The sequence below is a fragment of the Dermacentor albipictus genome, chromosome 1 (genome assembly GCF_038994185.2).
Source record: "Dermacentor albipictus isolate Rhodes 1998 colony chromosome 1, USDA_Dalb.pri_finalv2, whole genome shotgun sequence".
In the NCBI taxonomy this organism is placed as follows: Eukaryota; Metazoa; Arthropoda; class Arachnida; order Ixodida; family Ixodidae; genus Dermacentor; species Dermacentor albipictus.
Window position 1 is genome coordinate 329,994,119 of NC_091821.1, and position 244,131 is coordinate 330,238,249.

The following is a 244,131-nucleotide window of genomic DNA, read 5'->3' on the forward strand; positions in this document are numbered from 1 at the left end:
CTAAGTGAACTATAGTGGCTCCTCTGGGTACTGTATACAGGTCAGCTTATAATTTTTCCGCTGCTTTTACTATATCTTCGAGATTGCTGATGATATTATCCTTCGTATCTTTTAGTGCATACATCATGGTTTGTCCTACGCCAGGTTTCTTTTTTACTGATTTCAGGCTGCGTACATTTCTTACGGCTTCTTCAGTCTTTTTCATGTTATAGTTTCGAATATCAGTTATTTTCGCCTTGTTGATCAGTTTTGACAGTTCCGCGAATTGCGTAACGCTGCGCGGCCGCCAGTCCCATACAACCGCGTAGAGCGCAGGACTCTGCTAGCCACCCTAACTCAGCGATTCTAGACGCACTGCGCTCACCGCGAAAGGTTAGAAAAACACCCACATAAGCACAGCAGAGAAGTGGCTACGTGAGGCGGTTCGACCGATAACTGTAGAAGCGTCATTCAAAACAAGTAATTGTTCTCCACTTCCGGCGGCGATTTCTCTACTTCCTTTTTAAATGAAAAGATGTTGATCCATAAATATTCTCATAAACAATGGTAAACTTTTTTATTATACGCTTTTGCTTGCAGTTTGGTTGTTGCCTTGGCTCACTCCCTTAGTAGATCGCTAAATATCTCAACTCCTTGCGATTTTTGTTTCCAGTTGCCAATTTCGCACGAAAAGTGCTATACAGTTAGGGAAAACAGACGAGGTAACGGGCGACAGTCATCTTGCTTATGGGTTTAAGGGTTATTGCAGGGGTTCATGATGGACGCTCTTTCACATTATTTTATTTCCCACCTTATCTAACCCATATCTCGTGTATATGGTTCCGGACATCTGTCAGCGTCGCGGCGAGCCGTAACTCAAGGAAACAATGAAGCAAAGGGATAAGTTGAACGCAATTGGCGTTTTCTCCGGCCGCAACTCGTTCCATGAGAGTACAGACCAGCTGAGCAACAGCCGCATCCCTCTCCTGGTCCCAGGATCAGCCTGAACAAAGAAGGGTGAACTAACAAAAGCAACAGCTATGCTCGTGACGGTTGAATAGATGGTGACAACTGAACGCATATCGAGTTAATCGCGCGGGTGCGGAATCTACGAGAAAACTGTCCTTCACATTACAAGAGATGCCGATAACTACCGCCATCTAAAAGGAATGAAAAAGGCAGCATAATGCTGACCAATGAACAGCTGTGAAGTCTCAACACTGATCTGGCGGCGCTTTAGGAATGTGTGAGGAGTGGTGGCGTGGGTTGGGAGGGGGGGGGCGGGGGGGGGGTATGCCATTTGATTTCGGGGGGGGGGGGGCCGGGCCCCCCCGGCCCCCCCCCCCCCCTGGGTACGTGCCTGCTATAATTATTGTAGGAAACTGTATGGTGCGAACGAAAGATGGGAGAGGCGTACTACCCGCTAGTTGAATTTTTCCCCGCATGCGGCGCTCTCAACGCCGGCGCAGCAGCGGTGCGAACGAAGCCACTGTAAGAAGTCTCTCTAGCATCCACAGGCTCATAACATGAGTTAACATTTACTAGACTTTGACCAGATTGCTTCTTACATGTGGGAAGGAGAAAAAAAAAAAACGTTGAGAGTTTTTGAGTTGAGAAGAAACTCGAAGCACTCGTTGATACACTCATAAATATTACAGGGTATGCGGCGACTGCGACAACTGAGGCGAGAAGAAATGACATAATGTATTGTGCGTTTTAAACATTACCAATAAAAAGAATATGTTATAATGTCGGAAACGAGACGAGTTTCATTGGTTGTGTAACAAATAATGCTTTCGCTGCCGAAAACGAAACCGAAAGTTAGTTGATTTTGGAAAACATTCGGTAGAGGGCCTCACCATGGCCTCACCGTCGTGCATCGCACAACTGGTTCCGCTTCCGTGCGTGCTAGGCCTTCCTTTTCATTCGTGCAGGGTTTCGCTGCATTCACCATGGAGGACGTAAGTCTTAAATCTTTAATAATCTTCCAAACTGTTGCTTCATTACAAGAACTAATGTTAAGGGGGAAGCATAAAGGCAATGCATTATCGTTAAGCCTTAATATTTCTGTTTCTGGGCGCTTATTAAATCACTTATTTGGACTTGGCGACCGTGAGGCCGTTGATGCAAAGTCTCGTTACCCGGAGAACTGAACTGTTAATGTTGCTTAGAATCGTGTCACTGTATGTCCGAGATTACAGCTGATGTTATGTTACTTTCATTCGCAGGAAAACCAGCAGGAGTTGGCCAAGAAGAAGCGTACTTTCCGCAAGTACACTTACCGGGGAGTTGACCTGGATCAACTGCTTGACATGTCCAGGTGAGTTGAATACGCACGCCGTTTTTTGTCGCGTTGTGCCCTGGCACAGCGGCAACAAGTTGGCGAAACTGAGGCGTAACTGCCCGTGCTGACAGTCGAGACGCGTAGGCAGTCTTTTGGAATTTCTCTGTTTGGTCAGTGCACACGGTGAAACGTCCAAGGAAAACGAAACGCATTCTTGGTAGCTTTGAAGGCAGAGCTGCTTGCTAGCTGGACATGAAAGTTCGTGTTCTAAGGGCGTTTTGATTACCTGCATTTCAGCAAAGTTTACCGTATGCATGTAACCTTGCCTTTTAGCACGAAGCTGACGCACTGCCACGCACGACGCCGAAGTAGTAACCAAAATCTTTACGTTGCTCTGCTTTCAGCACGCAGTTGATGGAGCTAATGCACTGCCGTGCGCGGCGGCGTTACGCGCGTGGTCTGAAGCGTAAGCCGCTGGCTCTCATCAAGAAGCTGCGGCGCGCCAAGAAAGAGTGTGGGCCGCTGGAGAAGCCTGAAGTCGTCAAGACTCACTTGCGTGACATGCTTGTTGTGCCCGAAATGGTGGGATCCATTGTCGGTGTCTACAACGGCAAAGCTTTCAACCAGGTTGAAATCAAGGTACGCCAAATTTGCCCGTGTGCGAGCCCGGCTGCTTTCGTATGTGGCTGTTGTGTATACATGGCTGCTCATTATGTGAAAGCTTAGCGAGCGCAGCTTTGTCTGAAAAGGCAAATTTTGTTGTTAAATTGCACTGTTTAATGGGCGGAGTAAACTGTATCTCTAGCTAACTGCAAGTTTCACCCAGTTCACTTTAAAGAACTTGCAACTGTGGTTATGATTGGCATCGGTTCCAGCTTCAAGCCTACTCAAAAATCAACATACTGTGAAGTTCGGATGTCTCGCCTTATTTTGCAGCAAATGCAAAAAACAAGAAGTGGCCAACAGTGCACCTTCTTTAGTTAACTTACTGTCACTGTGAAAGGACCCACATCTCCATCAGAAATTGTTAGTGCCGCTCGGCACATCATGAGCTGAGCACATGCTTGTATTTTGCTGGCAGTAGCTATGATTAGCCTCAGGTTCTGCCATTGCAGCAGTTGACTGGCATAACGGGACTGCCATTTGTTAGTGGGCTAGAAATGAAGCACTATAAACCCAAAGGCATGTTTCAATTCAGGTTAATGAAATCTATGTACTACCATGCGACCACAGTGTTTTGAAGCTTGGAGGCATGGAAACTGCTTGCATTGTTTTAATTAAAGTGTAGGGATGTTTATGCTAAAGCTGTTTCCTTCATATCAAGTGTAGTACTCTTGATAATGCTGTAGTGTCCTGCTCTGAAGCCATGTCTGCTTCCATTAAACTGCTCACCACATTTCATATGTGGCTTCATCCAACTTTGGCCACCTGTTTGTGTGTGTATGTGTGTGCGTGTCTTACTTTGAGCATTTCAGTGATGATTTTGTTCTCACGATGGTCTACCGACGAAAACCTGAGGACACCTTACACATATCTGACGATAGTGCCAGAATGATAAGGATGTAGCTGCTTTTCATGCGTGTCACTAAGGCTGGTTTTCCCCTTGCAGCCCGAAATGATTGGCCACTACCTTGGAGAGTTCAGCATCACCTACAAGCCTGTGAAGCATGGTAGGCCCGGTATTGGCGCTACACATTCTTCTCGCTTCATTCCTCTGAAGTAGGCGAATAAACATATTCCTCCTGTTGTTTGTGTTCATGACCCATTTTGAGATCGTGCTCCCGGGAAGCTTGAGGCAAAATGAGATGCAGGCTAGCATAGCTGCCAACTCTCCTAGATTATTTGTCAAGTTTATGAATTGGGGCTTGTGCGATGCGATTGTTGTGGGCTTTACAAAAAATGAATTGTTGGCAAAAAATGTTGCGCTCGTCAATCACTGGCCATGCATTTGGAAGTCTGCTGATGCTAAAAGGACGCCGGGGGGGGGGGGGGGGGGCTACTTCTAGCAAGTTTATTTAGGCAAGTTCCTGAAGCTAGTGAAATTGGCAACAGCCGTTGCTGATCTATAAATTGTGTGTTGGTGTCTGCTATTCTAAGTTTGCGGCTGCTTGTATGGTGTGGTGAAGGATAAATCCTTTCAGTTTATAGAATTTTGTTTTTTGGCCTACATTCAAAATGTGTGGCATAGTTTGCGTGTACTTCTGGTTGGCAACTGGTGACTGCAGTTCATTGCCCTTGTAATGCAAGTGCTTGAAGCCTCTGACAGGTCTTTATACCATACCTTACCACAGACTGTATGCCTGTGGTAAGGTGCACATGAATGTTGTTTGTTGAACCAGGCAAGAAAAGTGCCAGGCATGCTGAATGAGGGAAACAAATTATTTTCATGCAAAATTTGGTAAGGCAGCAATAACTGCAATGTTTTCAAGTGCAAATGATGTGTCACTGTGCCAAGTTAATTCTTATTGGGATAAGCAAAACTAAGAATGGCAAATCAAGTGAGATCGATAGATTGTATTCATGCATGCTGAGGTTTGTCTTGTTAGTGGAGGCTCATTATAGCAAAGGGTAGTGGTGCATCCTTGGAATTCTGGCAGTTAAGCTTTGCTGGCACCTGCTGAAACAGTCACTTGAACAAGGATATTGCATTTGAAAAGAAAATCCTAGGAACTCTTGTGTAGATTTTCAATTCAATATACTCCAATGTGCACAAATACAGTGGAGTCCATATGTAGCTGTGCTTGGGCATGGAATTCTAGGAACAGGAAGTTTGGCACTGGCACTACTAAAAAAATGTAGCAGCTCCCTCCAACAGAGAGCCAATATACTTGATATGCCCTTGAAGTTAATGCTGATGTTGCACAGGGCACTTTTGATTGCGATAAGGATAGAATTTCTCAATTGCAGTTGGCTCCTTAGTGCATGCTGTAGAAAAGCCAATCGTAAGTGATGTTCGACTAGGCTACAAAAGGAAGAATTGCCTTTGTTGAAATACATGGGAAAGGGTGAACAGTTTCTTGGCATCCAGCGTAAAATTTGATTACATTTGCTGCACTTGAAAGCAAAAGTTACAATCTGCCTCTTATACAGAGGTGAGTTTTTTTTCAGAATTGCAACTGTAAATTGCAAAATAAAACCAGCATGAACCTTTTAACTCTGCACTCTAAAAATAGTTTGCATCCAGGATACATTGAGGTCATGAATGGCATTGCACATTATTACAGTGGCATAGCATTCTTGATAGGAAAGCAGCAAGCGTGAAGATTTCAAGAAAGATGACACAATCAAGACTCGTGATTGTTTTGGAACAGAGATACGCCCCAGAGGGTGTAAAATGTTTGAGTGCAAACAAAAAAGCTGTCACTTCTGTGAACTGCTTCTATTGAGACATATTAAGCAGACAAAACTGATTTATTATACATTGCTCTGAAATGTATCACAATTTTGTTAGTAAGATGTCCAAATCCTTGTAAACAATGAAACAATTTCATGTAGGCTACAAACCGTCTCATTTGTACACTTAAGATGCATTAATGGATGCACTTTACAGAACATCTGTTTATGGTGCAGCATTATGGATTCATAAACTTGGTGCCTTCATTTCTCCCTTTTAACAATCTTTTTTGGGGAAAGCTATGGACGCTTAAAAAAACAATTATGCTTCCTACAGTTGATAGAACTGTTTTCTCTTTTAAGTGTGGCAAATGTTATTCAGATTGGTTCTGCGTTTGTCCTAATAAGCCATTAGCACGACAACTTAACATACAAACAGCATCACTGTAACACAACTTAGTGAGCAGAGATTGATGATGAATAATAAATGTTTATTGGGCAGACGGTATTCATATTGTGTAGGGAGCATGGAGTCTAGGAGTGTTCCGTGTGGGTATGTGTTGGTCCACAGTTGCCCAAGCGTTACTGTTTCTTCTTGAGCAAGAGTGGGGTGGGGTAAAGTGTATCATCTGCGGTTTACGTGGAAACAGTTATTAGAAGGACATGCTGCGATTCCGCATTGCCAAATTCACCGCTTCCCTTCAGGTACATTATCCAGTGTCCGACTAGACTAGGCACCAGTGTGCTAAAACGCAGGAGTGCTTACACTCTTCAGAACGCACATGGCCTTTGACATAGCTTAACTGGATGTGTTGGGCACTAGCAAACACTGATACAGGCGTGTTTTTTTAGTTTTCTCATGCACACTTGAGAGGGTGTTTGTTCTCCTTCCAGCATAGTTTTCTGCTTATACTGATACAGTTGTGTGTCTGCTATCATTCAAAACGTTCTGTCATTTTCATGGCTTCCCTACAGGATGACATCAGCACATTTTAGTTGCACACTCAAACTACTGTAGCGCCTCCCTGCTAATGTTGGCTGCCCATAGCATTTCTGCATTTCACATGTGTTTAAATATGGAAATAAAACTAGGACCTGAAATAGAGCCTCCTCTTCTAAAGGGCCCCTCACCAGGCCCCACAGCGAATTTTGGTTATACGCTGGAAGTTGTTACGTGACCTATAGGGAGCATTTTGCCGGAAAAATTTTAGAAGTCTGCTCATTAATAGCAGAGGTAGAAATATTTCAGTGCTGCGAACCCATGATTTCAGCAGGCGGGCTCCACTGCATAGTGAGACTCTCTCTCCACTCGCCCGTCTAGCCTTCACGAGCACCTCCTGCTGGCCTGCCCTGCTCACTTGCAGCACCGCGGCCGACTTCTGCAGAAGTTCCACCGCCTGGGGCTCCCATGCTCACGACAGGAAGATATCCTCTCCCCTGTCGTAATCGGCTACCAGCCTTCCTAAGTGTCACCGAGTACCTCGACTTGTCGGGGCTCTCGGCAAGACTATAGGAAATTTCTACAAAGACGGATAGCCTAATGGCCATCCCACCACCTCGGGCTCCCTGATCCGCCACTACTTCGCTTCTGCTGCGCCACCTACCTCCAGCCTACTTACTCCTCCAGTCGAACCCACACTGGGCCCTCAGCTACCAGCCTTCCTAAGTGTCATCGAGTACCTCGACTTGTCGGGGCTCTCGGCGAGACTATAGGAAATTTCTACAAAGACGGATAGCCTAATGGCCATCCCACCACCTCGGGCTTCCTGATCCGCCACTACTTCGCTACTGCTGCGCCACCTACCACCAGCCTATTTACTCCTCCAGTCGAACCCACACTGGGCCCTCCCGGCCGGGCTTCTATGATGATGATAGTGATCTAAAGAAAGGAAGGACGCTTGATTCTGCAACCCGTGAGGGAGCACGAATGCTATGAGGCTGTTGGGACGACCCTCTACCTTTCTCCCTCGTACCCTCTCTCTCTTTTAATCCCAACTTCCCCACCCTGCTGTCGCTGAGCCGTGCTCCTGGATGGGTTCCAGAAGATAGTGCTAGCTTTTCCTTTCCCCACAAGAACCACTTCTCCCTCGGCGAAATTCGTCGTCACGGGCCCCGCCTTCACTCCTTTTTTCTTGCTTTTTTTTTTTCTCGACAATGCGCTTTTCCGCTGGCGGCGTTGCGCGGGAGCTGTTATCGTTTCCCGCAGCGCACAATTTTGCGCGCTGTGCACAAGGACACATAACTAGCGGTATAGTTCAGTGCTACACGAATACCGAGTCAGAACAAGCGGATCGCAGAGCATGATCACGCGCTGGAACACGGTACAAAATGGCATAGTTTAGTTACCTGCGCACGTAACCCAGGGTGTCTAGCAACCGGGAATTCTCGGGGATTTTGAATAGTATGGAAATACTCAGAGAAAACTCGGGGAATTTGTGCTTCTATAAGGGAAAATGAGCAGTAATTTTGTTCGGGAACTAAAGTCGCGGTAATGCTGGCTCGAGTGACTGAGAAGAATCGTAACGAATCCTCTTTGGCGCCGAGTTGTACGTCCGCTGGAGGAGTTGCCAGTGTACAGTCAACGACCGACTTTCCGGACACCCGATAATTCGCACGACTTCGTGACACCACCACGTACCCCATAGAGTCAATGTATAAGAACGTTTGAAATTTCGGAGGCGGCAACCCTTTGCTGTCCGATGTTCCGAAATGTTTGCTGTGATCGCAGGTCCGAAACGTAATTAAAGCCATCACCGCTGCCGCCATTTTTATTACCTTGCCGCCTCGAACCGGCGCTCTCGCACGCAGTCTGTCGTTCTGTGGCGGGTGTTTTATTGAAATAATTCGCCGCTGTCAGCAATGGCACCGACTCTGCCTTTGGGTCTTCGCGATTGGCTTCGAAGCTCGGAAAGCACGGCGCGATGCATAATGCCGGTTTACAAAAGTCAGCTTCGCCTCAGTACGATAGTGTTACGCGGTGAAGCATACGTAAAAGTATTGTGACAAAGCATAATTAGTGTGGGAAGGGGCAATTGTTACGGGACACAGTAGGTATTCCTTAATTATACACGCGTGCACCCACCATCTCCTGCTACAGTACGAGCGCCGATATGTCTAACAGATGTACTGGCAGGCCTTCAGAGCTCTTTAGGATGTGCCTGTGGTGATTTGAGCCCTTAAGAGCAGTAAAAGACATACATTGATTTTTTCGGAGTGCCCGATTTTTCGGACGTTTTCGCGACCCCTAGGGAGTCCGAAAAATCTGACCATGATTGTACAACTGACTAAAAGCATGCTTCAAGTGATCGGTGGGGCGTAAGCGCGGCGGAAGGAGGACGAGAACGCAAAGGACCGACGCATTGAGGAATTAACGGAAAAGGAAGCGTGCCATCGCGTCTTTGAAGGAGCTCGAGCCCTTCCAACCTCCCCCCGATAACAAAAAGTGTTGGCTGACGCAGAGAAGCAGGTGTCCCTCATCCAAACCAAAATAAACTATTCAGCAGTGAAACGCCACACTGAGGCGTTGTGTGTGGGCTGTGAGCATGTCAGGGCAGTTGAGGTTGACTTACCAACTGTTGAGAGTGAATCTCACTTGTGACAAAGTTCCGGCCTCATACCAATGAGCTTGCTATCAGTTAATAGAAATGGCTCAAACTTGCTTCTGTATGCATCTCCTGCTTATTCGTATGTGAGAATGTTCGACTCGATTTGCAATGGGTTTTACCATCTTTTTTTCAAAGATATTTTATTCGCTGTGCATTTTACTAACCACACCCTTCTGTTTTCTTTTTGAATAATATAAACACTACTACTTATTATTTAAACTGGATTAAGTCGTTATTTTTTAGCATGCTTACCAGAGAGTGACAGCATCGGGCGACATGGTCTCAACCCATCTTCACATAAAACGAAGTTCCGTTAACTCAGGGCACTCGGGGAAAAACCTGGAAAACTCGGGGGAATTTGGAAATGTCAACTTGGTAGACACACTGGTAACCACACGACCGTGGGAACAAGCAGATGAAGCAGAAGTACATCTCTTGCTTCAGTGCGAAGTAAAGCAAAAAAGACAATCCGTTTGTGTTTTATTATTTCTCTAAACTTCAATTCGTCAATTCAAGCAACAGATCACACAAATAACACATGGTGCCTTGAATAATTCTCGAAGTCACGTGTCACCATGAGCGATGCGAGTACGTCATTTTCTGGCTTGGAGCGCGGCGGCCGCGAGAAGGAAAAACGGCATTCGGTTTAAAATTTCAGATCTTTCCATGGTGCGTAGTGATGTAATACTTTAGACATGATCGTTAAAATGGCCAGACGTGGTGAGGGGCCCTTTAAGTACCTCAAACCTGCTGTCTCTTCAAGACATGGCATCATAATGTCAGTGCAAATAAGTCTCAATTACAATATACTGTTGTCTTTCAAAGGAACATCAAGGAAAAATTATTTGAGCTGTATACTGGGTGTCCCAGATATCATGCATCGAGTTTTCAAGAAGGACTGGTCATTCTATGCGAAAATAACCAAATGCATATTGTTCACGGTCGAGTAGAGCAGCCTCCAATAATTTTTTAGTTACTGCTCTGAATGCCGTGCTGTCAAAGAAGTTGTAGGAAATTGAAAGGAACTTAAAAGTTGGCATTTTTCAGTCAGGTACTTTTTGCCTGTTTATTTTTTCCGGCTGATAAAGAAAGCCAGTGAAAAATGAAAAATATCATGTGACTAACCGTCCACCCACATCAATAAGTACCACCCTCAAACAGGCTCCACAGGAGTTAGTGTTCTATCATGCCACACTGTCGTAGGTGGGGTGGACTATACAAAATGCCACCTCTGCCACTAAATGCTGTAGAGCATGGGAGGTATTCTGTAAGAGTCCACCTAGTGGACATGTCCATTTCGTCCGTTACTGAAGTCCTGATTGGCTGTGGCACCTCGCTGCTGTGGATGCACAGACCAGCCCAGCCAATCAGCTTTGGCAGCAGAAGAAATGGACATGTCCACTAGGTGGACTCTTGCAGGATACCTCCCCTTGTTTGAGGGTGCTGGTTTTTGATGGGGATGGATGGTATATAGTCATGTTATTTTTCATTTCTCGTGGGCTTTCTTCACCAGCCAGAAAAAATAAACAGGCAAAAAAATACCTGGCTGGAAACATGTCGGCTTTAAGTTTCTTTAAATTTACTTCAAATCTTCATTGACAGCATGGCATTTAGAGCAGTAATTACAAATGAGCTAATTGCAATTATGGCCTGTCTGTGTTAAAAACGCAATGCATGCAAGCTGGGATTATCCGTATTACTAAATTACCCATCCATGATACCAAAATGGTTACTCTTAGTATGAGAAGAGGCTTGGTACACCAGAAAAGATTAAAAAACCAAGGACTTAACAATGGTGCCTGGAAACACTCTCACATCAGCTTGCCATGATGTCATGAATTTTGACGAGATCTACACGGGTCCAGTTAACTTTTTATAGGTAAATATGAATCGCACTGTATTCCGAAAGAGTCACAGACTTTGCAAATTTTAAGAACTTTTACTCACTCATAAAGGCACACACTAAAATATGCTTTTGAAATCTATGATGTCACACTAATGTACTGGTGTTTCAGCACAAGATTAAAAAGAAGCTAAAGATTGATTTTAATTTTCTCCTCATAATCAACCTATTACTGTAAAATTACCATATAAGGACTTTTAAAAGAGTACTTTATCAGTCTAAACCATTTAGGTATTCTCTTCTGTGTCCCTTTAAATGCACTTGTCTGTAACCAAGGCTAGAGTGTGCTACCTGGTGCGGCTACTAGGTGCAGAACAGGAGAGACTGCAGGAGTAACATTCAATGTTATGTTGCTGTTGATGTCCAATCTGGCAGCCTCTATACAGCTGCTTGTGCAAGGCTATCAGATCTGGGACATTTCAGTGCATGAATAGAACTGGTAGCATGAAGGGGCTTGTCAGATTGTATGGAGCATTAGCTCTTACTGAGGCCAACATTTAAACTGAAGAAAGCATAGAGGAAATAAACTTGGTGAAAATTTACATTTGCTGCACCCAGAACAATGAACATTATTTCACTCTCAGTCTGACATCCTCCAAAAACATGGTAAAGCTCCCCAGTGTCAGTGCATTAAGAAGCGCTTTTTATTACAAACAGTGTTGAAGCAAGTGTTATGTACAGATCGCAGGACATCAGTAAGAACAGCTAGAAGTGCACAATGAAGCAACGCGAGGCTGTGCATCTATGTCACCAGGAAGTACGAGTTCACACTGTTCATCACACTGCATTTTTTTTAGGTACTAGCCTAGCACAGCAGATGTCATTTGTGTGCAGTTCAGTAACTCTGCATAAGCAGGAAAATTAAAATGCTCTAAGAGGCCATACACATGACTGTCTACAATGCAGGACATGAATGAAATGCACTCATGCCAATTAGGTTGTAGGCTGGTGCTAAACTGCCCATCCTCTTGAACAGGGCTCACCACAACAAACTGACATAAGACTACTTATTACTGGATCTCCATTGGAGAGTGGTAACCGTGTGGTCGATATCATATGTAAATGCAACGCAACGTCTGTCAGAGCCCCAAATTTGGTTTGAAACATAAGAATCAAAATATACAAAATAAAAGCTACCGTGCATATAATTTCGTTCGGATAGCCAATGAGTTACATGCACATTTTTTTTCACCAGTAATCCATTGTTTTTTTTTCTCGCATCACATTATACTCACTCCATAGTGAAGGTCAGCCAGAAAAGTGCAATAGTGAAGGTCAGCCAGGAAAGTGCAAGGATCTCATTCAGGCAGACAGTTTCTTTATCACAATCCTTTTTATTATTTTAAGTTCAAGCTTGCGAAAGAAATATACAATATGCTTGCACAAAAAGAGTGCTATTGCACTAAATGATTTGCATTTGATGTCGGTTTGGAACAGGATAGCATGAAAATAATGTACCGTATAGACTCGTGTAAGGTCCGCACCCCCAACTTGGCAGCCCAAAATTTGAAAGAAAAAAAATATTTCCAGTGGAGAAGCAATCACATTTAGTGCCCTGTTGTCACGTGCGTGCATCGGCAAATTTTCGCACACTGTGTACTTCATGCACTGCTACTCAATGGCAAGAGCTGTGTGTTGACCTCTGATGCACTGGTATGTACATCCAGGGACCCGGGGTGTGCAGAAGTTGCTGGCTGCACTGGCACCATTTTGAACAATAGGTTCAGTCCCGTGTAAGGGTCGCACCTCGTCAAAATTGTGAAAAATTAAAGAAACTGTCACCCTTACATGAGTCTATACGGTTATGTGCATGCATTATGTATAACTGCCCTTAAAAGCTCAGGGTACAAGGGAGCCAGGAAAATTTGATTTCCTGTAAGCATGGAGCTTGTAAACTGTAGGTGTGCTCTGCAGATTGTGTAGAAATGCACAAAGCCTGCCTCGTTCTTTTTTTTTTATGTGCGTGCCTTGCCTTTGCGAAAATTTCTCAATTTTCTTGGCAATTCCATTTCCATATACTCTTACTTCTTTGAATTGTGGTGCTCAGCAATGTCAGGATGCCTGGATAGCATTAATCTCATTTGCCAAACAACGCTTCAAACAGTTTCATGTTGTGAAAGTCGGAGTTGGTTATTTGTGCATCAGCACAAGAGTGTTAAAAAAATACACCACACTATAGTTTTTAGGCACACATGAACATTTATAACAAGAATGAAAATACTGTGCGACGCTTAAAAAAATAAACAGGCTGTCACAAGGAATGTGGGGTTATCATATTCACATTGCACAGGGCACCTGTATATACTATTTAAAATAGCAAATAGTCTGCTCTTTGTTTGTAAAACAACAAGCAACTGAGTAAATACGAGTTGTATACAGCCACTCAATATATACATATATGCTCCACCAACACCTTCCAAACACTTAAAAAACTGTGCCACACATATGTGGAACAAACTTTTGATTTTTGTGGCCCAGGTACAAAACATCCTTGCAAGCACAGCAGGTGATGGCAAGTCAAAAGAATGTGCAGTCACATGTGCAAAACAGAGCGGAGATAATAGCTGCCATTGGAGCATTTCAAACAACACTACTGTAATGTCTGTCAACATAACGAAATCCTTTTTTGTATCAGTGGTCTACACAGTGAACTGCGGAGATCTTTGTTCCATGTTAATGCCACAGTGTTTCTGTTCACAACCAAAAAGGTAGCAAGATGCAAACAACCTTTTGTGGAAATCTCGCCAGCTGAATATGAAACCGTGAAAGCAAATTTGCACATGTATAACCACTGCTACAAAATTAAAGGAACACAAGAGGCAAATGTTCGATCAGTCTAGACTGTTATACTGAACTTCTAGAAACTTGAAGACATTTGTGTTTAGTCCCTTTGTAGAATAATTTGATTAGGTTGACCAAACGGCACTTTGCTTTATTTTCGTGTTGAGGTCCAATTTAATTACCTTTTTGTTGTCATTGTTTAGACAGTGTTTACCAACCATGTATGGGACATTATTACATTTATGTAATTTTCTCAGTTCCGAGAGGCTTTTTGTGAAAGCAATGCCCTGGACCTTTCGGAACACTAATCTGTCATTTTAGCTTGCTTTAACATTCACACATAGTGTCCATTTAAGTGCCAGTCTGGTACAGTTTCAAGGAAAAAAAAAAAAACAATGACTGACTGTGGTAGAACACAGCAGTACCTAACGTAGGTCAACTAATATGCTGTTTGTAACAGTCCACTGTGAATGTTTTGACCATCTTTGATGCACCAGGCACGTTTTGGAGTTGACAACACTATGGTGTCATGTGCTGAGAAGCTGGCCTTCACTGTACAGGTCTTGGATGGCATTTGCAAATTGTTGTCGTGCAACATTTCGCTTGAGCTTCAGCGTGTTTGTCACAAGTCCAGATGCCAGAAGGTCACTCTCTATATGCAGGTGCACATTGTGAACCTGCAAAAATTTAAGTTTACATGTAAAAGTACCGAATTCCAAATGGATTCTGTAAACTAGATAAATCTACACTCAGCGTTCAATTGGAACAATACTGCATGACACGCAAGGAAAGAGTTAAGCCCCATTCGGTGTCCTGAATTTGTTGGGCATAAGTATGAATGTTGGTAATGAATAGTATAAATAAATATAAAGGAATGTTAGGAATGAAATATGTATGACCTTTATGCCAAACAGAAATATTAAGCTGTATTAATAAACTGTGCTTCTGCGATATCAAGGCCACTCTTACTGTGTCAGGAGGCTTGGCAAGCAGGAAAAGACTTGAAGGCAAAAAATGGGTGGTAATGCAACCTTGACGTTTCCACACCAGCTACCCCATGATATCATTGATTTTGACACCGTATGCCTGCTCCTATATCTCCTTGAGGTACAATTCAATTCTGTCCATTGAAAATTTTGTTTACCCACATTTCTGGCACCTTTGCAATCATTAAAAGCATGCAGCAATAGAACCGATCTGGAATTTTAAATTCGCAGCAAGTTTTCTTAAGCTTGTAGAATGTGGAATCTATGTGCGAATTTTCTATAGGAACGTCAAACATGAGAACATCAAATATTACATGTCCAAGATATTGAAAAGCAGCCATCCAGCCAATTGAAAAGTATGCCTGATGTAAAACCTTCTCAAAAACAATGAAAGAAGTAACTAGCTGCTACATGACAACTGCACGGCATCAAGAGCTAACACCCAGACACTTATGAGAGACTGTATACATATTACAATTCCTTTCCCAAATATAATTTGCACATATTATCAAATTTGCTGCAAAGGTTCAAATAGAAATGTCTCAAGATGTGTACAGCATGTTTTAAACAATTATTTTCATCAGTGCTGTTGCTTTGTTGCATGCACAATTGCATACACCAGCACCAAAAGGCGATAGTCGCTTATAAGGTGAGGAGGAACTACATTGCACTCTAAAGGAATCAAAATACTCACCTAGAAAGGTATTTGTCAGGATAATTGGTGACACACGGTAAATCTACAGCACTCAAGGACAGAGAAAAAGGAGCAGACAGTGTACCAGTGCTGGTGTCCTGTATACTCCTTTTTCTCTGCCCTTGTGTGCTGTAAATTTAGAAACCTAACATGTTCATAGAACTTTTTATTTGTGCCAGATGCAGCATGGTCAAAGTAGAAGAAAATTACCTTGAAATCTGTGGTGTAACAATGACATACCGTAGATGAGGTTTTGGTGTGAAATTCGATGAAAGAGATTTCTTCTCCATTTTCTCCACTAGTAATGAACTAGCACTAACCAAAGAACACTTTTACGAGATTAAACTAGAGTTCCTCCTTGGTGTCCCTTTAAAGCAGAATGCACAAAGACTTGAAAAGAACTTTGAGAAATTGCATGGCGAGTGCCAACCAACTCTGCAAGAAGTTTTGTGACCTGCATCCTTCTGTGCGTCTTATTTACACTCTATGCCGAAGATAATGAATCCTCAAGTGTAACACACACGATTTTTATTTCTTTTATGCTTTGAGCACAAATTATGTGTTGCTGAAAAAATAACCTTCTTATCTCTACTGCAGAGATTAAGGGGCCTTTAAGCACCCCTTGGCCTTCCACAGATAGCGTGCGCTGCTGTGAATTTCTCAGCCAAATTTTGCAGTCGTGTGCGGCGCATGGATCTCGCAAGTGGTGCACGAAGTCGCCTTTCTGTAAAATGCTCTCTTTTCAAAAGAAGCTTTCATCTCACTCTTTTCTGGACGCTTTATTTCGTAATATAGTAGATTCCCATACGTGGCTGCTATTGGTAGATAGATGACATCAATCAAGAAGGGTGTTTGGATCAGTGCACTTCTTCCTACTGTTACTGTGTACATTTATTGACACAGTTTAAGAAACAGGCTGAAGTAGGTGAAAATCTGCTTTTGAATTTTGTTAATAATTACGCACTTCCGAAAGAAGCTGACTATCGTCTACTCACGCTCAGCTGCAGCCACCCACATAGGACTAAGCTCTGGCCACCCTACTTATCGATGCCATAGTCGTTGGGTCTCATTAATATCGACTAATTTTGAACACTCAACTAGCCTCGAACTACGTGAAAGTTAAAGTCAGACCACATGCACGTTTCCCAGCGTGTGCTCGCTCCTGGCTGGTTCTGGTAAGATGCCTTGGCAGACTGCTTTATAATGAGCTATTGATAGTGCTTCAAAATGCACAAATTGGATATGGCTATTATCTGTCAATCAAGATGGTGCAGGACAAGCCAGACCATACCACGTAGCACAGCCAGACACGAGCACATGAGTGGGAGCGCACACTCTAGCCCTGTCGTGCACAGAGCAAATGCTGAAGTTGCACGCACTGTGGCTTGCTAAGGACAACTGCATTTGGCACATCGTAGGCGCCAAACCAGAAATAGTGGCATCTACATGAACATCCAAAATCAAATTTGAACTGCGTGCCACGGTGACACGTGGGCACACCCCACTCTGCCGCGGCCTTCGCAGTGCAAATTATTGTTTGATTACCAATAACTCCGCTTCTGGTGAACACATTGAAGAGCTTTTTGCAGTAAAGTATTTCTGAAATTGTCTAATTTAACTTCAAATGCATTCTTCAACTTCAATAAAATGTGGTTCAGGGCCCCTTTAAGTATTTGCACATAGAATAACAAGTGCGAACTTTAGATGGGACAGTGACAAGGGACAGGTGTCTGCCCCTTGTCTGTTTCACTGTCCCAGCGAAAGTTTGCATTCATTATTCCACGCAAAAATGAACCAACCAGCTCAGCAATATATTCTATTAAGAATTAGCCTTTGCTGAAGCACCTGCTCTAGTCCCTTAACCCACTAAGGGCCAATTAATTTTTTTTTTTGAGGACACTACCATAGGGGCTCATTGTTTCTACATGATATGCTTTAATAACATGGTTAGAACACACAACTATGTTTGTAAATAGCGTAGAAAATCTCATAAAAGTGATAATGATAAGATGACTACTGCCACAGGTAGACTTGTAATAAGCTAAGAAGTGACAATCACTTATGATAAACTGTGGTCGTGAGGGTCCGTTAAAAGGTTAATGCTAATGAAACACTTGTAGTGTGTGTGCAAGATTGTGAAATTATCATCAGTGCTCCAGTACGGTGCATTAACTAAAAAACAACATGCAGCAAAAATTTTCCTTACCTGATGCAGAGAGCTCAAGCCACTTTCTTTCCCATGTTTTTGCATCTCCTTCAGCAAAGTTTTGCGCACAGTCTGTGGGTTGAATGCAGACGCAATATCCGCCAGTCAGGAAAAATAGTTTAAAGCCACTATATCTTGATAATAAGCATCAATAATAATAATAATAAACTCTTCGTCCTTTCATGCAGCATGGAAAATAACCTACCAGTACTCTTCACTTACCAGATTTTGACAGATTTCAGATAGAGGTGCCTTCTTGTTAAGACCGCAGGAAGCAGCAAGGTCCCTGAGAGGCTCCTCATGAGGAATAATAATGGCAACACAAAAAGACTGTATATTTGGAACAAAAAGAAAGAAAAAAAGTATTAAGAAACTGCTACAAGTGCAACTTTGTCTCAAGCTTCTTTGTTAACCTCTGCTTCATAAAGAAGTGTCTGCCCAGTATTTTAGAACCGGTAGAATGCAATGATTGTACTCTTTTCAAGGATAGTTGTAGGCAATCGGTCATGGCTTGGTAATGCCTGACATTTGTGCATAACGAGCGATAGAACTGAGAATGTTTGGCATAGCATTAAGAGACGGGAAGGCAGTGAAGTGAATTACAGAGCAAACAGAGGTAGCCAATATACTAGTTGACGTTAAAAGGAAGAAACTGAGGTTTCCTCAATTTCATTCTAAGGAAATGTTCTAAGGAAACTAAGGAAATGTTTCCTTAGTTTCCCTTGACAATATATAGTTGCAGCGAAGCAAGTATTTTATTTCAGTTCAATAAAAAATTAGGCTTTCGCCATTCTACTATAATAGGCGAGGGAAAACGTATAAAATTACGTGCTAATAATTTTATCTTTGGGGTTACCACCTTATTTGGGTAACAGGAAAAGTTTGAAGTACAAATTATTTGCAGCTTCACGTAGGAACAGTGCCTGGCGGTTATGAGGGCCTGGGCAGGGTTTCACTTCAGACTTAAGTTGTATACGACTATAGTAGCGTTTTTTGAAGTAGCTCTGGAAGAATTATAAAGAAATATATATTTACAGAACAATCACAGTTCTTTTGGATCCCTCATTTACTGCTCTACCAAGTTAAGTGCCTAAACCGACTCGTATTGTTATTTGGGAAGTTTCTTAACAATGCATGGCCGCCAGTCCTATACAACCGCGTAGAGTGCAGGACGCTGCATTTCTAGATGTACTGCGCCCACCACGGTAGTTTAGAAAAACACCTACATATGCACAGCAGAGAAGTGGCTACATCAGGCGGCTCGACTGATAACTGTAGAAGCGTCATCCAAAACACACCGAATTGTTCTCCACTTCCGGCGGCGTTCTCTACTTCCTTTTTAAATAAAAAGATGTTGATCCATAAATATTTTCATCAACAATGGTTAAATTTGTTCATTTTGTTTTTCCTTGCTGTTTGGCTGTTGCCTTGGCTTCTTCCCTTAGTATAAAATAATTTCTCAACTCCTTGCGACACATGTTTCCAGTTGCCAATTTTGCATGAAAAGTGCTGTACAATTAGGGAAAAACCAGATAAGGAAATGGGTAACAGTAAAATTGCTTATGGGTTTAAGGGTTATTGCAGGGTTTGATGATGGACGCTGTTTTGCATTATTTTATTTTCCACGTTATCTAACCCATATCATGACTATATGGTTCCGAGGATCTGCCAGCGTCGCAGTGAGCCGTCACTTGAGGAAATAATGAAGCAAAAGGAAAAGTTAAACGCAACTAGCGTTTTCTCAGGCCGCAACTCATTTCTCGAGCGTACAGACCAGCTGACTACGAACTGAATCCCTTTCCTGGTCCCTGGATCAGTCTAAACAAAGAAGGTTGAACTAACAAAGCAGCAGCAATACATGTGACCGTTGAATAGGTGGTGACAACAGAATGTATCAATGTACACTTCTTATCATGATCGGGAGCGATCCAGATCAAAATTCTTGACTACGATTGGCTCTCTCGCATCTTGTGCAAAGGAGCCACTCACAACCGAGAAATTCGGATCGGACTTGATTGTGATCAAAAGTGTGCTGTGTGACATGCGTATTAATCACGCGGCCCCGAATTGATAAGAAAACTGGCCTTCACACCCCACGAGATGCCGATAACTACCGCCATCCAAAAGGAGTGAAAAAGGCAGTAAAATGTTGACTGCCGAATGGCTGTCGAATCTCAAGATTGATTTTGCAGTGCTTTAGGAATGTGTGTAAGGAGTGGTGATGTGGGCGTGGTGATGTGCATGATGCCTAAAATTGGGCATCATGCAGCAATGGCACGATCACAAAAGAAATGTAAGCTGGTAGTTTGTTAATGTGGTTTCTTTTCAGTATCAGTAGTTTCTTTTTGTGTATGACCTTCTCCAATAGAAAAATATCTTTTTCAGCTGGCAAAGCAGTAAGAGTTTTCCTAGATTAGTGCCTTGGTCTAGTATGATACAATATTGTCTGCTTCTGGTACCCTTTCACTGTACAGCTAAACAGCACCCTTGAAGCATTATAGTACAGCATGATGTGCAAAATAAAGATAGAAAAAGAAGGATTATCACCTGGGTTGGACACCCTGTAACAAATATTGTTGCAATGTAGTCCATCATACTGTAAACACTTTCAATTCGATCAGGTGAGATGAATTCTCCCTGAAAGAAAGAGATATGATCAGAAAAGTTTATTGTCAATTTTCATTTCCAGTGAAAATACAAGTGAGTGATTCCTTTATACAGATATCTACAACTAGCATTGCAGATAGGCAAGGAAAGCTGATTCCGCAAACAGTTCTACGTTACTGCCAAGTGCCTACCTCCAAGTCACTGAACCCTACGAACAAGAGAACTCTGGCAGTTCGTCATCACTGTTATCACAACTTCACTTGTTTTTGTCAAGAGTGTAACATCACAAATGTCGTAGCCAGTGCAACGAACCTCTCATCAGAAGCAGGTGACAGCTGGCACATTGGAGTACTTGTCATGACGATCGCCAGTTATTCAAAACTTACAATGACGTTTTATAAAGAAGCGGTCAATTGCCAGCAGTGCTCGCTAGTCTGCCACATGTACTGTCGGCATTTTTGCAACAACTGCAACTGCCGAGTTGTAGTTTTGCTTTAGAAAAGCACACTTTTGGCCAATAAAGTTTACATCCTTGATGTTCTTTGTCCGCAGCTTGTCAGCGCACACTTGTCATTTGCAGATAATAATTATGTCGCAACATTAAAATAATATTAGGAAAAAAGTGAATCTGTGCATTACAAAAAACCAACTTAAGTCTTCTGGCAGCGGGTTTCAACAGTGCCAGACAGCTGTCAGCATCGAACCCATGACAAGGTCATGGGTTCAATTCTGCTGTACTGCAGGTGCACTCAATGGAAGCGCAAAACAAAAATGAGTCTGCACCTAGATTTAGGTGCACTTTAAAGCCTAAGTGGTCAAAGCTAACATGGATACCTTCACTGCAATGTCTCTACATAGTTGAATGGCTGCTTTGTCAGAGTGGAACTACATTGATCAAATAAGTCAAATCAAACGTCATTTCTGTCACTTAGATACTGGAAAACCTTTATCTCCTTCAAGTGCCGGGTTCACATTTGTGGATGCAACTTGTTTTTGCTGGTTTTGTTGAGCGATTGCCAAGAAAAAGCGGCAAACATAGAACTTCATGTGAATTGAACCCCTTGCATGCCCAGCATGTCTTCATTTCGCTTCCAATGTGCTCCATACTGCTGAAAGTGCTACCATGTTTAACGAGACGTTTAATGTGGCATGTTCCATCAACAATGTTGAAAATATAATTTTTTTTGCTCGTAATGCATGCAGTCAATAATAAAACTTCACATGCTTCAAGCCCGTGATTTAATATTTTTATGCAAAAATGAAGCACTACTGACCAGACAATATATATACCGTATATACTCGTGTAAGGGCCGCCCTCGTGTAAGGGCCGCACCCCAACTTTGAAAGCGGATATTTCGAAAAAAAAAAAACAAAAGTTCAAAATGTCCCGCCAGAAAAGTGTAGTTAGTTCATTTACAGCCAGATGGCGCTGCACGCTTTTCCGCTTTTATTCTACTTCCGCCGACGCGCCGACCACGCTGTTGACAGCGCGCCGCCATATTTGCCTTGTGCGGCCTCTTTGTTGGCATCGTTCCTAGCATCGTGTCGATACGTTGGCAGCGCGACTTCAGATCGGTGTCGTCGGTGTCACTTTGTTGGTTGTAGTGAACCCTGCAGAAGCCAGCGCACGTGACGGACGATGGGCCGGCATCTGAGATCATTCACTGCAGCATTTAAGCTGCAAGTGATTGACTATGCCGAGGAGCACGGGAAGCGGGAAGCTGGACGAAAGTACGACGTCGATGAGAAGCGCGTGCGTTACTGGATGAATCAGAAAGATGCCCTCGCCGCTACTAACAGGAGCCGAAAGGCGTTTCGCGGGAAAAAGTGCAAGTACCCGCAACTCGAAAGCGAGCTCGTCAACTACGTCGTCGACACACGAAGGGACGGCTACGCCGTATCGACTGACATGATACGCGTCAAAGCCCTCAGCATCGCTCGCCACATGGAAATACCCCCGGCACAATTCAAGGCAAGTCGGGGCTGGGCTACGCGGTTTATGAACCGTAACCAGCTTTCTATTCGGCGCCGAACGACGATTTGCCAAAAACTGCCGCGCGAGTACGAAGACCACGTCATTAAGTTTCATCGCTTCGTGAATGCTCTCAGGAGGGAGCATGAATACGACCTGTCCCAAATTGGGAATGCGGACCAGACACCTGTGTGGTTCGATGCACCGGAAAGCACCACAGTGGATTTAAAAGGTGCGAAAAGTGTGTCTGTGCGCACGACTGGTGCAGAACGCCAAAGGTGCACTGTGATGTTGTGCATCACGGCAGACGGCAGGAGGCTTCCGCCGTACGTCGTATTTAAAAGGAAGACTCTCCCAAAAGAGAAGTTCCCTCAGGGAATCGTCGTACGTGCGCAAGAGAAGGGCTGGATGTCCGAGGAACTGGTCGTTGACTGGATTAAGACCGTCTGGGCAAACAGACCTGGAGGGCTGTTACAACGGAAAGCCCTCCTTGTTTTGGACAGCTTTAGGGGCCACTTGACCGACCGCGTCAAGAACCGAGTTGCCGCAACTCGTACGGACTTGGCCGTCATTCCCGGTGGCCTGACGAGTGTGCTGCAGCCGCTCGACGTATGCGTCAACAGACCATTCAAAGTGGAATTTCGCCGATGTTACTCTGAATGGATGGCTGGAGGCGTCCACGAGAAGACCCCTACAGGACGGCTGAAGCGGGCGTCGCTCCAACAGGTGTGTGAATGGATTTTGAATGCGTGGCGTGCCATGTCAGTAGAAGTAGTTGCTAAAAGCTTCAAGGTAACGGGAATTTCGAACTCCATGAACGGCACCGAAGATGACCGTCTCTGGGAAGACGCGGACGCCGAGGCGAGCTCCTCCGAGAACGAGGACAGCGAAATGGAATCCGAATAAAAACATTTCTGGCATGTCATTTGTGACTCTTGCACTCTGCTACTGTTGCATAAACAGTACAGACCTTTGGCCTGTACTGCCTGTACTAAATCGGCCTGATTCGTGTAAGGGCCGCACCTAGCAAAATTTTCGAAGAAAAAGTGCGGCCCTTACACGAGTATATACGGTATATAAATAATTACACCCTAATTATGATGATTCATAGGATGATGCACACAGTACCGTCCTACTACCTTTGGGTGTCGAGTGCCTTTAAATGAAGTTGTGTAGATGCAACAGATTTGTAGACAGTCCATCATAATTTGCACCTAAAGGGGTTATATTTTACAGGACCTCAATTTTCAAAAGCTGCAAATCCAGTGGTCATGAAAAATTTTGTAACAAAATATAGCACCACTAGCAGGAAAATAATTAAAATTAGTAGATGGGAACATATGTGACGTGATTGTTTTGAAAAATATTTAGACCACAAATCTGTACGGGTTTTAAAGTGCTGCCATGAATTGCAATGAAGTGCAAGTCTTTACTGTAACATAACTAGTTGTGCTTATGATTCATTATGAGTATGGCAATGCAAAACACAACGAAGACAAGGAAGTAAACAGGACAGGTCCGTTGTGCTTAGTCAATCGTGTGCTGGACTTGCAAGTGAAAGACCCATGCAGCACACTGTGCAAACTATATGCACCAAAAATCTCAATTTTCAATCTTCTTTCTTTTTATGTGTGAGCCTGTAATATAAATACATTGTGCTGTTGTAGATATTGTGGACTTGTTCACCAACCTGTGAGAGCTTGAAGAAGTCTTTTTTTCTGTCAATAACTTTGAGTGCTCCTGTCTGAGAAAGAAAAAAATCAGACAAAGAAAAAAGAAGAAAGGCTTAGACAAGAGAAGAAACTTAAACAGACATGCTGTTCACAAGAGCCTACAAATGTAGAAGCCTGCACTATAGACGTATGTTGGTTCTGGAAAAATTTGAGTTTTGGAAGTGATTGTAGGCAGTACTAGACACAGTCTGTTGTTCTGCTTTTGTTTATCACTAAATTTTGTAAAGGTTCCTGCCAAAATATCTCTCTTTCGGTACTAATATACAGCAGTGTACGAATACAGCCAACACATCTATTTCACTCACTGTGTACTAAGGGTTAGATAAAGATGCTCAGTGCCCTTCCACTCTGTGAAGAAGGATGACCAGCGAAGCTGTGTATGTGGGCCCCTTAATACCGAACTGCACCTCCGCCACAGGTTGGCCCGGTATTGCACTATCTTGAGGATCGGCCCATGTATGGAAAGACTGCTTAAAGCCTGCTTCACTTCTGCTGTGGGTTGGCTTGGTATTGTACTATCTTCGGGATCGGCCCACATATAGGGAATGCTTAACACCTGCGTCATCTCTGCCATGGGTTAGCCCGGCATTGCACTGTCTTTGGGATTTTTTTCTACATGCAGATACAATAGTGGGGAAAGTATCCCGTAACAGCTTCGCTGTAAGCTTATGCATAAAATTGGTGTCTACTAGTTCCCCATTTCCACAGTCTGCACCTGTAAAGTGATAATAAACAAATAAACAAAAGAAGTGCACGTACAGCTGCTTCTGAGCTTCAGAGTACAGCAGAATCTCACTAGGGTCAGGGTGATACATAATAAATTAATACGCAAAGGCAGATGCCGACTACAAAAACAAAATTTAGCAGGATTGAAGTTTCAACTCCTGCATAGGAACTAACATGTAAATCCTACTACAAGTGTAATTTCTTAGATGGTAGTACAAAGGTTATTAAAAATACGTAAAATTTTTGAGCCATACACAATATATGAGCATTCCAAGTGTGTTAGTGTGTGGACATTTAAACTGTTTGACAACGAGTTGACAAACTTTGTTACGTCATCGGACCATGCGAAATGTGAACTTTGGCTATCATCTTATATTGTAACGTTGCTTTCTGGCAATGTACATAACCGACTATTTAGTGCTTACACATCCTTGCTTGCATGCTTGCACATCCTTACCTTGTATACACTGACATGAGTACATTAGTTATGTTTATCCAGTGACCGTTTTTGATTGGCCAACAAATGTTACAAAGTTATCCTCTGCGCAAGATGCACCTTTTTATATCGGAACTTTCTCGAATGTAGTCACCATTTTTACAGTGAAAGAATCTTTGTCTAATCAGATTGCATATGTCAAGTGAATAGTGGTGCACATTTTGGAACGTAGGCAAACACTGGTGATTACATTGGAGTGAATGATGAGTCATGTATAAAGAGCCAATGTCCCTGACCTGTAGGTCAGATTTCAATGGCCAATGACTGTGCTCACCACTATCGTTGTAGTTTGACTGTCACTCATTTTTTCGGGAGCACAAGTTCACCCAATGAAGTGTTAAAATTTGTGACTCATAGTTTTGCTACAGTCTGGTTCTTCACTGTCACGTCACTACAACATGGCAATATTTGGGTCTGGTCGATTTGCCTACACCACTGTGAACTAGTTCATGGCAGTTCACGAGAAGTTCAGAAATTGGGCAGCTAGATTTCTGAGGTGCAGGCCCAGCGAGACACTCGAAACGAATGCAAGGATGCAGACGGGTGCAGGCGTTATGTCAGACTAATGTGCATGGAGTGCGTAAGTTTGAGAGGTCCTGAAGTGCAGGTATGATCGGCTTCTGAGGCATAAATGCACACCACACTTGCGTATACACATAAGACGTGCGTAAGCGGGGTTTAAAACGGCGCTCGCGCCCGTGTGCTGCGTTGTCTGCTGTGCTGCTGCTTCGCACCTGTACGCCTGCACAAAGTCGGCACCGACTGGAGTGGGTGTGGCAAAATCATGAACCAGCCTTGCACCTTTCCTGCACCTTTTGAAACGAATGGCGTGGTTCAGCGGGTGCCATTGCTGCACTGCTGAAACGAATGGCAGGTTGCAGCACCTCGTGAACTGGTTCAGATGGTGCAGGCGAATCGACCGTACCCTATATCTGCATTGTCATAAAAATGTTTGTTTGACTGTGCTGACGGTTTCTGGTATTGTCCCATTCTTTTTTTTTTTCGCCGTGTCCCTAAGTATTCACTTAAATATGTGCCAACAAGCTCGGTCTGCAATCCTTTTATAATTCTAGCTAGTAACTTCTGTTGCCGCTGCCGGACTTTCTCGCCTATCACAACTGCTTCCTTGTCCCTGAACATTAGAAGAAAGAAATGAACCCTGCCAATAGTGCCCGCTCTTTGCATACATGAGTGGAACTGGTCTTACCGACGTCCACATCCCAATGTCCCCTGTGAGTACCCAGCCACCTGGAAGCACTGTATCTGCAGTCTCCTTGGGATTTTTGAAGTAACCCTGGAAGGTCAAAGGGCTGCGGACACAGATCTGCAGACAACAGAGAACGGTGAAACAAAAAAACATTTAATACCATATTTACTTTTGTAAGGCTTGTAGGTCACATTTCAAAGCTACAAAATTTCAAAAACAAAGTTTAGCCAAAGGATACTAGCAAAACTGAATGCACTAGAGTAGTACTATAATACTATAATCTCAGAAATGGCAAGAGGAAAATTGTTAAAGATCGCTGAATAGGAAAATTTCTTAGTGCATAAGCAGTAGTTTCAAAACTGACGTAGCAGTGACAGCACAGCAGGCATGCAGTGCTACCAGCAGAGTGTTTATTTGGCCAGTAGGTACATCTTATCAAACAGCAAATGTTTTTAACAGCATGACAAAGGAGGGAAAAAGAGGGACTCAGTCCTATGCCTGTTCCTTCATCCTGTGTCATGTTGCTAAAAAAATATCATTTCACAAGTGTTATCAGGTCGACATCAGCTGTCCTGTGCAAGAGCTGCACCCTCTGAAGATTTTGTATAAAGGGATGTGGGGTTTACCTAAGCAAATATAGTAATGTGAGCCGATCAACTCAAACCGTATTATCTCCCATAATAGCTGAAGTTTTATTTCTTTGAGTGTATTTCATTTGAAGGTGTTACCCTCGCATGGACCAAAAAGGAGTATATTTTTTTTACACATCAGTTTGCTCGCACTACCATACAGGCGCAAAGACTCATTCACGAAACTGACTCCCTCGTTTTCAAGAAATGAAGCTACCTCTTAGCTTTATCATAGGCTGAAACAAATACAGCTATGGTTTGAGACAGCTAGACAGGTAGGTATGTTCGTTAATCATTTCAGATGCTGAAATTAAGCATCTGGCTTGTACAAAGGTGAAACCTCAGGTTATTCTTTTTTATCCTTCTTAAAACAGGGGGTGCATCTATCACTTGCATGAGTCTACATGGTAACTAAAGATTCAGTACGACATAGCAAGAAGCATATGCCGTGGACACGAAATAAAAAGCATAGAGAAGGGGGAAAAAAGATAAAGTTCTAACCTCCCCCTTGTCGTCTTTTGCAAAGTAGTTCATCTCTGGAACATCAACCAGCTTCATTTCAACTTCCGGAAAAAGACAGCCAACATTGTCTGCGGGAGGAGAAAATGAGTGCAGCTACAGTGTTCCAGCTGTGCACAGTTATGCAGAAATTACATATAGAAGATTGCAAATGGCTAGTGAACAGGTAAAAAAAAAAAAAAAAGGAAATGGCCATGTTGCAGGCAGATGCCTTTTTGTGTACGAAATGTAAAGTTAATTTAGCTCTTGAGCAGAAAGCTTTAATTTGTCCAGGGGGGGGGGGGGAGGCGAACTTTCCGAACCCCATTTATATATGTGTGTGTGTGTATGTGTGTATGTGTATGTATGTATGTATGTATGTATGTATGTGCGTATATATATATATATATTATAATAGTTGCACTTGAAACTTCTTGTGACCTGGAAGAATTGTTCACTGCAGTGACGGTCTTATATGAGTTTACAGAAGACCTCGTAGTAGGAGACAGTTCAGTTTCACATCTCGAGTCCTCTCACACCACCAAGAATCTGGCATCTCTCCGTGGTGTAACCTTCCTTTGTGAAATTGTTTTATACTTTGCTGTCATTAATACTGCTCCACCTCTTTTTGGAGAAACTGCAGCATCTCTCTCTCTCTCTTTTTTTTTTTCTGTGAGTAAGAGTATAAGTGCTGTTGCGCATGACTGCTGTTGATTCCGATTTTGATAGAATCCAGCTTGGCCTCACTTCGGTGTCCAGCGTGTATACAGGGTGTCCTAATTAACTATCATGCATAAAGACTTAAAAAAAAGAAAGGAAGAGCAATTGCATAATTCGAATAAAACCTAGTGCATACTGTTTTCTGCACAGTGGAGTAGTCGCCAGTAATTTTTCATTACTGAGATTTAATTAGGTAATTATAACTAATTATTTAACTTGCAAAGTACTGCCATAATTATGAAAGTGTCAACGCCGCATCCCTTTGCTGCGCCTACAAATGCCGTATTGACACTTTGATAATTGGGATAGTATGTCTCGAGTTAGATAATTAATTACAATTACTTAATTAAATGTCAGCCCTGAAAAAATTACTGGCAGCTACTCCACTTTACGGGAAACAAAGCGCACTAGGTTTTTTTCAAGTAGTGCAATTGCTCTTCTTTTAAATCTGGGTGCATTATAGTTAATTGGGACACCCTGTACATACTTATGTGCAAGTGACAATGTTTCCATCCCTAATAAGTGTTGTAAATTATTAGAAGAGATTTTTTTTTTCCTGAGTCGTTAGCATTTCTTACTGAAAAGAGAATAGTGAGACACATATCATTCACCTGCATTTCACACGCTATTGATAAAAGACTGCCGAAGAGGCAACTGAAGTCTGCAGTTTTTTTTTTCAGGGTCAGAAAAGTATGTAAAACAATTTGAAACATACATACATACATACATACATACATACATACATACATACATACATACATACATACATACATACATACATACATACATACAGGTGAACATACAGCAACATATTCATTCTCTAGGCATACTGTATATCCATACCTTTAGAAATAATCTTTAATTGGCTACCTCCTTTTCTTTCAAAAATATCTTTGTCCTGTGTGTACATTTAGATATATTGTGCATGTGCATGGTGTTTACAGTGGAAATTTAAAACAATGTTGAAATGAGAAAATACGGTTGAGGGAGTAGGTGCTAGTGCTTCTAATGCGCTTGCCCTCCTATTGTCCGGATTTGTGGAAATAAAGTGAAAGTAAGAAATAAAAGCCATGCATGTCAGGCAATGATGCGGTAAGCTATTAGCCACAATAAAGTTTTAAATGAAAAGGTCAGGGCAAGTTAAAAGAAACCTCAAATGATGTGGGTGACGAAACTCTGGTAATAATGAGAAGAAAGGAGGTTATCCGAGGGGCCTGATTTTTATTAATCATATCATGAGAAGTCAACAAAAAAGACATCAAGGACAACATAGGGGAAATTACTTGTACTTATTAAGTGAGTTAAGGAAATGATAAATTAATGGGAATGAAAGTGTATGAAGAAACAACTTGCCGCAGGTGGGGGAACGATCCCACGTCTTTACATTACGCATGCAATTCTCTAACCAATTGAGCTACTGCGGCGCGGTTTCCCCATCCACTTTCTTGGGTATTTATGTGTTACTACTGAAGTGACCTTGGGAGTGTTAGCCAGCGCCACCACTCGCAAGCCTTGGCGGCGGACGTGGAACATCATTTCTGCTGCAGGCTCCACGAGTACGTGATCTTTCTGGGTGAAGGCAACTGGTCAATAAACCAGCACATGCTACTTGAAGGCATCAATGTTGCCAGATTCGAGACCCTCGTTATGTAATAAACAAGAAGGAAGGGGATTAACCGAGGGTCCCGGTTTTTTTTATTATCATAAGAAGCCAACAAACACTGACACCAAAGACAACATAGGAGAAATTACTTTTGCTTAATAAATGAAATAAAGAAATGATAAATTAATGGAAATGAAAGTGGATGAAAAAACAACTTGCCGCAGGTGGGGACCAAACCCACAACCTTCGCATTTCGCGTGCAATGCTCTACCAATTGAGCTACCACGGCACCGTTTCCCCATCCGCTTTCTTAGGTATTTGTGTGTTACTACTGGAACTAATCTAGAGAGTATTAGCCCTATGTTGTCCTTGTTTGATGGCTTCTCATGATAAAGCTCTGGTAATGACACTTTAGGTATGTGTGTGTATGGGGGGAGGAGGGGGGTAAGATTTGGCTCTCCTGAAAGGGAGGGCCCCAGAGCACCCCCATAGTCGGCGCTTATGGCTCTTGCTGAAAGCCTGGAGTGCACATTTTATCGTGGGCAATAACTAGTGTGGGTCTGTGAAATTGGTTTAATGCCTTCATCAAAGTTTTGCTCTTAGACTTCATAAACAAACACCTATAGGCTCTAAACAAGAATGAATGAATTATGAAAGATGGAAATTTAGATTGAGCTCATTTTCAGACATAGTGTAATACCTAAACTTAGGAGCAATAAGGTGAACAGAAAACACATAGATACTATATCTGTTGGTGTTTTATCAAATCTCAATAGAAGAGCAAAGAAGAATCGTAGGCACTCACCTCCTCCTACAAAGTCGTATGGGAGTGTGCTTGAAACCACACTGGCTTCAGTGCTGCCATAAACCTCCACAAGCTAGGATAAAAAAGAACAAGCCAAGTGGGAAGGGACGATTTGTAATGGATACATCTACACGGAATATGTAGCAGGAATCCAAATTGTGTGTTCACCAACCACAAGCACTTTACACGGAGGGTCAAGTAAACAATAGCATCAGTAGCTATTGACTTGCATATAAGCTGCAGTTTTGTTTCTTTAAGCACATTTTACAGTCTTAGAGATGTTCTTCTTTATTTTTTAGGAACATATTTAAAAAAGCTGACATCATAATTTGGAAAGTGAAACTACTATGCAGAGACACATAAGTTCTCTCATTAACGTTGACCCCTTCAGTTTAAAAGAAATGAAGCTAAGTTCACCGCATAAGTTCACACAGGCTGAAACTAATAACAATGGAAATTACACCATGCCTATAGTTTGACATAGCTATGTCGGTTTGTTTGACTTTTGTGGCTGCTTCAATGAGGTGTTTGGCTTATATACAAGTGAAACAAAAGTATTCTTTTTGCAAATTTTTTTCCTCTTGGAATTAGAGATGTAGCAGTTACATGAGCCTATATGGTAACTGAAATATAAGATGCACCTGCCGTGGTTGCTCAGTGGCTATCGTGTTGCGCTGCTGAGCACGAGGTCGCGGGATCGAATCCCGGCCACGGCGGCCGCATTTCGATGGGGGCGAAATGCGAAAACACCCGTGTACTTAGATTTAGGTGCACGTTAAAGAACCCCAGGTGGTCGAAATTTCCGGAGTGCTCCACTACGGCGTGCCTCATAATCAGAAAGTGGTTTTGGCACGTAAAACCCCATAATTTATTTTTTTTACATGTAAGATGACCTTGCAAAGGTTAAAGTAAAAACCACCAAATGAAGACAATGATACAAAATGACAAAAAATAAGGCACGAAATGAGGTTGATGTTTCATAGTTTCAGTAGCTCTGCTGCACAGATCTGGTGAGTGCAAGTACTTGCACAGGTGGGACATGAACCCACGTCTTCACATTATGCATGCGATGCTCTTATCAATTGAGCTACCGCGGCACCGTTTTTCCATCCACTTTCAGGGGTATTTATGTTTTACTAATAAAACTACCTTTGAGAGTGTTAGCCAATGCCACCACTCACTAACCTTGGCGGCGGATATAGTACATTCTTTCTGCCATAGGCGTCACGAGTGCGTGATCTTATTTGGGTGACGGCAACTGGTCATTAGATGAAAAAAGAACTGGCCACAGGTGGGATATCAACCCATGTCTTCGCATGACACATGCAATGCTTTTACAAACTGAGCTATTGTGGCGCCGTTTTCCCATCCACTTTTTGGGGTATTTATGTTTTACTAAAAGAACTAACCCTGAGAGTGTTAGCCAGCGCCATAACTAACAGACATTGGTGGTGCATGTGGAGCATCCTTTCTGCCGGAGGCGTATATATATATATATATATATATATATATATATATATATATATACACGCACGCATGCACACACACATCATATTTATGCCAATAAAAGGTGAGGTTTTGTCTTGAAGTCATTCCCCCCCCCCCCTACATGCGAGGCTGATAGATTCAGTTATTGTTTCAATATGGCAACTGCAGGGCCACATTTTTTGTGATGCAGATTTTAGACTGCAGCTCAAATTGTAGCAGCTGATAAATCTTGGCAGTTGAAGCAGTGCCGTACTTTTGCATGTATAACCCACACCAAGAATTCAAAATATTTAACAGTAGAAGCGAGGTTGATTATATGTGAATTTTGCCTTGAGATGAGAGGACTTCAGCTTCAGCAAAAACGCTTACATGGCATCCAAAGACGCATCTGAAGAATTCTAAAACTTCTTTCTTGGCAGGTGCAGAGGTTGTCAAGCCGTACTGAAAGTTGCCGCCAAGCTCATCGCGAATCTTCTTGAAGACGTACTTGTCCCATACTGTGTCAGTTGTCACAATGCCCCTATGCACGTTCAAGATGAAGCATAGATTTAGAATAGTTTTGTTTCCACAACTGCACATTCATCTCATGCAAACAGCCAGTATGTACCGACAAGTGTGACGGAGGGAAAATTCCGTTTTAAATACTCAATACTCATTGCAAGTTACCCACCTTATGTTACGGTCACAATGTTTTGCTCTCAGTAACTCTTAATGAGCCTTCAGAGGAGCTTGGTCATTTTCAGTATACAAACACAATACATCAAGTGCACGGTCAGGATCACCTATTTTAAATATTATGCTTGATGGGATATGGCAAATTCATGACTGGCAGTCCAGATGTTGAAACATTGGTTCCAGCAACATTCCTTGTTTGATCACTGTTGATCATGGAGAGATTAAATGTAATTTATACTGAACAAATTTACAATGGATTAATTTGGTGCCCCTTTAGATGTACTTAGAAAGCATCACAGAAGTCACATTTGCCGGTAAATGGAACCTTGCTACTGGTACTATTTTGTCATTGCAAGCTGTAAACAGTGCACAGCAACATTGTGCTCACATTTCAATGGTAGTCGCATTTAAATGGCAGAAATGCTTGCATTGATTACTTTTTGAGAAGCTTGCGTTTCTGGTTCACAGCAAAGTTGAACACTGCTGTCTTGATGGCACTCTTGTGAACTTCAGAGTGAACCTGTAAGAAATGAACAGAAGATCAGAAGAGCTAGGGGGTTCTAATGATTGCAAAAAGAAAGTGCATAGAAGTCAAACAGAAAAGATTTGGAGGACTCTTAAGCTTCGCCTTTAAGAGTGGAATGTGATAGCCTTCAAAGATCCCTGACTGCTTCTCACACTTCCTGGCTACTGGAGCATATGTAACCGTAATGTTTACCGAGAAACGCTGGCCACAAACGCTATGCACAAAAGCGGGCTTTCTGGTAGAAACGCAGCCTCTTGCATAGGCCGCGATGTGGCGGAGGCAAACACCATCGGGAGGTATTGCAAGAAACTGGGCGCGCTGCTCCGTGACCCCCCAAGACCCTCGAGTACTGGCGTGCACAAATGGCGGATGCCGTGACCGGTCTATAAATGGCAGAAACGCTGGAAAAGGGGTTTCTTTGAGTTTTCGCGTAACAGAATTGTTTTCTCGCATAGTCAAATTATAATTCGACGCAACCATGTCTGTAGGTTGTGTGTAAGTTGTACTTTATGATTTTTATACGTATTTTAGCTTAAGAAATTCAATTAGTTCAATGACTTTCTTGCACGATATGGAGGGCCTGGGGTATGGGTGGGTCGAAAATCTTTTTGCCAAAACGACATCAGACGATGGACACCGGATGGTGAGCATAACGCTGACGCCGGATTTTCTGCGACATGGGGCCCTTAACACTATCGCGTTAAATTATGCACTCAATCCCACCACTAAATAACACCAACTATGAGGTATAGTTAAGAGCATGAAGACCAAAGTCAAAATGCATGCTCATAGGACCGATAAAGCCCAGTAGTGCCCTTCAGTCTCCTGGAGCATAGTCTGGGAGCTTTTTGCAAAAAGTGCCAGCCGTATCTTAAAAGGTCTTAAATAACATATTTTGTGAAGCTATCTTGGTAGATTACACTTCTGAAACACCAAACAGATAACATTTTATAAGAGCTAAGCTTTTCCCAAACAGCAGATTCTTTGCATGCCAGACAACTAAATAAAAGTGTAAGCTTGTGTGAATATGCTGGCTTCCACAAAATCTGGCTGGGGTTGATTTCTCAACAAGGAGGATTAGGGCAAACAAATGATCTATGAAAGTCTCTATAGTTTCTTTCCACACAAGAACAACCTATATGTATAGTAAAATACAAAATTCTTGAAGTTACACCGACATGGTACTGCACTTACAACACAAAATTCGAGGAAGGAAGCTTGGATTTGTGTTCTCTTCTAATGAGCCATTCATTCCCATGCTGAATGAACTTCTTATTCAAGGTACCCTGATGTTTTATTTTGTGATATGGGAATAAATACTTCTCAAATACTTGTTTAAAAACCTATAAAGCACTTCTTCCTTCTATACTATAAAATACTTATAAAAATAAAAAGGCAGAGAGGGGGGGGGGTCAATATGCAGCAATATCAGCAATATTAGTGGTCACGTATTGCACAACTGCTTGAATCTTAAACTATGATCATATCATTCAGTTGATTTGCAGTGGTGGATTACACAAAAATTACAATAGGGAAAGCTCAAAACAGTCGTACAGAAAAATGCAATAAAACACAGCAGAATTATCATTTCTAACACTACAAAGTGAAAATCATGAAAAATAAGTTGGTAAGATACAAAACACTGTGAACAAAATGAAATAGGGGGAGTTGTTTTAAACACCAAAACAAGAAATAGGGTTCAAGAGCTGTCACCGCTCTGGCCTGATTATTGGTCGATACCTATATTTGATCTGGAGAAGGTTTGCATATTTTAGAGGTCATTTCAGATAAAGTGACTTGGATGGAACATCAAGGGCATGTTACAGTGAATCCTTCTGCTGAGAAGATGTATTTCTGTAGTTTTATTGCTTTATGTAAACACTGACCAGCAACATTGTGTATTTTTCCTTCACAATAGCTGCATTTCCTGCCGATGTGAGGCTCTCATAGCATTACGAGTTCTGGAGATGACAGCGCTAGTGACACTGAAATTACTACAATGCTTTGATGTCCCTAACTAATGGTTAATTGGATATGAGTGGTACTAAAATCAGGCACCATACTTGCCATCATAGGGAACTCGAAATTCGGGAGATTTGCCGAGGGGGAGGGGTGACGACAAAAGAAAAAGAATTTGCTCATTTCTTGGGGCCACAACAACGTCAGAAGCAGCTCTGAACAAAGGCCAGTAGTTATTAGGCACTTCAGCACTCATACTGTGACCAGAGACGACTCGTAGCACTCATACTGTGATTAATACCGACTTGCTCAGCTTTTAGTTCTTTACCCCAATGTTCATAAACCTAACACTAATTTGTAGAAAATTTACGGTGGAATTAGACACCATTTCGAGAACCACATTGCACATGTCTACCTGAGGCATTGTCCGCAGCCATTTGGCAGAAGTAGTTTGTTTTTCCACAGGCCGATTTAGGTCTGCGAATCTGCAAAATCGGCACACTCACTCTAAGGTTCATCTAACTACTCCAGATCGAGCAACTGAATTCATCATTTGTGTTTTGTCGCTGTGTTTCTTTCAAGCAATTTTGATTTTGAAGGGCAATTCAGAGTGAAACATGCCTTGTAATAGATGCGATTGAGAAGACGAGGCACCATGGGCAGGTTGTGAGGCTTCAGTGCTTTCATATCATCCAAGAGAAGCTGCACATTTCCTCTGTAGAAGCCCAGGGTTGCACCACGCATCAGTGTGGTCACCTGGGAGTGAAACAAAGACAGCCTATTGTCAAAATAAAGCTGCCGGTGTACACAAACATCTGTAAGTCATATGTGATACCTTCACCTGTAGAAATGATGTTACTTCCCCAGTCACTACCTGATCAGACTTTATCCTGTGCAATTTATACAGGGCTGGAATAATTTAACGAAATTCTGGTCAGTACAAGTTTCAAGGGAACACCAAGGGCTCAACTTGCTCAACTTTGCAAACCTTATGTCGCAGATCATTGCTGCTTGCTGTAATTCGGCCTCTGCTCTGCACCTCCGGTGCCTGCAGTCTAAGTATTAGTACATGCCATAAGCAGTGTTTAAAAGTCTCCGGATGATGTCAGGCTATTCTAAGCGCACTTGTAGATGCGAATTTCAGTTTGAAGCACCATAATTTAGCAGCAATCTTTTGATCTTGTTACAGAAGGCTGCAATATACTGCAAAAAACTGTACTAAAATTTTATTATATATTTTTCTATATTCTCATTCTGATGCATAGGATACAGCCTGTTTTAAATTGTGCTTCTACTTGCTACACAGCACAAATGCTTACCAAATTTATGTCACAGTGACTACTGCCTTCATTAAAGTGTCCCTGAAATAGTTCAAATTTTGTAGACACACAGGGCACAGCTACAGTAAATCATTCGCACCACAATCTGTGTGAAGTGTCGTATATTAAGAGAGCTACAGACGATTACAAGTCTCCACCATAGCCATACATTTTCTCCTCCACTTGTTTCCGAGTGATAGGGGTTAAGCTCCGGCTTGACTGGCTTGTGTCAGGATGGGACATCGTGTCGTCTACTTCCAGTTGTCTAGGAGCGAGCGCGCAAAGCCTCTCCAACCTCTCCAGCAGTTGCCTGGCAGTTGATCCTAAGCAAGGGCTATCAAAGCAGCATGTGTTGCAAGCATTCTGTTGCAGCGCTGAGCGTGTCCGCTATTCTGGTAACCACAGGTGAGCTGGGCGTTTCGATGGATGGGTGGAGGCATAAACTAAAGTGCTTCCATACTACTACTGCTATGAAGAAAGCTTTAGCATAGATGTACGTGAGTGGCCTGGTAGGTCTGCACGGTCCAGCCACCCGGTGGCGCAGAGCTTAACCAGCAAAATGAAGAGCTAACTTTGCTCCAACCGAGTGTAAAAAATGTTAAACAATTAGAAATGCAACTTGTTCATGATTACGCTCCTGCAAAAAATTTACACCAGCAGCAAAGTAAAATACACTTCGTTATTGCTACTGTGTTTGGTTGAGGTCTGTGCCACCAAGTGACTTCACCATGCAGACCGTTCATGTGTGCGCCTCTGCTCCCCCTGTGAAATGGCATGATGAAACGGCCAAGCCCAGTTTGCTTGCACTTGTGTTTACTAGACACACGAAATACCATTGTAGTAATAGTCCTTCAACAGAAAGTGACAGCCATAAACATGCAAATCCTGGCACCGATCGGACAGCGACAGTTTAATGCGCTGCAGCCACTCCGCTCATCTGCTGGCTTGCAGAAGGACACAATGTCGCAGCTTGACATATTGCCATTTGCTACGTTTGCAGCCCAAAATGTAACAAAGGCGAATCATGGTGCTCGTGAAAGGAAACATTGAGATCAACACTGACCGTGGAGCTCCCATCAACATGGAGCACATTGTAACACAAGCAGACGACACTTGCTGTGTGCCAGAAGTCTTGAGTGTAATTATAAATTTTCCTTGTGCATTCTCTTTCTGTTTCTTGTTTTAGAGACAATTAGCTAACATTCTAACTATTATGAACAACTTTTGTTGGCTATAAAGTAAAAAAAAAAAATATTGATGACGTCCCCTGGGCAACCAATCGGATAGCTCGCCCTACAGGCATCATATGATCACCTCTCGCCATCTGGTCAGGGGCGGCTGAAAAGTCAGCCAAGTGGCATGCTGCGATCGGTAGCAACATACATTTGCAAAACCTTACAATAAATTACACACTTTATGCGGAGCACTTAGATGCATCAATTACTGATGAGAAGGGCTTACTCAGTATGTTTGTATGAAATCGTCAAAATTATTTCAGGATCCCTTTAATAGCACCAAGTATAATCTATTTACTGCCACGGTATCTCTCTCTTATATCTTTTTCAATGAAACCAAGCAAGAGCACATTTCATACTTACCTCATAGATGTGTTCATAAATATGGCCCGTTGGCAGGTAGCAGAAACAGGTGTGCCCTGGCTCAGCCCTCATTGGCTATTAAAAGGAGAGGAATGCATGTGTAAGAGTATGCTGATAAAAGGGAATGTGCAAGCAACATTCAATCATGCCTGTTCAATCAATCACTTAACACTGTGACACTTTATGGGCCAAACGGCTGCAGAAAGGGCACACACAGACATACACAAAAACCAATGAGTGAATATGCCACGGTTGCACGTCACAACAGCCAGCCACCTTTAACAGTCCGTTCATTGTGTACATCTCCATGTTGTTTACCTCCCGTGACATCATTTTCACGGGGACTGGCCTTCAAAAAAGTTATAGCTAACATACTAAAGAGGAATGCACTAATTCGTATGGTTTGAATATGGTGCATAAACACTTTTATTTATGTAATTGGAGAAAAAATAAAAGTCTGACCAGCACACATGTTGGTGCTTACACAGTCATACATAGTTAAATAGAGAACAGCCATTTTACCTCATTTATATCAGTGCAATTATATGCAATCTTGGACAAACCGTATGCAATCCTGCGAAATCATGTGTGAGGAACTAAGAACAAAGTGGTCTAGTGTGTTACAACATAAAACCTCCGTCGCCTTCCTGCATGACTTCCACTTAATGTTCAATTCGAAGTACTTGCTACTTATACACAGAGGCAGTATATCAGGAAAAAGAAAAGAAAACATTCCTGGCACATGTTTTATATTACTGCTTTATTGTTTTTACTTTCTGCTTCTGTTTTCTGTCTCCTTTCTTTCTTTGGCCATTTGTTGCTGTCTCCAAGTGTAAATACCTAGCATGCATTTCGCAGAAACGGTAGGTGGAAGAAACGCTTACACCTTTTGCATCTTGTAGTTTTTCCCGTGTGCTCAAAGAACTGAAAACACCACTTTCACTTGAAACATACTGTACCTTACAGATTGACAATTAAAGATTTAACAACTAAAGGCATCATTAAGTGACCCTCACCCCTGCCAGATGGTTGATGGCATTGGCCGTCTTCACGAGTCTCCTGTGTGTGATGGGCACACCTTTGGGCAATCCTGGGAAAAGTATGCAGTAAAATGCAATGCCAAATGAGTGCAAGCTTGGTGAACTGAATTTTCCATGAAAGAAGCATGAAAATAGAAATGAAATGAAGGGAAGACTGAACACTGCACTTTCCATGCTTTTATTTTCAAGATTCACTTTTTTACCAAGCATTATAAGCAAAAAAGAATGGTTATTTACTTACGCAGCTTAATTATTCTTGAAGCCTTTAAAAGCAACCTTCTAAAGAAGTTACAGAAGTGGAAACATATTCCAATGTAACAGTAGAACAATCAATATGCCTTATTGAAGAAACCTGAAAATGCGACATTAATGTTGCTCATTACAGTGATAGTCTAACATGATCATAGAAGAGTGAATATGGTCACTGGCTGGTCATGGTTTGGGGATGTGTAGTGAAACCGACGCTAGTCTTAGGGATTTGACTACACGGACATATGTTGACCAGTGATCAATTTTATGCTTCTGCAATTTGAGCAGCTGCCTTGAATTCATTATTTTAGATGTCATCTAGTCGAATTTAGTTGATTAGTTCATGTGCACAGTGATTTGCCATACAAATAATCTCTGCCCTTTTCAATTTGTACAATTGAAGTAGCAGAATTGCACTGCAAGCTGTAAGCACCATCCATTGTATATGAACAATTAATTGCAAGTACTGATAGTTGGGAATTTTCGAGAATTGAAAATTTGGTTCTTTATACAAGCAAATGCTGTAGTACTCTTTGGTCAAACACTTGAAATTTCGCAGTCCCTCTCGTAATCGCAGTCGCAGTCCCTCTCGTAAATTTGCTTCCAATTACCTTTTTGTTTAAAACTGTATTTTTGACAAAAATATTGGCATACTTCTCTTGCTCTCTCTTCTTTAACCAAGTACGCTGGCCCTACATATATATGTATAATGGAGCACATAGCGAAGTGGCTGCTAGCTGAAACTGGAAGTGCAAGGGCAAATCAAAGGCATGTTTTTTTATACTGCATTCCACAGCAGAGCAGGACGATGATTAACAATGCCTGTTCTATTACTACTATTGTAAATATAGACGAGAATAATCAAACATGCTCTTGCCTGTTGTACCACTTGTATAGAGGAGTCCATAGAGCATGTCAGGTGTTGGTGGCTGGTTGAATGATATAGATAAAACACACATTAATGAATTATATATACTAAGAAGGCTTGAAAGACCTCTATTAAAAGCAACTGTAATGTCTATTGCAGGAGCTAAATTTATTTTTAAATGCTATGTTGTTACACACCAGTTTCATTTATGCAGAAGCATTTTCCTCGTTATTCATTTTATTGAAGAGTCATTACCTGAACAAGTTATTCTTGTAGTATTTGCTATATTCACATTTAGTATTATTACCGGTGTACCCACATTTAGCAATCAGTGTGAGATGGCAATCTTGACAGGAAAGTAGCAAGTTCAAAGTTTCACGAAAGGAAACGAAAGCAAGACATATGACTATTATTGTTTGGGGACAAGATATGCCCCAAAATGAGTAAACTTTTTTTTTTTTTTTTAGAGTGATGACAGTGGTATAACTGTGGAACATTCACTACTGCAATCTGTAAAGTGTTGCATCAGCTGTCTGGTGGCACCATCTCCTGAAGACCAGCTAATATCCTTTCTACTGGAACCTTGTTATTATACAGCATAATGTAATTGACTGAAATCTGAGAAAGTGGATTGCCTTAAACACTAGGGAGCAGAATTTCGCCTGCGGCTTTTGTTTACTGGTCATGATTATACTAAGCAGAGCTGGTGCATTTATGCAGGAATTAAAGCTAACTGACCTGCCGACTACATCTGGATTTGGACATGGATGCAAAAAAGTTCAGATGGTTTCAAATTGAGCTGTGGAACTTTAAACATACACATTTCAATGCTTCAAGGCAACTTAGCGCAGAAAAATAAAAAAAACGGTTTCTCGTGCGGGTTAGGTATTATTGTTTTAGTTGCATTCAGTGTTTGTTAAGCATGATTGAAAATGCTTTGAATGCAGGTCATTTGAATACTTAGCAGGACACAGGAAGTTTGTTGGGAATACTTTTTTCAACACCATGCAGTACACCTACGATTCAGATTTTTGAATCTGTTAACAAAGAAATGCTTACAATGGGCTCTTGGATAGACTTTGCACCAAGTTTCTGCAAGCAAAGAGAAACATTTATAAACAAACGAATGGCAGGAGCAACAAATTCTGTTCTGAACTGTTCTGAAATTATATTTCACACACATAAATAATACTCAATACTATAATACTCAATAATACTCAATAATATAATATAATAATAATAATATAATACTCAATAATACTCAATATAATACTCAATATTTCTCAATATACTTACCATATAACAAAACATTCGACCATATGTTAATGTTTTCCTTTATGAATTTAATGCTTAACATAGAACAGCACGAAATGTGATGCAATGCAATATTTCTTGTTCTTGTTATGTTGTCATCCATTGCCTTTACTGGCTGATCCTAATAATACTAACAAGCCACTGTTCGAACTAACAGGTCAACTTTATGAATTTGTAACAGAAGCAGAATGTCACTTTTCCAGTACTGATGCATCAGTTTCAAAGTGATTGTATGCAAATAAATATTAAGCACACATCTAATTACTGTATAGAAGGTAGGAATAATGCAGAAAATTAGAAGTTAAACAACCAAAAATATAATACAAGTCTCAGGAAGTAAGCTACCTGTTCAAAAACATGGCCCCTGGTGTGAATGTTGAGCTTGTGCGAGTGCTACACAAAATAAATAGATAATATTCTTATTTTCACCATCGAAAATCAAATACACCGTGCATTTCTACATGTGACTACATCAAGAACAGAGTACTTATGTGACTACGTCTTGAAAGAGCCGAAGTGTCAGCATTACAAGCATGTCAGTAAACAAACACACAATATCAAGTGGCATTGTCTTTGGTGCCTTTGTTTCTCTTGTATAATAACAGCAGAATTATCAAGCACAGATGAGCAAGCAAGCAAAGCTCCCAATGCAGCCCTTTGACCTACAGGTCACTTGGTATCTGCACTACAGCACTGGAGGCAGGGAGACAATGGTTGGCTGTGTACCTGAACAAACATTTTTTTTTCCCTGGGTAATCCCAAGGCACTATGAAAGATTCTACAGAACTTCCGGCACACAAGAAACCAAGTGCACATAATCCAATGTCGGTCGAACAAATGTTCCTTTCTTGCAATGCTTTGATCAAAATGAAATTTGTTAGAATTCATTTAATGCTTTTTGAGTGGCCACAAGAAGACCCCATCCCTTCAAAAAAATAAATTTCAGTGAGGACCCCGAATACAGTGAACAGGCACTATAGAAAAGATCACTACAACAAAAAATCACTATTTCATCATAAGGGCGAAGCAATGAATGTGATAGCAAACTGTTGGAATATTACACGAAGTGTAAGGCTCATATCTGTTGTGGCAATATGAACTGCAGTAAACATAAGCCGACTAAGTAAACATGCGTGGTGTGGCATGTGCAGACACATGAACAGAGAAAACTTTGTGACCACGAGCAGCATCAGTTAGAACTACAGGGTCTTGTCAGCATTGCCGCACTGTGTGGACCTCGCATTCCCATACTGCAGCATTCTCACAGCAGGCACGTTTTGTGCATCTGCTTCTTGCTTTTGAATTGCAGGATTTTGTCAAAATTGCTGCTTAGCATTGGCATCCTGCTCCCATAGTGCCACATCTGGGCGCCCCCGGCTTTGAGCAGCAGCGTGCGCCGCACAGGCAACAGAACATTGTTTCTGCATCCTAACTAACGGTGTCGTCATTGCGCATATGCGAGCTCGCCTTGCTTCATTGTGATTAGCACTTCATGGGAGCCTCTCAGCCAGCATTCTGACAACACATGGGGGCATGTCTGAGCTAGGTGAGGGATGTGGTGCTTTGCTGCGGAAACCATGCACCGACAGGTAGCATTCTAGCTACCGTACATTGGCTACTATGCGTGGGAAAATGATTTCACAAGCCGACGGGGTCTATGTAGTCTGCATAGTCTGGGTAGGCTGTTTTACAATTCGTTTCAGCAAACAAAGTTGTCTAACCTGAGATGTTAGAATACAGCTTCTTCTGTGCACCAGTCTCTGGGATTGGAACATGAATAATGCCTAGACATCTATCGCAACTTAACGTTAAAATTCTGACACAAAGCGAAACCTTAAAGTTACTATGAGTAATGTAATGTTTTTCAGAAAATATATTGAAATAAAGGAATCAGTATTTTTAGGTATAATTATTGACGACGTTGAAAAATCACGTAGAGTGTTGATAAAACATGTCAAGTGTCTCATTGCACTGGCTTGCATGTGGGAAATAATTAAGAATGTTAAATTTCATTTACTGAGGCATGCGCCCATGGCCTAATGGTAAGAGGATCAAGCTGTTGTGCTAGGCGTCCTCTGTTCAAATCCTCCCATTGGACAATTTCATTTATGTTTATTAATTAAAGGGCCCCTCACCAGGTCTGGCCATTCGCACCATGTCTGGCCACACATTGCGCGATAACGCTTGTGTCTGCGAAGTATTCCATCGCTACGAGCTGCGGAAAGCTCTGAAATTTCAAACTAAACACTGTTTTTTCTTCTCCTCCGGCCATCGTGCTACAAGCTGGACGGTGACGCCATTGTGCCCCTGCACCTACGTAATCGTGTCTGCAGTGTGACGTCGCTCGTGGTGACACGTGACTCCAAGAATGATTTAAGACAACACCTGTTATCTGCGCGATCTGTTGCTTGAATTGACGAATGGAAGTTTAGAGAAATAATAAAACACAAACAGAATGTCCGTGTGTTTCTTGTTTTATTTCGCACCGAAGCAGGAGGGATGTACTTCCGCTTCTTCTACTTGTTCCCACGGCCACGTGCGCAGGTACTGAAACTATGCCATTTTCTACCGTGTTCCAGCGCATGATCACGCTCTGCAATCTGCTTGTTCTGCCTCAGTATTCGTGTAGCACTGAATTACACCACTAGTCATGTTCCCTTGTGCACAGCGCGCAAAATTGTGCGCTGTGCAATACGAGACATCACAACAGCTCACATGCAATGGTGTCACTAGAAGTGCGCCACGCAGCAAAAAAAAAGCCAGGAGAAAAAAAGAAAAATGAAGACGGGGGGGCCCGTAACGTATGCGCCATGCGATCTTCGAGGCCCGGTACGGGAGAATGCAGGGAAGGAATTTCGCTTGCGGGGCAAGTGGAAAGGGAGTCTTGCTAGGTAGTGGAGCCCGTCTGCTGAAATCATGGGTTTGCAGCGCTGAAATATTTATATCTCAGCTATTAATGAGCCGATTTGAAAACTTTTTTGGCCAGAATGCTCCCTAGAGGACACGTAACAACTTCCAGTGTATAGCTAAAATTTGCTATGGGGCTTGGTGAGCGGTCCTTTAAAGACATCGTCTTTCTTAGCGACTTTACCACTACTTTTCCGTATTGGGTATGTTTCAAGCCTCTTTGGTGGGCCCAAAGATAGTGCAGGCTGCTGCGCCAGTAAGAGTACATTACTTTCAAGTTTGAACCTTGATATTGCTTTGAAATTTTAATATTTAATAGCCTGAGAAGACTTAATATAAAAGGCATGCGCTGTCAGTGCTATGTTTCATGACATCTGTTTGTGGACTGCCATTCCCAAAATTGAGGAATAATTTTGTCAAGGATGTAAGACCTGGTATGAGCAACTTTAGTGATATAATAATGTGGCAATATAACCCACATATATAGCATGTCATACAGCATGGCATGGCATATAGTATACATATACCTAAACATATGCAAAGCCTCACGGCGACGGTGACGACAATGGCGAAAATTCACTTGTAGTGTCCATATAATTGCTATTGCAGTAATATGTACTGAGAGCAACAAAGAAAGCCCTAGAAAAGCATACTTAATGCGGCTGTCACATGGGGCTCTTTTGATCGTGACTGAGCCCGATCTGGATCGAATTTATTGGTCGCGATTGACTTCTTTTGCTTAATCTGCAGAAGAGAGCCAATCACAGTAGAGAATTTCGATACGGAGTGGTCTAAATTGCGATTGAAAATGACTGTGTGGCACCAGTATAAGACATGTGAAACCTTTACCGTAATGTTTGGTTACAATTATGGTAAAGTGCTTGTCGAATATCTCTAGAAATTTGCTTCGCTTCTTGGCATGGAGTGTACTGGAATAATTATGCAGTTTAATCATAATGTCTAGAGGAGCAACGACACGTGAAGCAAACCTGTGCTACAAATTTTTCTTGCAGTGGTTCCACTAAAAACTAGGTTTAAGATCTGCTGGAACATGCTACCGTAAAAGATAGTTAATTCACGCCTCATTAACTCGAAATTTTGGACGATTCAAGCTAACCAGCACAATCCAACCAAGCTCCATGGAACTGTTCATCTTGTAAAAAGGCGGTAGGGGTATTGCGCTAAAAGCACACGGACAACAGAAGTAGAGGGCAGAATAAGCACAGACTCACAGCTGAATTTTATTGGGTGAAAGATGGCATATGTACAAGGAACAAAAAAATGTCATCGTGCTCAGAGGCTATCCAGAAACACTGCCGTCACAATCTTGTGTCCGGGAATTGCACCTCATAATCAGCAAGTACAACGGAAGAATCGCTAACACATACCATCATAGGGACCATTGCACACAGTAGCTGTTGGAGGCGTATATTCTAAAAAGGAGAATGCGTGTATGTGTTAGCGATCCTTCCATTGTACTTGCCAATTGATAGGTGCAATTTCTGGATGCAAGATTGTGACGGCAGTATTTTTGGATAACCTCTGAGCACGATAACATCTTTTTGTTCCTTGTACATATGCCATCTTTCACCCAATAAAATTCAGCTGTGAGTCTGCGTGCATCCTGCCCACTTCCACTTCTGTTGTCTGTCTTTCTAACGCAATACTCCCCCCGCTCTCCCTTTTTTTTGCAGGATGAACATCCACCAACTAGTCCAACTTGCCGATCTACTCCATAGAACTCCACCTATTAAAAAGCTAATTAAATTGCACGCAAATTGAGTCCATCACAGATGATTCCAACTGTGTGCCACTGTGGCTGGCTCCTGGCTGGTGCTGTAGATCACTTTCGCAGTTAAGCGACAGGTGGTGCAACATGCTTGTCACCATTGTCATCAATCCACACCCAGCGACAGCTCCCTCTGATCTCAAAGGCTATGCTTTTGCCTACTGCATGCACAGGAATAGGGGATCCCTAATCCCATCATGGACCCCATGTTCTTATGTATATTCCTGCAATTAGTTAGTTGCATCGACACTGACAGTGGAACATGCGGCCGATGTGGTGTGTCAATCAACTCGCCAGCTGCAAAGGATGAGCAAGCGAGATAAGCTGCGGCATTTTTTTATTGCCTTTGTTGTGTCAGGGCCCAGTTGTGTATGTTGTGGAGCGTTCCTGTCGTAGCAACCAGACCTACGCTTGTGAGCATACTGCCATGTCTTTGCCGTGTGGCAAATACTAAAGGCTAGTGGACCTGAGGAGAGCTGGGCTAGTTGGTTCATTACGAATGGAATAGAGGAAAGCGCAAACTTCAAGCGGGTTGGATAGGGAGAGAAAGACACAGGATTGCATTACTGTTCAGGTACAGATTCAGATTTGTTAACAACAATGTGAGAGCATGTGGCTGGAGATACTATTTGTGCCTTCTACTGGAACGTATGCATTAGCGGTGAGATTATGTACCATGCGCTTAATTGAACGCACACTGAACAGAGGTTTTGAGCAGTGATAACACCAGTGTGCCAGTGGAAGGCGCAGATGGTATTTCTGGCCACACGGTTGCGCGTTGTTGTAAACAGATCTGAGGTCTGTACATAAAATCTTTGGTGACATGGACTTCGCAGACTATGTAAATTTTAACAGCTGCGCAGTGGTCTGCGGTGCTGTCACCGACAATGATGCAGACGAGGAAGAGGAAGCATGGGTGTGGCCTTTGTTATCACAGGTGATGGAATGACTGAATCACGCACATCTGTTCTTCAGTTATGAAGAGAATAAGGAAGATGCTTTCCGATTCACTCGAGCTTTTGAAGGTAAACTTATGGCGATCGCTTTCAGTTAGACAAAGCAGAAAACGATCATGGATTTCTTTCATAAATAAAAAATGATGGTTCCAGAGGTGCTCCTACTCCTATCATCAGTATATATAACCTTCTGTTTATCCCTCTCGTTATTTCAAATTTCATTTAATTTGAATTCAGTGAGCAGCATTGTGAAATTAAAATTTGCGAGCCTTCACTGTAAGATCATTATGCGAAGGCACTGAAATAAATGTCATTTCAAATCTACTGTCTGCAACATCTCAATTCTTGCAACTAAATGAGCCCAAAATTTAGTAAATCTAATGGCAACTTTGCTAAAATAGAAACACTGGACCCGTTGGTAAAAGCATGCACCAATACTTGCATGAACACTATATTGCACAATATTTTGGGCACATGTGCCTAAGTACATAGATATGGCTGCATACACAAAGGCACATACAGTGCCTGAGCGTTACCTCGCTCTTTTATCAAACAAATATTTCTCACCCTTATGCAACAGAAGAACACTTTACAATTAATAATCTTTTATGATAAAGAGAATCATGCCCCTACCCAGGTGCATGATCTCATGTGCACATGGCTGGCATGTCATTTGACCTCATTTTATACAAGCTAGTAAGCCTTTTCCCAATCCAGAGCAATGTGGCTCTGTGGCAAAAGAATGATTTCAGGTAAATTATTATTACTGAATATCAGCGACTATTTTTCTTGTGATCTTGCACATGATGCTCCTTATGTATGATAATGAATGATGTTTCCTCACCAGGCAATCACTCCACAGCACCAACTCCACTCCTTTGCTGCGACATGCGGAGATGACATCCCGTGAAATGTCATCGGCACAGACAATAGTTTTGAGAGCTGGTAGTGAGTCCTTTTTGCTGAGGAAGTATTGCACTTTGTCCGCAGAGTCGCATACCAGCACGGAGCTTTCCACTGCAAGCAACAATCGTAACAAAAGAAAAGAAGGAAGCAAGCATGGTGTAAGCTTCATGACCAGGATAAATGGCATATACAGTCAAATCAAACCGCAAGAAAAGAAGAAAGAAAGAAACTTAGAACAGAATGTTAAAAGAAAAGTATGTACCAAAGTACTGAGTTCTGTTTGGCAGTGGTTCCCAAGTAAAGATACTAACCAGTGCTTACAGGCATAGGTCGACATACTCACTCATGAGTACAGTAACTCACACTTGCTCCACACTCATTTCATAGGCATGATAGGCATGAGATGCAGCATTAGTAAGTGGCGAAGGGTGTGAGTGGCTGCGAGTATGAACGGGAGTGTGAGCCGATGAGTTTGCATAGACATGGATGTTAGTGGGAATGAGTGCCAGTTAACGTGAATACAAGCGAAAGTCATCGACAGTGAGTTTGAGTGTGTGCGAGCACCAACATGAACTATTGGTGAGCATGATTGGGCTTTGTAAGTGCATCAGTGCCGATGAGTGGGATTTGATGTAAGTATGATCACTAGTGGGTGCCAGTAAATGTGAATGGAGGTAACTATGAATGCAAGTGGATGTTTAGCATGAGTAGGAACATGAGCGTGCAACAAACTTTGTTGCATTCATAATGCAAAATGTAACTCTTGTTTTGTGCATATTTTTTAAAATGACCAAGTGTTGTTTGATTACTAAGTGAATTGTTAGCATTGAAATTTGCTTGCCTTAATTGAATGTGATAGATAAAAAGACGTTAATATTCTGTTCTTACATGAACAAAACTTCGTTGTTATCATTTTTTTGTAACAGTGGCACAAGTTTTGCAAGACAAAAATGTTCCCCAAATCTGTATAAAGTTTTGGAGTTACGGCTACATATCTCAAATGCTGTAATGAGATGAACTTCTGTACTGCAAGTAGGTTGCTCCAGATTTTGATAAGCAATTAAGATGAACCAAGCAGGTTGCTAGAACAGATGTCAGCACTTTGAAAGTTTCCATCTCGTGGTCTCATGAGTATCTCACGAGTATAGTTATCTGTATAGCAACTAACCTTGCTGAAGAACAAATGTTGTGGCCTCGAGATCAGCATTGACTGTGACTGGGCAGGAAACCATGGAGTAGTGCGACAGGGAGTAGTTTGAGATGACATACTGCAAAAAGATGTATCCCATAAATCACCACAAGCAGGTGTGAATAACCTGATATCTTCTAAAACCTTTCACTTAACCAAAACTGACGGTGGTCCCCAGTGTTACAATCAAAGAGTTTCAAAAATGAACATTCGCAGATCACAGTTCAAAACTTCTCATACAACTGTTTGGGAATAAAATTCTTTGAAAATCAAATGCTCAATCGGTTACTGTCTTTGTTCTGTGATGACATTCAAAAACAGGTTTGAACAAACTCATATTTGCAATCTTCAGCTGTGATTCATAATCACCTTAACAATGATGCTGTGTGGCATCCAAAAGCAAATGTCACAGGCACTTTGTACTTTTTGGTTGATGTGATCTTGCATTCCAACAATTTCGACTGTACCGCTAATAAATTATGCACAAAAGTTGGCAGGCAGGCTTGACTGTTAAGCCCCAACTTGACTGTTTGGGTTTAAGATTCTGAAGCTGCTGTGTGGGCTTAGAGTGAGCTCTACTGTGTGGGCTTTGAGCCTACTCTGTGCCCACAAGTTTATCATTCTGGTTATTCCATCCCATCCACCGCCCTTGTCTGTTTTCGGTCCCTCGGCACCCATTTCATTTATTTTAGTAGACCATCGAGTATTTGTTGTACACATTATATGGCCAGCCCAGCTGCTCTTTTTCCTTTTGATCTTAACTAGAATGCATTCCAATTTTGTTTTTTAGGACACACTGCCATCTTCCGATCTGATTGACGTTATGCATAGATATAGATGAGAAACTGAAAGCAGGCTGAGAGGTAATTTGCACCAATGTGATTTGCATGTGCCAGTTAGTGTGGCACTGAGCTTTTCTAAATGATCCTGCATGTGCACAGAGTGGAAAAATTTTCTGCACTGCCAAATTGCTTAGCAGAATTTTGAGGACAAACAGTTTTCCTGTTTGATGTAGTCGGTCTGCTTCATATGAAAACCATCAAGTGCTCTTAATTTTGTTATTAACTAATATTTGGCACTTCTTGACAGGATCTTTGAGCTCTTTCCTTGCCCATAAGTATGCAGGCCATGTTCCTTGTTCCTGTTCCTGGACCATGTTCAACTTGGTAAAATAGTCCTATTGATTACTGTCAAATAAAGGCTGATTGATGGGGCTTAATGTCCCAAAGCAATACAGAGGCTATGAAAAATGCCTTAGTGTAAGGCGCAGGAAATAATTTGGATCACCCGGGGTTCTTTAATGTGCACCCAAAGTTTGGTACATTGGCATTTTGCATTCCGCTTCCATTAGCATGTGGATGCTGTAGCCAGGGGAGGTATTCTGTATGTTTCCACCTACTGGACATGTCCATTTCGTCTGCTGCTGAAGTGCTCATTGGCCGGGCGCACCTGTCTCCTTCTGATGTAGTCGGTCCAGCCCAGCCAATCGGGACTTCAGCAGCAGATGAAATGGAAATGTGCACTAGGTGGACATTTACAGAGTATCCCCCACCTCCACCCCAGCAATCATATGTGTGACCTCTCCTGCAGCAGTTCAATGCCACAGCCACCAAGGTGGACGATGTAAAATAAGAGTGCGACTGGTATCTACTACACTAAGAACACATATCAAATACAGGAACGGTATTTTCCAAGAAAAACTGTGTACCTGACAAAGGGTGGAGAAGTTACTGTCACTACATCGAAAAGGTAATAGATTCAGCTTGTCCTTCGGCAGACACCATCTGAAGTGATACTGCGAATACTTTTCTGGGAATATTATTGACTACACCAATGGCAAGACTTCAAGTGAAGAATTTTATTATGCCTGTACCTCAAGGCCCGTCTTGCAGTTGATCATGATGATGCTCTCACGAGGAACTTGCCCCAGGGACAGCAGTCCAGAGCCAAACATTTGGGATTTCTCCAGGAGCTGCACTCAGAGGAAGAAAGCAAGAGCCAGTTGCATGGATCAGAATGATTTCAAATCAGCACTAAATGCACTAATCAACACTACACTGCTTGATTACCTTTTTGGAAACATTGCAACATTTGTTTTATGTCAAGAGATGATCTAACTGCAGCAAAAATTGCAAATGAAGGGGCCACACAACATTCCTGCAATTCAAATCTCACACAGTTTGAATTGTAGTGTCAGTGTGCTGTGGCGCCGTCATCACACAACAAACAAGTTTTCTTGGCAAATTCAGCTCTGAAGTACGGAAAAAATTGTGCACACCTAAACTGAACAAGCAGCTGCACTGACTGCTATTAAGATACTACAAAAAACACATGGATGTCATTAAATCCAATGGCATCTTCATTTTCCCCCTTTCCTACCCCTACATTTATGAAATGTGTTCTTATGACACAGACCCTTTTTCCTTTTTGTTCTTTTTTCCACATCATGTGTGATGATGAAATGTTGCCTTTGCTTCCTATACCCATGATGTTTAGGAAGGAGTGAAACAAGCCTTTCTTGCCAAGGTAATACAACTTCAAGAATGGGAATACTCTATTCTTTGTCCTCACAGCAGATGGCAATATGCGATTCCTGTGCCAGCGTTCATGGTTGCAAACTCTTACCACTGGTGGAATCCAAGCAAAAAATTATAATTTGAATTTTCACTGGGTGTACGGTAGAGCGATTAAAAGACGGGACAAAAGAAGACACACAGGGACACACACAGCGCTGTGTGTGTCCCTGTCTGTCTTTTTTTGTCTTGTCTTTTAATCGCTCTACCGTATACCCCTTGAAAATGCATTACCAACAAGCCCACATTGCAACTGTCGTGAACTTTATAATCTGAACACAAGAATTTTAAATTAGTAGTCCATCAAAATTGATGTTTGTCCTTAATGTTTCTTAAACATGTGCACAGGAAAGACGCTGTAGACGTTCATGTTTATAATACAACCACTTTCGTTCTGATTTTCAAGAGAACAAAAGACAAAGTGACATTTATCAAACACAATGGTTCACGTGTTACTTCACAGGATACAATTGTGTGACATCTAATACATCTGAAGCATGTTTATGCATGTGATTCTGAGCATCGCTACTCGTCTGCTACCTGTATGCAAGGAAAACGAAAGTGAAAGAAATCTCTGAAAAGTCATGCTACCCCAAGACTTCAATGCGAATTGAAAAAAAACAAAAGCACGGCTTCTGAAGCCCAACTGGTTACAAAACTTTTAACACTGTTTTAAATGATAACTACTTTTTTAAATTACCGATATACATAGTGAAAGAGAAAAGACCTACATGGAAATTGAATCATGAAGACACCTCAGCATTGGGTACATCACATTGTGTCTCCTTTTGAATTAACCAAGCAAACAATACTGGCCACCATCACTGTTTAAGTTGCCGTAATTTAAGGAATAATCCAGCACAAAAGATGTTTACTGATGCATGCCTTAAATGTGTGTAGCCACTAATATAATAAAATTTCATGTCATAGCAATTATGTGAAGAAACTTTCAAACTGTCCTTTTCGCACTAAGCTGCTACATGTATATTACAACTTCATTCTGTTACTAACCTCCTCATAGCTTATCCAGTGAAGTTCTTTCAAGTCTTTACTCCAGTAGCCACAGGCTTTCTTGTTTCCTGGAAAAGTGATAACATTAACACCTTGGATACCAATTGAACATGCATAGTTCATTTGCTGCACAATGTTACGCTACTAACAATGGGGAAGAGATGAGATCTTTATCAAAAAGAATGAGAATAATGCAAACAGTCTCCACTGTTGCAAATTATCTCAAGCTGATGACACATTCGTGCAGAACTGATGTTGTTGCCCTGGCAGATAAGATATAAATTGGACATGCGGCATCGTGAATCAAGCCCTTTCTTCTAAGGACAAGTGCACTTATCAGAAGATAAAGAGGGAATACTACTGCTTGCATTTACAGCTCCGTCACATATTCTGTGCTCCCAAACCAGTTTCAGTACATGAAACACAAACAGTACTTTTCAGACAGGGTGATATCAGCTCAGCAGAAGGCTTGACTAAAGTCCTTAGATAAGATTTTGAAAGCAATGCATCCTGAATGGAATGTGCAGAATAGACAGGGCAGATAAGTGTGAAATGAGTTCTGACACAAAAGGCAATAGAAGTTGCCACAGAACTTTCATATCCTGGTTTCACGTTTCCAGAGCCTGCACCTTTACCAAGTTGAGCGTTATCTGGCTAATATAAATTATTTGCATGGTGCGTCATGTGGCTTGCCACTTCACCAATATGAACTTTTACCTTTCCCAGATCATTAACAAGCCTTGAATGAAGACTGACTGATATTCTTGAAAACGAACTATACCACTCGTTTCTAGAAAGGGGCGCCAACTCTGTTGAAGACAGTGCACTGGAGGTTACTATTTTTTTTCTTTTATGGCAACACATTAATATTATTGGTGGGCATAGAGAAATATATGTGACAGTTACTGGTCAGCCAGTTAAGTATATATTTTTTATTCTGTGCAACTTTCCGATTATTCACTTTAGTGCCATGTTGCAAATGCAGAAGTGAAGTCTGTCAGAGCTTAAGGCATGCTCACTTAGTAGGAATCCTAAATGTAGTACCAGTTTTGATATCCCTTTACAAACTTGCAGGGAAATGCACTGGTATTGCACTTAGATGACTTACTCTTCCACAAAGCCTTTCTGGTGCAAAAAGAAAGAGAGAGAGAAAAAAAAGAATGTGCCTACATGGTACACTAATAAGTATCATAAGAGAATTTGAGGATGAATGGCTCTATAATGAGGTTAGTCTAATGATTTCTAGTAAATGAACATGCCTTTAACGCTAATCAGCCTATTCAGAAATTGCTACATGTGCTCTAAAGCAATAAATTAAAAGAACAATTAGTCAATATTACACAATAATTCATTTTATTATGACAGCAAATATATGGACACTCTAGGCACATTTCTGCTGTCGGTGTTGCCGTGAGGTTCCATATAAAGTCCACGGGCAATAAAATTGTCACCGCACACCGTATGCCATATTTGCAAGTAAAAGCGTGCAATGGTGAGCAGGTGATCATGGCTCAATCGGAAAGCGGGGAGGAAGCGCGCTGCTTTCCGTCGCATGCAAGGCTTCAGGAGGGGGGGTTGTAGAGAGAGGTGTGTCGCTGCTGCTGCCGTGTTTCCTCACTGCAGCGTTTTGACAGCGAGTTTCCGTGGTCATCAAGTGAGATGTGTTCATATGTATTCATGTAAGCTTGTGCGCATGACACCATGCTCGTTAATTCTTGCAGACAACTTTCTGTGGCTATGAAGGGAAAGCTACAGAGGCGAAGCATCCACAAATGAAAGAGCTTCTGAAAAGAGTCCCATATTTTAATCCAGGTTAGTTTAGGCTGTGGAAGGGAAAACATAAACACCTTATTAGCAACAGTTAAATAAGACAGAACATGCCAGTGAGTGTAAAGGTCTACTTATTTTGCGGCTTTTCCCTTCTGCCTCTGGGGAAATGCAAAACTGTCACACGTTGAAGCTGCGTCGATTCAGCGTCTGTTCTGAGCAACCAAAAGCAATGTCAAACGCTGCCGGAATACTTGGCACAGTAACATATGTGCAGCCGCCACACACCCGCAGCTTTCCCTTTGTAGCCACAGCCGCCACAGAAAGTTGTCGACGAGTGTATAGCTGTCCACTAATTTGCTATCGCAATCGATGCTTCGCCTTTCGGGTGAAATTGCTACATTTTTTTTCCGTTATTCAAGCTTTGGAAGGCTCCAATCTTCTGGCTGGCCCATGGCTGTAGGCAGGGCTCAGCAGCTGACGGTATTGGAATGGTCATTGCTGGTGAGCTGGTTCAGATGTCCAAGGTAAAAATTGTGTGGTGGCTGAGTGGCAACGAGCTGCCATGTTTATTGCAAAAGCCTGGCCTGGCCAGGCCATGGATACAGGCATGTTGATGACGGCGAAGAAATCACTATGAGGGCAACCATCCAGTGAGGCACCAAGCATGTTTTTCACCACCCACTGGGCAAACTCCATCCTCGTCACTACTGCTGGAGTGGTGGCACTAAAGGTGATTATCATAGATTTGCTTATGTGTTGCCAAAAGAAAAGACATTATTGCTTCAATTTAACTGTACTTTTAAAAGCATTGGCTTTTCGTTTAAAGTAGGTTGTCCAATCGGCATATTGTGTGGGTACTAGAGCAGGAATAATTTTGACGGCCTGAGGCTTTTTTAACGTGCACTCAAAGTGCAGTACATAAGCGTTTTTGCCTTCTACTCCCTCTGGAATGTGGCTGCGGCTGCTGGGAATCGAACCCGCAACCTTGTGCTCTGCAGCATGCGAGGCTGAAAAATGCAGGATAACAAAGAAACTTGAAAGGAAGTTAAGGACCATACTTCAAGTGATTAAAAATAAAATGACAGGCATAAAATTAGGCGATAGGAAGACGGCGATGCCGATCATGGGTCATGGACATTCATGGTCATGGTCATGGACATTCTCAGCTGGATTTCTAGTTTTCTTTCCGATCGATGTCAATTTATGTCTTTTAAAAGAGCTAATTCCAGGGTGACAGCAGTGCCTTCAGGAGTACCACAAGGTTACGTGCTGAGTCCGTTGCTTTTCTTGATCTTTATAAACGATTTGCCTAGTCACATAACCTCAAATATACGTTTGTATGCTGATGACTGTGTATTGTATCATAAAATTTCCTCCTTTGATGACCATTTACAGCTCCAAAAATCATTTTATAATTTTAGCTCTTGGTGCGATACCTGGCAAATGACAATTAACATCCGTAAAACCATTGTTACGACTTTCACTAATAAAACGACCCCTTCCGCTTTTACTTACAAAGTTAATAATACTCCAATCCAGAGCGTTAGTGAATGTAAATACCTTGGTCTTGTTTTCACACCCAGTATGTCTTGGTCAAAACACATAGATTTAATAACCTCAAAAGCACTGAAAAAGTTAGGCTACCTGCGCCGCACATTGACCACAGCTCCAAGGGATACTAAACTACTGATGTATAAATCACTAATCCGGCCTATACTCGATTATGCTTCTCCCGTCTGGAATCCACACAAACAGTGCGACATTAATCAAATTGAGGCCATCCAAAAGAAAGCGATCCGCTTCATATGCCGTAGGTACGATAGGGATTTTTCACCGTATACCCCTCGGCTTACAACCGCTCTCAGATTGCCGACGGACGGAATCACTGAAGTTTTTGCATTGCATTATTAACTCTTCTTGCCGTATATCTTCAGATAACTACCTAACTCCTGCAAAACCATCTAATACTAGAAGTCACCATCACCTAAACATCGCACCATATTTTGCCCGTACGGACACATTTAAATACAGTTTATTTTCCCGTGTAATCGAGTACTGGAATTCTTTACCTGGTGCTACTCGTTCTCTCCCTTTAAACTTATTCTTGGTGGCCATTGAATAGTTTTGGTTTGTGTTGGTTTGTATTGTTTGTATTGACTGTAGTACTATTTTCATTTCTCTGCCTTTCACACCCACTCCTGCAATAGCCTGATTGGGCTGCAGTATGTACAAATAAATAAATAAATAAATATGCAGGTAAGACATAATGCAGAACAGAGAACTGCTGGTTTGCCAAAGGCAATGGCATAAGTGCCAAGGCAAGGGAAACATAATCTTGGGTGCCAGGTGATTAGATGGGAGTGATGGGATTAGGAAATCAGCAGGTATCCAATGTGCTTTAGTAACACAGGAAAGGTTTAAGTGGGAATTCCTGGAAGATACTTTTGCCCTACAGTAGGATATTACTAGAAAACTTGAGAGCAACAATAAATCAGTATAGGTAGGCAAAACAATTTTTAGAAATCTGTTTTCATTTCAAAAGTTGATTATTTCTGGTGAAAATGAAGGCCATACATTCCTTTTTAAAATTTCCGAGCCGGGACATTACTAGCGGCAGATCAACACAACATATGATTTTAATGTATTTGCTCATGTTTGGGCAATTCTGGCATAGCAAAACGCCTTGAAATTTCTAGGTTGAGCTGTTGGTTCCTTTATAATGAAAAGTAGTCTTTCTTTATCAAGAAACAATTAACTATACCTGAATACATGGTGTAAAAATCAATGCCGCAATGAGCTGGTGAGGAACCCTCAGGGTTGTGGTGGCACTGTCACCTCTCTCTCATTTCTGCATGTTTTATGACTTGCCAAGTCTTCTTTCAAGGTAAGGGTGTCTGTTTTGCTATTGCAGAAGCATAATTTACTAACACAGTATATCTCTCAGTATCTCTCTAAAATGGACTCACAATTATTATGATCTCCAACCGTTGCCAGTGTCCTCTGTTGACATGTTATTAATAAAATTAGGATTAGTGCTGTTGCCGTCTCTCAGTACCTGTATTGCACACACAGGGTATCATTTTGTCTTCAGCCAGCTTTTTCTCCCTCACAGCTGTACAATGACAGTGTCAGCAGTTCACATTGCTGCTTTACTGCACGCCGCAAGCAGTCTCATTTCCCTGCAGTTTTTTTCTTTTCATTTTTTGTTATTGCACTTCAGTACACTGTAATGGCATCAAAAATTAATTTTTTTTCTCTTCTTGTTCACTCTCACTTTTTTTTCTTAACACACTGTGGCAATATCAAAAAAGCATTTTTACTGCAGTGCATCGACACTATAAAATTTGCTTCCTCTCCTGAATTTACTTTTTTTTTGCTCCTTTCTGTAGCTTGTGCTGTATATTGGCCTACTGCAGTTATGTGCTTTCATCTATTTCTTCTTTTTCTTCGTTCACTTCCTGTATAGTTTTGTTAACCATTTGCACAAAATAATGAGGGTAGTGTGCCAAGACTGAAGTCAAAGGCTTCCTTTTTTGTGTGTGTGTTTAACTTAATTGGCTTTTCCTAGGATATATGCATTTAACTGTGATTGCACATCCAGTCTACGAGTGCACTTTGTATACGAAATTTTTAGCTACTTTTATAATCTGGAAATACCATCGTAATTACAGATGTGTGACCACCAAATGATGCATGCGCATATTACAGCAGTAAATTAGCTATCTACCATGTCAAATGGATGCTGCTGGATTACAGCTAACACAAAGCAGATGCTGCATTGTTTATTGCTTTTGCCGAAGCAAAGGCAGCTGCCTGTCTCGTCATTTTCCAGTTCAATGTGGAAAGTGTGCACGCATGCACGCACGCACACACACACGTGCGCATGCACGCACACACACACACACGCACACACAACTAATAATTGAAAATAATTGATATCAAGGTAACTTGATAATTGAAGATAGAAAAAATTGCGATGGCAGGGTTCCACAGTAAAAACAAAAAGCAAGAAACTAAAACCTCCGAGCAAAAGCTGAATATCTTACAAAATTGTTCAGCAGCTTATGATGACACTTCTTCATTAACATAGAGCTTAATGCACAATGATAGAGAAGACACGCAATGCAGATGTATTTATTTTGATTAGACACTGACTGTGGTGTGGTGAAAAATTAGGTAAAATAAGCATTTCTTTTTTTTTTAATTCAGTAAACACATTATTAAAGTCATTAAAGTCATGCCTGAGGCATTAACTAAGGAGTGGTGGGTGGGTTGGGGGATGAAGATGTTATGGATGCATCAAAATGCCTGAAAGCCCATATTCCCAGTGGCAAACATGAATGAGGTGTGTCAGTGCACTTAGGTGTCTGTGCATGAGTGTTGGGTGCCATTGTGGAATGTTCTCTTGTTCTCACTAATGCATGCTATGTGTGAGAGGCGCAGGCTCAAGCATGTCTGCAGTGAGTGATGTTTGATATGGACCCAAGGCGCCAGCACAACAGCGAGACTGCTACAAGTCAAGATATGACAACAGTGTGCGTGGGCTTTGGCCAACAGTTCTTTCCCTCTCACTCTGAACAAGAATGTTCCCGAGAGAGCACTAATTCGCTGACAGCCCTCCTTAAATTCACCTTTGCACTTTAGCAGCCTTTAGGAGCTGACTGCATTTTAGATAAGAACACAAATGTCTTGTTTTTGTTCTACATTGCCTTGTTTTTGCCTACACTCTCTTCGCTGATCAACCTGATTCAACTCTAGGCTGTAAGCCAACGCTGCCACTGGAACCAAGTGGCCTATTGCAAGAAGTTATAGCATCACTTATAGCATCAACGGTAACAATCTATCTGTAGTTCCAAGTTACAAATATTTAGGGGTAAATATTACATCCGATCTTCGATGGAATGATCACATCACATACATACACAAGAAAGCCATGAGACAACTAGGCTACTTACGGCGAACACTTCCCAAAGCTTCAAGCGATGTAAAACTTTTGGCCTACAAAACGTATATAAGACCAACACTAGAATACGCTGCAGCAGTGTGGGATCCGCACACAAATATAAATACAGTGAAAGCTCGTTAATTCGAACTTCAATAATTCGAATTTATGGATAATTCGAACTGTACGATTTGGTCCGGCCAAGCTCCACAGAAGTCCATGTATAAAGAAGTCCGTTAATTCGAACACGAGAAGGTTCCCTCACGGATAATTCGAACTACGCTCGCCTGGCACACGGCCAGAGAAACGCGCCTACTGCCTACACACAAGGCTGTATTGCCTCCGAAACGGAGAGAACGGCGAGAGAAGGCAAAATCGGAAAACAAATCTAACCGACGCGGGGTCAGCCAGAAGGCAGCGGCGGCTGCCGCCTCTCCGTTCTACGTAACCTCCGAGACTTCTTGCCCGCTGCGAATCTCGGAGACTTCGCAAATCTTGTACAGCTGCTAATGCTGTGCGGAGATGGCACGGCAAGCGCCAAAACACAGCGAATCAAGTACGTCGCAGCTGCGCTTGCAATCAAGAACCTACGAATCAGGGCCTTCGCCACCTTCACATGTTCAGCGTCTTTGTCTCGGCAATCTTCATCGGTTGTGCACCTCTGTTTTCAGATTAGGAGGCATCGGCTATCGCGATTCATCGTGATGGTGTTAAGCCTCGGCTAACGTTCGTTTCATTGGACATCGGTGGTGTGGCACAGTCGGACCCAGAGCTTCAACTCGAAGATGGCGTGTACCCGCGACACACGCCATCACTTCTTGACTCGCCAAATTTCTGACATGCATGCCCTACTGCTTCCAAATCGCAGTGTACTGTTGCTCTCCTTCACTTTCGTTAGTTCGAACTTTCGTTAATTCGAACTGAAGCGGCTTCCCCTTGCGGTTCGAATTAACGAGCTTTTACTGTATAAGGAAACTAGAAAGCATTCAGCGAAAGGCAGCTAGATTCATTTTTAATTCGTACAGCAGCAAAACATCGCCGACTGCTCTATTAACTTCTGCAAATCTAGAATCCCTTCAAACAAGACGGTACCGCGAAAGGCTAAAAACATTCTACATGATATACAATGATAACCTTGGAATCGACAAAAACACGTACTTGAAACCTCTTACGCAGCGTTCCACTCGTTCTTTCCATTCAAAAAAAGTTAGCGAAATTTATTGTAGAACCAACACTTTCTTTCTTCCCCCGAACCAACAATTCTTTCTTCCCCCGTACCATCCGTGATTGGAATCGTTTGCCCAGAGAAATAATCGAGAGCTCTTCTGTTGCCGCTTTCACTGCCGCACTTCAAAATGTGAAATCATAGTGTCTTTTCACCAATGATCTAGCAACGTTTCATGAAAGCGTCGCACTTATCTCCTGCTTTTCTTTATTTTGATGTTTTTACAGTTATGTTTTCTTTATATTGTGCATCGCATTGACATGTATAACGCATCGAACCAAATACCCTTTTTTTCTCTTGTTTCCTTCACATTGTCAATTGTTGAGCAACGCACTTGTCAAATATGTCTTGATGTGTATTCATATATCTACTATTGCGATATGATGTGTGTTCATATATATAACACTTTACCATTTGAAATTATATAATTCAGTGCCGTACTTCACACAACATTCACTTTTTCTCCAGCTACATTTTTTTGTATGTGTGCTCTTTTTGTTGTTCAGGTATATTTGTACCGAAGAGTAACCCACTCCTGCTGAAGGCCTGGAATTCAGGCTAGCAGTACTTAATAAATAAAAAATAAATAAAGTTCCAAGATAGTGATGTCTGCTGATTGTACTTGTTAAAATGCAAATCAGTCATAAATACCAGCAATCGTGTTTCCCAAGAGAACCTTTTTCTAAAGCTCTTGGTTTGTAAAAAAAAGAACTCATTCATTTCAAGACTGCTGTAAACATGCTACACAATTATGCACCCAAGTTATAAGCAGGAAACACACGTGAGGGATACTGCACAATAATATTCAGGCAAGCTTTTATTTAAATTTCTATAAATGACCATAGTCGTTGCAATCTTCCAAATGTGAATACATAGTTCAGATGATAGAGATGGCTTGAAGACATGGTAAAGAATTATACCTGACAAGGACACAATATGCTTTAGGAGCTTAGTATCAATATTATCATACCAGATACAGAGAATATCTTGAAGTTACTAATACATAAAGCATATCATGAGAAGCCAACAAGAAAGTGATGTCTGATGAAAACTGATAAAAATGGGCCCCTCGGTTAACCCCCTTTCTTCTCGTTAATATATAAAGCAATATCTTGAACTGTGATGTCAGTGGGTGCCATGAGTGAAGAAACATTTATTGTAGGTCTGGCGAGGACGTGAACTTGTCGCGCACCCGGCTAGTCCCACGTCGGGACCGGCAGGTCTAGCCCACCGGCCCGGTCGCGGGCACGCCGGACAGCCAGGATTTGCTTTTCCAGAGCGGGGCTACGCAGAAGCGAGTCCCACTCCTCCTTGATGAACTTAGGGTATGTCGACCCGCACTCCCACAGCATGTGCGCTAGAGTAGAGGTCTGCCCGCAGGAGGGGCAGGCGTCGTCGCGATACACGTCCGGGTAAGCCTCGTGGAGAACGGACAGACACGGATACGTACTAGTCTGCAGAAGCCTAAGAGAAACGGCTTGCGCCCTATTCAACCTGGGGTGAGGGGGTGGAAAGACCCTTCTAGACATGTAGAAGAATTTAATAATCTCGTTATGAGTAGCGGGAGCATCCCTGTGGCCGTAGGGAGGAGGGGAGTCTGTGCTTCTTGCAGAGGAAGCGCGGTCGGTGAGGTCATGCGCAGCCTCGTGAGCAGACTCATTCAGGTTCTGGGGAGCACCCTCGACCAACCCTACGTGAGCTGGAAACCAGTGGATTGAATGATGCGTGAGAGCATATCGATTCAAGTTGCTAAGAAGACGAGCAGCTTGCTTGGCGATGCAACCCTTCTGAAAAGCCCCAACTGCCGTTTTGGAATCGCTATATATCTCGGACCCACGACCGTCTAGCAGGGCGAGGGCGATGGCGGCTTGCTCGGCGACTCCGGGGTCTGAAGTGCGAATGGAGGCGCAATTAGAAATCTTGCCGCTGGAGTCGACCACAGTCGTTGTTGAGAGTGGGGTATTCTCACATAGCTGGTGAAAAGGTCTTCTTTGCATGGTCTCGTAATACAACCTGCTTCATATAACAGAACAGTCATAGAGTTTCATATCCCTATGACTAGAGGGAAATCTGGCGCTGCGATAGCTCAACCATTGTGGGAATGACGGGAAGTACAGGCTACAGATTGGTGCTCTGTTGACTGGCGAACTAGTCTACAGCTATTTCTTGGCAGGTTTGGTTTCACTCCAAGCGCAATTGCTGTAACCCGCAGTGGGACAGTGCGACGCAATGCTCTCTGCCTTTGGTTCTGTTGCTCGAAAGTGGCGATAGCGCACTGGGCCAATGACTGAGCCAATGTTTATGTCGCGTTCTGGTGTCTAAGCCCTGACAAGACAGCTACGGCATTGTAAACATTTAAAGAACATGTTTTGACCATTTTGACCTTGGTTTGTTAAGTGGATCAGGTTGGCACTGTAGCATTACGTGCCTTATGAAAGTTCAGAAGAGCAAAAAGAAGGCACCACTGATACAAGACATGGACAGCTGTACTCCTAGCGACCTGATATTCAAATTTGATTGAGGGCTTCATTACGAATTGCTCGTTTATGTGCTCATTGAAATGTGTTTCAGGACACTTGTGAACATAAACTTACTTGTGGTAGGAAAGGTTGCTGTTTTCTGGCTGTAGTCTGCTGCCACAAAATGGTAAGTACAAAGCTACACCATAACAGCTGTTGGCGCATGCTTCAGAAGTGGTACATGAATATAAAATATAATGAAGCATACCAGTAGGAGGCCACAAGCGTCCTAGCTAGCACTGCAGCACATGTGCATAAATGTACTTGAAGACGTTCAGCAATCATGACAGCTGACGCAGCCTTTCGAAAAAGCAATAGAGTTTGCAAATGCCTGTCGTCTGCGAGAAAAGTTTCGCATTTGTAGCAAGCAGGCGTTGTAGCAGACGACACTTGTAGTATTCCTCTCAAAGGCGCAAGACTTTCTCCCACTGCAAAATTTTTATTTCCATAAGTACTTGAGTATTCTTATATAAGTACATGCATCGCTGTTATTGCTGTTGTATAAATAAATAAATAATTATTCTCTGGCACTAAATCGGGAACAGAATTGCTGAAGAATGCATACCCCGGTGTGCCCTGGTGGTAAACCGTTCCTCAAAGTCATGCAAACTTTATGTAATATGTTGTGCACTATATAATATACTACAGAAATAAAATTAGATTTTACGCAATAATATTTGAGCGTAGCTTCGTTTAATGTGCCTTAAGCAAACGCAACTAGTCTAAAGATCGAAGTCAATCCAAAGCCTGTACTTCCCATCATTCCCATGTAGGTTGAGGCAACGCTCAGGAGTGCCCCCGTAGACACTAGCGCCACATTTCCTTCTAGGGTATTTATTTAAAAACTCTATGAGAACAGCCTTCATTGTGAAAGATGTGTCCCCATCATATATGTTTGAGGCTTCACACTCAAGGTGCTTTTGTTACACGATTTCGCAGGTCAATGCATACACCTGTGTGCTGCTGGAAGTGCACTTGTGACTGTGCAAAATTAGTGTGTGCATTTTGGATGTCTGACTGCAGGCAAATGTTAATTAAAACATTACTAAAAATCCTTGTTTGTGACAGGTTAACTGACGAGTAGGAGTGTTATGGGAACATAAACTTCCTTGCATTGCTGCAACATGACACCTAAATTTTAACGAACTTTCTAAGTTAAATGAGTGTATTGTAGGGGTGACAACTAAGGCTTCATTAAATTGATGATCAGACTTCAGTTACAGTAATGACATCTTAGAGTTTATTTATTAAGGCAAAAGCCATAAAGCTCATGCTCATGGGACGAAAAATGCGATGCCTGGCGTTATGGCACCAAAATTTATAGGGCGTCAAGCACTCGACCTTTGGTGGGAGTCGAACCCACGATCTTTGGTGTTAATTAGGGTGAATTATGCCATCAATTTCTTTGTAAGAAAGCGTCAAGCTAAAGCGAAGAAGAAGCGTCAACATGGCCTGTGGCATAATTAAGACAAATTTAATTAAGACAGTTAATTACAATATAGTTAATTAGATCACTAGAATTCATGACCTTTGGTGGGAGTTGAGCCCAGATGGAGATATGGGCAAACCGGCCATATTTCCAAGTTGCATTCCAATCGACACTGTGAAGGTCAAGAGTCGAGACCATGACCTCTGGTGGGAGTCGAACCCTCAACCTTTGGTGGGAGTCAAACCCGCAACATTTGATGTTACTTAAGGGGAAGTTAATTAAGACAGACGGACTGACGACCCAACATGGAGATATGAGCAGACCGGCCTTTCCAAGTTGGATTCCAATTGACATCATGAAGATCGAGAGTCGAACCCACTATCTTTCGTGTTAATTAAAGTGGGATTAATTAAGGCACAGCTAATTAAGATAAACTTAATTAAGGCACACGAACGCACAACCTTTGGAGGAACGCAAACCCTCGACCTTTGGTGTTTCTTTAAAGGAAGGCTGAAGCCAAAGCGAAGAACTGTCAGGAGGACGCTAAATGATGATGAATGTGGTGTTTTGTGTCGCACGAGGATGCTAAAATGCCACAACGTGAAGTGGAGGAAGAAGACGAGGAGGCAGAAGTGAAAAAAAGAAAACCTTCAAGGAAATCTGACAGACTCCTTTGGCTCAAGTACTGCCTACACAATTCTCTGAGAAATCTCAGGTTATAACAAAATTTAGTGTCCAGAATTGGACCTCCTCTCTTGCTAAGTCTTCTAAATGACAAGTGTCGAAATTGATCCCCTTTGCGAGTACAGATTTAGCACAAGCTTCAACTTCACAACAATTTGAACTGGAAGTTCACTCGTAATCAGAGTCTCGAGGCAATCAGGATGTAGACATGGACCCTCAGATTCACAAATGCCCCAGATCTCCTAACAAATTACGTAGTTCTCCTACTAACTCCAAAACTAAAAAGTGCGCAAAGATTCCCTTAATAGGACAGACTTTTTGAAAGGAAGTATCTTAGAGCAAGCAGTTGCTGCTGCTCGGCTTTCATCAACTCCAAAGGGTAATCCAATGGAATTTCCGGTCAATACTTTCTGCTACTACAGATTTATTATACCTTACATCCCAACGTACTCCAGATATTATACTGTTACAAGAGACTTTGTTGACAGCTGGTAAATGTTTTCATTTAAAAAAAACTAGCGTTTTCGATTGGACAGGACTTCCCGAGGTGGAGGATTGGCTTTGTTCATTTCATCTAAAATTTGTCATAGAGCAAAAATTTTATATCACAATATTTCTCCTGAATGTGAAACTTTAGTAATAGAAATAACACTTCCACGCTGTGCACCACTCTCTATAGTTGATACCTTCTTCCCTGCTTGGATACAAGATGTTTGTGCACTTGAAGTCACTGTGGACTACTGCAAAAAGAACATGTTTGCGGGTGACTTTAATTCACAACATGTGGCATGGGAGTTTCACACTGATGCACCTGGTAAACGTTTATGGGAGTGGGCCGCGTTTCGACGTCAAAATATATACAGTCCAGAGGAGTTCCACAGGATTCCGTTCTTTCTACAATTTTGTTTAATATTCTAATGGGTTCAATTCCACTGTGTGATGATGGACATGTGTATGTTTACACAGATGACGTTGCATTCTTCGCATCAGCGAGTCATATTCAATCACTGCAGAGAATATCACAATCGTATTTATCTATACTTGAAGATTGGCTTGAGGATTTTCGTATGTCATTAAATGTTGGCAAGAGTGCCTTGCTTGTTTTCCCATAAATATACCGGTTAATGTCTCCCTCCTACACCGACAAGAAATAATCATTCAGTGTGGCTTTATTAAGTATCTGGGCATTATATATGATGCAAAACTTAGCTGGAACAACCACATCAAACATGTAACGTCTAAGGCAGCGTGTGCTGTCAGCATGATTCGCAGATTGAGTCCTTGCTGCTCTCGGCTATGCAGGGACACTCTCATTATGATCTATCGTATGTGTGTTCAGCCCATATTGGAATTTGGGTGTTTTACTCTCTGGTCAGCCAGCATACCAGATTAACCCCCTCGTTTTTCTAGATCGAGAGGCTCTCCAGATTTGTCTTGGTTTGCCAAAATTTGTTGCTAATAATGTATTATATTAAGAAGCCCGACAACCAGGAAAAGCCATCTACGAGGCGGCAGGGATCTGTTACGATGAAAGGGAGATGGATACCCTCTGCCCCAACAACTTCCAGAATCTTCTAGCCGTCAGTACTCCAAATCAGGACCATGCAGATAAGTATCAGTGCATCAAAACAATCAAGTTCAACGGCAAGGAATATGAAGTTGGAGCCTACGAAACAGCGCCGGACGTTAGAACTGTAGGAGTCATCCAAGGTGTGCCTGACGAAGTTTCCCAGAGACGTTATGGCAGCCACTATTACACCACGAAATCCGACGGTGATCGCAGCCAAATGACTGGGAAACACCACAACTGTGATAATTTTATTCAATGGTTACAAGGTTCTACATACATGAGTTGTGGAGGAGTGGTCACAGGATGCTCATTATACAGGAAACAAGTGGACTTTTGCAAACAGTGTAATAGACTCGGACACAGAAGCGACGTGTGCCCGAAGGCTGAGGATAAGCTATGTGCGGGATGCGGCAAGTCCAGCCCGGATCAAGATCACACATGTCAGCCCAGGTGCCAGCTGTGTGGGAACGACCACCTCACGGCTGACAAAACCTGTAAAGCCAAGTTCAAGAAACCCTACATAGCAAGCAACAACAATGGCTTCGCCAAGAGCAAGCAATTAAACATCAGGAAGAACAGCAGCAGCAGCTTCGCTTCGCAGACGGGCCTACCGAGTGAGACAGATCCAGGTCCAGAGGCAGAGTAACAGCTAAGGCCCGATCCCAATCCAGGTCCCGGGCGAGATCCAGGTCCCGGTCCAGGGGAAGACAAGCACACCCAGCTACGGCGCCTAAGGTGAGCTGGTCAGATGCGGTCAAAGGGCCGTGCCCTGGGACACCGGAGGGGACTGCACATAATTCTAATAATACTAACGAAATAGCTGAGATGAGGAAAGCGAATGCGCACTTGAGAGAATTAATTGCACAGTTGACCAAGGAGATTCAGCAGCTTAAGAGCGGCAAAAATCAGACAAGCAAACAAATGCGATCCCGAAGCCCCGGGAGACCGGAGGTAATTCAAGAAACTAGAATGGAGGAGGATTATACTCCACCTTCACCCAAGAGAAAGGTGACCAGGGACACAGCTACAGGTTCAACTATGAACTTAAACCAGGCAATTTCTCACTTGCTGAGGGCAGCTAAGGAACAGGCAGAGGTGACCAGCAATCTTTCGCTGGCAGTCTCGATGATCTTGACCAGGCTAGACAAAATGGAGGCCAATCTGGCTGGCATTAATAGCAGGGTAACATAACTTAGCCCGCAAAGAACCCCGTTGCCTCCGATCAGTTCGGCAGGGAATCTACAAAATTTATAAGCAGCTGGGAATACCGGGCCTTCTAACTTTGTTTTAAAAGCACCCTCCTTCCTTCTGCCACTTTCCACGGTAACCCCACCGTAAGATGGGAAAGCATGAGAAAAGAGAGCTTATCGTATGACAGTGGAATTGCAGAAGCTATCAAGCTAACAGGCCCCAGAATAAGAATAATAGAACATTAACTATGCTCGTGAGGAAAGGGCTGGTGGTGATCCGTCACGACACCCAAATTTCAGATATTGAGTATGTGCTCATAGAGCTCGTCCCCAAATGAAAGAAATCCTTAAGTATATTTATTCTAACTTATATAGTAATCCAACCCTCAAAAGGCAGTGCTTCATAACTCTCTTTAGCAAGGCAGTAGTTATGGCAGGTACTAGTCCTCTAATCATAGGAGGAGACTTCAAAGCCCCGCATGGTGCCTGGGGGTATCGTTATTCGAGAGTGAAGGGGGAAAATGCTATGGCAAGACATTCAATATACAGTTAACGCTCGTAAATGAGCTCAATTCCCCTATACGTATAGGGAGCGGGCTCAACAGAGATACCCCACCGGACCTTACAATCGCAAACAAGGTCGCAAAAGCCAATGGAGAAACACCTTCGAAGACCTTGGCAGCGTTATAGAATTATAGAAATCAAGATTGAAGAAGCCGCAGATGCCAAAAATAATAAATCCATTAAATGGATTGACTGTCACAAGTTTAGCAAAATAAGAGACGATAGGAAGCAAGAGCCGATCGAAAACATAAAACAATGGGCTAGAGGCATCATCAAAGAGGTAAGCGTAGCCACTCACACTATCACGCTGGACCAAATGGTAGAGAAGATCGATTGGCGACTTGCACATGTGTGGGAGGCAAAACATTCGTTACTACATAGATGGCATCAGCAAAAGTACAATAGGAGTCTACATAAGTGAATACCTGAGTTAAACACAAAGATTGAAGAGCATAGCAAACAGTTATGCAAGCAATAATGGAATGAGTTCAGCAATGCTACGGATGGACAAATTTTTGCTGGCCAGACGTGGCGTATACCTGCCAGATCGTGCCTATACCTGCCAGATCCAGACAATCCCAGGACAGCTCAAAAACGTATTTTGCGAAAGCTTCTGCAAGGGCACAAAAGGAAGGAAGATGAACACATTGCTGAGGCAAGCGCTACATACCTTCCTCCCAACCCAATCATCGAGCATGGGCAGTATGAAGGAAAGCCTAACCGAGACCTTGGATGAGGACTTCACTACACAAGAGATTTAAGGCAGTGCTACAAAAACTCAATATGAAATCTTCCCACGGGCCAGATGGGATTCATAACAAGATGCTAAGAAAACCTGGATCATCAGGCAGTAGAGAATATTACGAAATCCATAAACGAATGCTGGGCCAAGGGCTCTATATCACGACAGTGATAGGAAGCCCAGGTTATATTTATTCTTAAACCTGGCAAACCAATTAATATAGAAAATCTCTGGTCGATGTCTCTCACCTCTTGCACAGGAAAGCTTATGGAGCATGCATTCCTTATCAGAATAAACAATTACCTGGAAGAAAACGAAATATATCCAAATACTATGTTAGACTTTCAGGCTGGACTCTCTACTCAGGACATTATGCTGCAAATCAAGCAAGTACTAGACAGTAAAGCGAGGTCCACCAGACCTATATTAGGGTTGGATCTCAAGAAAGCATTTGGCAAAGCAGCACATTCGGCCATACTCAATCCAGTCAGCAACCTAAACCTAGGAGGAAGGGCATACAATTACATTCAAGACTTCCTAACAAATAGGAAGGCTACCCTCACCATGCTGGAACTCAAGTCTGAGGTGAGGGACATGGGCAGTTCGGGTACGCCTCAGGGCTCCGTGATATTACCCATGCTCTTTAACCTCATTATGATAGGATGGTCAGAAAAGCTTGAAGACATCAAAGGAATCAATCACTCCTTATATGCAGATGATGATGGAGAGATAGAACAGAAATTACAGGAAGCGGTAGATAAAGTGGAGGAGCACCTTACAGGCATGGGGCTTGAATGCTCCGCAGAGAAGTCAGAGCTTCTCCTTTACAGACCCACCGTCAAGGGCAGGCTGCCCAAGGGACACATCAAGGAGAGAGAGTACGAAGAATGGCGGCACCACCCCCATTGTTAATGGGCCCCTCACCAGGTCTGGCCATTTTAAACTGACAAGTGCAGAGCATACATTGCACAATAACAATTGTGTCTGCAAAGTATTACATCGCTACGCGCCGCGGAAAGATCTGAAATTTCAAACTGAATGCCGTTTGTCCTTCTTGCGGCCGCTGCACTCCAAGTCGAAGGGTGATGTAGTCGCATCCTTGCGCCTACGTAGTCGAGTCCACAGATGTCGCTCATGGAGATGCGTGACTTTGGGAATTATTCAAGGCACCATCTGTTATTTGTGTGATCTGTTGCTTGAATTGACGAATTGAAGTTTAGAGAAATAATAACACACACAAACAAAATGTCTACATGTTTTTTTTGCTTTACTTCGCACCGAAGCAAGAGAGATGTACTTCCCTTTCGTCTTCTTGTTCCCACGGTCATGCAGTCACGTGCATAAGTACCAAAACTAGGCCATTTTCTACTGTGCTCCAGCGCGTGATCATGCTCTGCGATCCACTTGTTCTGCCTCAGTATTCGTGTAGCACTGAATTATGCCGCTAGTCATGTTTTCTTGTGCACAGTGTGCAAAATCATGTGCTGTGCGAATGAGATAACAGGTCGTGCGCGATGCCATCAACGGCAATGTGTAGCGCCAGTAAAAAAGAAAAAATGAGGAGAAAAGAAGTGAAGGCAGGGCCTGTGACGTATCTATCACGCGATCCTCGAGGTACAGCATGGAAGAATGCATGGAAGTAATTTCGCTTGCGAAGGCTAGATGGGGCGAGTGGAGAGGGACTCTAGCTATGCAATGGAGCCCGCCTGCTGAAATCATGGGTTCACGGCACTGAAATATTTCTATGTTGGCTATTAATAAGCCGACTTGAAAAATTTTTGTGGCAGAACGCTCCCTAGAGGACACATAACAACTTCCAGCATATAACCAAAATTTGCTATGGGGCCTGGTGAGGGGCCCTTTAAACAAATTAGGGTTCTGGGACTCAACATTGAGTCGAAGAGAACTAACGGCAAAACTCTTAGAAAGCTCATTATCAAGGTCACTAATGCCATTAGGTTGATCAGGAGAATCACGAACAAGTATCAGGGAATGAAGGAGGCTAGCATTGTTAGGCTCATTCATTCGTTTGCTATAAGCCACATTATTCACGTAGCTGTGTACCTGAACTGGTACAAGGCAGAAAAGGACAAATCAATACACTCATAAGGAAAGCTTTTAAGAAGGCCATAGGCTTTCCTGAAAGCACCAGTACTGAGATTATAATGCAGCTGGGCATGCACAACACTTTAGAAGAATTGATTGAAGCTCAGCAGATAGCTCAGTTGGAAAGACTAGCTAGCACCCGGATTGGCAGAAGTATACTGAATAAATTACAAATTAATTACCATAATCAGCAAGGACCCAAGGTTGTGTTGGTCAGAGAGATTAGGAGCAGGATTCAAATCCCAAATTTACCCCAAAAATATGCACCTGAAATTCGATCAGGACTGGAGAACGAGCAGAGCTAAAGCTCTACTCAGACACTATGGCAATGACAAGAAAGCGCTATTCGTGGACGCCGTGGAGTATTCAAATCACCAAGCATTTACAGCAGTAACAATTAGTAAAAAGCAAGAAAGTGTACACATGTGCTCAATCAAAACCAGGGTATCTGAGGTTGCGGAGGAGGGTGCCATCACTCTGGGTACTGCTTCTCCCAAATATAGATACATAATTAGCGACTCTCAATTGGCTATACGAAATTACACCAGAGGACGGATATCAGTTGAGGCTGCAAGAATTACAAACATTAAAGCCAAACTCATATCATCTGAGGAATTTTAAGACAAGGAAATCATCTGGTTTCAGCCCATAGAGAGTGCGACTCTACTGCCACCCCCAACCTTAACGATTCTGCCCATTGTTTTGTGCGAGGACTCATTAACTGTACCCAATAAGGGGGGGGGGGGGGTGTGGCTCTGACTGAGGAGGGGATGGAAAGGAAGGATAGGGATAGACTGTTCTCATTCAGTGACATTACTCAATTCTATAGAAAGTCGAGTTATATATATCCACTTCCTAGCCCAAAATTGGACAAGTCTCAGGCGGTTGACTAGAGGCGCCTTCAAACCAGAACTTACACGAACCTGGTACATATTAACTGCATGTTTCCAGAATCATACCTTGATGCCAAATGTAGATTATGTGATAGAGGAGCCACACTGGAGCATATACTCTGGGATTGTGACATAGCTCAGAGGAGAATTGCAGACCCCCCCCAGATGACCTAGAGGCGTGGTGGAGAGCCGCACTGACTGGCTCAGATCTTCAGGGCCAATTTTGGACCATCCAGCAAGCCCGGGAAGCTACCGAGAGACAGGGTCTCTCTGCTGCCTCCGGTGCAGCCTAGATCCAGGCCATCAAGTGCAGCACATTGAATAAACTTGTCACACGCACAAAACACCAAAAGCCTTCTTTAGAGATAATAACTGAAAAAATTATAGCAATTTGTAAAGAATAACAATTGGCTGCACTGAAACCTACTTATGGACATATAAATGAGACGCCTCAAGGGAATTGCTCCAGTAAATATGGCATTGTGCAACAATCCACTCACAGTCAAAGCAGTTTATGACACAAGCTTGCCCCATGCCATATTAAATCTGTGAAAACAGCTTTCATGTGTTGCTCTAAGGCTTGATCATATTTTAACACATCACATCCACACAAGTTTTGTGAATACATGTTCATGTAGTTAGGCCATAGAAAGCCATAGATAGGTTCACTGAATTTTCAGGATGCAGTACAAACATTATAGTAAACTGATGGTTGACTGAGCTAAATGTTAAATTTATCTTGTGCATTACTATAAGCAAACATATTTAAGACCATTTTTCTAAACCAATCCAAACAGTCAACAATCGACATAACTACATTAATAAAGACTGCAATCGAGCAAATAATAAACTTAAGCAAGCAATGCCAGCTAGCCTAAGCTCATTACATATCGATGCGTTGACAGCTGAAAGTAACAATGCAAGTTGTAAACTTTAGTAGCAATGGACACTAAACAGGAAGTTTGCCAGATGGCTGCGTATATCAGGACATATGAGTTACAATGTACAAAGCTCAGATTTTTAAGCCTCTCATTTTTCTAAAAGATAAATTTACAGCTGGCATTGCCATTTATGTCGGTGCTTGCGATAATTGAGTTTGTTGGACTTGGCTGTTTACTACATTGAGGTTTTTCTGCTATATAAGGCATAAAAATTTAATTCAGACTGGCACTCTTGTTTACAACATCTGGAGTACTACTGCAGATGAGGGTACAAGGTGCTCAAGAGCACAGTGGGAATATAAAAAATTAAAAATGTGCTGAAGGTAACAATTTTACCTACACAAAGTCGAACTGCTGCATTAAACATCTTCAAAATTGTAACTCTTGACCATTAGTTCCCCTGCGAGAACTGCTTGTAGAAATTTTGCTGAACAATGTTTTCAGAATTGTCATGCCCATAGAATAAAAATTAAAATAATGGCATTTTTTTCTTGGCATTAAGCATCACATGTGATTGGGCACCCAACTTCTTATCACCTAATCTTTTCCTTATCTGAAGAAAAATAACTGAATTGAGCCCAAATATGTTTGCATGATGGAAACATGTACAAGTACAGTATTGGTGGCCTTCGGGTGAAATCTATGGGCTTGTAATAATAATTTGACAATAGGTATCTAGTACAAAAAATACCTTTATATCTATACCATCTCTCATTGCATGTTACGACTTAGAAAGTGCAGTAATCTCATATCTTGTGCAAGCTTGCAAAAAATGTTTGTACCACAAGGATGCATCTTGAACATTGTGCACAAGAATAAATACAGCCATGCAGGCTAATTAGAGTGCAGTGCCACATTGCAAATGTCACATACACAGCTTTGTTTTATTTTAAAACATGGCACTTTGAAATGCCAAAGACAAATATCAGAACCCAAATTTATCTTGCATTAGTGCCCCATCTGTGTTTAGGAGCTCAGAAAAAGTCTGTTGGAAATATGAAACAAGAAACTAGAAAGGTTTAACAGAGTGTGAATCATTTTCACCAGTCTTTTCCTCCTTCAGTCTTGTGCAATGAATCAATTTCGTTTTGTAGACATTTCCTCTGTTGTCCCAGTGAAGAGGAAAGCTGCTATTGGCTAGCGTTCTTGGACAGGTGCATGCAGTCCAGTCATGAATGTGCAGACGAAAATGATGATTAAATTACTATAAAAAGGCGCAGCACGATTGCATTTGATAGGCACAGCTTATTGCAGATATTACATGTATTTCACTGCGCTTGCTTTTGCTCCCTCCAGCAATGTTGAAGAAATAGAAATAGAGAAAAAAAAGGGAAATGCTTAGGAAACAACTGCTGCTTCGAAACAAAACCTGTGATCAATAAGTACGCTGAATGAATTGCTGGCATGCTGAGTAGTTGATACTACTGGTTGACAGTCAGCTCAGGGAAGCTCGAGGCCTGTCAGTCATCATTTGTGAAGCCGTGTGGTTGTCCAGACATCAGAAATGCGTTAAGGTGTAGTGCAGCGATGTTGTTATGGGCGAAATGGAGCAATGTACAAGTGCAAAGTCTGCTTCAAACTTTGGAGAACCCCAAGGGAATGTCACAACATACTGTGCCAGGTGTGTGGAAACGGTGCTTTATCGAAAGAAGTGTGTGCACTTTTTACAACTAGTACATGCTTTTGTGATGGTCCGAAGAATGTGATCGACATACAACAGTGCAATAGGCCTGTGAACAGTGAACTCGACTGCATCCCAGAAAAGTATGCGAGACCTCTACATGCATTCTCCAAAGTACATAACCATGGGGGGCGATCATTTTGAAGGACAATAAGCTGTATTCCTGCATACATTTACCACCTTTTCTGCCAATAAATAACAAAATCAATCATTCACTGTATTTATTGATCACAGGTTGTATTACTGACTGGTCCTCTTGTGCATCCTTCATGAACACTATGAGCCCAAAACCATAGCAGTGGCTTAGCAGTATTCTTTTCTTTTTGTGCATTTGATGGTTATACCAGGATCATTCAATACTTTTCCCTCTGGTCAGGAAACTTCCTCAAAAGTTTCATAGAGAGAGATAATGTGCCACCAGAGAGAGTGGCGTAAGTAGAAGGGCATCAGTCTGTCATGCTGGGATGGCTGGGGCTGCGTGATCATGAGACTCTTCTCACCAGGAAAGGCACCTTTCCTACATTTATTTCAGCAATGTTTGCAGACTGAACGCGCAATAAAAACTTTAGGTGAAATAATTTAGCATGCAATGCATTTGTGCTTAAATTATGCACCGCTGCATTATGTGACGGATTTGGACCAAAATATTGCATTTCTCACACAAAAAAGTTCTGGTCAGCCTTGCCACATGATAGCAGTTTGCCGTGCCTTTCCTTCTAATTGTCCTTTTATTATAGCATGTCACTGACCTCCCATATAGGCGAAGGCCAAGTACCCCACACATTGAGCTGCCTTTGCACAAGTCAGAGTGGCACGTAAATTGTGCATGCTATTTCTAAGCACTATCAGCATGGCTTCAGGATGGAAATTCTTGCTTTTAGTTGGAAGAATTCAATTTCTATATTCATTTGTAGATAGTGTTCAATGTCTTAAAATACAGCTATGAGGGACTGCCTTTGGGAAGGGCTTCAAAACTTGTGACCTTGTGCTTATCAGCAGAATGGTGTGGCCACCGAAAAATTGTATACTAGTGGTAAACCAGATGAAGCTGACGGTTAGAAGAATGAAATAAACCATAGTTGGCTCATTTTCTTGACTAGGCAACTCAGGTGTAGTAGGAAAAATTTGTTTTAAAGCATACTTTGGTAGGAATTCTGATCTGTGCTAGCAACAGATCTCCTTGCAGGACAGTTTGTTTGTTTAAGGAAAGGGCAGAACGGTTGCAATCTCAAAGCACTTGTGAGGTTTGCAGTAGCTATCATATCAGTGGATGACACTGTGTCGTTGGATGAGGCTGTTCTTCTGGCTTAGACAGGTAAGTAAGCCAGCAGGCCTTCATAATTAATCCAAATGGAGTCTGCTGTGAGCTTAGATCACTCACATTGAAGTGAGACAAGATTTTTGTTCATTGTACACGACTGCACGAACTTCTCCAGCATCAAAATGTTTTCCACACATGCGAACGTGTTTTCTATCAAAAGTGAAGCCGAGAGTGACTCATGCTGCGGAATGGCTTGTTTCCACTCGTCTCGCAGCTCAACATCAGTTGGGAAACAAGCCAGATGCCTTTTTTGTCGGTGCCCTTGCAACCGTAGCAATGCACAGACACACAACAATTATTAGGCATTGTCGCTGTCACGAAACATCGCTGTCACTACACAAGTGAGAGATATACAATGCTAAAAAGTTGAAATGTTAACAGCAACGAATGCCTTTTATGTGTAGCTACATGGAAGTGCTATGCTATGTGTAATTACTCCGTAGCCTGTTTCTAGGCATGGAGTGTACATATTGTGGTATAAAGTGAGCAGCTGTTAAAACTGCAGATGAACTTGCAAATAAAAAAAAAAGGAAAAAAAGGAAAAGTGCACTCAAGCAGTTTCGAAATTGATAGTTTCAATTTTTTAGCAATGTACAGAAATGCAGTGGCAAATTGCATGTTGTGCCGACAATGCTCACATGCTGCTAATGGCAGTTGACCTTTGATCAGCAGTTGTCGCACACAAGCAACGCCTAAGGCATCCATCCGGCGTTTGCTCCAATGCCCTTCTATACTGCAGGCACCATATAAAATGCTTCCATAGTGTTACGTAGAAGTTTCATGATCAGAAAAGTACTGAAACACCCTGGTTGTACACACATTACAAACAGCAGTGTGTCATCATCATCATTAGCCTATTTACCTTTACTGTAGGACATAGACCTCTCCAAGTGACTTCCAATTACCCCCCATCTTGCACCTGCTAACCCCACTTCTCGCATGCAAATCTACAACTTTCACCACACCACCTAATTCTGTGCTGTCCTTGACTGCATTTACTTTCCTTGGCACCTACACTGTAACTCTCAATATACCACCAATTATATGCCCTATGCATTACAGGGCCTGCTCAGCTCCATTTTTTCCTCCTAATGTCGACTAGAATACCAACTGCCCCCATTTGCTCCCTAATCTGCAACGCTGTCTTCCTCTCTCTTAAAGGTCCCCTCACACCAGGTTTGGTCATTTTAAACAAACAAGAGTAGTGTATACATGATGAACTGACCTGGAGAGGCAAAGCAGAAGAGTGGGTCTGAAAATTAATCCGCAGAAAACTAAAGTAATGTTTAACAGTCTCGGAAGAGAATAGCCATCTACAATAGGTAGCGAGGCACTGGAAGTGGTAAGGGAATACATCTACTTAGGGCAGGTAGTGACGGCGGATCCAGATCATGAGATGGAAATAATCAGAAGAATAAGAATGGGCTGGGGTGCGTTTGGCAGGCATTCACAGATCATGAACAGCAGGTTGCCATTATCCCTCAAGAGAAAAGTGTATAATAGCTGTGTCTTACCAGTACTCACCTACGAGGCGGAAACCTGGAGGCTTATGATAAGGGTTCTACTTAAATTGAGGATGACGCAACGAGCTATGGAAAGAAGAATGATGGGTGTAACGTTAAGGGATAAGAAAAGAGCAGGTTGAGTGAGGGAACAAATGCAAGTTAATGACATCTTAGTTGAAATCAAGAAAAAGAAATGGGCATGGGCAGGACATGCAATGAGGAGGGAAGATAACTGATGGTCATTAAGGGTTACGGACTGGATTCCAAGGGAAGGGAAGCGTAGCAGGGGGCGGCAGAAAGTTAGGTGGGCGGATGAGATTAAGAAGTTTGCAGGGACGACATGGCCACAATTAGTACATGACCGGGTTGTTGGAGAAATATGGGAGAGGCCTTTCCCCTGCAGTGGGCGTACCCAGACTGATGATGATGATAATGATGCACTGACAATTGTGCCTGCAAAGTATTACGGTGTTGCACGCCATGGAAACCACTGAAATTTCAAACCAAATGCAGTTCACCTTCTCCTTCGGGTAAGCCTACTCCAAGCCAGACAGTCAGTCACATGCAAAAATGCTTCTTCACAGCGCTCATTTTGTCATTCACTATGACTAATCATCCATTGTGGAAGACGCAGCACCACGAAAAAGGACGAGATGGCAAAAAATGAGGTGGGGCTTGATGTCGCGATACAGCCCTCAGGTCCGGTATGTGAGAAAGCAGGGAAGGAACACTGCTTGGGAATGCTACCGGAGGCAGTAGTAGAGAGTGTCTCCATTGGCAGTGACACTTGCCTGCTGGCACCACGGCAACAGGACACTTAATTTCTTCTGTCTCCTCTAATAATAAAAGAACTTGAAAAGCTTGTTTAGTAAAGTGCTCCTTTGACAGCATTTTACAGTTTGCAGTGTATAACCAAGATTTCCAATGGGACTTGATGAGTGGCCCTTTAAGGTTAAGCTTAACACAGTATGCAGAACCAATTAAAGGTGTTTTACATTTACAGTGCAGTCCGCTTATAACGATATCAAGAAGAAGATCGCTATAACAGATTATCGCTATATGTGGACTGCCGTAAAAAAAAAAAAAATAGAACATCACTGCCGACATATACCTTTGTAGCTTCGAAACCAAATTTGCCACTTACGATAAAGAATTGACGTTGTAGAAAGAAGACTGTGAAAAATAAGACGTTTATTTATACGTCTAAACAGCGTGTCAAGCGTTAAGCGCGCTGAAATAGCCAGAAATCTGCACTTGCTTTCGCGGAAGTTTCGGGTTCACAACCGCGGTCTGCATCGCGTCCAGCTGCTGCGCGAACAGTGGTGGCTACAATTTAGCGTGCATGGAATCAATGAGCGATTTATCGATGACAGTGCACTCTGCTTGAACACAGGCGTCGGTTTCAAAAACGCGCCACTTGACCTCGTCGCCTCTGTGGCACAACGCCGCCGTCTGCCGCGACAACGATCGCCCCGTCGGAGATTCTTCGCAGAACGAGGTAGCGCTATCTGCACTCAGAAACTCCTCCATAGAAGCACCACCTATTTTATCGCCAGAGCGACGTGCTCCCACAGATCGTCAATCAGCGGCTGCCACAGTGTCGTTTTCACATACGGGGGTTTCGCCCTACCGCAAGCGCACAAAGCTCACCGTTTCCGTTCATCGGCACGGTCAAATGGATCTAGCCTTCATGATCGTGGCGCTCGCGGTTTTCAGAATCGTCGATATCATCGGCTGCACGAGTCTTGCAAAATTTGTAGCTTGGTCACACGCGACACAGCTTGGCGCTAGGGGCTTTAACTTCTGTCACTTATCCCCCCCCCCCCCCCCCCCTCCGGGTATAGTCAGGAAGGCGAGGATATAGTGCCTAAGAATATAAGTATATTCCAGGCACTATAGCGAGGATATCGAAAATTTTCTGGGAGACCTCCCCCCCCCCCCCCTTTTCGCTGGCATTTCCAGAGATCGCTATTGTAGCAGGTATAGAGGCTGTTTTATTTTCTGCACCAATTAACACAGGGTGCTGCACTGATAACTTGTGATAAGCGCATTTGCACATCTGCTGTCAGACTGTAAGACTTGGCATCCAATACAGATAAAGCTTTAATTAGTGATTTTAGAGACAATATTGCATTTGCAAAATTGAAGCCCGCGACAGTCATATGTTGCCCAACAACTTCACAATAATCATCTTAGGTACTACGGCGTGCGGTATTTTGGCTGCCGCCAGGCTTGAACCCAAACGAAAATGAAATAGCGTGTCAGTGACGCTGATCTCCCCGCTCTATCAGAAAACGCCACCTGCTTGCTTGCTGCGCAGGGGCCAATGGTATGTCAATTACGAGTTCTTTTTATTGTGATCCATAAAGCCTTTCTTTATTTTCTGCTTTTGGCAAACGTGATCATCCGAGCTGCGGTACCGCCATGAGGTTGTAAACGGAATGGAGCACGCTCCGGAGGGGGGGGGGGGTGGGGGGGAGGTCGATTTTTGGTGTCACCATGTAAAAAAACGGGAAGGCCGCAATGATGCCCTTGCACTCGCAACGGAGAGGATAGAGAGATCGGTGCCACTGGTGCACTACTTCATATTTCTTTCGGTACAGCCATACTGGGCTGCCCTCAGTACCAAAGTACTGTAGGCTCTAGCATACAAGACGATTTTGTTTAGAGAAGAAGATTTTGTTGGGCTAAGCATATGATTTTGGGTCCTCAATCCCCGAATTGCAATGTTTCCTCTATAATTGCTAATTAAGCAGTTATTGAAGATATCCTTCTTAATTATCTGCCATATTTTGCACGATACCGTGTTCCTAGTGGTCACAAAGACACATAACTTGATAGAATATTGGCAGATATCCTAACAAAATTCACCCTTTTGTAAAGCTCCGCGCAACTGAAACAGGACACTGTATTTGTGACATGAAGTCACACAACAACACGAGGAGGAGGTGCACAAGGAGAAAACGAAGCAAGGAAAAGTAGGAAAGTCAACAGGACGCACGTCCGGTTTGCTCCCCTACACAGAGGAAGGGGTTTCGGGAAGAAAAGAAAGGAGAGGGAGGGAAGAAGGTACTATCAGTGTGAATACGTCACCAGTGCCCCTTGAGGAGGCACTGGCCGCTCAGCAGGCTCAGCTCCGGCTCGAAGTCCCGGGCTCGCCGGGAGGATCACGTCCCATGGCCATCTTGGAAGGAGGATTGGCTGCAGGTCGTAGGCTTGGAACTGGCACTTTAGCGATCAACTCCGCACAGCGACAAGGCAAGCGTCCGAACCCTCTCCGAGATATGCCAGGTAATCATACCCTCTCCCTTAATTCATCCCGAGGTCAGAACCAGCCAGCGCCAGAACCAGCCAGAAAGGCAGCCATAGAGGAGCACCGCGCAAACGATACTAAAGAAGTTCAAATAGTAAATTAGATTTCATACCCTAAACAAAGTTCAAACAATGACTAACAATTTGGTCAATTTCGTTTTTATCGTGTCTCAAAGAAGGCACAACTCACGCAGCTCCGAAGCAAACGATAAACAAATGGAGATTGTTTAGACAAAAAAAAAAAGGAAAGAAAAGGAAAAAGAACTTTATGTTCCCCTATCGAGGCATAGACACTTAACAAACGACATAGCTCATGAGCCGTCTTCTTTAAGCCACCTTTGTTCCTCCCCATCGAAACGGCCCCAAGACCACTGTCAGTTTGGTCACGGTACGGCGAGGCTGAAATTTGACGAACTGGGATCCTCCCCCGGCAACGTGTCCCGTGTCTCCAACTACGCCCTTCCAAACTAAATATTCCACGTAGCGCGTGATTTACAAGTCGCCAAAGCAAAAGAAAAAGGCGATCTTTTGAAACACGACATTCGTCACAGCGATTGAAGTAGTCGAAGGGATCAGTGCCACGTGCCAGTATGAGCGCCTCAAAAGCGAAACATAGTGGGCTCTGCTGACCGCGTTACTCTAGCCTAAATTAATTCAGAGTGGTAGTTAAAAAACCTTAAAAAAAACAAATGCTAAACTTTAACAGCACACAAAAACCTATAAAACATGGCTTTCCTCACGCGAACTATTAAAATGAAAAGTAAGACGTTCTTAATAACTAACAAAAAATGCATCACGTACTAATTACAAAAAGAAGCAACAATAAAAAAAATTATACAAGCGCTTAAACTACAGTTGTAAATGAACGCTCGCGCCTTTGGGCTAACTTGGACGACTCCGCTAACTTTTGCTGCGTGTTAACTAAGGTGGACGGCTTGAAGGAACTTCACTCGTTGGGATCCGTTTCGAGACAGGATTATTTACAAAAGATAGATCGAAGAAAGGAGAAGGGAAAGGGAGAAGTTACACAAAGTCCACGTTCTCTTTTGGCCGCACCGAGGCCTTCGTCCTTGTCGGGGGCGCCCGCGCCTCGCACTGAGTAGAGTCACTGGAAAAAATTTTTTCCAGTGACTCTAGCACTGAGTAGGCGGTTAGCCGAAAAGGCGGTGGAACGGATCAGGTTGTTTGTAGATGCGCCGGCCGGCACGTGCTGCAGTGGGGCGCCTCTCGTTCGTTCGCCGGCTCCCTCTTTCTCTTGTATCGTCGGTCCCCCAACCACGGGTGCAACAATGTATGGTGCTCGCTTGCGACTTTCAACAACAGTTACTCTTTCTTAATGCGCGCTCGAATGGGTCGCCGACTGACAGCCCTTGGGGCACGCTCAGCCAGGCACGTACCCAGGATTCTTCTTCGGGGAGGGGGGGGGGGGTCCAAACCAAGGTAACTGTTGTATGAAAATAAGGGGGGAGGGGTACTTCACTAGTTTAAGCGTGAATAATGCCTACTGTTCGCTATAAAAACGCGTAAACACGCAAAAGTCTCAAATAAAGATTTCTAGTAGTGTTCTTCGAATTAGGTCTGTAAGAATTTATATATATATATATATATATATATATATATATATATATATATATATATATATATATATATATATATATATATATATATATGCGGAACAGTCACTGTTCTTTTGAATCCTTAATTTACTGCTCTACCAAGTGCCAAAACCAACTCGTATCGTTAATTGGGAAGTTGCGTAACGACGCGAGGCCGCCGGTCCCGTACAACCGCGTAGAGCGCCGGACGCTGCGGATCTAGACGTACTGCCCCCAGCGTGAAAGGTTAGAAAAACACCCGCATAAGCACAGCAGAGAAGTGGCTACGTCAGGCGGCTCGACCGATAACTGCACAAGCGTCATTAAAAACACACAGAATCATTCTCCACTTCCGGCGGTGTTTTTTCGACTTCCCTTTTAAACCAAAAGATGTTCACCCATAAATATTTTCACAAACAATGGTTAACTTCGCTAATTTTCGATTTTCCTTCCTGTTTGACTGTTGCCTTGGCTCTCTCCCTTAGTAGATCGTGTAATTTCTAAACTTGTTGCGACTCTCGTTTCCAGTTAAGTGCTGTACCATAAGGAAAAAACCAGACGAGGTAACGGGTGATTCATATTGCTTATGGGTTCACCGGTTATTGCAGGGTTTGATGACGGACGCTGTTCCAAGTGTTCCTATTTTCCACCTTTTTGACCCATATCATAGGTATATGGTTCCGAGGATCTGCCAGCATCGCGGCGAGCCGTCACTCGAGGAAGTGATGAGGCAAAAGGAAAAGTTAGACACAGCTGGCGTTTTCTCCAGCTGCAACTCGTTACACGAGCATATATATACAGACCAGCTTACTACGAACTGAACCCCTTTCCTGGTCCCTGGATGAGTGTAAACAAAGAAGGTTGAACTAACGAAGGTACAGCGATGCGCGTGACCGTTGCAATAGATGGTGACAACTGAACGCATCTCGAGTTAATCGCGCGGACACCGAATCGATGAGAAAACTGGCCTTCACAGCCCAGGAGATGCCGGTAACTACGGCCATCCAAAAGGAGTGAAAGAGGCAACAAAATGTTGACCGCCTAATAGCTGTCAAGTCTCAAGATTGATTTGGCGGTACCTTAGGAATGTGCGTGATGAGTGGTGGCGCGGGGAGGGGGGGGGGGAGGTGTGCCACTTAATTTATGCCCCCCCCCCCTCCCCCTGGGCACGTGCTTACGCTGAGCACAAGAGGTGCGGGACCTGCATTTTTGTCTGCCATCACCCGTCACTCCATGTGTTCGCGGCTTGCTGCCTCGTCCCTAAGGGGGAGGCCGTAAAAGCAGGAATAGCCATTCTCGCTTCGTTCTCGCTCTCGCGGCACATTCCACCTCAGTCACCGCTCGATCGACCCGGTTCCGACGCGCATGCCTTAGCCCAGTTGAACTTTTCCGCCGCACCCTTACTCGGAGAGAAGCGATCTCTCCCGTCGTTAGGGCCGATTTTTACGCTCAAACCGCCCATCGCCGCACGCCGCACCGCAGGCGTGCGGTCGCGCGAGAAATTGCACATATCGACCCCTTCTGCACAAATTTCCGTTCACACTGTGTACACAGTGTAAACCGTACACATTGTAAACCGAAATTTGTGCATAAGTGTTCGACATGTGCAATTTTTCGCGCAACCGCACGCGTGCGGTGCGGCTTGAGGCGATGGGCGGCTCGAGCTTAAACAGGCCCTTATCAACCTTTCGCAACGCCTCCGTTTCCTGAATCGCCACAACGAACCCTTTTCGACTCTGCGCGATGGCCTGTCCCTTTGTCTCACGCGCGGCGATGTGGCGTCTTTGGCGAGTTCTCGAAGCGCCGAATACTTCACTCTTTCGATCCTCCGCCGCCTGAACCAATTTTTCGCTGCCAGGTGGTCACCGAATATGTCACTAGAACCTCGAGCGTCGGGTTCCTGCCCTGCCTGACCGCCATGGCGTTCACTCCATTTGGCGATTTCGGAACGTCGCTCAAGTGCGGTGGTACGAGGAAGGTTTTCAGCGCTTCCTTTACACTGTTAGGGCTACTGAAACAAGCCTCGTCCCCGCAAGGAACGCCTTTCCGGATCGCCACTGCCCGAGAGTCACTCAAGTGCTGAGGCACGAGGAAGGTATCCAACCTTACACTGACCCTCATAGGGTTTCTGGAACAAGCCTCGTCCACGTAAGGAGGGCTCTCCGAGATGGCCGCTAGCTCGGTTTCAGTGCACGACTGCATTTCGCAGTCACCGATGCTGGAGCCTTGAGCGATTTCCTCTTCGTTATGCCGCGTCGAGTCTCCTCTTGGATCGGCCGCTACCGTATCTGGGTCTATCCTAGACCAACGCCTCTTTAATTAAGTTTAATATAGAAGGCGTTGCCTAGACGATTCCGGAAAGTCGTCCAAGTGCTCGGATACGAGGAAGGTCTCCAGCGCCTCCTTAACGTTGTCATGGCTACTGGAACAAGCCTCGTCCTCGCAAGGGCCTTCCTCCGGAATGGCCCCTCTTTCTATACCGACAACGGCCTCGCTCTCGACGCGCTATGTCTCTGAGGGCTTAGCCACCTCGAAATTTTCGTGCTCATCGTTTACTGGCGCAATCTGTCTATTGGAAAGGAGAAATTTGGCACTCGTCATTCGACCTTTCCCTCACACGCTCAGCAGGAACACCAAAATGCCGGAATAACGCACTCTTGACTTTATCGTCATTCCGGAAGTTTTTGTCGGAAAGACGAGCCAAGCAACAGGACACATTACAGGAGAGTACCCCCAACAACCTTACCGACCAACGGTCACGGTCCAGCTGCACCTCTGCGCCAACCTCGAAAAATTCAAGAAAAATTTCTATGTTTTCTTGAATTTCTTGTTTCCTTGAATCGCGTTTAGGTCCGTTCTGCGCAACTTCCTCCAATCCATGGCTACCTCTCTTTTGCCCACAAGTTTGTCAAGGAATTAAGTGTAGAAGCAAGGTATCTTTCAACAAGGCTTCCTACACCCTTGTTACCAGGAAGAACCACGTTAAGCCTGGCAACTGTCAAGGAGAAAAGGTCGTGCACAAACCATGCCGAAGTCGAAGCGCTGCGCAGACTATCTCACCGATGCCATCAATGTTGCGACTCGTCGTTCGTAGACGTGGGATCCTGTTTCCTCGTGGAGGGGTAAGTGAACGTGAGGCTGGGTCTGATATTCAGGACGTTTGACAAACATGTATACATGTATATTTACATATGTACAAGAAAATGCAGTGTAATACAGAAAAGTTGATTATGAAGTGGTAGTCGCCGATCATTCCCGCCGTCCGTAGCTCCTTTTATGTCTTGCGTGATCATTGTTTAGTCGCTTCCCCCAATCCGGCGTCAGGAGGGCGATGACATCAGGTCCCCCCAATCCGGAGGTAAATTGTCTTTTTCGCCGACTCCGATCGTACTCTGACAGGTGATCGCCGGATCATCGCACTGACCGCGTCTCCGGCTTGGACACGCCAGTTTGTGCTGCTGACAGGTGACAGCCGCATCAATGCTAATTGCTCAAACCTCTCCTGGACGAGGTATTCCCGCACTGGTTATAATTCATCCGTGTCTAAAGCCATAATCATGCGAGCCGTGACCGAAGGGTGTCGCAGGGTGAACGGCCGGTCAAAACACTTGTAAGGCCGGGACTATAACAGTGGCTGTGGAGCTGGTGGCTGAGACAGATCCATCGGTGTAAATGTGGTTTCTTTGTTCATATGCCTCATTCAGCAATGACAGTGTGAACTGACGTAGAGCCACTGTTGAATGACGGGTCTTTGTAATTTCCGGAATCGTGAGGCGTACTTGTGGCTGTCGTAGGCACCAGAGGCGTAACAGTTGTCTTGCTGCTGGGTAAAGCCCGAAGGAAGGTAGCCTTGATGTGTCACAACAAGTTTGGAAAATGTTGCTTGAGGTCTTTGTGCTGGCAAAGCAGCAATATAGTGAGTGGGTGATGTGTGCTCTAAGGTCGTCAATCGTTATATTTGTTAGAACCAAGTAGTCTCTAGCAATCATGATTGTTGTGCGAGTCGAGGCGCATCGTGGTAATCCGAGATGTAGAGCCTGGCCTTGCAAACTTAGGAGGGTACGAATGTTTGTTTCGCATGTCGCCAAAAGCGGCAGGATGTATCGTAAAACAACGAGAAACATTGCTCTGTACAGCTGCATCATGGATTGTACCAACGTGCCCCAGGTATTTCCGCACAGGAACCTCACTATATGTACAATCGAAATTAGTCTCCGCTTCAGGTAGATGCAGTGGGGACTCACTGAAAGGCCACTGTCAATAATCACACCCAAGAAGCGGCGAGACTTCTGGTATTTGATACCCTGGCCATTGAGAGAAACAGGGTACGGTGCCATGGGTTTGCGCGTAAACGCGATTGACGCGCATTTTAGGCCTTGTTTGCGGAGGTACGAACAAGTTCGGGTGGCTGCCCGCTGAATTCTTGTACGCATGTGAAGACGAGTCACCGGAGAAGACCTAAGACAAATATCATCAGCGTACATGGATAGGTGAATTGTCTTCGGTAATATTCAGCAAGGCCAACCATAGTTAGGTTAAATACCCCGCCCAGTAGGACGCCGCCATGACAACAATATGACAAAGAGACGGTTTGCTATGACTAGGAGACAGTGTTTTTATTCAACATCGCGAAACTGTTACAAAACTAATATAAACTATACAAAACTGATAAATGGAACACTGTATACATACTGACGACAAACAAACTATGGTGGGACATGAGCGCACCGCACATTAAATGTTCCGCTAAGGTGAGTAGTTTAGCCACCACTTGGCGAATAAAGTTTTCAGCCCCCAAATTCATGCAAATTATTACGTCGGATGTTGATAAAGATGCAGCCGACAATTCTGCGGCACTACACGTCTGGTACGGCTCATGCTGCTGGTTACCGGAGCATTCTTTACCATTTACGCCCAGTCAAGCCGGCGGGAAGAGGCGGCGTCCTCAGACATATGACCACCCCCCCCACCACCACCACCACCTGGCACCCGGGGCCCACGGCCCCCCACCGTTACGTACCGTTACTACGCCACCATACCACAGAATAAAGAACAACTGAGTGCAAGCGCGATTCGCTTGTCGCTTTCTTTTCTCTCTCTCTCTCTCGGGACTCTCGCCGGCGCATACGGTGATGATGATATTGTTGTGGCCAACCTTTGTATCGGATGGTCGTGGCAACCACGCCCAAGCCAGAATGACGCTCTACTGCCTACCTATTCGAGCAAAGCAGGCACAGGTAGGAAAAGGAAAGAACACCGAAAGAAAGAGAACAGAAAAGGGGAGAACACGCTACACTGATAAGCAGCCATTGGTGTCCATGCGGGCGCGAAGCAATTGACGCCAACTTGCGATGCTATGATCGGCGCGCTGGTGGGACGCGCTGCGCGGTAATGGCGGCAGATACGAACTCGCGTAGGCAAATTTTTCGCCCGTCTCGGTTAGGGGGAACACAGAAAAGCGAATTTCACGATTATTATGCATGGAAAACGCCGCCCAATATGCAGAATTTCGATAGTTATATCCTATATTCGGTGAATAACATATTATATATGGATTTTTTTCTCAAAGCCCTAATGCATAAATTGATACTCTGAAGTCAACTCGTCGTCATAACCGATCTATCGTTATATGTGGTATCAGTATAAGTGTAGTATAAGTATAAGTATCACTGTAGTGCAACAATCCTGTTCCTTCATCACAGAAGAAACCTGGACATTCAAACTCATCCTTAGAGATTGTGCTTCTGTATGCATGCATGAGTAACTTAGCTCACGATCTCTTAAAAAAAAAAAAAAAACACCTCACCCATTGCCCTTTCGTCTATATGGTCAATACCAAGAGATGATCATATCCAAAGAGAGAGAAAAACATGTTAAGCCAGCAAGCAAGAAAACAGTGGAAAAAACAACAGATTTGCATTCGGACACTTCCAAGGCCTCACATTTTATGAAATACATTGAAACAAAATGACAAGGCAATTTTTTTTTGTCAGAGGACACCCAGATGTAACTGAAGACCAGTATGCTCAAGATAATCAGGTAGCTGAGTTTGCGAAGCAGCAGTGAGGCTGGAGTGTTTTGTGCTGTTGTAGATAAAACTCAGGATGCAACCGGATCTCGGATAAATCACTGCCAAGGCTGCACAGATATGTTGTGCACACAGTGAGGCCTCTCATTTAAGGTTCACGGAACTGCATGAGGACTGAGATAAACCAGGACAAAAAAGAATAAACCTTGGGATCCTGATCGCTTAGGCACGAGCCTGCAGCACAGTTTGTTTGCTGACTGCAAACTGCACCATCCACGCAGTTCTCCTAAATATGTACTTCAGCAATCTTACTCTCTTAAACCCTGCGCCCACTCACGAAGGAGCAGGAGGTTTTCACGCTCACTTCAGCTTGCTTGGTCATTTGTTATGCTGCTACATCGGTCTTCACAACAAGTAGCAACATACATAGGAGGCCACTGTGCAAGCCGAAGCAAGTGTCAAAACACCGCGATGTCCTGTTGTCATGTGACCACGTGCTGTGTGATGATGCTATGACAAGGTAACCGTTTGGGAAATGAAACCGAAACTGGCTGTAGAAAAACTATTATATTAATTTATTTAGGGTGTTCTGAGGATTTTAAGCATCTTTACTATAGTTTAGCGGTCTTAAGCCTTCATCTAACGCAAAAGAAGTGAATAGTTGGAAGTATCACGTCAGTATTTGATTGCGTATATGAAATGACGTACAGAATATCAATTTCCAATTTGTCATACCAATATATATATATATATATATATATATATATATATATATATATATATATATATATATATATATATATATATATATACGCACACACACACACACACACACAAATTTACTGCCGTTATCTTTATTCCATGACATTCTTCAAAATTACAATATAGAAACCTAAAGTGCACAGTAAAGGACAGCTGTTGCTCGTTTCTTCTTCATTGCTGAATCTGTTTTTGATTGTGTCTATTGCATTCGTTTTCGTTGAACTCAAGTTGTTTTAGATAGCGATTTCCTTCATTGACCAATAAGCAACTACTGCAGATGTACAGTGGTGTGTTACCATGAAAATTCTACAATGTATATTTTAGTACTCATTCTATCTCTGAGCATGATTTACTTGTGTTGTTAGCTATAAGTGTACTTTATTTACTATCCTCTCATCAGATGGAATATCTCTCCCACCACCTGACGACTCCACGGCTAGCATCGCTCGTGAACAAGACCTGCAGCTTGCTGACACCTTGCCTGACGGCTACCATCCTGGTGTTGGAGTTGAGCTGCTTATCGGGGCCGATCACTACTGAGATATAGCAACAGGAAATGTTAAGCGCCTCGGTGAGAAGCTCGTGGCCATGGAGACTGCGTTTGGATGGACATTGCAGGGCACAGAGTCAACACCGTCCGTCGCAACCTTTCTATCGAGCACCGGAGTGATGCGGGTAGGTGTGACCACAGCACCCGACGAAATTTCTCGTCAACTGAGGTCATTCTGGGAGCTGGAGCACCTTGGGGTCGTCAACGATACACAGCTGACCGCCAAAGAAGACAGCGTTCTTCGGGCCTTTGAAGAAACCGTCACCCAGAAGAACGGTAGATACCAAGTAGCTCTCCCATGGAAAGAAAACGCGTCAGACTCAACAGACAACAAGAGCATAGCATCGCACAGACTTCACTCATTAACGGCGAAGCTGCTGCGACATGAAGAAGCCATTCTAGACTACGATCAGGCAATCAGGAACTACCTGCTAGCTGGACACACCGAGGAAGCGAACGAACTAGGTGAGTCCCCGCTGGGGCCCATTTACTACATGCCACACCGAGGTGTGCTGTGGCCTGGTAGCAAAACAACCAAGTTGAGAGCCGTATTCGATGCCTCTTCCAAAGCAGCGGAAAAGCTGTCACTGAACGACGTCTTCTTCGCAGGACCTGATCTAAATTGAAATGCTAACACAAGCCGAGACTGCCGTAAATTCTCGCCCACTGACTTTCGCGTCTTCGGACGCGGGGAAGCTTATGCCTTTGATTCCAGCCCATTTCCTCGTCGGTCGCCAGCTAACGAGATTGCCTCGCTTCCGAAAAACCACCGAAGTCAAATCGGCAGCAGAGACACACCAATGGAGGCGACGCGCCGGGCTTGTTCACTCATTCTGGCAACGGTGGAGACGCGAATACCTACTGCAACTTCATTTAGCGCTTATCACAAAGCCAGGCAGAGGGAGAGGCATCGGTTAGGGAGACATAGTTCTCCTCCGGGATGATCGGGCTCCACGCCAGATGTGGAAAATGTGTCGTGTTTTGGAGACTTTTCCAGGAAGAGATGGCCGAATACGCGCTTGCAAGATCCTTCTCCCAAACCAAAGCGAACTGCGACGCCCCGTACAAGCCTTGTACCCACTCGAGCTCAGTGAAGTGCCAGACTGTGCTAACAATGGTGTCCGGGAATGAGCCGGCGCTCATTGCGGGGGAGGATGTTGAAAGTCGCAAGCGAGCACCATACATTGTTGCACCCGTGGTTGGGGGACCGACGACACAAGAGAAAGAGGGAGCCGGCGAACGGACGAGAGGCGCCCCACTGCAGCACGTGCCGGCCGGCGCATCTACAAACAACATAATCCGTTCCACCGCCTTTTCGGCGAACCGCCTACTCAGTGCGCGGAGGCGCGGGCGCCCCCGACTAAAGCCCCTGCAGGTGCTTTACCCCCGACAAGGACGAAGGCCTCGGTGCGGCCAGAAGTGAACGTGTACTTTGTGTAACTTCTCTCTTTCCCTTCTCCTTTCTTCGATCTATCTTTTGTAAATAAACCAGTCTCGAAACGGATCCCAACGAGTGAAGTTCCTTCCTTCGAGGCTCCTGCGTGCACGGGCCGCCCACCTTAGTTAACACGCAGCAAAAGTTAGCGGAGTCGTCCAAGAGCGACAGCAAGTAGAGTTAGCCCAAAGGCGCGAGCATTCATTTACAGCTGTAGGAGGGTCCTTAGGGGTACTTTGAAATAAATAAAATAAGCATGTTGATTGTATGGTTTACTTTTCATATTAGGCTAACATATTTATTGTACCCCCTCGGGGTCGAAGTGTTACAGAGGGGAGTGGTTAAAAAGAAATATATATATATATATATATATATATATATATATATATATATATATATATATATATATATATATATATATAAACAAGAAATACATCAAATGATGAAAAACACTAACAATAATATAAATTCGAAATAGAATACCACAGGAGAAGACAAATACAAGATGGAACACGAGAGCAACAATAAAGTAAAAATTGTTACTGTTAGTGGCTTCTAGTTTAAGTGCTTTTGAAAAGTTGGTGGTCTATTATATATGCAGTGAACACAAGGAAGGTGGTTACAACCTTCAGAAGTCCTGAAGTGAGTTGCGAAGTGAGAAGTCCTGAAATGAGTTGCGCAGGGTGGAAGTGCTACAAAAAGGGAAGACAACCTCATGTCTGTGGTCCATGCGTGATGAGACATATTGGGGGGACATGATTTCGCGATGTTGTGAAGGATGATGTATCAGGTAGTGGAAAAGGCATGAACCGAATGACTTATGGCGAGATGCGAGTCATGGTAGTTCAAGGCTGGATTCCATATTGATTTCATAAATTAGAGAAAGTTGTATTTAAAACAATTGCCATCATAAAAATAAAAGGAACATAAAATATCAGTGAAGTGCATGTTTTCAATAGCCTTGGCTGCATGGCCTGAAATAAGTTAACAGACATGGTTTCTTTTCAGCAAGTAAAGAACAAGACAGTGCAGTCTGGGTGAGTAGTACTCGTCATCCACAGTATTGATACAAAACGTTTGGAGTTAAAGGGCGCATAACCACTTATCATAAGCAATTAGGGGGCATTGGCCAAGTCATATGTCACAGTTATTGCACTCAAGGAAATTCAGAATATTAACACAGTTTCACTTCACTTCAATATTCACTTCAGTGAAGGGAGGGTGGGGAGCAGATACACTGTATAGTTAAGTACCAGATGAAGCAGCTCTATGGCCTCATCCAGGATTCAAGACAAAAGTTTAACAGAGAGGCTAGAGATCTTTAGCTTTCCCTCCAGTTTATCAAAATGTATTCTATGCATCTGTATGTATACATAGTGCTTCATAACATAGGCTGACAACAGAAACATTAAAGAAGAATTCTTATGTAAATGAGGAAAAACGATTATGACTGCATTGACCACTTTTATTACAATTTACTTTATTTATTACAATATATATATACTCTTCTTTTATAGAAGCTTTCATGAATAATCACTGGTGCCAGAAAATATTATTTGAAGCATTTTCATCCTGCTAGCAATAATGATCATCTACACATAATTGTGATAGATTCTGAAAGCATAGAGCACTTACATTTCACATTGTACATGCAAGATGCATTGTTTGGTTGCGTACCTATTTCTACCAGATGACAGTACGTTTATGCAGTGGTACCTAACTGAAGTGCTGCATAATCTCAATTAAAACTCAACATGTTTCGACTGTGGCAAAAATGTGCAGCACAGGGATTATGCACAAGCAGTTTATGCGATACGAGCCACATTTCACTTAGAAAATGTTTAGCAACAAAAAGAGAGTGCTAATAAAAAATTTAATGGGGTAACATGTGGCACAATATTGCCGTTGGGCCTTTCATTAGTAGTATGCAAATATTCAAAATTTTGAATAAATGCAGAACTGTCAAATCTATTATATATTTGATTTACAAACATTTGCCTGAGGCAGAATAAACGCGAATGCAAGATTTAATTAACTCTGCATGGAATGAAGACTCGTGCAACTGTTTCATGACCGCTGGCTTAACATCTACCACCAGCTTTATACAAGTTTAATTAGCTTTCACAACACATTAATTCAGTATAAATATGCAAAGCATAAAGATTTATATTTCATAAGTACAACTGTCATGATTCACCCAGGGAATTGTAATGTTGCCTGTTCACATATTTTTTTTGTTCCCATGCACATATTCACAATCAAGTTCCAATGTACTCAACCCATTTTACTAATTGTATACTTTACAACATCTCTCATAATATGTCCAACTTCTTTTTTTTTATTGCAATTTATTATCAAGTTTCTTCTTTACTGTGTTGCTGTGTATAATGACCTTTCTTTTTTCTCTCCTTCTATAGGAGCCTGTATTTTGACTTCCTTTGCTGCATCTTTACTGCATAGTGCAAGACACTATGCACGTGGTCTCATACAATGCCCCAATTCCTGCCACAGCCTATATAAAGGCCTAGAACCGTATGCTTGAATAAACAAAATATATAAGTTATTGCTTCCATAGAGATCACCACAATTACATAATGTTACATATGTGACTGTAGAGTTATACTTAGTTCCACCTAAATGTAACTTTTCCATCCTACATTAGTCATGGCTTGTTCATGTATCCAATTTTCTGTATCCTTAATTCTAGCGCTATCATTGTTGCCCTCTCCCGTGCGTGCAGCCCAGTCTGTGCTCCCTCTTATTTTTTTTTTATGCACACTTCACTTCTTAATTTTATTTTTGCCATGCCCTTCACCTGACACTGGTAAAATTTGGCGTAAGATTTCGAAATAAATATAAGTAAATAAATATATACTAGGAAGCATAGGTACACATACCAAAACAAAAACCAATGTTAAAATTGATGTTTTGGTCAAGGCCAGGTATCTCTCAATAGTGAGTCATAAATCAATTGATTTTTTAAAAGTATCAGGAACCTGAATCACTACTTTCAGATTTCACTTTTGTAATAATATTCATTGACAAAAATATTCAGGAAATAAAGGAAAATAAGTGCCAGTATTTCAGTTAAATTGAAGATTTTGCTTTGTGCATAATGCTACTTTCTATAGTCACAAAAACAACAAAAAAGAATTGCATGGTGGAAAGATTGTAATGAACTTACCATTTCATGTACATTTGGATTGAAAACAAGAGTACATTACTTACTGTTCATGCGCTGTCCATTGAGAAGAGCTTCGTACACAGTTGTCACCCCTGTTTCTGGCACGGTGCCAGCATTTCCAACTCTTATCCTTTCAGGACCCTATCAATAAGCAGAAAAGTAGGCATTTTCAACACATCACTGTTGATGAATAATATGCCCCGTGTTCAAAAACTTCACAAGCATATGTATTTTGGTAGGCTGATTTGTGACTTGAGCGGGAAAACACAGGCCTATGAATAGGACATACGTGACACACAGCAGTGCTGACTAACAACTAAATGTTGAATCACTAAGGCAGTGACATGCAGTCTGTCTGCACAGATTGAGAAACAGTGCAAAAGCATATGAGGGGAAAGTTTGGGATTAAACTTCTACTACGGTGTTTTCTATAGAAAAAGCTGTTCTAAACATGCCTTCTCTACATGCTTTTGTTCTGCTCTCCTTGTTGAGCAGAAAGGATATATATACATATATATCTGCTTAGAGGAATAAAATTTTTGTTGTAAGACAGTGCTGTTTGTCACTTTTTTACATCCTACCTATAGCGCAACTGCAAAGTGGCATTGAAAAGAAAGAACCAGGGCTGAAGGGCACTTCGTACAAAAATGTATGCAACACATGCTGATGTGCTGCTCTCTTTATTTTGTTATTTACCCACACTATGCTCATCATGCATCATGTGCATCATCATCTTTTTGCAACCATGAACTACATAGGTTAGCATGTTTTGTCACTTTCTATTCCATCATTACATTCTTTTTTCTTTCCAATAAGAAAGCATTAGATGAGTTGAGGGAAGGACTCAAAACAACTATGTTGTATGCATGTGTGATATAGTTTTGGAACATCAATGCCTCAAAAGAATTGAATGCTAGCTCATATGCAGAAAAAGTTCTATAGTGAACAAAATATAATAGATTTTCATTCTTTGACAAATTGGACTATACAATCATCAGACTGGTATGTGCTTCAGCCAGTGAATGTATATATATGATGGGCAAACAGCACAAAGACGGCACACATCAAGAGCTACAGAAAATGCAATGTCTAGCTCTTGCAGTGTTGTCTCTCTGCATTGTTTATCTATCATGGTAACTAGAGTTGTTTTACTAAAGTGTCACAACTGAGCACGCAGGTAGACTAAATGTGCAAGTCTAGACCTGACAGGCACATGTGCGTATCATTCAGACAAATCAGCCCAACTTGGAAATTGTATATGTGGAGGTTTTCTATATATGACTTCTTCTCTGACAGAGAGCTGTCAGTCTGCCAGGTGAGTTGGAAAAGAAAGTACAACACATAGCTGCCTAGTGACAAATCATACGACAGCTAAGCGTACACCTGGACATGTTTTGAGAGGTGTACAGTGACATACACACACAGTTTATAGTATGCCAAGGCCAGTGTGCTCTCAATGCCTAGTTTCAATTATTTCATGCATGTGCACACACACACAAACACACGCGCGCGCGCGCACACACACACACAAACACACACGCGCGCGCGCGCACACACACAGACACACACACACACACACACACACACACAAACACAAGATGAAAAAAGAAGCAAAGTGCAATGATACATACTTGTGCATAAGGAGATACCAAAGTCAATGAATGAAATGAAACCTTTTGCTAATCAATAGCATGCAGCCCATGGGTGAGAAAGAGCCTTGTATAAGAGAATGACAAGCAAGTTCACTGAAACAGTACATCTGCACTAGAAGTCAGATATTTGTGCTATATGTGGCATGATGAACCCAAAGAGAAAACTACTGCACAATTTGCTGTGAGGCACATATTTTTTAAGCGCATTTGCTACCCAGACCTCCCTCTCCCTTGCCACAGCCATTCACAAAAAGTACGCCCAACCGCGTGTACAATATTGCGGAAGAAGCTAGAGTGTACGGAGCTTGTCATATGCTAAAGACAACATTAATGAAAGCATTAATTTCCTTCACTGCCAGCTTCCACGCGACAAACAGGTTAGGTGCGAAGGCGTGCATCACTAGAAGACAAAAAAGGAGACAGGATAAATAATGTCCGTAGAGGGAAAAAAAGCGGCGCCGGTGGTGTCGGAATTAATTGGCAGTTTTCCTTAACCGACGCAATGAAACCAACAATCCGGTCACTCACATCACCAAGGACGGCGGCGCGTTCAACTTTTTTTTCCTCCTCTCTTTCTATTAAATATCGAGCGCTATTGCATGCGTCCCGTTGTGGACACTCAAGGCAACTTTAAACTGCAAGAAAAGGAGTGAACTTCCTTACGTTGCAACCTGCGGAAGGCCACATCAGCTAGGAAGACTGACATGGCGATGTAGAAAAACACGGGGTTCGCAGCGCGTGTTGCGGATACCGGATACACTTACCTGCAACAATGTTGACTGACAGAGGATGAGGTCAAGATCCTCTTTGCTCGCAGCACTCATCCATGATCGGCCAGTCTCCGCGCGATGGGTACGTGGGAGATTGCTGAAGTTTGCCCATTTCGTGCGCGCGCCGGGAAATCGGCTGGCGATGAGCTTGAACATTGCGTGACCGATTGTATACGCTTCGCCAGCGAAAGCTGCGTGCCTGTGCCCACAATCCGTACGTACAACGCACGAAAGCGGACCAACAATGCGTCGCGGTTGCCGGCCGCTCAACAAGTGGCGGCAGCGGCGGCGGCGGATACTGGGAGAGGAGAGCGGCTCGGCGGCCGGCGCTCCACTGGCTCCAACACCTTCCCTGCTCCAGCCGCAGCGGGGCCGGCGACTACACGCGCGCTAACTCGTCGTCGCTGGTTCTCGCGCACTATGAACAAACTGAGGACGCAAGGCACAAAGTCTAAAAGTGCTCAATGAGCGGATGTTAAGAAACGGGGGCGAGCTTATCATGACGCGCTCGCTGCGGAGAGGCCGGGCATGGCTGAGCGCCAAATCGGCGACACGTCGTCAGCTACCGTGGACGACTGAGAGGAAAAAGCTGCAGTGCGCGAATGATACTGCTGTCCATAGCCTTTTCTAGGCCGCTCTTTGGCACTCAGTGTCGCTGCAAGTGTGTGACATGCGGTTGACCCCTTTAGGGCCGATTTACGCTCAAACCGCCCATGGCCGCACGCCGCACCGCAAGCGAGCGGTTCGCCAGTAATGGCCGACGTGACGTCACGAGAGGCGGTTGTGAACTTTCGCCTCCGTGCGGCGGCCGCATAAACATGGCGCTGGTTCGAAGCGAAGCGGAGCGCGAGGCCTAGACCGCTAGGCTGCCGCGGCAGTTTGTTTTTTTGTGTGGTTTATTGTGATCACTGCAAGAGCTATTCAGCACCTGCAAAGCTATTTGTCTAACACAACAAGCAGCTGTACTCTTCCTGACCTCTTCAGTCCGTGCGATCGCCAGAGGAAACAGACGGATGTGTGTTGTGTTTACGCGAGGATCGGAAGGAATGAAGCCGCCGATTTCGTGTGTTTTAGGCCGTTTTTTGCACGTGCATTACAAACGTGAAAGCCATCGCTCACACCTGCATTCTAAGCATGACACTAGTTCGGTACGCGGCAAAATGAAAAGATTGCGATCGCCCTCCTCAGCATATGGTGTTCGTAGGTGTGTGTGCGAGCTTCATCGATACGAAGATTGCAAGTTTGTGCAGTACTGGCTTGTGTTTCAGAAGCGATGGCACGATGTGTAGCGATGAGCTTCATTATCGCCTCATCGCAGTCATTCGTAATGTGCTGTTTGTGTCTACCTTCGTTTGAGCTGTTTTGCGGGCTGCGATGCGCATTGGTGACCGCGAACACGTACAGAACGTTCGAGCGCTAGGGTTCTTACTTTTACGAAGCGTAAGTGTACTGTGATATGTACGTGCAATGTGTCGCAGTGGTGCTAGGTTTATAAGTGTTCGTATTATGCAATATGCATATGTTCTCAAGTGAACAGTGCATAAGCTTTGCGGGCGAGTTTTGGTTCCGGCCCTTTCTGCCTCGTTCACGTATCTTGTGTGTTTTTCAGAAGTTATTTCTGTGCTACGAAGGTGTTTGTAATCAGTGAGGGCAATATAAGGAACAGCTTAAAAGTTACATGAGTACATGCGCGCTGTCGTGAAATGTGGACGCGCGTGTGCACTGTTCTCATGAACGCAAATTTCGGGCACTCTTCATTTTTGTCATGTGGACATTAGTGTAAACAGCGGAAATCCTGAGGCGTATTTCTAGATTAAGCAAAGTATACATTCTTATACTGAGAGATGTGAGCGCCTTGCATGTGCAAGAAATTCAGCTGCTTGTTTCTTGTTAGTGTCTGAGTACACACTGTTAGTGCCAACACCAGTGACACAGCATGATAAGCATATAATGTGTGAAAACTAGATACTTCATTTTGATTCTTGACAATTTGCATTTTTTGATAGCAAGCCATATGCATGTAACAAAGCATGAAGATTACAACACAACTGGTATGGTCAATATATAATTCGAGGATTGTAGCAGAAGAACTTAAAGAATGCGGACACAGAAGGAACGACTATAGTCGGATACAACTTTAGAAAAAATGGGAGGCCCCGCCCAGATGACCAAAGCGCGATGTCCGATTGCCTCCGTGACTAAAATAATTCCACTAAAAAAATTGTGCTCCTGAAACGCGCAGTTTTAGGTATAAATAAAGACTTCTGTATTTTGATAACTGGTTTAGTAGAGCTCTCATGTGCTACAGCACATGCCGGATCGCGACCGAAAAATAACCCCTTGCCATCCACAACGCTGCCCGTCGTCTGCTCTTTAGCTTCATTGCAAGTGACAAAAGTAGAAAGAGCAGCTTTGGCTTTTGCGCTTCTTTACATGTACACGGCACATTTACTACTCTTGTTCCGAGCTTGAAATGAATCAGTTGCTATTGAACAAGTACTTATATAAAGCAATGCATTTATCGCAACCATTACAAACTCAAGATGCTCCGTGTCAGCGAAAGCACAGTGTTCAAGGTGAGGAGGGAGGTCAAAGCTTCGCATATTTCGGGTGGCAAACTGTTGATGCCCTCGCGAAAGCACCCACAAAATGCGGAGAAAAGAAGACGCAGCACAAAGTATGACACGTTGTGTGCACCGAGGTCGTGTGCACAATTTATTTCGCCGCAACGAGATACTGACGGTCGAGAAGATCACTAACGAGTTCGCAAAGCGTATATGGTGTTATGTTTTTGCCCTGGGATTTGTCTGACGGAAGGCCAGTGCTATGGTGTGCAACATTCATCCCCGCATGGTCCCTGCTTCGGGTACACGACTACGTGCACGGCTCGGGTTTCCCGCAACTGCACGGCGTCCACGACGGAAGCGGCCACCGGATCACGGACTGCTATTCGGCCCCTCCCCGTGCCGGCAGCAATGCAACCCCCTCCGGCCTTTGTTCGGCAGCGCCCGCACCACGAACAACTCCCACTGTGTTTGGGACGGTTTCCAAAGGAGGGCTGTGTTTCGACCCTGTGCCTTACAGTTGGTTCCCTTTGTCCTATGCGGGCCATAAAACTTCCCTGGCGCACCATTCTGATTGACCGCCAGATCGGCCTGACGCCACAGCGCGGTTTGAGAAAGTGCCAGCCACCGAGAGCGGCGTTAGGACCACGGAGGCTACCCAGACCCTCTCTCTCTCTTGACCTTGTTTCGTCCTTAGGGACTGTCTGGGGAATCTGTGGACTGAGGGGTGTTATTTAAGCAGCTTGCAGCTGCTCTGTTGGTCTCTCTCCTGATAACGACGACAACATGTAAACATTGTATAAAGAATTCTTCACCGAGAAAGCTCTCCTCATCTCTGACTCTGCGTGAAGTGGGGTCCAGACCTCCTGCCAGCCTCACACACCTCGACACACGCAACAATGGATCTCCCATCACTGAAGCGGTGTACTGTGCGTCGCCTGCTTGTCGAGATCTAATTCAAGCACGAGAAGAGGAGCCGCAATTCGCTGCTGATCGACCGGGATGACATTGCTGAATGGCGGAATCTCTAGCTTCGTGACGTGGAGCGCTATGGGCAGAAGGCCGAAAGATCTTTTTCCTGGATGAGACATGGGTGACGGCGGTACACACTGGGTCGATCGTGTGGACAGACATCGTGGTGCAGAAGCGCGGACACCTATACGCTCGAGCAAATGGCCCGTCGACGGGTCTACAAGAACCTTCTGGAAAAGGCCTGTGCCTGATTGTGACGCACATTGGCAGCGAGGATGGCTTCGTCGACGGCAGCTTAGATATATTCCGAGGCCATAAAAACAAGCGACTACCACGAAGAAATGGACAGCAATCACTTCGAGGGATGGTTTAATGACGTTTTGCAGAAGTTGCCTGCTGGTAGCGTCATTGTTTTGGGCAATGCACCTTACCATTCCCGGCGAGAAGAGAAATAGCCGACAACAGCTTGGAAGAAAGAAAAAATACAGGAGTGACTCAAAAGCAAGAACAACACCCACAGCGAAAGGGTGGTTAAAAAGCAGCTGCTTGAGTTGGTAGCATCTGTAAAGCCACGCTTCCTGAGCTACATCGTAGACAATGCAGCTGAAAGAGCCGGCTGCATTGTACTCAGGCTCCCACTGTACCACTGCGAATTAAATCCTATCGAGCTCGTGTGGGCAAAGGTAAAAAATGGCATAGCTGCGGACAACAGAGACGTCAAGCTATACACGGTCTAATACGTCTTGAGGGAAAAAATTAAGCACATAATGGTGGAAGACTGGAGGAAGAAACTTCACCATGTCATGGACCTGGAGGCAAATGCAGGCTTGATACGTCTGGAAGTGACCACATCCAACCCATCATCATCCAACTGGGTGAAGATGACAGTGAACAAAGCGACTCCGACTGCGAGCTGTCCGGCATTGAGCCACTGGATGAAGCATAACAGCTTCTTATTAACGAAAGAACAGCCCTTATTAAGGCTACCAAAATATTATCGGTAGGTTCGCAGCAGCTAAGCATTCTCCCGTGACCTCTCAAATAAATAAGCAGTTCATTTGATGACATATTCCTTTTAATGGAAGCCCAATTCTGAAAAAGCAACGGCCTGCACAGATCGTGCTCAATATAAGTATTGGCACGGAAACGTGCTGAAATGCTGGAAAATCAGAATGCAAATACACTTGTTAACCCTGAATAACTGTGCGGCCCAAAATGCTCATTCGGGCAGCCACTGTCCAGCTTCACACGAAAAAGCAGTAGTCAACGTGAAAGTGACAGCCACACCAATGCGCACACCAAAGTACATTTGCTTTGCGTGCAGTTTCGCTGGCCCTACTCTTATTTCCAGCCTGTTGAGATGAATAATGCCAATGTCAGAAGGCCCAAAATACTCTATTGGGCAGCCACCTACGAGCATTATGGGCCCTGTGATGAGATAACAGTCGTCAGGGCATGCTTGAAAGGCACCTTTAGCATCTGCACTTCAAAGCGCAGCCATGTCGTAGCCATTGTAGGTGAAACAGTAGCAATCAACGCGAAATTGTCTGCCACTTTTAGCCGTTTGCATGCAAAAGCACACTCATGTGGTCGCATTCTTTATCTTGGTTATATGGCTCAGACAAGTAATGTGGACAAGAGAACAATTATCAAACATCATTAGCTTAGTTAGGCCCCTAATACTCATTATGGTAACTATTAATATTAGTAGTCGAGGGCACGCTTGAAAGGCACCATTAGCAGTTTGCACGTCAAAGCACAGTCAAGCTGTCGCCACTGTTAGTGAAACGGCAGCAATCAACGCGAAAATGACAGCCACTGTTGGCAGCTTGCATGCAAACACGCATTAATGTGGTGGTATTGTTTATTTTGGCTACCTGGCCCAGGCAAGTAATGCGAATAAGAGAACAATTATCAAACATTATTATCTTAGTTAGGCCCCTAATACTCATTATGGTAACTATTAATATTAGTAGTCGAGGGCACGCTTGAAAGGCACCATTAGCAGTTTGCACGTCAAAGCACAGTCAAGCTGTCGCCACTGTTGGTGCAACGGCAGCAATCAACGCGAAAATGACAGCCACTGTTGGCAGCTTGCATGCAAACACACGTTAATGTGGTGGCATTCCTTATTTTGGTTATCTGGCCCAGGCAAGTAATGCGAATAAGAGAACAATTATCAAACATCATTAGCTTAGTTAGGCCCAAAATACTCAGTCGTGTAGCTATTAATAGCAGTAGTTGATGGCACGCTTGAAAGGCACCATTTGCAGTCTGCACATCAAATCACAGTCATGCCGCAGCCATTGTTGTATTTGTTTATCTGACCGGGCAAGTAACACCAATGTTAGCACAATTATTCACCCTAAATAGCTCTGCTAGCATTGTTTGTACTAAAAAATGCTGAGTCAAGTTGAATGTGTTTTATTGAGGCAATTATTTAATTCACAAGCCATCGGCATAGTGATGGACAGCCAGGTTCAGACAATGACATTTGTGAAGTAATAAATGGTGAAAGTTGCAAAAGCTCTCAGTGCACTGCTTTGCCGGGCTCCATTCACTGGAAGATGTCTTTGCAACGATGAAAGCATCAGACAGGAAATGATACCCCACTGCACAATGTTATTCATGTCGAATATTTTTACCATCATATGTGATGGGCAGCGAAACCGTCTGTTTACTAAGACTGAATGCATGAAAAATGCAACAGCATAGCAAGGTGTTGTTTTGCAATATGCAGCCTTTCATGTGCACTTCTGGCGAGCTGCCACATGCACTGATGCATAAACATGAACTGAGGTAAGAGGCTAAGTTGCTGTGCAACCCCCATGACGCTTTTAAGAAAATGTATCTCTAAACCTTTCTGTTTTCATAGGCGATCAAAATTTGTTTTGAGCAAGTTGGTTAATCACATTGCAGCAACAACACAAGAAGCAAGGACAGAAAACACAGCGAGTAGGCAGATTGAGAAGACGAGGTAGACCAGTGAGACAGGTTTTAATGAGATGGAAGAGGCCAGCCCTACAGTGTGCAGGAGTTAGTGCTTTGAATGAGATTGGTTAATGAAAATGTGTAAAGACTTTGCGAAAAAAAAACTAGCAAAAACAAATGCTAATATAAAATAAAAGGACAGAAATAAGATTAAGCGCAAACACGCATGGTAGCAGGCACCTATTCACGCACAAACGCGAAAGCTAAGAAAAACTCAAATTTAAAGAAATGTGGGAAATTTTAAAAAATTGACAAACGCAAGAAAACATGCACACATTTACGAACAGACGCGGGTAGAGGTATTATAGGAGTGGGTTCACAAGCTGCTGTGCCTACCTTCTCGTACCTTTTTTTTTACCGCTCTCTTAACACTGTCTTGGGAATTTTTAATCGCAACATATCACGAGAATCGAAAAGCAGCGCGAAGCTATTTTGTGGGAAACCATATCGAGCGCTGGCAACGCAACTTGTGCGTGACTGTGCCACAGCATGCATTCTACAGCTTGCGTGCACGGTGAGCACTGGTGGAAAGCAATCAATCGACGGTGCTACACAATGCTCAAACACCACCGTTAGACGCTCGGCTATCTCACTGCTGACAATGATCGTTCATGCTAAGTTGATGGCGAGAAATCTTTGCGTTGGAGGCTTCTTTTGCAAATATTTTCTGTTGAGACGCTCGTAAGTTTGTTTCATGCGTGCACATTTTTCTCATTTCTCCTGAGAATGGTTTTGCTCCATCGCTTCACCCCGTCCGACGAGAAACACAGACACTACATGAACACGCACGCTGCTGACAGTAGGCACCAGACTTTGGCAAACTTTTCTCGTCGTAACTCATAATTTCATGAAGTACAAGTCCTTAAAAGGAACGACGATAGGTTAACTCAGGAGATTCTTGAGGCATTCGAGATAAGTAAAACAGGAGCGTAATGTGTAAGCACGCTGTCATTGGCCTTGACAAGAAAGGAAGTCACCTTTTTGAGACAGCCTCAGATGTATAAGAGAAGAGATATGGCGATGAAATCAATAATAGTGGGAATTTCAATCAAGAAATCAGTTGACAGTGCAGCTGCGTACTCGTCTAGTCGTTCCTTCTGTGTCCATGTTCCTTAAGTTCTACTGCTACAATCCTCGAAGAATAACCAAGTAGCCCAGTTAAACACCCTTTTGTCAATGTATGATATTCTGTTGGCAGCTGGAACATCTAGTGTGTATGTAAGTGTTGAAACCATTATTTTAAGCTGTTGATATTGCATAAGGATGTGTGAATATTTGCAACTTTGTAATTATGCATCAAATAGTGTCCTGTTCGATTCGGTGGTCACTTTTTGTAACAGTGAATATTTTTTTCATACGTATCGGGCATTTCAAAATGCCAACTGCACCCACATAAACACTAAATTGCAGAAAAGTACGGTAAATTTTCACCATGACAGGCGTGCTATAGCCATAAAACATGAGAACTTGCGTAGAGGAGCAGGCTAGGTCACACAGGCAGCCACACTTTACAGGCTCTACAGTGATCATTTGCATCCTCTGAAGAGCCCTGTGCATGCGAATAAAGTACTTGTTTGCTCGTAGGCTCAGTTTGTGTTTTTCAACTACAATACTTAGTAAGGTACTATACTATTACAGAAACTTGCTAGCTTCAAAAATACAGGGATATAAACATCAGTTTATGTTAATTGTGATAATGGCTATTCATTTTTAGAAAAGTATTCGATCCAATTTGCTTCTTGCACTGTACTATTCGGTCCTGAAAATCCTTATTTGCTCACCTCTAATATTGCATTATTTTTGTGCTGTCTTTCACATGTGCACTGCAAACAAGACTCGCATAGATGTGCACTCAGAGCATATTACATATAATTAAAGAAAATTTCCCAGTGGGCTAGTTGGTTCGACATAACGCTGTTGCGCAAAGTGACGAAGGGACAGGACTTAAGAGAGAAAAACAATGCACGACACCCGAGTGCAAACTAACAACTGTTTTATTTTTCGGAAAATGAGACCTTCATATAGCCTAGTCGCATGTTCAGGGATGTTCTTCCCAGTCTAACCACGCCATCTATTATCATTCATTAAGCTAATCTCTTTGCTGAGTGATATAGATGGCACATGGGGTCATCTTGATGTTGTAGGCTTCCATGACTTCTTTTTCTTTGGTTACTACATTTCAGCAAGATCCCCATCCTGTGGGAGATACGGCATGAAGCGCAATGTATGGCCAGGTCTCTGGGTGCTTGTGTCAGACTGCAGTTGTATAGATGGTTGCGCAGTCAATCATTTACGCACCTGCCTGTTTGGTGCATGTAATCAGCCCCACTTGTCAAAGATATCTTGTAGACCATGTCTATCGTGCATTCAGTCAATCCTTTAACGTGGTTTATAGTGCATGCATTCAGGGTATTCCTTTCGCTGGTCATTCCATTTACTTTTGAGCACATTTCCTTTAGCTTTTGTCGTGCTGTGAGGACCACTCGTTCGCTCGGTTAAACTGAGCGAACGACTTCAGCAAAAGATGAGAGCAAAGGCAGCATGCAGTGGGAGATTAAAAAATCTGCAAGTGAGAAGAGGCATGAGGAGGAAAGTGGATAAGAAGGTGCAGCATAACCATGAGGCAGATAAAGGAGGAGTGTATGGCAAAAGTGTGCGAATAAAAGCGAAGTGCAGTGACGGTAGCTACGAGATGGTGCCAGAGTAGCACGCAATGTCTGGGAGGGTTGTTGGCGATGGCTTCTGTGAACCACGCCCACGCATCACCCATGCGCTGGCTCACGCGATCTCCAGATTGGCAAGGCAGTGGCGCCACACTTCGCTCCGTTTGCAACATGCCACACGAGACCGATTGTCATTGCCAGTGAAATGACAACACATGTAGAGCTGCACTAAAATTTCGTATTAGGGAGTATCGTAATTGTCTGTGATTTTTTTCTGTCAATTGCGTATGCTCTGCAGTAATAAACATTGCAGAAACATCGCCGGTCGCTTATGCTCTTATGCCTCTCAATATAGGTATTGTATCAAAGCAGATTCCTTGCTTTGTACACGTTTGTTTCCAGAGCTGTCTCTGCACATTTTACACTTTATGAAGAGGGGATACTAGGAAACAGCTTATAAGTTATATCATTGCTCCACGCATTGCAATTATTCATTTTGTGCTAGGTGTCGTGCTGTAATGTAAGCTACGCAAATGCTCCTTATGCAATCTTTTGCACACGTGGCGACACAGCAAAACACCTTCTCTGCCACTGCCCAACTGTTGCATATCTGTACACGTGTACATGTGTGATAGTGTTTCCCTTTCTGTCATGCGGGCCATATTGCGATCACACCACCCTTGCTCACTATGTGTATATAATCGTTGGCCGCCATAACCAGAAGCTTTGTTTACATGCATGCGACAGCAGAGCTTTGCTTCACCTGTACACTTTCCCTCCATTTACCTCGCAGCCACCTTAATAAACAGCAAGTATGAACGCTCTCATAAATGTTCACTTGCGGCACAGCATCTGCTCGGCATCTACTTGCTGGAATGAAAGCAGTTTAGGAAATAATCTAAAGCTCTATTTTACTGACTGCAGCATTTATCATGGGTGCGAAGAGGGTGTTGCGACAGAAAGCCTGTGGTGCAAATTCAAGGAAATGTACTAGGATGCTGATCAAAAGTTTTATAGGTGTATAGTGCAAAACCACATTTACATACAGGAATGACATGACACTGGTCATAACTTAAAGCAACGGTTCATGGGGCCCACATATATGGGCACATAAACGTGATTCTCAATGCAAGTTTGACTTGATGTGATAGTCACTTTTCAGATAGAAGTGACATGATGACATACTGGTAATCAATGCCTGTTATTTCTTTGTTCCCACAATGATCAGTTGTATAATACTTGTTCTCAGATACAATAACGCATCTCTGAATCATAGATATCACATCCCATCTGCCCTATGCAACTTTGCCTCATGAAATAGGAAACTCGTTGATATAATCAGTTACGGATTATGCCAAAGTGTTATGCTGTTTCTTGCAGCTTTGTCTTTCATGAGTATTTGTGTAATGTGAAAAATAGTAGCCTGATGTTCTAAATGTTATGTATGCTATATGACAATACTATTCTTTTTCCCTGATCAGAGGAGGCTTTTGTGTCAATATATAAATTGGAAGCTTTTTAACAACGAATATGTGACAAGTACTTGCATGTGAACAAGCGTATGCAGCCTTCCAAAGACAAGCACGGTAACGAATGTATCTTTTAGCCGTATTGGCACAAAACTTTCCCATAGGCTTTTTTTTGCCTAAAGCCAACCACCCATCTCGATCTAGCAGATTTATCTTTTATGAGACAAGTCTGTGCTGTTTTCCTTGCAACAAGTTCTTTTACATGTGTCTGCAAAACATTGGCCCTTCATTATGTTTCTTTTTTCTACAACTTTCATGTTTTTTTGGAAACAATTTATTTTGCATTTTTGGAAGCTCTTCATACAGCAGCCATTATTTCTTGGAAAGCTTCTTTGCAACGAGGCTCTAAAGTTGTTGATACACCATTCAAGTATTTTTTTTATATAACATTAGTAGCCTTGCATTTAAAACTTATCCTTTGTCCCCAATAGTTAGCTCTAGTTCGCACTAGTTGGTTAAGATGTAGTAACTAAATATATGGAAATAAATATTGCTACTACAAGTACTCACGTCGTCGTGTCACTATTCAATATTAGACATTTACTATTTTTGTTCAATTTCTGTTTGAAAAAAATTAACATTCGCCCACCTCACAATGCTCGAAGATGCGCCCAAGCCATATTTGTGATGTAAAAAGGAGGTGAGGCGTGCAGACAGGACACAAAAGTAGAGAAGTGGACTTCTCTACTCTTGTTTCCTGTCTGCACGCCTCACTTCTTTTTTGCATAATGAATCCTTACCGACTAGCTCAGCTTTGTCGTTCTAAGCCATATTTGTGCTTTCTGAAGTCTTACTTTGCTTTAATAATAGTGGCAAAAAGCAGCTTTTCAGAGAGAACTTGATTTTGTTGTTCTGTGTTTTCTGTTCTTCTGCCATAAGTATAGTGAACTGATAACTATATCGCATACACACAGCCTGTCAATGGAACAGACATTTATTTGATACACATGAATTTGCACCCTGTTCATCTAGATTTCCAAATTATGCTGATTGTGGCCAGCCTCTAGTACGTACAGAAGCATGTCTATGATGTGGTCTGAGGGTACATGTGCAGTGCTACTGTGAAGCTAGTTATAGTTTTCACAGCAATGCACCAAGTAAGGTTGTTGCTTAATTGTTATAAAGAAAGACAGCATCAGCTAGGCTGTAAGGGCGACCAAAATGATTTGTGCAATTCACCAAACATAGAAACAGATATTAATACGACTATAATGCCATGTGCTAGTTAGTATATCAAGTGAATAAGAGAGTGATGTAAGGGCTGTTTGGTTAATCTGGTTTATTTGTCGGGTTAAAACACAGGCTGTGAAGGTAACTTCAACATGTCGAGGTTGTCAACATGTCTAATTATTTACGAAATTGGTGAGGTGGCAGTGAGACTCCCTGGGAAAGCAATACCTCAGTTGTACTGATGGTATGGCTTGATTATATAATTTCATCATTGCTTGTTTAGAAATATGACGGTGGGTTAGAACCTATGAAATGGCACAACTGCAAGGCTGAACATCCATCCTAACTTCTCAGAGGCTTAAAGAATGATAAACAGTTATGCTTTAGAGCATATTTTGGTAACAAATATATGCCATCTTCATTTCAGTGGAATGGAAAGAGGTGATTGAGCACAGCCATGCTATTGTAGCATGCATGAAGGAATACAGGAGAGCCTGGGGGCTAGTATATGTTAATAGAGTGAACAAGTAGCTGTGACTGGCAAGATTATTTTACTCCACAGAGGATGCTGCAGTAAGGTTCATGCAACTGTAAGCAATACGAGAATGAGTGAAAGATTACTTGTAATATATAGATTTGTATGGCAGATGAGAATGTGCACCCAATTTGCCACTACGCATTTTTTCTATTTTATGTTCAGCACAGAGTGATTCACTATGGCTTCTTAACTGGAGATTTCTGCGTTCCATTTCACAGTGTTTATGGGGCTGCCTGCATTCATTTGACTACTTATGAAGTGATTGGATAATAGAACATGCCCACATTACAGATTTACATAGAACATAATATGAATTCATCATAAAGCTCCACCCAAAAAACTGTCTGTCGGTTATGAAAGCAAAACATGGCAACAAACATTCCCTTACTTTCTTGTGCTGCTGCACACATGCTGCTAATTAACTAATGTCTACAATGCAGACATTCTGTTCTTTCATTAGTTGTAGGTGCAAGTTGCTCTGACACAATCAACATGCATTCATTGCCTACAAGCTACTGCATATTATTATTGGTGTTACAGCAGGCATGGCAAATGTTCTCCCCTACTTGTGTCTTGTGCACCATATGAGCCAGCATTTCATTTCATTGTCATGTACCTGTTTAAGCTGTTACTGATTCAGAAAGGCAAATATAAAACGACTTACTACGTCAACCATTTCGCATGCAAGATCACTGCACTCATTGCAAAGCTTATTAGAGAGGTTTAGATCAGGGGGATGCAATCGTTGAGGCTCGAAGTACTAGGGGGCCTCAATGCTTGCGTCCCCTTAATCTAGATCTCTATATTCGCTTGATAATCTTGCTTTGCTTTGAGGTGAAGTACACATACTGTGCACCTGTTTGTTAGCCTACGCACTTCTCTTTCTTTTTAATGTGGCTGTGCATTAGCTAGCTAGGTTGTCACTACATGAATGAGATTAGGGCCATGCCCAACGCTATCAAATAACATTACTTTGCTATAGCTCACCGACTGTGCAAGCTTCTTTTTTATCTAGGGAAAAAAATAAAAAGAGAATGCATGCAAAAATGATGTTGACAGCAGCAAACGGTCTCAAGGCAATCATCCTTGATTGTCGCCATTGCTGAGAGAGCAAGCATGCTTGTATTCACTTTGACCACAGGCTGTACATTGTTTAAATGCTGATAGAGGTATGGATAAATAGTGAATGGGCAGCAGGTTGGCCACTCAGGCCTTTATGCATGGGCATTGCTGCCTTGTGTGCCCTGTAAACCTCTGTCATCTCTTAAGGCATGAATGACATAACACTACTTCTATTGGCAGGGACATTTTTAGCACCAACAAGAAATGTAAACATTAGGTGAATTCACGCCTATATGGGGTGTCTTTTCAGCAATATTAATTAATATTTGTTTTCATGCAAGCATTCTTCTGTTGAAAACATATCTGACAAGCATCTCTGGCTGAAGAAGCAAACTGTGATATGTACATATCACTTTTATGTATGTCATAATTGTAATCAATTGCTCAAGACGTACTGATGGCTAGTTGTTTAGTCATGACTTAACATGGCAGTGCAATTTGAAATAATGACGTAACATAGAATGAACAAATGCTAGCTCTGTGCGCTCCTGTACGTTCATTCGGTGTTACATCATTGTTCAGAAGTGCGATGCCATATTACATCATGTAAGCAATTGTAGGCTCACTATTAACTTGACAGCTACTAAAGAGACCTCAGCAGCAAAGTGAAACTAAATCAACAAGCCACTGTTGATGATTCACATGCGTGCTCGGTGACGAAGTGGCTTGTCAATCAACACAGCTGTATTCCGTGATAATAGAACCATCTGTATAGGAGTATGTTAATAGATAATGCTGCGACGCTTCAGCGTGCTACGCTGTTGCTGTGACAGATCCCTTGCTCATTGGCTTAGATACACCTGTGTGTTCGTGTATGCGCGTTCTTCCAAGCTGTTACGTACAGGGTCTGGCCCCATCCGTGAAAGGAATGCACATTGGTTGGTGGCAGAAAACAGACCGAGTTTATTTTCTACAAGAGATGCAGATGAGAGCCGCATGTGTTTGACGGGGCAAACTCTCGGTCCCTGTCTAGTGGCCGAGACGCTGGGGGTGATGGAGAATCCTTGGAACTCGACTCGGGGCGGGGTCGCTTCCTGTTTCGTCTGCACTGGTGCCTTGTCCAGCCGAGGAGTGGTGGTGCATCGCTTGTACACATTTTCCTCCCTTCTCAGATGGAGTCGCCGTGGTGATCCTGAGGGTGTCGTTCCCACTGCAGGCATGGCTCTGCAGTTGTGTTTGGCACGGTCTCAGGGGCAGTGCCAATCTCTGGTTTGGTCACCGATGATTGCGAAGGCTTCAGCATTCCTGAGAGAGTGGCCTCTGATGACGTGGAGTTATCTGCTTTTATCCCAAGCATAAATGGGAGCGGGACACTGCTTGCGGTTAGTGTACAGCCCTTATCCTGTGTCACCAAATCTTCTGTTGGGTATCTCAAAACACCGGGCTTGATGTGGTCGCATTGTCGTCGCACTAACCTGTTGGGGCCTTTAATGAGCCACGATCTGTGGCCTAGCTTTTCCAAAACCGTTCCCTCTGTCCAGATCGGATTCCCTCCAAAGTTTTGAAAGAAAACTGCTTGTCCGACAGCGAGTACTCTCGACTTTGTATCCCTGTTGCAGTTGGTATGGATTTTGTTCGCTTTTGCTTGCTTTTGCTTTTGCCCAAACCCAAGTGCAGCTGGCATTTCACCCTTTGATGTGCAGATGGTGGTGTGTTGCTCTAGAAAAAGTGGGCCAGCCTACACACGAATGTTCCGTCCTTGTTTTTGGCTAATGCTCATTTTGTTTCGAAAGCCATCCTTTCTGCTTGGCCATTTGTTGTAGGATGGTACGGTGTGCTTGTTACATGGGTCACCCCATTCTTCTTTAGGAAGCTCTCAACTTCTACTGAAACGAAGGATGGCCCGTTATCAGTCACAAGCTTTTTTGGGAGCCCAAAAGCTGCAAAAAGGTTCCAGAGTTCCTCAATCAATGTGGCAGACTGTGTAATTATGCATGGAGCACACTTCCAACAATTTACTGTATGTGTCCACAACAATTAGCCAGCATTCTGCCTTCTATGGGACCAACGAAGTCTGCATGAGCTGTGTCCCAAGGCGTTCTGGTGCGTTCCTATTTGGGCACTGGTGCACTGGCTGGTGCCCTTTGGTGTTGACAACAAGTTGCACAGTTTCTAGTGAGCCGTTCGATATCTGCGTCAAATGCATGCCTAACAAAAGTACCTTCGTGCACATGCCTTCATGACCACAATTATATGGTGGTTTGCAGGTGCGAGTTGAAGAAGGTAGTTTCTCGCCTTTGTTTTGGAGTTACCATCCAGAAGCCTCTAACAAGGCACCCTTCCTGCGCTGAAAGCTCAGTCTCCAGTTTCCGGCACGATGACAACTGCTCTTTTGGCAGTTTATGAACTTCACCGTTTGAAACAGCCTCCAGCACTTGGGACAGGACTCATTCGAGTCATTCGTGCTTGTTGATGCGGTGAAAGCTCGAAGCTGAGCATGGTAGCCAACATGAGCACGTCTCTTGGGGGATAAGGTTCAACTTGTGCCGGTAGTGGAAGTCAGCTTAGAGTGTCCGCATTTTGGTGCAGTAGGCCAGGCCTGTACAGCAACTTGTAATCGTACTTTGCTAGTTTAAGGCACCATCGCGTAATCCTTGGTGAAAAGACCCGGGGTGCTTGCTTTGTTTCACTCACGATTCCAATCAATGCCTGGCGATCTGTTATGGTCACATGCCGGCCAGCTATGTACTTATGAAAATGACTGATGCTGTAGATTACTGCTGCACTTTCTTTGTTGAGCTGGAAGTAGCTCTTTTTGGCACTTCCCAGTGTTCATGAACTGAATGCAATGGGCGCCTCTCGGCAAATAGCATCTTCCCGAGCGAGGACGGCATCAAAGCCGTACGGCGATGCGTCCACAGACAAAAGAAGGGGCTTCGTCCCGTCGTAGTGAGTGAGTACTGTAGATGCACGAATCATCTCCTTAAGTGCCTCGAAATTGACTTGATGCTTGCTCTTCCATTTCCAGGGCGTGTTTTTCTCTAGGAGCCTATACAATTCCACCACGATCATTGCTCTGTTCTCCAAAATGCAGTCGTCAAATGCAGTCGTCGTAATTTCTAGTGCTGGCTCTCCAACGTGGTTGATCCCCTTCACCTGAATTTGAAGTGCCAAAAACCAATCTCTTCCTAGGAGGTTGCACCCAGTGCCCTTCATAACCAACAATGGCAGCAGATAGTCCTTTGATCTCAACATCACATGAACTTGTGCGGAGCCCAGGATGTGTAATTGTTTACCTGACCATGAGCACAAATCGAGCGGCTCGCATAAAAGCCACGGAGTGTTTTTCTTCCGCCTTCTGTAGTCCGTGTCCTCGCTTATCAGGGAGCATGCCGTACCTGTGTCCACCTCAAACTGGACTGGCTTTCCCTCCACTATCAAGTCCACAAGGAACTTGGGGCAGTGTGTACTATCTGTGTGCAGCTTGCAGCAGGATTTGCTGACAGGTGGTGGTTTGACACTGTGTGCCCGTAGCTGCTAGTTGTCGGAGCGTGGTTCCGTGTTTTTCTTTTTCTTTGAGATGCAAGCATGCTCGACATGACCTTCCTTGGAGCAGAAACGGCACTCGGCTGTCTTGAATTTGCATGTTTCAGGGTCGTGCAAGCCGTACGTCGCATCGATAACAATGTCGCGCTGATGTATGCTTGCCCCCTGGCTTGATTTGCGACGTCCTGTTAATTTCCCCCGAGTTTGCCACTCCTTTGATATCTCGCTGATGCCTTGACGCACTTTCCGCTGACAAGGTAAGTCCACAGTGCATTGAAATGTCAGGCTTTTTCTGCGAACAGTCTCGGCGAAAGATTTTCGTCCCAGACGCCGAGGACGAACCTGTCGCAGCATCACATCTTGGGACGGCATAGTTGGATTCGCCGCAGAAGCGGTCGTTTGGGTGTCAGGTGACGTCGTCGATACTGTAGCCGAAGGCAGCGCTCCGAAGTTGCAGTCGGCTGTCAAGGTTCCAAGGGCCGCAGCGTAGCTGCTGATCGACTCGTCTGGCCGTTGGTCGGGTCTTTGAAACACGTACCGGCTCTAACGCGCGGATGTCCTGGTGTCGAAGTGCCGCCTAAGAAGTGTCACTAAATCATTTAAGTTGACTTCTGCCGGATATCTTCGGCGCTATCAGCGCGCACACGGTGTTCGAAAGTGTCGGCTCCACAAAGCGTGAGAAGTGCCCGCTTCTTCGCTGACGTCGCTCGCCACGAAGTAAAAGTCGAGGCGCTGGACCCACGATTCCCATGATTTGCCCGAGAAAGGCTCGACAGCGCCGTGCATTCGTCCTGTAGCCATGGCCTTAACTTCGAAAACTTATAGATCCGCTTCGCAACTCCTGCCTCATCGCCAGTGTTACGTACGGGGTCTGGCCCCATCCGTGAAAGGAGTGCGCATCGGTTGGTGGCAGAAAACAGACTGCGTTTATTTTCTTCAAAAGACGCAGGCGAGAGCTGCATTTGTTCGAGAGGGCAAACTCTCGGTCCCTGTCCAGTAGCCGAGACGCTGAGGGCGACGGAGGATTCTCAGAAGTCCACTCGGGATGGGGTCGCTTCCCGTTTCTCCGCGCTGGTGCTTCGTCCAGCCGAGGAGCGATGGTGCGTCGCTTGTCCACAACACAAGCTTTCGCTAGCACAGCTATAAAAAGTGCGCCAGCGCGCCGTACACAACCGAGCACATAGTGACGTATGTTGTCGCAACATTACGCGGTAGCAGTAAACACATAACAAAAAGGCGGCACAGGTAAGACGACTGCACAGTGTTCCAAAGGTGGGTCACCACGTCAATGCCACACATGCAGCAATGAATGTGACAGTGCAGGAGTCGCGTTCTCACCATGATGCGGAAACTTCAACTTACATCGAGAAAAATATGCTAGTGTCGTCTGCTGTTGGCGATAGTTGCCGACTTTGAACAGTGTTGCTCTGCGCACTGCCGAATGTTTGCCAGCTTTCAACAGACGTCGCGTCCCCAAACCGAAGTGCGGATGCAGGCGCATTCGAACCGCTCGAGCTAAATAATATAAAAATAACTAATACTACAGCAAACGCAATAACAATATCTTGGCACGATGCGAAATATTGCTGGTCGCCAGCACTCGAGGCTGCCAACTCGCTGATGCATGTTGCCAGTTGCTGGTTACCTATTTCGACAACCAGAGGGCGCATGCGAACCGCAACGCACACATGCGGTTTCAGCGTAAATGCAATTTTGTGACCGATCGCGACGACCGTCCGTTTTTCACGATCCGCATGCATGCGGTGCGGCGTGCGGCGATGGGCGGTTTGAGCGTAAATCGGCCCTTAGTCAGTCATTCAGCGAAAGGTGGGCCGGCGACTAGCGCGCGCGCGGATTATATATATGTATAGTCAACCGATTAATCGCGATTAAACCATTGTTAGAGAAATTGGAGAACTTGAATGGCCCCGCAGGAGGCACTACTGGTAATTGTATAACATGCAGCGTTTGTTGGATAGGTGCCACAGTGCTACAGTTGACCCATAGTATAAAAAACGTTAACCTGCCAAGAGGGGGCCGAGCCCCACCAGCATTAGCCCCACCTTAAACAAATAACAAATAAAAGGGAATCTCTCCCCCCACCCCCCACCTTTCCTGACTTTAAGCAATGATGTAGATTGATTTGTAGAACCGTAGAAGCAGCTGCTACTTACTACGAAACATTGAAAAAAAAAAAAAAGGAAGAAGCGGTGAATTTTGTTGGCGCGTTTCCAAGAGCCGACTAAAGGCTTTCGTGCACTGCGCTTGAGCGTACGTACGCTCATTCTCGGCGAGCGGAACTGAAGTGCAACGGCGGGTTACCAAAATTTATTCATTTTCTACATAGCCAAGCGCGCTTGCTCAAGGCTCGATGCAGGTCTATTTGAGTAAGGTGGGCCGTTACGACCATCTATAATGGGCATAAGCTTTGTTGGCTTCACACTGCTTGTGTAGCTCGTGCTTCTTTTTGACGACACGTCCCTGGTTGTTGTACGCATCCAGCAGTTCTTTGGCGAGCTGATCATAGAACCTCACTTTCGGGTCCTTGTCGTTGACAGCCTCGATCATCCACTTCATGCAAAGTAAACGGGACCTGTTCTGTGTCATGGGCACAGGTACTTGGTAAGTGATGCCACCTCGCTTGATCGGGCTTAGTTCCACTACTGGACGGCAGTTTTCTAAGGCCTTGTGCAGGATAGTTACAGGGTTGCACTCGATCTTACTTTTCGACTCCTCATCAGTGGTGCGGTTGTACTTGGAGAGCTGGATCCGCTTCACATTGAACAGTCCACGTTCAACGTTCTCTTTTGCGAGTGCTTTCTTGCCTTCGCGCATCAACATGTTTATGAACTTGTTGAGCGTAGCGTCATAAAATACCGAAGTCGACACATCGCTCAACGCTGCCTTGATAGGTACGAACTTGAAATCTTCCGCTTCCCCCGATGCTTCCAGTTCCTCCAGTTTCTTCTTGCCGATGAATGGCTCTACATAATTTTTGTCATAAACTGTAGTCCGCACTTGAGTTGCATAAACTGGGCACAATTTGCGAGAAACGACACTTCCAGAGCGAAGCATGCTTCCACAAACGGAAGCGGCCATTTCTGAAGCGCACCTACTGTGGCCGAACAAACGTCAGTGCTCCGCCGCTAAGGTTGCGATCGCCGCCTCTGGCTGTGAGCGTCGCGCCGCTCGCGTTGCGGCCGAGGAAAATGTTGACCATGCATTGACCGCACCGTTAATGTTCCAATAAATATCGCCTCCAAGGATGCGAAACCACACAACTTACCACCGCAATTTTTTACGAAAAAAGTGTCAGAAGAGCTATCTTTTAAAGTAAACAGCATAGAACACCTGAACCAGTGCCTTTAACGCACGTGGTGACCTCTTACGGCGGCAAGTAAAATGCATTCTTCAAGATTGTTGGCTTAGAGTTACTAGACTATATTAGCTCTATAATTGTCGGTCTGGCGACAATTTTTTTAGAAGCTTCTGCAGCCTCTACGCTTCACCGTGTGTAATAAATATTTAAACTGAGGTGCATTACAAAAGTGACAGTAATTATAATACTAGACAACATAAATAACCAATGCTTCGTTGATGAAATGCTTATTAATTAGCAGACTGTTGCCGCAAGTTTTACCTGTAGACGACACAAAAAAGACTTAGCAGGTAACAACATTGGTTTAGACGTGGCTGCTGATTTCGTTTTCGACCACCGAAAGTTTCGTGCGTTTTTCAGCTGTCTATTGCTAAAACAAATTGCCTGTGAACTGAGCTTTCCAAATAATTTGAGCTCAACACATCAGCCTGAGTAAGTACTCTTTCAACAGAACGCGTTTCCGTCTGTGATAGGAGGTCGCGATCTTCTGTGGCAGTCGAGCGAGCACCGTCGTCAGTGATCGCTTGCGCACTTATTTACGTCGGTGATATCTGTTATTTTGTTTTTGTTTATCTTGAGCACGTTGTGAGACGAATGAGTAATAATAAGCTACAATTTCGCATCTGCGTTGCTGACTACAAGGTTGACTTGATCGTGTACTAGTCGCCGTTCCGAAAGTGCTCTACCAACTGCAAAGAGGGCCGTGACGCGCCAGATTCTACAGCTGCTGGAAAGCGGGCATTGAAATCTCTCCATTATATTTGCAGTCACCATGATGGAAGAAGCGGCAGACGACGCTAACGGGGATTCTACGTTCGAATTTGTGGCGGTCAAAGACACTGCGATGCACTCCGACACTGCAGAAGCAAAGTCGGGTATGACCGCTGTCATTATGAACTTTTGCCGAGTCCTTCGTTTATTTTCTTTTGCGCGCGGAGACACTGATGAATGCAACTTGACCTTTCTACATGTACAAAAACCGCGACATATGTGTTCACCGCTTTGCGGAAGCAACGCGTGGTGCTTTGCTCCCATTTCTTCGTTGCTCTACACATTGAAATAAAAAAAAAAGAAGGGGGGGAGGGGAGAGAAAGAAAAAAAGTGGACAAACCTACTCAAACGACAGACATCGCACGCTTTCGGAATTTAAAGACATTCTTTTCCGTTATGCACGTCATGCAGCTAACAACGTGTCCGTGAATTACTTAAGTTGGTGACCTAACGTCGTACGGTTGGCCTCAACGCGTAGAATTCATTACAACTTACGACCGCCTTATGTTCACGTTCTTGCAGCGAAAATTCAGCCTATAAGCAGTTGTTCTTAAAGCGCAGCTCTAGCAGTTTCCATGACTAGAGGCCTTGGTAACCTGACCTCTAAACCGTTTATACTCCTATTGCATGCTATTTCATTGTGAAGGCAAGCTTTGAGTATGGCTGTCTTGGTGCTCGGTAGATATCAGTCGCATATGTTGAACAGGAGATAGCAAGATGTAAAAGAATGGTGGATACTCATTTACATGAACGAATCCCTGCATGCGTTTAACAAGCCATGGTATTCCAAATGCAAGGAAACATATGTGAAAATAAGTGCCCTAACTACAGTGTCCCGGAACTTGCATGCATGGATTCAGACATTTGAAGTGACTTGGCACAATTCAAGTAGAACATGCATCATAAACAAGAAATACTTCTTATGTCAGAAGATCTGGAGTATATGATTTTACGATATGCATGCTGGCAGCTTAAGAGAGGTGTCTTCAATTACAGCCTCTTGAATTAACGCTGTTGCTACAATTCTTTATTTCAGAATAATATTAATAAGAAACTGTTCATTACCCTGAAGAAAACCTTATGCTTAGGTTGTGCCACTACATTATCTCTAAGTGATAATTTGTTAAAAAGTAAAAGCAAGAAAAGATGACGTTGCAAACAAACAATATCACGGGTACCACTGTTCACATTTAATTTGACGCCAATAGCACATATGGTTTCGCCGAACTGTGTGATAATACTTGCCTCATACTGCATTATTTCACTTTCTGTTTGCTTTGACGTTTCTTCTCTAGCTTTCAAGTAAAAGAGAACCAGAAAGAAACAAGAATATCGCAGTTAGGGGGGGTATCGTTGCACAGTGCTCTCAAACCGGATGGGCTTGCCTGTCAGTGATGATGACTGGACGTCATGCACTATACCTTCAGTTATACTTCGGCCATGCACTCTGCTAATCACATTTCATTTGACGCCGATAGTACATTATATTAAACTAGGCTTCGTATGCAGTCAAAAATTTAGTTGCAGTTGGCCTATAAGGGTCATTGCAAACTTGGAAGTATTGCAGAGAAGACATAAAACAGCTCACCTTCACCATTACTTGAGAGCGGGCTGGTTGTTACTCTATGACTAATAAACTAGAAGTGCAAGAAAAACAAGATTGACAACAGGACACACACGTCACTGTCATGTCACTGTTGTCTCCCTTGCACTTAAAGTTTATTAGTCTTCAAAGTATTCATCTGCAGTCACTAATGTTACTATCGACATCCTGTAACGATTGCTTTTACTTCACTGAGTCTATTTGCGATGGTGATTCGGACAAAGCTTCGCCGCAAGTAAATGTTTTAGTCCCCTTCTTATTTGTGGTGCTGCAATTTCTTTTAAGACTTCACCCCAGCACTGGCTCTTACGCTTACTGATGTACTAAAACAGCAAGGGATGCTACAGTTGTTCATCCTTTTCTGTTCTGAGAAAATGACAAAGGCGGGGTAGAGGGGAGGATTATATTCTGGAACTTTCTAGGTTTAAGGTGATGCGGTACTTTTAGGTATTTTATTCACCTGTAACGCTGCAGACAGCTTACTGGAAACCAAGTTATAAGTGCCTGAAGGTATCACAAAATAAGTGTGTACATTGTTTTGTGGAATTGTTGCTCCACTTTCAGCACCTTCTATGTCTTACATGCATACATGTGCACATGTGGTAAGATACATTTGATGATCTAAGTTAGACAAGGCTTTCAGAAATGCATTATTTAATGCAGGAGAGCATGCTCATGTGTTGATCCTGTCTAGACTACGCCAAAGAATCCATACTTCAATCGGCTATGGAATGGTAGCTACTTGCAGTGCGACCATTGCCATGTTGCTTCTCTCTGCAACCCATAGGCACTTGCTGATTAAGTCATCACCACTGGATTCGTTGATGTATAGAATATTAGTACCTGAGTTTGTGCACTTATTATACACCACATAAATCATATTACGACAAGTATTATTTAGTAAAGATGCACGAAATACCGAACACTAAGAATGCAAGCTTCACCACAGAACAATACATATATTGTGTGCATCATCAGTACATATGTCTTTATTTTAGTTTCACTGGTTCATATGTGCTATATACTGTGTGTTCACTGTGAAACTCATTAAACCAGGCATTTCATGTTGCATCTAGAGGAAGCACATTCCTATGTTTGCTGTAGCTATGTAACATTAAATTTATGTATTTTAAGCCACATAAAACATCAACTCCCCTTTCCCAAGCACCAGTGTTGTTATCGTTGATTGTTCCCAATAAAAACGTATATTCTAGTTTATGAAAGTGTGGGTACGCCATCTCCTGCAACAAGAACATATGAAAGGTTGAGGATCTAGTGTACTATCCTGAATCAGTTCGCAAACCATTTTTTTGTCTTCAAACTGGAACTGAACAATGTTTCGCTGCTTGGAAAATCGCCACTCAACTATGAGTGGAATACAAATTCACAAGTATGCTTGAAAAATATAATGAATGCTTGTAACACTTTCTGGTTACAGTTAACCCTGTTCTGTTGAAAGATTTGTCTTAACATCTTGTTTTATTGTGTAAATAAACCAACATCTTCACAACAATATCTTATTGCATGTTCATCATAATTAATACCATATAACTATACAGGCTCTATACCAACACTCTGAAGAACAGTTCAAATACAGGAACAAAATCACTAATTCAACAATTTCACAAGCACTGCATAATTATACCACAAATTTGCTTGTTGTACACTTCTATTAATACAGTGAAAGAACAGAACCTTCAACACAACAACATACTGGCAAAACCAGCAACCGCTCAGATGTTTGTCTACCAGCAGTTTTTTTCTAGCACATTTTGTACATATCAGAGAACTTTTGAAGCAGAAGAGTAATCAGGATTGTCTTATAATGTATGCAGCACATGTAAAGTGTAAATCTGGAGCATTATCTTGGCTTGTATAATTATAGACACAGTGCCTGAAGGGGACATGCACTTTTTGCACGGCCCTGCCATCCAGATGACAGTGCAGCAGGAAGCATGGAGAGGACACAGCAGATGGCGCCGTCAAGCCCTCCAGTCGTCACGACAGTGCCAACATCTTTCCAGCCAGCAATGCCCCCGCAGACGCTGACCCAGAGCCAGGCACCTCTGCGGCCATCACCATTCCAGCACACCCAGGTGACAAGTGCCTATTCTCCAGGTGGCATGCACCCGCCGCAGGGTGTGACGGCAGCAGCAGCAGCTGCAGCAATTGCAGCCCCAGCACCTGGAGCTTATGCATCTCAGTTTCCGCCACCCCTGCAGCCTGCCTATCAACCACCACAAATGGGAGCACAGCAGCAATCTCAACCGCCACCACAACAGTAAGTTAGAGCTTGTGTGGTTCTACTCAGTCCAGCCCCCTACTAGGTCTGACTGTAGTCATTGGTCATGCTGTGTCTGCACACTGCTGTGATACTGCATTTTGTGGCTCATACTCACATACTCCTACGTAGCAGGCAATGCTGTGAAGGTTAAATACACATCTCTCATTGCTGCTTGCGTGCTGCGTCTAAATGTAAAAGTTAGATTGTCATTAATAAAGTGCATGTGTATCCCTCCAAAGGTGTGCTCTCAGGGCAAACTTTAATCTTCTTTGTTGTGTCCGGAAGATTTTCACCATTTCCAAAGTTCACATGTTGGCAGGTATGCCAGTACCCTTGCTTTCATTGGCAAGGCTACGGTACTTCTTTCAGGTGCAGTTTGCCTGCCAACCATTGTGAAGATCAGAATAGTGACGACATGCCAGCGTGTGTCGTCATCCGTTTCTCTCTGATTCAGCACGTTCTGCTGGAAACCATTTGTGCTTGTGAAGACCTTTCTTGACTTGTCACTATACCACAAGTAATCAGGAAGCTTGCCACTTGTGTACTCACATCAGTAGTCATCATATCCCCTTATAATGGTGTGTGCACATTTGTGCACGCCAAGATAGTGCAACAAAAGCAAAAGCACTAATGAAAATATTTATATTTAAAGTGTGTCTTATGCACGTTGAAACATTTCTGATTGGACCCGTGCTGCAAGTTTGACTAATATACCGGTGCTTTTTTTTAGCTGTGTCAAATTTTTTAGGTTGCCTTTGGCAGATAGCGCAATTCTAACCCTTGGTATAAATTACTCGATGGGGTGGCCACTACTTTTATGAGAAATAAAAATCTTCAATTGAATAATTAACTTAATTACAATAATGAACTATTTAATCAATTACTTTATGCCACTTATTTCAATCTATGAATTATAGCCATTAAGTTGGCATGGCGTATCCACTTGAAATGAATTCTCTGGACAGCCCCAGTTTTGAGATATTAATTTTCAACGTGTCCGACGAAATGCGTTAGCGTTCCAGTTACTTCTGTGCTTCAATAAGTAAAACACAGTTTCTTAAAAAAGCAAAGTCTGTCTTAAAGAGCAAAGTCTGTAAGAGAGCTTTCCGAGCTACTGGTATCGTAAAAGAACATTGGAATTTCTTTTCTTCTTGAAACTCTTTCTTTCTGTTCCTACTGCTGTGCTCACTTGTTTGTCATTGCTTTTAAAAACAATATGGCAAGATCTGTCATATTATTTTTTTCTTTCCTTCCCCTCTTCGTATCTTCCATAGTTTATGTTTTGTCGCCTTCACTTCTTGAAGAGTAGGCAGCTATTGTGCCTCTTCATGTGGCACTTGCCAGCCTGCTCCTTCCTTCTTTATTTATCATTGTCAGTTTGTATGTACATATATGTTTGCAAGCCAGATAATCGTAAACTCTAATGACAATCTTTCTTTTATTATTTTTTTTTACTGTTTGATCATTTGGACAATCTGTGTTCAAGAAATCGGTTGGTGGCAGTACACCTTTGATCCACACTGTAGCATCCAAACTCTACTGAGGCCAAGTTTTTTGTTTCTTTGCCTTGTTGGGACGCCAATTCTGGCAGCGCCTATCGTCACTTACAAAAAGAGAAGCATGTTTCATTAGGCCTAGCAGTGTCAAGACAAACGCTATCTGACTAAATAAGAACAAAACATTCGTAGTACTTGGCTTTTTACATCAGTTGAGACGCTGCAAGGCTGGATTTTACCATTTGTTTCTTGCTGTCATGATATTGACACGTACTATTTTTCTAGTAGAAACTCTAGCACATTTCTTTCAGATAATAGAATGACACTAGATCAGCAAGTGTGTATGCCATTTGATAAAACTTTATAAAATATTTTAATTTGATACTAAGGTCTTCTCAATATGCCAGATCTGGCATTGTCTCCATTGTTGAGACGCCATGACGCAGAACAAAACTTTTTTGAAGAAATTTTTTTTATGGTACACCCTCGTCTCAATCTACTGGAGTAATGTATTTTCTCTTGTGTTTCGCATTGTCTGATGTTGCAAGAATGCAGCATTCTTCTCCACAACTGCCTTTCTTGCTTATGGCTAATGCTTCAGCTGAACAGTAGCAGCTTACGTGACCATTGCATGGCTTTGCCATTTAAATAATGCATGTGAAACACTTTTGTCACTTGTTAATGTGCTTTTATATGAATCATTAATGCATGCTTTGATGAATGAGGCATGCAAGTTTTGGTTGCCTGACTGGAACACTTCATACATTCTTGTCTGAATGGCGTGTTCCAGTATAAATGACTATTACATTTTCTGCTGTGCTGCTCCACCTCATGGCTGGCTAACATCACAGCATGTGCGCTGATGTTCTGCTTGTTTTTATTGGCTAGCACTGTTAGCATGCCTGCATCTTGTTTCAGGTATTACACAAGTCAACGTAACTACTTCTACCCTGCAAAATCGTAAGTGCTTCTTCTGCCACGACGATAACAACTATGATGAAATTTTATTTCTTTGGGCCTATACGGAGGGCGCGCTTCAATGCCTCAATGGCGTTGCAGCAACATTTCAGCTCCTAACGTTCAGCTAACATGCAGTGCAGTCCACGAGTAAAAAGAACACCCGAATGTGTAGCTCTCACTTTGCTGACGCTGTGGCTGCAAGTACTGGCAGAATCTATGTCAATGCATTGTACAGCTGTGTAGGAATGTGCCAGTGTTACCAACAACAGGTCATCTGCTGCAAAGCTGAGCAGTTGTACAGTGCTCACGGGATTAGACACAACAGGAAAACTTTAAGTAGAACACTCCATATGTGCAATTACTTGAGAGTACCGTGTCACATCACTATGAATCTTGTCACTAATAATGATGTGGATTCTGGTTTAAGTGCGTGAGCCAAGAATAGGTAAATGTTACACAATCTGCAGACTGTTGAAACAAAAGTATGTATGTTAGTTAGCCCTAAATTCATTCATTTCATTTCACGAACACTCTACACTTGCCAGAGGGAAAGAACTTGCATGTGCTCTATGCTGATGTGTTTTCTTTAACAGTAGACTGCAATGTGTGCTTAACCTGCTATCTGTGCTCCTGCTACACATTTGCAGATGAGCTAGGATCATTGACCTACATGAAGATACGATAAAGAACTGTACTGAAGAAGAACAATGTATGCTCTAGCGGCCCAGTGTCAATAACACCGCTGAAGGATAGCACTTCCGTGATTTCATTGCATATCTTTACCAAGCATGTGTGCGTGCAGAACTGCACATATTTTTTTGTCCTAGCTGCTGTCGCATAACTGCTGCATTTGTTCCAGACCGCCACAAAGGCCAAATCTTGCTATACATGTGCTAAAAAAGCCTCATTTTGGTGATAATTTAAAAATTGAATTAAACTAGATACAGATTGCGTTTTATACTCAGATATTGATAGCAACTATTACCATTTGCTGGTAAATCAAGCTTTGGAGAATGTTACCTTGTGGTGCGAAAAATGGCAAACTATGATCAATCATGACAGAACAGTATTTGAAACTCAGCAGATAGAACCACTGCACTTTCAATATGGCATCCAAAATGTGATACTATCTGAAGTACTAATACTAATTACAAATACTTAGGTCTTTCGAACTTGAGTGATCTTAGTTGGAGTAAGCATATTAATTATGTTGTTGCAAATGCTAACCACAAGTTTTTCTTTTTCTGAAGTGAGCGCTTAAGTTATCGGTTCGTTCTGTTCGACTTTTGGCTTTCAAATCTATTCTACAGCCAATTTTGGACTATGCCATAATAATTGGGGCCCTTTCACCAAAGGAACATTAATGAGCTAGAAAAAGTACAAAGAATAGCTGTGTGATTTGTCTTTAATGATTTCTCCAGGGCATCAGTGACAGATTGACAGAGTGACAGTGGCAGTGACAATCTTCAGCCTTTGGAAAAAAGAAATTGCTGCTCTAGACAAAAGTGTTTGTATCAGTTAATCAATAGATGTTTTAAGGTTGCTATAACTAAAATATTTTCGTTCTCTACAAGATAGCCCTAGAACAGAGGCATAACTTAACAATCACTTAATTCTGCACATTCAACAGTACATTAAAGTACTCTTTTTCCACATACGATAGTAGACTGGAATTGGCTTAGCAGTAATACAGTGACAGCACAATCATTATTGGCTTTTTATTCCTATCTAGAAGCCTGTAATTAAATTTCTTTTAATGAACTGCTTTTTTATGAATATTTGGTACTCTGAAATCGTCTGTGCTAAACCAAGTTTGCAAACTATATATTCCTCTATTGTGTCTTTAGTTTTCATGTACCACAAATATCTCGGTATATACATATCCCACAATCTTTCCTGGTCAAAACATACTGACACTGTAATGGCTAATTGGCTTCGCAAATCGTTCACCCTCAGATGGTCACTAAAATTCTCCGCACCAGCTGTCCGCCTCCTGGCATATAGTACAATAGTTCGTCCTACTTTAGAACATGCATTTTGTCCTTTTGCCATGTTGAATTCAAGCGTCGGCATGATTGCTTGAACTGTATGTTTGTATGAATGTACTCGTGTGTTCCCACCCTGCTAAGGTCTTGTGAAAGATTGCAGTATAAATAAATAAATAAATGAATGAATGAATGAATGAATGAATGAATAAATAAATAAATAAATAAATAAATAAATAAATAAATAAATAAATAAATAAATAACCAAGTTACTGTACTGCAGTCTTGAAGGACTGTAGCATATATTGTATTTATTGTATACTATAGTTACGCAGCTATGTGCTGTTGTTATTGTATTGCTTACTACGATTAATGTATGTTAATTTTCTCTCTCAGTGGTGTGAAGAATTTGCTGTGCGTGTGCATTCCACAATGTTGTAGCATGATATGTAACCATTGTGAGTTTCTTGTTGTTAGCATGAGCCCAATTTGTTTTTGCAATATGCTTGCCATTGATGTATGACTTTGTTGTACCACCCTGCTAAAATCACCTTTGGCGATTGCAGTATCTATAAAAAGATGAACAATAAATAAATTAATTGTGACAGGTCACCTTTAAAGGCTCTTAGTGGAGGTGTGGTGGCCAATCATTGTGAAAATGAAAGCAGCTTGCACTTCTACTTCTTTGTAGCCTATATGTGGTGGCATGTTTGTGTTTCCTGTTATGAACCTTCCTCTTTATGGAGAGTTGCGAAAACAAATAATGTGAGTTGCATTGTCCTTGGCCTTGTAAGTGTGGCAGTTCCACTAAGCCAATAATTGCTCAAAACAATAAAGGTCACTTGCAACCAACTACAGCAGTGACCAGAAGTGAGCGTAAAACAGGAGTGAAACTAGGGTGAACTTGATGTACCTGGAAGAAAGGCAAATGAAGAGAATCTCCAGGATGAAATCAAAGCAGCAGAAAGATGCTCAAAAAGGGATGAAGGCAAAATGTTCCTCCAACATCCACAACGGTAACGCACTGCTGAAGGAGGGCTACAAAAGGATCTTAGAAGATATTGTAAGCCTGCAGTTTCTGTGGCTTAGTAACAGTAGTAACAGTGTAAAGTAGCAACAAACGTACCATAATGTGACACTCATTTTGCCTACCTTGAGCAATCTTCACGGATGAACAGGAAGACATATAGAGATAAAATTTAAAATGGAAAGAGTCAAAACTCTGAATTACATATAACTGGTCTAATGAAATGACAGAGGTGGGGATAAAATAAAGAATAAAACAAAATAAAAATAATTAAATGAATAAAAAAAAATAATAAAAGCTAGGGGATGACAGAGCTTGTACAGAAGCTATATGAGGGTGAGTCAGAGCTCTGAAAATGCTAGAGTGAAGACGGAGTTTGTGCAAAAGCAGTGAGAGGTGCAGAAAGTGAACACAATTTCTTCAAGTTAATGACATATCATTGTAAATGACTCAAGGCTGCAAAGGGTCTCACCCTGCCATTCTTTTTCTGTTTTTAACTCTTGATGTCAACTTGCATTTGTTCGCACGAAGTTGTCCTGATGTCCATGCTAGCTTCTCATATAATACATTTATGGTTCTTTATCGAGTGCTGTTAAACCGCTGTTTCCTTTCAAAATAACTGTCACCATTTTTTTTAGTAAATCAAACTCTGAGCAAGGTCACTTGGCTAGCTCTTTTGCAACTTCCCGCTATCTCATTTGAGATTAGTGCATTTGCAGGGTTCATGCAACAGTTGGCCTTCCTAGAGCAGCCTGGATTAGTCATGCAGTTCATGTTGCTAGGGCATATTGCGACATGCCAGCATCTTGAAACATTCCATTGTAGTACTGCATATTATGAGGCTTTTGTGAAGCAGCAGGGTATGGTGTAAAGTTATGCTCTGTAAACTAAAAAGGAGAGCTAACCTGTGTATATAAGTGGTCAAGAATCTGAGAGAGAGAGAAAAAGAGGGGAAAGGTGAAGGGGGACCTTATTATAATGGCTAATAGTCTCAGTCCTTTCATGGGCTATCTCGTATGGTCACAGTGGCCATACGAGATAGGCCATGGACCACACTAACCCCTTCGACGTAGTGGATGTCTGTTGAGAAATGACCACATTGGTTTGGTGGAGCTTTGGGGGCTAGATAGTCAGCTAGACCCAGCGTAAGAGTATGAAAGTGGGACATAAGAATGGGTGAGCACTGGCGTGATTAAAGGCTATGTGGGCTGTCTCAGTATGAATGAGAAGTGTTGGGATACTGCCCACACACCTGGCATATTTGGCAGTCTGATTGTCATTCTGCGTGGTGTTATGCAGCATCATTTACAAGTGTGTCTGTGCATGGTAAATGTGTAATGTATGCATGCACATAGAAATGAGGACAGTAATGCCTTGCCTTAAAATGAATGAAAAAGAAATGCCTTAGTGGCATTCCTCTGCAAGCTTTCTGTAGATATGAGATGTAGTGTGAAATACGAGAACTCTGTGCTGGGGCCGTTTCTTTGTGTTTGCAGTGGTTCGGGTGATCAGTCCTTCTCAGTCTCCCTGCCTACAGACTACGACCAGAACCTTCCACAGTCGTCATCTGGCCCTGCTGGCGTTTGGGGCTGGTTTAAGGGCAACGATTTCCTGAACAAGGTGGCAGAGAAAGCTAAGGTAGGTGTTAGGGGTTTAACTTGTTTGAAGTGTAAACTATATGCGCTTTCTTGGTTGGTTGTATGTTCACTTATAACATGTGTCAGGCTTTATTACATCAACATTACAACACAAGTTTGCTGAATTATGAACTACGACTTAGCACCATTTTTGCTGCTTTTTCTGTAGAGGCAGTTTTCTTGAGGTCTTCCACAGACTTCTGCTACGTCATTACTGAATATGGCTCAACACAGGACAGCACACATATGGGGCTTTTTTTTTAATTTACAGAATAAAAAAAATTGCCTGTGGTATACAGCACATTGCTACTTCTTGAGCTAGATTACTAAGATTATTCTCACAGTCGGACATTTTCTGCATAAGAAATTAAAATACATACTTTACTATTTGCAAAGCTTTACTAATTAAATTTTAAACTAATTAGTTTAAACTAATTAGTTAAAGTTAGCTTAATAAATTAGCTAAAAAAGCTACATTTTGAAGCTTTTTGTCTGGGGTCCATTCTCTAATTGACTGGGACGGATAAAGCCCTCCCTCAAGAATTTATTTATTGTAGCCGGTGACTTCAAAAGTCATGTCCGCTTGGAATGAATTCTGAAGATGACATGAATTTCTAAGTATATGCGTTCCCAAAGTTCATGACAAAATGCATTGGTGTTCCAGCAATTTTCGGACTTCGGTGTATAAAATGATGTTTTGTTAAATAAGTGAGTGGAACAACTGTGCATTTTTATCACGAGTTTGACATCCCTTATCTCAAAACTGGTGATAGTTTCAATATTCGTTCCAACTGGGTGTGAAATTCTGGTTTCAATTCGTAATATTGTGATATGTGTGCTAAACTGATCAGTTGAAAGGTTTGGTTTGAAATTTCGTTAATTAGTCAATGATGCACTTTAATTTTCAATGTAAGTAAAATTCATCTCTGCAAGTGATGCAGCTCAATGAGTATACTTGTATTGTGTGGCTCAGGAGATTTTTAAAACTTCTGTTAATGATGAAAGACAAGAAGTAGAGGTGAATAGAATTGGGGAATGCATACAGCCATCTATATTACCACTGCAGCCGTGCTCGTCACCGGCTCTGTTCTCTATGGGATTATGCAATGAGACAAATGCTACTGACTAAGTAGTATTACCACGGCAAATATATGCTGCCAAGCACATCATTCCTTTAATACACTGAATTAATTTCTTTAACTCTTCCTCTCGTTGTAAAGCAACTACCTTTTTTTGGCTGTTACCCCCGTTTCATACACTGACCTTTTCTGCTAAAGGCACTTGCTCACGCACAACTGAGTTGTGGGGTGCGTTCATCGCCAAACTGAAATTAGCTCTTGGGGACACACTTGTTGTTTTGCGAGACCTTTATGGCAACTGAAAGTTTAGATGATGTGGTTGTTTGTATTTACCATCTGGGCCAGTGATTCTAGGCTGCATTTGTCACCGAAATCTGGTGCGTGTCTCTTGTTGAGATGCACTGAAATGTACTTTTCTTTTTTGGTTAATACACAGTTCACTACCATATAATTGTAAACATATTTGTGACTACTTTCACTGTTTTTATGGCGCCCAGCAGCTGCAGCTTCTATGGTAACATAGTTTGGTTCAGGAATCTTGCAGTCCTAGAAATTTTTCTCGGTATCTGTGTAGGAAAACATGTGTTGAGAAAAGACATTGCATATGTAGAGCTGACAGCTTCTAACTGCACAAAGCAATATATTTTGTTTTGGCAGGACATGCCTTTAACTGCTGGTTTCTTGCATAGTAGGCCATAAGTGCCCTGCAGAAATGAGCATAATGCAGCTTCTGCCACCTATACATTGCATTTTAGCATACTTCCTCTCAGCTAAGCTGTATATACTGTACTATTGTGGTAGCGTTATATATGCAGTTTTGCAATTCCCGGCACATCATATGCTATTCTATGTTCTCCATATAAAGTCTGTTTGAAGTGCTTGACTTCGTGGTTGGAGACCAAAATATGAGTAGAAAGGCCTTTCTGTTGTTTATTACTGTCTGTCTATGTGCCATAATGACTATCATATACTGGCCATTACAGGGATTTGGAAACACATAGTGACTAAGCAGAACAAGAACCATATGATTTTGAATGTACAGTGCTGAATGGAAGGAGCTATTAAATTATGGAGTCAAGATTGGTAATAGTTTGCATATATATTAAGACAAGATGTTTTTGATCTTATTTACACCTGTATGTCTTACATACCATAATGCTTAGTGAAACTGCCTTTAAATTTTTTGTGATGATGTGTACGTGCAAGTTCTGAAACGCTGTTGTGCTGGGAATGTTATACTGTCACAGGATAAACACCGAAGTTTAAGTTTATAAATTGGAACATTCGTTTATTTCAGAACTCGGTTGACTCTATGATAACAACCTTGGACCCAGGAATGAAAGAATTCATTTGTGAGTGCCAGCTTTGAATGCACCTTATGAGCTTTTCTCGATATTTCTTGCAGGATATCGCTAATAGCTAAATAAGAAGCGAGATTATGTGGTAGTTAATCTTGACAAAAAATTTGTTGCTTTTTCACGAACTTCAGGAACAGGATGGGATGACACCAAGACGTTAATGCACTATGTGTAGCTGTGGTTTATTTCTCCACCCATGTCCATAAACTTCGTAAAATGCAGTGTTTTCCCTTTCAGTATGTCTTGCAGTCTCACATTGGCATGTTTAAATTGGTAAATGGGTGCCAGCTGTTGAGGGGAGAGACCTCCTGGCACATGAAAGCAAAGTTCTTGTCGTAACCATGAAAGGTGTCATGGGATGTCACGAGAACTTTATTACCTGTGTGGAGACATACTCTAGGCCAAAAATTTAGGCAGTGTTAAACTGCAAAAAGAATGTACCGAGAACAAACTATCAAAGCATTTGCAGGAAGAAAAAGAATAAAATGGATATGCATTGCTTAAGCTTCTTACGTTATTCAAAGAAGCGTGCTAAATCTTCTATTGCATTTTTGTGCTGTAACCCAGACCCTGCAAAATTTAAACCATGCGGCTTTGCTATGTTTCCTTCTTGACCTTTTATCTTCAACAACAGATTCTGGTGGAGACATTGACATCCTTGTTGCCTCGCATGATGAGATCCGCATCATTGGTCCTGTCCGCGAGGCGTTTCAGAAGATTTTTGGAAGAGCTACAGTTACAGGTGTTACCATGCCTCCGTCTAACATGGCACCCCAGCCCATTGGATTTGCGGCTGGTCTGCAAGCGGCCGAGGACAGGATCACATCACTCCAGCAAACAGGCCGTGTGTCTGCTGCCCAGCCCATCTTAGCTGTGGAAAGCTTCATTGTGGAGCTTACGTCAGATAGGTATGTGTGTAGCATACTGACATCATGATCTGTTACGACCACAGCTCACTTTCATTGGCCACAATACTTTCATGGTATTAACACGAGCAATAACTTACTTGTGTGTATGTTTGTCAAATGATATCCCTGTGTGTGTGTGCTGCAATTTTGCATTCACTTCTTTTGCCATCAATAATGGGAATGTAAGCAAGACTACTTATTTGCGTGCAGACATTTACAGGCTCTTATGAATTTATTAGCATATTTAAAAGTGTAGAGACACAAAATTAGTTTTTACGTTTTTATGCTTAGAATGGCGAATGAGTCATAGGTGATCACAGATTGTAACACATGCTAGGTTTCTTTTAGTACTTTAGGCTTCTTCTCCCAAGTGGTTTTGACTTCCAGATTCTAAGTGCTTAACATCAGTGAACATGTACGATTATTGACTTTGGCTTCAATATGCATTGGTTTCGGTTTTTATAAGTTAAGCACTCAGCTTATGCCACAAGTGTTAAAAAGTGCATATACAAAGGCCTGGCCTTACTAAAGCTGAATTAGCATGATGGGCAGAATTGGTGTCTTACTTCATGACCTGGGCACCATATAACTCAGTGACATCATATCGTGCTGCACCTAACTATGACAAAGACTGGATACTAGTGGCACAGTTTGGTGCCTCCGAGTCATGCGGCGCATGGTCCTATGAAGTGAGATTGATGATTTGGTTCTTTGTGTGAATCACCTTAACGGTATCATTAGAAGCCAACCAACAAAGGCACTGAGGACAGCATAGGGGAAACTACATGTACTTATTAATTGAATTAAAGAAATGATAAAGTCATGGAAATGAAAGTGGATGAAAAAACCGGCTGCAGGTGGGGCATGAACCCATGTCTTCGCATTATGCATGTGATGCCCTTGCCAATTCAGCTATTGTGGCACTGTTTTCCTCCCATCCACTTTCTGGGCTATTTATGTATATGTGCTAGAACTATACCTGGGAGCGTTAGCCCGCACAAGACCTCATGACCATGACGGCAGATGTAGAACATCCTTTTTTGCCGCAGGCATCACGTGTACGTGATCTTTCTAGGGGAAGACAACTGGTTAACAAACCCATACATGCTACCTGAAGGCATCAGTGCTGTCGCATGCGAGGCTGGCTAGCACTCTCAGGTTTATTTCCAGTACATATACATAAATACAGTGGAACCCTGGTTATATGTCCCCAGGTTTTACGATGACCCAGGTTTTACGACAGATTAGCGCAGTCCCGGCGAAGTTCCCATAGAAGCAATGCATTAAAAACCACCGTTATCCGACGAAATTTTACGCCTGACTCACGTTATACGACGACCCTCGCGAAGCGCGGGATGGAACGGGGAGAAAAGAAATCTTTCCTCACTCCATCTCTCCGCATGCGGAGCACTTGACACCGCTCGACCGGTTTGCTCCAGCGCAGCTTTCTTTCCTGATGATGATGATTACAGTGATCTAAAGAAAGGAAAGACGCTTGATTCTGCAACCTGTGAGCGAGCATGGCGAAGCATCACCTCGTCTCACTGTTTGTTTCTCTCCCCCACCAGCGATGCTCGCTGTGCTGAAATAGCGCCTTTTCTTCTCCACAATCACTTTCTCCCTCTCTTCTCGATGGCATTGCCTCTCATTGTGTTGGGGAAGTGCCTAGAGTTTCATATGCTGAAATAGCGCCTTTTCTTCTCCACAATCACTTTCTCCCTCTCTTCTCGATGGCGTTGCCTCTCATTGTGTTGGGGAACTGCATAGAGTTTCGTATTAGTATAACTAGAAAGAAATCTGGCACTGTGATCGTTCAACCATCATAGGAATGATGGAAAGTACAGGCTACGGATTGGCATTCTGTTGACTGGCGAACTAGTCTACAAGTATTTTTTGGCAGTTTTGGTTTCGCTCCAAGCTCAGTTGCTATAACCTGCATTGGGACAGTGCAACGCAAAGTTCTCTGCCTTAGTTCTGTTGCTTGAAGTGGCGATAGCGCGCCGGGCCAGCGGCTGAGACGGTGTTTGTGTTGTGGTGTGGTATCGAAGCCCTGACGAGAAAGCGACGACATTGTAAATGTTGAAAGAACATGTTTTGACCGTTTGGACCTTAGTTTGTTAAGTGTGTTAGGTTGGCGCTGTAGCGTTACGTGCTTTATGAAACTTCAGAATAGGAAAAAGAAGGCACTACTGATACAAGACATAGACAGTTGTTGTTCTAGTGGCTTGACAACCAAATTTTATTGAGGGCTTCATTATGCTTTGCTCGTTTATGTGCTCATTGAAATTCATGTTTTAGGACTTTGAGAACACAAACCTACTGGTGGTAGGAAAGGTTGCTTCTTCCTGGCTGTAGTCTAGTGTCGTAAAATGGGTAAGTGCAAAGCCATGCCATAACGCTTCAGAAGCGGTACGTCAATATAAAATCTAATGAAGTATACTCGTAGGAGGCCACAAGCGTCCTAGCTAGCGCTGCAGCAGATGTGCTTAAAAGTATTTGAAGACGTTCAGCAATCGTGACAGCCGATGCAGCCTTTCTAAAGAGCAAGAGAGTTCGCAAGTGCCTGCCATCTGTGAGAAAAGTCTCGTGTTTGCAGCGAGCAGGCGCCGTAGCAGACAACACTTGTAGCATTCCTTTCCAGGGCGCAACACTTTCTCACAATACAACATTTTTATTTCCTTAGATACTTGATGAGTATTCTTATATAAGTACATGCACGGCTGTTATTGCTGTTGTAAAAATAAATAAATAATTATTCTGTGGTGTTAAATCAGGAACAGAATCACTCAAGAATGCATACTTTGGTGTGCCCTGGTGATAAACCATAGCAAACCGGGCTTCAATCTCTAAGTCATACAAAGTTTATGTAATGTGTTGTACATTACATAAGATAATGCAGAAAGAAAATTTACACGATAATATTTGAATATAGCTCCGTTTACTGTGCCGCAAGCAAATGCAACTAGTCTAAAGATCGAAGCCAATCCACCATTCCCATGTAGGTTGAGGCAACGCTCAGGAGAGCCCTCGTAGACATTAGTGCCACAGTTCCCTCTAGAGTATTTATTTAGAAACTGTATGGGGAAGCGTTTCTCTCCCCCTCCCACCAGCAGCTGCCTGCGATGCCCGCTGTGCTGAAATAGCGTCTTTTCTTCTCCACAATCACTTTCTCCCTCTCTTCTCAGCGCCGTCGCCTCTCGTCGTTTTGGGGGAACGTTTCCCTCCTTCCAGTTTCCCAGCAGCAGATCGCCAACAAGGTAGCGCGGAGAGGCCTAGGTTTATCGCTCATGTTCTTCGTCGTAATCCTAACGACCAGTGTTCAGAGGAGGTTTCGAGTTGTGTGGAGCAACGCGACGCACAATGTCCCGAAAGTGCACAGTTCTGTAGCTTGACGATTAGCTGAATATTATCGAGGAAGCGGAAAAGCGGCATGGAGCCACGAAAGCCAGCATTGCCCAGGACCTTAAGATACCCGAATCTTCACTTAAGACGATCCTGGCAAACAAAGCGATGATATTGCAGAATGCCAACAATCTTGGGCTCAAGCGGAAAGCGGCAAAAGACGAACAGCATGAGAAGTTAGAAAAAGTTCTCGTCAAGTGGCTGCATCAAGTACGAAGCTCTGCGATCAACGTTGACGGCGCCATTTTAAAAGAAAAGGCAGACCTTGTGGCATTGCGTCTAAGCATCAACAACTTTCAGGTATCGAATGGGCAGCTGGATCGCTTTAAAGAACGAAACAGGACTGTGTACAGATGCTCCTGCGAAGAAAGCACTTCCATGGACATTTCAACGGTGAACGAGTGGATTGAGTCGCTGCCGGAGATGATTGCTGCATACAAGCCCTGCAATGTTTTCAACGCCGATGAAAGCGGTATTTTTACCATATGCTACCTGAGGAAACCCTTGCGTTTAAGGGTGACAGCTGTCATGGTGGCAAGCGTAGTAAAGAGTGTGTGACGGCACTATTCTGCGCTAACGAGGACGGTTCGGAGGGGCTGCCCGTGCTCGTCGTTGGAAAGTTAGCAAAGCCACGGTGCTTTAAGAACTTGAAGATGCTGCCGTGCAGCTACAACTTCAACAAAAAGGCATGGATGACGTCTTCACTCTTCAGCAATTTTTTGTAGCAGCTGGATAACAAAATGGGTGCTAAGGCTAGGAAAATATTGCTTTTCGTGGACAACGTACTGTGCCACCCACCCGATATGTCCAGCCTGAGGAACATAAAGGTTGTTTTTTTTTCCCGCCCAACTGCACAAGCCAGCTGCAGCGGCTGGATGCCGGCATCATTAAGTGCGTCAAGCAAGGGTACCAGAAGCGGTTAGTGCAGCATTGGCTGGCGTCTATGGAGCGCAGCGAGTCTGAAGAAAAGATCACTGTGCTCGATGCCATGCATTTTATTGCCAATTCGTGGAACGCAGTGTCGCGAAGCACAATCGCTAACTCGTTCAAGCACTGTAGCTTTAAGCGAGAGAGGCTGCCTCCTCTGCTGGGGATGCAACAACCTCGATGCCACTCGAGGCCGATGCAGGCTTCGCCGACGATGATTTCAAGGGTTTAAACCTTACCATGACCTTCACTGAGTACGTGGAGGCCGATAACAACATTGCGATCTGCGACGAGGTGTTGCTAGATGACGCCATCGAGGAGGCCCTAGTGCCGACACCGCTGCGATATCGGATGTGACAACAACGACACCACAGATGCCATGCTTGTGCCTACCATGTTCACCAAGGCGCTACGGCACATAGATGGCATCCGGAACTTCATCTGTTCACGCGACGCTGCAGAGGACCTCCTTTTGGTCGTTGCCAACTCGAGTGAAAACTCTTGGTTCACGGATCAAACTAGGTCCAAAAGAAACTTACCGACTTTCTTTAAAGTTCGCGCCGACTGTTGGGAATCGCGGCAATGGGCACTGGAGTGCCGTAAAGGTTCGTTTGAATAAAGGATGATTGGTACCTGTACTGCAGCATTAATTCTTATCGCATTTACTTTTTTGGTAATTTGGGTTTCCAAGCCCTGCAGAGTATGTTAGTAGTTTACATTGAAGTTTCTCGTAAATCCATTGCGCAAAATAAGTAGTATTTTTATAGGCATAATTTATGTTCGGATTTTACGACGCCTGCATTTTACGACGCTTTTTCACGGTCCCGAGAATCGTATAATCTAGGTTCCACTGTACCCCAGAAAGTGGATGGCAAAACGGCACTTCGCCCAGTTAGTAAGAGCATTGTGCTTGTAATGTGAAAATGTGGGTTCGTGCCCCACCTGCAGCCAGATGTTTGTTCATATGCTTTCATTTTCATTAATTTATTACTTCCTTAATTCAATTAACCCTTTCGCTGTCACGGACGTACCGGTACGTCATCGCGCTCCCACCCCACAGTGTCACTGACGTACCGGTACGTTCTCTATCATGCGTTCAAAATTTCGCGCCTGGGCGCAAAGCTGGCGCTCCTGGATCGGCCACGCCATCTGTTGACTCTTTCTACAAGTTCGTATATTCGCCTTGACCTGTGTTAGTCCATGTATTGAAGAGTACGGGGCGACTGCCACTCCCCACTTTCTCTTTACTGAGTGGCGCAGTGGCTCCGCGTTCGCTGGATCATGCATCGCGCGCATGGAGTTACGGGTTCAAGGGTTGTTCTGCCATCTCCGCTGGTTTGAAGGTTTTTATTTTTCTTCTGTTGGTGTGCCTGCTACGGCGCGCCAAGTTCAGGCGCAGGTGCCGTTGCCTCTCCGAAAAGGGTGACTCGATTGCTGCTTTCGCTCTCTCGCCGCACCCTCGCTTCCGACTTGCAGCAGTAAACGTAAAGCTCTTCGAACTTTGTTTGAGCCTTTTTCCATCTCCCTCTGTCTTCTTGATCACGCGACATCACATTTCTCTCTGTTGTGCGGGCGACTGAAAGCGCATCCTCCCAGCGCGCGGTTACTTTCGGATGGCTAAGCGCGCGGGACTTTCGTCTGCTCATTGGAGCGGTGGCTCAATTCCGATTCAGATTACGAGCCGAGCTCGGATTCGGACTCGGACAGAGTCGCATGCGAGGAAGAGGGTTCCGCATCGTCAGATTCGGATGTTAAACGAATTTTATAGTCAGGCTGATGATGATGATGATGCTTACTAACAGCAGCTGCAGAACACTGAAATGTGCATATTACATTGACTATGTTACTTGTATACCAATTATAATCAAAAATAAGTTGCTATGCTCATTCCCTGTTATGCTCGTTCCCTGAAACCAAGCCGACACTGGGGGTGCGTCACGGCCAGAAAGGTCCGACAGCGAAAGGGTTAATAAGCACATGTAATTTCCCTTATGCTGTCCTTGGCGTCTGTTTGTTGGCTTCTTATGACATGACTAGTACAAATCGGGCCCTTGGTTTCCTTTCTTCTCGTTCACCTTAACAGTATGTATCTTGGGCATCTCACATGTGCCCTTGGGACGAAGGAACGACAACACAGTAGTACAGACAATCACGAGGGCATTACTGCCCCTTTTATACACCAATCTCTAGCCAGCCAATTTATTACCGACAGAATGTGCCAATGGGCATGCAACAAATCGAGCAAGTCCGACTTACCACAACTAGGTAGCGAGCGAATATGTTCGGCCGCATACTACACACCAATGCCTAACCGTTTGCATGTACGGTCACATGGACGGTGGCGTGTTTGAACGATAGTGTTTGTCCATTTCGGTGTTGTGCTCCGAAGCCTTTCACAGAACGGTCCCGTGAAACGTTGACTGGCGCTTGTACGGAAAGTCCGCTCCGCTTGCTGACCTCAAGCCCCAGAGGAAGCCTACTCCCTGTTGCACCCGAGTAACCTCGCCGTTAGAAGCCGTTAGCAGTGCAACACTTGTACATGTGCTTGCTGCGGTAAAGCTATGGTAACGATGGAGCATGTTTTATTAGAATGTGAAGATATTTGCCCAGTGATCGATTTAGGAATCACTGGCCTCCTTGAAGCCCTTGCGTTCAGCGAGATCGGGGGGAAACTAAACATGTCTGCAGTAGAGATTAGTAAGAGGCGATTGGAAGATTGGTGGAAGAGAAGTAGGGAAACGACAAACAATGGAGGCGTACAAAAATAAAGTTCCTAAAAGGAGGTCAGAAACCTTGGTTATGGGAATTCATCATGGTTTTTTTCCCTTTTCTTTTTTAAGATAGGTAGGACATTAGGCAATAACATAACAAGAGCTTGGGGGTGCAACCCACTGCCCCATTCTAAAGAGGACGCTCATAACATACATCTATCCATCTTGCCTTCTCTTGTAATATGCTGCAACTACACCGACCGCCGCTGGCACTTAGCTATGGGTGAAAGCCAGGTTACAGAAGACGCAAGAGCAATGCAGCGAAAACAATATCAGAGAAACCGTGTGAGTTGAGCATTCCCACAGTTTTATGCACAGGAGGAATCTCGATTGAGAATGAGGTCCATTTTTGTTGGTCTCCTAGACCAGGGAGGCGACATGATGCTTTTCAGCAGACAGTGCTAATGGACTTTGTGTCCACTAGGTACTCAATGTAGCTGTACAATGATTTTCTGCCTGATGAGGCAATGCTCACTAGACCCAACGTGATTTAGAGGCCGCAATGAAAGGCTCTGTGGAAGCAGTGCTTCAAACAGAAGCCGACACCTTTGCCTACATGTCACAAGTTAATTGGGTGCAAAGGCTTACCTGACATTGTTCTCTACATACTGACTAGGAAAGTGGGAAATTAATTTGGTAACACAGGTTCTTTTTTTGTATGGTTAACCCTTTGTGGTCCAATTATTCCTTGAGGAATCATATCTTAGTATCTCAATCTCTTAGTTGGTGCTCTCTTTATTGATTTCACCAAGGCGTTTGATACAATTAACCATCGTATTCTTTTAAGTAAACTTCAATTGTATGGCATTTCTGGGCCACCTTTACAAATCCTTCGCAACTACCTAATTGACCGACAATATATAGTCGAAGTTAATGGTGTGTTCTCCTCATCAAAAACTGTAAATACAAGTGTCCCTCAGGGATCAATACTTGGGCCACTTTTATTTCTCATATTCATTAATGACTTGCCAGAAATATTAACACATGCATACTGCCTTCTTTACGCTGATGACACCACTATTTTCGCATCTGATAAAAATTTATTTGCATTGCAGGATAAACTTAACGCTGACCTAACGAATGTTCATTCATGGTGTGTAAAAAACAAGCTAACCATTAACCCATCTAAGACAACATTTATGGTATTCCATTCTTCAAAAACTTTGCACATTGACTCTATTGTAGTGTCTCTAAATAATAATGTATTTGCAAGATCTGCGTCTACTAAATTTCTTGGTGTAGTACTAGATGGGAACCTAAAGTTCCAGTGCCATATTCAATCACTTATTAAAAAAATCTCATTTGGTATTCACATCATAATAAAAACTCGCTCTTTTTTTCAGCAAACCATTCTCATGTCTTTATATTACGCGTATATACACAGTCATCTCTCATACTGCCTGTCATCTTCGGGTAATGCGTATACCACACATCTTTATCAGTTAGAAGTTTTGCAAAAGCAGGCATTACGATTAATTGCATTCCAACCGCTTACATCTCCCTCTGCTCCCATATTCTGTTCCCTAAATGTTTAACCTTTATGCATGTTATTAAATCATAAGCTGTCGCTACTTATGTTTCGTCTTATAAATACCGAGTTTAATATTCCAGGTTTTAGTCGCTCTAGCCTCATCAATTATAACAACACAAGATTTTCAGCACAACTCAATCTTCTCCTTCCATAAGCAAGAACTAACTATGGGAAATTTACCGTCGCGTTTTCAGGCATTTCTGTTTGGAATTCAATACCATCTGATATGAAGACTTCTACATTATTATCATTCAAGCGTAGAACGAAGGAGCATTTCATGAACACTTCGACGCGTAGCATAATTTAACAACCGTAGAATTAATGAGATTTTGTTCATTTTATCATTATGCAATGTACTGTTCAATTACCGAGTTACTGAATTTCGCCTATACTTCTCCTCATTAGCTTTATGTGCCATTTATTCTCGTTTGAATTGTTGCTTGTTATTTTTAAGATTTCTTCAGTTATTTTTATTCTCTTTAACTGTGTGAATATACTTGTGATATTTTTAATAGACTTTTTGTCTCTCTTACCATTTATTTCCGATGATGATGTAGAAATTGTATAATATATGACATGACTCACTGTTTGCCACGATCCTACCATCCCCTTTTCATGTCTTGTTAGGAGGTCCCCCCGACAGTTGTTACTTCGGGACCTCCGAATGTGTACTTATACCCATCTTGTATTTGATTTTGTCAAAAATAAATATTGATTGATTGATTGATATAATGTTTTGAAAATATCCGACATGGAGAAAACCAATCAACGAAACTACTTTCAGAAATTTGGAACTTGTCAGCAGTATGAACGACATAGTTCGTTGACTTTTTGACACAGGTTAATATGGTTGTCCCTGAATTTTTACAAATGCCTATGCATTGCATCATGCTGAAGTTAGGCTTCTGTGCTTTATTTTGAAGTCTGCTGCCTAATGTATATAGCCTGCCTTGGGTGGCACAAAATTGTCTTCAAATAATCTGTGGCCATTTATAAGACTAGTATTATGATTCTGAATTAAGATGCCTTACCAACAACATGCTGCTTACAACACATTCAGTTTTAGACAGTTCATGACAAAAAACCTCGGATTAAATGCTGAAAACTCCAGTGGGACCTTTCTTCCTCCAGACGTTTGGCATGGCATTCAGATGCATGTAATCTAACATTTTCACTTTACTAAAAAAAAGTTGGACCAGAAAGAGTTCAGTGACCAAGCTGACTTTCCACCACTATTGAAAGTCTATAGTTTGGTGTTATACGTTTGGTATTGGGTTAATGAACAGAAAGCAACCATTTATGTGTTTGTTGACTACTTCCACTAACGATGTCATCGACGTCTAGGCAAGTTGCTTGACTGTCATCAAGGGTACATGGCAAGAAGGCATTTTATTGACAGAGGTTTGCCACTTGCTTTTGCCGTGGCAACCATAGCAACTACTATTATGTGCACCTGCATAACACGTCACATTGGTGGCAGATCTGGCTTTTTTATGCTTGCACCTAGTCGAGAGTTTTTGGAAAAAGGGCATGGGTAATTTACTAAGCAATCTCTTTCTGAACATGTTGATTCTCTGTACTGATGTTTTGGTGAGTGTTTGTCACTGTGCCCCTCCTTTTGTTTCCAAGAAATGCTGCTTTTATCTACATTGACTAATGTGTCTGCCTTTGCCTCATTTGCAGCTGGTTTGACATGCATTGCCTCGTTCTAAAAGACGACCCAAGTGGACTGTTGCTGCATACTTTTGGCCAACCAACACCTGTACCTGCTGAGTTCATTGCTGAAATGCAAGACAGGACACCCGCTGACTACCCGCTTCGTTGGTGTGGCCTCGCAGTCACAGTTGGGGAAGTGGCAAGCCCTCGTCTGGTGGTACCACAGTCTGAGTGGAGAGCAATACTTGGTGGCATTCCCGATTCACAGTTGGTTAGTTCTGCCGCTTGTGCCCTGGCCTCCATGTACAGAAGGGCATTACGTCGGTGACCTTGAAGTTGGAACTTCTACTTGCTTGTTTTGTGTCAGCTTGTATAAAAAGTTGCCTTGCATCTGATTTGATGCCAGCTGTACTGGCAGATGTCACGTGACTGCTAATGCTTGCCTTGTGCAAGTCGAAACTTTCAATACAGTGGTTGTACATGTGTGGAGAACTTATAAGAAACCTGACAAGAAGGTGCCATTGTTAGGGCAAATCATACAATTTTGGTCAAAGCAAGAGGCAGTTGAGAGGAGCTTTGGCAACTGCCACCATAGTGAATTGTTTTTTCTGGCACACATTTATAGTAGCTGCAAGCTACAATTTCATTGTGGTGTAATACAGCACTTTCTTATTTCTGTATTTGCGGACTTCATTTTGATTCATAAAAGGAAGAAATTTGTGGCATGTCACAAATCAGTGGTCATACTGATGTGTATCAGTAATTTTAAAACGGTGTCAATATTGCGTATGCACATGAGCACACGCAGATTTTTAGAGCTCAGTTCTTAGGCGGCCATTTCTGCGGCGAACGTCGACTTCCCTCGTAACCGAACGAACGGGCACAGTGCAAGATGGAAGAGAACGCAGGGTGCAGCAGTAGATGGATGAAGAGAGCACGAGGAGGAAAGCGGAGGAGGAGGCTACAGTGAAAGCATGAAGAGACTGGAGGAGGAGAGTATTGCAAAAGAGTGAGCAGGAAAGCAGAGTGCCGTACGAGACTACGAAATGACACCATAGTATTTGTAATTTGATTGTATGCGTAATGCAAATTGTTTAGTAATTTCTGGAAATCATGCGGACACCAGCAATTACAATGGAACCTTTGACGAGTCATGTATCAAAGCCGATGTGCTTGAGCCGCAGATAAGATTTTCAACCATCATCAACACTGCTCACTGCTGTCATTGTGCTTGGGTATTAGTATTTGTCTTGCAATGTTTTGCTCCATCTGCAACGTGCCACACGAGACAGATTGTCCGCAACAGCCCATACATTATGAAATTAAAACATGTATGGAGTTGCGCTCTAATGTTGCATTAGGGAGTATCGTAGTTGTCGGTAAATCTTTCATTATAGAGGCTTACCTAGTTGTCTTCATGGGCTACATTAATAAAACATTTTGGCAGGGACGAGAATAACGATAGCTTTGTGTTGGTAATTGCTAACATGCACAGGATCATGGGTCTATAAGAGAATGGTAACATTATTAAAGTGTTTTGTAGTTGTGACTTTCTCCACATTGAAGGTTTTCCCTTGAATGTTGCACATGCTCCAGCAACATCATGTAATGTACATGAGTGGAAATATTTCACTCAAAACAAAATAATTTTGCTCTTGTACATTGCCCAGTCTTCCTAGAAGCAGAATTGAAACAACATAGTACTGATCTCAGAACTGTTGAAAGCAACAGACAAGTATGTTACTTTTAAGTGTTGCAATGTCTGAACGCTGTTTCCAGAGCTGTATAGCCTATGTTAGTAGACAGCACTTCCTCAATGTCATAGCGTAGTGGTGCAGAATATAAGAAAGCAGTTCAAAATGTGTAAAGGGACACTAAAGGACAACATTAAGTTAATCTAGGTTGATAGATTATTTGTCTAGAGGTCCGTCATCATTTTCTGTCACTATACCACTTTGTTTCATCAAAAATTGTCGACAAAGGTCCTGCTTTGCTCGTCAATTTGAACAGCGCGTGGTAGAATGGATGAGTTGACAAAATCTCCATGCAACCTCCCTCTATGCTGCACTCTGTGAATCAGCCCGTGCTGAAGGCACACAAGAGTTACCATAATTCACAAACCACCCCGATTTTCTATATTTAATATTTTCTTGCTTATAGAAACTGTTCTTACTACGAATGACAAATTTGTTATTGCAGAAGCCTAATCTTTCAATATTTAATGCCCCTATAAAACTACCAAGAACCAGTCCAGATGCATGCTGTTATTAATGGTTATGTGCAATACAGTTAAACCTCAATATAAGAAACTTCAGTATAACGAAATTCTCGACATAACAAAGTGTTCAACTTTTCGTAACTTCTTGTCCATGGAATACCATCTATATAGAACCTCAATATAACGAAATGTATTTGTATGCGATTTCAATATAATGAAATTTTACTGCTGCCGCAAAGGAATGCCGAGACAGTAGACAGTTTTAGTTGGGCGTCTGCAGCAGCTCTGCGTCCGCAGGAAACCCACGGAGGCGGCAGTGCATATGCACAGTAGGCAGGAGCACGCCCAGTTCCTTTTGTATGCCCGCAGCCTTTCAAAAGCTGCGTAGGGTCCACTGCGGGCTGTGCGGCCTTTGTGGGACGTTCTTGCGTGTCCGTGAGAGTGCATCTTTAGACATTGCTCCGGGCGAAGATATGACTCTGGCTTGTGGTTTGACTTCATGGCGGCTGATATTGGGTGCACAGTTTCAGAAGCTGGCATATGGCGGTGCTGAGTAGCACACTAACGGCTTCTGCACGTACAAATCAGCAATCCCCTTCTCAACTTTTGCGTCTGGCCAACTATTGCCGTTTCGTGCACGTGCGCTTCGCTACCTATGCATGACCTCGCACACTGCGTACGTGGGTGGTTGCGGGTGTCCAACTAAAGCTGCCTAATAAATGGAAACTTTTGCAGACACAGATAGTCATATCATTGAATTATAGATGGCTGCTTGCAAATGCACCTCTCAAATCACGCACCGCGCGACGAGAGCGACCGCCGTAGTGGAACCGCATAATGTTCCATATAAAGTCCAAGTGTGACAAGATTCTGTTTGGCCCCGTGCACTGTGCACTTTAGGAGCGAGTGAAAGTATGTGAGGGGGATACAAGAAAGATGGTGGCTGCAGGAGTGCTGCCTTCCCACACGAGCAAAGGCAAAGAGGGGGAGGGGAGCGACCTCGTGCGAGAGGGTGGGGGTTAAGTTGGCGCACGTCTCAGCAGTGGCTGAGCATGGCTGTAGATGTGGTTGAGTGCATAGACAGCCACACACCCTGCTTTAGAGGTAATCTGCACCATGTGCAAACAGTGGGCTTGCCGAGAGGGCGTGGCACTTTGTAAGCCATCTTCCAGCGCGCTTCGTATTGCAGGTTGCATAATCTCAAGTTTCGATGACCCGTTGGAGCGAGAGGCAGATGAAGCATTTGCTCCCTGCTGCCGGTGCTTTTCCTGATAGCGTAGTCCCTGTGCGGGCGACGCTATCAGCCGCGGGGGTGGAGTGCATGCGAAGCGTGGCTGGCTTCGCTTGATTCGTACCACCGATGTGAACATAGCGGCATGAAACCGTATCATTCGTCGCCGTCTCCTAGATTTATCATAGTGAATTGTTTTTTCATTCAAATTTGCTTTTTACGATCGCCCGATAATTAGGAAAATTCTGCGGCCCCTTTACGTTTAAGAAACGTTGATCGGCGACTGTACTTATTTGTAAAAAAGGTAGAATTTCAATATAACGAAGCAAATTGCCGATTTTACCGATTTCGTTATTGCGAGGTTTAACTGTGTTGCTTTTTATATTACTGGAAACCATGTCACTCATTCATATTGTGCAGACAAGTTTTGCAGGTGTGCATTCACATTAATGGTTTTGCGAGTGCAAGACTGGTGAAAGCTGCAACTGGTTGTAAGCAATGTGTGGTTCCTCCGAGTGATGTCAGGAGAATTCAGATGCTTGCCTGAACCAATCACCTAATGTAGACATTTTCTGTAAAACAGCAAGAAACACATACTGCAAGGCCTTGAGTTTCTGGGAAAAATTTTTTAGAGTCTTCAAGGATCAGCGGGTTTGCTGACTGCAATCCTACATGTTGGTCTTGCAAGATGTTCTTTCTTTAAAGGTACACTAAAGGGAAATAATAAATTGGACTGAACTGGTAGAACACACTTTTGCAATTGCTGATACATAATGGTCATTCTATGAATGCAGGCTTCATGTTCTAGAAGGGCATCTAACATTGCCACCTTGGGTTCCTGCAGCAACTACTCAAGGTATCAAAAGATATTGGTAGCACTTGCATGGGTCCAGTTAACTGTTTATATTACCAATGAAGAACAATTCATTAAAAAATAGGAGGTCAATCCAGTAAATGTTTCTTTTTCTTTGAGAGGGCCAGATATGTGAAAACATGGGGATACATGATGATACATGAAAACATGGCGATGATGTTATTGATGTCATAGATGGGTGCAAAACATAAAAAAAGTAAGTTAGATTAAGTGCTAATAGAGCTTTGAAAGGGTAATCTGCCAGTTGAAACTAATTCATTATTTCTTTTCACTGTCACTGTACTTCCTTATAGTTCACTATATGTTACGAATAAGGCCAAGTGTGTGTTTTGTACTTGTGTGATTTTTGTTTGGCAGGCATAGAGTAAATTTACTTCTAACATACTTGCACCCAGGTGCTGTGAAAACATTGCTCGCTGAAAAACAGCAAGAAGTGCAGGAAATGGCTCAACGGCAGTTTGATTAGCTTCTTTTAATGGGAAAGGTTTAATATATGTATAAGGTCAGGTTTTAAAGGTAGAATGACTCTAGTTAACCATATAAGTATAGGTGTTATTGTATTTACTTCTCTCATTTAAGCAGCCATTTGTGAATACTTGCCTTGTGGTAAAGCGCTTACATAATGTATGATGCATTCATAATAATAGAGTTGACTTTCATGCGCAAATTTCATTTGATAAGACATCAAATTATGACAGATTACTGTTCCAAGAACTTGAGCAACAGGGAACATGAAAGTGTGCCAGATACTTTTGCGGTGCATTGCAGAATGCATTATGCATGTACGTGGCCTCGGGAATATCATGCTCTTCAAGCCCTGTGGTAAATTGTGTTGTATCTGCACGATTGCGAAATGGTTTCGTCCAATTCTTTATGGCTTACAAGGGATGCTCCGTAAAGACCGGTTTATCACTGCGACATGGTGCTGTTTGATCATTTTTTTTGTGTGTTGTATGGAGTAACCATGCACCTAACCTTTGCAGGGTCAGTAATTACACCTGAAAATGACTTCTAACAAGTAACTTGTTTAGAACATGTAAAATACCTTTTGTGATGTTTGTCAATCAAATGTGAAACATAGGGCAAAGAGGTTTCTTATAAATATGCTTATTATTCAGCTCGTGTAAGTGTAGGTGTGCACATTGGCAATGTGATGTCAGCTGGAGAGTGGCATCTTCACTGTGAATCTGTAGTTCTTTGCCAATCCTGCTCATGTACTGCAGTTGGCTCTGCTGTCTGTCAGGTGTAGGCCGGTGACATTAGATATGCTTTAGTGCGAGGCTCCGGATTAATTTTTATTGCCCAGGGTTTTCTTTATTGTGCACCTGAATCTAATACAAGGGGCCTTTACGCATTCACCTACATTGGAATTCAGCTGCGGTGGCTCATGAATCGAACCTGTGACCTCGTGCTCGGTAACAATGTCATAGCGACAGAGGCACTGCAGTCACTAAGAAGGTTGTTGTGGAACTGAAATACAAGCAATTAAGTTCTGAATAACACAGTGTTCCTAGTATCATGTTGCCATATTATGTTACTGTTCTTTTTGTGTGCACTTTTACGTATGAAAAGCATGTACTTTTGAAAAGAAATTGCACCCTTTGGGGCTTATATTGTCCCACAACAATAATCATCTGTCTTGTCCGCATTTCCTTTCTTTAACACTGCGAGCCCGGTACTTCCTAGTAATGAATGGCTTATGCGTTATCAGTGTGACACAGCATTCTCGACAGCAAAGTAGTGAGTGCAGAGTTTGCAAGAATGGAAATGCAAGCAAGGCAGATGATGATTATTGTTGTGGGACAAATCTACACCCCAAAGGAAGCAACGGTTGTAATAGTGTAGTGTGTTGTGCACATTTCACACATGGATTCAAGCAGACTATTTTTGACACTGTGGGCACTGAGTGACAACAAAATGTATGGCTGTAGATTTATTTCAGCTATCTATGTTTTTCTAGTGTCTCTGTACATGCTTTCCTGGCCTCTATTGTCAGTTATTGAACCTGCCATGGCCATGGATGAACCATTATGGTAGTTACACTGAACAATGGCACCAACAATTTTTCAACCTCTTTGCTATGGTTTTGTAATGATATTAAGGTTGTAAAGGTTTCTGTGGCACTACGGAAGAGCTTTCTTTTCAAAAGCTGCTTGCAGTGCTGTGCATTGTGATCTGTGGCTAATCAATTACAAGGTGAAGTTAACTAAATAGATAGAACTGTGTTAAACATTAAAACTGCTTATCATAGAATATTTTAAAAAATAAATGCTCATACAGTTATTGCCGTGGTACGCAATTTCATTTCCTCACATGCGAGTGTTGTTGGTAACCGTGCTTGCCAGCCTGTAACAAGGATGCGGTTAAATATCAGCCTGCTCGTTTGCAAGCAAACGACGCTATGTGTAAATCTCAACTGCACGCTAGCTAGAGTGCAGCATGTATCCTGTGCAGACTGCTCGCAGTGTCCCATGAAACCGCCAAGGCAGTCCTCCTGGAATTCCATACATTTTTATTTTCAACGAATAAAGCACTTCTCTTAGGCAGTGTGTCTGACATTATTGTTTATGCCATTCAACATAATCTACAAGCTTCAACTGGTGACGCACTCATACAGTCTTCTGTGCCATCTGTTCTATCGTGGTCATAACTTGATCAGCTGAGAGCCCAGAGAGTGAAGCATGGCTCTCCTTTCCAAATGCTGAAAGTAGAACAGACAGCATCACACACAAATGCTACTGAAACCTGTTCTAGTAAGATAACTGCAACATTAAAATAAAAAGTCACTTCACATAGCGTTCATATCTGCTCAATCAAATCTGCAATAACTCTACGAAATGGGGGAAGCAATAGGCACAAAACGAAGTTACTATTAATATTACAAAACGAAGTGATAGGTAGAATCTTGAAACAGTAAACTTCCATAAACTAAACCTGGTGAATAAATGGTTAGAGCAGTAGCGGTTTCAGCCGATTCGCGTCAAGCAAGGCCTGCAGCAGTGATTTCTGAAGAAGCACAAAGCTCCGGAGTACTCCGGAGTACTCAATATTTTCCGGCTTACCGTATCGGGCGTAAACTTTAGGTTGTACTCCACTGCATTCTCGTATCAGGATTGGCAGTGTTGGGTTGGTGTTCTTTACGCTGCGGTAGTGCTTCATTACAAATTCCCTGCACACAGAAATCACCTGTGCTTGAGCGTAAAAGTGCGATAAATATGCAAACAAAGGACATATATCTCTCACGATTTTGAGAAGCCACTATTTTAACATTACCAGCGACAGTTAATTTCTTTGAAAACATGCTAGTAAATGTGCTTCCCAACCGTCCTTGTGCCTGTCCTTGACGGTTCGTAATATCAAGTCAGAAAGTACGAGATATCAGCCGGATACAACTACGTCAGAGTAAGTCAATCTCTAGTATTTTATTTAGTAATATGTCGACTGAAATGAATGCGGTAAAGAGGAACACTGAGGTCACTTGCTAAAACACGGCGCAAAACTTCATTGCTGTGTTCACTTTCGCTAACAATGCAGCATCGAGCGACCATCATAACGAGGTACAACACAAAGTGGGATAGTTTTACCTAACGCCAGCACTTTCAGCAGACTTTTGACAGAGATGCAACCGTAGTTCCTTCAAGTGGCTACCAAATTTTGCAGCAGCCCGAGAACCAGCCATTTTTGCACGACGATTTGGATTGGATTGGACTGGCTACGATGCACCCGCTGTCACATCCTACCAAGCCAAGATACCGCGCGCAAAATTTGAAAAGCCCAACCTATGCGGCGGATGGGTTTTCCAGCTTTACGCCATAGCAGCACATCTTCAAATTACGTCTCACACGAATGGCACCAGAGCGTAAACGCAACACGCTACACCCATAATGGGCACTGAGTGGTCAACAGACGGCGCGTGATTGATCGATTTATTTTATTTGCTACAAAAAGAATGCGGAATAGCGTCTATCACGGGCGCGAGGCAGAAGACGACAAAATAGAGCCGCAAGCCAGCCACGATGGACGATGGCGTCTGACGACAGCAACACGTCGTCCAGCGATGACGAGGCATCCGGCAGCGACGCGTGCGCTAAGCCTCGTGAGTCCGCCGTGGCGGCCTGCCCTTCTCCGACGGAGCTCCTGCAGTCGACGCGCGTCGCCGTGCTCTGCAATACGGTGGCGGTGGGGACCTTCTGTCTACTCGCCGTGGCACTGCTCATAGTCGTTGTTAATAGACAACAGGCAGCGGCGGCAGCAGCAACAGCACAGCCCACGACATCGCCCAGCGAAGAAGCGGTCGAACGTCGCCGTGCCACCGAGAAGTACAGGGCGTCCGACGCGCCCGTCGTACCAGCCAGCGTCAGGTGACAGCAGTTCACCAAACTCAGCTTATCCCACACCTTACGTTGCCGTGGCTTAGTGGCTACAACAGTCTCTCATTGTGCGCAAGTTGGCGGGTTCCATTTCCGGCCAGGGTGGCCGCATTCCAATGACTGCCGAGTGCAAGACGTGCGAAGACTTTTTAGCAAACTGCGCATCCTAGGCAGTGCATAGTCTCTTCTCGCATACCACCATTAAGATTGTTACGCGGCGACGACGTACTTACGTCTCGAGCGCGTTTTTCTGCTCGGTCCTGCGGCGTGTAAACCGTTGCCTGGCGAACATGGCTTGACTCATATGCTAAGCGCATGCAAGGGGTTTCCGAGATCTACGATGTGCAGTATAGTGTTTTGGGTGAAGCAACGCACCAAGCTTAAACAACAACAATAACAACAACAACAACAATAATAACAACAAAACGCGCTTCTTAGGTGTTTAGGCGCACGTGGAAGCAGGGGTAATTGGTTTTTCATTAAAATAACTAATCACCGCCACTACCACAAGTGCCTAAATCTAACGGGCGCATCTTTCTCTTCTTTCGTTTTTTATTCTATTTACAGCGAACAACCATGTTACCTTCTTTTGTGCGTGTGTATGTGTGTGTGTGTGGCCCATATTGTACGCCTAGAAGCATCGTTCCGACGGTGAAAAAAAGAAAAAAAAAAACGCCAGGTGGTCAGAATGAATCCCGAGTCTTCCACGACGCGGTATATACGTCGCTCAGGCGCAGCTCTTGGACGTTGAATTCCATCACTCATTATTATCGCGCAAACCGCTGCAAAAAACTATACGGCACTTTGAAGAAATGCTTGAAGAATGCTGCAGCGCGTGCAGTTTTGGTAGCTTCCGCACCAAAAAGGGTGCCGCGCTAACCTTGTTCTCCCAACGCCGATGACGTCTGCACGTGTCGTACTCTCCGCGCAGGTTCGTGTGCGTGTACCGTGATCGCGTCGGGCAGCCGGGCCTGAACCTCCGCAGCTTCCCGTACGCGTACTGTCACCACTTGGCGTACTGCTGCCTGAGTGTGCTGCCGTCTCGGGGAGAGCGAGCTGCCCGCGAAACTTTGGCGCAGCTCGGGGCCGCAATGGGAGGGGCGCCTTTCTCACTCTCCGTCATCGTCGGCGGTGAGTACGTCGCCGTCTTTGATCCACAACGTTCTGCGCAAACGTCGGAATGAGATGTCGAATGAATAACACACAGCGCATGCCAACCACGGCAGGGAAACTACCCGAATACACTTTCCCACAGTAAAAAAGAAAAAGAAAACACAATCCTTCACATCGCAAAGGTAAGCCAGTCTGATGCTGCTGTCAAATCAAAGACAGCGAAGTTGTACAAGCGAGTTCTCACGCCCTTCCGCCGTATGGTATTTTCACAAATATAACGCGATTTCTTTTTTCAGTTTGTTTTTCTTCCCGCAATTTTCAGCCTCACAACGCGCCTCGCGTTATATTCGGGTTAGTGACGCGTACGATCGTAAGATATCTTTATCGGAGAGACTGAAAGTCCCCCCTCGCGTTATATTTGTGGTCGCGTTATTTACTTACAAATACGGTAGACAGACTAGGGTTGTTAATGCCGGCTCGCACGGAGGCATGCTGCCTTGAAGCGTAGCATCCGAACAAACTTCTGACTGACCGCCAACATGGAGCCAGTAAAAATTTTATGGATTACTGGTCACATATATATATATATATATATATATATATGCGTGTGTGTGTGTGTGTGTGTGTGTGTGTGTGTGTGTGTGTGTGTGTGTGTGTGTGTGTGTGTGAACACGCCAATAATGGCTGTGTATTTGAGTAGGACATATGCAAGGCAGCTTTTATTTCATACTCATTGATAACTATGGTTCAAATAAAGAAATCGTAACCCTAGCTGTTCTTTCATGGAAATTTGATACCGATCACGCCGGCCATCAACGCCGCACAAAAATGGCGGTGGAACTCCTCTTAAAAGCGAAAAAAAAAAAGCGAGGAGTCATTCCACTCTGTGATGCTGGATGACTAGCAAAGCTGTAACACATAACACCGGACACATGTATTTATTTCCTTAATTTGATAATGCTAGTGACGATAGCATTGCGATTACTCTGATATACACTGATTGGTTCGGTTACAACCTTAGAATCTTGTTCAAAGTTAAATCTATACGCAACCGTTGTTGTGTAGTTGAGTGGCTTGCATTGGTATGGTTCTTCAAAATAAACTATTATAGCACAAACTGAGGGGAGCACGTCTTGTCTGGTTTTGAGATGTCCACATTGAAGTCTCCAACGATGATCACAGGGGTAGTGTCATTACGGTTAAACCATGCAAAATGTGTGGCCATGAATTTGTCGATATCACACTTGGGTGTGCCTGGAGATATATACGCAGTGGACATCACAATTCCGTTTTTCATTTGTACGGCACAGACATCCACACAGTCGGTGGTATTGTCCTCTTGCGAGTCGAGGGTGCATGGCGGTACGTACATTTTGTCCGTTGCGTATATGATAACGCCTCCAGTTCTCGAGTCCATGTGCTGTTCAGAAACGATTCGACTTGAAATAACGAGTCACTATGATCGACGTCACAGCACAGACTACGTAGGCGCGCTTGAACATATACGTCATCCCTACCGTACGGAGCGCGGCACCCGTACGGGCAATCGGCGTTCGGTTTGAAATTTCAGCTCTTTCCGCGGCGAGTAGCATGTAATACTTACCAGACACGATCGTTAACACCCATTGTATGCACGGCGCTTGTCCGTACAAGATGGCCAGATCTGGTGAGGGGCCCCTTAAGTACGACGTCGCGGGGTGAGATCCCGGCCACGGCAGCCACATTTCTATGAGGGCGAAATGTAAAAGCGCCCGTGTACCGTGCATTGGATGCACGTTGAAGATCACCAGATGGCGAAAATTAATCCGGAGTTTCCCACTACGGCATGCCTCATAATCAGATCGTGGTACTGGCGTGTAAAATGTCAGAATTTAATTTTATTGCCATAGCAATCATATGGACACTCCAGGCACATTTCTGCAGTCGGCGTCGCCGTGATGTTCCGTATAAAGTCCAAGCGCGATAAATATCGTCGCCGCGCGCCGTATGTGAGAGTGAAAGCGTGCGAGGGTGAGCCGGCGATCGCGGCTGAATCTCACGCACGCAACGGACGGAAGCGGGGAGGAAGCGTGCCGCCTTCCGTCGAGCGCAAAGCTTCGAGGGGCCGCTGTATCTTGAAAGCCATCTGCGACGGATACAGAGTCCGCGCTGCGCTGTGCTTTCGCGACTTATTTCGCGTTGATGCGAGCAGCTGCACGAAGGTCAGTTCGCTCGCTGCTGCTGCCGCGTTTCCTCACTGCAGCACTTTGACAGCGAGTTTCCGCGGTTATCGAATGAGAGGTGTTCATGTTTACTTGTGCGCGCGTGACACCATGCTTGTTAATTTAGTTAGTATGCCAATATGTTTACAAGTTTATACGGCCGATGAAACTACTATCCTTACTTCGTGTAGATAGCTGTCCGCTAATTTGCTCTCGCAATCGATGCGTCGCCTTTCGCGCGAAATAGCGACATTTTAAAGGGAGGATGCGCGCACTGTCGCGGACAGAAATGCCAACGGGAAAGTATAAAAGAGCTTATACGTTTTCGCGGATCGAATCCCGGCTACGGCGGCCACATTTCGATAGGGGCGAAATGCGAAAACACCCACGTACTTAGACGTAGGTGCACGTTAAAGAACCCCAGGTGGTCTAAATTTCCGGAGTCCTCCACTACGGCGTGCTTCATAATCAGAAAGTGGTTTTGGCCCGTAAAACCCTATAATTTATAGAAGTAACTCGAGTTCACGATGTCACATCGTTGCTTATCCGGTTTCCAAAGGTGGTGCAAGCCCAAACGAAGCGCACAAGCCAAAATCATGCCGACATTACACGAAGCAGCAAAAACAGAGATGAAAGAGCGAGTTCTATATGGTTAGCTTGTTCAATTTTAATCATTAAGCTCCGGGTGCCAAAATGCTTACTTGTAACTACCTCGTTTGCACTGAGTCTATTATCGGGTTTCCACGGTAGATTGATAGGTGGTAGATAGGGCAAACAGCTGCTATCTTCATTATAGTTCGCGTGCATAGTGACACTATAGTTTGCACTACTACGCGCCTCTGCTGTTCACATGCTTTCTCTTGCATGAAGTAAAGGATACAGAATTGTCGACGTCGCGGCCGGTTGCAGGCTCCTCAACGGAGGACCCGTACTTGCTAGCACTGCTGCTTGACACAGAAAGCGTGCAGCGGCTGGTAGAGCGGTTGGCGCTCATCAATCGGAATGGCGGCGAGGACGGGGCAACATCGTCGTCGCTTTTCTCCCGCGTTTACCTGCACTGGAAGAGGCCACAGGAGCGGCACAAGGCGGCTATCACTCGACTCGCCGAAGCCCTCCGGAGGCAGCTGAAGCCACACTCACTGCGTCTGGGTCTGGTTGTCGACGGCGACACTGACGTGGCAGCGGCGTTCGACTTTCCCAGGTGCGCTTCATTTCTTTCTGAATGTTTGTAACATTTATTACAAACGTTGCTCTGTACTATATATACCACTGTCAAGGTAACCTTCCGTGAAGGTGAACATTTCTCCGTTTCTGCATGCAGACAAAGAAAGTACGAAGTGCACGCAGCACCTACTTCGGATCATGCATATATATATATATATATATATATATATATATATATATATATATATATATATAAGGGACAAATTAAGACAGCCTCACTGCCTGCGACTTACAGGCATCTTTTTTTTTGTCATTCAGATACCCTAAAGGCCCTTATGGGCATTACATAGAGGGGGGGGGGGGGTTAACAACAGGATATTTCAAACACAATTAGGGGGGGAAAGGCAATATAGAACGCCGTGGTAAAGATCACCGAATACAACAAGAAAATATCAAAAAGAAAAGAAAGGAAAGATAATTGCATACATGATGAAAAAAAAAAAACACTCGGTACAAAGCATGTAGATACACTTACTATGCGTCAAAGGCATAAAATTTTGCTTTTACCCAACATGCGTAAAACTGCGCTTCAAATTACTTACAAATGAGTCATGATCATGTATAGAAGCAATTTCTTTTGGCAGCTTGTTCCAGTGATAAATAGCAAGAAAGAGCGGTGATTGTCGCAGGAGATTCGTACGCGCAAACATGGGACGCACTTTGAAGGGATGGTCGAGGCGGGGAAAAATTTTTTGCGGGGGTTTGATATGGGATGCTGTAAAGGATGACGGGGTATGATACAATCTGTGGAAGTGGGAAAGCAGTGCTAACAGTCGTCGTGTTTCTAGAGATGGTAATTGGAGGGACTCTTTGATAGTCGTGATGCTGGATGTTCTAGAGTATGTTTTAGTGATGAAATGTGCTGCTTTATTTTGTAAAGATTCCAGCTGGTTTATTAAGTAAGTCTGATTTGGATTCCATATTATGGAAGCGTATTCAATCTTTGAGCGAACTAGGGCTGTGTAAGCTAATAATTTAGTTGACTGATTTGCTAAGTACAAATTTCGCCTGGTGAATCCAAGTGTTTTATTTGCTTTCGTAATTATTTCATCAATGTGATCATTCCATGTAAGATTTGAAGTTAAATGGACTCCCAAATATTTTAATGTAGACACATTCTCTATGCATATGTTGTTCATAAAATATGAACTTAAGTGAACGTTACTGGCTCTGGTAAATGTTACCAGAGTTGCCACAAAACGTTACCACACAAGAATGGGAAAATGTACATCTGCGAAGTTGGTTAGCGTGATCGTTTACGCGAGTTTCGTTCGTGTTCGGTTCCAGGGTGATCGAAAAATACCTCCCGGAGGAGGCATAAACATACAGGAGGCATAAACGAGCCGAAGCATTAAAAATTAGATTCGGTAATATCTCGGAGCATGAGGTGGCCTATGTAGATGCGGCGGGAGGTAGCGGCAGTTTTACGGTGGCAACGGCTGTCAGCGGCCGGGGTATTCCCGTGACTGCTGTCACTCTGCGCGGGCGCAACATAGAAGTTGCCGAGGAAATTGCGATCGCATTAGCTTGCGCTGGAACGGACGCGAAATTTGTGATCAGTGACAGCAAAACTGCCATACAAAATTTTAGCAAGGGAACGATCTCGCCCTTAGCGGCCAGAATCCTAGGCCAGAGAAAGCTAGATAGAAAAATTCAAATAATTTGGACTCCGGCGCATGAAGCCGTCCCCGGCAACGAGGCGGCCCACGAGCTGGCTCGAGATCTCTACCGCCGAGCCGCTACAGGGCCCCTCGATGACCGAGGGAGCGGAGAGCGCATGCTAAAATATGGGGAGATCACGCAGCATTATAGATTGGCTCGTAGACTGGTATCCCCGCCAGACCCAAAATTAAACAACAGACAAGCAGTCGCGTGGAGACGACTACAAACTTATACATATCCGCACCCGGTTATGGCGAACCACATGTTCCCCGAGGCCAGGAGCGATAAGTGTAATCTTTGTGGGGCGAGAGGGACCCTCGACCACATAATATGGGAATGTCCGTACTCTCCCGGGGGAACGCACAAAATAGATAGTAGAGACACCTGGGAGACCCTGCTGCGCAGCTCGGACCCTGAGCTCCAGCTCCGGCTCGTCCAACTGGCCGAAGAGGCTGCTGGGACGCAAGACCTCCCAGCCTGCATCTGAGGCGGCGGCACTCGCCCCCTGACCTGTGCGTCGGGGGGTGGGTAGATCACCTTTTTCCGTTGGACATTAAAGTTTATTCTATCTATCCCGACGCCCGCGCCAATAAATAACGAATGTCAGTAGCAGCGGGGAAAGAACGTATCTGTGCGCTATCCGAAGGGTGTTCTGCGTCATCGAAAGGAACGGGATGGTATAATGACGGTACGCGAGTTCACTATCCGTGCGCATCATGCGGCAACAGCCAGAGTGCACGCGCATGACGCGAGGTTGGCGAATTGTTTGGCAGCGATAAGCTGCAGATTTTTGGCTGGCATAGTTCTTGTTAGAGTTAGCGTATTGTCGCCACACCCAGGACGTAAAAGGAAACAGCAGCGCTCGAGGCGACAAGTTGCGGCGTTCTGTGGCGTTTTCAACCAGATGTTCCGAACTTCTGTTGCAATATGAGTGACATTGTTGTCTGCTGTCGCAAAGCTATCGGCAGTGACGTAACGTCCAGAAAATCATTTCGGGCCTTCTATTTTTCGCCGAGAAGTGTGGAGCAACAGAACGAAGTTGCTATAAGTGTTTTGTTTAACATAACGAATTCGCTGTTTTGGTCGGCAGGGCTACTATCATATCGGTTGTGAATCAGTTGTAAGTCAGCGCCGTGTTTGTCTCCTCCTCATTCTGGTCCTGTCGTTTAGCGCTGTTTGAATTTTATTGTTACCATGCAACACCAACTCGCCCAATCCGCTGCCCTTCTGCAGGGCTACTGCATTTCAGAACTCTTACAAATATCCAAAGAGCCTGCGTAGTTTCCTTTTTGAGGTTGCGGCTACGGCCTCTCATAAATCCTTGAGTGCGGCATCATCATCACAATTGAGCCAAGCTGCTGTCGTCTTATTTTATTAAGTTAACGTGGAATATACAGTGCGTGTACTGGAGACGATGTTTCACACTGAGCTGCTATCGTTTAAATTTGTGCCGTGGCAACGTCCTTTGGTCTTTTATAGCATGCCGTTCGGTGCGATTGTGCGGCGCGGTCTTCGATATTTAAGATGCAAATTGACTATCGGTATGTAATTTATTTTGGATACACGTGATGTAAGCTTTAAAGGAGGCTCTAGGACCTCGACTTGTAGGACATATGTAGGACCAGAACATATAAAAGAGCGAATGGTGTGCAATTTGGTTCCAATGCCGTTCGAATGATACAAATCAGGCATTTCACACGCGTTCCATTGAGATGCCTGAGAAGCAAACGATATTCTGCAACCGCGGATGCAGTGCGATGCTGCGCACTTTCTTCTTTGCGAACTGAAGGAGCTTAGGGAACCGATGATAGTTGTAGTCTACAGACGTGAAAGTGTGAGTGATGAATGCTCTATTGAATTGCAGAATTGCGTCAGGATTATCTTATGCCGTTCCCACTGTCCATTGTTGCCATGACTGCTCAAGCATCATGCTGAACAAGTCAGTTTGTAAGAACATTTCCGAGTAACATTTGGCTGTGCCTCAGGTTATGGAGTACATAGTTCTAAACAGACTCCACACTCACGCAGACAAGGAGGATTATTGGAGTATTCGGAGGATTTGAAGTATTTTAAACGGCTCTAACTGTGCGAGATAAAACTCTGGAAAGCGCAGCTTGTTAGGGTTGCTCCACCGCAGCACATCTGTATGCGCAGAGGTGCACCCTTTACAGGCTAGCGGCCTCAAATTAGTGACGCCAATCGCTCACCACCGGTTAAGCACTCACTTTCATCGCTTTAGGCGATTATCACTGCCATATTTAAAGCGAAGTTTTCTTTTATGCGAAGCATATTACGAGAGCTCAACCCAGCTCCTCAGGCGCGGCGGTGTCGCCATGAAACCACGTGGGGCCTATATATGCTCTGGCCTAATAGGCCAGAGCAGCCGCCATCCTCAAACAGATCAAGCGACACGACATTAGCGCAAGCTTCGTCGACGCTGCGGAGTACAGTGACGGGAAGACCTTTGCCGTCGTTGTGGTCGACTCGAGCGGAAACATTTCCAATAGCGCCTCGATTCGCACTTCAGACCCCGGAATCGCCGAGCAAGTCGCCATCGCCCTCGCCCTGCTAGACGGTCGTGGGTCCGAAATATATAGTGACTCCAAAACGGCAGTTAGGGCTTTTCAAAAGGGTTGCATCGCCAAGGAAGCTCTTCGTCTTCTTAGCGGCTCGAGTCCACATGCTCTCGCAAACCATTCAATTCACTGGTTTCCCGCACACGTAGGATCGGTCGAGGGTGCTCCCCCGAACCTCAATGAGTCTGCCCACGAGGCTGCGCGTGACTTCACCGACCGCGCTTCCTCTATAAGGGGCACTGACTCCCCTCCTATCTACGGTCACAGGGACGCTCCTGCTACTCACAACGAGATTATTAAATATTTCTACATGTCCAGAAGGGTCTTTCCACCCCCTCACCCCAAGTTGAATAGGGCGCAAGCCGTTTCGCTTAGGCTCCTACAGACCAGCACATATCCGTGTCTGTCCGCTCTCCACGAGGCTTACCCCGACGTGTATCGCGACGACGCCTGCCCGTCCTGCGGCCAGACCTCCACTCTACCCCACATGCTCTGGGAGTGCGGGTCGACATACCCCAAGTTCATCAAGGAGGAGTGGGACTCGCTTCTGCGTAGCCCCGCTCTAGAAAAGCAAATCCTGGCTGTCCGGCGTGCCCGCGACCGGGCCAGTGGGCTAGACCTGCCGGTCCCGACGTGGGACTAGCCGGGTGCGCGACGAGTTCGCGTCCTCGCCGGACCTACAATAAAGTTTATTCACTCACTCACTCACTCACCACGTGACACCGTGACGTCACGACAGAGGAGAAGTGGCTTTGGCTCAACTCTTGCAAGACGGGCTGGGTGGGAATCGAACCAGGGTCTCCGGAGTGTGGGACGGAGAGGCTACCACTGAGCCACGAGTACGATGCTTCAAAGCGGTACAAAAGCGCCTCTAGTGAATGCGGTGTTGCCTTAGAAACGAGCTGTTTCTAAGGCGTGCGTCTCTTGCTCAGGCGCACATTTCGTTGCCGCGCCGAACGCTGCTTTGCTCGACGCTCACCGCGTCCAATGCGGGGCGCGTAGTCGCTGCCCTGTAGCCCATTGTATTACACCCCTTGGCGGGTCGACGGGAACGCTGTCGCGTTCCACTCTTGAAGGCGAAGCAGTAATGCATGAGTTGTTTCTTCGTCTAGCCGAACCAAATATAGCCAAGCAACAGCAGTTCACCAGGCTAAACAGTGGTTCAACAACTAAAATAAAGGCTAGTATGCTTCGCATCCTGGGCTTAACCTTACCTAAGCCACAGCCATTTTTTTTTCTTCAACCAGATTTAAAAGATTCAGCGACAGGACGCAATGCTGCTGCTGAGGTGACAATAAATGCTTACGGAGGATGTAGAAGCCACACATTTGACTGGTCGACGGTGTTGCTCCTCTCCTGCAACGCACTTAGTCATGCAACTTCCCTCTGTTCATTCGCATCAATTACCCCTCTTACAAGATGACTGCTTTGATAATGGCCGCCTCAGATAAGAACCACTGAGAAACAGACCTCGACGGTGCCTTGTATTTGCTTACCCGATTTGCGTCTAGTGACGGCAACTGTCGGATGGGGCTGCGGATTGCGTTCGCTCCAACGTTTGGCGGCTGGCTCAATCAGCCCTTGTCGCGGAGGGACAGCAACTGTTGCAAAAGCAGCGCGTGACATAGCAGTGCTCATTGACCGTATTGCTTGTTCACCCTTCTGTACCATCCGCACTCTGACTCCATTGTTCAGTTCACTTTGACCTCGTTATAATAAAACGGGATGTAACGAAATCATGCATATAACTAAGTAAATGAAATTTTCCTTGAAATCCCTATAGAGATCCATGTATTTAAAATCTGAAATCTGAAAGTGAAATTGTCCTGCCAATAGATATAACGAACTAGATTCGTCTCCGACCCCCCTGCCCCCCCCCCAAATATATATATATATATATATATATATATATATATATATATATATATATATATATATATATATATATATATATATATATATATATATATATATATATATATATGTAGGCGACCGGTGCGCATACGCTGCTTGCCGAGGTGTTCAGCACTCGTTCACCGTGACAAATGAACACTGCCGCCTCCCTGCGTCGCACACGCCATCGAGCAACACTGGTCTTTCTGACTGCTGCGCGTAGCTGCGCACAAGCAGGGGCTCACTATCACACTTCTCCAGTGACCTCTCTTGCGCGTATGGCCACAGAACGCCTATATGGTACGGCTGCGCGAGCCGCCCCACGCTGCGCGGCTATGCGCGGCGGTCCGATAGATTAGTGCATTCACTTATACCTCGCGCCGCGCATGCAGGCGCAGCCGTGAGTTGCCTCTGAGATCTCCCCGGCGCAATCTCGGCGCGCAAGCCTGTGCGGCCATAGAGTTCCTCACTATAAGACTTAGAGGGAAATCTGGCGCCACCGTCTATGGGAGTTTCCTAAGGGGCGCTGTGACGTCATGGGAATTACGGTATGTGTTTCTAGCGTATGTAATCTATAGTTTATTAGAATGGGAGAGGGGGTCCAACGAGGGATCCGCGCTGAGGCATTTTTTATTGAAAATCCAGATGGCGCCACCATCGCCTTCTTCTGAACGCCACGTTCGGCAGCGTCGGAGCGTGCCGAAGAGAAGCGCGGCCGCGCTCGAACGCAGCGTTGCAGTTGCGCTCGAACATGAGCGCAATCAGATTGATCGCGTTTGTTGCTTTCCTTTTTAAACCCTATGAGCGTATTTTCACTGTGTCGTGAAGGGACGAAATTCAGAGCTCATATTGCGAAGAAATGGTGTTCATGTACAAGAATGGTCCTTACGAGGTGCAGGGTCCTATATAGGTGTTAAATAAAAATTGGTATACCGTCGTTTTCTGCCTTTCCCAAGGCGATACATTGAATGCTAACAAAATTTCCCCGATGTCCCAATAACGGCAGCAATGTGACATTAACGAAGAATGTAGGCCACATTATTCGTTACGTGCAGCACATTTTTTTGTACGTTAATCGTGTGTTTTGAAAATATTTACGGGATAGTCGTTTTTTCCTCATTCTTATGCGTCATATGCCTGAGACGTAGTTGGTTTTCCGGGTCTCTTGGGTGAATAAAGCAAAACACATTGTTTATATTTGCTTGAATTCGGAAGCATGTTATCGGCTGTCTATGTCTTCCGAGCTCGCGCAGGTTTCCATTGTCACATGTCTCCAATGTCAATGATGGTTCAACTGAGAGCGAGGGCGTTCTCTTTGATGACCGGCCTTCATTTGCTGCATGTGAGGCCGTTCTCTTTAGCGTGGGCTGCTCGCGTGTGGGCTGCTCGTAGAGATACTCCGGAAGACACGGCAACATTGCGAGTACTCAATCAGACCGAAGCGCAGGCTTTCCGTGTTGTGTAGATACCTCCTGACCTTCAATGATATGCACATAATACTTCAGTATATACTTTGCATCAAAGTCGCTACGCACACCTCATCGGCCAATCGAACGGCCCTGATTATGTACACTGCCAGATGCCCGAAACACTGCAGCACGTACTGTGCGACTGCCCAGCATATATGCTGGATCGAAGGACGTTAGACAGTTTCCTAGCCAGCGTTGGCAGACAACTACTGTCGGAGGAAGCTATCCTCGGCCCATGGCCTGACACTGCAATTTCAATGCGTGCAACAAAAGTATTGTTGAAGTTCCTGCAGGACACCAAGCTGGACAAACGGCTCTAGCGAGGCAACTGTCTCATGTACATAAGGACTCGCCACTTCTCTTATCATCATCATCCATCCCAATACTTTCACTCCCCTTCCCTCTTCCCCAGTGCAGAGTAGCAGACTAGAGCGCACTAGCTCAGGTCGACCTCTCTGTCTTTCCTATCAATAAATTCTATTCATTCAATTGCATCAAAGTGCAGCTCACAACTGGAGTCGGTGCTTCCAAAGGGCCGATCGGTGCGGTGAAGATTGAGCTCCCGCAACCGGCGCCTTTATTCATTTTAGGGACTCCGAAGAGCGAGAGTTTGGCCTGACCTTTCAATCTGTTGTATGCGGTTTTGCAACCCACTACACAACAGTAGTTCTTTCACCGAGGTGTGCTCATCCTATCATCCTTCGAGCACTCTGCCAAGTCGCCGAATTACCAGACAAACTATACACATATGCGAGGGGAGTGCGCGCGCGTATACATCGTTACAAGGAGCAGTGCCGCATAAGCGGTCGATTTCAAGATGCCGTTTCGTCTGCGAAGCAGCTCCTTCCTGCTGCTGCCGGCAGGCGGTGACACAAGTATGTGCCAAGGCTGGCTTTTCAGACGCCATTTTCCCCATAGGCCAAAACAGTCTCTCATTTTTGGCTTAAAAAACAGGCAACTAATCGTACAAGTGTTATACTAAACGAAGTCGACAACAAAATGCGATCGTTCTGCAAAATTTGAGTAAGAACAGTGCAGCTGTGGGTGCAAAATCTTTTTTTGAACACGCGCAGCCAACTATTCAAAACCCTGTATGTGTCTGCGTGACTTGTGTTGGCTGTTGTTATAAAAGGCTTCGTCTAAAACGTGGATATGGCTACACAAATAACACGTTCTTAAAGTAAAATCTTCATAAAATGTTTCCATTCACGTATATTACATCTTCACTCACCTACAGTACATGACCAAGCGAAGAAAAGTAAGAACAGACGACAAACTGTTTCAAAATGAGCGCGAATCTTGTCGTCTGTCCTCCAACTATAGCGGCCCGCTCATACTTTTTACGCATCATATAAATGTACATGCAATGACAAGTTCTCATAGTTAGGCAAAACATGTTTTTTATAATAATAAAGCTAAAACAGCTTTTACGTCCTGTTTTTGTAGAAAATGAATCATTGTGACAGACGGAACGGTGCTTGCCAGGCGCGTCTTCAAGGTGTCCTGGCTCTTCCAGAAAGATGCCAATCCGAAGCCAGAATATACCGACATTCCCATGCATACCACAGCGCAGCAGCGCCAGATTTCCCTCTACGTAATATGGTGAGAAACTCTATGTGCGCGGCTACAGTGCGTTCACTTCTCTCTTTCTCTGCGGCGTGGCACACAGGCAGCCGCAGCTGGGCCTGGGCCCCGAAATCTCCCGACGCGATCTCGGGTGTCATGCCCACGACGTGCCTGCGAGAGCCGCGCACGCTGCGCCGCTACGCGCGGCGATGTAATATATTTGTGCACACACTTCTCTCCCTGCGGCGCGCAGCGCGGTTTGGCAGCTGGGCGTGCCCTCCGAGATCGCATTCACACCAGTGCGATCTCGGAGGCCAGGAACCGGCCGAGCCAAGCCGACGCGGCGAAGTTCGCTTGCTTCCTTGATCACAAAGCGAAACGCAGTGCTTTGTGTGACGTGCTGCTCGACTACGACGAGCTGTGTGGAAAGCGGAAGCGAAAGGCCATCACAATGGAACAGAAGGCAGCTAACTAAAGGTTGTCGCCTCAGGTGCTAAGAGGTCGCGTGTTGCACAAGCCGAAGATTCCTTTGTTCTTTTATTCATATTTCATCGCATGCGTGGCCATGTAGCGGTTCCGCCGGCCGCAAAGCTGTATCCTTATTTCCATATTTACATTGGGAAGATGTTGCAGTAAATGACGATAAAGGATATAACGAAGTAACGGATATAACGCAGTAATGTCGGCTCCTCTTTCAAGTTCGTTATAGCGAGGTTCGAGTGTAGTGAAGAAATGGTAAAGAAACTCAGCGTGATACGTAAAGGACAAAGAACAGAGTTGACTAACAAGAGAGAAGAACACACGTGTTTGGCAACGTAACAAAATCTATCTTAAAGTATGCGGCCAGATAACATAATTCCAAGGTTCGCAACAAAGCGGGGGGTTTTGCAACATGGTCGTCGCCTGATATATGTATAAAATAGTCCCCTGATATCTCAAGTGTCTTCTTATTTCTATACTTTGACTGTGCTTTTACAGACAACGTCAGTACTTTTCGTTCAACTATAAATTAGAAGAAGCGTGACAATTCGAAGGAGCTTTGTGGTTCCCTTAGGCTGCTCACTTACGGGCCAGTACGGTAGATGTGCTACTCTGCAGTGGAAGTGTAGCAGATGAGAAGCTAAGGATTTGATTCGGAAAGAAAGAAGTGTGACCGAAAAGTCGATTTGCAGCGTTTCCCACCTGCATGGCGCGTCGCATCCGCCGAAGTTGACGGTAGACATGATTAAATGTGCTTCTTATACAGAAAGAAACGAAAAAGAAAGTACAACTGTGCACAAGCGGAACGTATACGTAAGGAGGAATACAATGACACATTGGCAGCGTGAGGCCAAGGCGCAGTTTACATTATTCCCTTTTTCTGCGGAGAGGGCTTCATTGTTGAGAGAGGCTAGCGTTTGTATGACTACCTAGGCGAGCACTAGGCTTCTTTGAAATTAAATGTTTGCTGCAGTTAAAATTTTCTCTTTATGGTCAGTGCCGGCTTCTCACTTTCTTTGTGTATACAATTTCTCCTAAATAGAAAAGCAATCCTCCCTGCACTAATATTCTGATTCCGTTAGGTTACGGCGTAAGAAGTGCGTATTCATGGCGAAATATTAGTCTAGTCACAATTGCTTCCATAAATGCTGCTAAAGATGAGCTACGGTAGCGTTGTGCCTAAGTGCCTCCCAAGCGTTCGTTGTTCGCAAAAAGTATAAGGGACAAAAGTGAAAAAAAAAATACTGCAGGTGCTTGAGTGGGCAGCGCGACGTGGATAACTCGTGCCAGCATGTATGCTGAGTGCTATAGTCGGCGGTCTGCACCGCCAATGCGCCGCATTTGCAGCGCCGCGTAATGGCTGATTACACCTAGTGCCGCAGACGTTGCAGGAAGAGCGCGTTCGCGTTGCTAAGCCTTGCTGACTAAGCAGACGCCAGCTAGGGTTTCTGAAACGCCGCGCTGCTGCTGTGACAGAGGTTACCCACAAACTTTTTTAACGTGATAGCGTTAAGGAGCTCGTGTCGCAGAAAAGCCGGTGTCGTCGGCGTCGGCGTCCGCGGCGTTGGCCGTGAGCGATATTGCTTTCTCTATGAGTTACCGACGCACGCGCTTCCCGCGATGCGCTCAGGCTCCTGGATGTGCTTGGGGACCGCGGACTGCTCGCGGCGCCGCAGTCGTGGTCCGTGCCGATCCCGGAGCGAGGCGGACACCACAGCGCCGAGACGCTCTCTCGGCACGCGGGTCTGCGCCGTCTCAGTGAAAAGCACAGCGACCGCGTTTGTCACGCGCTTAGCGTGGCCGCTGTGGCCAGCGAAGGGTCCGAGGCGGCGATCGATGTTTCCTACGGCAGCGTGTGCAACATGAACTTCACCAACGTTTACAGGTGAACCGGCGTGGGTAATTTGTACTACCTGTTGTTTGTTGCCGTTGTCAAGATTAGCACATATATTTATACCAATGAAATACAGAAGACGATGTAAGGAAGTTTGCGCACTCATGTGTAAGCACACAACAGAATCTATCTACAAGAAATGGGAATATGAAGACGTCAGAATACACAAAGCTGGTTGCACTGACGTGACGAGATCGTAACCCTTTAAGGAATAACTATAGCCTGTTCTCCTGGAACAAAAGAGCGCTTGCGCGAATACTGCTGCGTGATGCACACGTATGTTCGACGTGTTGAACAATGTCACGGCAGAAAGCTCTATCCATGCTGGAATTGGCGCAAAACAATGTGCACGTGATCAAATAAACGGTAAAGAAAATCCTCAAGTTTGTTTGTCCAAACACCTGGTGGAAGTTAACTAAGAAGGGAACAATAAATTAGAATCCTAAATGAGGCATCAGCATGAGGATTGGTGCCACTATTCCTTCCAATTCTTGCGCCACTCACGGTTTCGAAGCGTATTGGGAGCTCGGCCATTTGATATTTGTGGCAGAACCTACTCCCGAAAGTTCGCTTATTGCGGCATGTTATCCACTTATTTTCTCGTACTAGCGTGCGATACGTTTTATGATCTCACCTGGCAAAAATGAACGCTGTGAGCGCAAAAAAAAAAAAGGGCGCTTGTTGGTGTTGCAACATTCTCATGAACGCGCGTGGCATTGTTTTCCTTGACCATGACGGGGGCTCGAGCTCTTGTGAAAAAGGGCTGATGCTCAGATGATTCCATAGTTGTCATTCTACTTCCTACCTAAGTTGAAGTTTCGCCTGAAACTCGAAGTATTCATAGCAATAGAACAGCGTTGGAAAATTGCACAAAGTAAATTTCATAGTTCTTTAGGTCACTTAAATTGCATCAAACATGAGATTGATAACTGAACAGGCATGGTGTCGCGCGTCCACAGACAAACATAAGCATATCTGGCAGCCACACAAACACGAAGCTCGCCGCTCCCAGTTAGTCAAACGAGTAAATAGGGAAAACCCACTACCAGACACTACGTATTATTATACGGACGCTAGTCACTCGGAGGGTAGATGTCTAACTGCTGCAGTCGGCCCTGACTACGAGCATGTAAACGCACACATAGGAGTCCCCGACCGATCCGACGCACAGGCTCTTGCTATTCTCGAAGCAGTCACCCGGCCTCACCATCCTACCCAACGCATCTTTATTCGCACCGATAGCCAAGAAGCATGCCGCATGTTTCGCGACAACTTGCTACCTGAGCATATACACAGCCTACTTCAATGACACTTGCATGCACACCCTTCGTTCTGTGTTACCTTGCAGTAGATACCTGGGCACCAAGGCATTGGGGGGAACTCCCGAGCTCATGAGCGCTCCCACCTAGTTAGTTTTCCGGGTCCCCCGTGCCTATGCCCATCAGAATTTAACCCAAGGGAACACAGATTTGCACAAGGAGCGCACATCACTTTTAAAGGGACTTCGCGCCAATGCCGTCGCCTTTATTACTCCTTCTGCTAACTTCTCGCGAGAAGACAGCGCTATTCTCCCAAGACTTCAAACAAACTCAATAGTGACTGTTAGGCCGCTCATCTCTCGAACAGGAAGAATGGACGGCGTAGGGCTGCATGATTGTTTTGTATATACTTTTGAAGTGCCGCTAGTTGCACGTGCGTTTTGTGAATGGAGAAGCGTCCACCCCCCAGCGCCTCGGGCGGCAAACGATTCTGTTTGTGAGGGGTCGGACGGCCCGCGTGGTGTCGGTAACGAGCCGAGGCGCGCGCCGCCGCGGGGGGCGCGGTGCAGAGGCGCAAAACGGATTCGGAGCAAATGCTTTTGCGCGGGCTTTGTTGACATTCCGCCGATGGTCATAATAGGGCCACGCGGACAAAGCTCGAGCGGGACGGTTGTATACGCGACGTTGTGGCGCCGGCTCTTGAGTCCCCTGCTAATTGGAGACGCAGCTGCTAGCAATGTTGACCACGTCTGGCGCGTACGGAGCGGGGGGTTCGCGCCCCTCGCATTCGGACGGCAGCCACGTGCATCTTGTTTTGAGCGCTGGGGAGAGCCCGCTTTGTGTCGTGTTGCAACATGCAGTGCGCGCCGTAGAGAGGGGCGCGGCGTCGTTTGAAGAGCACCCGAGTCCGGATGCCGCCAGCGGTAATTAGTTTTCTACCAGGAAAAACCTTGAGGGGGGACTACGGTACGCGGTGTTGGGACACCAGCGCCCGAGCCCCCCCCTTGCTGGCTAGAAACGCCGCTGAGGTGCGAGATGGCCTCAATAAATCATGCATGCCTGGCGTGTTTGACGAGGCCGTCACTGACCACGTGGAAATAGGAGGGGGAGAAGAAGATGTGGGAAGAGGGAAAACAGGGTGGTTTTCCAATAGATTCACTTATGAGAGTAAGCCCATCCCTTTGGGTTGTGGCTTAAGAAACTGTCAACTCTCATTGGCAATTGCTTCCGTGGGATGGGCTAACGACCCTACCGCCCTTTTTCTTTGTCTCTTTCCCCTATAACAACCGAGACGAGGTGCTTGTTCCTCAGTCTAGGCTGTAATCACTGAACCTGATAGAACAGTAAGACTCCGTACGATGCAACGCTAGTCTGGGCCGTAACCACTTAGTGGTAGAACAGTGAGACTCGGTTGGTCGTATGTAGTGACAGTTGTCCTAGGCTCTAACTTAAGAAAAAGTAGAAGAGTAAGGCGCTGTTTACTTGTGTGTTTTGTATCAGTGTTCTTTTGCTAACTCTGTATTTGACTGTGTAAATATTTCCGTTACAATATATCTTCAAGTTTTGTTACCTCCAACCTGCCTCCTGCTTCATCAACGCCGATAAACACCTTGAAGAGACTTTGGTCGTCTTCAAGGAGAAAAGAACAACCACACATCAAAAACTTAACTGGCGCAGTCGGCAGGATCGGCGAACTCTACAACATCGAATCCTGGACCAGTGGTGAAGGGATCAAGTCATCCAACGAGCACCTCCTGCACCTTTGAGAAGATCCCACAGCAGCCAAGCCCGGCACCGTGGAGGAGATCCGAAAACGACAGTGCATTCAGCAAAGGGTGAGCAGGATTTCTTGCGTCTTTCTCAAGTGGCATGGCAGTTGATGTGTAGAGCAAATGGTGAGGACACGCGGGGGCGCAGAGACAATGGAGTCTAATGGAGTTGAGGGTGCGACTGTGGCGGAAATGGATCGGAATCGGGAGTTATCAAATGACGATAGGCTAAATTCCGATAAGTCAAATGAAATGAGAGAACCCAGTCAGAGCCAGGAATTTTCGCAGCAGGCATCTCAGCCTTTGCAAATTCCGAATGATACAAGAACGCTTGAACTTGAAATTCAAAGGCTCAATGCTCAGACTACCTGTATACAACTTCAGATCGAGTACGAAAGGCTGTTGCAGGCAAGGACGAATGCTGAACGTCTCAATGGCACGTCGTCCAGCGCTGAGTCGGACCGGGGCGATCGGAGGCGAATGGGCTTCGACTCCGTCGAGCAATGCGCAAAAGTGCTGAAAGGGTTCCGCCTGCCGTGTGACGCGGATGTACCCTTATGGTTCGAGGAGGTAGAAAGACTTTTTGCTACTTACGGGGTACCGTATGAGAGTCGCGTGCATTTAGTCATGCCAGCTCTAACTGAGCGCGTTCGCTACCTACTGCGTAACCTCAACCAGGAAGAGAGTACAGATTACGAGTCAGTTAAACAGGCAGTGTTGATGGAACTGAAGCTTTCTCCGGCGGAGTATCTGCAAAGGTTTGAGAGAGCAGTGAAGCGGAAGGAGGAAACGTGGTCACAGTTCGCGTCGCGAGTGAAAACGTATTTCTCCTACTACCTTCAAGTAAGAGGAGCCGACACTGTAGAAGTGATGGCAGAACTCATGGTTGCGGATCGTATAAAAGCGGGCCTTAGTATAGAGGGTCTTGAATACGTGATGCTACGAGAAGGGGAGGGATGGCTTAAGCCACCTGAGATTGCCAAAGTACTACAAACTTTGGAACAAGCCAAAGGCAAAGGATACGCCGCAAAGTCATCAGTGGCAGAGATGGGGCAAAGGCAGACACGCGTAGGGAAAAGCGCCCTCAGGTGCCACGTATGTCACAGCTCAGGCCATTTCGCTAAGGATTGCCCGATGTCTAGTGACAAGGAAAATCAGCCAAAGAAGGCTATCGAGCCAAGGCAGAGGGCACAAAGGGTGTCGATAGCCCACGAGACGGGAAGTCAGATACCGAATGGAGTCCTCACTGCAAAGGTAGAGGCCTTGAAACACAAAGGCGAAGGCATGACTAACCTGCAGTTGATCCCTATCTCATGCGGAAACGTATCCACAGATGCGATTCTAGATACGGGAAGTGAAATAACTGTCATACGCGAGAGTCTCCTTCCGAAAAGTATCGTGGAGCCATCAGGCACAATAAGATTGGTGTCTGCATTTGGTAAAACTATCGAGGCAAAGCTAGCAACGTTGCCGGTAAAGTTAAATAGCCCGCAAATGGCGGCGGAGCCCCAGAACATTGACCTACTCTGCGCGTTGACCAATGAGCTCGTCGAGGGCACAGATTGTTTGTTGACCAAGGAAGATTGGGAACATTTATTCAAGGCCAGCAGCTCTCTGGAATCCATTGTAGCACCGGCCGAGCCTGCTCAGAGGATAGAGCGATCAAATGAGAAAGCCGAGGCAGTAGCCTGCAATGTTACTTTGGAGGAGGAAGGTGTTTCTGGAGAAGTTGAGCTAATTGATGAAGAGAGGGATGCGTCAATAAGCCAGAGAGAAGAGTTCCGCAGATGGCAGCTAGCTGACGCTACCTTAAAGAAAGGTTGGGAAGATGCTCGGAGTGGGAAATCCGGCATGTTCGTCTCTGATGGACTCTTACACCACTGGGACTCAATAGTAGGCACCCGTGTGAGACAACTAGTTGTTCCCAAAGACAAGCGCAGTGAGGTGATGCGTTTAGCTCATGAGTCACTATGCGGAGGGCACCTAGGGCCAAGGAAAACTAAAGTGCGTATTAGGTGTAATTTTTTTTGGCCTGGCATGGAGAAGGAGGTATTAGAGCATTGTCGTTCGTGCCATGATTGTCAAATTCGCTCTGACAGGCGTCGCACGGACAGAGTACCTATAACTCCTCCCACTAGGCCAAATCACCCTTTTCAAATTGTCAGTACAGACATCATTGGACCCTTAGACAGACCGTCAGCGAAAGGTCATAGGTACGCGCTATGCTTGGTGAACATGTGCACAGAGTGGCCAGAGGTTGTCCCACTGCGCTCGTTGACAGCTAAGGCGACTTGCGACGCGTTGATTGAAATTTTCAGTCGCACTGGCGTTCCGGAAATGATCTGTTCCGACCAGGGCACTAATTTCAAATCACAGCTCACACAGTCGATGCTCGAGAAATTAGGTTGCGCACCAAGATTCTCAACCCCAGAACACGAAGAGAAAATAGCTGCAATTAAGAATGTAGCGACACCGCGCACTAAAAAGGAGATACGCATCCTGCTAGGACTGTGCGGCTACTATCGCGAGTGCGTCCGAGAATATGCAGAGGTGGCGAGCCCGCTCATGCGGTTAACAAAGAAAGGGGTACCCAATAGCATACCCTGGTCAGAGGAAGCTCAGACGGCGTTTAAGACGCTGAAACAGTCCCTGTGCGAGGCCGTGGCGCTCAGCACTCCGGACCCATCTGAGTCCTACTGGCTTTTCGCAGACGCGTCAGCTACGGCGGCGGGCGCTTGTTTGGCGCAAATGACAGCCGATGGAAAGGAGAGGCCTAATGCCTTTGCCAGCCACCGCTTCACGCCGACTCAGACGCGATGGTCGACAATTGAGGGGGAAGCGTTTGCTATTATATGGGCCTTAAAGAAGTTTGACTACTGGCTTTTTGGTGCCGAGATAAACGTTGTTTCCGACCACAATCCATTGTCGTACCTTACAACTTCGACTCCACACGGGGCAAAATTGACAAGATGGGCGCTGGCTTTACAGCGATATCACGTGTCAGTGCGACATCGGAAGGGTGTCAGTAATGGTAACGCGGATGCTTTGTCCAGGCTTCACAACAGCTCATGGAAGCCAGCGTAATACTATAGTGCCATGCCAACTGGATGGGCGTGAATGTTCCTGCTCACTTGGCGCTGTATATTGCGGACTTTGTGAGTGCCGATTCAAGACCCAGAGACACTAGAGTGCTCTTACAGTTTGGAACTGCAATCGTGTGCTTAATAGTTTGATGACATGTATTGTGTATTTCTTTTTACTCTCTTCTTGCTTTGTTACTTGAAAGTGTTTGTTCTTGTGATGTAATTAGGCTAGGGTGTGGTTAGAATGTTCATTACGTAATCGCGGCAGTGATTTATCGTATCACTGAGCGAAAATCAGCCCAGTATACTCTTTAGGGGGAACGTGTTAGGCCGCTCATCTCTCGAACAGGAAGAATGGACGGCGTAGGGCTGCATGATTGTTTTGTATATACTTTTGAAGTGCCGCTAGTTGCACGTGCGTTTTGTGAATGGAGAAGCGTCCACCCCCCAGCGCCTCGGGCGGCAAACGATTCTGTTTGTGAGGGGTCGGACGGCCCGCGTGGTGTCGGTAACGAGCCGAGGCGCGCGCCGCCGCGGGGGGCGCGGTGCAGAGGCGCAAAACGGATTCGGAGCAAATGCTTTTGCGCGGGCTTTGTTGACATTCCGCCGATGGTCATAATAGGGCCACGCGGACAAAGCTCGAGCGGGACGGTTGTATACGCGACGTTGTGGCGCCGGCTCTTGAGTCCCCTGCTAATTGGAGACGCAGCTGCTAGCAATGTTGACCACGTCTGGCGCGTACGGAGCGGGGGGTTCGCGCCCCTCGCATTCGGACGGCAGCCACGTGCATCTTGTTTTGAGCGCTGGGGAGAGCCCGCTTTGTGTCGTGTTGCAACATGCAGTGCGCGCCGTAGAGAGGGGCGCGGCGTCGTTTGAAGAGCACCCGAGTCCGGATGCCGCCAGCGGTAATTAGTTTTCTACCAGGAAAAACCTTGAGGGGGGACTATGGTACGCGGTGTTGGGACACCAGCGCCCGAGCCCCCCCCTTGCTGGCTAGAAACGCCGCTGAGGTGCGAGATGGCCTCAATAAATCATGCATGCCTGGCGTGTTTGACGAGGCCGTCACTGACCACGTGGAAATAGGAGGGAGAGAAGAAGATGTGGGAAGAGGGAAAACAGGGTGGTTTTCCAATAGATTCACTTATGAGAGTAAGCCCATCCCTTTGGGTTGTGGCTTAAGAAACTGTCAACTCTCATTGGCAATTGCTTCCGTGGGATGGGCTAACGACCCTACCGCCCTTTTTCTTTGTCTCTTTCCCCTATAACAACCGAGACGAGGTGCTTGTTCCTCAGTCTAGGCTGTAATCACTAAACCTGATAGAACAGTAAGACTCCGTACGATGCAACGCTAGTCTGGGCCGTAACCACTTAGTGGTAGAACAGTGAGACTCGGTTGGTCGTATGTAGTGACAGTTGTCCTAGGCTCTAACTTAAGAAAAAGTAGAAGAGTAAGGCGCTGTTTACTTGTGTGTTTTGTATCAGTGTTCTTTTGCTAACTCTGTATTTGACTGTGTAAATATTTCCGTTACAATATATCTTCAAGTTTTGTTACCTCCAACCTGCCTCCTGCTTCATCAACGCCGATAAACACCTTGAAGAGACTTTGGTCGACTTCAAGGAGAAAAGAACACAAACGAAAAAACTTAACTGTGACTACTCTTTTCCGTCACTATATTCAAGGCCTACCTGGGCCACCAAATTCCCGAACTGCATGGTATATCCGTCCAAAGAGCATTGTCTATGGCATTGCCCTCACACTCAACCCAAACTGGAGTCAGTAAATTCCCAATATAAATTAATAATAATAATAATAATAATAATAATAATAATAATAATAATAATAATAATAATAATAATAATAATAATAATATACGTAAGTGCATCAATTGAGGTAAAACACACCACAGCTTCGCTGCTCGTCCTTCACAAAATGGAAGGGTAAATGGTTTTTCTTTCGCTCAATGGGCCATTTGACGCTTTCGCATCAATCAACATTGCTCGCGGTTGCCGCATTGGCGCAGTCTGACACGTTGTTTTCGGAACGCAGCCACGGACTTGCAACCGTCGGGGTGACCGCTTTCGGCGACGCTGTTTCCTTCCTGAAGCCGGCTCGTGCCCGCCAATTTGCGGCTGCGCTCTGCAAACGGGCCAAGACCGACTGCGTCGCCTTTTGGGACCCAGAATGCGACGACTACGCAGGAAGATGCGGGGGCCCTTCTTTTCCGCTCATCAAGGCTGTCGTCGGAACACCCGTCGCCTGAAGCCAGCCTTGATTCTTCGCCCCACTTTGTCAGACGTAGACAAGGGGCGACACTTCTAGATTACATCAGCAGACTGCGCCTTGCGCAGAAACACCTTTCCGTTGCCTGACGCGCCTGCTCGGCAAGATGCGCTGCACTTGCAGCCAATCGGCAAGAAGCGGAGAGAGGTTGATGCCTTTGAAGTCAACGCCCGCAGGTCAGAGGACCCTCTCGGTAGCCCCGGAAAGGCATTACGACCGCTGCCAGTGTACGGCTTGGGAGCGCGCGCGTCTTCTCGGAGAACCTAAAGTGCATATTTTTGAAAGCCTCTCTTTTTGGCATGGACTCCGCGATCGGGTGACTCAGCGCGCGCCGCCAGGTCTCGGAGGCCATGTCGTAACGTTTCTCTCTTGTCTGCCGCATGGCCGCATATGCGCTGCGGGTGTAGTCGAAATCTTTTGTAGTGCGCAGGCTGCGGAAGGCATCGGAAAGGAGTTACGCGAGGCTAGGCAGTTCAGCGAATGAACTTTAGAAGAGTTGGAGACCCCGCAGGGGTGTCTGCATCAGCAGGCGTTTGGTGTGTTGCGACACCACGTACCCGAGCACACGAGGGTTGGACCCTCCCGCGTCTAACCGTTCACGGCTTAGCGGTGTCCGGGGAAAAGGGCATCTTGGCGGTTGGGCCGATGCTGAGGGTTCGGACCTTTAAGGCCCCTCGGCGGAGGCAACACACCCCTTTGGCCTCGACCTAACGTAGACGGCACCTTCGGACTGACCCATCCGGTGGAAATTGGTAGTTGCCTTTTCCTAGCCTCCTCTCCAACCTTCGTCATTCTCACTCACTTTTAATATTTCCTGTCTTTTCCTCTCTTCTGCATTACTTCCGATTTTCTAGGCAGCGAGGGTCAACCCTATGTGAGTAGCCTACTTAGGTTTTCTCATATTCGGTTATATTAGTAACGTACAGCTGACGTTTACAGTACCAGTTTCACAGGTCCTGCAGCGTCCCCTATTAGGGCTGCACGGTGGTTGGCTGGCGTTACTGCCGAAAAATACACTCACTTATGGCTGGTCCCTTCCCATCACTACCTGATCGTTCCCCGAAGAAGGGGCGCACCGATGAAGTCTTCGAGTTTTTTGGTCATCAAAAAGAATCCTTTTCCCGTTTCCATGTCATTCACTCTGAAAAACCAGACAAACCAATGCGAACAATCTCACCATTCCTCGTTTCAAAGTCTCTTACGGAAATTTTCGGTACATGTTATAAAGCATCCAGGAAGGCAAGCGGTGATCTGTTGGAGCTACGCCACCAGAAACAAAATGAAAAACTGTCCAGTGTCATTTGGACAGTTTGGACAGGCCAAGTAACGATAACCCCGCGCTGTACTATGAATACCACCCATGGCGTTGTCTTAGATGATGACCTGCTGGAGCTAACTGAAGATGACCTCTTGTAGGGCTTCATTAAGCAGGACCTCATCAACGTTAAATGAATTAAGTTGAGGCGTGATGAGGAAACACAGACCAAACACCTGATACTTTCAGCTCCAGTGTTTTGCCCGAGTTCATGGAGGCCGGGTACACCCGGCTTCGTGTTAGGTCATACGTGCCGAATTCTTGCCGATGTTTCAAATGCCAGCGTTTTGGACACAGTTCACACAGCTGCAGTCGAGGCCGGCAAACTTGTGCGAAATGCAGTGCTCATGAGCACACCTCTGAATCTTGGGAAAACGATCTGCACTGTGTAAACTGTGGAAAGCACGCCGCATACTCGCGGTCGTGCCTATCCTGGAAACAAGAAAAGGAAATTGTAACATATAAAGTAAAAACATAAGTTTCAAGAAGGCACGCAGGCGGGTGTCCTGCCTGCCCGAAGACACATTTGCCGATGTGACGCGTCAGACGGCAGTGACACAACGGCTTTGGGCGGCTGTCCGGCCCGCACGCAATAATCCGGCGGTTACGCCATCAGCCCTCCCCCCCTCCCCGTGGCTACAGCTGGCACTGCTCCGGCACCTCAGTAGAAGGGGCCATCGACCCGCGGGTCGGTGGCCTCAAAGGTCTCGTTCAACGTTGTAAGGCATCCACGTCAAGCACAACGCTTGCAAGACGGCGTGTTCAGTGCTTCGCAAGAGACGATGATCACTACGAACAGACAGACTGCGCCGCCAGTGCTCAAAGAGCGGCGACATTCTCGCGATCGCTCCAAAAAAGAGAAACCTCGCGTCACGGCGCCTGGAAAGGGCCCGTGAGCTAATATTACTACCTTAAACACACAACACAAAAAACATTTATCATAATTGAGACACAAATACTACAATGCAATGTTAGAGGACTTCTTCATAGCCTTGACGATATTATAGAACTCCAGCACAAACATAATCCAAAGTTGCGGTGTGTTTAAGAGACACATCTGAAACCTAGAAACACTAACTCTCTTCGAAATTACACCTTCTTCCAAGAAGATCGTGATGAGATTAACGCCTCCGGCGGTGTATCAATGGTTGCCGACAAATCTGTAGCTTGTCAATACGTCGCCTTTCAGACGACCCTTGAGGTAGTGTCAGTTCGGGCAATCCTTTTTAATAAACTGGTCACTGTGCGTTCTATATACATATCCCATAACTATAGTCTCAGGAAAAGCGATTTCTATAACCTTTTTGATCAACTTCCGGACCCCTAAATATTTGTGGGTGATTTTAATGCCCATAGCATGATGTGGGGAGACTCGCTATGCGATGCGAGAGGTCGATTAATTAAAAATTTTCTTCTGACTTCTAGTGCCTGCCTGTTTCATAAAAAGGAGCTGACCTGTTACAGCGTCCAACAGAATACGTATTCATCGATAGATCTAGCTATTGGGTCTTCTCGTCTGCCTCACCTGAAATGGAACATCATCAGTAAACTTTTTGGAAGTGATCACTTTGCTGTAACTTTAAACCCGATAACACTGCCTGAAAACCCTCCCCATATTCATTGATGGAAATAAGCATCGGCGGACTGGGAGCATTTCAAAAAATCAACTTATCTACCACGACATTTTATAAACAATATTAGTGTAGGGGATGCTGTTGCACATTTTACCGCATCTATTATTGGTGTAGCCGAAAAGCTTGTTCCACAAATGAATGATGGTTCACTTAAAAGACGTGTTTCCTGGTGGAACGAAGAGTGTAGAGAGGCGCGAAAAGGCAGAATAAGGCATGGGGCGTATTGTGTACATCGCCAAATGCAGAAAATCTCATTCAATTTAAAAGCATTCAATCACAGGGAATGCGGAAAAGGCGTCAGACAAAGAGCGAAAGCTGGTTGAAGTTCCTCTCGGGTATAAACTCATACACGCAGGATGCGAAAGTGTGGAATGGCTTAAGAAAGCTAAAAATGCAATAAATCCATCCGTCGCCTCTGGTGAATGACCAAGAATACCTTAAAAGACCAGGAAGACTCTCTTGGGGAGCACTTTTAGCATGTGTCAAGCTCAAACCATTATTCTCAACCCTTCCTAAAATACAAACAAATAGAAGAATGTAAGCGAGTCGTACGTAAATACAGACAGAACGAACCGTATAACCGGCCTTTCAATATTTCTGAGTTGAGAGCTGCCTTGATCGCATGCAAAAGCTCTGCACCGGGACCTGACAGTCATGTACGACATAATCAAAAACTTGCACACTGATGCACAAGTTACACTACTCGCACTTTTCCACACTATTTGGGCTTCCGGATACCTTCCATCCACATGGAAAGAAGCAATTGTGGTCCCTGTTTTGAAGCATGATAAAGACCCTTCCGCGGTGGCAAGTTACCGCTCGATAGCTTTCACAAGTTGCCTTTGTAAGCTATTCGAAAAAAAAAGATTAATTGGCAGCTCATACATTTTCCTGAACTGAATAAAATGCTTGACCCCTATCAGTGTGGCTTCAGAGAAGGGCGGTCCACAACCGATCATCTTGAACGCATTGAAGGAAAATATCCGCGACGTATTTGTGCACAAACAGTTGTTCTTATCCATTTTTTTCGATGTGGAGAAGGTGAATGACACAACGTGGCGCTGCGGAATCTGGAGAGACTTGTCGGGAATGGGTATTCGTGACAATATGCTAAACCTAATAGAAAGCTATTTGTCCAATCGTACCTTCCGCGTCAAAATCGACAATCTATTGTCACGTGCGTTTATACAGGAGACTGGTGTACCCCAGGGAGGCCTGTTAACCTGCACACTCTTTATTGTGAAGTTGAGCACGCTTCGTGCTTCAATACCACAAGCTATTTTTTATTCCGTGTACGTGGACATTCAAACATGCTTCAAATTCTGTAGCCTCGCAGTGTGCGAGGGACAAGTACAGCAGGGCTTGAACAAGGTGTCCAAGTGGGCAGACAGAAATGGATTTAAAATAAACCATCACAAAAGTTATTGTGTTCTTTTTACACGAAAGAGAGGCCTGATTCCAGATCCTTGTATGAAACTGCGTGTACAACACATACCTGTCAACAACGAGCACAAATTTCTAGGTATTATACCTGATCCCAGGCTTACTTTCATTCCACACACAAAATATCTTAAAGCAAAATGTCTAAAAACAATAAACTTACTGAAAATTCTATCCCACACAACATGGAGTACCGACAGGAAAAGTTTGATGAATCTTTACAAGAGCCTAATTCGATCATGATTGGACTATGGTGCCGCCGTATATAACTCTGCTGCCCCGAGCGCGCAATAGATGCTAGATCACGTCCACCGTCTAAGTATCCACTTAGCCACTGGCGCTTTCAGACCAAGCCCTTTTGAAAGCTTACACGTGGAATCAAATGAATGGTCGCTCCATCTGTAGAGAACGTATATCAGCCTTACCTAGTTTCTCAAAATACGCTCTAATCATGAACATCTAGGTTCTAATACCGTTAACGATATGACGTGTGCTACACGTTTCCGTAATCGTCCCTCTGTAAGACAACCTCTCTCGCTGTGTGTGAGGGAGCTTAGCGATGATATCCATGTCCCACTCCTCGAACATCGCTTAATGCATTTAACCAAGTTGTCACCTCCTTAGGAGTGGCAAGCGGTAGAATGTGACATATATTTTCTAGAAGTTACAAAGCATGCTCCAGAGCTCTTAATTTGAATGCTCCAGTACAAGCACTCCTGCTCAGAGTTTTACACAGATGCATCGAAGTCACATGCCGGGTGTCCTATGCAGCCATCGGTCCATCCTTCTCGGAATCCAATGTACTGCATCCAGAAAGAAGCAGCTTTACGGCTGAGGCCTATGCAATATTGTCGGCTGTGAAGCTTATAAGGAAATCAAAACTCCCAAAAGCAATTATACGTACAGACTCCATAAGCGTCATGAAGGCCTTGATGTCAGTCTGTAAGCACAAAAATCCCGTACCTAATGAGCTCTATTCCGCCCTGTCTAAAGCGTATATATCTAACCAGCATGTCATTATATGCTGGATGCCTGGCCATAGGGGCATCCCTATGGTGGACTGGATTACTATGGATTACTGGTGGACGAGATGGCCACGTCAATTGCATCTCAAGCTGCTAATCCTATCGCTAGTGTCCCTGCCACAGATTTGAGGTCTTTCTTACGAAGGAACCTGCGTAACCACTGGCAACGTATGTGGGACGTGGAAACAAATAATAAGCCGCACGTGATAAAGCCACAGTTAGCTTTCTGGCCCTCCGCAACAAAATCACGCGGAACAGATGTCCTATTTCGTCGTCTCAGAATAGGGCACATATTTGGCCACCATAATTTTCTACTTACTGGAAACGAACTTCTAATCTGTAGTAGATACGGGGAGAGGCTGACAATCTACAGTCCTGGAGTGTCGGGAAGCCGAATGTTACAGAATGAGACATTTTGCCCTAGCATACCGGCAGCACATCCTTCTTCATCCTGTGATGTTTCTCGGTCCAGAAACGTTTCTTGATACCAATACAGTCCTGGATCTGATGAAAGATGTCTTACATGTCATTAGCCCCATATATGTGTAGCGCATCCTCTCTTCTTCAAAGGATGCCACTGTGCTAGTAGTTTTGCATAGCACGTGCCTGCTGGCCCTTGTACTTCAAGGGCTCTGGTGAGGCAGTGGTGCTCTAGCAAATTCTTGCATCTGACATATTTTGTATATTGTATAATTTCTTCACAATGCATTTTAATGCTTATAGCACATTTAGACATCGCCATAATCTTATTACACGTAGAGTTTGCGCATATTGTAGCGACTATCGTTAAGGCCTCTTGACAGCCACATCACATCAACTTCATAGAAGTCATCACTCCACTGCGAAGTCACTAATACTGGCATGACGCTCTTTGGTCATACCTTGCCCTTGCGCCACTTAACAGCACACATTCATTCATTCATTCATTCATTCATTCATTCATTCATTCATTCATTCATTCATTCATTCATTCATTCATTCATTCATTCATTCATTCATTCATTCATTCATTCATTCATTCATTCATTCAAGAGTCGGAGAGTTGGGAGCAAGGCGTTAGGCACATAGACATCACTGTGCCTTCGTTTCGTCACCGTTGAAAGCTGCCGCGGGCATACGTTTGATTCATTTTGTGCTCCAACTAAAAGCCATTGCAAGCGAACGTGGGTGCCACGTAGGCTTTTTTCGCTATGTCGCCACACTTCAGTTTCGTAATGATTCTACCTCAATCGGCCAAAGTAAACAGCCGTGACTCGAATGCTCGTGTTTGTATTTTGTGAATCGAAATAAAATGGGGAAGATCCACACATGCAAGAATGTTTAAAGAAACGTAAGCAAAGGAAGGATTCCTTTTGTCTGTTCCCCGCTTCTTGCGTTTAAAGAAGCCCATATCCTGGCGTTAGACGCAAAGAATAAAAACAAAGAAAGGTTTTAGGTCACCGAAGGAAGGCATGCACTATTTGGGTTACTGTTATTCAAGGCTTGACGGCGCAGACACTTTTCTTTTTCTTTTTTTTCTTTTATTTTGCGTATGCCCAGCTTATGCACATCGCAAAATATTCCTTTCAGGTGGCAGGCGATGATGAGGTGCTTTGGTTGGTGTTTAGAGGGCCGCTTTCGCGATATAAGTGGGAAATGCACGCCTTAGAAGGTTTCGCAAACAGCCAAATGGCCACGCAAAATAAACATGGAATGTATTGCAGCGGGCTTTGAGGAAGTGTAACTTCAGAAAAAGTTTCCATGGCCACGTGCACACTGTCTTTTTGCTGCTGACGTACGCAATACCGATGGGAGAGAAAAGAGAAGACGCAGACTCACGCACCGTACTGCCTTCAGAAAATTTGAATAGAAGGTGCACTTTCAACGCTCGACATCGAACTCCACATGCGTGTTTTTTGAGTGAAAGTAACGACAAAAAGCCTGCGGTAACCTTCGGTTCCAACAAGCCGCCGCCTACCATTATAGCCAACGTGATCGCATGAAGCGGCGCAATGCTGCTTGTGTTGCATCACGAAGCGTTTTTGAAACTTTCTGCCACGCTTTGAGCCGCGTGCAAGCGGTTCCTGTTGTTCGAGAGGCATAACAAGGTGCAGCTGCGGAACGCAAGGAGATGCCGTGATGCATGCGCATGCGAATCAGAATTTCTGGATGGTGGTACAAACAAGGGGACGGCGCACAAAAAAAAGGAATAGTACCAAGGGACAAAGGGGTTTCTCGGAGGCTTCGCAAACCTTGACGACATTTTGCAGTGTTAACGGGACTGACCCGACAACTGGCCAGCACCTGTTGTGAGACGTTAGTGCAAATGAAAATACCATGATTTATAATGATAGAATCGGGCATGCTGTTCGCGATTTCAGTAGAAATTACAATTGTAAATTGGCACAGAAAGGCGCAAAACACGGGAAGTGGCACAAACTGGTGGTGAAGCCTTGGTACTTCGGATGTAGTACATGATATTACATTGTATGTAAGTCGGCTGCTATTAAGTGCCGCATAGTCGTTTAAAGTTTCAGTACTTGTACTATCAGACCTTTGTGATTTATTCTATGCGTATTACGAAGTACAAAAAAGTCCACGCCAACGAGCTGCTATGCCATCGTAGTAACGAGCGAACCGGCAGAGCCGTACAGCGCATGGCGGCGCGAGAGCTCTGTTCTACGCGTGGGAGCTTCTTTGGTCTCTGTGACCGCCGACGAATTGTGCCGTGAATGGGCGCCAGCGCTGCAATAATGGTACTACTGGCATATGCTACCACTTAGCTTTGCTTGGCTAAAGAAAAACCTGGCGTATGTGGCCAGCACAAGCATGGCCTTCGAAATCGGTTTCTATTACATGTAGGGGGCCGTGGCCGGGATGTAGTTACTGTATATGGGCTCCCTATGGGAGCCATATAGGGTAACCTTACCGGGCCGTAGATTTGGACACCACCTATTATTTTAAATATAACGAAACTCTTGAATATAACGAAAACATGAACCGCAGAAACATCGGCTTGATAAACAAAATATTATTTTCTCACATGCTATGGCAATGTATTGCGTTACCAAAGGGCGCTCCCTCCTGTGAGCCTGAATGGGAAGAAGCCATCAAAAGCCCGGACCTCAAGCTCTAACTCAAGGTCGTCCAGAGGGCCCAAGAACTGGCAGAGCGTCACCACGTTACCGTCCCGACTTGGGCGTCGCCAACGGTTTCGGCCCGAGGAGCTCCCCGCGGGGGATCTCCAACGGCTTAAAACTACTCAGGACTTCAATAAAGTTCTTGACTGACTGACTTACAGCTAGGGCCGCACTTGTCTGCTTTCTAACTCACTCACCGACCCTCTCACTCAAAAGTCTGAGGTAGGCAAAGAAAAGAATGCTATTCGCATTACAATTGCAGTTGCAGCAGCATTGGGTGGCTGTGCTAGGTGAACGAGGCTGCATCCCACCAACAGGCATGTAATTCAATGTTTTTGTTAAATGTGAGCTATTCGTCAAGAGAGCAGCAGCATCCAGTAGTCACGTTGTCAGGGAAGACAAAATTTCGTAAAAAAGCTTCGCTTAAAACACATTGAAAAAAAATTTCGCAAACGCCTGTTTGACTTCCTATAGAATGTAGTTGAAAGTCTTCATCAGTCTTAATCGTAGTACCTGTTTCTACCTTCGCCTGGGGTTTATTGTTCAGCCGTCGTCTACAGTCTCGGAATGAGCCAGCTATAGTCCATATTACAGATTTATTGTAACTTCTTTTGTCCGCTGTCGATAACATCAGCAGCGTCCATTGACACCTGTAACGAGATCGTGCTGAGTGGGTCGTTGGACACCATCGTGGAAGACATATGACAATGTTTGGCCATCAGCCGTTACACGGGCGTTCTTTTTGCGTGGCACTCTATAGGAATGCGGCTCCCATGATCAGAAAACGAACACGTCCTCGTGCCTAGTGGCAGGGCGCAGCAGCCACTGATGTACGGCGTCGGGTGGACATGGTCAAACGCGCATTGCAATGCCAGGAGCAGGGCATGAAGCAACAGCTGCGTCAGGAAAGAGTGTTGCGGTATTCCTCTCTAATTAATTTCGGAAAAACTGAAACTTTCGAATTTACTTTTTATTAGGTGCGCATAAATTTTGGGCAACATATGGTGTTTCGAAAAATGTGTTACGCGCGCGGTTTAACGTTCACACTTACAAAAAGTTTGAAACAATGAAACGATTAATGAAAGAGGAGGCTGTACCCTGGGAGACCGGTAAGTTGTATGTATGCTTGTTAAAGTACATGACGATGAAAGGAATACAAAACACAAAATATTATCTGTCGGGACCTGCGTGCACTGAAATTACTGGATGAGCGTGCTTACTTCGAGGAAGTCAAAGAATACTGCTGTTTTGGCAAGTATGACTCGTCGTTGGCGGTATTGGTTAAAATTACTATGTGAAATGGCAACAAGTACTCACATAACTCCGAGAGCCTATTATGGGTCTGTGAAGAGAAGTCACAATGACGGGCAAGGGGCCGAGTTATTGGATTGGTTCATCGGTCTCACTTTAGATCTTAAAGTAAGTGATACTAATGGAGAGGAGCAGACCTTGAGCGAAACGACGCAAGGAAGCTTCCACGAATAAAAGTTGCCCTAACTCTATTTGCGCTGCAAGCCGCGCTTCCAATACTATTGAAGCTGTAGGCCTCATGCCAGGAGTTTAAGGTTGGTAGCAATGGTGACACCAGCTTACATGTTCTGTTGTTTCCGCGTAGGTCAGACGAGGCGTGTGGTGAAGCGTTTCGCCTAAGGACGTTTTATTAGAAACGTCAGCATTAACTTGAGGCTCCTTAGGTTGAAAAACGGACGAAAATGAATTTATTGTATTGACTCGATATTCTTGTGCTTTCTCCCTAATACTGTTTCGTTTTTGGTACGGCACGCTTGCTACACCAAGCTATGCTAGCGCCACAAAAGCTCAACGAAACACAAAACCCGAAGGAATTGTCCACGTGGTATGCTGCTTTCGCTGCTCTTGTGGGTTAAACGGTGGCCCTTGCAAGGCACTTACGAACCAAAAGGACAATGCACTTTGAGCACAATGCGGACGGCTAATGTTTCCCTCGGACAATTCGAATCATCTCTTGAAACAAGCACGTCACTGTTTTTGTCTGCACTGAGTTCCACTACTTAGACTTAGTTGAGTCACACAGACGCACTCTGGCGAAGTTGGATAGGATTCTTTTTGGATGAAATATTAAGAAAACTGAAAAGAATTGTAGTTTTACTTGACAAAACCACGATCTAATTATGAGTCACGCCGTAGTGGGGAACTCTGGATTAGTTTCGACCACCTGGGGATATTTAACGTGCCCCCAATGTATGGTACACGGACGTTTTTTTGCATTTCGCACACATAAAACTGCGGCCAACGTGGTTGGGATTTGATCCCACGACCTCGTGCTTAGCAGCGCAACGCCACAGCCACTAAGCAATCACGGCGTGTTGAGAGCAAAAAGTGACAGCAGCTCGTCCTAGCGATTTCATCTTGCTGAGCTTCTTTTAAGACGAAAGCTGAGTTGTCGTTTCAAGTGCATCTGCATTCCATGCCACCGATTATCTTGCAAGACAGAACGCGTCGACGTCGAAGCGTGCCTTTGACGGAAGCGGTTCACGGAGAAAGAGCTGCGCACATCGGCACTGAGCTTAGCTGGTTGTCGAACTCGAGCACTTCTGAGTTTAAAGCGCGATTGAAGAATGTTGGAAACAAGCATTGAAAACTAAAATGCAGTTTTGAGCTCTTTTCTTAGGTTAAGTACTATTTTCGGAGCGAGGTGCGTTGTTCATAAAGCTCTTCTCGTTTCGCTGCCTTCAACAGTATGAGAGGCTTGCTATAGGCTTGCTAGGTATCACAGGTACCAAGGAGAATTTTTTCCTTCCCTAAAGCAAACATCATTAATTAAGGGAAAATGAGACATCCACACAATCGTAGCAATTGCTACAAAGTAAACCAATACAGGTTCCGCGAAAGAAAAGTTTCGCAGTTGAAGAAAAATTTGTCCTGGTTCGGGACTCGAACCCGGCACCACAACCTTTCCGGGGAAGCTGCTCTACCATCTGAGCTAACCAAGCGGCTAGCAGATGGCAGGGCGAAGTTGAATTTGTCAAAAATTAGAAGCAAAGACAATAGTTTGACGTAATAGTCCTGCCAAAACCCGCAAGGTGGAGAGAATTAATTAAGCGAAAATGAGACATCCGCCGAATCGTAGCAATTGCTACAAAGGAAACCCACACGAGTTCCTTTGGGTTTCCTTTGTAGCAATTGCTACGATTGGGTGAATGTCTCATTTTCCCTTAATTAATTACTTCTCTCCCCCTTGGGAGTTTCTGCAGAACTATTACGTTAAAGCAAACATCGCTCGCTAAAGTGTTCTGCGCCTAAGTGAAACTAAACCAACTACTCCGGAGCTTCGGTTACTTGACCTGTTTCTTAATCCTTTATTATCATAATATCCCTCCGTTCAACCACCCTTTCTTAATCTGCATAATCAGACGAAGAAGCCGATCGAAACTACCGCGCTCGCTTTGACACGGGTATTATCCTAAAAGCTCGCAAAAAGCTGCTTTGTCGGCCACAAGCAGCGCTTCGCTTAGCAACGCGTCCTGTTCTCCCCTTTGCGAAATAAGCGGCTTGCCTGAACGGGGCTTGCCCCACTCCGCGCTTTGCCAGCGATCCCCAAGAGTTCAGTGCCTGTTCCTGCAGGACCTCTGGCTTTAAATGAGATGAGCCAGCGGTACCATGAACGTGCTGAGACCTGAAGGGCATCGCGTTTTCTAAGATGTAAAAGCGGCGCGCGTTTTCTTTTCTGGTGCAGTATAACAAACAAGGCTTTCATAATGAAATAAGTCACAGGCCTTCGCGGCACACCCAGCACAGTCACAGCACAAGCTGGAGGTGTGGCTACGCAAGAGTTCCATTTTCGGCAGCGCGCACTAGAAGGTCTTGCGGCGAAGTCTCTTTGCGTCGTTTTAGCGAGAACAATCTGAACTGTCCGCCCGGCGTCGACGGCGAGCTGTGGTTTGTGATGCTCTCTGCACTGCGGTCTGCTGAGCCTGCCGTTGCCTGGCTGTAGCCGCGCGCGTTCTACGATTCTACGATTCGTCCCTTCAGCAGCGGTGCGCAGCTTGCGAGGACGCACCGTAGAGTGTACAGAAGTGTAAACAGAGGTATCGAGGCTAGGGGGCGCACATATCACCTCCTTTGACCCGTGGTACGATACGATGATGAGGATGATTTATTGGCATACCTTTTGATAAGGGCGGTGACAAATAGTCACCTGGCCTGCTTGAGTTAACCAGGTCCAGCTACCTGCAGCATGCAACTACTACATGCAACTGCCACATGTCGGGACACCTGGTGAAATACAATGTGACTGCAACGCAAAGTTTGCATGTATCGACGATACGCGGCGTGCATGTCGCATCACGTGGCAAGTGGCGCGCTTGGATGCTGATGGTGCTTTATTGGCATCCCCTTTGAAACAGGGCAGTGATAGTCACCTAGCTTGCTTGATCTAATCAGGTATGCTATACATGTTTTTCATTCTGGCGTCTAAGGGCATCTCATTAATCTTCCTTTTCTTCCTCGAGACAATCTACTAATTTCTTGGCCAAATCTTCAAAGTGGGTAGGAGCCATATACATGATAGGAAATCCTAACACCCTTGTACCGCTACCTATCCAACTGCTACATGGCGTGCGACCTGCAGTAATAATGAGCAAATGCATTGCTAAGTCCGCACGTATCGACGCTACGCGGCGCGAATCTTACATCGCGACACAAGTGGCATGATACGATGCTAATTATAATGATTCTTATCTTGATGATAACTTATTGTCATCCCCTTTGAAATGGGGCGGGGACGAACAGTACCATAGCCTGCTTGATTTAATTAGGTACGCCATACCTGTATTTCACGTACAAGGGCGAATAAGAAAGTCTTTGCCCGTATATTTCATTACCTAAAGCAAGGAACATACAGGCAATTACAAGTATGTGTACTATAATCCGTACCTTACACTATTTTAACATATACTCTCCACACCGGTTCAGACATTTGTCCCGCCTTAGCACTAAATTTGAGATGCCCCTGTGGTAGAATTCGTCCGGCTGACTGTGGAACTACCATTGAACTGCTGTTTTGGACTGTTGTCTTACGAGCTCACAACACCAACACCTCACACTTCTCCACCCGAGACACCTTTCCCCACACGTGGGATTTCGATGGGCGTTCGTCCCTTGCTCCACAGAAAACGAATCACAATTCGTTGCTCGCGCGACGCGGACGTGTGAACCACAAGCGCCATCTTCAACAACTGAGAGCAGCGCCTTGCCGCGAAGCTACCGGCAGATAAGGCTGGGCTGGTCCAAGAAAGGTCCACCGCTGGGAATTGATATGTTGAATTCGGATTTACAGCCGCACTTTGGCAAAAGAAAAAGCAGGGGCAAAGATTTTCTGATTCGCCCCCGTATGTATGGGGCCTTTTACTTCCTCAAGACAGTCCAACAATTTGTTGACCAATCCCCCGTAATGGGTAGGAGCTTGGGGATAGCTGCGACGGACACCGCGAGCGCCGGCGTTGGCGGCGGCGGACAACATCGCCAACCGAAACAGCTAATGCAATGAGCCTTAAGCAGTTTACGCGGTAAAAAAATAAATAAAAAATAAAAAAGAAGCTTTGTTTCTTGTACGTGGGACTTGACAATATACGAAACGAAACTTTTCAAGGTACTTCTTGTATAACACAATGTGCACGAATGCTACGGGTAGAATTTAAGAGGTCTCTCAGACTAAAATAACGTAGAATAAGCTTCGGTTATTCGACCGTAGAGCGTGCCAAGCCAGAAGTTGAGCTGACCCAGCCCGACTCGACCCCGTGTACATGCATCGTGCTCAGCTGTTTGGGCGAAACCCAGTACTTGCAGGAGGATTGACCGAACTCGTTTCGAACTTAGCTCGACCCGGCCTGGTAGCGTTTATATGTTTACATGAACCTGACAACAGTTTTCGGTCAGACAAGCCGATAAGACTCGGCTTTATCGGGTTCATGCCGACGTGTATATAATGAGAGGAAAACCAAGCCTGAAACCTTGTGGCGTCGAGGGACAGCTCTGTCGTCATCTGTCAGTGGTTCCAAAAAATGTATACGACATGTCCACTAATTGTGCATCCGGTAACGCTTTCACGTGGTGCTCTTTTGATTAGTCGGATACCTTTGCCTTGTTCTCTCCATGCTACTGTCGAGGATCGCAGTGCTCCTCCCCGGAAAACATATTCCTGTAGTGCAGCACATACAATTTAACTTTTTAACCCAATACATGTATGGCGGGAAATAGTCAAGGCAAGCAGGCGCTGTGCCGAGAAGAGCTCAAGCAATCCTCCAACGTTGTAAATGGCAGACGTTTGAGGAGTAGTAAATAAGTGAAGCGAATTGAATTCTGAGGTTCTATGTTCCAAAACCACGATTTGATTATGAGGGACCCCGTAGTGGGGGTCTTCGGATTAATTTTGACCAGCAGGGTGTCTTTAAGTGCCCCCAATGCACGGAACACTGGCATTTCGCTCCCATCGAAATGTGGCCGCCGCGGCCGGGATTTGATCCATCAACCTCGTGCTCAGCAGCACCACACCATAGCCGCTATGCAGGGGGTAGAAAATAAGTGAGTTTCAGTGATAACCATTCCGCAGACAGTCTAAATGCTTTTAAGTGTTTCTTCCTATGAAATTGCATGCTTCTTTTATACAGTGAAAAGTAGATAATAAAAAAAAATATCAGAAGTAGTGAAGCACGAGGAGCACTACATCCTCAGATCAGCATAAGTAAGATACACTTTTGTAACCCGACAAAGAATTCATCGTTTCACGTCACAAATATTACCTATACGCTTGCACAAAGTTGCGCCTTCAGAGGTCGTCGTTAAACATCTCAACCAACTCGAGTTTGAACAAGATTACACCGTATGCAGTGCAAACAGGTTACCACCTGCGAAGAATGTCTACGCCTCTGCGCTTGCGAACACTACGCAGCAACAGTGCGCGAACACATAAGAAGTTTCGTGATATAATAGCTAAGTAAACGTTTTTTTCCCGCGGCCAGCGTTGCACTGTTTCGTCTCCGAGGCGCCACTTATTGATCGGAACTGCGCAGCACATTCAGGAAATGTCCTGCAAGGTGTATTCCTGTGCATGGAAACGGCTTTATACTTTTCTTCAAGGAGCCCACTGATTTTTTGCTTTCTTTAGTGCGACTAGAAGATGAGTGAGATTGAATGCCACATGCCAAGCATAGTATGAAGAGGCGCACGACGTGTTGATACAACATCGTTCGACAACACGACATAGCGTCCGTTCTGAAATTCAGTTAAGCCCCAGCACAGCGAGCCACGGGAGCTTTGCGAGATAGAATGACCTCCGGCATCTTGTAAAAGACGACAGCGGCAGTGGATTGGGAAGAGGTCAGCTAAAGGAAGAAGCAGTCCAAATTTAGGACACAAATGTCGACAAACAATATCGATTTCTTTTTTATAGCTTTAGCGTCTGTTCACATTTTACACTGGGATATAACTTTCCTCCATCAAAAGCGAAATTTCTCAATGGTACTCAAAAGTCGCTTTTGAAAGCTGCTTTACTGCGATTTGAGTGCAAGCGACACGCGCAAAACACGCACTCAAGAAAAATCTACAAACAACCACGAATTAGAACGAAACCGTAGGTATGACCAGAGATTTCACTGCGGGAACATACCCGAAAGAGTCCTCAGACAATTCTTGTCAGATAATAAAAAACTTGAGCATATACCGCAGGCGCCGAGTTATCAATCTGAGGGAGAAGCGGGGAGGGGGAGTGCGCACCTTCTCCTTTTCATTCGTCCTCCTCCTCCCCCTCCCCCCTTCCCGCGCACGCTCCTTGGCAAGAGATCTACACAGGCGTAGAGGCAATATATGCAAACATCAGTTTTATTTGATTCTAAAGTCGAGCGAACGCGCTAAAAAAGAATGACCGCGTTGTTCTTAAGATACTAAATAAATAAATGAAAAAATGAACCTGAAAAAGCACGTAAACTCTTGGTAGACAATCATAACGTCCTAAGTCGAAATGAGAGAAAACACTGGACAATACAAACATTTCCACAATAAGCTAACAATTCAAAAATTAAAAAGCGATTTTAACCTCTTTGTGTCTAAGAAAACTGGGTAGTACAAACATTTCCACAATAAGCTAACAATATGAAATCTAAAGACAGATCATAAACTCTTCGCCTTTACAAAAATGTAAACGAATTACCAAACTCTGTAAAAAACAAGAAAGAAAAGAAAAGAATATAAAGGGCAGGGGATGTAATATAACGAAGCGACAAAATGCAGATCCTATGGGGAGGGATAAATTAAGGTCAAAGGTCATGACAGCTTGAATAAAGCTCGCGTATCATACTGTGATGAAGTTTACTGTCATTTTATACAAAGGCTACCGCACAATCGAGTATGTGTTTGTACGCACAGGTGACCTCTGGATAGACTCGTCCGCGACGTCACTGAGATTTATCTTGCGGGCGAGCTCTTTGTGCCCGTGGAGATCTGCTATGTGATTTAACTGCGCTTGTCCCATTGTAAAACCAAAGTAAGTTTTGGCGCGACGGAGGCAAGGGGACCCATGCGAGATATGACGGCTTCTCGTAGAGACCGTGCAAAAAGCTCAGCGGAATGTATCGATGGCAAGCTGTCCGAGCACTCTCTCTTTTCTTAAGAGTCCCACTTTCTTAAGAAGTGGCTGTGGGTTAAGTGCGCGTGGAAATTTCGCGGAAGGCACAAGACAACCTCATAGAACCGTTTCCAGTGTCTGGCACTCCGCCATGCGCTCAAGATGAGTTTAATGATGTGGAGTTTGTTATGGAGCTCAGAGTCCCATTCAATTTGCTATAAACACTTTATTTACATTCGAAATGATGATGTGTAGTCTCTGCGGGGCTTATTTTTTAAACGCAAGTTCAAAGTTGGTGCTTCGAGTAAAGGGTTTATTTCGGTGTTCGGGGGGTACGGTTCGAAGTCTTAGGAGAGAATGTGCATGAAAGAGACACCTGCGCATACGCGTATCAAGTGGCCGTTCATTTGATTCCGCGCTGGGACTTGGAACAGTAGACGTTCGGAGAGCTGCCATTGCCAGGCGGAATCCGCGATGGTGAATTGAACCTAAAACTTTTGGTGTTTTCATCCTTCTCCTTTGTTGGTGCGACAAAAATCTATGCAGCCGCGGCAATTTAAGGCTGTCTTGTCCTTTCAACGTTTAGGCAACTGTAGCTCTCCAGTAAGGTATGGGACCGGGCTAGCTGGTGTTACATGATGTAACACTTCACCACTTCACCTGCCTGTCACGGGACGTCACGAAACCGCGATAAGTCAACGCGTCAAAGTGACGTGCACGCATTGAATATGCATTAGTATGCCGAACAAAACTGAATTTTCTTCTGAATAGGCGCAGGCCGCCCTGTTCCGAAAGGAATGAAAGATGGCTGCCGCTGATCGCTCAGGCACTGGCTACTGGCACCTGCCGGAGAGCATGGGTTTATTTGCGTATAATAAAGATTCTTGCGGGTCCGTGTAGTGTTTTCGAGCACTTTCGGCACGTTTACGACCTCATTCTGCCAACTCTTCTTTGCTGAGGATTCGTTTTAGTGTCATTCTTAAGCTTCCGTTGCATGCCGCCGCGATTTTGGACCAGCCACCGCAAGCTAAGTAAGGGAAAGCGGACCAATCGCAGACGCCGGCACCACCTTCTTTATCCGGTTATCGACTTTCAATGCAATGGATCGGCCCTGTCTGATCCCCCTCCACTTGACCGTGCTCCTTGCCTCTTGTCAGTCAATTACATAACACAAGCCGCTCAGTGTAGGCAATGTTATTCGTTTTTCAAGCAAAGAAAAGTGACTGCTATGAACGAGGAAAGCGTTTGATTATTCAGTTCAGACAACCCTGCGGGTGACCGTCCGGTGCTTGCGTCGGCGGTTACGCAAATTTGACGTCAGGATATTGGAATAAAAACTTATTGGAATAGTATTAGGTTATAGGGCCCAAGCGCTGACTTCCAACTGAGTTTAATTTTCGAAAAAACAAGCATACATACGGGATGCACATGCGCGATTTCACACTTACGCTGGCTCATATGAATGACAAAACATAAACGCTCGACACCAATCAATGTCAAGGAGCGGGCTCATCTTTTCTCGCGCATCCCAAATGTGATAGCCCATTGGTTGATAGGGCTATCGAAGGCGTGCTTACCGCATTGTACTCTTCAATTGCCGCTGCTTATGTTATGAGTCTGGTCTGGTCTTGTGCGTGCCTAGCAATAGCTATAGTGTCATAAAAGGGAGGTCTGCAACCGCGCTCTGAAAAGTATTGTGCAGAGAAGCCATCCCTGCCCTTCTGAATTTTTTGATGGTGCTACCGAAGGCGCACGTTGAGACACCTCCGGTTTTGCTGCGTGTATGTCTGTCCACGTGAGGACATTCTTCCCACATGAGAAGGTGCCTAAACGTAGGTTCATAGTACAATGCGTCTTCTACAAGAGGTCAAACGCACCGCGGTGGCTAGTGGCTATGGCGTTTCGCTGCTTATGTCGTGGGTTCGATGCCAGCCACGACCGCCGCATTTCGATAGAAGCGAAATGCACAAAAAGCTCCTGTCCTATCGATTTAGATGCACGTAAATGAACCGCAGCTGCTCAAAATAATTCGGGGTTCCCCACTAAGCTGTGCCTAAAAATCACGTCTCGATTTCGGCGCATAAAACTACAGGATACCAGTTTGTCAAACAGAAAAAAAAGACATACGACCGTAATTGTCTGAGAACACGTGCCGCATGCGAAAGGTAATTAAGAGCCAACATAACGACTCCCTTTCAATTATAAGGCAGCTCAATGAACCGGCACGTGTGCCGGGGACGTCGTACAGTGGCAAACGGCGTCGATTGATTTCGAAGTTTAGATATGTTTGTTCCACTGGGGCTGTAAAAAAAAATGGCTGTCTGGGCGTACGCGTTTTTAGTTTTAATTTGTTTGACCTTGTTTCACAGGAGCAGCTTGGCTTCTACACGTGCGGCAGTTTCTTCGCTTGCTTCATGGTCAGTGAACAAACTGAGACAATGATTCCTGGAGAACTATGCTGGCGTAGGCAGTGTTTTCAGCCTTTGAAAACAGAAGCCTAGTTACAAATTAAGGAACGGCGAGTGATTAGTTTAATTAGTAAAAAACTGAACAAAAAGAGGGAGTGGAATCGGTAGCAAAACATAATCACTTGTCACTCGTGCACACACGGATCCCTTCGTGATTTCTTTTGTGTACAGTTAAGCACGTCTCTCTCTGAAGGTTGAGAGCCGTCTGTTCCGACACCGTGCTGGGGGTTCTTGTCTTTATCAAACATCGTTAATCCACAGCCCAAATGATACATCTATTAATTGCCAGAACAACTGCAGCACCAGCAGCATGACAACAGCTACGAACATACTCGATGTTGCGCTGAGGTGGTCTAACGACTCCAGCGTCACTTATCACGTCAATGTTCTGGCAACAAGAACTTTCGGTAGAAATACCTTCTGCCGCATATCGAAAGTTGCTGGGACTTGCCGAGTGGTCAAGGACGCGACATTCGAAGCGGCGCTACGCTGGTGAGTCTCTCATAGAATGTATAAAGACGGTAGTATTATAATATGGACGATACAAAAATGAAAAAAAAAGAGGCTCACCGCGAACACAGTAATGACATCCATTACCCAAGGCTATTCAGACCCAACTTCAGTGTACAGCAAATTATGCAGCAGAAAATAACGGACTTTCTGAACAGGAAAATAATCACGCATTCCTAGTACTGCTTCATGAAGTCTAATAATAGACAAACAGGGCGTTTCTCTCCTCTTCCCGAATTCGTATGGTTTCCGTAGAATAATTGTTTATCGTATGAATCCCAGGCATGCTGATTGTGTCATTAACACTCCGATTACTGAGCCACTATGAAAATTCCCAAATCACCTACTGTCAGACATAACCTCTACCCTTCTATCCATAGCGGCGTGGCGAGGGCATGCCACCCTCGGAGCCATGAACAACTCCGTGGGTCCGTCTGGCGGGACTGCCGTGAACGTACCTTGGTGAATGTTGAAGACCGGACACAGGGACGCACTATCAGACCCGCTGTGCACAACGTCATTCAGTGCTCGAGCTCCCATTTCTCGCTACTTTATTTACTGCTTTCCTTTCGCATTAGGTCTGCACACCGTACTGCTCCTCTTCTATCTCTTTGCCTCTCTCTCTAAGGCTCTCGCCACGTTCGGCAGGCCGCGCGCTCGCGATTAATTATCTCTTTCTTGGACAGAAACAAACTAGACCTTGTTACCGAAAAGACGTGTGTCCACTTCGTTCACCACGGCTCTACAGATCCTTTATTCAAAATACTCCCCACTTCTTTCCAATTATAGATCCCATTAACGCAACTCACACACACGCTTTCTGACCAGGACATTCTTGTAACTTTGGACGTCTCTGGCTTGCACACAAATGCATATTACCCAAGGAATTGAAGTGGTCTCAAAACCACTTAAAGTTGGCAGGCAAGCGCCTGCTTCCGAAGTTTACCTTTCATTACTGAGGCCAGTCCTTACTCTCAAATATATTGAATTCGATTCGACCTACTATACATACAAACCTTTGGCGCTAGCATGGGAACACCTTTTGCGCTTTATGGGCAGTTAGAATCGGAGCTGTTGAAGTTATTTGCGTTCATACCTACAACACATCGATAACATCTTCGGAGATGAGCAATAACTAGGAAGGTGCTTAAAACACACTACAAGCTGCTGCTAACGTTTGTATGAAGTATTAAAACGTGCTCATGAACATACACAATATTTTATGTGAATACTGTTAATTAGTGTGAAACAATTAGCGCCTAGAAAAGCGTTCCCAGAGGCACCAATGGTCACGTATAGCCGCAATAGAAGCATTCAAGACGTGTTAGTTGATGCAAAAGTAATCCCTCATTGTGCCGTCAATACAACAGCCTGTTCTCATCTGCAGGTGTAAGACCTGCAAACGCCTTCCAAATGGTATAAATAAATAAGACCATTGTAATGAGCACGAAATTTATTTAAGTTTTGCGACAGGCTGTTGTATTGACGGTATTGATGTCATGACGGTATTGATGTCATAAGGCAGAGTGCACAGGCTTGCCATCAAGGAGGCTCTGCAGCAGCGCACGGTAACGTAAACCGGCGTGGTTCGCAAAAAACAGGGCGACGCCAAACGAAGAGTGCGTAGTGGAAGGAGTACAGGGGAATTATGCAACTTTTGCCAGTCATGTCCGCACACCCAGGCGCACTCCTCTTCACAGTGACATGCGGTGTTTTGGTGTGCCTAGGCTCGCGTTGTGCCATGTATGCGTTGCAAGGTGGAGACGAAGACTTTCGGTCGCACTTCTGCAGGCCTTCTGGAGACCGCACTTCTGGAGATCCGCACAGGCCGGACGGACGTGTGTTAATGCACTGAGAGGTTCATTCGCCTGGCTTGTCATAGGGCGAGTTATCCCTATCCATCTTTCTCAGGTGTTTCGATCACTGTCTGTGTGCTGTCGTGACGCCTTGGGTGGAACGCACTGCGATCGGTTCCATCCTAATCTGTATACTCTCGCTCCGGCACGTTGAACCTGCGGGCGTTTGAGCTTGGCATTAGACCTCGCTGCATGTGGTGATGCTTCTGATGCAGGCAGGGTTAGCCAGGCCGACTTCACCGACAATCACTCCACCTGAGCGTCTTTTTCCGAACGCGTGGAAAAGTTTGTTTTCCGGGATGAACAGCGGATATTGCGCAAGTAATTTCCGAAAGAGACTGGAGTGATCGACTCATGCTGACATATTCGACGCAGAAAGGTCCTGCTGGCCAGCAGCAGAACGACACTCGCTTGTTTAGTTATGGACACATAGCAACCTTTTAAGTCCGCCCCAGTGCGAGTAGGCTGCGATACGCGAAACGGAAGCTTGTATGAAAAAATGGAAGAGGGCTTCTATTTCTCCTATAAAAAATTTTGGGAAACTCACGTGGCTGAGACAATTTTTCTTGTAAACTGTATTCCGATAATGTCATCGAATAACAACTGTCCCAAAAGTATTTCTTCTTTTTTTTGATGATACCATTAGGTACAGCTTTTAGAATTGCGATATCCGTCTTTTGTGAGTAATTAGATTTGTAAATGTGGTGTTTACCATTGTTGAAGTGGCTAGGTAAAGGTTTTATAATTGCGATGCCTTTTTTTTCTTAGTTAATGGCTATATTTGTAAATTTGGTGTATTACTATTGTTGAAATTGTGCTGTTTTATGCAAATTCTGTTACTAAATTCAGGATCTAAACCAAAACATCGCGACCATATCAATAACTACAGGTCAAACGTGTTTCTTTTTCTTTTGCATGCCGTTAATATCATTTAAGGTGGTTTTGCAGCTCCGCATACGCAGTGAAAATATTTCTGTAGTTAGCACATACTTGATTGGGAAAAGTAGTAACAGTGCACAATGGTCGAAGGACGGTGAAGGACACCACGTCCTTCATCCTTGAACCCGTGTTGTGTCCTTTACCGTCCGTTCTACCTAGTTACTAATTTCCCAAAATGTACCGACCTGTCCGCCTATCGATTTTAGAATGGGAAAGTAGGTGGCAGTGTTCGAGCTAAAAGCCTGCTCTTAATATTCAGGCTTCGTTTACGACGGCTCGCTGCAGAGTAGTGATTTTAAAGAGATGGAATGAGGCCGGTTTCTAATTAACGGCGCTCGAACAAGAGATGTTGGTTTCCGAAGCCAACTTCTCGAGCGATGTTGGCCAAAAGGTGAAAAATACCCGCAGGCTTGATTAGCGAAATATTGCGTTTATAAGTCTACTCGCGAGTCGCGCGAATTTGATGAAATTTGTTTCCTTTGTCTTTCGCCTATTCTCCGTCGTTCGTTTCGCAGCTTTCGCAACGGTTTCTCAAGGGTTTCGCAAGGGCCCATAGACAGCGCGAACTCTCGACGGTACCATTGTCGCGCAATTCACTATCGCCTGTCAGCAATACTGTCGTCCAAGCGGTTTAGCCTGCCTCCTGGAATAGTACAAAATAACAAAAAAAAAGCAGGAGAGCAACAGCGTCATTACCCTTTCGCAGAGGTCGTTGTCGGCGCTTTTTAACGAGTCCCTCAAGCGGTCATAACGACACACCCCGATGTGGTCAATTTCGTTCGGTAGGGCCTGGACAGGAAGCTTTCGCTGTTGTAATTAGCCGTGAGGCGCTTTCCAGCACATTTGATATAGCCGCTACTACGGATATTTGATGACGTCCCTTTTATCCCACAACTCTTAATTAAGCTAATCAGCTTGAGTGCACATTTATTGAAGCACAAGATACTCTTGACTGTACTGGATGGATAAGACGGTGATTTCGATATTAAATGCGCCCGACGAGCTCTCCAGCTTTCATATATTTTCTGGAACTACACCGTACTCAACCATGTAGTAAGGCAAACAATGTTTGGCGGGCGCATTGTATCTCCGGTGTTCTCAGAACGTCATCGCGCGCACCGGAATGCACAATGCTTGCTTGCGGGCTCACAACCGAACGAGAGATTCGCTCACGGGTACCGCCGCGTTGGCTCGTCGAGCAAATCCAGTCACGCGAAGCGGAAAGACTCCCTTATAAGTGCTTTCTAGAGTCTGGTATATGTGCGCCCCGATGAACACGAAAGGCTCGAATAGGTCCGACGTTGCTCAATATTAGCCACGTAACGGCGCCGTGGCGAGGAAGTAGTCCTTGCCGACTGAGCTTTCGCGACCGGCGCAGTTCATACAAACTAGTCAGCAAACCATAACGACGATCTCAAGCCCTTTACGTACGAAGTCAGCGCAAAACAGTAATGGGCGACCTCGGAGGCCGTTCCGGTGAATCCGGGGCCGGTGTAGGGACTTAATCACGTATTTCATAGCTTATGGCTAGAATGAATTCTGACATCGCATGACGTTGTTGTTCGGCACTGTATTTTCCGCTGTGCGCCGCCTACTGTATTTTGTGGGCAGGCACGAAGGAGCGGCCATTCGTGAATGGTTACCGCCGCGGTTTCTTTCTTTCTTTTTTTTTCGTGTCTGGTGATCTCGACTCGTTCCTGCTTTAGCGACATTGTTCAAGCAAAAAAAGAAAGTTCTGCTCTTTAGAGAAAATGTAGCGTTCCTAGTGAGCTATTTAGGCTTCTCGATGTTTCATTGTTTATGCCTACTTATTCGCAAGTGATCTTTTAAGTGCGGGAACGCATGTTTAGTTGTCGCACACAGTAGAGCATTGGAATCTCCGTTGGTGCTGTGGCAATACCGCAGAGAGTGCATTGAAAAGAGAAGAGGAGGAATTGAAGGGTTATGAAAATGATACAGTAACGAGGGATTAACTCCACTTAACGAAGTGCCGCGAACATGATATTTGTTGAACAGCCAGTGTATCCGCACTGCTCGGTGAACGTGTCGCGCAGCCAACCGGAGTCGATAAACGCACATCTTGGTTTTATTGTGCTTTCTATATTTGTTTGGGCTTCATTAGATCAGATAATAGTGATTATACTGAGTCGATAAGTCAGTGCGGGGCTACTGGGAATCATCTGTATTCCGTTAAGATCACGTTTATGATGTGTGATTCATGAATGTGGTTTGGCGAGACATTATTGAAGCACATCTCCAGTTGTGCTTTCGAGAAGCTCATCCGTCAAGTGATTTATGTTCACTTGCGACTTTCCTTTTTTTGTCCCCACTTTTATATGACGTCATGCTTTTTTCCTGTTTTTCTCGTATCAGTCCCGAATGGAGCATTTCACCGGTGGTAACTGCTTCTGCATTACCAAATGAATTTCGTGGAAATTTTGTCTCCTTCTTTTCATGGTGGCGGTAGTTTCTGGGGCATTGCGACCAAAGAGTCGCGTGCGAATATTAGTGATTGTGCGAATATTCGAAATTTCGAATACGACTCGAATGGCATTCGCTTTTTGATTAGTATTTGTTGCGAGAAAATATACTATTTGAAATTGTAGAAAATTCGTTTCAATTCGAATACAACGGATCGAGAACAAAACTTATCGTAGCCTCGGGCGCGTAAAGCCGATGCAAGTTTCGACTTCCGCGATTCTCCGAGGAGACCCGCGAAACTGTTGCGCAGACATCTTCTGAACGAGGGAACGTGGTCGATAGCTTCCGCTCAATAATTTATTCTCATTCATTACGAACGTCTCGCCTCTAAGCAGCCTGCGAGTATAGTGTCTCAATTGTGGCAAATATATTCATCACTTTTGCATTCCTTCTAAATTTCACGTTCCATTAAAAGCAATGTGCGGTTCTGTAGTGCCACGATTATATCCTTCCACGAACACATCACTCTGCGCGCATCTCATGACGCATGTATTGATTGTGCCCTGGTTTTGTAGCTGTCGTTGCTATAGTGCATTGGATAACTAACAGCAGCGGCTTGTCCTTTACAAGCTCCACAGTTGATCGGGCGTCCAGTTGTGAACGGCATTATATGCTCGTATCAAACAATGGAACTAAATCTTTTTTTTTAAATCCAACTGTGCTACCAACAAGCTTTATTTTTCGCTTTGCTTAAGTAAGAAAATATTTGGTGTTTGGTTCAATATTCGAAGGTCGCTATTCTCGGATATTCGTATTCGATTCAATTAGTAAATTTCACTACTAGAGCTCACCTAATAATTGCGTATCCTAAATGAGCCAAGATGCGGTTTTAGTGCACCGTTAAAATAGCGTTTAGCTGTCATTGTTGCAAAAGGTATCCAACGTAAAACATCAAGCAATAAAGAAGCAAGCGCAGGCAGACAGACACCGTGTGTATATGCACACTTTCGTAGAGACATTCGCATTAAAATCAATTTTTGGTATTATTGAGGCTGAATTTCGAATATGAATGCGTTTACACAACAATGTCGAGATGAGTATGGGAAGTGCAGCATGTGACCAGGTTCGTGAACATCACGTGACTTTTGATTACGGTCATGCTGCGGCTCCGAATCACATGAAAAGCTGCGCTATCCTACCCTTTCTTATTCTTTTATCTTTTGAGAGAGAAGAAAGGAGAGACAGTTATTTGATTTCAGAACTGAAGTAGGTGAAGGGAGAAGCTATGCATGTTTATTGAGCATATTCAGGTCATCTCCTAGTAATTGCAGCGTGATATTCTGAACGAACGTGACTGTTGAGATGTACGCTGCTGGGAATATTCTCTGTTACAAGTATTTACAGGAGGTTGGTGGCATTACTTAGGTGAAAAGCTCTGCCACGTAAAAAAAAGTGTTATGCGGAGCAATAATGATTATTTTAAACTTTATTAAAAAAGCTTTTCTCAAAGCACGCTTACTTAATGAAACGTAGCTCGAAGGCTTCTAGAACGTGAACTAGAGCTTTTATTCTGTTAATGTAAATCACGGACGTCCTGGATGCAGACCTTCTTAACCGTCCTGTGCTCAACGGAGGCCACGATACATGTTATGGGTTACCTTCAAAATGAAGGCGCCATCATTTCAAAGAATATGGAGGCGGCTATGTGATATTTGTTACATTACACGAAAAAAAGAAATGTCAGTCACTTATATATCCTTACATGATTTGAATGCGAAAGCATTTTTACTTTTCTAATTAATTGGTCACGTCCATGATACGTATACATTGTCACGTGTTTTTCACAACTGTACCTTAATCCACCTTGCTTTAATTTGTACCAACCTTACTCCGTGAACTATAATCCACTTTATTCCGAACCGGCAGCATGGCGGAAGCGCTTACCGGTTTCCCACTGCTTACCCAGGTTGGTGCTCTTGAAACCTTTTCTAAGAAACCGTATTATGCCCTGCCGGTTCCGCCCCAAGTGCTCTTTTCTATGTTTGCTTTTCGGTCGCGTTCGAAAATAAGGCAGCCGGAACGGCACTTTGTCATTTTTCTTAGTTCAGCGCTTTATTTGTTGCTTTTCTTACTGTGTGGCGGGGATATTGAAGTTAACCCAGGGCCAACTGAAGCGCAATTTTCCAAGCTTCTAGATCGCACTAGTAAAACGGTGTCGAAGTTAATTTCTATCGAAGAAAAACAAAATCAATTGACTCTGTATGTCGCGGACCTGAAGGCTCGTATTTTTTCACTAGAAGTTAAGACTGGCAAAGTCAATGACGTACTCAATGCTGTCGCAACAATGGCAGACCAACAACAGGGTGACCGTACTACATTGACGGCGCTAATCCATAAGATTGAGGATATCGAGAACAGGCAAAAAAGGAACAATCTGGTCTTCCGCGGGTTGGACGATTCATCCCCGAAAGTCACAGAAGCCAAATATGAAGAACCTACTGCAGAATTACGCAGAAGGAAGCTTGGTGTCACAGGCCTGAGCATTGAGCGTGCGCACCGTATAGGGACATACACGGCAGGGGAACCACTTACACTGATAGCAAAATTTTATTCCTATAAATCCCGCGAATCGGGGCTATGGAACGCTTACAAACTCAAAGGCACCAGTTATAACATATCTGAAGATTTTTCACATCTCTTAGGGACAAAAGAAAGAAACTATGGGACTATGCGAAGTTGAACAAGTGACTAGGCGACAAGGCTGTATTGAAGTATGATACGCTTTATCTGCGGGGACAACGCTTTCAGCTCGATAGTGCAACGGGAGATGTAGTTCAGCAGTGACCTTCGCATAAGAGAACAACAGGATTGCCTCTCAGAGTTCTGTCGATAAGTTGCAGGACCATAAAGAATAAAACTAATAATTTTCAATGCCTGCCTCGTACTCTACAGCCCACGGTAGTGTTGGACACCGAGTAATGGTTAGAATCTTTTGTTTTTGATTCCGAAATTTTCCCGGCAAACTACCACTTGTTCCGGCGCGATCGAAATTCTCATGGTGGAGGTGTCTTTATTCTTGTAAATAATAGTATACCTTGCGTTCATGCGGCAAACCCACTTCTTGATATTGAGTCAGTTTTTTGTGGGATACAGCTGGCAAACGGTAAAATAATGGCGTTTGGCTCCTACTATCATCGACCAAGCGCGTCGTGTGAGCACTTTATGAAGCTTTCTGACTTCCTGGAGGGTTTGAAAAATGACCATGTCTTGGTCGGAGGTGACTCTAACCTACTGAAAATTGACTGGTCATGTGCAATTCTCAGGAATTCTGTTAGTGGTTGTTTGTACTCTTTTTTTGATCTAATGGACACTTATGCATTTGAAATATACGTCCTCAGTGCGTCGCGTGATGATGGTACTGGCCATGTCTTAGACTTGCTGGTGTAATGGGTCTGGTATTGTATCAGACGTTCATGCACTACCTGGATTGAGCGACCATAATATTTTTGTTGCTGATGTTAGTGTTAAAAATGTATCCATGGTGAAGAAACCGCCTTGAAAAGTGTTCTTGAATTGTAAGGCTGATTACCATTCTATAAATCAGTTATTAGATTCGTACTTCCCAATGTTAGACATATTAGCGGATGATTTGAGCGTTGAACAGTTGTGGGAAAGCTTTAAAGAAAAGCTCTTCTATCTTCGAGATAAATTCGTTCCAATGCGGATGCTTTCATGTAAACGTGATAAATAAAAACCGTGGTTTCATCAGGAGCAAGGCATCTTGCTGCGCTGGGTGTGGAGGGCATACTTAAAGGGACACTAAAGCGAAACAACAAATCAGTTTAGACTGGTAAAGCATTGTTTGGGAACACTGCAGGCAGTGACTTCAAAATAATAGTTTGATTATTAGATGAGGAAATGAAGGTGGAAGTATCAGTATTTGAATTTCACTCCGAAACCCCGACGCCTGTGCGTCAGTGTGACGTCAGCGATTCCAAAGTGTGTTTTCGCATTCGGGCCGCGTTGGCTGAGTAAAGGCTCCCGAAACTTGCTATGTTTAATATTCGGTTCCTTTAGGACACAATGTAGTCAATCTGTACCACTATATAATTAATTAGGTTGTAGAAGATGCCATCAGAATTCATGACGTCACAGCGACCAGGTGCGCGAACTTCGAAGAGGCGTCACCACCCGTCTATCGTTCTTGCGCATTTTCTGGCTTACCAAGCGTCTTATCGTGGTGTAAGAGTGGTGTTTTTGGTGTCCTAGGGAGGTAATTTACTGATGCAGAAGAAATCATTTTTTTCTTTAGTGTCTCTTTAAGGTATAAAAAACACAGGTTCCTGGAAAATATATCCGAACTAAAGAGGCTGAAGGTTGATTTGGAGAATTTAATCAAATCGCCTAAGAAATCTTCTTTGGCCTGCCTTGGGGGAATGGTTGATAGAAGTTCTGAAAGAATTTTAGAAGTATATCCGGCCTAATGGTCAGAACGACAATTATGTCCTTCCTTTTGAGTACTTAGGCACATTTCTCGATGAATACAAGCGCAAAGTTGAAGTATTTAGTAGTTACTATTCTTCCGTATTTAGTAATCGACAGTTTCGGGTTGTGTGAGTGTGGAGTTTTCGCTATGCAATGAAGAAATGCCTGAAGTTGAGTTTGCCTTGAAAAGTATACGTAAGCTCTTAGCAAATGTTTCTCCCAGAAAGGCAAATGGGCTAGACCATATAGGAGCAGCAATGCTTAGTAGTTGTTCTAAATCGTTATGCCTGTATTTATGCCTTCTTTTCCAAAAGTGTTTTAGATATGGGTGCCGTACCTACCGACTGGAAATTGGCACAAGTCGTGCCTGTATACAAAAGTGGGCCTAAAAACTGCGTTGAGAACTACAGACCAGTTTCCTTTACTAGTATTACATGTAAAGTAATGGAACACGTTATACATAGTTGCATTATGTGGTATCTAGCTAAGTACAATCTATTAAATACAAACCAACACGCATTTCGGCAGCGGTGTTCTTGTGCTACGCAGCTTGTAGAATTCACTCACGATTTGACCCTAGCAATAAACAAAAGGCACATAATTGATGGCGTCTTTCTAGGTTATCGTAAAGTGTTTCACGGTGTCGCTCATGACCTACTTATTAGCAAATTACACGCCTACAAATTGGACAAAAAGGTATTTGCATGGATACCTGAATATCTTTCACATAGACTAATGGCATCTCCTCTGATCGTGCTGCAGTAACCTCTCGAGTATCCCAAGCCTCTGTCTTGGGGCCTCTCTTATTTTTATTGTATATAAAAGATATCATTACAGGTATAACGCAATCTTTCAAGATGTTTGCAGACGACTGCATAGTGTATAGGGTGATTGATATGATTGTGATTTTATGCCCTTAAGAATGATTTAGATAGAGTTTCAACTTGGTGCGCGAAATGGGAAATGTCGCTAAACGTTTCGAAATGTTGAAACATCACCTTTACAAGTAAACATTCATATAAGACAAACGAGTACAAATTAAACAGCGTTACTCTATGCAGGGTTACGGTATGCATGTACTTCAGAGTTTTATTTACCTTGAATTTAGGTGGAATAGGCATGTACAAGAGGTAAAAAGGAAGGAGGCACGAAAATTGGGCTTCCTACGTTGAAATGTTGGCCAATTACCTAGTTAATTGAAAGAATGGCTGTATTTCACTCTCGCACGTTCTGTACTTGAGTACGCGTGTATCTGGTGAAATCCTTATACGTGAAGGTTAGTCGATTTACTTGAAAAAATTCAGAATACGGCAGTTTGATTTGTTCTGAGGAATTACGACAAAAACCTCAGTATCGCCGAAAGCAACCGCGCACTTCATTGGCAGGATCTAAAGGACAGAAGGAAGGGCCTCAGACTCAAATTTTTTTGCAATGTTTACCATTCTAAAACAGGCATTGACAGGAACAAATATATTACATTACACTCCTATATCATGTGTAGAAGGGACCATTCCTTGAATCTTCATGAATTTCCCTTTAAGGGTGACACCTTGCGTTATCCATTTTTTTATAAGACCATGAGGGAGTGGAATGCTCTTCCGTCAAATATTGTACGTATACAATGCAATTAAAAGTTTTACCGCGTTTTGTGTGTTGCAATGAGTGACAATTGATGTAGATATGTATGTACCCTCTGCTATAATGCCTTCAAAGGCGATGCAGGTACCGAATAAATAAATAAATGAAAAAGATAATCCACCTCGCTTTAATTTGTATCAACCTTAATTCACCTTGCTATAGTTTGTACCAATATTAATCCTCCTTAATTCACCTTGCTCTAATTTGTACCAACCTTATGCACCTTAATCCATTTTAATCTACCTTAATCCACTTTAATTCACCTGCATTCACGTTACTTCACCTTAATTCACTTTACTCCACCTTAGCTCAGCTTACTATAACTTGTTCTAACTTTCATTCTGGCATTGGGAGCACGTTAAACATTTCCTGGTGGTCAAAGTTAATCAGGAGTCCCCTACTTCGGCGTGCCTCATAATCAAATCGTGGTTTTGGCACGTAAAACCCCAGAATTCATTCAACTTCAATTCTGTATTACTACTGACGTCACACAAGGTGCTGATGACGTCACTGATGAAATGAGTTCTGGCACCACTTTTTGCCTACAATGCCGGCTTTTCTGTCTCATGGGAAGTTATAATGCGTTCGCATTAAAACAAAACAAAACAAACAAACAAAGAAAAAAAAAAGCTCACGCAGTCAGCGCCGGCTCCTATATTTGGTTAGCTACGGATGTAGTATGGGCCCCGCAACCTCGCCAATGGGTATCGCCAGACGAGGCATATCACTCATCAAATAAACATGACACCACTTGCTGCGCTTATTGATAAATTCACTCATGAAATAAGCATGAGACCTCTTGATGCGCATATTGATATGGCTATCGACGCGCTGCAAAAGCGAATGTTGCGGCCTGAAGGTGGTCCCTGTGGCTGCGAGCCTGACAGTAAACACGCCGTCTGTGAATGTATATGTGCCAACATCTGACAACGGCGTTGCGATATCATCAATGTACATGCATAGCACGCGCGGCACCGGATGTCATGGAGGAGAGCGGCTCATTCCTCGAGGGGGACTGTGATATCGCCCACTCGGCCGCTCGTAGGCGGCACACATCAAAACACGCTGGGCACTTCCGGAGAATGCAGGATGAGGGTCGAGGTCGCTAGTCCTGCACGCACGCGTTCTTTTGCGCTAAAATTACTTTTCTTTGTGTACCTTACGCACGAGGCATTTTAAATACGATAAAAATAAAGTTGAACACTCGGCGTTCTAGGGAAGCACGCAGCTGCAGCTCCTGGGCCATCGTTCTGGGACCAGGGTTCGTGCTGCTTTTCTGCTCTTGCTTTCGGACGATCGAACGGAGGCGGCCGCAGTAAAGCCGCCTCTGGCATTTTGGAATACCCACGTGTACGGCAGTCGGTCTAGGTCCACGATGGTGTTCTTTCGATGACAGCTTTTTTTTGCTATTTGTGTACTTCTCTCTAATCTTCTCCCTGTTGCAGTTTTCTTCTTGCAAAGTGAAAAAGAAAATAACGTCACGTTTGGGTTAGTTGTTGCTCACGCCTGTGGTGAAAAGAGACGAAGAAATGACTACTTTTAGAGGAGCTGTTTTGTGTTATGAAAGAAAAAGTCGAACGAGAGAAATAAAGGGAACGGAGGACCTAATTTCTTTGCTATTTATAACAATCGAAGCAACACGATAATAAAGCCAGAGGAAACCAGGGGCAAATTAACTCTTTTCTCTAATTAAATATGTTGAAATAATAGGGAAAAGGGAAATGAAAATGAACATAAAGACACCTTGCAGAAGGCGAGAGCCGAACCCACAACTTCTGCACTATGTATGCAGTATTTTACCGCGAACTTACCACGACGCCATCCTCTGGTGTACTCGTGACCAACAAAAACAAGTGTCGCTGTTTCGCCTGGAAGGCTAAGCATTGATAGCGATAGCAAAATATTAGAAAACTGCACGAAGTAAGGTTCAAAATATTGTTGGCCGTATGAATTACAGTAAACATTCCCCTGCTAATTAAATTACAAAATTTGGTGTGACGTGCGCACATGCATTCATGATCAGATTTCACTCGATGACCACGAACACTCGCTGTCACAACGGTCGCGTGATGAGGAGCGACGGCAGCGGGGAGCGAAAGCTTCGTGCTGTCTCTCCCTGCACCGCGCCTGTGGAACATGGAATACTCGACCTCTGACATTAGGCGAGCAGGTAGGCAGCGCGCACAAAGTCATCAGCCATCCCGGCTCGCCCCTCAACTTTGCACCCGCCGCAAAATACTTTGCGGCGTGCGGGCCGCCTACGCGCTTAGCCGTGCGTACAGCCATGCGCAGCTACGACTGGGCTAGAGGAGGGGTGTATGCTCTCCTAGTGCGCGCTTGATCACGCGAGCCCCAACACTGGGCGCGCATCGAGCCACCGTATTTCTTGCCTCACCCTCTCGAGCTTTCTCTTGAACCCGCAGCCAACGGCATGCGGGGTGCTATCCTATCGCACTTTGCGGAACATCACGGCAACGGCAAAAGTTCGCCTCAAGTCTTCATATAATTGCTGTCACACAATAAAGCACTTGTAACTAACGAAAAATCGAGCTCCTCAGTTGCTGTTATGCCTGTCGGTGGTTGCACAGCGAGGACGTCGACATAGGAAGCGTCGATGTAGGGAAATAACATGCGAGGGTTTACTGGCCACCTTACCTGCTCCTAAGTTCGCGTACTACGCAGTGTTTACGGCTAAAATGATATTCCTTCATGTCCCTCAGTGGTGCTGGCTGCGCGGAAGGATGTTGCTGGGGTTTCCTCGCCTTACGGGCGCTCAGTGTTCTCTCGCCTTTCTTTCTCCATTTACATATTGTCACAAGCTGTCATGAACCACGCCTGCCGCGCAAACAACCAGATGAAAGAAAGAAGAGAACGACGTGAGCCAAGCTGCCGCGAGACCGCTCTTCAACAACCGCGCCTATCAACCAGATTCATCTGGTTCTGCATTAAAACACCTCGTGTGTAACATTTGGTGGAGCTGTGCGGGGTAACTCCCACGACCTACAACGGAGCCACCAGCACAAGAGCTACGCCGAAGCCGTCGCCTCGCCGGACTTTCGCCGTCGCGCTCAGTCATGGCCACAGAGCAAAATACCCTCACCAGCAGTGCCTCGGCGAGCCCAGTCCCTATCCAGCACTACCGAGAGCCACGCACGTTCTCGGCGAAGGCAGAGGAAGATGTGGATGAGTGGCTAACCCATTACGAAAGGGTAAGCCAATACAATAACTGGAACGCTGCCAGTCAGCTTAGGAACGTTGTTTTCTTCTTGGCCGGCACGGCGTTGGTATGGTACGACAACCACGCGGACATGCTAACTACTTGGACACGCTTCGTTGAGGAAATCAAAAAGTGTTTCGGTGACTCGGACGCAAAGAGGAAACGTGCGGAACTCACATTAGCCCAGAGAGCTCAGGTACCCGGCGAGACTTGCACTACCTACATCGAAGAAATTTTGAAGCTGTGCCGCACCGTCAACCCTCAAATGACAGAGGAAGATAAAGTGGGGCACGTGGTAAAAGGAATAGCGGAAGACGTGTACAACTTCCTCATTGGTAAAGAGAACTTGCACACTGTATCAGAACTGATACGGCACTGCCGTACGTTCGAGGCGCTGAAGACTCGCCGAATTACACCAAAGTTTGGACGGCTGGCCAATGTAACGACTGTAGCAAGTGTTGACACGAGTCCTCTGCTCCCAGACCTTTCGTCCGCCATCCGCCAGATAGTCCGCGAGGAGCTCCAGCGACATGACGAACAGGCACGTTATGCGGCGCCTCGTTGCAGCTCCTCCGTTTTCCGAGACACTTCTTGGGAACCCCCTTCGGCTACTTGGAACCACTCGGTGAACGTCGCGGATCTTATCGGCTCCAGAGACGAACCGCATTACATTCCGACCGAACCACCACGCAATGATTCGCCCCCTCAACGTTTTGATCCACGCCCACGCAACTTTCGTCCACGAAGACTCGCCGCTACCTACGACTTTCAAGGGGAAGAGCCTCGTTACCCTCAACCGATGTCTTCGGCAGATTACTTCAATCCGCATTCTGAAGTTCGCCCTTCGCCAGTGTGTTACTGTTGCGGCATGCCTGGCCATATAGCTAGGTACTGTAGCCGACGCCGAGCATCAAACTACGGATCGTCAGCGCCGACTACGCGGTCTAGCGGTCGTACACTGTGCACTCAGTGGCCAGGAGACTCCTCTTCAGGAAGCCACTTTCGAGAGGACCGATGCACCGCCCAGGAGACCTACTTTGGAGCAGAAAGAACCCGGAACCGCTACCGCTCCCCTGCCTCCGACCGTACTCTGACGCCACCACCAGCCTTCCGAGCCTCCCGATCACCATCCCCTCGGCCGCGATTCACGTCACCATCGCCTCGGCGCCGTTTCGTGTCGCCCCCGCCGGGAAACTAGCCAGCGCGGCCGATGGAGGTGAGGTCGCTGGAAAATATGTGCTGCCGACTCAACTGCCTCCAACTATTTTCATGCTAAAGAATAAGGTTCATGTACTGATTGATGGGGTCTCCACAATGGCTTTAGTCGACACGGGAGCAACTGTCTCGGTCATGAGTGTGGGGTTTAAAGGCCTTCTGGGACGCAAGGTTATGTTTCGTTGGGACCAGTGCACAAGTTTCCGTGGAGTCAGTGGTGAAGCATTATACCCGGTTGGTGTGTGTAACGTGGATGTGTCTTTGGGTGGGAAAGTTTTTAATGCAGAGTTTACTGTTCTTCCTCGCTCCTCGCATGACGTGATTCTGGGGATTGACTTTTTGCAGTTGTGTGGTGCGAATGTTGATTGCCGGACGGGAGAACTCAGTGTCGACACCAGTGTTTCACCTGTGCTCTTTGAAGGTGAAGCTTGCCCGGAGAGTGTGCTGTGCGTGTCTGAGGATACAGTTGTGCCCGCCTTATCCGCGATGCGTGTTGCCGTCGCCTGTTCATCTCCGACTCCTATCTCGTTCGATGCTGCAGTGGAACCTGTACACCGGAACTGCCTCAAGAAAAACGTATTAGTTCCGCACTGCGTGGTCTCAGTGACCAATGGATGCGCGGGGCTGTGGGCGCTAAACTGTTCCTCTGAAGCGGCAGTGCTACCTCAAGGCCTAAAGATTGCCACGTTTCCGACAGACTCTCCCGTATCGGTGGCAGTACTTGCGGAACTCCCCGATGAAGGAGCAACCAGTGTCTCGAGCTCCGGGAGCTCGAAGATACTTTCCATGATTGATAAGTCACTCAGCGATAATGAGCGTCAAGTTTTGATGGCCCTGCTTACGAAACATACCTCGGTATTCGACTTTGCGCAGCACAATGGACCGCCATCAATTCCTGCGTCCAGAACTCGTCACCGCATCAACACAGGAGCCGCCCAGCCAATCCGACAAAAACCCTATCGTGTATCCCCATCAGAACGCAAGATAATCAGTGATCAGGTCCAAGAAATGCTATGCAAAGGCGTCATTCGAGAATCATCTAGTCCTTGGGCAGCCCCCGTAATATTGGTGAAGAAGAAAGACGGTACGTGGCGGTTCTGTGTTGATTACCGTCGCCTAAACGCCGTTACTAAGAAAGATGTATATCCGCTCCCCCGAATTGACGACGCCATCGACTGTCTCTTTGCGGCATCTTACTTTTCCTCAATCGATTTACGGTCAGGTTACTGGCAAATTCCTATACACAAGGACGACAGAGAAAAGACAGCATTTGTAACACCCGACGGACTATTCGAGTTTAACGTGATGCCTTTCGGGTTGTGTAACGCGCCCGCAACGTTCGAACGGTTCATGGACACGATATTACGCGGCTTAAAATGGGAAGTTTGCATGTGCTACTTAGACGATGTTGTGATCTTCGGGCGAACGTTTAGTGAGCACAACAAACGTTTGGATTTGGTCTTGAACTGCTTGGAGAAAGCGGGTCTTGTGCTCAATTAAAAAAAATGCCGTTTTGGGGAACGGCAAACTCTTGTGCTAGGCCATCTGGTCGCTAAAGAAGGCATCCGACCAGATCCGCAAAAGACTGCGGCCGTAGAAGCATTTAGAGTACCCAACTCTGTCAAGCAGTTAAGAAGTTTCTTGGGCTTGTGCTCCTATTTTCGCCGCTTCATTCCCCGGTTTGCTGACATGGCTCATCCCCTTACACGCCTTCTCCAAAAAGGCGTTCCCTTTGAATGGACTGCAGATTGCGACTCATCATTTCGCCAGCTCAAGTTCCTGTTGACATCCCAACCAATTCTTCGCCACTTTGATCCTTCATCACCAACTGAGATTCACACCGATGCCAGTGGCGTAGGCATCGGTGCTGTGCTAGTTCAGCGTGTTGGCGACCGAGAGCACGTGATCTCTTACGCTAGCCGGTCCTTGAGCCGCTCCGAGCGCAACTACACAGTCACCGAACAAGAGTGTCTGGCGGTCATCTTCGCCGTGCAACGGTTTCGTTCATATCTCTATGGCCACCCCTTCACTGTCGTAACAGATCATCATTCGCTATGCTGGCTTGTGAATCTGCGGGATCCCTCAGGACGACTAGCGCGCTGGGCCCTCCGTCTACAGGAATACGATTTCGTTATTTGCTACAAAAGTGGTCGGCGGCATGCTGACGCTGATTGTCTCTCTCGGATGCCACTTGAAACAACTGAATGTGATGCGGACAATTTTGATGAGTACATCGCTTTTGTGTCCCCGGAATTTGCGGATATGGGTACCGTCATATCCGAGCAGCACAAGGACGAGAGCTTACAACCGCTCTTCGCGGCAGCACAGGAGTCACCTGCGGGCAGTCGCTTTCGCCTACGGGATGGTGGCGCGCTGTATAAGAAGAGCTACTCGACCACCGGTGCACGCTACCTTTTAGTTGTCCCCACGAACCTTCGCCACCAAGTATTACACGCCATGCACGATGACCCAACTTCCGGTCATCTTGGTTCCACACGGACACTCTACCGGGCTCAAGAACGTTTTTACTGGCCTAAGATGCGGAAAGATATCGAACGGTACGTCGCCAGCTGCTCTAAATGCCAGCGCTACAAGCGTCCGCCACAAGCGCCACATGGCCTGCTTCAACCAGTTCCCCCTTCTAGCGTCCCCTTTGAGCAAGTTGGTATAGATCTTCTGGGCCCTTTCCCGCGATCCTCCAAGGGTAATCGTTGGGTTATCGTTTGCGTAGATCACCTTACCCGCTATTGTGAGACCGCCGCATTGCCATCGGCCACAGCTACAGAAGTTTCTATCTTCTTGCTGGCTAACATTATACTCCGACATGGACCTCCTCGCATAGTAATCAGCGATCGTGGGCGACAGTTTACCGCGGACGTGGTTGAAGAAACCCTTCGTCTGTGTTCATGTAGCTTCCGCCATTCTACGCCCTACCATCCACAAACTAATGGTCTGGTCGAGCGCACAAACAGAACGCTTGCCAACATGCTGTCCATGTACGTCGATTCAGCACACAAGAATTGGGACAGTATCTTGCCTTTCATTACCTATGCCTTCAATACCGCGAGACACGAGACCACTGGTTACTCACCATTTTTCCTTCTGTATGCTCGTCCGCCGCGCTACACCCTCGACACAATATTTCCCTACTTCGCTCATGACAACGAATCAATTGATGAGCTCCTATGTCGAGCAGAAGAAGCGCGACGCCTCGCTAGGCTACGCACCATAGCATCGCAGGACCGGTCCAAGATACGCTATGACGGGCGTCACCGCCACGTTTACTTCGATCCTGGTGACCTTGTGTGGCTCTGGACGCCGTTGCGGAAGCGTGGCTTGTGCCAGAAGTTTCTCGCCCACTACGTCGGCCCTTACGTTATTCTGGAGCGCCTCAGCGATGTCAACTACCGCATTGCGTGTCTCACGAGCAGTGGACGACGCTCGGCCAAGGCTGAAGTGACACACGTCGCGCGTCTGAGGCGTTACAATCCGCGAGATGACTGACTCGCCCGGCGGGCTTCGTCTGCCAGCGGGGAAATGTCACAAGCTGTCATGAACCACGCCTGCCGCGCAAACAACCAGATGAAAGAAAGAAGAGAACGACGTGAGCCAAGCTGCCGCGAGACCGCTCTTCAACAACCGCGCCTATCAACCAGATTCATCTGGTTCTGCATTAAAACACCTCGTGTGTAACAATATATTGACCCCTCCTTCCTGTGTAGGGTGTAGCAAAGCGCATGTGCGTAGCACACATCGCCCAGCCTCTCTTATTTCTCCCCCTCTCTCTTTCTACAGCAAGCGTTTAGGGATTGAATGTAGGATACGTTTTTACATTGGTCAGTACAATTTTAGCGCCCACGAGAGAGTGGGATCCGAAAGATGCCAGAGTGAACGAGACTGCGCATGCGCTAAGCTACGGTAGGTATGCACGCGCACAAGATCGCACAAGACCGCCTACCGCACCGCGCAGCCCAGGACCACTAGTAAGCTGACTTTACGATCAGGTATAATAAAAAAATAGTGTAAGAAAACTCACGTTCTCAGAATCCGTGTTTGCAACAGCGTACAAAAAAATTTTGAATTTTTTTTTTCCAAGAAGGAACTTGACGCGGAGATTGTTCACGTGTCTATATAGAGAACGCGGACGCCGGGAAAGAGAAGGAAGGGAATAGATACATATCGAGAACTTACACTTCAAAGGAACACGGAGAAGTAAACTTTGAAGGCGCCAAGGACGAATTTTTCTTCATGCACGAGACAGCAACACCAAAAATCTCGGTTTTCGTATAAACTATGAACACGTGGGAAACGAATTTCGAATGTCGGCGCGCTGTAGGCGAATTCCTCATGCTTTCATGTTTCTCTGAATCCAGAACTTGCGCATTCATTGACATTTGGCACGTGCTGAATGCGGTCTGGTCGTGGCAGCGTGCTTGGCTTTGCGGACGACGTCAGCGCGCTGATGTCGTCAGCATGACGAAAAACAGCGCGACAAACAGGAGAAGAGAGGACAGGAAAGAACAAGCATAACGTTTATACATACTGCAAATAAAATGTACTCCCATTAGGCCCTCTAGAACACTGCGCTCGCTACCTAGATCTTAAAAGTGCTATGTGGCCGTTCGTGTATGACCGTTCGTGACCTGATAGTACCGGCTGCTCCTCGTTAATGAAAGAAAATGAATGCAAGACAGATGACGATTACATTTTCGGGACGAAATACGCCAAAATGGCTGTAAATGTTGTTTATAGTGCCGCATATCTGATGAAGAGCGGGCGCACAATTGATCTCCTCGGGCGCACTTGGGTTAAGAATGCTAACCTCAGTTAGATGCCACGCAGAGAAGAATGCTTGGTGTATTTAAATTATTATTATTATTATTTGTTTTGCACACATATACACATATAAACAGGTAACAGGAAAGGGATAGCGAGGAGCAGGCTGGCAACTGCCACCGGAAGGGGCACAACGCCTGCCTCAATATTAAACTCAATAACCTAATATTAACTCAATGATTAGGAACAAAGTTGCGGAGGCCTCGCTGACAGAGTAACCGCCTCTTTTTTTTGCGGCATGTTTCGTCAAGCTGCACACTGGGCGAGACCACGAAGAATTTCGGCTGCTAGGGCATCGCTCGCGCTTCGCACTTTGTAACGCTGAACCGCACGGGACACTTGGTGCCCGAGTTCTAAGGTACCAATTCCTAGGGACTCTCAACGTCTGCTAAATCAAGCAGCAGCCAGTCATTTTCATTTTTATTCGTCGCCATCTTACCAGCCCTATAGGGCGTAAGGGCTGATCAGGCCATCCCTGCTACATCGCCTCTGCACAGAGTCAGCGCGTGTTCCCGTATGGCTATGCAAGGACGGACTCGCCACGTTGACGTTATGTGTGACTTGCAAGACTCATGGTAACCTTGAACGTTATTTTTTGGAGTGTCCTGGAGAGGTATCCAGTTAAGTTTCCGCCTAGTGGACATGTTTCTTTCCTCTGCTGCTGGAGTACTGATTGGCTGGGTGCCGCCTGTCTCCTTCCGGGGCGCCTGTCTCTCCCCAGGACTCGTTACAGATAGCAATTTCTTTTTCTTGTTTCGGCTCTTCACACACGAGTGTGGATGGCATGGTGTTTCCGCAGGAGGGGTTTGTGCCGCCTCCTCCTGAAGTCTTAAAGTGCTGTTGGACTTAGCCTATGGTAGGTAACGTTTGGCAGACTCATGTCAGAACGTTGCGTCGGGGTCTGGCTGGCCCGGCGCGGCACCATGCGTGGGATGGAGCACAGGTTGCGGGCTTGTGTTCTGTTCCGCCTCGCTGTGCGCGTCGTCTTGTTCACTCGCCTTGCGCTGCGCTTCTGAACGGTGACAAACTCCACCTGCAGAAAAAAACATTCTCCTCTTCACCCTCCTCCTTAGTGCCTGACTTTGGTCCAGCTATGACTCATGAACGCGGGTCACGATTGCGGTTCTCCTTGAGAATATTGCTGTGGACGTCGAAAATTTTCTGTTTTTCACTTCTGCGTTCCTCTGCGCGCGTCTCCAGAAAAATGAGAAAATTGTAGAGGGATATGGTTAACTTTCGGTACAGCTGTCTGCCGCTCAATACGTGCTACATAAGAGCGTTTTTGCCGAGCGTGAAGGAAGCCCGCGAATACATGCAAAGTGCATCGAGTGGCCAGTCGCTCGGCAATTTTGCGTGTATTCGGGGGCTTCCTTCACGCTCGGCAAAAACGCTTTTATGTAGCATGCATCGAGCAACGGAAAGCTTTATCGGGAGTTTTTCATGTTGCTCTACTATTCTTTTTATATTCACTTTTCATATAATCATAATATTTGAGAAGTTGATTGATTAATTAAGACTAATTATGCAATTAGGTGGAATGCAAAAAAATAATCTGAGTATCTCCAAGCGACGGCAAAGAACACTACCTTGGTTCTGCCTATCTACGTAGAACTTGCATATTTTTAAATCCTGGTGCATAATAGTTGGGACACCCTGTATATATTGTCGACTATATCGGCTATAGTTCGCCGCGGCACATGTCACTTAATGAATGCTTGTTTGCAGGTTACTGCCTCGACTCCTATAGTATACTTCCTCCCGTGACCGTTAAGATTTTTGTTCTTATAGCGCTGCCTGCATGAACAACGTACTGTGCCCTAGCAATTTCCCTCTTTTCCTGGGCGTCTGTTTGCACTGTTTGAGCTCTCGGCTCTCCACGTTTGTAGTTCAAAGGCTAGCCCATGCCGTGTACTTATGTCAGCGCCACGAACTTCTTCATCATCTCGCTGCCGAATCGTCTTTGTATACTTCTTTCGTATTTCCTACCTCGAACTCGCATGTTAGCCTGAAGCGGGCACTCTTTTAGGTTCGGATTGAGCTTGAACTGTAAGGTCCGTCTTTAATTTTTTTTTATTTCCCGTTACTCCTCTCGTTCACATATTACGCTCCCTTTTTCGTTAGCCCATCTATGGATCAATACCCTGCACGGGGGTGAGAACTTCCGCTTACGGCGAACAGTTTGCTACAAACTCGGCCACTTCGGGACTTTCTACAGCGGAAAATTTCTCCCCCCCCCCCCTCTTTCGCTCACTCTAATGACGCAGTGCAGTGTGCGTGATAGTGTAGGCGAATGGCGGCACAGCGCGTTCAAGAGGCGGGGAAAGAAGGCGTGTGCACGTGGGCCGACCTTGGGCCGTCACTTCCGCAGCAATATTCACCGGGGTGTCTGATATTCAGCTCACTTTGGCTCCGCACTATAGCTACGGTGGCTAGATGGATCTCGCCACCGTAAGCTTTCTGCAAAGCGGCAAGCGTCTCGAACGGAGTCTTTAAAACGTATTTCACCAGAAATGAAGCAGTACACAACTTTTAACTTTTAACTCATATTATACTGGCTCCTAATTTCCCGTCTTCTCTAGAGATAGGTGATTCCTATAGACGAGCATATGCAATGAGGCAAATGTGCGCCTCATTCAGCAAGCTCGTTGGAGGGAAAGTGCTTCCCATTCCCTCCTGCCCACGCGTCTTTACATAAGAGAAGAAAAGAGCGAAAGAAAGAGAAACGTAACTTTTTTGAGAAATACGTCCGAATGGAAGCAAAAATCTGGTTAAGCCCAGAGAGATCTCCAAGCCATACAGGTTAATAGATTAATTAGTAGAGGGAACTATGGCGCTACTGTCTACGGGGGCTGCAAGCGGAACAGCTCAGCCAGCATGTGAATTTGTGGGTAGTACATGGAAACATGGAACATGGAAAATGACATCTTAGTTGAAATCAAGAAAAAGAAATGGGCATGGGCAGGACATGTAATGAGGAGGGAGGATAACCGATGGTCATTAAGGGTTACGGACTGGATCCCAAGGGAAGGGAAGCGTAGCAGGGGCGGCAGAAAGTTAGGTGGGCGGATGAGATTAAGAAGTTTGCAGGGACGGCATGGCCATAATTAGTACATGACCGGGTTTGTTGGAGAAGTATGGGAGAGGCCTTTGCCCTGCAGTGGGCGTAACCAGGCTGATGATGATGATGACATGGAAACTGCGTTCTTCTGGCTTCAAACGGCTTCGGGACTTTGTAAACTCGCCATTTATGACGCTTGGCGCACTTCAATTTGGCTACCTCGACAAGCTGAACGACTGTAATAAGCAGCAATTTTGATTTCTCGCACAGTCTTCTGCAGTTAGAGAAGTAAAAATTGATCTAAAGTTTAGGACAATGACGGCAGATAAAACATAATAACAAAGCCAGAAGAACGTTTGAATCGACATGCATGAAGATCAGACAAATCCATGTATTACCCACCATTCTCATAGTGGTTGAATGATTGTAGCGCCATGGTTCACTCTAGTAATTACTGGAATGAAGTATATGTTTCAAGCCGTACGATCTTGTCATGTGTTTCGCCTTGCTCGTCTTTCATATGTGCGCTGTCATTCACCGCATACGTGGCCCGTAGGGAGAGAACACACGTCCGCTCTTAGGGTGTGTTCCAATTCTGGCTAGCGTAGGAGATGGTCTGTGTAGATATCTAAGGAGACAGCCGATACAGCTTCGAGGTCATGTAATGTGACGCGTTTCGAACCATCTGGAAGTCGTATGGAAGACGTTACTGCGACGTGACGCCACTTCGCGGCGACAAGAAAAAGTTGAGAAAAGCACACATTACTTCTGCATTCGAAGTCTTTGCGCCGGCAAAACTATATATTAAAAAAAAAACATGTGACTTACATTAAACGCGTAGGAAAGCGTGCCTACGTTTTTTTTTTGTGCGCAGACGACATTCCTTTCGGCTTTCCTAGCGTTCTGCTCAGACGCCATCTTGTTTGGTCAGGGGGAAAGTAGCCTGTATCGTTTTTGTCATCGATTCTGTCTTCGCGAAGCTGTCTACTTCGACGTCTTCGGGTGAATTGTAACGAGGCTTAAGGTGGCTCCTGTCCGCTTAGCTGTCTCCTTTGCTGTCCACGGTGAGTATTGGAACACAGCCTTAGTGCTCATGATGAGCGCGAGGTTAAACAGGAAGTACGGCGCTTAGTAGTCTGACCGGCACTCGACCGGGAATAACATTGCTGACACGCCCGTTAATCCGCTTGTGCGCCTGCCGATATTGGCGGATCAAATTCCCGCCAGCGCTCGCGCTGTTTGTCCTTGCTCTTAAGCGCCACGTGCCTAAATAGAGGGAACACCACGGCGAACAAGAAGCGGATGAGAGGAAAGAGAACTACGAACAAGTGGCTCCAAGAACTTCGCCTTCCTGAGCTCTTCGCTAAGTGACATATAAAAGACAAGTGAAAAAAATTAAATAAAAACTAAACAGAGAATTGAGCAGAGAAACCTAAGACTGCTCACGTGTGGGAATGCGAAAGCATTAGGGCCCCTTTGATGAAATGTTTTCGATTGATGTTTTCTACATGCATTGAAATTTTTTCTGCTGAATCGGTGTACCTGTTTGCGTATGCATCGGCCACAAACCGGCTCATTTTATGCACTCATGACGTGGTGTCGAGAGTCCATCGCAGAAGACGCAGCACAGATGAAATTCGAAGAGCAAGTGACGCGTACGAGGCAGTGCGCTCACTTCGTGCACTTCAAGACGTGGCGCCACCTCCTCCCCATTGGCTGAACTGTCACGTGCCCAATGACGCACGCACTAGGCCCTACCTTTAGTGAACCGGATGGCTGCCACGTGATGTGTGCAATAACGTGCGGACTAGGTCCCACTAGGCACACCTTCAGTCAGTTAGAACCATGGAGCAGCCGCGTTCGCCCGATTTTCGAACTTTCATTGGATTGCGTAGCATGTGTGCATTTGTTTTTCATGTGTGTCCAGATGTAATGTAACTGATTTTCGCATTACACTACTCATAATTCTATGCAATAATGAAAAGAAAAGCCGCCGTGGCGTCGGGGAAGCCTGCTCGTCTCGCACCCGGGTTCAAATCCCACCCAGACCGAAATGTACTAAATTTTCTTTTCAAAGCAAATAATTTGCTTCGTTTACAGCAACCTCCCTGAGAAATATGACGTGAACGCGAGCATTTTTGACGTGTTCTTACTCTTTGCGCCGTCTGCCATTTTTGGTGTCATCGATTACAAAAAATTAAATAATGGGGTGTTACCTGCCAAAAGTATTATCTGTTTATGATGCGCGCCTTAGTGGAGGACTCCGGCATAATTTGGACCTCCTGGGGTTCTTTAACGTGCACCAACGATTCTTTGAATGTACCATCGATCGGTCACGCCGCCGACCACGACCGAGTTTTGCGTGGTGGGGCATGTAATGCTCTTGCATTAAAAAGGGAAGCGAGCACTTCCTTTTGTTCTCAGTAGGAAAGTTGGAGTTGGGTTACTTATTCGACATTTTGCTCGTTTTAAAGAGGCTGTAGGGAAAGCTTGACCGCTTCCGATACTGGAGTCAAATTGAACGCAAAATCCTTGCGAGTAGCTTAGAACTTTCGCTATGGTGAATCTTCATTGAAAATTACTTTTGGTCCGTGCTTTTAAAACGACAGAAAAAAGAAAGGAGACCATTTCCTCTAGCCATACGCTGCGAGGAAACGTTTAAAGGAACACTAACGAGTATCCCTAAGCCTCCCAAGAAAAGCAAGTTATTATTAAAAAATACATATTTTAATTTTTTTGGATGGAAAAGCGTAGTCAATGCAGCACAGAACGGGGACCAAACTTTCATTTCTTTAACATCGCGGCGATTCCTCAGCACCAGTACGTCAGTGCGACGACACAAAATTTAGGTTCTTCCTTGGTTCTTCTGAGACTGCAACGCAGTCCTTTGTTACTTATACATGATTAAAATGGACACAAATAATGTTTAAAGTTCATGACGTCACGGCGAATTACTGGGGAACTTCCAAGATGGCGTCGATTCACTCGCGTTTTGGTTTTTGCCCCTTCTGTGCATTACGAAGCCCCTTTTCACGGTCGCAGCGGTCGTCTTGTCGATGCGGAAGCTGATGATGATGAAGCTTCAATTAATGGCAGCGGAAGCTTAATTTGATGAAACATCATCAAATGATGGCCATGGTGGCCTCATGTTATGGCTCATACCCACACTGGGGGATTGGCCAAGAATTGCGTGCTGAAACGATTACCTATCCTTTTGAAGTGCTACTTATTCGATGAGAAAAAAAAATATAAGGAAGAGAGATAAGGAAACATACAAAAACATACAGAGAGGGATTATGGACAACACATTTTATGCCACTGCTGCAGTATCTCTATGAAACGGACCTGCTTGCTTATATTTAGCTCCGTTATGACATTCTGCCACGTGGTAGCCCAAACGAACAAAAAGAGAAAAAAAAACCCAGTTCATCAGAGCTAACATTATCCTGCCCTATGTCGAAATGCTACCGACTGTTATCGACTTGTTCGCATGACGGGTGCGCAGGCGTTGTCAGTAGGGGGAAGAAATGGTCTCTTTGGCACATGAGAGGCAGAAATCAGTTTCTTGCATAGATATTGTTACGGGAAGGTAGAAGCGTACGTCTACTTACCGATGGCTTTTAATGGCGCAGCCAGTATGCTTAGAGAAGCGACAGCCCAAGATTTTTGGCGTCTTAAAGGCCACCATCCATGTCCCCTTCTTCCAACATTACAGGCTGTGACATTCGCCGGCGGAAGAAGCACACTCTTGGTGCGGCTCATTGGTCCGAGAGAGACGCGGTTTGAGGCGGCTGACATGTGTGATGTCCGATGGAGGTGAAGGCACGGTGGCATCCAGTGGAGACACTTCATATGGGACGGGGGACACCAGGTGGAGGATGCGGTAAGGGCCGTAGTATCGCGAGAGGAGTTTCTCCCAGAGACCAACACGCCGAGTTGGCGACCAAACTATAGCACAAGAGCATCTGGTTCGCATTGCACGCCATGATGGCGGTGATCGTAACAGCACTTCTGGCGTGTCTGTGAAGCAGAGAGACGAAGGCGGGCAGTGCGGCGTGTTTGGGTCACTGTTGCTATTACACCACGAATGCACTCTGTTGGCGAGTCGAGTGGCGTCGAAAGGAGAATGTGCAAAGGCAAGGTCGGCTCACGGCCGAATAGGAGATAGAAGGGTGAGAACCCAGCTGTGTAGCGGCGCCAGGAATTGTAAGCAAACGTGACAAATGGTACAGCAGTGTCCCAGTCGCGATGATCGGAGGAAACATACATTGCTAGCACGTTAATTAATGTACGGTTCAGGCGTTCGGTAAGACCGTTAGATTGAGGATGGTAAGCTGTAGTAAGCTTGTGTTTAGTATCACATGATCGAAGTACGACGTCGATTACTTTGGTAAGAAAGTATCTTCCACGATTGGTGAGTAGTTGACGAGGTGCGCCGTGGTGTAAGATAACGTCGTGAAGCAAGAAGTCAGCGACGCTTGTACCGCAGCTGGTCGGTAGGGCTCTAGTAATGGCATAGCGGATTGTATAATCCGTAGTGACGGCAGTCCACCTATATCCGTCATTTGATATGCGGAATGGTCCGAGAAGATAAACGTTAACGCGAAAAAAACAAGGGTCGGTCAGTATATCTAGAGGCTGCAGCAGACTAGCTGGATGCGCAGCTTGGCTTCTCCGAAGTTGGCATGACTCACAGAACACAGCGACGGATGGGGCGCTTGAGACGGGGCGAGAAAAATCGTTGCCGAATTCGGTCCTATATAGGTCCGAGAGACGCCAAGGTGTCCAGCGGTGGGAACGTCGTGCAGTTGCTGGAGCACAGTCTGTCGAAGATGAGACGGAATGACGGTCAGCAGCTAGGGCCCGTCGGGGTGCATGTTGCGGCGATACAGGGTGTCATTTTGTAGCACGAACATGTGAAGGGATGGGTTAGACGGACCGGAGAGCAGGCGCTCGATAATCTGCCATAAGGATTCATCGCGTCGTTGTTCAGCACCAATGTCTTTCAAGATGGAAAGCGAGAGAACGCAGATTGGTGCGGGAGCCACTAAAACGTCCAGTGCAGCGGTGGAATGACGAGACAGGCAGTCGGCGTCCTGATGTATATGACCTGACTTCGAGACCACAGTGTATGTGCATTGCAGGGGGGGTATTCTGTAAGAGTCTACCTAGTGGACTGTCCATTTCGGCCGCTGCTGATTGAATGCAGCTGTACGAGAGAGGAGGAGACGAGCGGCCCTAGCCAATCAGCAGCGGCCGAAATGGACAGTCTACTAGGTGGATTCTTACTGAATACCCCCCCCCCCCCCCCCCTTAAAAAAGAAAAGGCGTAGCGCCCAGCGAACGAGGTGTCCGGTGGGATCCTTGAGGAAAGAAAGCCAACAAAGAGCGTGGTAATCGGTTGCAACTGTAAATGGTCGACCATATATCTGAGGTCGGAACTTGCCCGCCACCCAAATGAGGGCGAGACACTGGCGCTTGGTAATCGAATCTGGGCTAAAATTGCGCTGATGCCATAGCCACTGGCGTCAGTGCGGATTTCTCGGAGCGGATGTGTCAATATGGGCGAGTGTAGGAGGCGGGGTGAGTAGTGTGATGAGGTGGGAGAAAGAAGTCACTTGTTCAGAGCCCCAGCAGAATGGAACGTCTTTCTTGAGGAGGTCAGTCAGGGGACATAGAACATGCGCGAATTTTTTCACAAATTGGTGGAAGTAAGAGTCGAGTAAGAGTAAGGCGGAAGCAAGAGTCGCTTCCGCTCAGAGGGGCCGCAGATGCGCTCCTCGTCTGGTGAAGGCGCTGTCTCCTGTGCTGACCAGGTCAAATGCTAAGAGAAGGACGCGGTCCAACTGTGGGAAAGCGCGATTCACAGTCCTTAGAGAAACAGAATTGTATCGCTAGAAAAGGAGAATAGCAACCTCAAGGCGGCGGTCGATAGGCTTACACTGGAGCTAGTTGATCTCCGCAGAGAAATCACTCGTAACAAGTCCGCTTCGTCTGAGAGTCCGTCTGAGCGTCCGCCGAATTCTATGGAGCTGATTACGCTAGAAGGTGGGGCCCATGTGTGTCCGGCTCGCAAAAAGAGGGCATTTGATCAGTCGAACCAGTTGCAAACCAAAGCGAAATCTGAGATTAAAGAGGCTCTCTCTGTCATTAACAATAGCATCAGACAAATCAACGACCGACTTGTCGTATCGAGTGTAGCAAGGAGAAATCGGGAATCAGGCTGCAGAAGATTGGGCCGTACCTTAATGAAACGGTCACGGAGAAAATGCACCATGAAGAAAATCTGTCCCAAAACGCTACCAATCTAATGCAATACCAATGAAACGCTACCAATTGTTGGACATTGATGGGGTTGAACACACCATTTATGCCGATGATGTCACTCTACAGAGCGCTGGGGGCAGCGACGGAGAGTTGGAGGTTCGAATTCAGGGGCCTATTAGGGTCACGGAACTCTGCCTCTCTCCAGCGGGCCTCAAATGCTCGTCGAGGAAATCGTAATTGCTCTTTTACCGTCCTCACAGGCCAGGACAAAAACCTGAGAACTGGGCGCACGATAATAGGCGCCATATCGCGCTCTTTGACATGATTGGTAACCACATCCCTGAAGTAAGGTTGATCTGATCCTAGGACTAACTATTTAAAATAACGGATCCAATAGCTTGATGATACAAAAGGTAATCGGTAAAGTGGAGAATGCTGTACGAATCTTTCGGCGCATTGTCAATAGAAATAGAGGCATGAGCCAGGAATGTGCCATTAGGCTCATTCACGCGTTCGTCCTTTGTCATATTACTTATGTTGCGGCTATGCTCGATTGGAAGAAAAGAGAAAGGCCTCGATACCACCATCCGTCGAGTCTTCAAGGTAGTCTTGGGGCTACCGTTCAATGCATCCACTGAGCTCTTTTCGAAACTAGGAGTACAGAATACTCTTGCTGAAATCGCTGAGGCTCAGCGCACAGCACAGGTCGTCCGGTTGTCCGACACCAGAGTGGGTAGGGACATCCTGGTCACTCTGGGAATTTTTACTGAACGCGAGAAGGATAACGTCAGACATGTTAGTAGAGAAATCAGGGACGCGATTGTGGTTCGTCCTTTTCCCAGGAACGTCCACCCCGTCTTTATCCAAGGGAGAAGGCTCGCCCACGCGAAGGCTTTTCTTACCGAGGCTGCTACTGATGCTCACTTCGTAGACGCCACCTATGTGGTCAGTCGCGAAGCTTTTTCATTAGCCATAATAGACGCCCACGAACGAGCTTACAACGCACTCTCAGTTTACACCAAGAATTCGGAAGTGGCCGAACAAATGGCCATTGCAGTCGCTCTGCTAGATCCACAGTGCTTAGCAATCTATAGTGATTCTACGACAGCCACTCGCGCATTTGCTAGGGGAGTGGTAGATGCGAAGGTTCCCAAGTTACTCGAAGGTAGATCTACCAGCCTCCATTCTATAGTTGGGTTCCCAGCCCAAATGGGCGATTTCGTGGGAGGACAGCGGAACCTTAACGAATCCGCTCATAGGGTCGCGCGAGGACTTGCCAGCAGCGCTTCCCTGCAGATTTCTCGTTTGCTCCTAAAGCATTTAAAGGTCAACTTCAGACATATAATGAGCGCACCAAGCACTTCTATTTAGGACGTAGAGAATTCTCCCTTCCAAACAAGGAACTTAACAGGTCGCTCACTCTCCGCTTGCTACAGACAAACTCGTGCCCAATTCCTCGGCGTATCAGCCGAATCGACCTGGACTACGACGGATCATTCACTTGTGCACAGTGTGGAGGATATGTGAACTTGGAACGCATGTTGTAGGGATGCGCGGCGCAGGCCTCTCATCTGGAGGACAAGAACAAGTGGGACGAGTCTCTTAGGAGCAGCGAGCTAGAAGACATACTCTGGGCTGTCCAGAAGGTACGTGAAGTGGCGGAGAACCTAGGACTCCCCGTCCCGACGTGGGAGGTACCCTCTACAACTTGACGAACAGTCAGGTGTCCTTCAGGACCCTTTTCGGATATAAAGTTTCACCGCCACCACCACGGAAGTAACAGCAATGGCCAATAAAGCTTCGAACATCTTTAACACAGTTTGGTAAGGGAAAATTCTGCACTGCATGAACTTTAGCGAGGTCGGGGCGAATGCCTGACGAATCGATGAGATGTCCCAGCATGGTTATTTGGCCTCTGACCAAAGTGGTACTTGGACGAGTTGAGCTGCAGGCCAGAAGTGCGAAAAACAGAAAGAAGAGGTGAAAGTCGTGCAAGGTGGGTCGCAAAAGTTGGAGAGAATACGATACGTCATCTAAGTAGCACAAACAGATGGACATTGGAAGCCACGCACGAGCATCTCCATCATCCATTAAAAGGTTCCCTGGGCATTGCACAAGCCAAAAGGCATTACTCTGAACTGATATAGGCTGTCAGGTGGGATAAATGCGGTCTTCTCACGGTTTATTTCATCCACGGCAATTTGCCAATATCCAAAGTGAATATCTAGTGATGAAAAATAAGTGGCTCCCAATCACCAGCTCTCCAAAGAGACAATTCGTTGCCATTTTCATTTACGTTGCAAACCGGCGCCCCAGCTCTGTGCTGGTAAGGGGCCTGGTCACACAGAAGACTCTGTTCTATACAGAGTAAGAACAGGATCGACTTACATTCCCAGTTTCCTACATGGACATTCAAGGTCGATCATGGTCATAACAACGAGCGCGGTGCTGGCGATGATAGTTTAATAAATCACTCATGAGATCGCTGTAATCGCGGCGCATTCGGTCGCACAGAGCGCGCTGTCACGTGGTATTTTTTAAACTCAGCGGCCTTTCGTTTTTCCCGAATAAAAACGGCCACGCTAAGTATATCTCGTTGGAAGTACCTGGGATGGGCAATATTTGTGGAGCTCCACAACTTTCCTATTGACGCCTGAACGTTTCAAGCTATATTTAAAAATTTAATGAATGTATCTCGGCTAATTACTCAATAAAAGACGAGCCAAAATGTGGTACTCTAGATAAACGCAAACAACATCTACGCGATTTCTGTTCTGAAGAACGCATATGTTTTTTTTCAAAATCTTTGTCCAAGTTAGCTGGGACACCCTGTACATATATATATATATATATATATATATATATATATATATATATATATATATATATATATATATATATATATATATATATATATATATATATATATATATATATATATATATATATATATATATATATATATATATATATATATATATATATATATATATATATATATATATATATATATATATATATATATATATATATATATATATATATATATATATATATATATATATATATATATATATATATATATATATATGTATATATATATATGGAAATCAATGCATGGGCAACACCCTGCGGCAGCTTGAAGACATACCGAAGTAAAACACCACTGTTCCAAGAGCCTCACTTAGTAACGCTGAATTGCTTTACCTTTCCTAATGCGCCAGTAATGGAGCGCACTTCTCATACATCTTTATTTGCATCCGTAATGGTGTATGCGTCTAGATATCGGGGATTTCCTGCTCGCCGAGAAACATGCCAAGGGGCGTTGTAGCGCTTGCTTGGTTCAGCTCTCTCGTGATCACATCAATCTGCTTATAGGCGCCGACGCTGAAGGACACGTCGTGCTCTAAATGTTTATCTCGGAAGACGGAACCAGCTTCGTATAAGTTCCCCTGTGGCTCTACCGAGGCCTTCTCCAGGGAGACCAAGTCAATCGTTAACGCCCTTATGACGCTGTTTCGTTCTTCCGAGTTCGAACGTAACGCAAGCGCATTAGCTCCCGACATGGAGCGAACATGCCCCCGGCTGGTTGTGCTATAGCACGATCATTTCTCATTTCCGAGCAGACCACGCGTCTGGTGACAGCTCGGCGCTGATGTTACTGAGGCTATGTTGTGTAAGTTATAAGATTCCCGAGTCAGGAACGGAAGCAGGTGAAGATGGAGACGGATAACAAGGCGGTCTAGGAAGGGAAGTTGTTTCAAGATTATTCTCTGAATTTCTTGATGCATTATTTTATTCCGTTTCCACGTGACGTTTTTACCACTTTTTGTGATGACAACATCTTTCTAATACCATCCAAATCTTGGCCAGTCCCCCCGCATTGGGTACGTGCCGTCGGATAAAAATATCCCATCCTATCCTATCACATCATATATGGCGATTAGGTTGTCGTAATAAATGCTCGATGGCTCCCAGATTTCGCAAACTTCTACAATTTGGCGTAGTCGGCCACGGACTTGGATATGTGGGTGACGCTCTACGTGGCCCAGCGAGGAGGCCAGCCAGTGATCAAGGGCTACAAGCCGGATGGGGAGGACTTCGCTTTTGCACAAGACAAGATGGCCAGCCGGCTCTGCTTGGATGACCACCCCGGCCAATAATACAATGGAAGAGGTCATCGCTAAAGGTGCCGCAAGAATGAACGTGGGACTGAGTGAAATCGGCCTTTGGACAAGCCATGGTCTTTCCGTAGCTGCAACACAACCGTAAGCGCACCTTCGTCTCCCGTTAATCTCAGATGCATTCGCCAAGCCTGCTGCAATACAAATGCAACAAACTAAGCAGCAGGAAGTTCTTTTTGAAAATTACAGAAGAGTTGAATTACCAGTGGAACCTGAGCCATTCGACATTGTTTCGTCTAGCGCATTGGCTCGATTACTACATTACTACAGTACTACATGGCTCGATTACTTTGAGTACGCTTGCGAACACAATAACTGGTGCATCGATACCGATCGCGTGTTTCACCTGCGGAAGCACCTTGGAGGAAATGCTAAAATATGCTTCGACCGGCGCATCTCAGAGCACAAGAAGCAGCTGTAGAAAGCATGGAGGGAGAGCTTTCTGTATGTATTTAGAGGAAATCCACTTGGCTTGTGGGACGAGGTGATCGCTTATAACCAAAAAGATGAGGGTTTATTTATATTGCTTTTTATGAAAAGCGACCTCTGTAACAAATAGCGGAAGCTTCCCGAATCATCAGTGGTGCCACTCGGAATGACAAGTGAATGTCGGCAACAAGTCCAAATCAGGTCGCCTTCCACGGTAGATGACCTTCTCTACTCATGAAGATATGTAACCATCTCAGACCCATCACCTGCTGTCGAAACCACTTGCCCGACAACAGGGCTGGGGAAAGACAAATCGGTTATGAGTAAGGTGTAAAGCAACTCGATGTGTGTGCATCATTGCAAGACCGCAATGTCACAAACGAGATTTACTGAATGTGAGGAACCAGTTACGAAGTTAGATTGCAATGACGATGAAGCAATCAATCAAACAAGCAAACTTAGAGTATATTTCTTGTTAAGACTAACTATATTTTCATCCTTATGCTTGTAAATGGTCGGAAAACGACAACGCTCGTGGACAGCGATGCATCAATCAGCCTCACAAATGAAAAAAAAAATGTGGTCGAGGCGAACATTACCACTGGAAAGTCAGTTCGCGTCTACAGTTATGATGGAGCCTCGCAGGAGCTGCAAGGATGGACAGATACAAAGGTCTAGTTTAGAGACCACGAGATCACAACAAAATGATTGGTATTGTCTGGGTTTGAGTTTGGCTTTTTCTTATGAAGACCAGATCTGAAACTTTCAAGAAAGTCAAGAGAAAGAGTCCGGGCTTAAGCAACAGCTTCAAGGAATGCTAGATTGTGGTATTATTAGACCATCTGCTTCACTATTTGCTTCACCAATAACCATCGTACCCAAGAAAGACGGATCACTCCGCTTATGTACGGACTACCAATGAATTAACAAGCAAACGGAACTCTCCCCTTTTCGATTGCCACTTATAGACGAAACCATTGATGAGATGGATGGCTGTGAATGTTTGTCAAGAATAACACTATGTAAAGGACACTGGCAGGTCCCATTAAAAGGCGAAATGAAGTTCACAGCATTTTTTACGCCTTTTGACATACACGGGTACAACAGGTTATCATTCGGTTGAAAAAATCAGGCGCTTGCTTCAAAAAAATGATGAAGGTGGTTCTAAAAGGCTGTAGCACAAAATTCTTCATTGCCTATGTTGATAATATCGTGTACTTGAGTACAAGTGATGACCGCGTGATCCACTTATCGGAAGCCCTTGAAGTACTCAGTCAAGCAAGACTAAAAATTAATATAAAAAAAGGTGGGTTCTTCTGCCAGAAGGTCGTTTTCCCCGGCACGGTTTTCGATGGAAAAACGAAGAGCACCAAGGAGGAAAGCATACATCTTGCAGCTCGTGAAGCCATACGACTTGCACTCTCTCCAAGTATTCTTAGGCCTCGTAGGACACTTCCAAGCATTCATTAAAGACTACGCTACACACACAAGCTGCCTGACAGCTTTGACTCAGAAAGACGTTCCTTTCATATGGTCCGAAGAATGCGAACGTTGCTATGCTGAACTTGATAGGACCGTTTCATCAGACCCCATACTCACATTGCCTGACTCTAATCTGGCTTTCGAATTGTGTACTAATGCTTCACATTGTGGAACTGGCGCTCTTATCTATCAACGAGACAAGTGATTGGCTACTGCTCCTACACGATTTCAAAAGCACGGGTGAACTACGCAACTACAGAAAAACAAGCACTCGCAGTAGACATGGCTCTGAAATATTTTAAGAGCTACTTCTAAGGGCACACTTTCGAGCTATACACTGACGAATCAAGCATTCACACACCTTCTTGAACTAGCTCATCCTAAAGGAAGGGTGGCCCGATGCATCAGCGAGATCCAGCATTTCACTTTCGAAATGTTGCGTCGCCCTGGGGTATATCATCGGTATGCTGATGGGTTGTCGAGGCTTCACGTATACCAAGCGGAGAGCGCCAAAGCGTAAACTTGGCCAAGATATGGCAGGAAACACAAGACACAGAAGTGAAGAATGGTGGGGTGTACGTACCTGAGATACATGTTCTAACCATACTGCGTCTATATCATAATAGTCCGGAGTCGGGACGGCACAACGGTTTTTGGAGGACCTACCGAAAACTGACAGAACGATTTATTTGGAAAAACATGAAAACCGATGCTGCTAAGTACATCAAGACTTGCTACGAGTGCCGAATATGCAAGGCGTAATTCAATCCTCGTGGAAACCTTATGGTCTTACCAACCTACTCTGACACACCATTCTAAGCAGTTCACCTTGACTTTGCTGAACTTAGAAAAAAGGGAAAGGAGCACGCAAGAGTAAGCATTTCTGCTGGCAACAGATGAATGCGCCAGACTTGTGGCTGCTGAGCCCGGCAAGGACGAAAGGAACTGCGCCATGTCGCTTCTTGAAAGGGATATATTTAGGAACGGAAAATTCAATGGTCTCGCTTTCCGTAGCGACAAGCTTCGTGTTTGGGCTCAGCAAAGTGGCTTCCGACTACGTTTTCCCGCCCCGTACCTTCCAGAAGCCAATTCTCTCACAGAGAGAGTCATACGTGACCTGAATACATTTTTGGATCTTTGCCCTGACATCAAAGGCGGATGGAAGTCTGTGTTAGAAGCGGCTGTTTCTCATCATAACCATTCTTACTTTGCTGGATTGGAATGCAGCCCTCAATTCGCCACTTTCGGAAGATCTGTGTTGCTTGCAGCAGACAAGGAACTAAGGATTATAGACAAGGTTACACTCCGGCAAAAGCCGATGTCTACAGAGCAACAATGGAGATATCGCCATGCTGTGAAAAGAAACTTTGATGAACGACATCGGTGCAAGATACCGGATATAACTCCTGGAGGCATGATATTGGGGAAAAAGGGCCTTCATTCAAGGACTTTATGTTTCGGCCCGTGTCTTGTTACAAAAAAAAAAAACCAGGTAGCAAGGGAACCTGAAAACTGTTCATTACGAAGGACCTAGAGGCTCTGACACGTTATTCCTTAAGATCCATGGAGGGATGACCACAGAAGGCTGGGAGGATAAACGATTCCCTGGTCAGGAACGAAAGCAGCTGAAGATGAAAATGGATAATAAAGCGGTCAAGGAAGGGAAGAAGAGGAAGATAGAAGAGATAGACCAAATATGGCGATTAAGTTATCCTAATAAATGCTCCAAGCTCCCAGCTTTGGCTCGCTGCTCCAAAATTATCCAAACCAATTAAAGAAAGTGGAGATGAAGGACTGGACAAGCAACTTGTACTATGGGTCCACAACGACACTTTGATAATTTTGTAGGTAATAAACAGTAAATGCAACCTGCATAATGTGACTTCCGTCCTTTTTGCCTGCGTCGTGTTTGTCTGTATGCTTGATGAAGGGCTGCCATGTTTCTTGGCATTGAATTATGAATCGTGCATTAGAGTGTGATGGTTCTTCTCGCGGTAAGACGCGGAAGGGGAATAAATTTCGCCAAAGCAACTCTGATGCTCTCCCTCTTGAACGCGCCTGCACGCGCACACACACACGCACGCACGCGCACACACACACGCACGCACGCACGCACGCAAGCACGCACGCACGCACGCACGCACCATGTATAATCGTTATTATTATTTGGTTGGATAACATATATATGCTTGCCAGGAAAGAGAAAGCGAGGAGTAGGCTGGCAACTGCCACCCGAAGGGGCACAGCGCCTGCCTACTCTTCAGAAAGGAGGAGGCAAAAACATAGAAATGGAAGGAAGGAGGAAGGGGAGGAAAGTGGAAAGAGCCAGATGACAAATGTCATAGCATAAAGCAGAGCACACACAGTGCATGTCACGCACAATGTGTTCCGCGTACTACAGGTCACGCTACTAAAGAATGTTAAAACTGAAAAGTAGTGTCTGAGTTCTTGTCATGTGAAAACTGAAATATACTACAAACGCGAACCTGAGTTAGTTACTTCTAGAAAAGTAAGGAGAGTACGACAAGCCTGATCGCGTCTAGACGCACAAATTTTGGGGTACAAACATTCGTCGAGTGTCGTACACCGCAGGCCAAGGAGGTGATAGTTCCTCACCAACGACGTGCGTTGCGCAGTGAAAGCGGGACCCTTCAATATCAGATGCTGAAGTGTCTGGCTGCAACCGCAAGACGTACACGATGGACTGGCCACACGTCCTTGTCAGTTCGTTCACGTTCACACAGCCAACCCTTAATTTGAATAGTTGTGCTATAGCTCGGCGAGGCAAGTCTCGACAGCGAGCCCGGGGCGGGAACATTCCATTTGCGTCGGTCTGGTCTGGATGCTGCTAGGGTAGGTGGCGACGAATCAGCAGGCGAGCGTCATCAAGCTTGAACAAAATTTGTGGGCAGACACAGTCGTTAAGAGCACAAGTTGAAGCCAGTCGATCAGCCTCTTCACTTCCGGCGATACCTTCACATGAAAGTATCCACTGGGCAATGAGAGGCGGACCCCTTGATGCAATTTTGTTGGCAGAGTGGGTAATGCTGCGAACAACTGGACGATCAATCTGACTACGTTGTAATCTTCTAAGGGCAGCGCGGCTCGAGAACAACATTGCATAGCCTTTGCTCAAAAATGACTAGTTCATGCAATTACATTTTTCATTTATAAAGATGTTTTTAGCACGGCTTTATTCCATAAGCTTTATCCTGACACTTATGCCACTAGTTCTTGCAGGCATTTCAATGGCTTCGCTAGCCTTGACCATATGCTTTGGCGTTGCCCCTCGTTAGGAGGCACAGAACAAATCAACGAGGACAAGTGGCTCTCTGCTATCAAGAGCACCGATGCCGGGGAGCAACTATGGGCTGTCCAGAGGGCCCATGATTCGGCGGTCGGTTATGGCCTGAATGTCCCAACGTGGGAGCGGCCCGCAGCGCGCTGATTCGCGTACGTCAGGACCTTCATTAAAGTTTTACATCCATCCATCCATCACTAGGAGCGATGCTTCAGCTTTGACGAAGCTCTATGTACTCACGGTATAGAAGCTTGACTTTACCTTCAGGCAACTACCATTTTTTGTGCAACATTGACCCAGGACTGTGGAGATCTGGAGACCCTCTATCTCCGGCTTGGAGTAAACGTTGCATACACGAAGTCTTGTGTTTCGCAATGTCCATACTACAAGTCCATGTTATGAAAACTGTGGTGCCGTAAAATCTCTATAGTACATCTTGCATGAGTGTCCAGATTGCAAAGACGAGCGACATCGATATAAAACGAGCACGGTTAAGCTGTAGCTAGGCCCCTTGGCTTTGACACAAATGCTGGGTCCCTAACCTAGCCCATAAGAACACAGCGCGGGCTTCCTCTTTTTGTATATTGAATCAACAGGTTTGCTTTCTAAACTATGATCCACCCACGTCATCTCTTCAAGACGGTGTTTTTTTCTTTTGAACTTATCATAAAGTTTTAACAAGATTACCTATCTTCCTATCCTTGGGCACTGACTCTGCTGCCGATGAAATCACAAGACCTGCACCTTTCTTTTTCTCTCTTTTGCCCATCTTCTTCTAGGGTCTTTATTTTTTTTCGTCTCGTTCCCTGTCAGAGTAGCAAGTAGGCGAAAATACTCTGCTTAATCACAATCCTTTTCACTAAAGCGCTTTTTCTCTCTCTCTTGCTATCGATAACTTATGTTTCTTTTTTCTAAGATACGCTATCGTTCAATTAAACAGATTAGTATGGTCCATCGATACATTGCTTCATTCATTACTCGGCAATTGCCTAAGTGCGCGACGTAGCCCTTACAATACAATGAACAAAGTAAAATATCGCGAAGAACTATAGCTGCTATGCCACTACCCCTAAATAAAAAGATACACTTCCTCAATACGTGCAACCAGCGTTGCACAATTCTAAGTTCAAACTGCATACCCTGCTCAGCATAGGATCACAAAGCAAGAAAGATGATTCACAACAGAAAGACGGAATCACTTATTTTCAGCTGCCACTATGTTTCGCGAGAATCGCTCTGCCTCCAGAAACGGACGCACGAGAGTGGGCTACTGCGGTCGATAACGAAGTGCGCAAGATCCCGTAGCTCCATTGAAGCCGCGGCCCTTTGTTTCCGCACGAAGGCTCAAGAGCGCTTCCAAACAAAGCGCCCATTAAGGGTCGGGCACAGCTGCTTCGAAACTACGATGTGTAGAAGGCTGTAAGTCATACTACTAAGGCGAGTCACTATACGCTACAATCTAGAAGACGTGTTTGTTCACGATTCATTTCGCTTGTTGAGCAAAGAAGGACAAAGCGTAGGCAGAACTGCAGTGAGTTTGTACTGTTGTCTCTGCAGGGTAATTTAGTTGCGTTCGCCCTATTACATTGTACTGCCGCATCCGTGGCACTCCTGCAATCTCAATGTGATGAGAGCGCGCGCGTGAAAGAGAGAGAGAGAGGGGTGGTAGCATGGACATAACGTTCTACAGTAGAGAGGGCGTAGACAAAACGCAGCAGTGGGCTCACTGTTCTATCCCGTCACAATCTTACACTGGACGGCAGCCTATCCAGTTACGTGCGAGAATGCAACAGTGTGGATTCAATCTCTTCGTCGTGCCGGCACCTTCTTTGTTTATCGGTACGATGAAGAAACACGCTCAACGACACGGACCAAGGGTTTGAAAGATATCTTTTTTCTCATGAAGAGTTCACGACTGTCTGCGGAGTGAGAACAGAACGGTGAGAAAAGCAGCGAGAGAAACTGCAGCGAGAAGTTTTCGCTCTGCTCGCAGTCACCAGCGCGCGACTTGAACGAGGTGCGCGTATGGGTTTGCCCAGTTTGCGACGGCGAATGGGCCGAGAGGCGAAGCTTTCAATCTCGAGCGTCGTTTGCTCATCGCGCTCGTGCTCGCGCACTTGTCTTTTGTGAATCTCGAGTGCCGTACGAGCAGATCCACACACAATTCGTGAGAGTGTTTCTTCGATGATGGTCTCTCGGCAGGAGGAAAAAAAAAGAACAAACCCATAAGGGTTGTTGTCAAAGAGGGCACTGCCGACGGTCTTTCGCATATGCACACTTTGTTCATCCGTGTTGCAATACTGATCGAATGCTCTGCATACATTGTGCGAAACTCTTCGCGTGCACCTGTGTGTCGCGTTTTCTTCGCCCCAGCCTGTTGCTTTTGCGCACGCACTGTTTGCTCTATTTTGCTTCCGCTGCTTGCACTGCGAATGTTTGCGGCTCTGTGCAGGGCTGTTGCGGCTGGGAGTTTCTCTCGGGCTTTTTTTTTCTTGCGTGACTTTGACTTCGTATACCAGCAGTGCATACGCCTTGCCTACCCCGTGCGCTGATCGAAACTATTCAGCGGGTCTTCATTACAGGAAGTACGCTCGAGAACTTAAGGGGACCTATAGCTGAGGTGGCTTCACCGGCACATACGACTGCAAGCGCGTAACGCTTTTCCGGCAGCTACCAGGTATATCTGGCGGTCGGCAGCAAAGCTGAAAATAATTAGGAGGAACTCGGAGGTTCATCTATAACGGTTTGCAACAGCAGTTTTGTTTTTTTCGCGTGCTGCGCATGGCACGTATGTCGTTATAGGTAACTGCAAAAATTTGGTACTTGAACGAAAACACCTCCGGGGCGACAGTCATCAAAAACTGAATCTCGACGTCAGCTGCAGACAGACTGGGCGCCACTAAACTGACTTGTATAGCACATCACTGCGGCTCGCAAGGTAGTGTCAGTAATGGTACCTCAGTTCTACGTAACAATGAAAAAAAAAACATTTCAGCACATAATACCTTTGTATACCAGAAGAAGCCAACAAACAGTGACACCAAGGACAACATCCGATCCCACAAACTTCGCATGCAAAGGTTGTGGGATTGTTCCCTGCCTGCGTTAAGTTGTTTTTATGCGAAGCATATTACGAGAGCTCAACCCAGCTCCTCAGGCGCGGCGGTGTCGCCTTGAAACCACGTGACACCGTGTCGTCACGACAGAGGAGAAGTGGCTTTGGCTCAACTCTTGCAAGACGGGCTGCGTGGGAATCGAACCAGGGTCTCCGGAGTGTGGGACGGAGACGCTACCACTGAGCCACGAGTACGATGCTTCAAAGCGGTACAAAAGCGCCTCTAGTGAATGCGGTGTTGCCTTAGAAACGAGCTGTTTCTAAGGCGTGCGTCTCTTGCTCAGGCGCACATTTCGTTGCCGCGCCGAACGCTGCTTTGCTCGACGCTCACCGCGTCCAATGCGGGGCGCGTAGTCGCTGCCCTGTAGCCCATTGTCTTACACCCCTTGGCGGGTCGACGGGAACGCTGTCGCGTTCCACTCTTGAAGGCGAAGCAGTAATGCATGAGTTGTTTCTTCGTCTAGCCGAACCAAATATAGCCAAGCAACGGCAGTTCACCAGGCTAAACAGTGGTTCAACAACTAAAATAAAGGCTAGTATGCTTCGCATCCTGGGCTTAACCTTACCTAAGCCACAGCCATTTTTTTTTTCATCCACGTTGATTTTCAATATTTATCTTTTCATTATTTTATTTATTAAGCACAAATAATTTCCCCTATGTTGTCCTTGGTATCACCGTTTGTTGGCTTTTTATGAAATGACTAATAAAAATCCGGTCCCTAGGTTTACCCCCTTTATTCTTTGTATACCAGGTGTTTTTTACCTCAGGTTTAGCAGAATTTTTAAAGAATTGACCCTGTCATGTAGCACAAATGCATTCAATGAGCTGAATTACTCGAATAGGTGGAACTTATTTGCACAAGGAATCAAAATGCATAATTGAAAAAATTAACAAAATTTCGCTAATCCACTTTGTATAACTAATTCGTTTAAGGCAAGCCATGTAATTTACGAGTTAAACCCAGTGAGTTCTCAAGACACATTCTTCTTGGAATGAATCTTGAAACTAGCTGTAGTTTTGTGATAAGCGCCGTCAAACTTGCGATAAAGACGCACGTTTGTGCAAGTTACTTAAAAAAATGCATTTCTGTATCGAAGTACAGAGATAACTGGAATGCACCACGTCACACAATTTGGGAACACCATATTTCGAAACTCTCAGCCTCTCGAGTATCTCGAGTGTCATCCTCAACAAACCATCCAAACGAATGCGTCTTGCGAACTCGCCAACTATACGATTCGTAAATAACAACGCGTGCTGCAACGCAAGTAACTTAAAACATAAATTCTGGGCTTATACGTGCCAAAACCTAGATATGATTATGAGAAGCATCGTAGTGGGGGACTGCGTATTCGTTTAGACGGCGTGGTGTATCATGCACCCGATGCACAGTACATGGGCGTTATTGCATTTCGCCCACTTTGAAATGCGCCAGCTGCGACCGAGATTGGGTCCCGCGTTCTCAGGCTTAGCAGCGCAACGCCAAAGTCGCTATGACACCACGGAAAGTCACAACGCAAGTTCAAACGTTTATTACGCAAGGTTTGCCAGTTACTCGACCATTCATTAACTTTGTCTTTGATTAATCGAACTCGAGGGTTAGACTCGAGCTACATGTAGGCCGCAAGTAAAATTATACCGTTCTGTTAACTCTTAAAATATATAGTCAGCTCAGGCGTGTATGTAAAGCATACAAACTTGGTAATAGAAGAGGCTCCTTACAGCAACATATATCTTCGGCATTTGTTTTACATACGCCAGGAATCTAACTTTTGCTTGAGCAAGAAGGTTGAAAGGCAAGAAAGGCATGCGCAACGAAAACAGGAAGTAGAAACAAGGCTACTTACAAAAGCGCACAATGCGATCGTGTTAGGCACAACTCCAAGACCACGCAAATGTTTTATTTATTCATCAGTAGTTTTCTTTACTTTCAGAACGTGCGCAATCACATAAAGGTCGCTGCTTTCGAAATACCAGAAACATTATTAAGGCGCACAATTGGACGCAGCAAATACATTTTTGAAACAGAGTAAACACTGACAGACCGACAGAAACACCATTTTGCATGTAGTCGCAACATTTTTGTGCATGAGAGTCAAAGGCACATAGTTGTTGGGTCGTCGGTTTTAGTGATATGACTGCTTTCTACCAAGGAGCCGCTCTCTGCTGCATACGCTTCGGCACGTGTACAGTCCTTGAAAGGCTGCCCTCAGGTGCAGTGCACTTTGTGAGCGTCGTCATGGCGAGGCAATCCCTGTCGGAATCATTAACTGCGTCAACGTTTTGCAACGGCAATGCATGACACGTGGACCGCAGTGTCATCATGCACGGGAAGCGCAGATTTATTGTTATGGCCAAATAGAGGAGAGAGTTGAGGACATCCGAAGGAGCAAAGAGAGGGAAGGAGACAGGCATGCAAACAAAAAAAGAAGCCAATAAACACAAACAAAGAAAGATAGAAAGAAAGAAGGAAAGAAAGGGAGAAAGAAAGAAATAACAAGAAAGCCCAGAGGCTTCGTACCTCGTAGAGCGAGAGAGTACCTTATGCGTTTTGACTCTTAGCTCCCTGAAAAAGATGTGCAACAAGCCTTGCTGCTGTGGCAGCCGGCGCCGCCACGTGCGTCGTTGTTGTCTTTGTGCTGCACTCTTTCTTCTTTTTTTTTATCGAGAGGGATGGATAAATAACGCCTCAGTTAGAACAAAGGAAATTGGGAAGCATGTGCGTCGTAATACGCAAATGGAAAAAGAAGGCCAGGAGGCTGGGCAACATGAAAGGGATAGGGGAGGCATCCGGAGGTCAAAAGCGTGGCAGTTTGGGCGAGTTGGTATGTCATGATCTTCTTTAGGCTTGCAGAGCAGATCAGAAAGAGCGAAAAGGAAGGTGGAATGGGTAATGAAAGGGAACGGAGCGCTCACTCTGTTCTCCGTTCTCTTTCATTACCCCTTCCACCTTCCTTTTCGCTCTTTCTGATCTGCGCTACAAGCCTAAAAAGGCATTAGGAGAGCGACCACGAAGCGTGGGCAATTTCAGTCTGGGCACACGCCTATTTGGAACTTCGTATGAAGCGGAGTGATAGCTGAAGCGAATGAGACTGCGGCCTTTATTGACACTAGATGTACTTCTCGCATGCGTCGTAGATCACATGCGTTGACTAGTGCGCACGCATGCCGCAAAGCGTTCAACAACATGCTCTTATGTCTCTGAGGTGAACGACTCTTAGACAGGCAGTGACTATTGAAAAGTGCACTGCATGTTTACAAAGTAGTTGCGGTCATACAATAGACACTAGATATACCAGCGGGAGTCTGCACGTAAGAGAGTGCGAAAGAACAAAAGTATGCACACACACTACTCAAAATCATATAGACACTCAAGCTGTTTGAATAGATCGATGGATGAGCGGATGGATGGATAGGTATAGATGGCTGGATGCATAGAGAAATAGTTAGATAGACAGATAGATAGGTAGATAGATGGATACATGGACGGATGCATAGATAGATAGATGGATAAATGGATGCATAGATAGATAGATAGATAGATAGATAGATAGATAGATAGATAGATAGATAGATAGATAGATAGATAGATAGATAGATAGATAGATAGATAGATAGATAGATAGATAGATAGATAGATAGATAGATAGATAGATAGATAGATAGATAGATAGACGGAAGGATATTATGAGTGTTATTATGAGGCGATAGCGGTCGTCTCCTTTCCCTTTCTTTTCCCCATAGATTTGACCTTTAGGGCCCATGGATCGGGTCAACAAATAATCGATCCTGAAAAAAACTTATTGCCATAAAATATATTCCTTATATTCTTTGCCCCCCCCCCCCCCCCTTGCGCCCCCAATATTCCAGTGCAGTTTTACTATTCTCCGCCGTAGATTCATTAGGCTTTCCTTTATTACTCGTAAATCTAATAAAGAGAGAAATTTTGCAGAGTCAACTGTAGTTGACGTCTGCATAATGCGAAGCATTAATGATTCGTAGAGAACAGTTGTATCACCAATGCAAATGCTTTCTAGCGAACGGTTATGCAGGTATTATTTGCTGCGGTGATTATATTTAAAATAAATTAGACAATGTTTCTAATGACAAAATATAAAATTGAAAGCGATCTAAAACCTGGTGGCACATAACCAGTCGCGCCAATGGCGCATAATTTCAGATTTCACTATCACCGAGATCAGCCCACGAAAACGGCAAGATCGACCCTCCTGCTCGCGTGCTAAAAAGTGGGGGCACTCGGAGGAGGATGCTTGGCGTTAAAACAGCTGCCGCGTTCTTCGGGGCGGGCCATGCATTGATCGAGACAGTCGAAAGGTCACTTCCGCAAGAGATGCGCGCGCGGGACCACTGTGTTCGTTTTATAAGCGCATGAATTTCAGAGAGAGTTACTTGCGAAACCTATGCGCTTTTATTTTAAGAAAAGCTGAGCCGTTACAACGTCCGGATATATCCGACGCTGTTGGAAACCCAACAGTCACTGACATAAGAGAGAAAAGCACGCCACGTGCTTCACGAAGATGCCTGGATTTCACTGTGAGTTAAATATTAACTGTCGCCTTTCGAATTCCGTTTACCCTGGAGGGAAGTACAAGTGATACCGATTACCTTCATAATGCGTCGCGTGCATATTATATATACATATATATATATATATATATATACTGATAATGCATTGTTCCGTTAAAGTGGCAATTCCGTTTACGGTATGATATGCGCTTCCCAACATTTCCATGTGCGCTGTCGTTATATCTTATTAGCGCAGCCGAGAGAACGTCCTTTATTGAACCGACAGCTCAACCTTAAAGTGCGAGAAGCTATGCTGTTTCGTAAGATAATACGCGACTAAGCGGGCAAGGAACATCCAAACATGTATTTGTGTAGAATGAGATCTATGTTCTCGCGCTTAAGATATAATGGTAAACGCAAGATGAGAAAATAGGGGCGAGAAATAAAAAATAACTATATCTGTCCTTTCCTGTATTTTTCTTTTGCATAATGCAGCACGCCTGTGTAATGACGATAATACCAGATTACATGTGTCAAAGCGGCTTGATGCACTTATATTATTTCGTATATGCCG

The 244,131-nt window shown here is 44.7% G+C and overlaps 7 protein-coding genes across 12 annotated transcripts; 3 read left to right on the plus strand and 4 right to left on the minus strand.

The window, feature by feature from the left end:
* Positions 1 to 1,817: 1,817 nt before the first annotated feature.
* Positions 1,818 to 4,011, plus strand: RpS15 (ribosomal protein S15). Its single transcript, XM_065440885.1, has 4 exons — positions 1,818 to 1,940; positions 2,208 to 2,299; positions 2,668 to 2,902; positions 3,873 to 4,011. Exons 1-4 carry the CDS (start codon positions 1,932 to 1,934, stop codon positions 3,984 to 3,986), a joined length of 450 nt encoding a protein of 149 aa, XP_065296957.1. The 5' UTR covers positions 1,818 to 1,931; the 3' UTR covers positions 3,987 to 4,011.
* Positions 4,012 to 12,418: 8,407 nt separating this feature from the next.
* Positions 12,419 to 98,259, minus strand: LOC135909460 (long-chain-fatty-acid--CoA ligase 5-like). 4 transcript variants are annotated; one of them, XM_065441462.1, is made up of 21 exons: positions 97,499 to 98,259; positions 95,127 to 95,223; positions 53,135 to 53,202; positions 51,424 to 51,522; positions 49,530 to 49,629; positions 48,300 to 48,472; positions 41,549 to 41,581; positions 40,499 to 40,550; positions 39,349 to 39,422; positions 38,333 to 38,407; positions 36,037 to 36,171; positions 33,368 to 33,450; positions 32,625 to 32,775; positions 30,768 to 30,840; positions 27,643 to 27,731; positions 26,513 to 26,629; positions 24,041 to 24,094; positions 20,319 to 20,408; positions 17,994 to 18,068; positions 17,772 to 17,843; positions 12,419 to 14,562 (listed from the first exon to the last, which is right to left on the minus strand). In XM_065441462.1, the coding sequence occupies exons 1-21, from the start codon at positions 97,658 to 97,660 to the stop codon at positions 14,413 to 14,415; spliced, it is 2,022 nt and encodes a 673-aa protein (XP_065297534.1). In that variant the 5' UTR covers positions 97,661 to 98,259; the 3' UTR covers positions 12,419 to 14,412. The 4 variants fall into 4 exon arrangements, with proteins under 4 accessions (XP_065297534.1, XP_065297528.1, XP_065297542.1 ...); XM_065441456.1 differs by having other exon boundaries at positions 17,994 to 18,101; positions 97,499 to 98,258; XM_065441470.1 differs by lacking the exon at positions 97,499 to 98,259 and adding an exon at positions 97,398 to 97,461 and having other exon boundaries at positions 17,994 to 18,101.
* An 18,593-nt stretch (positions 98,260 to 116,852) lies between these two features.
* Positions 116,853 to 117,755, minus strand: mRpS7 (mitochondrial ribosomal protein S7). Its single transcript, XM_065441476.1, has one exon. The coding sequence runs from the start codon at positions 117,636 to 117,638 to the stop codon at positions 116,940 to 116,942; it is 699 nt and encodes a 232-aa protein (XP_065297548.1). The 5' UTR covers positions 117,639 to 117,755; the 3' UTR covers positions 116,853 to 116,939.
* A 305-nt stretch (positions 117,756 to 118,060) lies between these two features.
* Positions 118,061 to 143,703, plus strand: LOC135909516 (protein PRRC1-like). Of its 3 annotated transcripts, none has more exons than XM_065441504.1 (8): positions 118,061 to 118,208; positions 118,686 to 118,793; positions 122,228 to 122,573; positions 124,991 to 125,032; positions 129,541 to 129,682; positions 132,058 to 132,112; positions 132,753 to 133,026; positions 143,341 to 143,703. In XM_065441504.1, exons 2-8 carry the CDS (start codon positions 118,691 to 118,693, stop codon positions 143,639 to 143,641), a joined length of 1,263 nt encoding a protein of 420 aa, XP_065297576.1. In that variant the 5' UTR covers positions 118,061 to 118,208; positions 118,686 to 118,690; the 3' UTR covers positions 143,642 to 143,703. The 3 variants fall into 3 exon arrangements, with proteins under 3 accessions (XP_065297576.1, XP_065297568.1, XP_065297579.1); XM_065441496.1 differs by lacking the exon at positions 118,061 to 118,208 and adding an exon at positions 118,210 to 118,350; XM_065441507.1 differs by lacking the exons at positions 118,061 to 118,208; positions 124,991 to 125,032 and adding an exon at positions 118,210 to 118,350.
* Positions 143,704 to 150,131: 6,428 nt separating this feature from the next.
* ND-B8 (NADH dehydrogenase (ubiquinone) B8 subunit) lies at positions 150,132 to 151,379 on the minus strand. The gene is made up of 3 exons (XM_065441518.1): positions 151,221 to 151,379; positions 150,699 to 150,805; positions 150,132 to 150,337 (listed from the first exon to the last, which is right to left on the minus strand). The coding sequence occupies exons 1-3, from the start codon at positions 151,313 to 151,315 to the stop codon at positions 150,246 to 150,248; spliced, it is 294 nt and encodes a 97-aa protein (XP_065297590.1). The 5' UTR covers positions 151,316 to 151,379; the 3' UTR covers positions 150,132 to 150,245.
* Positions 151,380 to 151,470: 91 nt separating this feature from the next.
* Positions 151,471 to 178,085, plus strand: LOC135909508 (uncharacterized). Its single transcript, XM_065441483.1, has 5 exons — positions 151,471 to 151,997; positions 152,938 to 153,137; positions 156,230 to 156,521; positions 167,821 to 168,075; positions 176,243 to 178,085. Exons 1-5 carry the CDS (start codon positions 151,660 to 151,662, stop codon positions 176,454 to 176,456), a joined length of 1,299 nt encoding a protein of 432 aa, XP_065297555.1. The 5' UTR covers positions 151,471 to 151,659; the 3' UTR covers positions 176,457 to 178,085.
* On the minus strand, positions 157,090 to 157,683 carry LOC135910157 (uncharacterized; the record flags this gene model as incomplete). Its single annotated transcript, XM_065442199.1, has 1 exon — positions 157,090 to 157,683. A coding segment is annotated over exon 1 (594 nt), but the record flags the coding sequence as incomplete, so codon positions are not given.
* Positions 178,086 to 244,131: the final 66,046 nt, after the last annotated feature.

Coding starts and splice junctions, on each gene's coding strand:
- LOC135909508 (XM_065441483.1), top strand. CDS start 151,660: ATGGCGTCTGACGACAGCAACACGTCGTCCAGCGATGACGAGGCATCC. Junction 156,522..167,820: donor GCGGCGTTCGACTTTCCCAG/GTGCGCTTCATT, acceptor CGATGCGCTCAG/GCTCCTGGATGTGCTTGGGG. Junction 168,076..176,242: donor AACTTCACCAACGTTTACAG/GTGAACCGGCGT, acceptor TTCGGAACGCAG/CCACGGACTTGCAACCGTCG.
- ND-B8 (XM_065441518.1), bottom strand. CDS start 151,315: ATGGCTGGTTCTCGGGCTGCTGCAAAATTTGGTAGCCACTTGAAGGAA. Junction 150,806..151,220: donor GCTGAAAGTGCTGGCGTTAG/GTAAAACTATCC, acceptor TTCTGTGTGCAG/GGAATTTGTAATGAAGCACT. Junction 150,338..150,698: donor TAAAGTTTACGCCCGATACG/GTAAGCCGGAAA, acceptor TTCTACTTTCAG/CATTTGGAAAGGAGAGCCAT.
- mRpS7 (XM_065441476.1), bottom strand. CDS start 117,638: ATGGCCGCTTCCGTTTGTGGAAGCATGCTTCGCTCTGGAAGTGTCGTT.
- LOC135909516 (XM_065441504.1), top strand. CDS start 118,691: ATGATGGAAGAAGCGGCAGACGACGCTAACGGGGATTCTACGTTCGAA. Junction 118,794..122,227: donor CACTGCAGAAGCAAAGTCGG/GTATGACCGCTG, acceptor CCTGCCATCCAG/ATGACAGTGCAGCAGGAAGC. Junction 125,033..129,540: donor TACTTCTACCCTGCAAAATC/GTAAGTGCTTCT, acceptor TTGTGTTTGCAG/TGGTTCGGGTGATCAGTCCT.
- RpS15 (XM_065440885.1), top strand. Junction 2,300..2,667: donor CAACTGCTTGACATGTCCAG/GTGAGTTGAATA, acceptor CTCTGCTTTCAG/CACGCAGTTGATGGAGCTAA. Junction 2,903..3,872: donor TCAACCAGGTTGAAATCAAG/GTACGCCAAATT, acceptor TTCCCCTTGCAG/CCCGAAATGATTGGCCACTA.
- LOC135909460 (XM_065441456.1), bottom strand. CDS start 97,660: ATGTTCAAGCTCATCGCCAGCCGATTTCCCGGCGCGCGCACGAAATGG. Junction 95,224..97,498: donor GTCAGTCAACATTGTTGCAG/GTAAGTGTATCC, acceptor GCTTATTGATAG/GGTCCTGAAAGGATAAGAGT. Junction 41,582..48,299: donor TGCTGTGGAGTGATTGCCTG/GTGAGGAAACAT, acceptor CTTTGCTTGCAG/AAACTTGGTGCAAAGTCTAT.